This window comes from Mus caroli, unplaced genomic scaffold (assembly GCF_978045245.1).
Source record: "Mus caroli unplaced genomic scaffold, Mus_caroli_1 scaffold_18, whole genome shotgun sequence".
In the NCBI taxonomy this organism is placed as follows: Eukaryota; Metazoa; Chordata; class Mammalia; order Rodentia; family Muridae; genus Mus; species Mus caroli.
This window is the reverse complement of record NW_028227273.1, coordinates 69849340-70070093: the sequence shown is the minus strand read 5'-3', so window position 1 is coordinate 70070093 and position 220754 is coordinate 69849340. Positions and strand designations below refer to the sequence as shown.

Genomic DNA, 220754 nt, shown 5'->3' with positions numbered 1-220754 from the left:
CTAAAGTTTGAATGTAACCACTTTATTTAAAGGGTTTTTTTTTTCTTTAATTTAAATGATACTGAGTTAAAGTGAACATGATTTTGTTGACCATGTTCATGAATTATAGATGCAACATGCATTGGTAGGCTCACGTGATGGTCTGATGTGATACTTCATTTCATCCATTTACATAATCCTGGTCTGTACGCATTTGCATAAACAACAACAACAAACTCCTGTCTTGCTCTGATTGAAGGATTTCCAAGACTGCTGTCTGCTCCTGAACTTTGTTTTAAGTATGCGTATCCTTTGCTTGTATTTTGTATTAAGAAATAAGGAAAAGAACCCCTTATTGTTGAGCATGTTGGTATTATCCCCTTTATTTTTTTTTCTCTTGGGGACATTATGAAGCAAGTTATTCTTTTTCTGTATCTTTTTCTTTTCTTTTGTAAACCTTTTGGTTTGTTTTGTTTAAAAATGGCTTTATAAAAGGGCTTTTGTAAAAAAAAAGAAAAAAGAAAAGAAAAGGAGACTTAGTAACTAGGAGAGAAACTTGAGAAATTGTAGTGTCTGTGGTGGAAGAAGCAAGGGAGAAGGAAGGGGAGAGGTGTTGGTAACCAGTGGAGAAGCCCTGTGGCTACGTGTGTGTTTTAAAATCCTTATTCTGTGTATGGAGTGGAGGAAAGACTAGGAGACAGACAGACACCCTGGTAGACAGACAGAGAGAGGGGCCATGGATAGGCAATAAAGATTGTGAGCTTCAGGGTGGCCAGCTTCTCCGTCACCCTCCTAAGCTGAGACAAAGGCCTGGCAGCTTGAACAAAAGCCTTGTAGGCTTTTGGCTCTCACCAGCAAGCCCACTGCTGATGGACTGGCCGACCCTGTTCAAGGGCTAGGTCAGAACAAGCTTGCACACAGTTGTAAGTCAGCCTCCTGTCTTTCCTCAAACTGAACAAACTTAAATTAGGGGAAGGAGATGTTAAAACCCCAGGCCACGAGAAGAGCTGGATCTTTTTGACTTTTGAGTTCCCTGCTCTGCTTTTGCTGAGGGTCTTTTTCTCTGTGTGTGTCTGTGGCATGCCTGTGTTTTACGCCCAGAATCTTCAGTCACTGATTCTGTCTGCTCCTGTTTGCTATACCCAAGATTTCTCTGCGGATACCTGTTGTGCTTCAGATTTTGTGTGTGGTTGTATGTATGTCTTTTAATCCTTTGACTGAACCATTTCTTCACTGGGTACAAGAGGCTGAGGTACAGAGGCTGAGATACTGAGACTGAGGTACAAGAGACTGAGGTACAGAGGCTGAAGTACAGAGGCTGAGGTATAAGAGACTGAGGTACAAGAGACTGAGGTACAAGAGGCTGAGGTATAAGAGGCTGAGTTACAAGAGGATGAGGTACAGAGGCTGAGGTATAAGAGACTGAGGTACAAGAGGCTGAGGTATAAGAGGCTGAGGTACAAGAGGATGAGGTACAGAGGCTGAGGTACAGAGGCTGAGGTACAAGAGGCTGAGGTACAAGAGGCTGAGGTACAAGAGGCTGAGGTACAAGAGGCTGAGGTACAGAGGCTGAGGTACAAGAGGCTGAGGTACAGAGCCTGAAGTACAGAGGCTGAGGTACAAGAGACTGAGGTACAAGAGACTGAGGTACAAGAGGCTGAGGTACAGAGGCTGAGGTACAGAGGCTGAGGTACAAGAGGATGAGGTACAGAGGCTGAAGTACAGAGGCTGAGGTAAAGAGGCTGAGGTACAGAGCCTGAAGTACAGAGGCTGAGGTACAAGAGACTGAGGTACAAGAGGCTGAGGTACAAGAGGATGAGGTACAGAGGCTGAGGTACAGAGGCTGAGGTACAAGAGGATGAGGTACAGAGGCTGAGGTACTGAGGCATTCTGAGGTAAACCGTGGAGAATCATCCAGGATGTGTCTGCCTTCAACCCTGAAACCAAAATTTTGCACTAGGTTGGAGAAGAGGTTCCTTCAACCTGTCTGCCTCAATTCTGAGTGTGTTATGGCCATTCAGGGGAGGCAGAACACAGTCTGTGATAGGGGTCTCCAGGTGTTGTTCTCCAAGGAACCAGAATGGATAAATTCTGAGGATCTCTGGTCCTGTCAGAACAAAAGGTTCCCTGAGGCTCTGGTCTGGCCTGAACAGCCAGTGTCACAGCTCTCTGAAGGGAAGTCCATGCACAGCAGGTAGCCTAGATCTCTCCCTCTCCATAGCAGCACCAGTGCCAGCAGCAGCAGGGGTGGCTGGCTGCCATGAGAGTGCTTGAAAGAGAAAACTCTTCCCCAGAGTGCTACAGCTCAGCAAAACAGCCACTCTTAGATGATCCTGGGTGAAGTAACTCCTGCACTTTATTCCATGAGGACAGGGACTTTATAAACATTTTGTGAGTAGGGTGGGACCAGGGGTAGATGCTTCCTGTTGGCTTAGGCTGAGGTATTAGGGATGCTCTCTTTACATGGGGAATGACTTCAGGTGTTGTCTCTTCATGACTGACAGGGAGCTCGCTCCACATCTGCCATTCTCAATTCTGAGATTCCCTGGGGTGTGAGCCTAATTAACCTTAATAATATTTATAATAAATCCAGGTGTGGGGTTACTGCCCACATCAATGGTTTATGTTCCAGAATGAAAGCCACACACAGAGCCTTAGGTCTTAATCTGCCTCAAACAGCACAATAGCAAGCCTAACCTCCATGCTGCCGAAATCACCGCCCACCCAGAACTCCGAGTTACTACTTATTAGTTTCTGTGTCCATCTTGCCTGCTCTTGACCCAACTGAGCAGCCCTCTGGGCCACGTTCTCTTGGCCCGTTTACACAGAGGCCCTGCTTCTCCCTCCTGCACAGTCTTCTTCTTCCGTGGAGGCCTTCGTGTCTCCCTCCTTCTTCCTCCTCTTCCTCCTCCTCCTCTTCTTCCTCCTCCCAAGCCTGGGAACCCCACACTCTGCCTCTGTCCCTCCTCCCCAGTTATTGGCTGCTGGCATCTTTATTTACCAATCAGAATTAACTTGGGCTAGGTTCCCAGAGGCTAGCAGTGCAGCAGGCTCTCCCATGCAAACAGTTTTGGGGACCCTATTAGCATTAGAATGCAAGCAGCTAAGCTTCTTCTGTCTGGTGGCACAGTCCCACTTGCCCCACATTCAAGAGTTCAAAAGTCAAGGAAAGAGCCAGGTGCAAAGTGGGAGGGGAGCACCCAGACCTCAGGACCAAGGTCTTCATCCGCAGCCCTCAGCAAGTTTTATGTCCCCTTATCCAGAGCAGGACATGCCCAGACCACTCCCTTTTTAGGCCAGAGGCACACGTGTCCAGTGAGTCCTGGAGACATGATCTAACACTCTGAGCTGGGCAGGAACCACAGGAACTGGTGGACTGTGTAGGACCTGGGACTTGCTAGAGAGTCCCTATGTGGGGAGGGGTCAAGAAAATCCCAGTGCACCAACTCCCCTTTGTATGCCCTACGCTTCCCTGAGCCCTGGACTCGCAGGACCCCTTATGCCATCACCACCTTGGCCGAAGTGTCAATGCTCTGAAGAGAAAGTCGTTATCTTCCCTTTGACTATCAGACCACTGAGGCAATGGACCTCAAAGTGAGGATTTCCTGGGACTCAGGTTGGGAGAAGTAAAAGCCTCAAGCCTGGTGCCAGCCCAGAAGGGGCGTGTCTCCAGAAACAACAGTGCACAGTTCTGACAGTTGGTCATCTCTTGGGGTATCTTGCCTGAAAGCCTGGTGCTGAGCCAGTGATGGGCAGGACTGAAAGCTTAGGAATTCTGGGGTAGATGAGACGGGCGGGGAATCCTTCACTGGAGCCTAGGTAAGGCCTCTTGCCAGCCAGGATATAAAACCCAGAGTAAGTAAGAAGCAAGTCTGAGTCCTTTCTCACGTGCCAGTCGTAAACCTGCAATGTTCTAGGAGTTTCTTCAGAAACCCCATTCAGTGAAGGCCATGTCCTAAGCCCTTCCGGCTTGCTTTTCTTTATTAGATTACAGTTCCATTTGAGGCATTGCAGAGCCCCCTATAATCTCAGTTACCAAAAGAGATTTGCCATAGACAAATATCACCAGCCTATCAAGCTACCGGCTGGGGACTGCAGGTAGCTGTTGAAGGTACTTCCTTCAGTAAGGATGATATTGGAAGAAAGATGTGAGAGACAGACACACAGCAGTTGGGGGAGAGAGGAACAGGATGGAGAAGGACATGAAAATGTGAGAAGGACAGAAACAGGACAGAAAGGGGGAAACTAGAGGAGAAGGAGAAATATAGAGGCACATGGCAGGGGTGGGAGGTGGGGAGCCTGGAGAGACGGCTCTGTGGTTAAGAGCACTGGCTGTTCTTCTAGAGGACCTGGGTTCAATTCCCAGCACCCACATAGAGATGCACAACTGCCTGCAACTACAGTCCTAAGACAGCCTATGGCCTCTCATGGTCTCTTTAGGTACTAGCCATGCCCATGGTGTATACACATATATGCAGGCAAAATACCCACAATACTTTAAAATAAAATTAAAAATTAAAAAGAGGGCCAGAGCCAAGATAGGGCAAGGTAAGAGCCTGAGCTCAGAATGAGCAGGAACCAGCAGGAGATAGAGAGGGCCCTGGGGGAAGGAGAGGGGGCCAGCAAGGGACAGCTGGGAGATACCTCAAGGTGGGGAGACAAGGGACAATTGCAGACAGGGAACACTAGGTCACAAGCAGAGAGGCAGGTGCTGGGACCTGGGACAGTCTCCAAGCACTCCCAGGCTGTATCCCTTATAAGCAGGTGGCCAGTTTGAGCTGTTTGTTTTTAAACAACATCCATTGCTTTCTAACAACAAAATAAAAGAAATCAAAACAGCACAAGCAGGTGCGGCTCAGTGCCTCATGTGGAAAAGGCCCTGACTTCCTCCTCTAATGTGCGTGGGTTGGAACAGTGGGAACAAATGTTTCAGGATTGGACTCTCCTCAAAGCATGAAACACTCACAACCCTGGACAGTGTTCTCATTGTCACCTCTGTTATTCCTGGTGACATTGTTTCGTGAAGATTGTCTTAGTCAACTTTTGGAGCTGGCTGTTTTCTGGCCTTTGTTTTGGGTGAATCTCCCGGTATCAACCACTATAAAGTGCACATTCAACCAGTTTTAGTGGCTTAGCAACCCCACGGAGCAGATGGGGAAAGTCCACAGCCCCAGCCTGGGGAGGGGGCCTGGGATGCAGGGCTGAGGGCATTAGACTTTGGTCCCAGACATTCTGGAAGTCAGATACCCTCTCATAGCCTCGATCACTGTGCTCCAAGGGGGAGAGGAGAGGTGACTTAGGCCTGCCGCCTCAATGTTTTGCACCTCCTTGGTGGAGAGGAATTTATGGATTCAGCAACCGGCAAGGTGTAACCCCTCACCCTAACCGGGAGACAAGGTCTGGCAGAGGTTGGCCTGGACAATTTGCTTCAAGAGCAGCTTGCTTTGAGTCCTGCAGTGGGGGAGAGGTCCAGATCTGGCCTCAAGAGTAGCCAACACCCTACCCCCACCCCCACCCCGACCCCTGGTAGCCAGTCCTTCTTTGATGGGTATCCCAACCCTGCCCTCCTCAGTATAGCACAGCCATGTGCTCAGGCCAAAGTCTCCTGTCTCCTTCCTATTGCTGCCTCAGAAAAAAGGCTAGCAAAAGCAAGGGTGACCTGTCCAGGGGGCCGAGCAGGGGCTGTGCTCAGGCCCAGGTGCAGCCTCACACCAACATGATCCCAGCATTTGTGTTCCAACTGAGTTCTTCCCATACATGGGTGTAAAAAAGAAACAGGAACTAAGAATAAATAATTTATTGAAACTGGAATAAATATGTGGGCATGGTTACTTATAACTGTAAAAAAAAAATCATTGCTCTCTCGCGCGCGTGCGCGCGTATACACACGCACACAGAGGCACACACACACACACACACACACACACACACACAGAGTCCTCGATTGAGGGGTGGGTCCTCTATGTGGGCGGTTCCAGAACTTCCTTGTTCTCTCGCGCAGGCCGCGGGCGCCCCCCGGAGGTAGAAGACATATTTACAGCAGAGAGAATTGCAGGAGGCTGCTCATCTTCAGATCCCAGATTAGGAGCTTCCTGTGTCCCCACTGTCCGCCAAGTGCCCGCGCAGCTGCACCCCTTGAACGATCCTTTGCACCCAGGAGCGGTGAGCTAGGAGGCTGGTGTACACACCGGGCCGGTTGCGCTCCGCGCAGCCCTCTCCCCAGCTGATTATGCCAGTCAGTAGCCAGTGGTCATCCACCTGGCACATCAGGGGACCCCCAGAATCGCCCTGCAGAGAAGAAGGGAAGTCAGGAAAGCCACACCTACAGGCAATGCGTCCTTGGATGCGGCAGTACTGAGACAACCATTCTGTGAGGCCCTAGAAGGACAGGCTTTCCAAACAGAACCACTTCTGGTGGCGAGCCCTCCCCACAACCACTAGGAGCAGGAGATGACACTGCTTCTGTTTTGCAGGTTTAGAAAGTCCATTGGCAACATGGGCCCTACAGCCAGGCGGTATGCTGGCCACCTCAGGGCTAACTGCTCCACCATCCTACCATCTTCATTCAGTCATGGGACTGGCCCTGGAGGTCAGGGTTCTGAATCACTGGGCCCTCCTCAGAATAACAGCTGTCAACCTGCGTTTTACTGCTGAAATGCTCTGTACGCAGCCCATGTATAAACAAGAACCCCATGTATAAACAAGAAAAAGCCCAGACAGGCTAAAGGGGACCCAGCCAGAGGTGAGAGAGGATGTCCCCGGGGAGACTCTTAGAGAGACGACTCTTAGATAGAGATGGTGGCTTCCCAGATGGGGCAGACAAAGGACGGGCACTCACCAGACAAGCATCCCGCTCCCCTTCCAGGTAACCAGCACACAGCATGCCCTCGGTGATGGCTTCCTGACCAGCTCCCCGCCAGTACAAACTTTTGCAGAGTTCAGAGTCGATGATGGGCACCTTCAGCTTCTGAAGGGTTTGAGGGTGGGGCAGGGGCACTGGGAACAAAGGAGAGAGTCAGGCACGGTGTGAGCATCTAGTCCCCTCTATTTGCTCAGCAGCATTTCTCAAAGGTGGGTGGATCTGCTTTAAGAAACTCTAATCCCAGGCTCTCCACCTCTTGAATTCAAACATGAATGCATAGCTCGAGATTCTGTCTTCAGTCAGCTCCCTGATGCCCACGGAGGGCTACACAACACGGTGGTGTTTCTGTACTTCCTGCAAGGGCAGTGTGTTGGTACCCCCTAGGTTCTGAATTGATCTGCCCCACACCCTCCCTGGGGTTACTCTGAGGACCCAAGGAAAGGCAGCAACTGAAGAATTCCAGCGCCTGCCCATGCCTGAGCAATTCTTCTCGACCCAGGTCCAGGCTCTGTTCCTTCCCTGTTGTCAGTGCTCAGCTTCTCCTGCAAACCCTGTCTTCTAGGTCTCGGCTTTGTTGTCTTCCACAGATGACTAATGTTTGTCTGGGCTTATCCCAAGCTCTGTCTGTCTATCCTAGGCTCTGCCTGTCTATCTCAGGCTCTGTCTATCCCAGGCTTTGTCTGTCTGTCCCAGGCTCTGTCTACTCCAGTCTCTGTCTATCCCAGTCTCTGTCTGTCTATCCCTGGCTCTGTCTGTCTGTCTATCCCAGGCTCTGTCTGTCCCAGTTTCTGTCTGTCCCAGGCTCTGCCTGTCTATCTAGCTACCACCTACCTTCTTCTTGCTTCTCTTCTAACTCTGCATTTCATCTGGTTTGATTGTAGATGACATTTTCCAAACCTCCAGACTTGGTTTGAAATAGACTGCCTTTCCTCCTGGGAATTTTGCTTGCTATTCAAGATGCTGCCAGCAGGGGTGACTATTCTCACATGTGCTGGCTACATTTCCATCTTGCCAGTCCACCATCACTTCTCATTCTTGTCTCAATAGCTTTGCAAATACTTCTCTGTCTGTCCCTCTGTCTCTGTCTGAGTGTCTCTCTGCCTCTCTCTGTGTCTCTGTCTCTCCTCTGTCTATCTGTCTCTGTCTCTGTCTCTGTCTCTGTCTCTGTCTCTCTCTCTCTCTCTGTAGGCCAGGCTAGCCTTTAACTCACAGAGTTCTGCCTGCCTCTGCCCCCTGAATGCTGAGACTAAAGATGTATGCCACCATGCCCAGCTTTTCCTCCCTCCCTCTTTCCCTTCCTCCCTCCCTCCTCCCCTCCTCCTGCTTCTTATCCTCTTCCTTACCACAAGCCTCTATTGTTGCTTTAAAATACTGTCAAAGACTCAACTAGACATGACCTAAAAATTGGCAGTTGGCTTCTCATGAGTTCACTTATTCCAGTCCCCAAATCATCTTTTCTTGCCTCTATAGTGTACACATGGTCTCCACCTTCTCCTATCCCTGGAATCCGTATCTGAGTGGCATCCACCCTCTGTCCCTAGCTATCCTGGACCTCTCTGGAGTTAGAGGGGAACTGCACCTCCATCCTGGATGCTTCCCCAGCCAGCAATCCAGCAGTCGGTCTTGGGAGGGAGACGGACAGAGGAGTCAGGTAGGCAGATGGGCAGGATCCGCTCAGAGAACTGGATGGAGTGTTCCAGGCGCACCAGGGCAATGTCTGCATGGGTTCTCTCCTTCTGAGAATACCTGGGGTGAGGCAGCACCCAAGCAATGCCTACTTTCTGGGACCTTGGGCCTGGGCTCCCCAGCTTCCAGGCCCCCAACAATACTGAGAACAGAGATGGTTTGTCCATATTGCTGGAAGGAGAGAGAACAAGATGTCAGAGATGGAGAGTGTCTAGTACAATGGTGTCCAGATCCCTGAATAGAGGCCTGGACAGCCCAGAGGCTGAGGCAGAAAGCCTGGGTCTGGGACAGTCAAAAGCAAGCCTGAGTCCACATACCTCTTAAAGCAGTGTGCGGCTGTGACCACCCAGCGGTTGGTGAGCAGGGAGCCTGCGCAGTGGTGGGAGCCATTCTTGAGGATGCTAACAATCCAGGGCCACTGGGCATCCGTGCTGTCCTCACCTCCCACAATCCGGTTCAGCTGCTGAGGCTTCCCACAGTCTGGGGACACTGGCACAAGGGATGGCATCTTCTGTCATCTCAGTAGATACAATTGTCTTCTGACTTGCCTGTCAACCCCCCTGCAAGGCCTCAAACCTGTGCCTAGAACAGCATGTGCCCAGCACAGTCTGCTGCTGTAGGGAGAGTGCCTGCCTGCCCTGTCCCTGTCCCTGTCCCCTTTAGTTATCAGGGACTGGCCCTTGCCTTCTTCTCTCCTTTATCTGGCCTTCCCTCACACCCCCCTTAACCTTTATTTTTTTGGTTCTGTTGGTCCCTCACCCTTCTGTCCTCCCTTCTCTAGATTCATCACCTTCCTAAGCCCCACCCACCCACACAGCTCTTCTTGCCTGTATCCATCCCTTCCTCTTCAATCTCATGCTCCCCTGTGATTGGGGTCCCCACACTGACCTACCCTATAGAGTCAGATACAAAGACTGTCCACACCACAGCCCCACCCCCACCCAGCCAGGCAACCTGCTCACACTCACCTCGGATGGTGGCAGCACTGATGGGAGCTGAGAGCAAGAGAATAAAGAAGGTGGTGAGGAGCCCTGTGCCCCATGCCTGGGGACTCCCCCACCTTCCCAAACAGACTCAGCCTGGGTCCTCCAGCACTGTTCGCTGCCCCACCACCTGTCACACACACACACACATACCACAGGCCACGGGTACCTCCACACCCTGTTTGGGACAAACATATTCAGACCCCTGCCTCCCAGCCCACCAGTTTTCATCCCTTCATCCTATGAGTAAGAAGAGTGCTTGGGACACACACACACACACTGGCACCCAGGTTTTCTCTCCCAGCTCCCATGAAAACTCGGACAGCTGCCTTCCTATTCCATAACAGAAGGAGACCCAAGATGGAAATAGAGGAGGAAGAGGAAACAGGAGATGGAGGACACAGGGAAGCGGTGAGAGGCGCTCCTGAGCAGGCACTGAGACCAGAGCACTCACATGCATTCAATCCTCATAGCTGCTAGGGAAACTGAGGCAGACCACACGCCAGAGGAAGGAGAACGGAGACAGAGGCATGGGAGCGGATGATGAAAGGCAACAGAAGAAAGAAGAGAGAAGGCACTCAAGGGAAGGAGCTGAGCTGAACTGGCGGAGAGGAGGTGACTGTGGGAAGGAGGAGGAGGGAAGAGAGGATGTGGGGAGGAGCAGCAGCAGGCCCTTGGGGCTCACCTGTGGAAGTCAGCAGCACCAGAAGGATTAAGATCCTAAGCTGGTCCCCACCCAGTGCTGGGGGAGGTCTGGAAATCACCATTGCTGGTATGGGTGGAGACCCAGCAAGGCTGCTGGCCAGCTCAAAGGACCTAAGGGCTGTGTTGCTTGAGACTGGCAGGACAGGTGGCTGTAGTGTGTAGGGTTCCCTACAGGTCGCCCCAGGTTTTATCCTGTGAGGAAGAATGCTGTTGGACCAGTCCCCCAGGTGGCTGAGGCTGGGCCACCCAGACTGTGGGTCAAGGAGGAGGTGGGGCTGCCAGAAGGAAGCAACCAGTTACTGGGCTCTAGGGATGCTACCAGGAGACTGGATGGGGGTCTCCAGATCAGTTGTGTGCCCAGGGTACACCCTGTGGGGGGGGTGAGGGGGGCAAGTAGAGACTTGCTGACTGCCTAGGGCATGGTTTTAACACTGACTCCCAGGTAAACAGAGAAAGAGCCCTGTAGTTTGCAGAGTGTTTGGGGTAGGAAGTGACTCAGTCTGGAATATCTAGGGTTGCCAGAGGGACCTTGTTCCTTAACGGCCCATGTCCAGGGCCCTGGTTGCTTCCATGACTCAAGACAGACACTTGGGGCCCTGGAATCCCGTTAGCCCACTTCCCCGAAAGCTGTGACTCAGGCCCCAAAGGGACGGGCATAATGGCCTCTTGGCCATTTGGCCAAGCTGTCCCTGGCACTTCCTCTCAGTTGTCACTGTAGGTGACCCTCCGGTGACTCATTTCTCACCTGAACTCCAGGGAGCAGGCCAACCCCAAAGCAGGAGCCACAGCCTATGCGCCCCACACACACTTGGGAAGAACTAACCCTGTGGTCACGTTCACACCATGGGACCTACACACACACACACACACACAAAGGACCAGGGAGCTGGGCTTTGGGAAGCTTGGGTGCTGTAGGCTGGTGTGGATTGTCCTGACTAAGTGTCCTATACTCATGACACCCTCACCTCAAGCAGGAACCAGCGACATCATCCCAAACAAATGTATCCCTCTCCCCAGGGTTAGATCCTGGGTTCAGACTTGGCTGTGGAGGAAATGGGGTTCAGTGAAAATAGTACTGCAGTCTAAGGCTCTGCACCCCACTTTGTGCCGTCCCCAAGCTCCCTCATCACCCAAGAAACCTGGGCTGGTTCGGGGAGGTCGTAGAATGGCTGCTCACTGGGTTGACGTGGGAACTTAGTGGCCCCCCAGCAGGATCGGAGGTGCCTGACCCTCCTTGGGACAGCCCACAAAGCTTACTCTGAAGAAAAGACCATGAATAAGTGTGGGAACAGCTACAGTAACACTGAACCCAGGGAAAGAAAGAGAGGTTGATCTCTTCCCACCTCTGGGCCAGCCGCAGCTCTCTTGGGAGTTCCCTGACCTGGGTCTCCAAGTTGCCCAGAGCTGGCCCTGCAGGTCCCTGTGTTGCCCACCCCAACTGTTTGAGATTAAGGTGGTATTAGGCCCAGTTAGCACATGTATCCCTCTCTCTGGCAAGGTGACACCCCCATAACCTCGCCTGGGCACTGTGAACTGCAAATAGACTATGGTGTGTTCTATGGGCCACTGTGTGGGGAAGGAGGCAGGCAGGCCAGGGTTAACCTGCAGGCAAGATGAGACAGAGAACCCCTGCCCCACCCCACCCCAAACATGCAAAATGTGTGGCCTCAGGAACCCCAGTGGTGCATTCTTCCCCTCCTATGATTGTGGGTGTCACTACAGGAGCAGCCAAGATGAGGACAGCTTCCCTAGACACCCCGGAGGTTATAGAGCAAATGTGGGGGGAGCACTCACTCATCTAATCACATGCCCCTCAGGGCCACTTCTGCACCCTCAGCTGCTCCCACACCATTTTAACCTACTCCCTGTGACACGGAGGGCCTTGGTCACCCCAACTCATTCCACAAACATTTCTTGGGCCCCTGCTATTTGGCAAGCCCTGAGCTAGGGTCACCCAGTGAGGAATGAGGCTCGGGTCCTTCACACCACATAGGAAGCTCACGTCTCCCAGGGGTGGCAGCTGAGTGATAACATTGACATACTTCAGAGGTTGGCAGAAGCATGGGCCTACAAGTGTGCTGTGACTGCTGGAGGGGAAGGGCATCTCCCCAGCCACCCTCAGATCCAAGCTTGTTGCCCACTGCATACTGGATGCAACAATTTCAGTTGATGTTTGTCGAATGAATACACGATTGTGGAAGATACGAGGTTGGAGACCAGGAGCTGCAGCATCTTGTCTCTACATTTCCTCTGCCCTTCCCGGTTTCCTGACTCATTGTCCTGGGGACCTAAGAGGCAGGCACATCCCCAGTATGTTGCCTTCTTTGAGATGGGTGACCAAGAAGAAGCCCCCAGCAGAAGGGCTCTGTGGGAGTCAGAGGACGCCCCAAAAGCTAGATGGAGATTTCCTGGTACAAGCTCTGGGAGAAATATTCCCCTCCCCGGGACCACAGGATACTGCCCAGTTGCTAGCATGTGAAGAGTCCGGTCTCAAAGTCATGATTCAACATTCAGCAAAATATTTACTGAGTGCCTACCATGTGCCAGACTCACACCCAGCATCCCAGCTGGGCATCTTCATGCTATGCAAGAGATAGATGAGGTGCCCAGCCCTGCCACCCACACCATGGGTCCCTGCCAGCCTGCTCAGGGAGACCAGCCAATTCACACTGAGGTGTTGATGGCTGATAGGGCTGCGGCAACATCAGCATGCTAGGGGCAGCTGGAGCCAGCAATGCTGAAGCCAAAAAAATTCTGTGACTCACCCTCGGTGGCGGTTCAGATGTGGGCTCAGGGAGTCAGGGGACATACGTTGAACAAGGTTATCCATTCTTATCCACCCAAAGGCTAGAGGGCACCGCCTACTCCTCTGGACCTTGTACAAAGTCCTGGAGTCACACACGAAGAAATAAGACACAACCAGTTAGGTCAGTCATCAGGCATTGGTGTGCAGGAGTGGGGCCAGAGGGGGGGATCAGGAGTGGGGCCAGAGGGGGGGATCAGGAGTGGGGCCAGAGGGGGGGATCAGGAGGGGGTGTTAGGAGGGAGAGGGTGGGGGGGTCAGGAGGGGGAGGGTCAGGAGAGTTGCGGGAATGGGAGGGGTCTGGGAGGTTGGGGAGTTTGAGGAAAGGGCACAAACCAAACCAATACCTTCTCTGGTGGCTGAAATGGAACTGGAAGATAAATGAATTGGCCAAGGTGGTGCCTTGTGTCTGCAATCCCAGCACCCAGGAGGCTAAAGCCAGAGCATCTCTGCAAATTTGAGTCCAGCCTAAGCTACATAGTGACTTCTAGACAAGCTTGAGCTACAACATGAGCAACTGTCCCCCAAAGGGGGGGGGTTGGTGGAGATGTAGTTCAATTAGTAGAATGCTTAGACTGCACAAAGCCCTGTTCAGTTCCCTAGCACCACATAAAACTGGGCATGAAGTCACAGGCCTGTAATTCCAGCACTTGGGAGGGGAAGGAAGGAGGATCAGAGATCAGATTAATCCTTGGCTACGTGGTGAATTCAAGGTCCATCCTGGGCTACATGTGACCCTGATTAAAAACAAAAACAAAACAAAAAAACAAGAACACACAACAAAGCAAAGTCACTCCTTTAGTGGATGTCGGGTACCCCTCAGTTGATTTAAGGTTCAGTTGATTTAAGGGTCTCAGTGAAAAGAGACGGGGACCTATGAAAAGAACCAGTCAGCAGCCTCATGGCCTCACAAGAAAAGACTGTAGGGCTAGAAAGGGCTGCTGGCCTTAGTCTTCATTGGCTGAACTTGGAGTCACCCAGGAGACACACCTCTGGGTAAGTCTGTGAGATGTTTCCAGAAAGTTTCACTGAGGGAAGAATCATCCTAAATGTGGATGGTGCCATCCCATGGGCTGGGGTCCTAGACTCCCCTGTTACATCTTCATGGACATGATAAAATCACTTTGACATGAGCAAACTTGAAGGAGAAAGGATTATTTTCCTTCAGAATTCAAGGTATAACCCATCCAGACAACAGGAGTGGAAGGAGGTCACGTGACACCCATAGTCTGGAAACTCGGGGATGGGATGCATACTGGTGTTCATCTTGCTCTCTCCACTGTGTACAGCCCAGGGTCACCTGACCAATGAATGACCCTGCTCATGACCAAGATGGATCTTCCCACATCAATTAGTACAACTGAGGTAATTCCCCCAAAAGCTTGCTCAGAGGCCCATCTCCCAAGTGACTGTATCCTGTCAGACTGACAGCACAGGATTTAAAGAGGGAAAGGAAAAGGCCGGCTGAGCAACAGTAGTCATCTCTTCCTGCTTCCTGAGGCATCATACCCAGCTGCCTCAGGCTCCCTGCCATACCTTCCTGGTCATACGGACTGATTTCCCTCACACGGTGGGCCAGGATCAACCTCTTCCCTATGTCCATCTGTTGGGTTGTTGCAAGAACTCCCTTCTGGAGAATTAAACAATTGTCTATCCCCTCCTTACAGGGTTCCAATGACAAACCAAAGAAAGCTACAGTCCAGCTAACCTTCCCAGCCGGTGTACTCTAGCACCAAAGGCCACATGCAATTAGAGCAGAATTACATACAAATGACCAGGCAGTGCAGGAGGGAGCAGCTTGACTCTGAGGAGAGGGTCTAGTGACCCTGTCCCACTCCTCCTTCTATACTGGAATGTCAACAGCCATCAAGGCTGATCTTAGGGTTTCCTGCAAATAGTCATAGCCATGCTGATAAAGATGGCACTGTCATACCTGGAAGCACAGCTATTTTGCCAAGGAATGAGAAAAGTAACTAAAATAGAAAATTGCTACCAATTAGAGGGTTGTCACTGTGAAGAATGTGACCATGGGGTCTGCAGGCCTTCACACTGGTGTGTGAGAAGAATGGAGAAGACTTTGGTAAGCCTTAGAGTTCTGTGATCAGTTTGATGAGCCACTCTGATGAGAGACAGGAAGACCAGACTGCTGAGAAAAGTGTCTGTAGCAAAGCCCGGTCTCGTGAGATTTCAGAACGGGACTCTTGGCCATTTGTACTATCGTCTGGCTGAGAGTGGCTGCCATTCTGCCCATGGCTTGAGCTAAAAGCAACGGACCAAGATGTTTAGTAGAATGTCAAGACAGGGCACTCAAGCTGCAGGGTGACTGCTCACTGCTTTTAATCAGTTCTGCCATGAGAGAGTTCTAGAGATGAGGAAAATGAGCAGAGTGATAAGGAAAAAGGTATGAGTTTAAAGATATAGAGAAGAGAGATGCCGGAAGCAGCTGAAAATGTGAAGAGATTAGCGCCGTTATAAAGAAACCCTGAACTCTGCCCTGAGACAATAAAACACGGAGCCTCTTTGAAGACAAGGCTGCCAAGCATAAAGGTGAAAATTCCCAACACAGACTCAAGCCTGGATGGAGAACACCACTGAGGGGCTCCCTGCTGGACAACTGGATAGGCAAGTTCAGCTGATATGGCTCACAGAGACCAGACTACTTCTCAATGCATCCATTCAATGTCCAGATCATGGAAGCTTGCACCAAGGTTCCAGAAATACCACTGAGGCCAAGTAATGTGTGGCAAGGTTGGTTTCCCTGTATGGAGTCTAGTGTGCAAAGCTTTGAAAGTGAACCCTAAATTGTACTGGAGCCCCTAGGATACTGGTCCTCAATCTGTGGGTTGTGACCCACTCAGGGGTCCCACAATTCTTTCACAGGGGTCACATACCAGACATCTTGCATAGCATAGATTTGTGTTACAATTCATAACAGTGGCAAAACTACAGTTATGAATTAGCAACAAGAAAAAGTTTATGGTTGGGGGTCACCACAGAATGAGGAACTGTATTAAAGGGTCTCAGCATTAGGAATGTTGAGAACCGTGCTGGAGAGATGGCTCAGTGGGTAAGAGCACCAACTGCTCTTCTGAAGGTCCTGAGTTCAAATCCCAGCAACCACATGGTGGCTCACAACCACCTGTAATGAGGTCTGATGCCCTCTTCTGGTGCATCTGAAGACAGCTACAGTGTACTTATTTATAATAATAAATAATAATAAATCTTTTTTTAAAAAGGAAGGTTGAGAACCATTGCTCTAACTTGTTGACTATGCCAGGGCTCCACCAAGGAGAACTACAGGCACAGAACTGAGCTGACCTGAGAAAGGCTACATGGACTGCATGCTGCAGAACTCCAGGAGTGGACTACCCAAGCCTATTGGAACCCAGACACTGCTGCCACAAGCTCCGGACCCCAGACAAGGACCTGGAGGATTTTCCCTCAAAAGTCTTCACATTACTTTGGTCCAACCTTTTCCCTGCTACCTCCATGTTCTTCCCTTACAGAACGGGGCTGTTTGCTCTGCGCCATTCACTTTTGCAGATCTACGTGAGCACAGATAGAACATGCACGTGCGCCTATCTGTCCGTTGTCGTCACCGTGCGGCCTGGCGTTGGCGTCAGTGACTCTGATGGCCAGCCATACTGCCCTTTCCACGATGGCTTCAAGGTTCTTGGAGGAAAGCTTGAGAATGACTCAGCTCAGTAAGATATCCGTGGCACATCGGGAGCACTTCCAACTGCTGCTGAGAACCAGAGACTTCCTGAAGCCGATGATAGGCAGCGTGAGTTTGGTCATCTTGTTCCCATATCCAGTTCTGAGCATCAGAACCTTGCCCTTGAGTCCTCCCCACACCCAGGTGCTGATACTTCTGGGTTCCTGCCAGGCAGGCTTCATTCTGACACATCCATTTGACCGGTGCCAGGTGCATTTCTTGGACCTCTTTCTGGTGATCTTGGGCTTCACCAGAGGTTGGAGGGCAGCCATGATGCTGCACAGGAGGTGGCAGCCACCTGGCAGGCTGCACCGAGGGAGAAAGTAGTCTATGCCATTTCATATTGGAAATACATATCTTGTATATATCTTTATTTTACAGGGGCTCAAAGAGATAACTATGAGTCTCAGATGAAATCCCAGATTTTCAGCAATATCAGAACTATTAAGATTTTGGGGACTCAGCCAGGCTTGATGGCACACGCCTTTAATCCCAGCACTCAGGAGGTAGAGGCAGATGGATCTCTGAGTTCAAGGGCAGCCTGGTCTACAGAGAGAGTTCCAGTATACCAGGGCTACAAAGAAACCCTGTCTCAAACAAACAAACAAACAAACAACAACAATAACAAAAAATATTTTGGGTGGGGTGGGGGGATTCATACAATGAACAGATGTGAGCTTTTGAGGGAAAAGGCTGAAGTGTTACAGGTAAAAATAATTGGTTTGGCTATTGGATTGAGGAAGAATGGGGTTGTAGTTGTGAACTGATCTTCATTGTCAACTAGATCAGATTTGGAATTACCTAAGAGACATGCCTTTTTGCCTGCCAAGGGTATTTCCAGAGTGGTTTAACTGAAGGTGGAAGTCAGAGCCTGAACATGGGCAATACCATCCTATGACCTGGGGGCACAGACTGAATGACTGTCATTCTCTTCTCTCTGCCTCCTGACTGACAACTTGATCCAACCAGCCTCCTCACATAGCCATAGGTGTAAGCCACTCTGAGCTCTACACCTTCATGCTGTGAGGGACTGTGTTCCCTCCAACCGCAAGCCTTCCTTAAATCGCTCCTGTTGGATAGTTTGTTCCTGTGGTTAGACTATGCGTTCATGATCCACTGGGGCATGAATGGGCTTGAGAGGCCTGGTCTGGTGGGTCCTAAGGATAATGGTCTACCACTGAGGTGCTCTCATCATCCATGAGGAAGTCCTGTCACCCATTTGATCATGTTCCCAGATGGTCTGGTAACCTGTTTCCTTGAGAGCCTCCATGGCACTTGGGTTTCTCTACCTCTCTGAAACTTGGCTCCATCAGGACTCCGATGTGGCCCCCCTCAGAGCCCTCCAACATTCCCATGGCCCTGACCTCATGTTTTCTTTGCTTTCACTCAGGGTCCTCTAGACCCCCAAAGCTCTGCCCCTCCTCTCCTTCCACAAGAAGCCAACTGTATTAGCTACCTTTCTGCTGCTCTGGTAAGACAGCACAACCAAGACAACTCATAAAAGAGTTTGTTTAGGGCTTACAGTCCAAGAGGGTTAGAATCCATGATGGCAGAGCATAGGCAGCAAACAAAAGGTGGTGGGATCAGAACTCACACACACCTCCAGCCACAAACAGAAGAAGAGAGAGCTCACTTGAAACTGTAGGAGTCTTTTTGAAACCTCAAAGCCCACCCCCAGTAACCAGCAAGGGTGTACCTCCTGATCCTCTTCAAACAACTACTAACTGAGGACCAACCACTCAAATGCTGGAGACTTACAGGAGACATCTTTATTTAAACCACCGCACCAGGTTCCACGCTGTCCTACAGCTCTCCTGAAGGATGGGGGAATGCCAGGATGGGCTGAACAGTACATACCCATGGAATCCTTTCTTCCCTCTCCTACTTTCCAGTGTTGGGCTGTGTGGTCTGAAAACGTCCCACTCCTGACTTCTGAGAATAAAGCTTTCCTGTCTTATCACATGACCATCTCAACAACTCCTACAGGTGGAGATTAAGCATCTCTCTCCCTGCTCAACCTTCCTTTCTGTGCTCCCAGGGATCCCTCCTGGTGGGGGCCCTTAAACCCCATCATCCACCAGCCCACACCTTCTAGACACAGAGCTTTAGCTGACTCTGTGGATGCTGGGTTTCTAGAAGCTCCATGATAATCATGAGTCAGGCTGGCAATGTCTTTCTGGACTATATAGCACGGCTGGTTCTGGAGTGTATAGCATGGCTGGTTCTGGACTGTATAGCACGGCTGGTTCTGGAGTGTATAGCATGGCTGGTTCTGGACTGTATAGCATGGCTGGTTCTGGAGTGTATAGCATGGTTGGTTCTGGACTGTATAGCACGGCTGGATCTGGAGTGTATAGCATGGCTGGTTCTGGAGTGTATAGCATGGTTGGGTCTGGAGTGTATAGCATGGCTGGTTCTGGAGTGTATAGCATGGCTGGTTCTGGAGTGTATAGCATGGCTGGTTCTGGAGTGTATAGCATGGCTGGTTCTGGAGTGTATAGCATGGCTGGTTCTGGAGTGTATAGCATGGTTGGGTCTGGACTGTGTAGCATGGTTTGTTCTTGCATCTCACATTTGTTCACAGACGCACTCATCCCTGGGGCCCCTTTGAGTCCCTACTTTCTCCGTCTCTCATAAGCAGCTTCTCTGTGAGCTCTTGTCTTCCAGAAACTGCCACAAAGATGTGTTTCCAGCCTTTGTACTATGTATCTTGGAGCGTTAGGAGAGAAGCCAGAGAGAGAGAGAAAGAGAGAGAGAGAGAGAGAGAGAGAGAGAGAGAGAGAGAGAGAGAGAGAGACAAACGTTTGACATTAAAATAAAAGCTTTATAAAATAAAATAAAAGTAGCTGTTGGAATTCTGAGATATTAACCATCTTTTCTACATTGACTTGTGGTTCTCATGGACAATGTCCAACAGCCTGGAAGGGCTCTGGAGGAGAGAGTGACCAGCCTCCCACAAGAATATTATTGGGCTGTCCACTCTGGGCTCCAGAACCCTCACTCTCTCCCCCCAAACCCCAGCCTGCTTCTTCTGCTGGAGAGAGTAACTTCTTGCCACCACTTCTTTATGGGTAACTCATATGATCTCAGGGAAGCTTAGAGTTCCCCTTTCATTAAAATCACAGGCTAATTAAGGAACACACCCCCTGATGGCAGAGCTCAGTGGTAGATGACTTGCTGGCCATGAAAAGCCCCAGATCCCATACTCAGCACCATGACAAATTTAAAAATAGACAGACAAATGTGGGGGTAACCGCCGCATCCAGAAGACCATGGCAAGAGGATTGCAGCAGGTTTTAGGCACTCTGGGCTATAGAGAAAGAATCAGGCCAGTCAAGGCAGAATCCTGACTCAATAACATGGTGATGGGTCTACCTGTTGGCAGGGACTGACAGCTAAATTTCCAAATACTTTGCAAACTTCAAGTGGTTGGCATCACATTAGCATCTTGATAAGGCAGAACAGCAAATGCCACAAAACAGGACAACCCCTGAACAGAGCCAGAAGGTCCAGGCAGAGCCAGGCACAGAGTCCAAATGGGGAAATGGCCCAGAGAAAATGGGCTACAGATACACAGGGGTGCCCTTGGCCACGCTGAACTGTTCCTCACACTCCTGGTGACTCATCCTGACATATTGGGCAAGAGGTAGGGCCTCTGGGTTCTGAGACAGAGGTCATGGCTGAGGCTATCTCCTGGCTGGTGTGAGACTCACAGGACAGTATCTAACTTGGCCACATGGGGGTTTAGCCTAGCTTGAGGGAAGGTACAAAGCAACGGCCCTGCTTCTGTTCCCAGGTGAGCTGTAAATTTCAGGTCTCTGTCTTGTGGGGCAGGGGGACACCTCTAAGCCATGGCCTAGCTGTCCCCCACCCCAGGCATGACCTGGGCAGCCACGTCATGCCTGCCACAGAGGAAACATGGAGAAACCAGCTTGAGCCACCCCCACAGGGTGGGAGCCACTTCCCAGCCTGTTCCTCCTCCCCCTCTTCCCTCCAGGGTAATGAGTGATTCTGCTAATTGCTGCTAATGAGCAGCACATAGGGCCAGTCAGGGTGGCTGTTTCTGCGGCCAGGAGGCTGACAGGGTGGGGAGCTGCAGGTGTGTGAAAGAGCAGCAGCATCAGGGAGTGGCCACCGTGCTTGCTGGGTGGTCCCTGACCCCCGGCTCCTGCTTCTATACCTGTCTCTTCAAGCCACGACTTCGTTCTGGGGGACCTGAACTTTGAGCAGGTGTCTCAAAGAGAGTCCTTCTAATCAGATGCTCAGAAATTGGCACCATGATCCCCAGTTGCTCAAGACTTGGGTTGGGGAATCATCCTTGATTCATTCCTTCCTTCCCACCTACACCTGTCTTCCACATTGCATGAACACTGTGAAGGCCTGGAAGATCCCAGTGGATCCGAGGACTTTTCTCCATGGCCACAGACCCCACAGGTAAACCCAGACGCTGCAACAGCCTTAGTCCAGGCTGTTCTGATCATTAGAGAAGTTTCCCAAGACAGAGCATAGGCAGAGACCCACCCACATCCAAACAGTAGGTGGAACTCGGGGAACCCTGCAGAAGAGAGGGAGGAAGGATTGTAGGAGCCAGGGAAGTCGGGGATACCTGGAGAACAGAGCCCACAGAATCAACCAAGCAGGGCTCACAGGGACTGAAGCAGCAATCACAGAGCCTGCATGGGTCTGCTCTAGGTCCTCTGCATATGGTGTGGTTATTTAACTTGGGGTTTTTGTAGGACTCCTAACAGTGGGAATGGAGCTGTCTTTGACTCTTCTGCCTGCTCTTGGAACCCTTTTCCTCCTACTGGGTTATCTCTTCCAGCCTTGATATGAGGGTTTGTGCCTAGTCTTATTGCATCTTACTGTGTAATATTCGGGTGATGTCACTGGGGGCTGCTCTTTCCAACGGGAAAAGGAGCTCAGTGGATCTGGAGGAGAGAGGAGGTGGCAGCGACTTGGAGGAGTGGAGGAAACTGAGGCTTCCATCTGGATGCATTGTATGAGAGAAGAAGAAACGAAAAGAGATGCATTAGGGCCAGTGTGATGGTTCTTCAGGTCAAGAATGGCGCTTGCTACCAGGTCTGACAACCTGTGTTATACCAGAACTCACATGGTGGAAGGAGCGAACCAAATCCCTGTAACCTGTCCTCTGTCTTCTACATATATGTTGTAGTGTGCCCACACATGCATGAACACACATATAAATGAAATACTAGCAACATTTTAAGGTCATCCTCAGCTACGTGGCAAGACCCAGGCCATTGTAGCTACTGGAGGCGCTGCCTCAAATAAACAAACAAACTTAAACAAACCCACATTAGATCTAGTTTTCCAGTCAAAGCCTCCTCTGACCGCTGCTTTTGGAGGGAGTCTAAGCTTTTGGCTGGCTGACCACTCTGTCTCCTCTCCTTACTGCTCTGTGCTCTTTCCTGGGTAGCCACACTGGTCCGCTATTTCTGCTCTGCCCTTTCGGCACAGTGCCTTTGCGCACGCTGCACTGTACGCCTGAAAAGCCCCAGCCATGTCCAGAGTCGGCGTCTTCTCTTCAGGCTTAGAGCAAGTGCTATCCTCTCTATCACTCACCTCTGCTCAGAAACATAAGGGAGGCTTGAGGTGGAAGGTGAAAGCGCTGGGTGGGAGCTACCAAGGATGCGTTACAGCGTCTGCATTACCTCGCTCTGCTTACAAGTGTCTAACCGGAGGCAAAGGAGGGACAAAAGAAGAGTTACTTGGCACGCAGCTGCCACTCAAGTCCTGAGCACTGGGACACAGCAGGTGGCGCCAGCTACACAGGCTCATGTCTCTCCTTTGACTATAAGCATGGAGTGATTTGAGTCCTCTTTTGAGCATGTCATAAATATACCTTTAAAAAAAACCTTTAATTATTTCCATGTGTAGGACTATTTTGTGTACATAAATGCATGTGTGCCATGTGTGTGCCTGGGACAGTCAGGAGAGGGCTTGAGATTCCCTGGAACTAGAGTTACAGATAGCTGTGAGCCACCATCTGGGTACTGGAAGCCAAGCCTGGGTCCTCTGTAAGTGCTCTTAACTGATGAGCCCTCCCTCCCTCCACAGCAGGCTGCATGCGTAACAGGTCTTTTCACTGACTGTTAAGCAGCAACTCTGAGATAGTTTTAAAGAAGCCATCATTGTGCCTGTTGGGACCTTTTGCAAACCATTCATTTATCTCACTAAAGCTTTGTTTATTAGTTTATTTATGACAGGGTCTCACTACGTAGCCTTGGCTATTCTAGAACTCACTCTGTAGACCAGGCTGGCTTCCAACTCACAGAGATCCACCTGCTTCTGCCTCTTGAGCACAGAAATCAAAGGCGTGTACCACCACCGATCATTAAGGTATTCTTAAAAGTGTTTACTGTAGGTTTTTATTTGTTTTTGGAGACAAGATCTTACATTGTAGTAAAGGCTTGCCTATCTCCTACCATGTAGCCCAAGCTAGCCTTGAACTTGCCTCAGCCTCCTGAGTGCTGAAGCTACAGGTATAAATTAACAGGCCCACAGTAATATGCTCGTTGTTAACAAATTTGCTCTAATTATGATCTCAATGTCATGAGCACAAGAACTGACTTTGAAAGACTTTCAAACGGACACAGGAATTCGGTGTATCATCCAGCAGACCCTTTGCAGTAATTTGATCTGTAGGGTTGTGTGTGCCTTTGTCTTCTGCTCAGCTATCTGTCCCCTTCGTTTGACAATAAAAATTATTTCAGGGGGCAGCAAGATGGCTCAGCAGACACAGGTGTTTGACACACAAACCTTGCTAGCTGAGTTTGACCCCTAGGACACATAGAAAGAGACAACTCCTCTAAGTTGTCCTCTGACCTCATGTGTGCACTGTGGCATATACACATGCATTTTAAACATTATTTCAAATACCGTATTTGATCGCTCTGTAAGATAAAAACCACCTTTAAGATTTATTTTATTTTATTTATTTCTATTTATCTATTTACTTGCTTTTATTTTGAGACAGGGTTTCTCTGTGTAGCCTTGGCTGTCCTGGAACTTGCTCTGTAGACCAGGCTGGCCTTGAACTCAGAGAGAGCTACCTGCCTCTGTCTCCTGAGTGCTGGGGTTAAAGGAGTCGCTATACCCTGCTTATCTTTTTATTATTATTATTATTATTATTTATGTGTATGTGTGCACATATCCATTATGTGTGTGAGCACCTAAGGAGGTATAAAGAGTCCCTGGTGCTGGAGTTAAAGATGACTGCAAGTTTCCCATATGGATGCTGAGAACAGAACTTGAGTCCTCCAGAAGATCAGTAAACATCCTTAATCAAGCCCACCCCAGGCCCAGCCACCCCCCATCTTGTGGATCTGCTGTGTGCCCTCAGCTACTGCTCCAGCACCATGCCTGCCTGTCTGCTGCCATCCTCCCAACCATGATGGTCATAAACTTACCCTCTGACACTGTAAGCAAGATCGAAATTAATGCTTTCTGCTATAAGTTGCTTTGGTCATGTTGTCTTTCCACAGCAATAGAACAGTAACTAAGACAGACAAAGCACTCATGCACATAAAAAAAATCTTAAAAAAATTAAAAATCACCAATCAACTAATTAAAAGAAAGTCTCAAAATTTTTCCTCAGTTCAACAAGCTATAGACTATATATTTCTATTTTTTATTATTAGATGCATACTACTACACTGATTGGATTCAAATTGTAATATAGTCTGGCACCTTCCCATGCCACAAAGCCATTCATGACAAGGTTATTAATGCCTGTATAATATGCCATTATAAAATGCAACAGCATTTACTTAAGTATGTATCTTCACAGACTGGACACCCATTCCTTTGAACTGTTACACATAATGTCTCAATAAAACCTGCTCAAAAATCCTTGAAAGCATCTCTAATTACTTCCTCAAGTTGAGAAATAGCTAGACTAGCGGTAATAAATTTATTTGCAGCTGTCAATAATGTATTTTAGCAGACCAGGCCCAGAAAGTGATAGCAATTCCTCTCTCTCTCTCTCTCTCTCTCTCTCTCTCACACACACACACACACACACACACACACACACACACACACCACCATACACACACTTTTCCTTTTTTGACAAGATATCACTATGTGTCCTAGGCTGGCCCTGAGCTCAGAACCCTCCTGCCACCTCATAAGTTCTAGAATTACAGCTGTGTGTCATCCCACCTCTTCCTTATATTTATCACAAAAAAAGAAAGAAAGAAAAAGAGAAAGAAAGAAAAAGAGAAAGAAAGAAAGAAAGAAAGAAAGAAAGAAAGAAAGAAAGAAAGAAAGAAAGAAAGAAAGAAAGAAAGAAAGGAAGGAAGGAAGGAAGGAAGGAAGGAAGGAAGGAAGGAAGAAAGAAAGGAAGGAAGGAAGGGGAAGGGAAAGGAAGAAAGGAAAGGAAGGAAAGAAAGAAGAAAGAAAGAAAGAAAGAAAGAAAGAAAGAAAGAAAGAAAGAAAGAAAGAAAGAAAGAAAGAAAGAAAGAGAAAAAAGAAAAAGGAAAAAAAAGAAAACAAATATTTCCCTCATATCCTGGTGAGGTTTGAAAATTTTGTCTTTCTTGTCCTTGAGACCAGAAGTCATTTTTTTGGCGGCTAGTGATTTGGCCACGAGGCCTGTGGTGAGAAGGCAGAGTGAACAGAAAGTGCCTCGCTAGGAACAGAAGGGGCAGAATTTCCTCAACTCCAAAATGGAGGGTCTGACTCCCCAAAAGGGACCCAGGAATCAGTGACAGATCCCAGCCCTCGGGCACCAGGTCCTAGGGCTGATCTCCTCTGATCAGAGTCAGTCCCTCATTTCTGCTCTGCACAGGCTGCACCAACAACCTGAATTTGACCCACTCCTGCAGCCCCACATCTCCTAAGCACAGCCATGTTCAGCCATGTTCAGCCATTGTTCTGAAGGGACTAAACTGGATGCCAACTGTGAATTGCTCAGGAGCCACGTCCAGGGGCTGGCACAGGGGGCTCAGCACTTGTAGGCTGAGCCCTTGCTGCTTTTGCAGAAGACCCAGGTTCAGTGCCCAGCATCTACAGGGTGGTTCACAATCATCTGTCACTCCAGTTCCAAGGGATGCAATGCCTCCTTACGCATGTGGTTTGCATACACACATGCAGGCAAAATACTTGCACACAAAAAAATGAAATAAATAAATCTTAAAGACTTTTTTTTTAATGAGCCATTTTCCTAAGCCTCCCAGTGCCCTCTGTGCACAGGTTCTTTAGTTTCTGTTCTAGGCTTTGCTCAGATTTGCCACAAGAGTAACTGCGGCTGGGTGACGGTGGCACAGGCCTTAAACCCCAGCACTTGGGAGGCAGAAACAGCAGGTAGAGTTCTGTGAGTTCCATGCCAGTCAGGGTTTCAGAGTCAGACCCTGTCTCAAACTAACCAAGAAGTAAACAAACAAACAAACAAACAAACAAACAAACAATAGATGCCTGCTCAAACAGGGACTTCTAGCATCTCCTGCAAACCTGTTTCTGAGAGTTCCTGACCTGTAAAAAACTGCTCGCTAAACACTGCGTGGTGCAAGAAGTGACCCAAAGGAGCGGCAGACGTCCTGGCCTGGGATAATGGTTAGTTTTTTTAAATTTCTTCTGCTTCCTCTCAACCTGAACCCCAAGTCTTTCCGAAGTTGCCTCCTACGGACCTGTGATTTCTCACAAGGTTTGTGGTTCCAGATTCAGAGTTTGCAAGACTAGGGACACTAAGATCATCTGGAATTCTGTTCAAAACAACTGTGGCAGCTCTGCTGGACATGGTTCCCCAGCTCCGCCGCTTGACCACTCTGTCTAAGGTACCACCTTCCCTACTGTATACACAAGGACGTGAGCGCAGGAGAAGAGCTGGACCCAGATCACATGGCTTCTTTGTAGGAAGGCTGGGAATCGAATGTTACAGGGCCATTTTAAGATCTTGACAAGCTTGTGGAATTGCAGTTTGGAAATACCCTCCAGTAGCCTCCCACATATCCCTTACAAAAGAAAACAATGAGCTCCAGACTATATACCTTGTATTGCAGTCCACGAGTGAACACATTGTGTTCATTACTTTAACAGAGAAGCAAGTTTTCTAGTCTTAGACCTTTACACCAGCCCTTCTGTATATATATATATATATAACCAAAAAGATGGCTGAAACCTTAGCCCACTCTGTGTATACCCTTCCTCCTCCTCCCTGGCACCATGCCCTCACATTAAATGGGGTAACTGTAACAGGATGTCTCTGTTACAAGTAGCAACGTCCATATTACTCCTCATAATGGCAGCAGATACATAAAATAGCTAGTGTGAAGGCTCATGCCCCAGGGAGGTGAAGAAAAGAGAGCCAGTTAAAGGTTAACCTGGGGTTTCGTCACTTTTTTTATTGCTGTGATAAGATACCATGACCAAAGCAACTTTTAAAAGAAAGCATTTATTCAGGGCTTACAGTTTCAGACGGTTAGAGTCCGTGATCTCACGGCAGCAGGCAGGCAGACCTGCAGGAAGGGTGCTTTAGCATTGGCTGGGCTCTCACACCTTGAGAAGTAGTCACTGGGCTGAGAGACCTAACAGAGAATGGCATTGGCTTCTGAAACCTCCAACCAGCCCCAGTGACACACCTACTCCAGCAAGGTCACACCTCCTAATCCTTCCCCCAAAACAGTTCCACCAGCTGGAGACCAAGTGTTCAGATCTGTAAGTCTAGGGAACCCATTCTCAAACCACCACACTGGACTGCATAACTAGTCTGAGGCCAGCGTGGGCTCCATGAGACTGTTAAAAGAATAAAAATGAACCAAAGGATTCCAACTCACTAAGTGAAGCAATATATTACGGACACATCCGGGAAACACTTGTCCAGGAAGGCAAATTTTGTAAATGACCTTACTAATAAGTTCAGGGAAACCCTCAATCACAAGATGTTCCCAAGACTTGGAGGCCCTCTCACCATGAAGCAGTTTTAAACTACTTCAGTTGTTTAATCCTGTAGTAACATGATCCTAGCCAAGCCACACCTCCCCACCCCACCCCTGTCTTGCAGCAAAGGGCCCACCTTAAAGCAGACCCCAAAACCATGGTCCCTCATTTTTGTCCTCTCCATCTTCATTCTAGGCAGAGCTCCTTGCACCCAATGCACATCAAACTCTACTGTTGGACCAGCCGGTTGTCAGTAGTGTTTTCTAGAGGCTAGTTATATGATGGGATCTAGACATGGAAGCAGGCATGTCGGCAGATGAAACGTTGACATGTTAAATGCTCTGCCCAAGCATGCAATGGTGGGAGCTCCTGGAAAACCCGGCCTTCCTGCTCTACATCACCTGCCTCCGCTGAGCCTGCCCTGGGTTGCCCAGGTGCTGTCTGTTCGGGTGACTCAGGGGAAGTGCTCCTCCCAGGGCCTCCTTAGGAATCCTGCTGGGAAAAAATATAAACTAAGAGACCGGTGGTTAATTAACTCCAGCCAATTAGTGTCTGGACTTCTGCGGAAGCCCAGACAAGAGGAAGTATGGTCACTGAGGAGTCACTCGCTGGTGCCTGGAAGGTCGATAGGCTGACTTCACAGAGGCAGCTGGTGAGTGATAGTTACCGGGTGGCTGTTGGGGTTTCTCGAATGCCAGGGGTACCTAGCAAAATGGTCGTAGAGAGCCTGATGAGTAGACTGCGAATGTCCCCGGATCCCTACCACCCTGTGCGTGACCCAGAAAGGCATCACCATCGCTTTGGGGAGCAGAACAGGATTGGAAACAGCCAGCAACCAACTCAGGTTGCCACCTAGCGGCTGGGTGCAGAGTCTCAGGCCTCACTGCTCGGTCGGCTGAATCCATACGCATAACTGAACCTCTAGAGCTGATGGCTAAATTATCGTGAATTTTGCACAATGGAGAGTAAAAACATTTTGAGCGCATTAGCCTAGCAAGCTCAAAGCTCTGGGTTTAATCCCCAGCACATAACACACTCACACATTCGGGGAGCTCCAGGTAGAGCTCACAAGTATCCGTATCCGTCTTCACTACCGCAAATATAAGTGTGTGTGTGTGTGTGTGTGTGTGTGTGTGTGTGTGTGTGTGTTAAATATTGAATTAGGATGCTGGAGCAAAGACTCAGTGGTTAGGAGCACTGATTGCTCTCCCAGAGAACCTGGGTTTAATCCCCACAACCCACAGGGCAGCCCCGGGCTGTCTGTAAGCCCCAGGAGAGCTGATGCCCTTTTCTAGCCTTCTTGTGCACCCGGCACACAAGTGGTGCATAGCCATAGATACCGGGCAAAACACTTATACAAATAAATAAATACCTCAAAATTTACATTTAATTAGAAGCCAGGCATGGGGCTTCATGCCCCTGATCTCTTGGGAGGCTGAGACAGGCTGATTGCTGTGAGTTTAAGGCCAGTCAGTGTTCTAAGCCAACTATGCACTAGAGTAGGACCCTTCTCAAAAAAAAAATTAATAAATAAATAAAAGAGGAGCCAGGTGGTGTCACATGACTCTAATGTCAGCACTTGGAAGGCAGAGGCAGGTGGATCTCTGTAAATCTGAAGCATAAACAACAGAGCAAGACAAATTACCCTGGGTGGTGGTTTGAATATGCTTGCCCCATGGGAAGCGGCACTATTAAGAGGCGTGACTTTGTTGGAATAGGTGTGGCCTTGGTGGAGGACGTGTGTTACTGTAGTTACTGTACTGGCAGGCCTTGAGGTCTCCAAATGCTCCAACTCTGCCCAGTGCAGAAGCGTCTCCTCCTGGCTGCCTTTGGATCGTGATGTAGAACTCTTGGCTCCTTCTCCTGTACCATGTCTGCCTGCACACTGCCATGCTTCTCACCATGATGCTAATGGACTGAACCTCTGAAACTAAGCCAGTCCCAACTAAATGTTTGCCTTTATAAGAGTTGCCTTGGTCACGGTGTCTCTTCACAGCAGTAAAACCCTAACTCAGACACCCTGTCTCAAAAAAGCCAAACAACAACAGTAAAATATGTAGTGAGTTCGGGGGGAACACAACTGTTTTCTTCTTTCTTCTTTTATTAGCTATTTTCTTTATTTACATTTCAAATGCTATCTATCCCCTTTTCTAGTTTTCCCTCCGAAAATCCCCTATCCCCTTCCCCCTACTCCTGCTCCCCAACTCACCTACTCCCTCTTACTGGTCCTGGCATTCCCCTATACTGGGACATAGAACCTTCACAGGACCAAGGGCCTCTCCTCCCATTGATGACCGACTAGGTCATCCTCAACTACATATTCAGCTAGAGCCATGAGTCTCTCTGTGAGTTTTTTTTTTTTTTGATTGGTAATTTAGTCCTAGGGAGCTCTGGGGGTACTGGTTAGTTCATATTGTTGTTTCTCCTAGGGGGCTGCAAACCCCTTCAGCTCCTTGGGTACTTTCTCTAGCTCCTCCATTGGGGACCCTGTGCTCCGTCTAATGGATGACTGTGAGCATCCACTTCTGTATTTGCCAGGCACTGGCAGAGCCTCTCAGGAGACAGCTATATCAGACTCCTGTCAGCAAGCTCTTGTTGGCATTTTCAATAGTGTCTGGGTTTGGTGGTTGTTTATGGCATAGATCCCCAGGTGGGGCAGTTTCTGGATGGTCATGCCTTCAGTCTCTGCTCCAAACTTTGTCTCTGTAACTCCTTCCCTGGGTATTTTGTTCCCCCTTCTGAGAAGGACCAAAATATCCACACTTTGGTTTTCCTTCTTCTTGAGTTTCATGTGTTTTGTGAATTGTATCTTGGGTATTCCGAGCTTGTGGGCTAATATCCACTTATCAGTGAGTGCATATCATGTGAGTTCTTTTGTGACTGGGTTACCTCACTTAGGATGATATCCTCCAGGTACATCCATTTGCCTAAGAATTTCATAAATTCATTGTTTTTAATAGCTGAGTAGTACTCCATTGTGTAAATGTACCACATTTTCTGTATCCATTCCTCTGTTGAGGGACATCTGGGTTCTTTCCAGCTTCTGGTTATTATAAATGAGGCTGCTATGAACATAGTAGAGCATGTGTCCTTATTACAAATTGGAGCATCTTCTGGGTATATGCCCAGGAGTGGTATTGCTGCATCTTCTGGTAGAACTATGTCCAATTTTCTGAGGAACCACCAAACTGATTTCCAGAGTGGTTGTACCAGCTTGCAGTCCCACCAGCAATGGAGGAGCGATCCTCTTTCTCCACATCCTTGCCAGCATCTGCTGTCACCTGAGTTTTTTGATCTTAGCCATTCTGACTGGTATGAGGTGGAATCTCAGGGTTGTTTTGATTTGCATTTCCCTGATGATTAAGGATGTTGAACATTTCTTTAGGTGCTTCTCAGCCATTTGGTGTTCCTCAGTTGAGAATTCTTTGTTTAGCTCTGTACCCCATTTTTTTTTTGAGACAGGGTTTCTCTGTATAGCCTTGGCTGTCCTGGAACTCACTTTGTAGACCAGGCTGGCCTCGAACTAAGAAATCCACCTGCCTCTGCCTCTCAAGTGCTGGGATTAAAGGCATGTGCCACCACTACCCGGCTGTACCCCATTTTTAATAGGATTATTTGGTTTTCTGGAGTCTAGCTTCTTGAGTTCTTTATATATATTGGATATTAGCCCCCTATCCGATTTAAGATTGCTAAAGATCTTTTCACAATCTGTTGGTTGCTGTTTTATCTTATTGACAGTGTCCTTTGCCTTACAGAAACTTTGTAATTTTATGAGGTCCTATTTGTCAATTCTTGATCTTACAGCACAAACCATTGGTGTTCTGTTTAAGAATTTTTCCCCTGTGCCCATATCTTCAGGGTTCTTCCCCACTTTCTCCTCTATAAGTTTCAGTGTCTCTGGTTTTATGTGGAGTTCCTTGATCCACTTAGACTTGAGCTATGTATAAGGAGATAAGAATGGATCAATTCTCATTCTTCTACATGCTAACTGCCAGTTGAGCCAGCACCATTTGTTGAAAATGCTGTCTTCTTTCTACTGGATGGTTTTAGTTCCTTTGTCAAAGATCAAGTGACCATAGGTGTGTGGGTTCATTTCTGGGTCTTCAATTCTATTCCATTGATGAACCTGTCTGTCACTGTACCTTTACCATGCAGTTTTTATCACAAATGCTCTGTAGTACAGCTTGAGGTCAGGCATGGTAATTCCACCAGAGGTTCTTTTATGTTGAGAAGAGATTTTGCTATCCTAGGTTTTTATTATTCCAGATGAATTTACAGATTGCCCTTTCTAACTCTGTGAAGAATTGAGTTGGAATTTTGATGGGGATTGCATTGAATCTGTAGATTGCTTTAGGCAAGATAGCCATTTTTATTAAATTAATCCTGCCAATCCATGAGCATGGGAGATATTTCCATCTTCTGAGATCTTCGATTTTTTCCTTCAGAAACTTGAAGTTCTTGTCATACAGATCTTTCACTTCCTTAGAGTCACACCAAAGTATTTTATATTATTAGTGACTATTTTGAAGGGTTTTGTTTCCCTAATTTTTTTCTCAGCCTGTTTATCCTTTGTGTAGAGAAATGCCACTGATTTGTTTGAGTCAATTCTGTATCCAGCTACTTCACTGAAATTGTTTATCAGGTTTAGTTCTCTGGTGGAATTTTTGGGGTCACTTTTATATACTATTATATCATCTGCAAATAGTGGTATTTTGACTTCTTCCTTTCCACTTTGTATCCCCTTGATCTTCTTTTGTTGTCTAAATGCTCTGGCTAGGATGTCAAGTATTACATTGAACAGGTAGGGAGAAAGTGGGCAGCCTTGTCTAGTCCCTAACTTTAGTGGGATTGCTTCAAGTTTCTCTCCATTTAGTTTGATGTTGGCTACTGGTTTTCTGTATATTGCTTTTATTATGTTTAGGTATGGGCCTTGAATTCCTGATCTTTCCAAGACTTTTATCATGTTGGGTGTTGGATTTTATCAAATGCTTTCTCAGCATCTAACGAGATGATCATGTGGTTTTTGTCTTTGAGTTTGTTTATATAGTGGATTACGTTGATGGATTTCTGTATATTGAACCATCCCTGCATCCCTGGAGTGAAGCCTACTTGATCATGATGGATGGTTGTTTTGATGTGTGCTTGGAAAGGGGGGGAACAATGTCTGGAAAAGTGGGAAGGGGAAGTCAAGGCAGGGGCTGTGCTTGAGGTACAAGGTGAGGGTGAGGAGATCAATCCCAGATCCAGATCTGTGACAAGCCATCTCTAGAGCAGAAGCCAGGGGTTGGTGTCAGGATCAGGCCCTCCTCACCGTGAGTTACAGGCTTTGGCTGCAGGCCTGCTCCTCCTCCTCTTACCTCAGAGAATCCAGGGACTTACAGTGAACCCACGATGGCCTTCTGTGAGCCATGAACACTGGGGCCTGCACCAGCTACCAGGTGCCAATTAATGATCAACATTCTGTGGCTGCACTGTCCGTCACGTGCAGACCAGGGGTTAGAGAGGAAGGACTAAGACCTGTGTATACCTCCTTCTGCCATTTCCTCTTTGGTTACCCCTTCTGCACATCTTTCCTATTCCTGTTTCCTGGCTTGTCTGTGAGTGTTTGGAAGCCACTTAAAGAGCTTTGGAGAGTCCACGTGCTGTACCCTGGGGTGGGGGTGGGGGAAATTGATGAGATGGAAAAAAAAGCAGAGCCTCAGCTCTCCCTGAGAACTGCAGGGAATGAGGCTTCTGCAGAAAGTTCACTATCCAAGTCAGGCTTTCCATCATGAGGGTAAGGATAGGCTTGCTGAGCTAGCAGATACAAACACAGAGAGCCTGGGTAAGCATGGGGTTCTACGTAAACAAGGAACTCATTAGGTATAAATACACCACAGGTGGACAGTGTCTCAGACACGTCATCTGCGACTCAAACTTGCCGGGGCATCTGGTTTTATTTTACTTTATTTTAAAACTCTGCTCATTTCAGAGCAGTGTATACAAAGAACTCCATTTGGCAAATGGACAAGCGCTGATTCAGATTCAAGTCCGACCAATGCTTCCCAAGGGCTGACGTGGGAAATGTTAGTGAAGGATTAAGTGCCTGGACATGCAGGCTCTGCCCTCGAGGCTCTCTGACCAACAACAGGGAAAGGTGGAAACACAGCGGCTGCATAAAGCATCTGTAAGCTATGGGAGACAGGCAAGGGTGAGTGAGCGCCCAGGGACCCCACAGGAAGACACCGCATCATCTTGCAAACGACAGAGGCTCTCTGGACAGAGAGATGCCGGCTAAGTCTAGAAGACAAGTATGAGTTAACCCTGAAAAGAAGGAGATCTGAGTTAGTGTTACTATTGCTGCAAGAAATCACCATGACCAAAGCAACTTGGGGGAAAGGGTTTTATTTTTACCTTAGAGTTCTACATCATAGTGTATCTTCAAAGAAAGCCAGGGCAGGAACCAATGCAGATGCTACCGTGTGCCCCACAGTATACCCTTTTGTCCACATTTCTTTGCTAGCAAATGTTCATTGCAATGAGTCATTGGTCTGGTTCCAGGCCTCTGGCTTCTGCTACATCATCAGTTCTGGAACCTCACTGGAACCCCTCTCAGATATCCTGTGCTGTCCTGTGTTATGGAAATCCTATAAATTTGGAACTGTTGGACTGACCCCTTCAAGAACTCCAGCAGTTCATCGATGGGTGGACCAATTCAAAGCCCAGGATCTGGGCCTGGGAGATATCTAAACTAGGCAGCCTGCCAACTCTCCCACACCCACACCACCAGAGTGAGCTCTCCTGCCCTGCTCCTGCTGACCCACCCAATGCTGCAGCCAGCAAGGGATAGAGCCAGAGCCTCTGCTCTCACACCCTCGGGGCTGACTCTATCATGCTGCCCAGGGGAAGTGCAGAGGCTGCTCTCCTGAGTGCTGCAGCTGGGGAAGGACCCTAGCAGGGCCAGCTCTCCCACCCACCAGATGGCAAGGGCAAAGGGAGGGGAGGGGATCTCTCTCTTGTCCATGCCACCGCACAGCTGACAAGAGGTAGGGTCAGATCTCCCATGTTTACACCCTCCAGGCCAGCTTGCCCCCACCAGGGTCAGCTCTATTGTGTTGCCCAGGTGAAAGGCAGAGCCAGTACTCCTGCTCTCATGACCCTAGGGCAGCTTTCCCAACTGCCACAGGTGAAGAGGGGAGGGGGGTGGGGGTATCTCTCCCTGATTCATGCTAGCGCATGGGAGACCAGCAACAGGACTGGCTCTCCCATACTTAGAACCTCTGGGCCAGCTCACCCACAACTCCTGCAACCAGGCCAACTCTATTGTACTTCGGGAGCCCACTCTCCAGACTACTGCAGCTGGCTAGGGGCAGGGGTAGCTCTCTTGCTCACACAACCCTAGGGTAGCTCTCTCATAATGCTGGGAGAAGAGGTGGGGGCCAGTTCTGCACAGCTCTCAGAAATCAGCATGTGCCCTGGCAGCCCAGACCAGGGGCGTTTGCCTGGCCTTTGGTGGTAACAGACCTCTGCTCGTGCAAGTTCGTGGCCACAGATGGCATTACTGGCTACTCACATCAGGTTGACCTTCACTACCCTTGCGTCTCCAGTTCTGCCTCTCTTCATTGTGCCCACCTCTGTTGCAGTAAATCTCTCCAAACCAATTATGCCCTGGCAATGAAAACACAACACAATTAATATGAATACATGAGGTGCACCTGGATTGGGCAGGTCTACCGCTACACTACCATCTTCCACATCTATGAGATCCCTTAGAACTTGTGGTTTCTCAGGCTATGTGCTGTTTTTCTTCTTCCTCCTCCTCTGCCTGCTCTCCCTCTTCTATTTTCTTCTTCTTCTCCCTCTCCCCTTCCGCTCCACCTTCCCTTTTATCTGCCCAATCAGCTCTCCTTTATTTTACAAATTAAGGAGGGAAGCAGGTTTACAGGAAATCACCTGAGTGCTGACTCATTCCTTGTTCACACTCACAGAACAGATTTAACATCAAATATAATTAGCCCTAGGGCTACCCACAACACACCTCCTCTGTTTCTCTTTCTTCCATTTCTCCGCCACTTACTTGCTCCTCATAGTGGCACCCAGGGTCTCTGGTGTCTGGGGTCATCTTGGGAGTGGTCTCAGGGGTGCTGTTATGGCACTGGGCAGGGTTCCTCTCAGGCATGGTTCACTCCCCGGGCCTGCTTATTTTCAGGGACTGTTAGGTTACAAATTGTTCAGATGTCCACAGGTCAGAACACTGAGCACAGACATAGCCAGTCTCCTCGGTCACCTACTGATGCACAGGTGACACAGCAGCCACACCTGCAATGCCTCTAGGGCAGAGCCTACTGGGAAATCGGATGGAAGCACTTTTTTACTCAGAGTCCTTCTTCTCAAATGGCTCTAGCTTGTGTCAAGTGGACATAAACCTAACCAGTACAATTGACCCCTTGTCATTTTGATACACTAGTACAACACTATTTAACAATAGCCTTCCCAGTCAGGCGTGGTGGCACATGCCTGTAATTCCAGCACTCGGGAGGCAGAGGCAGGCGGATTTCTGAGTTCAAGGCCAGCCTGGTCTACAAAGTGAGTTTCAGGACAGCCAGGGCTACACAGAAAAACCCTGTCTCAAAAAACCAAAAACCAAAAAACAAACAACAACAACAAAAAATAATAGCCTTCCCTTTGTCTCCAAGATCTCAGATTAATGTCACAATATAGTTCTGAGATCTCTCTCCTGCCTCTGCTGAAGTCTGGTTGCCCACATGTCCCGCTCTTGCCCATGCAATCATGGCCTCTAAGGCGCACATCAGAAAGCCAGCTCCTGACTTCACAGCTTTAAGTTTTGGACTACAGGGGGAAGTACGTGGTCCTCTTTTTCTACCCACTGGACATCACTTTTGTTTACCCCACATAGATTATCGCTTTTAGCAACCACGCTGAGGACTTCCGAAAGCTAGGCTGGGAGTGCCTGTGGACTCTCAGTTCACCCACCTGGTATGGCTCAATACCCCACGGAAGGAAGGAGGCTTGGGCCCCCTGAATATCTCTCTGCCTGCTGATGTGACTAAAAGCTTGTCCCAGAATTACGGCATGTTGAAAAATGATGAAGGCACTGCTTCTTTATCAGCGATGCAAGGGTGTCCTTCGCCAATCACAGTGAATGACCTACCTGTGGGACGCTCTGTAGATAAGGCTCTCTGCCTAGTCCAGGCCTTTCCATATACAGACAAGCACGGGGAAGTCTGTCCTGCTGGCTGGAAGCCTGGCAGTGACACCATCAAGCCCATTGTGGATGACAGCAAGGAATACTTCTCCAAACACAACTGAGACAGGTAAACATCGGTGAGCCTGAATCTTGGATCTCACCTGTGCCTCTACCTGGATGTCCCGTGCTGGCCCAGAAAACGCATGCTCTTCCTCCACACTCTGAAGGGGCTGGAGTCTAGGCTAAGGCTTTCTTTCTCATTACCCACCTGAAATATGGTGAACAGTGATCCTGCCCTGAGCACACCCAGCTGGGTCCAGGTCAATAGGAAACCAATAAAGTATTATGGACAGTATAAAAATAATAATAATATCACAATATAGACATAGTGCTTTAAAAGTTTCACAGTCTTTACATTTACAATACTTCAAAAATTGTCTCTTTAAAATATCCATTGTTTCTTTTAAAAATCCAAAGTCTTTGTTTGTTTGGTTTTTTTGTTTTTTCAAGACAGGGTTTCTCTGTTTAGCCCTGGCTGTCCTGGCACTCACGAGACCAGGCTGGCCTCGAACTCAGAAATCCGCCTGCCTCTGCCTCCCAAGTGCTGGGATTAAAGGTGTACGCCACCACGCCCGGCAAAATCCAAAGTCTTGAAGGGCATGGTGACACACACTTTTAATCCCAGCAGCATCTGGAAGGTAGAGGCAGGCGGATTTCTGTGTTTGAGCCTCGCCTGGTTCACATAGAATTTCAGAGCAGCTTAAGCTACATAGTGAATCTCTCTGTCTCAAAAAACGAAACTAAACTGAACCCAAAGTCTCTCTGAAAATTCAAAATTTCTTTAAAAGGTCACAGTTTCCTCAACTGTGGGCTCCTGTAAAAAAATTTTTTTTTGGGTTTTTGTTTTATTTTTTTTTGTTTTTGTTTGGTTTTTTTGTTTTTTTTTGTTTTTTGAGACAGGGTTTCTCTGTATAGTTCTGGCTGTCCTAGAACTCACTCTAGAGACCAGGCTGGCCTCGAACTCAGAAATCCACCTGCCTCTGCCTCCCAAATGCTGGGATTAAAGGCTTGCGCCACCAGTTTCTTAGTTCAAAAGGGAAGAACCAGGGCATTGTTACAATGAGAACAAGGCGAATTCAAAGTGCAACAGTGTAAATAACTCAGTACCCATTGTCTGGGATTTAGTCCTGATCTACTCTCCTCCAAAATGGCTTGGTCACGTCTCCAGCTCCAGCCTCTGCAGCACACACAGCTCATCTTTAGGCTCAGGTGAACTCAACTCCACAGCTACCGCTGTCCTTGGTGGCACTGGCTTCTCCAAAATGCTGGGATCTGCTTCAACAGGGCCCCAGACCTTTGTAAGCCCCCAGACCTTAGCACAACTGACTCCATGATGGAAGTATCATTCAGGCTGTAAAACTCAGCACAGAGACAGCAGCACCTGCCAAAAGTCAAACAAAGACCTAATCCATCAAAGCCCACAGTTCTGGGAGTCTCTAAATGAACTAACCTTGGTTTTTGTAGTTCTGCTTCTGGCTAACTGTTCTTGTTAAATGAAGTGTGTCAACCCAGAACATGGCTTTTGTGCTTATATAAGCTCATCCTGAGAAAGGCTCAGGGCTGCACTGGAGTCTGTGTTACCCAGTGTAATTCCTGGCCAGATAATAAAGACCTTCTTGGCTTAAACCTATCTCTCTGATGGATACCCCAAAACAGATGTTGGACCTTCATCAATGGCTCCTTCTGGCCTCTGTTCAGGGACTCCAGCACTGCCACACAGTGCCAAGCCTCAGCTGCTCTCCATGACCCCTGGAGTCCCTTCATGCCTTCAAAACCAGTAGCACATGGGATACACTCCCACCTCACCAAGTTCTGACTGCCAGTGTGAGATGCAGCCTTTGCTATCTTTAGACCACAGTTTCAATCATGTGTGTGCTAACCCCGAGGAAACACTTCCCAGACTTCACCTCAAGGATGCTTCTCTCTCTCTCTCTCTCTCTCTCTCTCTCTCTCTCTCTCTCTCTCTCTCTCTCTCCAACTTTTTATTGCTTCATCATGAGTTTCCCATCATGCACCTTAGGTTCACTCATCTCCCTCTCCCCTCATATCTGCTCTCTGCCCTTGCAACCTCCCCCACACACGGGCAAAAGAAAATAAAACAAACAAACAAGCAAACAAAAACCAAAGAATAAAAACCATCTCGTTGTGGAAGCTGCAGTGTGTCACAGTGCATCCCATAGTACATCCCTCTGTCCACACATCTCACATGCAAAAATTCATTGCAATGAGCCACTGGTCTGATTGGAGGCCTCTGGCTTCTGTGACACTGTCAATATTGGGTCCTCACTGGGACTCCTCCTGGTTACCCTGTTGTTGCCCTGTGTCATGGAGATCCTGCAGCTTTGGAACAGCAGGACTGGCCCTTTCATGTGCTCCAACCATTCACAGATGATGTAGGTTCTGAGGTGGGCCAACTTAAAGCCCTGGATCTGGACCTGGGTTGTAGTTGACCTGGATATCCCGCTGGCTCCCTGAATCAACACCACCAGGGTGAACTTTCCAACATTGCTCAGGCTAACCCATCCAATGTGGACAGCAGCAGGAGGCAGGGTCAGCCCCTCCTGTTCTCATGCCCTGGGGGCTGGCTCACCCACACCCATGCCTTCAGAGCCAGCTCCACTGTGCCACCCAGCTGAGTGGGATACAGATTATCATGTGCTACAGCCAGTGAGGAGCAGAGGCAGCTCTCCCACTCTCACGACCCCAATCCCGGAGCCAGCTCTCCTGACTCCTACAGGAGGAGAAGCCATCACCTTCCTGCCAGCCCCACCCCTCAGCTGAGGAGAGGTGGGGCCAGCACTCCTCTGCACAAGACCTTGGGCAGTTACCTATACCCTGGCCACCAGGGCCAGCTCTGCCAAGGTGCAGGACCAGCTTCCCCAAATGGTACAGCAGGTGAGAGGCAAGGCCAGCTCTCATGACCCCAGGGTTAGATGCATCTTAATCACATGTGAGTCTTCAGACTCAGCTGACTGACGTCTGTTGTCCTAGCAAAGCAAAGGTTTCACTTTAGTGGTTCTGGTCTCTTAGTAATTGTGGCTGATTTCTTCAGTCTAGCTAGCCAGAACCACAGATTCTTAATTTATAATATCAAATAGTTCCAGTAATTTTTAAGGAACTCTCAAATTTCTCTCTAAAACGTCAGAAGTCAGGCCTCCATCATCTGCATTTCTCTCAATGCTCTTGTCTTCCAAAGTTCCCACAAAATAGTCAGCTGAGCTCTTTTCAGAGCTCAAGCAGGGCAGGAACCTGGAGGCAGAAGCTGATGCAGAGGCCAAGGAGGGGTGCTGCCTCCTGGCTGACCCCATCCCTTGCTCGCTCAATCTGCTTTCTTACGGCGCCCAGGACCACCTGCCCAGGAATGGCATCACCCACAATGGGCTGGGACCTCCAGCATCCATTGGTAGTTAAGCGCATGCACTACAGACTTGCTTATAGAAGAATCTTATGAAGGCTTTTTTTTAAATTGAGAATTCCTGTTCTCAAGTGGCTCTCGCTTGTGACAAACCAACATAAAACCAAGCAGGATAGAGGCTGAGACTCTAACTGGCAGAGGATGCCTGACCAGAGAGGAACATGCTCAGAGCAAGTGTCACAGCAGGTGGACAGGGAGGCTGTGGGTGACAGACTAGGGAGACCAAGGGAGGGTAGGAAGGGGCTGCAGAGATGAGGGTGACCCATAGCTCAAGGCCCTGGAAGTGCTAACAGGAGATGGTAAACAATTACTATGCATTTGATAAGTTTATCAGTTAAAAAAGTGGAGGCCATCAAAAACACTAAGAATTATTATTTTTTAAAAAAATAAAGAAACCTCTGCGTATATAGTCATGTAGTTTGATCTTCTTGTGAGAGCAGGGGCTGTCTCTGACTCTTTTTATCTGCTTTTGGCACCCTTTCCTCATCCTGGGTTGCCTTGTTCAACCTTAACCACGAGGGGAGGTGCCTACTCTTACTACAACTTGATTTGCCATGTTTGGTTGCTATCCTGGAGGCCTGTCCTTTTCTGAAGAGAAAAGGAGGAGGAGTGGATGTAGAGGGGAGGCTGGGGAGGATTGGGATTGGAAGAGAGGAGGGAGGGGAGACAGCAGTGGGATGTAAAAGAAATAATTAATAAATAAACAAATAAGAGAAGGCCCAGGGTATAGATCTATCTCAGTGATAGAACACATAGCTACCGTGTTCAAGACTCTGGGTTCTATCCCCAGCATCACAGAAGAAAAGGAATAATGTAGAGGAGGAGAAGGAGGAGAAAGGAGCAGAGGGAGGAGGAGGAGCAGGAGAAGGAGAAAGAGGAAGAAGTGGGAGGAGCAGAGGGAGGAGGAGGAGCAGGAGAAGGAGAAAGAGGAAGAAGTGGGAGGAGCAGAGGGAGGAGGAGGAGCAGGAGAAGGAGAAAGAGGAAGAAGTGGGAGGAGCAGAGGGAGGAGGAGGAGGAAAGGATCAAGTAGGAAGAGGAGGCTGCAGCCTGCAGCTATAAAGGTGAAGACCTGGGTCTGTGGAACCCTGAATCGGAAACTCCCTGGGAAGCTGAAGGGAGGTTTCCCTGGAAAAGCCTGAGGTGAACAAGAATGACCAGCTGCAGGGCTGGTCCTTAGGGAAGCAGTGTGCTCCTTCAAGCTCCTAAACTCTGTTCTGTTCTTCCTGCCTTCCTGCTGTGTTCTGGCCAGAAAAACAGCCTGAGTCTCCAGGATGGCTGAAGGTGTCTGACCTACATTGACACACACAGTAAACAGACAGACAGACAGACAGATAGACACAAACTTTAACCAGGTATGGTGGCACACACCTACAATTCCAGCACTAGAGAGACTGGGGCAGGAGGAGCCAGTGTTTAAAGACAGTCTAGACTACAGAGGGAGAGTCTGTCACGATAGATAAGAAACCCTTCTCCAATTTAAAATTAGATCACCAGAAGACATGTCTGACATCTGTCAGGGTTTAAACAGGAAAGTAATCTGGAATAGGAGTTATGTGTAGGGATTTGTTGTGACATGACTTCGGGGAGAGGGGGGAGCTGCCACCCAGAGACTTCTGGCACCAATCATGGTAGCCAAGAGGATTGCCAAGGAAACATTTAGCACAATTCTGGGGTTGGGGAAGGGAACTGGAACCACATGTGATCTCTGCCTCCAGACATGGCATCGTGGGCGACCTGCAGGCAGCGTGCCCACCTTCACCTCTAGGCTGCATCCTTGCTGGGCTTAGACTCTGAGCAGTTCCTCGGGATGAGGCTACATGTAAAGTGCGGTGTATGTTTTTAACGGGACTGAGGAGACTGCTTACAGACATGATGTGAGGGTGTGAATTTAAATCCCTAGCACCAAGGTCTCATGTAAAACCTGGGTGCTACATGTGTAATTTTAGTGCTGGGATTGGGGTAGAGGCAGGGACCCCTAGAAGTCACTGACCACCCAACCCAGCCCAGTCAACCAGCTACAAGTCCAGTGAGAGACTCTATCCCCAAAAATAAGGCAAAGAGCCGAGGGTGGTGACACACATATTTAATCCCAGCACTCAGGAGGCAGAGGCAGGGGATCTCTGTGAGTTCTAGGCCAGCCTGGTCTCTAGAGAGAGTTCCAGACCACCTAGTGTAGGAGTCTAAGAGTGGCCCCACAAACGACACAAACATTGATCTCAGTCAGACAGGGAAGGCTTATTGAGCGAACACTCTTAAGACTGATCAATCAGGGGCTGTAGCTCAGCGTTCCCGGCTGAGGCTATGACCACCAACTTCTCACAATGAGTTCATGTGCAGTTCTGACTCAAGCTATTTTGACTAGATAGATAGAGCAGCTCTAATTGACCTTTATTCTGATTGGTCCTAAGTGGAGTTTATGGTTGTCAAATTTCTTAGGATTAACAAACCTCAGAACATACAGAACCTTACAGGGTATGTGGTTGGCATGACCTTGCTCTGAGTCAAGTTATTTTTCTATGTCAATGACTGGCAGGCAGATTACAGCAACAATATGAAATAGCTGGTGGGCATGAAACAAAATGGCTGGGGGGAGGGGAGAGGAGGCGGGGCAGGGCTCAACACATCGTGAGACGTTGTTTTCTGAGAAAGAGAGCAAGGAAGGAAAGGTACCAACCTCCTGGCCTCCACAGGCACATAAGCACCTGAACACACGTGCATGTGCACACACACACACACACACACACACACACACACACACACACACTCACACTTTTAGTAGAAGGAAGAATGGAAGCAAAGAGAAGGAAAAAATATTTTCCAGGCAGTACTCATCTGAAGCAAGCCTCTCCTAGCAGCACTTCTTGCAGCTCGGAGAACTCCATTGTCTTTTACGGACTTCCTCTTCGAGCTCCCCCACGGCTCTCTGGTTGCTGTTGTCTCCTCTGTCCCTGTTGGAATACCATTTCCTCTCCCCTTGGTTTGGATTTCTTTCCTTGAATCTCGGGACTTCCTCAGCTGAAGTCTTGTGCTGGAAGCGCATCCTTTAGTAGTCTCATCAGGTTAAAAAGTCAGCGCAGGGGCAGAGTGCACAGTGATGCCAGTCTTCACAGGCCGGGAACTCCTAAATCAGTGTCCCAACCAAGGCGGATTGAGACCATGGCAGAGTGCAGCCACGGAGGATCGCAGCCACGGAGGATTGCAGCCACAATGAATTGTATGTCCTGGAACATGCAGCCTGGAATTGCAGCCATGTGGATTGCAGCCACGGCGGATTGCAGCCACGGAGGATTGCAGCCACGGCAGATTGCAGCCATGGCAGGTTGCAGCCACAGCAGATTGCAGCCACGGCAGATTGCCCTCCAGCGCCTCACTCACCTTGCTCTTCAGAGGACTCCCTTTGTCGTCATGGCGAGAACCCTGCTGCTCCTGGTTTTGTTGTTGTTGTTGTTTGGTTTGGTTTGGGTTTTTTTTTTTTTTTTTTTTTTCCCCGAGACAGGGTTTCTCTGTATAGCCCTGGCTGTCCTGGAACTCACTCTGTAGACCAGGCTGGCCTCGAACTCAGAAATCCGCCTGCCTCTGCCTCCCGAGTGCTGGGATTAAAGGCGTGCTCCTGTTTTATAGCCTCCCTCTTTCGTTTCCTTGGTTCGTTCCTTCTGTCAGAGCCCACCTTTCCTCAATGGCTTCCAAGAATCATGTGTAGAAGTTGTGGGTTAAAGCTTTGGTGATTTCCATGTGTGAAGCAGTCTCACTCATGCCTGATGCACTGATGCCACTGCTTCTCAGTCCCCAGCACCCTCCTCTTCCATTAAAAACCCCTGCACTGTGGCTGTGTGGGCCAGTCACAATGCCGGAGTGAAGCAGAGCCGGGAATGTCCTGCCTTGGGCTTATCCACAATAGGTGGAAGAGCTTTGGTCCTCTGGGCTGGGATTCCCTGAGGACAGTCCAACCAGCAACAGGTACCGACCTCAGGGAGTCACCTCGAGTGCTGTGCTTGTGGGCACCCTAGAGATAAGCAGTGACCCTGGGGGAGGGGATAGGTGAGGCATACCCTGCCCCGACCCTGAACTCTCCAGCTCTCCTTCAGTTAGAGTATCACAGGAAGCCCCAGGAGGTCACATCATGACTTCCCACCATAAACCCCACATCTAGGTTGAATTCTTGTCATGTGCTCTTGAAAAGGAGTCACAAGAGAGTGAGTTCCAGGACAGCCAGGGCTACACAGAGAAACAACAAACAAACAAACAAAAAAGGAAAAACAAACAAACAAAAAGAATATACAACGTGACCCTGTCTCAAAAATTAATAAAGGGTCGCCGCAGCAACCACTCTCTGCCTGATGGTCATGCACAGCACAGTGAACCCAAGGAGTGGCCAGCAGAACAGTGGCTTCTTCAAACGGACCTACTGGTGACGGGTCACCTGCTGCCACCGAGGAACCCAGATAAGGAGGTCAGCCAGTTCCTCCTGCCTTCTGTTTTTCATAACCCACGCACACAACGCACGCTCCATCCACAGTGGGGAACAATCATGGAGGAAGAGACTTCCCTTTGAGAATAAAATGGGAGGCCAGAACCAAAGTCTTTTGGATAAAGCACCACAACGGACTACGCACTAGCACTAACCCGTTTGGCTGCCTTCCTTCCCAAGGCACAGATCTTTCCCAGCATGGGAAAGACCTCCCTCCCTCCCTCCCTCCCTCCCTCCCTCCCTCCCTCCCTCCCTCCCTCCCTCCCTCCCTCCTTCCCTCCCTCCTCCCTTCCTCCCTTCCTCCCTCCTTCCCTCCCTTTTGACCCATTTTCACTCTTCCACCATACACTCAATAAAATAAAATAAAATAAAATAAAATAAAATAAACGAAAAAAGAAAAAAGAGAAGGAGTCACATGACTTCAGAACCTCTAGGCACGGCCAGACACAGTAAGCCTTTCTTCTTGGGTGCTATTGCTGCAACTGTTCTGACACTAAAATTTTTTGGTCAGGTATGGTGATAAACAATTGCAATTCCAGTAGTCGGGAAGCTGAGGCAGGGAGTTGACACAAATTTGAGACCATTCTAGGATACATAATGAGTATCAAATTAGGACTACATGCTAAGCCATTGCTAGCCAAGCCATGGTGGCCCATGCCTACAGTCCTAGCACTCAGTAGGCAAGGCAGGCCAATCTCTATTAGTCTAGCCTGGTCTACAGAGTGAGTTCTTCAACATCCAGGGCTACACAGAAAAACCCTGTCTCAAGGGAAAAGGAGGAGGAAGAGGTGGGGGAGGAAAAGAAGGAGGGGGAGGATGAGGAAGTAGAAGACAGGGAGAGTGTTCAGTTTCAAACCCAGGACCATGCGCTGAGGTGCCTATTTAAGATATCAAGACAGACCTGGCCTCCAAGTTCTCTCAGCAAACCTGTTACAGCGTGTGGCTTCCTACCCTGAACTCTCTAGCCCAGGGGCTGGGATGCCCTTCCCATAGAGGTTCTTCCTTATCTAATCCAGACATTTTGGTTACCTGGCACCTGCTCCCCCACCCAACCCCCAACCTTGGCCCAGCTCAGCATGGTCAGGTCCACTCTGGATTCTCTCAGATGTCCATGTCCCTGCCCCTGCCTATGCTCTCTCACAGGTCTCTAATAAACTTTCTCCACCACACCTAGGAGCAGTCTCATCCTTTCCTTTTTATTATTATTTTTTCATCCATCAGGTGACAGGGAAGAAGAAAGGAAGTGGTTGTTGATCCCGCTGGTTGGGAATAAGATCACTAAGCAACTTAAAGCCACATTTGAAAGAAGTTTTAATAAATTACTGGCCAGGTCCAGACCCAGATTCCCAGGAAAATGGCCCTGGTGACATTTTGCAGGGGCTTAAAAAGCAAACTCCACAATTCCCCACATTTCACATCAGATCCACTCAGGGGCAAGCATACATTCTTCCATGTTTGCTGCCTACGGACCTCCCTGCCCACATGTGATCAAGCCCATCTGGAGTGGTTGGAAGTCAAACAAACTTGTTTAGGGACATGAAAACACACACACAGCTTGTCACCTCCCGCAAACAATAAACATTTCAGGAAGTATCTGACCTTGGGCAGGAGCTTACAGGTCACAGGCATTTTTGGTTCATGGATCTCTTAGGCAAAGTAATTAAGACTTAAAACATAACTTTGGCTCTCACAGAGGAAGGCAATTTAACACTTTTTTCTTTTCTTTTTTCTTTTTGTTTTCTGTGTTGTTACTGTTGTTGTTATGTATTTTGAGACAGGTTTTCTATGTGTAGCCGTGGATGTCCTGGACACTTTGTAGGCCAGGCTTCCTTCAAACTCAAAGCTCTGCCTTCCGAGTGCTGGGATTAAAGGACTGTGAAATTATTTTAAAAAATATGTGGGCAAGGGTCAGGGTGACAGGGGATGGGTGGCAAAATATACCCCTGAGAAATTATGCCACACAACAAATCAGGTGTAATGTTTATTTGGGGAGGAAGGAAGAGTGGAGACCTGGGGGATACAGACAGACAGACAGGAAGACAAAGAGAGGTGCCAGAGAGCAGAGAGCAGAGAGGCATGGAGGAAGGCAGAGAGAGAGAGAGAGAGAGAGAGAGAGAGAGAGAGAGAGAGAGAGAGAGAGAGAGAGAGAGAGAGAGAGAGAGATCTGGGATGGCTGGAACCCTCTTATCCAAAGCAGAAACCTGACACACCTGGCGGGAGACAGATGATGATCTAAGCAGCTGCCAGGTCCCTGAGAGCAGCCCAGTGTCATTGCCTGTGTATTAACAGCGGTGTGTGCCACCACTTGGCTAATTTAACACTATTTTGATAGGGGCTAGAGAAGTAGCTCTGCAGTTAAGAGTGCTTGTTGCTTTTTCAGAGGACCCAAGTTTGGGTCCAGTTAAGTCTGAAAGGGCCACACAGACACCACCAGCACATATGCAATTGGCAGGAGTGTTCGTATTTCCCAAAAGCAAGAAGACCTCACATAGGGGTTGGCCACTTACAAAAATGGCGACAACCCCAGGCAAAAGCACGTAGGCCTCTTTATAAGAACTAGGGGAATTTTAGCTAGGGCTAGGTAATCTAAAACGTCATTGGTGTGTGCTGGGGATGTTACGTGGGTCCATTTCTGACTGGCTTGTGTCCAGGTATCAATGGACTGCATTCCTGTGTCATGAACGTATAACCACAGGCTGAGATACTCAGACCATATAAGGCTGCCCAGCACAGATGGCCCATCCTGAGACATGATATTTCCCCATCCTTGTGGGTATCTCCGGGCTGTTTCTTGGATGGGGGTTTCATGCCCTTCTTCCTGGTGACTTATGGCCTAACTCCTGGGACTGATGAATTGGTGGTGGTGGTAGTGGGGCTATGGTCAGTTCCTAAAACAGATGACTTTTCTTTTTAAGTCAGGCCTAGCCCTAAAATGGAGTTTATGTCATCTTCTCAGGACCCAGGACCCACACCTTGAACTCACAGGGATCCACCTGCCTCTGCCTCTGCCTCTGCCTCTGCCTCCTCTGCCTCTGCCTCTGCCTCTGCCTCTGCCTCTGCCTCTGCCTCTGCCTCTGCCTCTGCCTCTGCCTCTGCCTCTGCCTCTGCCTCTGCCTCTGCCTCTGCCTCTGCCTCTGCCTCTACAACAAGTTTTTAAAAAAACAAATTTGTTTTGTTGCAGATGGGGAAGGTTTCACTATGTAGCTCAGGCTAACCTTGTTTGCTTCTTTTGTTTATTGTTTTGTCTTGTTTTTATTATTCTGTCCCAGCCTCCTGACTGCTAGAATTATAGAATTACAGGTAAGTTTAGTTGTACAGATTAACATCTTTAGTCAAATGTTTTTTTCATAGCTTGGGCTACATAGTGAGTTCAGGGCTAGCTTAGGGTACATGACCATTTCTGAAGATAAAAAAACAATTCCCAAAGGCCAGTTCCATGCTCACCCTCTGACCTACTTCTCTGCAGCCTTGCCTAAGAGCATTCCTCCAGACTTTGCTAACCTGTGAGTGGCAACTGAGCTCTCTCTGCTTTGATTTGCATTCATTTAATTACTGAGGTGAACATTTCCCAGCAGGTATGTTAGCCAAATTAGCTTCCTCTTTGTTGCTTGTCTCTGTTCTTCACCCACTTCACCTTTAGGATTCAGGAGGTTTTGTTGGGTTTTCTTTGTTGTGTTTTGTTTTGTTTTCTAATTTCTTTGAGCACCCTGAGTAACAATGGTGTTGCCATCCAGCCAGATTTCCTACACTGATTTTTCCCTATTGTTTACCTTTCTATTTGTAACCCGTGTTTGTGCTTTTAACTTGTGGCCATAGCTCTTTTCTTCTGTGAGAGCTAGTGTGACTTCCAACCTTGACAATGCTCTAGGAGACCAGCGAGACAGCTCAGCAGGAAAAGGAGCTCTCCACTAAGCTTGCCGACCTGAATTCCATCCCTGGAACCCACCTGGTGGGAGGAGGAAGTTGATTACTGAAAGTTGTCCCTCTGGCTAACCACCCTCCCCCTCACATGCACACACATCATCTCATGAATTAATGAACATAATAACATTAAAAAAAAAAAAAAGACAAAATGCTCCAGAAAGCTCCTGTCATCAGACTCCCTCAGCCCCTCTGTGTCCCTTCGTAGAAGCATCTACCCTGCTGTTGCTCACCTCACTGGCTGTGTACTCCGGGTTGGGGGGGGGGTGTAGGATTGGGGAGGGGTCCGGCTTACTGCTAGTGGGAGGGACCCACATGGTTTCTCAAGAGCCCAGCTTCCTCTGGACCCACATACCTCACTTCTGCTGCTCACCCAATGTCAAGGCAGAGCTGTATGCAAAGTACTTGCTGTTAGAAGAGGAGGAGGGAGAAGAAAAGATAGGAAGGGCTCCACGAGGAAGCCCTTAGCTTCTAAGGGTCACAAAGTGCCTCAAAGGTAGGGCAAATGGATCACTGGATGTCTGTCTGATGTGTGGCCATCCGATTGCTTTGAAACACTACAGTTATATAAAAAGAAGACCTTTTTCCTCAAATAGAAGGTCTCCCTGCCATGCCCACGCTGCAGGGGGAGCCCTTGCTTCTGTGTCTTCTGCAAAGCAGACAGGGACCACACAGGAGTGGCGACGGTCACCAGGGAGCTACACTCTGCACAGCCACCCGGGGAGACCAAGGTCCCTGCACTTCGTGTGACCCTGCGCTACCCTGTTGGGCAATTGACCTCCCCTGGCTCACATCAACAGAGGGAGACGCTGCACCCTCTGCTCCTGCGGGAAAACTGAGGCAGGGCCAGGCCCACTGTCCAGCGCTGTTCCCTGGCCTGGCAGGATCGGATGTGAGACGTTCAGGATATGGTCCTGCATCCTGACTCCTCAACTTGTAGGGAGTGGCCTTCAGAACTTCTGTCCAGCTCTGCCCCAAACAACTTCCTCCCAGGGACACTTCCGCCGTGGCCTCAAGTCTGGGAGCCTGACGGGCGGGCGCACCCAGGGCAGGAACCGGACCTTACCGATCACTACGCCGCCTTCCCAGAACAGCTCTTGCCGCGCCTAGAAGGTGCAGTTCCAGACTGGCAGGGGCGGGGCAAAGGTTCCTATTCCCTGAGCCAATCTGCAGGTGTGTGTGTGTGTGTGTGTGTGTGTGTGTGTGTATGTGTGTGTGTGTGTGTGTGTGGTCCAAGAGCATCAGCAGGGGCCGCAGGAGCCGGCCAAAGTCCCTCTTTCTTGGTTGCACAAGCACCTTGACCTTAGTTCTTCAAAGTCTACGCTCCCATCAGGGTATAAATCAACCTTGAATTGCAGGTGTCAGATAAAAAGTAGGTGCTCAACAAGTATTTGATGAATGACTGAATGAATGAATAAACGAATGAACGAACGAATGAACAAACGAATGAATGTATGTATGAATGAATGAATGAATGACATAGAAGGTCTCTTGGATGGAGTAGACTCTGCCAACTTATGTAGGACCTGTGGTCAATTGAGGAAGGTAGTGAGTCCTCTGTGGTCTGCTGAATCCTGAAGTTACAAAGGAAGGGGTCTGGCCCCTGGAGTTCAGGGCCGGGTCATAGAGTTGGTGTTCTGGGTACCTCCTTCCTGCCAAAGAGGAGCTGGGCAGGCAGGGTTGACAGGTTGGGTGGCATAGCCGAGCTGACACTCATCTCCAGCATAAAACCTCACTTCATGGAGCCTGAACCTCCGTAGTACTAAGGAGAGCTTCTGTCACCTCTGACCAGGACTCAAACGTCCACCAAGCCAGAGAACATGAGGCAGCCCCACATCGCTGCCCTACTGCTGCTGCTGCCGCTGCTGCTCAGATCTGGTGAGTTGCAGTGGGGGCGGGGGAGTCCTGCTGCCATCTCTCTCTGTAAGGGCCCCTCTGTTCTGCTCTGACTTCCACCGGAGCCCCCCAGTCCCTGGGCCTGCCTGAGTCTAAAAGGAATCTCTTCTCAGTGATGGGGTTCCCAGAGAATATACTCAGTGCCCAGATATTCCACCTCAGAGACCTGACTGGGGGAGGATGCTGTGGGAAGGTCTGGCAGAATATGTGGTCGAGGCCTTGAGAGGACCCCAAGTCAGGAGCTTGGCTAGAGCCACACCCCCATCAGGCTCTCACTGTGTGTCATGCTCTGAGCTAGAGGCCTTTCTTCCTATTCCACAGATGATAGAGCCTCAACACCTGTAAGATTAGAACCCAGGCCTGCAGACTTCCAAGTCCCTGGGCTTATGTGAATTGTGCTTGCTCTCTGAGCCTAAGAACTTTCAGAATCTGCCTGAGGCTCAACAGAGAGCTGGGGACAAGAGCTGCAGGCTGCAGAGGGTCCCAGCTCCTGCCTTCAGAGGGAGAAGCAGCCCCTGTCCATTTTGCACAGGGGTCAGCAAGTTCTAGCCAGGTGCTCTGCCTACCATGTTTCCTGTGGGATGGGCTCCTCACTACCAGGGAAACTCTCCCACATTCCTGGGCCAGATGAGCTAGCTCAGCAGCCAGCATGCTTCCGTGTCCTCACCTCACCTCCCTGGGCCAGGCCAAGTTTCCCCAGGCCGTGTCTCAGTCAGGGCTGGGGTTAGGAAGACATGAGTGGGTAACTCTGTGGGGATGCCCCCCACCTCCCCCAAAGTCAAGGAATGTTTTTGTCCATGACCTCTAGCAGCAAGAAAGCCCATTTCCTTTGGGTGTGACACTGCTGGCTCTTGTGGGTGGATCAATCGAGGTCACTGCCAAAGCAGAAATGGCAGTCTGCCCTTGGCTCACAAACTGCTGGAACCTGAGGCTGGACCCCCGGTGACATGCTCACTTCAGCCCAGGGTGACGAGCACCCCAGGAATCCTCTGGCTGGTCTCACCTTTTCTCAGACCTTAGCTATTCCCACCAGGGATCCAGGATGGACATAGACTGCCCTTAGGACATGGAGAGACTGAAGGACCAAGCTGCAGGAGAGACAATGAGTGACAGGAGACTGGAGGGAGGGAGAATGCACAGAAGGATCTTGCAAGTTCCAGGAGGGAGGAGGGGGAGGAGGGGGAAGGAGGAGGGGGAGGAAGAGGAGGAAGAGGAGGAGGCAGCTTGCAGTGGATCTGTGCCCTTGGCAATGTTGCAAGTTGGTTCTTGGGGCCTGGAGATCAGTTCCAATTGAGTTCTAACAAGATGGGGACTGTCTTTGGTCATATTTTCATTTTACTTTATATTATTTTGAGATTTTATTTTTATTTTATATTAAGATTTTATTTTTATTTAATGTATATCTCTGTCTCTGTATTTCTTTGTCTCTCTGTCTGTCTGTCTGTCTGTCTGTCTGTCTCTCTCGTGTGTGTGTGTGTGTGTGTGTGTGTGTGTGTGTCTGTGCCTAGACGCTTGTGTGTTTAAGTGAAGGTAGTTTACCTGTGAGACCAGAAGGGGTTGCTGGACCCCTGGGTGCTGGGAACTGAACTAGGAATCTCTCTTAACCAACAAGCCATCTCTCCCGCGCTTTATTTATTTATGTTTATTTTTTACTTATATGAATGCTTTATCTGCACGTATGCATGCATGCTATGTACATGCAGTGCCTATGGAGGCCATTAGAGGGCATCAGATCTGCTGGAACTGGAGTTACAGTTGACTGTGAGTCACAACATGGGTGCTAGGACCTGACCCCAGGTCCCCTGCCAGGGCTCTCAACCATTAAGCCACTTCATTTATCCTGAAACAGGGTCTTACAACATTGCTTCAACTGGCCAAGCACTCATTGGGTAGCTCAGTCTGGCCTTAAACTCTAGGCAATCCCCCTGCCTCTTGAGTGGAGAGCACTGGGTAACAGCTATGACCCACTATATACTATGCTTTGCATTGTAAAGGGCACCTTATGAACATGTGCTCACAAGCCACACAAGCCAGGAGTCCAGAGCACAATCCCTACTTCCCAAGACCATCACATGTGATCCTATCTGCTTGATAACCTGCTTTGAGAAACATCTGCTCCTGCCCTCAGCAGTAGCTACCTCTTGTTCCTCTATGTTCTGGTTTCCTTGGGTTTCTGGCACTGTGATAAAATATCATGACAAAAAAGTAACCTGGGGGATAAAGGGCTTTGTTTTAGCTCGCTATTCCAGGTGGCAATCCATCATTTCAGGGCAACAGGAACCCGAAACAGCTGGTCACATCCAGAGTCAAGAGGAAATGAATATATGTATATTCACTATTTATGTTTAGCTCCATTCAGAACCAACCTACCCCCTGTGACTAGGGAATGGTGCCATCCACAGTGGGTTGGGTCTTCCTACATCAATTTACTTAAGATAACCGTCCACCACTCCATAGGTGTACCCACAAGCTGACCCAATGTAGATGATCCTCTACTGAGACTGTTCCTAGGTGACTCTAGCTTACAGCATGGTGACCACCACAGCCTGTCCACAACTGAACTCTACCCCATCATTAAGCCCACAGTCTGGATTTTGGCTCCCTGTAGCATTGCACATGGCATGACTAGGAGCTAGCTCCACAGGAAGAGGAATCCTGTGACATCCTTAAGGGCTCTGGGCACCACAGGCCATGTATGGCTCAGCATGGCCATTTACTGTCCCTTTGACCCTCAGTATCCCAGAATGGTTTTCTCTTCATCCCTCCCTCTGGGCTCAAGTAGTGGGGCTTAGAGAAAATCTGGCCAAGCAGGAGAGACCTGACCATGCCGAAACCCGTTCAGTTCCCACAGACCTGCCCAAGGGATCAGTAACTAGGAGGGTGCAGCTAAAGGTCTGGGGGTGCCTGGGCTTGAATCTAAGTCTGGAATGGAGTTTATGGAGGTCAGGTGAAGAGTGATGAACCCCAGGAAATGGACCCCATTCCAGGTGCCCTTAGAGCTGCCCTATCCTCTTCTCTACGTGTGTCCTCACCTTGATGGTAGTCCAGCGGAGACAGTCAATGTAGTCACAGTTGGCAAGAGGGCTCAGTCCTCAGGAAGTACAGTCCTCTACAGTCCTGCGAGGTTGTTGAAGCCAACTCTACTCCCTTGAGAGCAGAGAGTGACCATGGGTGTCTGGACCTCAGTGGGACTTGGAGAGAAGTTGAAGAAGACTTGGTCATTCTAAAAGACCGAGAGGAGACAAATCCGAGAGGAGCCCTGATGGACAAGCTGTGGAAGCAGCCTCCGGGGTTTCCTCTGTCATTCAGAGCTGAGCCTTCAGAGAGTGAAGAAAGAGAGACAGACTCCACATCTCTAGAAGTTGAGGCCCATGCACTATCTACACTTTCATACTTCAAGGCAAAAACAGGGGTGCAAGGTGGAAGAAGAGATCCCTGTGTGGACAAAAAAAGTGTCAACCTGCTCCAAGCAGATCAAGCCACATAGCCATAGAACTAGCTTCCCTGGTTGCTCTTCCTTGTCATCAATGGACAGGGACCCTCTGATGAGGTAGGAGCAGGCAGTAACAGACCTTGGCTTGGTAAAGATGGCTGATGACCCCCTTTGCTTACTTGCAGGGACTGAAGGGGCCAGGACTCAGAGAGGTAAGTGGGATCAACTGAGGCACAGGAGTGGCTGGACACTTACACACACACACACACACACACACACACAGAGGGGGGGGGACAAAAACAGGAGAGATGCATGGGGTAGCAGGAAAGCCAGCCAGAGTGGCCAAGCAGAACTAGAATCCAGAAGGTAGTGGAACAAGGTCCAGGATAGGTGACACCTTCGGTGCTGTGCCATGACTATCCTTTGGCTCATCAACCCCATGGAAGACATGACATATAGCCATTCTTCAAGGACCTGTGTCAAGCTCTGGGTGTGAATTTTCCATGTCAGCTCAGTCTTCCTGATCCTGGGTTGAGTCTTGTCACCTTGTTATAAGTGAGAGGCCTGAGGTTCCTGGGAAGGCAGAACTAGAAAGAGTTAGCCTGTATCAAAAGCCTCTGATCTGCCAATATCCTGAGCGGCTCAGGGACCAGAAAGGGCAGAAAACTGACAGAAAGGGAGAGCTGGCAGGTGGAGTTTTGGGTGGAGCTGGAGCCGTAGAATCAGCCCCCTCCCTCAGAGAGTGATTCCATGTTCTTCCAGCCTGTGGGCATCCAAAGATGTTCAACCGGATGGTGGGCGGGGAGAACGCCTTAGAAGGTGAGTGGCCCTGGCAGGTCAGCATCCAGCGCAACGGAATCCACTTCTGTGGGGGCAGTCTCATCGCACCAACATGGGTCCTCACTGCTGCACACTGCTTCTCCAAGTAAGTGGCCCTGGCCCTTCCAGCTTCTCACCACGGCTTGGGACAAGACCGAGCCTGTGCACAACTGTTCAGCACCACGGACAGCACCATAGTCATTGCACACACCCCCACCCCCACCCCATGCCTTGTCCAGTAACACCCACTGTCTTCCAAAGTTTTCCTTTAGGGATCGGGACAGATAGCCCAGTGTACTGGCTGTTCTTGTAGAGGACCAATGTTCAACTCTCCATATCTACATGGTGGCTCACATCTTCCTATACCTCAAGTTCCAGGAGATCCACACCCTCTTCTGGCTTAAGCAGGCTCCAGGCATGCACACAATGCATAGACACATGTGCAGACAAAACATTCATACATATACATAAAATAATTAGAAATTTCCCTTTGGGTCCAACCCTATGCCTGGAAGCTGCAACTACTGCCTCAATTCCTGCCCCACCAGCTGCTCTGTCAGTGATACCTGGGGTCCTGTTCTAACAGGCCCCCCGACCCCCACCCCCCACATACACACACCAATCCAGAGCTCTCTCTCTCTGGTTTGGGGGTATCAGATAAGCCTAAGATTTGGAGCAGAATGTCCCTCTTCCTTACCCCATTTAAGATCATCTCAGAAGACAGTTTCCCATCCCACTCGTCCACGTGAGACACCTGGCCTCAGATTTTCAGGGTCTCCACACATACCTCTTTCCTCACGGATCTGCAATTCCTCTTTCCCCTTTGTTTTGTCCATTATTGTGTGTTTGGGGGGAGGGGCACGTGTCTGGTGTACTTGTGGAGGTCAGAAGACAACATTTCAGAGTTGTTTTCTCCTGTCATGTTTTGTCAGTGTGTGTGTGTGTGTGTGTGCGTGATAAAACTTGGGCATTTACGCTTGCACAGAAAGCACCTGTACCTGCTGAGCCATCTTGCCAGCCCTTGCAATTATTTAAAAAAGCTCAGAGGTGGTCTACCTGGGGCTCAGAGGCAGGCCTTGGGCTCATTGTACCTCATAGGTTTATGTGTGTTACAGCAGGCTTTTTCAGGTAGGACTTAAGTCTCCCCATCTTACAAATGAGGAAACTGAATCACAAGGAATTTGTTGGGTCACTTACCCATGGTCACCTGGTAGCCAGGGAAAGATGGGTGATTTTCAGTTTTTACAGCCTTTATCACGAGTGCAAAGAGATGTGTCAGATACTGCAGTGGACCAGAACCACCTACCCACTGTGGGTCCCTCTCCTCATGGAGGAGGGTACCCACACCAGTTCTGCTCTTCCCATTAGCACTTCGGACATATCCATATACCAGGTCCTGCTGGGGGCACTGAAGCTGCAGCAGCCAGGACCACACGCCTTGTATGTCCCCGTGAAGCAGGTGAAAAGCAATCCTCAGTACCAAGGCATGGCCTCCAGTGCCGACGTGGCTCTGGTGGAGCTGCAGGGGCCCGTGACCTTCACCAATTACATCCTTCCTGTGTGCCTTCCTGATCCCTCGGTCATCTTTGAGTCCGGCATGAACTGCTGGGTCACTGGCTGGGGCAGCCCCAGTGAACAAGGTGAGGGGGACTGAGCTAGAGGAGGAAGGGAGATATGGCTTAAGAAGGGCCAGGACAGCTTTCCTGTTGATACTGGTATACACCATCTCTATTCACATGGGTGGGGCAGGTAAGAATGGAGCAGGTGCTGTAGTCGGAACTGCTGTGCATATGGGAACCAGGAGGGGGAGACAAGCAGGCCTGGGACTAATGAGGGAAAACACAGTCCCATTAAGTTCTGAGGAAGCCCAGGGAGGGGCAGAGTGAGCTGTGGTTCTTGAGAACCCAGAGCCTCAGGATCCTGATTACAACTGTCCACTGAGCTGCAGGCTCTTTCCCTCCCCAGACCGACTACCCAACCCACGGGTCCTGCAGAAACTTGCTGTGCCCATCATTGACACGCCCAAGTGCAACCTGCTGTACAACAAAGATGTCGAGTCTGACTTCCAGCTCAAAACCATCAAGGATGACATGTTGTGCGCGGGCTTCGCAGAGGGCAAGAAGGACGCCTGTAAGGTAGGGGGTTATGGCAAAGGCTGCAGACCAGCTCTCAACCTGTGGTTCTTCACAACTTTGGAGGTCAAACAACTCGTTCACAGGAGTCAAATATGAGACACCTTACATATCAGATGTTTACAATTCATGAGTGGCAAAATTAGTAGTAGCAATGAAAATAATTTTATGGCTGGGGGGTCTCCACATCAGGAGGAACTGTACTATAGAAGGGTTGGGAACCATTGTTCTAGAGGGAGCTCAGTCCAGGTCGAGGGTAGACTGTGGTTCCATTAGCTGGCATGATAAGCAAGTCTTGGATCTGAAATGGGGGCCCAGAAGCCGCAGTTCCAACAAACCCCACACTGGGCGTATGCCACTGGCAGGCAAGCTGGGACAGCAGCAATGTGCAGGCTCATCCATGCACAGGGCCAGAGCAGCAATGGCCAGTGGGGAGGCTCCTTGGAAGGAGCTTTGTGGTGAGCAGAGCACCCCAGGGTCTTCGTGAGGCCAGGGTAGGTTCTGATGGCCCTCTGCTTCCCCACAGGGTGACTCTGGAGGCCCACTGGTCTGCCTTGTGGACCAGTCATGGGTGCAGGCTGGGGTGATCAGCTGGGGAGAGGGTTGTGCCCGTCGGAATCGCCCAGGTGTCTACATCCGTGTGACTTCTCATCACAAATGGATCCACCAAATCATCCCAGAACTGCAGTTTCAGGGGAGAGCCGGCAGCCAGCAGCAACAAAAAGACTCCCAAGGTCAGCAGCGCCTGGCAGGGAACTCCGCCCCCTGCCTGGCTGCCCATGCAATGGTGCTGGCCCTGGGAGCACTGCTGCTCAGGATCGTCTAGGGCTGCCCAGCCCCGCAGGTGGAGCCCCACCCACTGTACATTTGTAAATACTGTGTCCCCGTCTGCCATGCCAGCTGCTTTTATATATGTTCACCTCCAAAAAAAAAAAAAAAAAAAGAAAAAAGAAAAAAAAGAAAAGAAAAAAAGAATCGTGGACTGTGTGGGGATCTTGGCAGGGCTTTAAAGGCCACAAGCTATGTGCTGGAAGATTTAGAGGGCATGATTCCTAGTAAGATGGGACCCTTGCAGGCACACTCAAGCTAGAATGCTCCTGAGCCAGTTGCCCCGTTGTCAACCCACAGCTGTCTCACTGATGCGTGTCCCACTTCAGCACTGTGGACAGTGAGCGGGTCACAAGGGCTTCAGTAGGAACCACGTGGAAGATAGGCGGAGGCACATGCTGGGGCACAGACCCTAGTCCCACCCAACCTCTCTAACATCATCCCACAAAGGACCCGTGCATTCTTATAACACTTCAGGAGTCCCCTTCAGGGGCAACACACACTTGATGTTCTTTCCTTGATCTCTGAGGCTCCTTTTCTACTGGACCATTAACCTCAAACTTCTCACTTTCTAGTAACACAGTAGGGGAGTGGAAAGGACCCACACTCCTCTCACACCCAGCTGCATGTACATACTCATATGCACACTCACCCTGTTATTTACTGAATAGGTAACTGTCAGGTATGGTAGCCCACACCTTTAGTCTCAGCATCCAGGAAGCAGAGGCAGGCAGATCTCTATGAGCTTGAGGTCAGCCTAATTAATATCGTGTCAGATCAGCTTGTTCCAGGCTACAGAGTGAGACCATGTCTCAGGGAAACCAACCAACCAGAATGGACCACTTAGCCCTTACTGTACACCAAACATGCATGAGGAGCCTCCCAGAGCTCCTCTTCCCACTGGCTGCTCAGTGGCCTCCGAGGATAGGCTGTTGAGTGCCTTCTCTAGGCCAGATTGGTTGGCTAGCCTTCTACTCTATAGAGGTACACTGGAGTCCATACAAGGATGCAGGGCAGGTTGTAGGGACGTAAGCTCTAGGTCATCATGATCGCTAAGCATTAGTATGAGGCACAAAGGCTTTGAGACTGACCTCAGCATCAATTGTTGATTTTGCCCTAGGAAACATGGCTCTGTCCCAAGGTGCTGGGTGTTGCCTTTCCACATGGATTCGGAAAGCTGCATGTGGGCCCTGGTTCTTTGTTCCTTTGGGCCCATGGGTACCATTCAAGCAGAGGTGTGGTCCTGTCCACAAGAAGCACCTTGGTAGAAGCCCAGGCACAGGCTCTGCACAGAGTCCTGTAGGTTCGTACCTACTTGGGGATGCCGCATACACTGCCTCTCCTGTCCCCACTGCTGGCTTCCCAGAATCATCAGAACAGTCCGAGCTGTGCCTTGTCCCTCTCCAGACACCCTTGTGGCTGAGAGGCTGTCTGAGGGTGACAACAGACTGCTAGCCTTCTGCACAGACATGCCATATTCTGGGCCATGAGGCAGGTCAGCATTAGAGACCTCTCAGAGCGGGATCCAGACCCTTCACCCTACTTGTTCTCAGGCATTCACAGGGTACCTCACAGCCCAGATAACTGAGCACTGTACAGGAGCCCCACGCATATCTCAGCTTGGGCAACAGGACAGCCTTGTTAGTACCCTTAGGCCAGCAATCTGGCTGGGTTGACTGTACAACAGGACACAGGATATACAAGGGTCAGGGGCTGCACAGCAGAGACATCCCTGTTGACTGTGGGAAGCAAGTCCTCAGGGAACCTGGAAGAGGCTTTGCTCTAGAAGCAGAACTTCTGGTCTACCAGGACACACTTCCGGATTGACAACACTTCTCCACACACTTCAAGATATTCACAGTTGCTGAACACATTCATAAATACACAATTTTATTTACTATTTCCAGGGGAAACTTAGGCATTAAACTGTAAGCTGATAAAATATGGATACCTAAAAAAGTATAAAAGTATAAATATCCCCTTAGGATTTTAGTGAATTAAGTTTTAATATCATTAAATTAAAAAAAAAAAAACAGAAACAAAAAACCCCAGAAGCCTATCTATTGTCAAAGTCATAAATCAAACAATGCTAAGTGTCCAGCGACTCCCCAGAGCATTCCCCATGGCCAACAGCAGAGCTACTGCCCCAGAGTGTGCTGGGGAGGACAGGGCTGCTGAGGCTCAACCAACCCCATAGACAGGTTTTTATGAATCATTAAGCCACACATTAACAACATACAACAGACCTTAGGAAAGGAGGAGGTCGGTCCTAGATGCTGGAGAACTTGACTAATCAGTTACTGGCAGAGGAGAAGGAAGAGGGTCTAGGCAATAAGTTTCCGGAAGCATTTGAAACAAGCAGTGTCAGAGGCCCTGGCCTGCACATGGGCAGCCATAGTGGTCAGTTTGCACAGCTCCCTTGGGAAGGTCAAGAAGCACAGAGCTTGCTTGCTTGGGCCAAGTTTGTGGCCTGCTACAATCCCCTAACCAGCTGAGAAGGTCTGTTTCAAGCCAGCAGGCACAGCCTCTGCAGGAACCTTAGCAGCTCCAATGTCATATCAGATGAACAGAGCCCATGCAAATTGTGCAAAGTCCCAAACACTCCAGAAATACGAGAGAAGAACTGCATAGTTATACAAGGAAATGAGAGCCAGTGAGAAGGAGACATGTTTGCACTGTAAACATCCTGAATGCTTAACATGACCTGGAGTGTCAGTTCCAGAAGCCAGGTGGACAGGCCTCCCGCCCCAGCCTCCATCCCAGGCACAACAAAGGCACTGGTAGGCGCCAGCTCCCCCATGAGCCCACAGGCGAGACATATGAGGCAAAACCTCTATTTATGGGAGCATAAATGATTTAACAGATCAATCCAAAATGTAGCAACACTTTTAGGCATTTCTAAAGAGTATAAACACCGGGTGGTCTATCCACACTTTAAAAAAGGGATACAAAGTCCTCTTGCCTGGAAAATACAAATTAAGAAGCCTTGATGATCCTGGGCCAATCTGACAGGCCAGAACAAGAGCCTGGCTCTGAAGGAGTAATGTCCAGGGGTGGTGCCCAGAAGTAGTGATAACGTGGAGGCCACCTTTGTCAGGAGCCTCAGCCGAGGTCGAGAGAAATCAACCAATCATGCCTGGAGGCAGAGCAGCCTCCCTGACTCAAGGATGTGCGCCTGGTGCTCAGTCAGCGGTGAGAAGGCACCCACCCTCAAAGCCACAGTGCACTGGACAGGAGTTGCGGCGGCTGCCCCTCCCTCCTGGCAAGGTCCAGGCTGCTTGTTGCAGACTGTGTGTAGCACCAAGGACCCTGTCCTTCAAATCATCTTCAGGAATGCACGGGCTGGTTAGCAGCATCCTGCCTCAGTCCCACGTAGCACTCAGAAAGAATAGTGAGACCAGAGACTGCTGACCCAGCCCTAGCTGCTCCGGGTGGGGACGACTGGCCTGACAGCTGGGCTGTCTCTCGCCACCCACATCTGAGGCAAAAAAGGATCCACACCCAGATCTCTAGAGAAATGATCAAAAGCAGGTTTCTTCTCACAGCCATGCTTTTTGCACATGGCGGTTCACTTTATCTTGGGGAAAAGAAAATCATTTCTTCAGCTCTCCGCATTCCTCACATCCTTGAGCCCCGTTCTTGCAAAATCTGAAAAATATCAAATGTAGAGTGAGCATGTAGGCTTTGACCAAGTGCCCTGTTTAGAAAGCAGAGCCCAGCCGGGCATGGTGGTGCACACCTTTAATCCTAGCACTTGGGAGGCAGAGGCAGGCAGATTTCTGAGTTCAAGGCCAGCCTGGTCTACAAAGTGAGTTCCAGGACAGCCAGGGCTACACAGAGAAACCCTGTCTCGAAAAACCAAAAACAAAAAACCAAACAAACAAAAAAGGAAGCAGAGCCCAGACTTCTTGTCACAGAGTTCAAAGGGAGTCCTTAACTGTAGGCCAGGACCTCAGCAAGCTGACATGAGCCTTTAGGTCCCACCAGATCAACACCAACATCCCATCCGTTAATGAGAAGTAGGTCTGCACCCTTTCACTGGTCCCAGCCCTCTGCTGAGCTCAGAAAGCCTTCCCAAGCAACGCCATGCTGTGGATGCCTTCTGTATTCAGTCTGCTAACCTGTGGCACTGCTGCCTCCTCATCCTTCGCTCCCACTCTGGCTGGAAAATTGTCCTGGCCTCCTTAACTACTATACTGCAGTCAGCTGTAATCTACCCAGCTGGATGAAGTCCCTGGCGGCCTCTTTAAACCATGCTGGGGTTAGGGCTGGGGCTGGGCTATGCTACTAAGTCAAAACCTATAAAATGAGCATCGAGTAGCCTCTAAGGCTGGGATAGGATAGGACTCCAGGCAGGAAGCTTCAGAGCTGAGGGAACCCCACAGGTAGCCACTCCATAGCAGCTGTCAGAACTGTGGGCAACCTCACTCTTCTGGGCAGTAGGGAGATCTGGCTCTGGCAGGCTCTGTGCCAGGACTCAGGAGAAGAGCATGTTCTCTCAAGCTGCCCCTGCACACCCCCCAACACCCTAAAAACCATGTGTGCCCCCAGGACAGCTCCACTAAGAGCTGTGGGAGGGAGGTGGAAACCGCCACTCTAGCACCTCAAGGAACGTCTCAGGTCTGTGAAAGAGTGTTGTTCCCTAGTCAGAAAATGGCAAGCTCCACACGATGGGTAATTTCTCAATTCTCCAGGACACACGGAGGTAGTAACTCTAGGTGTTACCTTCTTGTCTGAGTAACCCTCTTACTGAACAGCCAAGACCTTGGCTACCACTAACCCTGAGCCAAGGAGAATAAACACAGGTGAGGGTGTACATTGGCAGAAGTGGTAACGGAAACAGAAGTATGAATCCTGCCTGTGACAGCAGACCACCGACCCACATGCTGGTGGTCTGCGGCACCGTCTGCCATGGACAGTGCAGGACTACCTCCTGCATGCTCCTGCCTTTCTGTCTCCACAGGGAGGCAGACAGCTTTATCCATGATCTCTGGACAGCTCCACTAAGAGCTGTGGGAGGGAGGCGGAAACCGCCACTCTAGCACCTCAAGGAACGTCTCAGGTCTGCCTCGTGGGTACCACCATTTCCTTCCCACAAGCCCAGAACTTCAGAGCTAGAGTGAGCAAAGCACATTCTGTGAAGACTCTTAGGAAGTCTGGGGCTCGAGAAGACGCCTGCCCTCTCTCCAGGGCACTCCGAACGCGTCTAAAGCATGGCACCTCCTGGTGACCATCTTCTCCAGCCAACCTGATGGCAGTTATGGCTCCCTTGAGCGTCTGTCAGTCCCACCATGCTTTAGGTTGGGTACCTGTCACAGCTCACACCCAAGGTGGGTCACAGTTGAGAGTCTCCTCCCCAGGTGGCTGCAGACCCCTCCAGAGGAATGTTAGAACTGAGGAGCTGACGCATAAACCACGCACCTGACTTCAGACACGGAAAAGTGAAGGGGACAGGAAATTTCTCTCAGTATGGCTTCTATTATATCCTGTCAGTTGGGTGTGATGAGACACACCTAGAGCCAGCTACTGAGGAGGCTGACACAGGAAGATTAGTGGCTTTAGGGGTTTGGGACCAACCAGCCCCGGCAATAAAGCCAGACCCTATCTCTTAAACTTCATGTCTCCTTCTACCTTTTAAATGTATTTATTTATAGACAAGGTCTCACTGTGAAGCCCTGGCTGGCCTGCAACTTACACAGATCTACTTGCCTCTGCCTCCAAGTACTAGGATTAAGTACTAGTATGTCTCATACCTTGCTCTCTTAACTATTATTATTATTGCTGTTGTTATTATTGCTATAATTATTAATGTAATCTATGTACACGTGTCACAGTGTGTGGAGCTCAGATAACAACCTTCAGGAACTGGTTCCACCCTTCCATGGGTTCTGGGAAGTCACAGTTGGGTCACCAGGCCTGCAAGACTACCCACTGAGCCATCCTCCTGGTCCTGTTTTGGTTTCTGTCTTTGGAAAAGGTTTCACTACGTAGCTTAGGCTGGTCTTGTACTCAGAGTCTTCTTGTCTTAGCCTTTTAGTACTGGGATTACAGGAATGCATCCCTGTGGCTGCTTCATGGTGAACTCTCTTAAAGGGCTAGATTTTAAATACGTTGAGTGTCAAGAGACAATGGCTGAAGCTGCTATATATAAACTTACACAATGACTTAAAAGTAGAACTCTAGAAGGCAGGTATGATGGCCCATGCCTTTTATTCCAGAACTTAGGAGGCAGAGGCAGGCAGATCTTGGTCAAGACCAGCCTTGTCTCCATAGCAAGTTCCAGGCCAGCTAGAGCTACACATAGTGAAACAATGTCTCAAATGAAAAAGACATACTTAGTCTCCATACTTAGTTCCTCCCTGGATACTCCTTGCTTCTAAGATGCCAGCCCAGAGTCTGGACGGCCAGGTGTCTCCCCACACTTCCTGTGTACTGAGATGCTGAGGGCAGCAGCAAGTGTTCCATTGTCAGGCAATGCTCATGTTCCTCAGGCTAGTCTTACTCCTACCAACCCAATGGCAAGGGTCCCTGCACAGGAACCAACAGGTGGGCCCTGTTGACATAACAAGCCACTCAAGTTCTAGCATAGATCTGGTCTTCAAGAAGTAGATTGGGTTTTTTTTTGTTGTTTTTTGGTTTTTTTGTTTTTGTTTTTGTTTTTTTGAGACAGGGTTTCTCTGTATAGTCCTGGCTGTCCTGGAACTCACTCTATAGACCAGGCCGGCCTCGAACTCAGAAATCCGACTGCCTCTGCCTCCCAAGTGCTGGGATTAAAGGCGTGCGCCACCACGACCGGCCTAAGAAGTAGATTGTAAGAACAGGCTGAGAGGACCTTTGTGGAGGAGGATGTGGGGTTGGGGTAGGGGAGGGGGTGAGGCCCTGTCTAATCCTAGTGGAGATGGGTGCAAACCTGAGTCCCTGAGATGAGAACAAAACCCCATGGGTTTTGATGTTTGTTGTGTGTGCCAGGGCTCAGCAAATTATGTGAGCCTATGATCTCGTGACTAACAAAAAGGCCACCCAGAGGCTGCAGGAAGAACTGAGTGATCACTCACTGCTCAGCCCCAGGACACTCCTGCGCCCACACCCTCAGCCTCACATGACCCAAAGCCGCCATCTTGCCCATGGCATCCATGGAGGGACACTATGAACCCAGCAGCACCAGCATTGAGCAACACTCTCCACCCTCGTCCCTCCCACGGGATCTATTGCAGATACACAGGTACAGCTAGCAGAGTTTCTGCCAACTACAGGACGTATAGGAACACAGAGGAGGGATGGAGGCAAAAGTCACCAGGGGTTATGGGAAGGAGACTATGGTGCTGGGCCTACTTAAAGGGCTGCGGAGCTCACCGTGACATTTATGCTTAATCTGAGTCACTGCCTTGGTGCCTCATCTCCTCTTGGTCACTCTGGTGTGAACGCAGGAAGTAAGGAAGAAGACAGCTGTCAGCCCAGCCTGAGCAGTGCAGGCAAGGTACTCACTTGCCTGGGCCCTGCCCCTCATACTCACAATCTTCTTGACTCCTCACACAAGCTACAGCCCCACAGCCCTAACAGCCCTTATTCCTACCATTCTCACTTGAAACAAAAGACTGTGGCAGTACATGCTCAGGGGACATCTATGGACTGGGTTCAGTATGAACATGGTAGCTGCTGACCATAGAGGACCTATGTCTCAAAGGAATCCAGTGTTCTCAGAAGGATGGCCCAGTGTGCGCGTGCTCCCGAGCTCCTCTCCTCTCCATCTGGCTCTAGGGGTCCCACAGCTTTTGGGCCCCAGAATCTACTGCTGTCAAGCACATTTGGAAACTCTATTATTGCTCTATTTCAGAGCCACATACTTTTGAAGTGAGAAATAGGGAAAGAGACTTGGGGCCATGCCCAAAGACTCCTCACAGTCCAGAGCTTGTCCTCTTGGCAGCTGTAAAGCCATGGGGGACGAGATCTGACAGAGAAAGGTGGGCTCTGCTGAGTTTCATTATGAAAGCTGTAAATTTAGGGAGAAAAAAGCTTTAAAAATAAATATATGAAAGAGTCCTGGCACTGTTCACAGACAGGAATGCCCTTCTATGATTAGTTCAGAGGCTCTAGAAAGTAGGCATGCCTGCTTGATCTAAGACACGGGAATTTTGTCCTAGGCCAGGTGCTGGGGCTCTGGCCCCCAAACCTGCTACTAAGCCTGAAACTTGCACATCTCATGACATGCTGTGCTGGGGCAGCAGTGGAGGAGCAGCTGTCCCTCTTCAACCCTTTTCACCGCTCATGGTCACACAGAGGCTAAGGACAGGAACTCAGGAGGTTCTAAAGGTGTACTGTATCAGCCAATGGCAAAGATACCTGTCACATTACAATGTGGGCTAATGTGGGAACACTGCTGAGATCCAACTAGTATGGTTTCCTGGAGATCCTCTGGGGAACTCTGCGCCCCCCACCCTGCACCCCCATTTCTTAAGTCCTCACCCTAACGCTCAGGAAAGGCTAAATGGAAAGCTCTAGAGAGACAGAAGCCATCTGTGGGGCCAAGTTGCCATCAAGTCTCTGGGTAAAGCTCACCATGTCTGGCCTATTCTTTCCCAAACTCACAAAGCCCCCCCTGGCAAGCCCCGGGCCTTACCATGGTCACTGCGACCTTAGATTCAGCCTACTCAAGGCCTTAGACCCCCAGGACCCCCTGAGCTGACTACAAGGCTCTACAAGCTGCCAGCAAATGACCCCAAGGCCCAGGAATCATCCAGTCCAGCCCAACAATATACACTGTGGGACACGTGCAGCTGTTGGGGGCCAAGCTAGAAGGCATTCAGGGGAAAGGTCACCAAAACTGGTTACTTGAGAGTAATCTAAAAGTAGATGAGGCAGGTTGCATCCTCACCCTTGGCTAATACTGCTCTCTTCAGGAGGGTGGGACTGAAGGACAATCCCTTTCACACATTAAAGCAAATGTGAAGGAGCACTGGTGTGCAGCTGAGGCAGCTGCTGTGCTCTGAGGAGCTGCCCTCAACTTTTGTCCCAAGACTTCCCTTGACATCTAAGGCTGTTTCCAGAGAAAGCAGCCACAGTGACAGACCTGATATGGATGCTCAGACACCTCCAGGAGTGATTCTGTCCTGTGGCTATGGAAACACATGCTAGAGAGGTGCCTCTGTCCTGACACAACAGGTGGCTTCGTGTGAAGATGTTTAGCCATGGAAAGACCTCACAACTAAGAGTTTAAAGGGAACAACAAAAATCAGTGAAGCAAAAAGAAGAGAAAAGCTAGCCCCAGTGCCTGCCCCAAGGACCAGGAGGCCCAGTCCTATGGCACTCACTCACCTTGGCTTTCTCACTTGGCTCACTGGTTGTGCCGTATGGAGTGTTGTGCAGCTCCTTGGAAACCACACAGAGGAACTCAGCCTGGTCTTCATTTCCATAGTTGTAAGAGGAGCCAATGCTGACCAGCTGGAAGGGAGATACAGCCTGTGACAATGTGCAGTGGCTCAGGTGTCCCTGGCTCTCAGGAGTAAGAACATGGCACAAATTGTGGAAGCTCAGGGAAATGAGAGCTAGCTTTAGCCAGAAGATTTTTCCATAGAACTAGCAGGAAGCAAACCCCCAGTGCACTGTACTGTAGGAGCCCACACCTGCACCCCAACGTAATTGCACAACATGCTGGGACAGGCTCTCTGCAGATACTGAGCATCTCTTGATGCTCCTGGCTGGGCCCTAGGGATGATGACAGATTACCCTGGGCGGGCAGGAGGGGAGCAGTACACAGGTTAAGGTAGGGGAGGGAGAGCTGAGGCCAGAGTTCATGTACAAACACCACTTGAGAACCTATTGCTGGCTGTCCCTGTATCTGATAGCAGCCAGCAGCCCTCCTTGGGTAAGCAGGACCTCTGCAGACTAAGTCTAGTGCCCACCTGGGCACTAGACCCCCAGGGCTGTGCTGGGAACACAGGCCAACAGCATTGAAAGCCTGGAGCACTGAGTGCCTGATCTTGCACTTCTATATGGCCGCGCATATTCTAACACGCCTCATAAGCCTCCAGGTCACCATGTATGCTACTTGGGCCAGGACCTTGTTCATTACTCCAGTCATGAGTCCAAGACAAAGCTCAACACAGACATCAAGCACTTTTGTTCTTTTAAACACAAAATAACTCAAGGGAAACCACCGAGGCCATAGCAAGGATACCAACAGCACAGTGAGGAAGCAGGAGTGGCTCAAAGGTCACTCAGCACTGCAGTCTCTGCTCATGTGTCATACATCAGAAACAGAGGACAGGAGAGAAATCTACCACATGGGTAAGCTACTAGCCCCAGGGCTGGGGCCAGCAATGGGGACAAAATGGTTGGAAGGGGTGGACCCCACCAGGTGAGGCCGACCTGGATCAGGTAGCTGTGTGAGGTCCCCCACAGACTCTGTATCCCCACCAGGCAGCTCTATTTTGACCTAATCACTGACCTCTAGGTGATCCATGGTTGGACTGGCCATCTCAGATGGACTGAGTTTCATCCTGGATCCCTGAAAGTTTGTCAACTCAGCGCTAGCCCCACGTGAGGAAGTAGAGTGTAGCTAGATTACTAGCAGCGTGACTCAGAAAGAACTGATAGCACAGAGGTCCAACCATGGTGACTGCACAAAGGTCAGAATCGAGGGGAAAGAGGAGTGCTTGTGCTCTGGGTCTAGGATCTTCTAGGACAGCTAAGGACAAAGTCTTGAAGTTGGTTATGGGAGGAGACTCTCTTCCAGCCAGAAGTCACAAGACAACAGAGCAAACGGTACTTGGCTCCAAATGAGGCGACCCAGTTCACAGATCTAGAAAGGGTGACAGCTGCTTTCCAGAGCCCAGCCTTTCTTGGACCACATGCCAGGGACATGATGGGTAGGCTCCTGCCCAAGTCTCTAATGTGATTCTGATAGGGTCTGGGCACAAGACACATGCATACTCAGCCCATAAGACCCGCCAGGCCCCCAGGAGGACAGACATCTGGCAGCACCTGATGTGTGTGTAGACTGGAAGCTCCATACACAGTGCTGGACATGACACACAGCATCCTCAGTGGAAGAGTTGGCATTAGAAAACCACCACAGAGTTGGAAAGGATAGGGACTAGGTAATGGTCCCTGGGACCTCAAGATTCCCATGAGCCCCCACTCATCACCTGCTCAAACTTCCAGCCGTCTGACATCGTGGATACCATCTGTGTGAGCTCCTCCTCCTGGCACTGCAGCACACGGTACACATGCTTCACTGGCATCTATAAGGACAAATGCACCATGAGATCAGGCTCCACCATGCCCCAAGCACTCTTAGCCTTATACCATCACAGGGCAGTGTTCAAGGCAACCTTACACATCCACACAGCCAACCTACAGCCTCAACAGCTGCTACTGTAGCTTTCTCGTTCCCCTTCAAAAATATTTCTACTTCTAAATTCCAAAATAAAATGAGTCATGTTCCTGAAATCCTCAGAGCGCCTGTGGCTAGATATGAATATACAGAAAACCTTTGTATGTTCCATGCAGGGCTACACAATCTCCCCTGCCCAACAGGGATTTCCTGGGCAGTTCCGGATAGACTTTGGTCTTGAATGTGGGATGAGAGTCAGCCAAGAGACAAGTCTGCTCTTCCAGGGCTACCAATATGTACAGCACAAGTAAGGGTCCCAGGAGCTGCTCCTCAGGTGGGGCTTCATGCTAGTGGCAAACACTGGCTTTGCTGTCACCCAAGTGCATCGAGTGACAATGGCTGTCACCTGTGAGGCCTGGCCCTGCCAGGAGGCTCTTTTCCCTCCACAATGTCGATAGAGACTGAAGTAGTCCAGATGGTTCTGAGTGGGACTGGGATAAAGGGGAAAGAAGAGGCCAGCTGAGGGGGATGGGGAATCTTAGAAGTTTTCTAAGGCCCTGATAATGAGGAGCCTCCTCATTATCTGGCTGCTACTAAGGCAAAGCTTGATCAGACGTGCATATGCTCCACTCCCAGCCATCAGTGAGCCAGAGAGACCCGGTCTAAAGGCATGCAGTAGGAAAGTGCCTGGGAGACAATGGGAGGGCTTTAAGTGGACCAAGCCCGGGTGTTGCCAGCATTCACTTTGTAAGCTGGGTGAGAGGGCATAACCTCTCTCAAGTGCAGAGCTAGCTTGATGATAAGACCAATGCTGAGACCTTCCTCAGAGGGGAGGCACTGCCTACCTCACACAGTACTCACAACACACACACATGCTGGGCAGCAGAGGTCCCGGGAAGCCCACCTCCTCCCAGTGACTGCACAGATGCCCAGTATCTGTGCCACCTACCTCCCAGCTCCTCGCTGCTCTCCTCTCTGCAGTGCTGGCCATGGGCCCTTGCACTGGCAGATCAGGTCTTGATATTCTCCCGTCAGAGCCTCCCTCTCTCCCCAGCAGGCCTGCCTCCCTCTCCTCTGTGCATTCATCACACAACTTCCACAGAACTGCCTATCTCCACTGACGGCCCTTCATGGCAGACATGGCAGATGAGGAAAGGAGCAAGGCCTGGGGCTCCAGGATGAGGATAGGACAGTTCTGGTCCAGGGTCACACACAGAGAAGCCACACCTGCTTATACAGCAAGCCCAGAAGCTACAGGCAGATTAGTCACCCATCTCACCTGGGATATTTTGCTGTCTCGTTCTCTAATTTTGTCCTTTACAAGTTTTATTAGTGAGGTGATATTGTAAAATTCTGCTTCTTCCAACACTCCTGAAATAGAGGTTAAAAAAAAAAGTGACTTTTCTAGATCAGACCAAAGCAGATAAGTCCCTCATCCCCACACCCTGTCCCTAACCCGAGGTTCTTGTGTCGGGCTTATCCTAACATCCTCACAGACCTTTCAGTTCTCTGCACTCAGCATAGGACTGAAAATGCCAGGCAGTTCACTAGACATACTTACGGACTGTCACTACAGGTGACACACGGAGGAAGGATACTGGGTCTCAGCCCACAGATACTGGGAGATAACTGACATTTTTTTCTGCAGCTTGGAAGGTGCCTGTTTGTGCTACTGGCTCTTCCTGTTGAGAACCTGAAGATGCCAACACAGTGTGGAAGCCATACACTCCGGCATGTGTCTCAGTCACAGACACTGCATCTCCCTGCCCAGAGTCACTCCTGGCTCCAGGGCTTCCCCACAACCTGCTATCTAATGTTCCACACGTAGGACCCAAACTTCCCAGAAAATTAAAAGTAGATTGCGAGAGCCCTGCTTTAGGGTCTCCTCATCTGTACAGCCGTCTGCATTTCTTTAGCTTTCCCACTCCTAAAGAGAAGCTGCCCTGGACCAGGTCAGCGCAGAGTAACCCATGGCAGGGTAACATGGGAGCGGTGGGGAGGGCAGAGTCAGGCAATGACGGATGAAAAGCTGCCAGGCAACAAGCATAGATCATACAACCCCAGAGCAGAGCAAGGTCTCCATGTAACAATCCACACAGTACCTAATGAGACCCTAAAGAACGAAGAGACATGGTAGGAGTTTCTTGGCTCCTTCGGCAATGCAGTCCCTCACTGAGGCACCTTTAAGTAACCAACCAGCACGTCTACGAGGTACCAGTGCAGAGCTCCTGTGCCTGTGGAAAATGGACAGCTTACCTTCCTCTGCGAGGTCTTTGTTAATAACCAGCTTTCCATGTCTCAAGTAGTTCAGTACAGGTCCAAAGTAGGTAGGATCTCTGTCGATTAAATAGGCACCCGTTTCATCCTGCAAAGAACAAAATGCTGTCAGTTCTTGTGTAGACGCTATGCTGTCTAGGCCAGGATGGCTTTTGGCACTGCCATGTAACCTAGGCTGGCTTCGGACTTGTGATCCTCCTGTTTCAGCCTCCTGGGTGCTAGGATTACAGGTGTGTACTACCACACCCTGCTCAACTTCTCAGACTCTGGAGACTCAGGTCTGGGCAACCTACTCTCCTTGTTCCAGAGCATCTTAGAGCGGAGATCTAAGAGTGGGAGTCCAGGGCTGGAGAGATGGCTCAGCGGTTAAGAGCACTGATTGCTCTTCCAGAGGTCCTGAGTTCAATTCTCAGCAACCACATGATGGCTCACAAGCATCTGCAACAGAATCTGATCCCTTCTCTTGGTGTCTGAAGACAGCTACAGTGTACTCACATACGCAAAATAAATCTTTTTTTTAAAAGATTTATTTATTTATTTATTTATTTATTTATTTATTATTTATTGTAAGTACACTGTAGCTGTCTTCAGACACTCCAGAAGAGGGCATCAGATCTCAGTACAGATGGTTGTGAGCCACCATGTGGATGCTGGGATTGGAACTCATGACCTTAGGAAGAGCAGTCAGTGCTCTTAACCGCTGAGCCATCTCTCCAGCCCAAATAAATAATTCTTTAAAAAAAAAAAAAAGAGAGAGAGTGGGAATCCATGCAGCAGTCCACTGGAGAAAGGACTTCTAATGCTGAGCCCCAAAGCCTCCTATAGCAACAAGTAAAGCCTGGGGCAGTGGCATGTGTAAGTGACCACACAGGCACCTTCATTTCTTGCTGAACCATGGTCTCCAGGCTTTCCCAAGTGAGTACAATCTCTAAAGAAATCCTTCCTCTGTGGTCAGCGGTCTGTGACTCTGAGCCATCTGTAGGACACCACATGCACCTGCCTGCTGACCCTGACAGAGCGGGAGCCCTGCTTGCGGACTACCATCCTCACTTGTTCACCACAGCTACCTCCATGGAGGACATCTCCTGCAGTACAGGGCACATCCAGCCTCAGGTCATCTTTCCTATCATGCAGACCTGTTGAAAACACATCCAGTATGAGAGCCACAGTCCTGGTTGGAGTCAGAGGAGGTGTAGCACTGGGGACTACCAAAGAGGGTGATGCACAGAAGCTACAAGGACACATCCACACCCAGGGTGTGGGCCAGTGAGTTTCTGTCACACCCTATTCCAGACCTGCCATAGAGTGGCTGTATTTATGTGGGGGCTGCTAGGTCCAACAGGGATGTAGTGCAGACCCCCACAAGCTGATAAAGGGTGAGGCTTCCACCACCAATGCAGCCTCATAGCTGCTTCTCAGATAGGCAGAGACAGGAGCCCAAAGGATGCAGTGGCTCCAAGGTCTCTAAGGCTCGGCCACCACCCACTTTCCCATCAGCAAGGCCATGCATGCCAAGTACCAGGAAAAGGAAAGGACTCCATAAATCAGTACAACACAGTGGCATCCCCGGCCAGAACACTGTCAGGGCTCCTGTAGATACAGACCACGGGAAAGAGCTGTACTCACTGCCCCGAGGGAGCAGCCAGCCAGTCTAGGCACATGTGTGGGGTTCCTGAACCCCTTGGATGTAGCTGCTCATGGGTAGCAGAGCTCACAGAGGTCTCAGCCACAAAGCAATAAGCCTTCAGAGGCTGTCTTTGCAGACATCTATTTCTATATTTGGGGGCAATAACAACTAGTGTTTTCAAGGGTTCTTCCCAACACCCACAGGCACAGAATGATAAAAACTTGGTTTTCTCAGATCAAAGGGAGAAACCTGAGCTGTGGCTGACATCAAATCACCGAGGACTGGGAGACAGGGATGATGAAAGCCAGTGGCTTATCCTAAGTTCTTTCCTCTTCCTGGTTCCCTGTTCCACCTAATGTGATTGTCCTTACTCCCTAGCCCTCCCAACTTTATACTCATCCCCTCATCTAAGGACAACAGGTCACACTGCCACAGGGCTCTCCATTCTGCCCCTGTCCTTTATTCTTACAGCCATGGGGTGAGGTGGGGGTAGGGTGCCTTCCAGCCTCTCAGTCTTCTGGACCGATCACCCAAGCAAAGCCAAATGGAGGAGGCCAGGATTCAGAAGGGTTGTAGCAGTTATTCCCACATTACAGGGAAAAGAATGAGCTCTCCATTCTGTTCATGTGGAAGTGCCCCCTGTAGTGTGACATTTCCACATCACCATGCTCAGGAATATTCATAGCACAATGCCCCCCTGGACAGACCACTGGTAGGTCAAAAAAACAAGGTCGTGGGGTAGGGCTCATCCTGAACAGGATATTCTTGGGGCCTCTCTTGTCATGCTGGCCATGGCTTCAGAGTCCAGTCTCCCCTGGCAACAAGAAGCCTTAAGTCTTCATGAATACTAAGGTAGTGAGGGGGGAAGGAAGGAGAGGGAGAAGCAGGAGAAAGCTGTCTATTAAGCAGCCTCGCTCAGCAGCCTCCTGGAGGCTTCCAGAGTAAGTGGCACAAGACTATATGAAAGTGACCCAGGCCTCCCCAGCCCTAAAGGATGAGGTATGGGCCATTAATCAGAGGAACCATTAGCATTGGATTTGCTGGCATTGGTACTCGGCCTAAAAACCATCAAGTGGTACTGAGTCTCAGTCCAGCCATGTTCACTTTCAGAGCCTGGCCAGCTCATGTGCTGGGTGTGGCTGGCTCTCACTGAACATGCCCTACAGGAGGCAGCCTTTTGACAAATGCTTTGAAAGATCTTCCCTCTAACCCAAAGCCCTTCTAGCCTAGAGAAGGACACATCTGACCAGGGGCCTCTTTTCAGGCAAATGATGAATTAGGATGACACTTCTCAGAGTACCCGACCTGAGATCCTGGCCACAGTGTGACTGTCTAACAGCAGAGTGCTGTACTCTGTCCAGTGTTTCTGTCTTAGAGCTGAGGGCTCACCGATATCCACTGAAGTCTTAACTACTAGTTCCAGAAGTGTCAACATGGGGACAGCAGCCCAAGGAAACTTCTTACAGCCTCAGACTCTTCTAGCCAGTATCCTGTGCTTGGAGCCCAGTGTGTTTGCCTTAAACCCAGCCACAAAAGAAGGGCAAGCCATGTACTTTATGGGAATCTCTATTTGCATCCAGTAAAAAAGCACTTTAGATGTGGAGACTTCCAGAAAAACAAGATCAAAGTAATTCAAAAGTTTTGCTGAGCCAGGCTGGTGGGCAAGAACAGGAACCTGAACATAGCCACAGTCCTGTGTGATTTGTGACAGCCCCAGCACCAAGCCTCCTGGTCACCCAGGCAAGCAAGCATGTGCTGAGAATGGCAGGAAATGGAAACAGGGAGGTGTCAGGCAGAGTCTTAGAGACAGCAACTGTCACCGGCTGGAAAGTAAGGCTGTGGCACAGATGAGGCAGTGTGGCCTACACTGTGCTATGTCCAGAGGTATTAATTTCCATAACCAAAAGCAACCCGAGGAGAAGGGGTTTACTTCAGCTCACAACCCCACACCACAGTTCATCACTGAAGTCAGTCAGAGAAGAGCCTCAAGCTGGACAGAAACCTGGAAGCAAGAGCTGATACAGAGATGGTAGAAGAGTGCTGCTTCACTGCTTGCTCTCCATAGCTTGCTCACCTCCTTTGATAGCACCATAAACCACCAGTCCCGGGGAGGTACAACCCCAGTGAACTGGGCTCTCCCACAACATTCATTGGTTAAGTGGGGAAACAAAAACAAAAAAACCCAACCACAGGCTGGCCCACAGGCCAATCTGGTAGGGGTATTTTTCTTAAGTGAGGTTCCCTCTTCCCAAATGACTTTAGATTGTTACAAGCTGATACAAAATTAACCAATGGGGCTGGAGAGATGGCTCAGAGGTTAAGCGCATTCACTGCTCTTGTGAAGGACCCATGTTTGTTTCCCAGCACACACAGTGGCTCACAACCACATGCAACTCCAGTCCCAAGGGATCTAATGCCCCCTCTGGCCTTTCTGGGCACCAAGCATACACACAGGGCATATACATAATGTAGACAAAAAATTAATAAAATAATAAAATACATAAGCCATTTTAGCCAGGCAGCGGTGACATATGCTGTTAATCGCAGCACTCAAGAGGCAGAGGCTGGCAGATCTCTGTGAATTCAAGGCCAGGCTAGTCTATTGCGTTCCAGGGACAGTCTGAGCTACGCAGAGAAACTGTGTACTGAAAAAACAAAGTTAAATCAAAAAATAAGATTAACCAATACAATTGATCAGCTGTCAACTTGACACACAAACGCATCACTGTTAAACCTTTCCTTTCTTATTGTCCCCAAGATGTCATTAATACCAAAATCACAATATAAGACATATTGCAAACTTTTAAAGACCTAGTCTTTAAATATTCAAACTTTAAAAGTCTTATCTCTTTAAAATATTCATAATATCTCTAAAACTCCAGTCTAGGCTCACACTTAGACACTCAGAGGGATCAAGGGAATTGGAGGACCATTTCCTCCACACCGAGGATCTCAGAGCTCTCTGTCTGGCCAGTTTCTTCTGGTGGCCACTTCCTTTAAGCAGGTCAGCTGCCTAGATAGCCACCGACCAACGGAGGCCAGAGTCTGAAGAGAGACAGAGGAGTATGAGCACCGCTCACACCAAAGTCCTTAGGAGCTGTCTGTGGGAGCTCTCAACTGCACAGTAAGGGCCGAAGTCCAAGGTCAAACCCCAGCTTTCCACCATGATACACACGGCATTGCAGGCTGTATTCATGTCTGCAAGGCTGTGTTGGGAGACTGACAAGTAAGTCTCCGGCACTGCGGCCCCAGCACTGCAGTCCCAGTGTTGGTAACATAGCTTAGGGCCTCCAGTCTCACACAGAAGACCAGGAAACGCAAATCCAAATACAAGGCTTCAGGAAGATGACTGACTGTGGATATTGTTATTATATTATTATTATTATTGTTTGAGGCGGTATCTTCCCATTATATAGCCTTAGCCGACCTTGTTCACTGAGATTCACCTGTCTCTGTCTCCTGAGTGCTAGAATTAAAAGTGTGCTCCTCCATATCAGGCCCCCGAGAAACTATCAAGATGATGACTACAGTAATTTGGGTCAAATGAGGCAGGGACCCCATCATCAGCTATGCTAAGAGCACACAAGACTTGGAAGGAAACCACTTCTGAAACCCAGCGGACTCAGAGTCACTAGGACACAGCCACGATATGTCACTGGATACGTCACTGGAGTCTGTTTCCCTTCTTCTCTTCAGTCCTAACATGATTTAGGGGAAAAGCCAGCCTGTATTAGTATGGTGGGAAGGTTTTGTTTTTCCACAAAAGTGCCAGAATTAAGGCTGCTTTCTCCACAATCATTTGCCTCTACCAACCCCTCCGGCACTTCTCAGTGGATCTGTGTCTGACCTACTTATGGCAGCACTGGCTAGAAATATGGCATAAAAAAGGGATCAAAGACTTAGCTTTGAACATTACATGAGAGCCGACTCTCCCACACATACCCACCAGTCCACATATGTGAGACAGGTTGCCGATGCCCAAGTCGACACCGAGTGGGCATAATGTGGAGGCTGAACCCCAAGCCTAAGCTACTGGCCGCTGAGCCAGGCAGGGCAGTTTTCAGGCCTCAGAGGTGGTCCCCCCACATCAAACATGCTCCCACATGTGGAGGACTAACGCCACAAATTAATTGCTAAAGGAGTTAGAGATAACCTCCAGAAACAAACCTGTCTCAAGTCTGTATCTCTGATGGGGAAAGGCCTAGTAAGAGGATGGTCATTATTCATCCAATCAGAACTCAGTCCCAGCTGTAGTCCTTTAGGGCATGATCCTAACGCAGCATCTTGATTCTGGAATAGCATGCAGACAAAGACTGAAGTCACTATGCCTCAGGCAAGCCTCTAAGTTGAAGATGCAGGTGGGGAGTGTCATGGAAGGTGTGCAGTAGTTCCCTGACTCATTCGCAAGACTCCAGTGCACCTGCACCCATCCCAATGGAAGGTTCAAGGTGCAGCCACTAGAGAAGAATTAAAATTAAGAGTAGAGTGTTGTGAACTAAATCTGGAGAAATACTCCATCAACTGTCCCACTAAGTCAAACGCATTGAATTTTGTATGTGCCAACACACATAATCAACCTACTGATGAATGCTTAGATTTTACTCTGAAATTACCCCTTTCCAGTGATATATGCACATATAAACCTTTATTTCTACTTTCTTGATTTGCTTTATATTTATTTATATTTGTCATACCATTGATCCAGAAGAGGTCTTAGACATCACCAATTGCAATGGGGAAACTGAGGCTCAGATTTGTAGTGAGGTGGGAAGTGCTGACTCCTGCTTCCAGGCTGCCTCCCACCCCCCAGCTTTTCCAAGTGCACTGAGGTAAGGAGGGCTGAGTTCTCATCTCACTCTCCTAGTGGAACCCATGCTGCCCTGAGTTCACCAGACCACCAAACCCACCCCAGAATGGGGGGCTGGGGGTGGGGATGGGGTGGTGGGGTACAGCACAGAAGGCAGACCTGAGTGAGATTGGGTAAGGGATGTATGTGTCAGGGCTACGGCTCACTGTGACTCTTACTGTGGCCTGGGAGATCACAGTAAGATTTCAAGAGTCATGACTTAAGGAATGTGTCCCTGCCCTGGATTGCACATTAATTACTCCTGTCCCTAGTTGGGAAACAGAATTGGGGACACTGGTAAAGCTTGCAAGATGTGAGATTTGTGAACTGGACCCCACAAATGAGGCTTTTGAAGCTTTTCATGGGACCAGAATGCTTAGAATTCACACAGGGCAGGCTCCTTGAGCTGACTCTGCTGTAATGTCCTAAGAATTTACTAGACAGGAGCCTTCACGGGGAGAGACTTCCCAACTGCACAAGAGCCCACCATCTGTGTAAATAAACTGCCATGAACATCTGCCTCGTCACGCAAGGGTCCTCTGCTTTCCGGGTTCCTTGGGTGGTCTCCTCCCTAAGTATGCCGGGTACAGAAGACACACACACACACATCTCCCCACACACTGCCTCCTTTCTGCCAGTGAGTGTGTATTTAACAGGTTACAGCTATCATCAGCCAGACAGTAGAGAAGAGAAACAGGAAATATGACCAGGATCTGGACCAGGTGTGCCCAAGGGAAAGCCTTTTGTGGCTCCAGTCTTCAAACCCTGAGCACTAGCCTCTCCATTCTGGCTAATTCTGGCCAGGACAGCCCAAGCAGGGGTTCACAGCTCACCTGTGAAGTCCCCTCGGCTATCTCCAAGGTTATGATCCCATCAACCTCAAGGTGACTTCTATCCTCCTCATACACAGCCATATGGGTAAAGTGAGCATTGAACGCTCTCTTATTCTCCTGCCTCTGCCTCCCAAGTGCTGGGATTAAAGGATCAAAGAGCAGGCCTCCAGTTTCTCCTTCTCTTCTTTCCCTTCCTTAAAGGCTGTCCAGCACCCGGGAGCACTTACCTTTCCTCATCTGCTTGAATAATCAACATCAGCCCACAGTGAGCAGCTGACCGTCTAGGACTCATTTGCAAAATTAGGCCAAAAAGTGTAAGGTCAGCTGCTAAGCAAGAACCCACCAGAACAAGGGCAGTGGTAATGCTGGGGGCACAGCCACTCTGAGATGTCTTGTGAGCTACCTCAAAGCCATCTCCGTGGGCACCAAGTGTTGCACCAAAGCTCCATAGCTGTATTTCCTAAGCCTCAAGACATCAAGCATCGTATAAGAAAACACAGTGCTCTGCTCCTTCTCATAGCAAGCTGCTCCTAAGCAAGGCCTAATGAGAGTCAGCTTGCGCCTAAACAGGGGCAGTCCACTAGATTTAGTCACACAGACTGTCCCATTGGCTAGTAGCCCAGGTATGCAGAGGAGAGAATCACCGAAAAAGCAAAGTGTAGACAGCTCTGCAAAGGAACCACTGAGGCTGCACTGAGGCCTGGGAAGAGTGCGTGCCGTCCTCTCCCAAGCCTCTGCCCCTAGGGCCAGGAGCAGACTCTGAGAAGGGCCTGGTTGGCAAATATCTTGGCCTTATTGTTTTCTTCAGTCCTGAATGTCCAGAGCCAAAGCATCCATCCCCCACCTGTAGGGGATGAATAGCTCCAGGCTCTACGAACACTTGATGTGGGAAAGCTGGCTGGTAGCCAGAGTTTCTGATCCCTGTGTCAAATCAAAGCTGGACACTGCCATGCTGGACAAGCACAACTGACCTACACTAGTAGTGGACAGAAAGAAAAATGGGTTGGCACCTGCCAGTCACCCCTGTCACCTCAGAGGATACCCTGAGATCCTCAAAAAGCTCCAACTCCTCATGAGGTGACAAGTCCCCTTGGCCTGCTCAGGACTTCTGAATGAGGAACAAACACTGACAGAGGCGACCAGACATAGTGAGAACAGGCACCAACTGCAAAGAGTGTGAGGGCACAATATCAGGATACACTATCAGGGCCAAGAATACTCACAGCCACATCCGTAGGCACCAAAGAAGCCCACGTGCGCCTTAGATGGCCACTCACAGGCTGTGGCCGATGCAATTCTGCCCAGTGCCCAGGCTGCTCACAGGGATGCTGCTGGCTAGTTTCTCTGATGGAGTTACAACAGCTGCCATTTATACTCTAAGTAATCCCCACTTCTCTTGCCAAGCCACTGATTCAAAGACAGTTTCCCCACCTACAGCCCATCCCTTAGTCTATAATATTCCTTTCATATGTTTCTAACCCTAAAACTCACCAGCACCAACTGCACCCAAAGTGGATACATAGAAGGGCTGTAGGGACCTGGCTATAGTAAAACACTTTCCAAAGACCCACCTGGTATAACTAGGTCTACAAGCTTAAAGCTGGGACGGTGGCCCTATTCCAAGGGCAGAAGTTCATATGCAGGTAGCATTTTCTCTAGACATCCCTTAGTCCGAGACAGAACTCTGTAGTTCAGGACAGCTTCCAACCACACAGTATTTGCTGTTTCCCTTCCCCCTGAAGCACTGTCACACTAAATCACAGGCCAGTTGAGCTACAGACAGCAACCCTGTTTTCAACACACCATGGGATGCTGAAATATAACCAAAATGGATCAAATACCAAGCCTTTGCAAAGCACTTCCCATGAACAGATTACAAGTGTCACACCTGGCCTGTCCCCAAGGATAACACTGGAGAGAAAATGACACAGAACGGCAGATGCTCAAATGCACAACACAGCCATAGTCCCGCTGGAGGGTGTCCCAAGAGGAAGTGAGAATTCACTCAGGCTGTCTAGAAAAAGAAAGGGTAGTGAGCTCAAAGCTAGCCCCTGAAATAAGGCAAAGGTCTAGGGATACAAGGCATGGTATGTGCAGTAAGTCCTCACTCTGGGCTATGAGGACACGGGCCACAGGTACAGCCCAGAGGACTGGATAGAAAGCTGAGAGGAGTCAATAGGCCCTGAATGCGTTTGCATTCTCTATGCCCTAGCAATCTGTCCACATCTTTGGAAAGTGTCTTCCAGACACTGGTTTCCCCACAGTAACTCTTGGCCTAACCCAGACAACAGTCTGCCTCTGGTGCTCTCCCATGGTCATGAAACCCACAAAGCTCCTTTGGGAACTTCTTCTCTTAAATCTCACCCATCTTGGCATCACATTCTACAAAGGTAAGCACTCAGTAAACATCAATCAAATGCCAGAAAGACTCTCCCACCAGGTCCCTGTTAAAGTTCAACTCTAAGGAGTGTTTGTCAGGTATCCTTTCCTTGACCTTAACTATGAGGTCAGAGCTTTGAGAGCTTTCCACGTGAATCAACATCCTGTTTATCTTCCATCATGTAATTAATGGCCCCTTCCCTGTTACCACCCCTTCCCTTCTAACCTCTTTAGGATTTAATTATCAAGGTGGAATCGCTTGGGACACTCTTTCATCAGAACCTGGTTGGGGGTGTGGGCACAATGCAAACACAGAACATTTATAGATGTTCACATTTGAACACTATAGTAACACAGCTAATATGAATTAGAGCGACTCTTTCTAACAACTTGCCACTAAAGCAAACACTATCAACCCTGGCACCAAGACTGTATTTACTGTATTTTTCTGGAGACATGTAGCCTAGACTAGCCTCAAACTCCCAATTCTTCTGCTTCTACCTCCCAAAATGCTGGGATTACAGGTGCTTGTCATTATGCCTGGGGATTATTTTATTTTTATGATCTGAATTGTGGCTTTATAACTCAGAAATCAAATGTTACTTAAATAAAATTTAGATTTATTTTACATTATGTGTATGAGTGTTTCGGATGCGCATGCCTGGTGAGGGGTCAAAGGAGAGTGTCAGACTCCCTAGAACTGGAGTTACAGATGGTTATAAGCCACTAAGAGAACGTCTGGGAATCCAATCCGGGTCCTCTGTAAGAACGTCAAGTGTTCTTAACCACTGGGCCAACTCTCTACTTCCTAAATAATAAACTTAAAAAAAAAAACAACTAAAATATATTCTGATAATCTTCCACTGCAATAAAGGAAACGCACACATACACACAGACAGACACACACACGCAAACACACACATTTATTTACATGTGTGGGCACACAAGTACCATAATAGTACTGAGAAGTCAGTGTACAACTTTCTCTTTATTTTTAATTTTTTGTTTGTTTTGTTTTTGAGACAGGGTTTCTCTGTGTGTGGGAACTCACTCTGTAGACCAGGCTGGCCTGGAACTCACAGAGATCCATCTGTCTTTGCCTCCTGAGTGCAAATTAAAGTGCTGGGATTAAAGACGGGCACCACCACACCAGGCTTTTTTGTATATGAAATTTTAATGACTCATTTTATGTGCATTAGTGTTTTGCTTGCATATGTCTATATGGATGCTAGATCTCTTGAAACTGGAGTTACAGAGAGCATGGTGAGCTGCTTCATGTGGGTGTTGAATACTGAACCCTGGGTCTCTCTCTGGAAGAGCAGCCGGTGCTTTCATCCACTGAGCTGCTCTCCAGATGTTTTGTTTTGTTTTGTTTGTTTGTTTGTTTTGAGTCAGTGTTTCTCTGTGTAAACCTGGCTGTCTTGAAACTTGCTCTGTAGACCAGGCTGGCCTCAAACTTATATATCTTCATGCCTCTGCCTCCCAAAGTGCTTGAATTAAAGGCGTGCACCATCACTGTACAGCTCAGAGTTTAACTTTTAACAGTCAGTTTTTTCCTTCCACCTTGTGGATCCTAGAGACTCAAGTTTTCAGGCTTGGTTGGCAGCAAGTGCCATCTCATCAGCACAATAAAGATAATTTATAAAGTAATCTTAAAAGATAGTAAAATGAAGAGATATATTTGACTTTAACTATGCTGAAGTCAAACAGCCCTAACTACATTGTTCCAGTGCTAAGTAAGCAAAAAGACACCAGAAGCCAAGGGCCAAGGCTGACTTAAAATCTGACTTAATACACCAGACAGGGATGCTTGGGTAGAAAAACAAGAATGACTATAAATGCCTACTGTTTGAAAAACCAATAGTAAAGTACACACCCTCACTATAAAAAGGAAACAGCACTGACAAAAGCCTATTTCTATCTGTCAGACTTCTGCCATTTTCTGGAAAGTCAATCCTCTAAGAGTGAAGAGATTTGGTCAACTCAGTAATGGTAACAGCTGGGAGGAAGAATATGAAGGACTACCATAGCAGTATCTCAAACTCTAACTTCTTGATTATTTTGCAGTAACTCAAGAGTTCATTTCCTGGTCATAATGCCAGGCCTCCCTCACTGAGAAGGTGCTCTGTCAGGCCGTTTAAAGTGCAATGGGCTCGATCTTTCTGGAAAACCTCCTGAGTAGCCACTTTCAGGCTGGCAAGGTACAAAATCAAGCACCATCATGTAGGCTGAACCAGAAAACTCAGTTAGTACAAGGCTAATAAACTGCCTGGGGGGGGGGGGGGGGGGGAAGGGGAGAGAACGATTTGTTCCTAAGTTTCAATCCTGCACAATACTGATTTATCAGGTATGCAGTACGACACACAACTTTTGTAATGATAATAATTGAAATACTTTCTATTACCACAGGTATTAACAGTATTAGCGTTTAATTAAAGATAGACAAACCACAAACTAAGCTGGAAATCCCTACCCTTTTCAAAGGCGGTGGGGAAATGAAGTCTGAAAAGGAGATGGAAAAGGATTCTCTACCTGGTCTCTTTCACAACCCTAAGATTTTTTTGACACCTGGCCCCGAACATGAACTCAATACAAATAATTCATTTATTAGAAGTAAACACCTTTGAACATTTCTACTCAGGTGGTACCTTCTAAGAGATGCCGTGCCTGTCCTTATGAATGAGAAGGATGAAGCACACTCTGCAAGTCACTGGAAAAAGGGTAGTCACTGTGTCAACCCCCATGGCCTACGTTAATTTAGACGTCTGGAATGTGAAAAGACCAGATGAATGCAAAGGGTTCTCAGGTTCCAAAGCCAGCAAATAGTTGGGCGGTGGTAGTCACACACCCTGGGCAAAAGAATCTGGGGAGAAGAAAGTAGGGCCACAGCAAAGCTTGGGTCCTTCTCGACCGAAGAGTATAAAAGGAGAGAGAGGCACTGTTAAACCAAAGGGCCGAGGCAGGTGGGTACCAGAGTGCCATCCTCCCTCCGGCCCGCTCCGCCGGGCGCCCTCATTGTGGAGAGGTGTGTGTCGCGAGTGGCGACTAGGGCGGCCAGACCCCTGCTGACCCGCGAGGCCCTCACCTTGTCCGAATCTAGGTCGGGGTCCGCCTGGCACAAGCGGTACAGGAAAGACTTCGGGTCCCTGCACAGCGTCTGCCGGGTGGTGAGGAAGTAGGTGCCGCCGACGTTGAGCCGGACCCACTTGGACACGCCACCAGGACGCTGAGCCAGGGCGCCCATCCCAGCGCTGCAGCGGCGGCACAGGCCGCCCCCCAGCCCCGCCCCGAGGCCGCTCGGAGCCGGCGGCAGCAGCTCGCAGTGATTCTCCGCCATGATCCTAACAAGCCCCGCCACAGCGGCCCTTCGCCGGAAACGTCCGTTCTTTAATACAGCCCCCCCGAGTTGTCCCGCCCATAGGTACGCCCCAATAAAGTGCCCGCCCAGGGCTCATGTGCAAGGCGGAAGTTCCGGCTCGAAAAGCAGGCCGGAGATTACCACTTCCGGCCGGAGCAAGCCTCGGGTTCTCACGAGCATCCTCGGCTCAAGCTCCGCCCCCATTCAAAGAGGCTCCAGGGCAGAACAAAGTGTACACTCTACATGCTTTTATTACAAGACTACCGAGCATACGAGGGAAATCCATCATCCGGTAATTACATCTAAAGCACAGATATTTGAAAAAAAAAAAAAAAAAAAGAAAGAAAAGTTGTTTCATTAAATTATATGATTAAACCATGACCAAATAGAAAATTTATATAATAAAGCCAGGAAAAAAGTTGTAAAATATAGTTTACAATAATTATTCACATTCAAGGCTGTACATCAATACATACAACAACGTGGCCCCAAACATGAATTCAATCCAAATAATTCATATATTAGAATTTAAATAACACAGACTGAACTAGAGGCCGACAATAGCCAGCAAATAACCTTATATAAGAATAAAAATACAAAAGTGTATATCCCAGTATCATTGCATTATCTGTTTTCATAAGTATTTTTAATTTTTCCTTTGCCTGTACATCACAGTTACAGCTACAGAACAGGTAGAGAATATTACACATGTTCTAACTGACTGCCACCAACCTGAATGACAGCAATTCATCCTACTGTACGTGGCTAATGGACCAGCCGCAGCAGCTCTAAATACTGTAACAGTTTTTAATTTGCACATGTCCAATCACACTATGGTCGTGGCTTTAACCTGCACAATGACCTACTTGTAGTCATTAACCCAGATGATTAAACTAGGGTGGACTACATGGGGAGGGAAAATTTTGCCATTTGTAAAAACTTTTGTTCAGTTTGGATTCTTCATATGGAAGAAATGAGTTACAGGGAATTTTCAGGTATTCATATTGGCTAATTCATTTGCTTACCGCTGCAAAAGTGCTTTTGACAGAAACAGCTTCCCTCGCATTGCAGGCCATTTTTCCACATTCTGACTTATAACCCTGAAGTGTTAGGCCAGAAGCCAGGTATCTTCAGAGGTTCTGAGAGTGGTTCCAGCCCTGTTCAATCTCTCAGGGCCCTTGTCTTATGTTCTACCCACAAGGTGCTACACCCATTGGCATCAGCACCAGTTTATGTTGGGTTTTGCATTAAAACAAATGGAAAAAGTGTTTAGGAGTATCTTCACCATATTCAGAGTTGCTGTGGCCTCCTAAGTCTCAGATGAACACCCCAGGTCTATGGAACAATGGGGAGAAGCCTTGAGGCAGAGGAGGGCAGGAAACTGATTTCTGCACATCTCCAGCCCCAAGCTCTGACAGTCAAGTAACACTGAGTATGGTGCCCAGAAAATCTCTGCTGCATGTTTCCAAATTGAACCAGCAGGCCCCACCCAACACAGATAAAGCTACTATCCGATTTGGGTGGGCACTACAGTTCCATGCAGCACTGCAGCGCACAAGGAGGTTTACATAAGCATCAGTGGGGATACCCATCCTTGGCAATGACAAAGCCTAGCCACTGTGCTGTCCTGAACCAAGACCTGAGGTGTGGAGCAAGAATACTCACAGCTGTACTTTTAGTAAAACTCAATCATCTGTGTGGTTTCTTTTCCAAGAAGAGCTTTGCTATTCTGCTTTGCTACTAATTCCCAAATGGCCCAAATGCATTTCTGAGTCTATAAACTTAATTATGAATTATCCATTAGGCATGTAGCAAGGTCAGTTCAACACTTTATCTCTGCTGACTGTGTAGAAGCAGATTCAGTACCATCGTGGACACAAAGTACAAGATTCTGAAAACATCACCAAGCACTTGAAAGCCTTAGAGCAAAGATGGAAAAGAAGTAACATGCAGGAGCAGATTCTTGCATTGCAAATGAAAAGACTGGCTTTTGGGGAAAAAAAAATCTGTCACAAAGGAATCTACAGTAATGACATTTTAGCATTAAAAACAAAAGCAGCCATAGTCAAACTTTCTTGAGAACACACAACTTAGCAAGAACTGATGTGTTCAAAATCCGTAGGACACAAGGAAGATAGATTTGTAACTGGAACTCAGAGGATCTAAACATCAGACCAAGGAGGAGGAATACCCAAAAATACCACTTCAGGTATGTGAGGAAGGGGCAAAATCAGAATAAAAATCAAAGACTTATAAGTATATTCACCACAGCATTATTTAAATAGCAACAAAAACACAAAAGAAACCAAAAACCATCTGAATGTTTTACAACAGGGAAACAACTGCATAACTTATAAATTTACAACCACTTGACTCCACAATTATCAAAAACATGCTTTTGAAGAACTACTCACGGCCACGGCATGGAGAAATGCTTAAGAGAAAACAAGTCAAGTGAAAAAGCTGGATGTAAAATGATGAATGTTGTATGTGTTCCCAGTTTGGTTTAGAAAGCAAACAAGGACTAAGGATGCACATCAGTGGTAGAGCACTCGCTTAGCAATCCTGAACCTCACTATTCAATTCCCAGCACTGGAACAAAAAAAGTTAGGGAGAACAGCATCTACATCCAAATGTTCACAGTGGTCTCTGGATGATGGGCCTTCCTTTATTCTTTTGCTTTTAGAAAACATACACTTCTTTAAAGAAAGCACACAATTACCTACAGGCCCCATTGCTGGTACTGGGAGTCTGTGCCACACAACTGTCGGCAAGGTTACTTCAAGCATGAATCACAAACACTAGGGTGGCCCAAAGAGAGTTGCAGCAGTTTCTATCAGTTTCAGCCTAACACAAGCTATCTCTCAAAGTGGTTTATACTGCATCTACTGGGTTTTAGCTCAAAATGACAGCTGAGCCATGATGCCACATGGGGCATCTCTACATGGGGAGCCCACTGCCCAGCTGGAGCACAGAAAAACAGGTGGAATTGACCCATTCAAGCTAAGTTTCATCTGTGATGACAAGAGAAGGCAGGGCTCAAGTGGGCTTTGAGGTACTACAGTCCGCTGTACCTAGGTAGGAGAAGCCAGAGAACAGTCTTCAACTTTCTTTCCATCCTTGCCATTCCTAGGACACATGATTTCTAGAGGTACTAACAGGGTATTTCTTTCTCTCCTTACATACATCCCGAATTTACTGTTTCACACACACACACACACACACACACACACACACACACACACACACACACACAGTTGTACAAACTGACATCCACATCCTGTCCTACAAAGTAAGGCACCTTCACACAGGGTGACGGCTCTAAGGACGACTGGAAAAATGAAGGTGATTTAAGCCAGGTTAAGAAAAGAATGTGCATGGTTCATTAAAGAAAACAAAAACCAAGGAAAAGGGGGCAGTAAGGACAAAGGTGACCTGGGAAGAGATCAGCTGTTGTAGCTTGGGCAGTCATGGTGACCACCCACTACTAATAGCTCAGCTGAACCCTGATTTTAGAGGTTAGGGTGGTGCTTGGTAAAGCCCAGGAGGTAGTGTTGCTCTCCAGGGAAGGAAGCAACAAAGGACTCTCCCATATACAGCCAGCTTTGTGGTCTAATTCAAGCCAAGCCTCAGTCCACTGCTCCCTGTAGTTAAATGCCCTCAAAGATGCTTTCCCTGTGTCTGCATGCACCTGAGAGAGAGGAAGCCACTCTTACATGTGCAAATGTAGGATACAGGGCACTCTGAGGGCAAAATAGCCTCAAGGCATAAGCAAGAACAGGACTCCAAGGAGGAAATAGCCAAGTGTACTTAACAGGCTCTTCAAAATCCAGGAGAAATGAGTGCCCACTTTCACTCTCAGGCTGACAGCATCCTAGGCCATACCTGTTCTGTGGGTTCTACTGGCAAGTGAGGTCCTGCTCCTTGGTCACCTCAAGCTCTTCTCACACAATCTAGCTGGGTCTAAATAAAATCCCTGTTCCCATCCAGCAACCCTGCCACAGAGTGGTGGTTGGCTTTTCATCCTCACTCTACCCCAGCTGAACAGAATCACTCTTGTTGTTAAAGATTTGAAATAGAATCTTTCCCCCCTCTCAGTTTAGATGGCCTGGCCCACAGGTGGTCACTGTAGTCAGAACAGGGTAACCTCGGTTGTGTGTGTTTGGGGGCGCCTATGTGAAAGTCAATAGAAATAGCAAAATTGTTGCTGCCATTGGGACATAGGAGTCTGAGGTGCTACTGTGAGCAGATGGGAGATGCCTACTTTTCTCCACTAGACACCAAGGGCCAACTTTCAGGGATATCCTAGTCAAAGAGAGGTACAGCCAAGTCCCTCAGAAGCACTCTGCAAGAAATGCCAAAAGAAGTGTCCCAGTACTGGCAAAGAATGCCAGCATGGGCAGGCTCAGATTAAGAGGGCTGTTCCTGTGAGCAGGACAGTGATAACATTCTTTCCAGGCAAGGCCCACACTTTATGGGAGTAGGTGACCTGGCAACATAAGAAGGCTTCTAGATTTTCAATAGAGTTGTAAAAATGGACTAGCTGAGAAGTGTTTACCCATAGCATCCCAGGTGAGGCTGGGAGGGATACTGAAACACACCCTAGGGTTTTCTCAGTGCTTGCCTCATAGGGCATGTGGTCTACTCACCTAAACCTGTGCAGAAACTCCAAGGAGGGCCTGCTGTCCCACTTCTCTACATGGAAGCAGTAGCCCAAGCTGGATTCTCTATAGTACCTCCAGCCTTGCCCAGGTTCAGGACAGGATTCTGTACCTGATAATAATCTAGTTGGTGTTACCTAGGTGCTGGTGCTACAGCAACCCTCCTGGACATGTGCTTGGCTTAGTGTCTAGTTCACTGTATAAACTTCTAGGAAGTGGAACACTAGAGCAGAGCCCAGTAAGAGCACCTGTAACTACAACAGCCTTCATTCTTCTCACCATACAACCTGCCTGCTGTAAGGCAGGAACCACAGAAATCATGTCGCCATAAACACACCTGACCAAAGTTCTAGGGCCATACAAGAGATTCAAGGAAGGGAGAACACATACAAGCTAAGAGCCCTGTACCCACAGTAAGCTGGTGACTACCCCAGCAGGAGTGAAGGGGCTCCTGGGGAAGGATTCTGCAACAACTGGGGTAGGCCAGATACACCCCGTCCCTCAGTCACAGCAGGAGCTGTGTGTATCAGGTGGGGAAGGGTAGAGGCAGGCATGCAGTTCCTGTGGATGCTAAGAGGGGCTGGTGATGCCAAATCTGGCCACTGGTCTGGGCAGAAGCTGGGCTACCGTGCAAGGAGCTGGGTCTCCATGGCCACAGCAGTGCATGGAAGCCACCACAGAGCACAGAGAGCAAGCAAAGCGACCCTGAATTCCTGTTTGTTGGCTATTTGTTTTGTTCTTTGTGTGGTTGGGTTCTTTTTTTTCTTTTCTTTTAAATAAAAAAGCTGCAAGGTTTCTGCCATCTATGTTCTCCACGAGATGGCTGGCAGGTGGTCTGGAAGCGTCCTGGGTGGCGGCCGAGCCGCGCTGAGGCAGGTGTCCTGGCAGCAATAGGCAGCCCGGCCGCAGGCCACGTCACTGCACAGCAGCATCTGGATTGCTCTGGTACTGCTGCCTCCAAACCTCCTGGATCTTTCTGCACCACTTGTGAGCATTCCCGCTTGGATCCATCAGGTAGTACGTCCTGTTAGGCTGCAAAACAGAGCATCTGATGTCCCTCAGGGAGTCCAGTCCCCACCCAGCCTATCTTGCTGTCAATAGTGCCAGCACCTTTTTGAAGCCTGTGGGCACAGTGGGCTTCTTCATTCTACAAGTGCAGAACTAAAATACGTGGGCAGGTGACCTACCAGAAACCAACATCAAGCAGAATCTATCTCCTGGCCCAATTCAGGCCTAAGTTATTCATATAGGTCTGTCTCTAAGATTCAGGAAGCTGACCTGATCCTAGATGCTTCCTTGGCCAAAGCAAGGGCCACTTACAACAGAGATATAGAAGCCTATGATGAGGCTACAGTCAGATGCCTTATAGGGATAGACTCACCGTGTGGACAAAGAAAGTTTTAAAATTCTTGGCTTCTGGTCGGAGTTCTTGTGACCATGGGATTTCACCTTTCAAGACCTTGTTGACAGGATCAACATAATATAAATGTGGCCCTTCTGTGAGTAATAACTGTCGTCGTCTTGCAAATAAACCCTGGTCCAAATAAAATAAACAAACTGTTTGATCAAGACACAGATGGGATTAACTGGTAAGTAGCTCAGGACATAGTGACTGACTGCTGCCTCTCCATTCATCCGAGACACTTTCTCCTCAACCTGGAACCTATATATTACATAATATTACATAAGCACGGGTCTCTGCTTGTTTAGCTCACAATATGCCTTTCAATAGCTGCTTGTGGTGCCCTGACCCCTCAGCTTTTCTAAGGCCAGGCCTCAGTCCACCTTCATGGAGATTCTCGCTTCCAGAGTGTACACAGCCAGGAAGTGTGTTCAGGAGGCTCCTGTTGGCAGAGTCTGATACATTCTGCACTACTTGTTGCCCAGAAAACGATAAACAACAACCCCTGTATTTTCAAATCTTCTAATGAAAGACTACTTGCTGGGCTCTGAGAAATGATCTGTTCTCCTCAATGTGACAGAAACCTTAGCACAGTGAGCTGGGCCTTACGTAACCATGCCCTGTGGCCAGCGCATGTGGCTGGTTTACCACAGACCTGACTGCTTCCCCGAGAGTCTGAGTGTTCCTGGCTTTATAAAATCTAGAGATGATCTCCAAAGATCATGCCAAGATGAAGAATGCCATATCCAACAATTCATGGCAAGACCCCAGGGTGAAGAACTGACGTGGGTTACAAACAGTAGGAAGTCATAGGATGAAGAGGGTCAGGGAACCAACTCACCTTTCGCTTATCCACTGGGCCCATTTTTAATATTAGATTATTTTCTACAAACTGGTGCCTAAAAAATAAAGAAAGAAGAATGACCCAGCAGTTCTCCAAACTCTACACTTTGGACATTCCCCACAGGGTTTCTGTAGACTTTATATCCATCAAATACTGTCCTCCACCCCACCCCAAAGACACAGCCTCTCTTCAGGTCCAGGAGATACCCCAGATGTAGTGATGCAATGGGTACAGATTTTTATCTATTCCTGAGGTCATCTTCTAGCTGGAGATATCTGCATAGTATAAGAAGGCTGGAAGATAGTGCCACAGAAGCAAGCTAACACACACCACCACCACCACCACCTCACCATCATATTATATCATGTCATATCATCACCATCACCATCACCATGTCAAAAAAGCTGCAGTAAGGCTGGGTGTGCTGACAATAACATTAATCCCACAACTTGGGACACAGAGGCAGGAAGATCAGGAGTTTAAGGTCATCCCACCTACATATCAAGTTCTGGGCCAGCCTGGAACACTGCCTCAGAAAACAAAAAGAGCCAAAACAAAACATGCTAGGTTAAAAAAAAACTTCAGAGGCCACCATAAATCAGTATTAGAATCTGAAAATTACTTTTCAAGCCAGGATACCTAAGAGTACCTAGAATCCAGAGTTATATAGAATCACAAATCCTTTAAAGATAGCTTCAATGTGCCTAGTCTAGCTGCAACTTGATATGCCAAGGCTTGATATGCAACTTTGAATACATACATAGCAATATGGCTCTCCTAAAATAGGCAAACTCTGTCATCAATGCCGAAGAGATGAAGACACAGAGGCTAAGGATTTCATGTTTCACCCATGGTCAACTACATAATGGTAATATAATGGAAAACTCCAAAGCCTGGTCCTCTCCTCTGATATCCATCCACACAGACCCCAAGAAGACTCTCTAAGGACTTTAGTGTAAGGCCCAAGCACAGCCTTAATGTTTCAATCTAGTATCCTGGAGAGTGCAGTGCAGCTGTAGTGTAGAATGAGAGTGGCCCCTGACATTCCAAATGTCTTTAATGAGTTGGCTGTACGTAGGTAAGGAGACTGTGATGCCGTACAGCAGGCATTAATCTGTTTTAAATATCAGCAATCTAGCCTTCAGGCCTCATCATGTTATTTTATTTTACTTTTTTTAGTTTTATTCTTTATTCTTTGCATGAGCATTTTGTCTGTATATATGTATGTATGCGATGTATGTGCCTGGTGCCAATGGAGGTCAGAGAGGCATCAGATTGCCTGGAATTAAGAGTTAATGGATGGCTGTGAGCCACTATTTGCTAGAAAATGAACCTGTGTCCTCTGCAAGAACAGCCAGTGCTCTTAGCCATTGAACCCTCTCTCCAGCACAGGCCTCATGAATTACACTCTCCTCTAACACTAAAGGGATGTTAGCATTATTATTAGCATTATTCTCTCTGGACTGTAACTACCAATACATGGTCCAGAAAACTTTAACACGCACTTTTAAGTACGTACTCACCTTTGTTTTATTGTTTGTCTTGCCTAGAACCTTCACAGACTCGGCTGGCCTCAATCCTCTTGCCTCTGCCTTATGTGCTGGGATTATAAGTATATATCACCATCCCAGCTTCAATTATTTAACTAAAAATAATAAACATGTCAGGCGGTGGTGGTGCACATCTTTAATAGTGCACTTTAATCCCAGCACTTGGGGAGGCAGAGACAGGCAGACTTCTGAGTTCAAGGCCAGCTTGGTCTACAAAGTGAGTTCTAAAACTGCCAGGGCTACACAGAGAAACCCTGTCTCAGGAAAAACAAGCAATCAAGCAAGCAAGCAAACAAACAACAAAAAACACAAAAGCAAAATGACTCAGTAGTTAATGGCCCTTGCCAATAAGCCTAACTTCCATACATGCTCTATGGTATACATACACACACACACACACACAATTTATTTATTAGCATGTACTCATATACATGCCTACAAATGATTTACTCTATACTGGGCCATATCTTAAGTGCATCCTTCTTGTTTTGTTTTTTTTTTTTTTAATTTTTTTCTTTAAAGATTTATTTATTCATTATATGTAAGTACACTGTAGCTGTCTTCAGACACTCCAGAAGAGGACGCCAGATCTTGTTACGGATGGTTGTAAGCCACCATGTGGTTGCTGGGATTTGAACTCTGGACCTTTGGAAGAGCAGTCGGGTGCTCTTACCCACTGAGCCATCTCACCAGCCCCCATCCTTCTTGTTTTTTAAACCAGTAATTTGCTGAAATAGCCATCTGCAACAGTGTCACTGGTCTTGTTCCTGGTGATGAAAGGCACGTCCTCAATGTTCTTGAAAGGAATGTGATGGCCAGTGCTTCATTTGTGGATCTTCCCCATCTCTTATATGCCTACTTTTCCCAGTGTACTTTCTTACAGTGATTTTCAGAAATGTTCTCTTCACTGTGAGATGCCTCCTTTGCATATCATAGAGAGCACGCTCTCTACGGTGATTCTATGCTGTGCTACAGCCTCCTTACCAATTTGTTCCTCTGTGAGGGTGGACAGTTTGAGCTCTGCAGTTCTTTTTTTTTTATTTATTATATGTAAGTACACTGTAGACACTCCAGAAGAGGGAGTCAGATCTTGTTACGGATGGTTGTGAGCCACCATGTGGTTGCTGGGATTTGAACTCCTGACCTTTGGAAGAGCAGTCGGGTGCTCTTACCCACTGAGCCATCTCACCAGCCCGAGCTCTGCAGTTCTTACAACCATGTTTTCTTCAGAAAACTCAAATCTGTGTGTGGCAGGTCAGAGTTCAATATTAGGTATCTCCCTCATTGGATCTCCTTTTTTTGTTTTTGTTTTTTTTGTTTGTTTGTTTGTTTTGTTTTATGTGTATCTTTACCTATGGTACTTTGAATGAGAATGGCCCCCAAAAGCTCAAATATTTGAATGCTTAGTCATCGGGAGTGGAACTATTTGAAAGAACAGAGGTGTGACCTTTTTGGAGGAAGTGTGTCATTAGAGGCAGACTTTGAGGTTTCAAAAGCCCACAGCTGGCCCAGTATCTCTCTCTGTGTCTGAAGATAAGGATGCAAAGCTCCCAGCTATTGCTCCAACTCCAACCTGCCCACATGGGGCCATGCTCCCAACCATGATAATGATACTTACTAGCCCTTAATTAATGCTCTCATAAAAGTTGTCTTGGTCATAGTAGCTCTTCAGAGCAGTAGAACAATGACTAGGATGCCACCTTATCTTTTTTTACATTTATTTATGTACATGAGCCTATATCGTGTATATGCCTGGTACCTGTGACAGTCAGGAAAGGAACTAGAGTTATTGATGGTTGCAAGCCATCATATGGGTACTGGGAATTGAATCTGAGTTCTCTGCAAGAGCAACAACTGTTCTTAGCCATTGAGCCATTTTTCCAAGCTCTCTCCACCAAACCTAGAGTTCACCAATTTGGCTAGATTGGCTGGAAGCCCCAGATAGCATACTCTCTCTGCCTCCCCCACACCTAATTCTTTATGTGGTTGTTAGAACTTGAACTCAGGTCCTCAGGGTTGTACAGCAAGACTTTTACTGACTGAGCCATCTCCATCGTCACTTACATCTTTTAAAGACTTAAATGGTGACTACTGAGAAAAAAAAAAATCTTTTAAGTTATTATCCATGCTCACATTTGTACTATAAATGTATCAAATGTTACTGGTTTAGATAAAACTTACAGATGTTTAATAATACTTTTAATATATTTTTTTGATATTATTGCAAAACAGAGCAACAAACTTTACTTGTATTTCTGTATAGGCACATGAATGGTCAGAATTTTAAAGTAATGACTTACTAGATGATTAGAATTACAAATTAACTATAGTAGGTATAACTGAAGATTGCTAGGTTAGAGTATAGTGAAACTGTTAGGATATAGTAATCTCAAAAATACACATCTTTAAGCCATAATTCTACTACAGAAAATTCAAAGAAAATAACATGTACATGCATTCAATGTACTGTCAAGATAATGTCCACCCAGTATGTGACCACTGAAAAACTCCACTGCATAATACTAGCAGCAAATAACAGTGAGAAAAAGATAAGTATTATTTTAGCATTAACATATTAATTTTGTCACAAGAAGGATAGGAAATCCCTGAAGCTCTGCAGAGGCATCACTTTCCACATAGAACTGAAATCGTTTTTTTTTTTTTTTTTTTTTTTTTTTTTTTTTTTAAAGACAGGGTTTCTCTACATAGCCCTGGCTGTCCTGGAACTCACTTTGTAGATCAGGTTAGCCCCAAACTCAAGAGATCAGCCTGCCCCTGCCTCCTGAATGCTGGGACTACCACCACTTGGCTTAAGACTGGAAAGGATAGAGAATCCCAAAACTAAAGACAGCAGCCAAGAGACCATAGGCTTCTTGTTCTGTCTAGCACTCACAGCCCTAGGCAGAGGCGAAAACCCCAGAAGAGCTGAAACACACACCCATTGAGACAGTGCTTCTGAGCAGCCTCTAAGAGGAAGGGTTCCTACATGAGGCTTTAGAAAGCAGGACAGCTGGGGATTCAGGATTCAGAAGCCCAGGATGCCCTGACTCAGCACTGTACCTAACAGCTAAAATTATTTTGATCAAAATCTCCCTTAGATTTCATAATGGGAGAAAATCTTTACTAGCCACACTTCACACAGGGGTTAATGTCTAGAATATGTAAAGCACTATAAAATTAAACACTTAGAAAATCCAAACTTCAGATCAATAAGTAAGTTAAGGAACTAGAGAGTTCTCAAAAGAAGAAAGATAAATGGCTAATACACATTTTTAAAAAGTATTCAACATCCACTAGGGAAATGTAAATTCAAACTATTTTGAGATCTTATCTCATCCCAGTCAGAACAGCTACCAAGAAAACAAAGGATGATGCTGGGTGGTGGTGACGACACCTCTAACACCAGCACTCTGGAGGCAGAGATGCTAGAGGTAGGTCTCCGAGCATGAGGACAGTCTGGTCTACATAGTGTGTTCCAGGACAGCCAGGGCTACACAGAGGAAAGAAGAACTCTTACTGTGCACAGAGTAGAAATTAGTATAGCGGTCTCTCAAACGAATAAAATTATAGGGGCTGAAGAGATGGCCAGTGATTAAAAGCATACTCTGTTCTTTCCAAAGGACAGAGAGCACTGTTCCCACAACCCCTATCATATGGCTCAAATCCACCTATAACTCCAGCTCCAGGAGACCTGGACACTCTCTTGAACACTTCAGGTATCCACAAACATGTGGCAGATACAAGCACATGAACAAAAAAAAAAATTAAAAACAAATCTTAAAGACAGAACTAAAACTTGAACTGCCATATATCCCTTCTGTCACTCCTAGGATATACTCAGGGTGTCCATCACAGAGACAGATGCACGTCCATGCTTACTATTCCATTATTCACATCAGCAAGAAAATGGAACAAGCCTCGTCTGCATCAAAGGATGAATGGATGTGAAAAAGTGGTCCTCGGTGACTCATACCTGTAACTATAACACTTACATGGCTAAAGTAGAAGTATTGTCACAAGTCTACGGTTACCTTGGGATAAACACTTCATTCTGCCACAGTGAGACTCTATCTCAAAAGACAAAAAGAAAAAAGTTGCAAGAAATCATGTTCTCTCACATGCAGATCCTAATTCTAATGTGTGTGTGTGTGTGTGTGTGTGTGTGTGTGTGTGTGTGTTTGCACGCGCGAGCACATGTATGGGGTGGGGACTTTTGAGGACAAGTGTAGGTTGTGAAACTAGAAAGAGAACCATAAGGGGTAAAGGAAAGTCTTAAGGGAGGCTAAGGAAGGGTAAGGTAAGTTTCAAAAGGGTTAGGGTTAGGGGTAATAGAATAAATATAATCTGAGCCAGGCAGTGGTAGCACACTCAACAACACACGGGAGGCAGAGACAGGAGTTCCAGGACAGCCTGGGTCAGACAGAGAAAGCCTGTCTCAACAAAACAAAACAAACAAAAAGAGAATACATGTCATCTGAAAGTGGAACGAACACTACTGGAGGTAGGAGGAGTACAAATCTGGGAGTGGCAAAGGAATGGGAGGGAGAATCAATAAAAACAAAACACATGTGGGAATACCATAATGAAACCACATTAATTAAAAGATGAACAAATAAGGAGCTGATACATGGCTCGGCCTTTAAGAGCATTTATAGCTCTCCTAAGGACCCAAGGTTCAATCCCAGCACCCACATCATGTGGCTCACAGCACCTGTTACTCCAGCCCCAGGTGACCCAGCACTTCTGGCCTCCTCACATACCTGCACTCATGTGAACACACACACACACACACACACACACACACAACTTCTTTAAAATTTTTTTTAAAGTGATAAATAAAAAGAGCAAAATCAAAAATCCTTTTCTCCTCTCCTTAATAGTACTAGCACCTTAGGAAAGAAGGAGTTACTAGACAAACTCCTTGGAATTGTAGATTATCTCTAGGAGCCAATATCTTCATTTAATTTTTCTAGAGAAAATACGTTTTGATGGTAAAACATTCTAGTCTTAGCCACCTGCATCCCTCAGGAAAAGCTACTAAGGGTTCTCTTCCTCATCACAAGTCTCCTGAGTCTTGCACATTCTTCCCTCCTGCCTTAACAAGCCCGCAGTTTTCCTCCTCCCCTTACACCCAAATACATATTCCTGAGAGAGCTCATTGACACAAAAAATGTTCAAGTGTAATGGGGATAGATATACTCAAAATATATTATATACATGTATAAAATTATCAAAGAATAAACTTAAAAATTTAAAGTTTAAATTAGCATTAGTTTAAATAGCATAAAAATACTAGAAGAAAAAAAGTCAGGCATCATGGCACACATCTTTAATCCTAGCATTTGGGAGGCAGAGGCAAGCAGATTTGTATCATTTTGAGGCCAGTGTGGTCTACATAGTGGCTTTGTCAAAAAAGCCTTTTGACTTTGTCCAAAAAAAAAAAAAAAAAAAAAAAAAAGAAGCGTGGTGGAGTGCCAGGTAAAAATACTGAAGCCCTTTCAGCAGACTTGGATTTAAAAGAGGAACCAGTTGGATGAACATTGTAAAGAAATTGTTGGCAGGATAGAGAATGGATTTCATATATATAATATATATATATATTCATATATAATATATATTATATAATATATATAATATATATTCATACATTCACATATATACATATGTGTATGTATGTGTATGTATGTATGTATGTGTGTGTGTGTGTATATATATATATATGTCTTACAATTTTAATTTTAATTTTTTTGGTTTTTTGAGACAGGGTTTCTCTGTGTAGCCCTGGCTGTCCTGGAACTCACTCTGTAGACCAGGCTGTTGAAAGGCTCAGAAATCTGCCTGCCTCTGCCTCCCATGCTCTGGGATTAAAGGCATGCACCACCACCGCCCAGCATTTTTTTTTTAATTTTTATTTTTTTAAAGATGTAAAAACATGTAAAAAAAAATTGTCAAAGAAGCAATGTAATTCAAGCCCCGTTCCTGAAGTCTCCTAAGAACCTGGGAACTTTGTTTCTTTGCAAAGCACTGGAGAGGTGAGTCAAGGACAACTAACCCAGCCCATGTCTGCTCCCGGGCATCCTGCATTCTAGACAGGGCTGCTGACGCCTATAGTTCTTACCAAGGGTTTCCACCGGCTTGCTTTTCCAATAACAACCTTTTTTCATCTTCTGAAAACTGTAAGTCTAGTTCAAAAGAGTTAGTGTCCAAATCATGGATGTACTGCTCTATGTTGCTGCCCGACCTCTGGGGCAGGCTGGCTTCCACCGTAGACAGGGAGTGGGAAGAGGAGGAGGATGACACCTGCATGAAGCCAAACTGGCTCAGGAGATTGTCGTACTGCAGGGAAGAAGGAGAAGAGAAAGCTACCTTAATTTGTCTTTAAGGCCAAAGACCCCTCCCACATTGCCTGGCCCCCACAGCCACTCATAACCTGGCAAGCTTAAAGACACGCCAAAGGCAGGTGGACTACTGATCCCTTTTGATGTATATAGACAGATTCTCTTCCAACAGCTATTGGACCACTGAACCAAGGCAAGGCTGGACCTTCTGCCACAGGTTCCTCTTCTGATAGAAACAGAGGTCAAAGAGGGGCTATACCAACCAAATCCTTCATCTCCAGGGAAAAGGAACCTGGGACCCTCACCAGCACAGCACTCCAAGCCATGCTCCTGGCAGGGAGCTCAGTAATCAAGTACACTTTCCTTTTAGTCCCGGAATCTTAGGTTTTAGAGCCACTGCATAGCTTGATTTAGCTTACATTTGTTTTTTAAAATACAAACCAGACATGTGTGGTGGCGCACGCCTTTAATCCCAGCGCTTGGGAGGCAGAGGCAGGTGGATTTCTGAGTTCGAGGCCAGCTTGGTCTACAGAGTGAGTTCCAGGACAGCCAGGACTACACAGAGAAACCCTGTCTTGAAAAAAAATGGAAAAAAAACAAACCAAGCCAATGTTGACACAGCAGAAAGCAGGACTATTCACAGCATGCCACGCAGGCCACAGCCTATCTAGCACTCTTCCAGGCGATGACAGGGCAAAGATTTTTGAACATGCTAACGTTAGGTATGGCCACCCCGGGCAGATAGCTATGCTAGGTACAGGCTTCACACTCTTGAGCCCTGCCTTCCAGATCTACAGAGTTTCCAGAAAGAGAGGCCTGACTACAGATCTACAGAGATCAGCCCCCTACCCTCTGCAGATTCTACAAGCCCCGTGTCCACCTCCTTGCTGTTGCCCAGTGGCCCTCAGTCCCACGGCAGTCACTGCTCCATCTGCTGACTTCATATTCACATGCTAGCACTGTCTCCACTTCCTTCATGAAGGTTCCCCAGTGAGAGGAATGATGTCTCTGCTTCAATTTACAGAAATGACTACCATACTTCTACTGGAGGGAGAGGTATCCCCACAAAATCTTTTAGAACCAGTATGTGGCTTCAATTTCTGACACAGAAATTGAAGCTCAGAGTCACTTTCCTCTAGCCAACACTGAATGTAAACCAGCACAAAGCTGCCTCTCCACGTCACTAAAGAGCACCTTCAGAGTAGACGCCGTCGTTCCAGCACTCCCCAGGACCAATTTCACTATCTAAAGGTGAACTCTGTACAGGAAACTATCTGCCTAGATGCTTACACAGTCCTTAAACCACACTGAAAGAGCCGAGCAGGCACCCAACAAAACCAAATTGCTGCCACTCAGAACCAGGTTATACAGGTAGAAGTCAAAGCTTTCAATAAAAAAAAGCCATGTCCTCAGCAGTGCAGAGCAGGCCTGTAGAGACATTCTGATGCATATACATGTACAAACACACATGAAGAAACCCTCCTGGCTGCTGAGATTGAAGATAATGGAGCTTATGCGTTCCTTAAAAAATAGCTGCCCTTGCAAGTGGAGGGAAGAAGGCACAGAGACCGTAAGCTGTAGGACTGCCTCCCATTCCTGGTTAACTTCCGAAAGGATGACAGTCCTAGTAGGGAGGATCCCACCAGCACTCCATGACATGACCCAAAAGGACACCACCACTCAGGAGCACTTAAGAGGCTTTGTAGGGGCAGGAACTCCTGGCTCAGGGCCTACGTTCTCTGCAGGTAGCGCACTACACAGAAACTAGCCATCAGTATAGATGCACTTGAGTTTCATTCCCTAAAAGTCTGGGCACAAAGAACATTTTAGGAAAAAAATGGAGATATGCCAAATAGCAATGGCTTTAATGTAGCTTTAGAAGACCTTTGGGTTTTCTGTTTGTTTTGTTCTGAGACAGTACCTACCTTTGTAGCCAGACTGACCATGAACTTTCAATCTTTGTATTTACTATTTTATGTATACAGGACTTTTGCTTGCACATTTGTCTGTCTGTCTGTCTGTCTGTCTGTCTGTCTGTCTGTCTGTCTGTCCTCTGTCTGTCCATCCATCCATCCATCTATCCAGAGATAGATCTAGGTAGACAGGCAGGTAGACAGACAGACAGATGCACCATGTGTGTGCCTAGTGCTCCCAAAAGGCAGAAAAGATGTTGGATCTTCTGGAACTAAAATTACAGACAGCTGTAGGCCAACTTGTGGTTGCTAGGAATCAAACTCACAGTGGCTGGAAGGAGAAAAAGTTCTCTTCACCACTGAGTCATCTCTCCAGCTCTAGCTTTCAATCTTCTTGCCTTAGCCTTCTGAATGCTGAGATCACACCCCCTTTCCCTCAACCCTGGCTGCTTTGGAAGGCTTTTAGATAAATGTTAGAATTGCTCAGTCAGTTGAACAGAATTCTATGCATGGCAACTGGTTAGAACAAGCCAAGAAAACAGAAATCAAATGAGGAAAACTGATTTGAATCAATAAACTATTAAAAAATTTAAAGGTCATAATGAAAGAAGAGTCTGGGTAAGTAAGACTGAAACCATGGAAGCACGCTGTGGTTTCTTTTATCTGTTTCTTTTGCTGGTATTTCCCAGTTATCAAGAGAGGAAGTTTTAAGAACAAAGTATATTTAAGATCTTGTGTCTGTTTTCAATTCTTTAGAGACAAGCTGCTTTGAAGCCAGTGACAGCAACTGCCCACAAACCCAGGTGGTCCCCCTGGGAACAGAGTAGGCACCTACTGCTAAGCATCAAGCTACAGGAATCTTCCCATAGCACATTCCTGGAAACTAAATCAATAGCTCTGGGATCTCTTGGTAAAATGAAAAAGCATTCCAGAGCATTTAAAAAAAATAATCAGGAAAGCTCTGAGCCACAAACTAGCAATGGTGAGCTTTCCAGAAGACCCAGTGTCAGGCAGTGAGGGTTATGGCAGGGCACTACTCTCTCATCTACAGGTCCAGACCACATCCTGCCTCCCATCTGTCCCCCAAACAGGTAAACGCTCATCAGCTGAGGAAATAAGAACAGGAATCAGCCTACACAAGGTGTGCTGGTCATTTACTTATTACAGCAAAGCAGTCAACCATCACCAGGTCCACAACAGTCACTCACACATTTTAACCAGTAATAACACAAATTAAGGTCCCAAGGAGTCATATTCACATAGCATGGCAAGCAGAATTTCTTTTTGCCTGGGCTACACCCCATGTGTGCCAGCTTACGTTGCCATAGCAGTCTTCATCATCCTCTGACATGGCTGGTAAGTAAGCTGTGAGCTTCGGAGGTGTCTGCTGGTGCAAATTCTCCCAAGTGATGGTCTCAAAGAATGGATGAGCTTTGAGAGGCCCGTACCCTTCCATCTCTTCACATCCTAAACGCTTTGTGGCATCTAAAACCTTAAATGATAGCCAAGACATGTCACGGCAAGGGTTGAAATGTAATTACTTGTTTGTTTATTTTGTGGAAGTGTTTTCAAGCCCTGAAACCTCCTGGAAAGACTTGGGACACTGTGGTCCATTCCCCAGGCCTGTTCATGCCATGGCAGAAAAAAGTCAAGATTAACTAGAACTCTTGCCTCAGACCAAGGCTCTGCCCCTTTCTTTCCACAGGTAAAAAGAAATCTCAACCTCAAAATACAGAGGACAACAAGTATCTTTTTAAAGCCTGCAGCTCAAAATGTTATAAAATGATGTGGCCCCTGGTAGGCTGCCTACACACAGAGCAGGCCCCACTCCTAAGACTAGCTGGGCAACCTAAGCTGGACTTGATGGGGGTAAAGGAGAGGAAGGAAGGAAGGAAGGAAGGAAGGAAGGAAGGAAGGAAGGAAGGAAGGAAGGAAAGAAGGAATTTCAAAACTGGGAAGGGATTGGGAGGGTAATAATAGAGGGAGTTGGGGAGTATATATGTTGAAAATATGTCTGAAATTCTTAAAGAATAAAAATATTATTTAAAAAAAGAGGGAAAGAGCCGGGGGCAGGCAGAGACAGGTGGATTTCTGAGTTCGAGGCCAGCCTGGTCTACAAAGTGAGTTCCAGGACAGCCAGGACTATACAGAGAAACCCTGTCTCAAAAAACAAATAAACAAAAAAAAAAAAAAAAAAAAAGAGGAAAAGAAACTGGAAACAAAACAAAAATGCTGCTGGGTGGGTGTGGTGAGGTAGAGGTAGACTGTGTCTTTGAGTTCAAGGCCAGCCTGATTTAAAAAGTAAGTTCCAAAAAACCCAGACATGGTAGTGTATAACTATAATCATAGCACTCGGGCAGAGGTGGGAGCACTGTCAAGCACTTAGGACAATTTTTGGCCTACACAGCAAGTCTCTTTCTTAAAACTTAAAATAAAGGTAAAAATTCTAACACAACGAAAAAAATTAACTGACTCTAAGATCAAAGAAAATGAACAATCAGGCTTTTACTGGGTGAAATATACCTCTCAAAGGCTGTGGCATAGTCACTCCTAAGCCTGCAAGGCTAATTTAAACCCATTCTCCACTGAGGGAAATGAAGGAAGAATTCAGAAGGATGGTTAAAAAGAAGCAGCCTGGGTCTACCCAGGAATAAAGGACTGGCCCTGACTCCTAAAGATTTAGGAAGGAAGCAAACAGGGCTGCGATCCACAGCTTCTGAACATAAAAATGGCACATCTTTCTAGAGTAAATCTGTTTCTGCCTTGTTACCTTGATCTTTAAAGTCTTCATGTAGCTTAAACTCTAAAGTTGGTATTGGCAGATGTCACTGAAGTAAGATTTACAGCCATCTGTCACTGGGATAAACCCACTCAGTGGCAATCACTTAAATTTCCTGTCTTACTAAAGTCAAGAATTAGGCACTGGAAAAGTGAAAGGGAATATAATGAGTTAAGGTTAAAATATTTGACTATATAACCACTGTAAACACATCTTTCAAAAGAATGCCCAGGAAAATTCAAAATACTTACCAAGAGTTTTTCCACAAGATCTCTTGCCTTAGGGAAGAATTTTTCTGGGAAATGATATTCCAGCTTAATGATCTTCTGAAATATAAGATATTCATTTCTGTGAATTAAAAAAAAAGAAAAGCTGTTATTTGCGCAAGGGTTTTCAAATCTCTAGTACTACTTGTACTTTTATAGAACAACCCAAAGTCACCCTCAATTCCCAGGCCAGATCTTACTAAAGGTCCCAAGCACCACTCATTCTTGAGCTGTGGTAGAAGTTCTGCCCCAACTGGGTACAACCAGTAGCTGTTGGCAGTGGTGTGTGGTGGTAAGCTCAGAACCCTGAAATGTACAGGACCCCTCTTACCCGGCTCTGAATGGTGGGAGTCCTGCCACGAGCTGATAGATTATACATCCAAGGGCCCAAAGGTCTGAACTTTAAGGTAGGGAAAACACAAAGAAAAATGGCATTGGTATAATTTAAATGACAAATTTTACAGTCTCTGTCTATACCACCCCAGCTCCAGCCTCCACTTTACTCCTATTTCTTAAGACCAGGGATGCTGAAGTTTGCGTTTGTTTCCTGGGCATCTAATCTCCCTGTGACCGGAGTCAGATGGTACTATACTCGACAGAAACAGGTACCATCTCCCCTGCAGATGTCACTTCTACTGCAGGGTAACAACTTTCCCATGTGTCCCTTTCTCATTCTTAAAGAGCATAATTCACTGCCAACATGCTGCCACGCCAGGCTGCTACAAATCAGGTAAGATGGGAGCTGAAGATGACTGCTAACCAGGGAGAAGCTCCCGTGACTAGGCAATGGGGCTGGAAGAGACAGCTTTGGGTGATATGCTATGATTACCTCACATGTTCTATGGACATGATTTGTGCTCACCTCAGAAGAGATGTGAGAGCTGGATGCATGTGAGGCTCAAAAGAACCTTCCCAGGATATATACAGCACGTGCTCTGCACCCTGTCCTTCCCTTTTTGGATTCTGTTAAACAAAGTCCTGCTCCTCTTCTAAAAACATCTAGACTAGTAGTAAGGCTAGATGGCGCACGCCTTTAATCCCAGCACTTGAGGCAGAGGCAGGTAGATCTCTGAGTTCAAGTCAAGGCTAGCCTTGCTTACAAACGGGAGTTCCAGAACAGCAGAGCTGTCTCAAAAAAACTAAAACAAAATAAAACTTAAAAATTTTAGACTGTCCATTTTATTTGTAATTATTCTTTTGTCTTTTGAGAGAGGGTTTTTCTATACTGCCCAAGCCGACCCCAAACTCACAAGAGTCTCAATCTATCCTCGTCTCAGTCTTACAAGTTTACCATTCTGAATATCTCTTAGTTTCCTCAATATAGATAGATGTCACAGATGCCCAGCTATCAGGAGCCCTGAGATTGGCCCCTCTCTTCTGTCAAAACACTCTCTTGAGTCACTGAGATGACATCATACACCTGATTTTGCCTTCCATTCTCAACTATCCCCAAGTACTAGGTGTATGCAGGTTTTGTGGGCTGCTAGTAGTAGTTTGGCATCATAGGACATGAACAACCAACGCCACTTAAGACAACAGCAGGCACAAAAATCAAATCTTGTAGCCAAGATCTATCCTTGCCCGATGTCACTAGCACTTAGGGCCAGGGCCAGGTAAGGCCCTGAAACAGAACACAATTCTAAAATTAAAAATCTGAGTTATACATTAACAGTGTGAAGGAATAAAAAATTATTTTACGCCGGGCGTGGTGGCGCACGCCTTTAATCCCAGCACTCGGGAGGCAGAGGCAGAGGCAGGCGGATTTCTGAGTTCGAGGCTAGCCTGGTCTACAGAGTGAGTTCCAGGACAGCCAGGGCTATACAGAGAAACCCTGTCTCGAAAAACCAAAAAAAAAAATTATTTTACATATAGCTGGTAACTACTGTAGTGAGGGGTATTTGTTTGCATTTACTTTTTGAGACAAAATCTTAGCCAGCGCAGTATGGCCTAGAACTACCGCTAGAGCTGAAGACTCATGCCTGATTTTGCTCCTACCTCAACTGCTAGAAGAAAAAAGTATGCACTACCATGCCCACCTCACTATTTGTGTGTGTGTGTGTTCTATTTTCTGTGTATATTTTGACTGTATGTATGTATCTGCACCACATGCATTGAATATGCCTTTGTGGGCCAGAAGAGGGTTTCAGGCCTTCTCTAACTAGAGTTAGAGATGTCTGTGGACCACCATGTGGGTGCTAAGACCCTAGAGTTGAACCTAGGCCTTCTGGAACAACAGCCGGTAGTGCTCTTAACCACTGAGCCATCTCTCCAGCCCTATTTTACTATTTTGTATGCCTGATTTTCTTTAGTCTTTGTCTAGGTGAAACAGGGAGTGAATCAAGAAAATCAAGTAGCAAAGTAGTGGCGGGGCGTGGTGGTGCATGTCTTTAATTCCAGCACTCAGTATTTGGGAGGCAGAGGCAGGCGGATTTCTGAGTTCGAGGCCAGCCTGGTCTACAAAGTGAGTTCCAGGATAGCCAGGGCTACATAGAGAAACCCTGTCTCAAAAAACAAACAAACAAAAACCAACCAAATAAAAGTAGCAAAGTAGCTACACCAAAGCAGAAACCACCCAGGGCCTTTCAATGTCCCCTCATCTGGGAACTTCAACAGTAAGGGTTTAGGGAGCATCTCCTCTGTGGAATAACCTTGAAGTAGGAACTCCAGAGCTCCAGCTCTGTTTCATCAGAGGGAAGAGAGGGTAACCCTGAGGCCAAGTGCCTGTGTCATCCCCAGGGTACATAGAGGCATATCACCACTATCCACAGGACAGCTCAATACATTATGATACTCCAATGCAACAGAAAAAATGCACAGCTGGAATAAAGATGTATACAGATACTCTTAATGAATCAGGTGATGCATCATCATGAAACCAAGAGAACTCATACTGGGTATACTATATGGACTGCATGTGTTTGAAAACTTAAAACATTCAAAAAATGCACAAAAAAAATGATAAGTACCAATTATCTGTGAACATACACACAGAGACTAATTTTCTATAGTTTATAGTAATTTATAGGCATTCCTATAAATTGTTAGAGAAAAAGACTCAATATTTTAGTGAGCTTCACAAGACTTAAAATTCAAAAGCTAGGGGCTGGCGAGATGGCTCAGTGGTTAAGAGCACCGACTGCTCTTCTAAAGGTCCCGAGTTCAAATCCCAGCAACCACATGGTGGCTCACGACCATCCATAACGAAATCTGATGCCCTCTTCTGGAGTATCTGAGGACAGCTACAGTGTACTTACATATAATTAAGTAAATCTTTAAAAATAATTTTTCAAAAAAAAATTCAAAAGCTAAAGACACAGTGATGGCTCTCTCAAAACACTGTTCCATCTGCACAATTTCCTCTATCCATGTTTTATATATCATAGAGAAGAACTCCATACAGCAAACATACATATACATCCTCCCTGCATACTGATGGCTCATGTGCCTGACTCCCTGGAGCCTGGAGCTGACACACTCACCATACTAGGAAGAAATGACAGGAAGGAAAGCTGTGCAAACTTCGAGGACAGGATCCTCACAAAAGGCCACACAGCTGGGGCTAAACCAGATACAAACCAGTTTAGCTCAATACAAGAAGCACCTAGCCATATCTTCAAGGAATAGACTCTGTCTCCTGGGCCTGCTCTTCAAGTCATGAATCTATACCCTAAGGTTGCTCTTTAGTCTCTTAAGACAGTGCTTTTGACTAGTATGACCTTAGGTCATTGTCTCCCTCTAGAACGTCCCTTCTTTACTCTCTAATCTCTGTTCTCTAAACAAACAAACAAACAAACAAATAAACAAGTGGATGGATGGGTGGGTGGATGGAATCCCTGTCTCTTGGAGACTGGAGAGATGACTCTGTGGTTAAGAGTGCTGACTGCTATTCCGTGGACCTAGGTTCCATTCCCAGAACTTACCTAGTGTTTTGCAACCATCCTAACTCCAGTTCCAACATATCTGACGTTATCTTGTAGTCTTCATGGGCCTCACACATGCACATGGTACACAGATATACTTGTAGGCAAAACACCCTCACAGAAAAAGCAAAACAAAAACAGGCACCTGTTCCAGTGCCGGTCTCTGCATCACTCTACACATTTAATGCTTCTCCTATTCATGAATGAGACCACCACCAAGGTCCAGCTGCATCTCTCAAAAAACCTCAATGCTATGACCACTGCCAAGCCTACTCCAGGACTATATGCTCTGGGCTAGAAATTTCTTCCTTTTGTCCCTCCAGGGCTTCTATCCATCTCTAAAGAACCCACGACACTACATGTCTACTATAATCCTGTGGCATGGCAGCCACATTTGTCCACTGGATGGCTTTCTACCCAAAAAGCAATAATCAGTAAGGAATTATAAATTTATAAAAGCAGAATCCATACATATCAAAGAAAAAGCAAAAAAAAAAAAAAGAAGACTGATGTCTTTGGGTCTCACTATATGTCTCTGGCTGGTCTGGAACTTGCTATATAGACTAAAATGGCTTTGAATTCAGAGATATACCTGCCTCTGACTCAAGAGTATTGGAATTAAAGGCATGCACCATTAAGCCCAACCATTTTTGTTTGTTCAGCCATAAGGTTTTTACCATGTATCCCAGTCTGGATTTGTACTCATGATCCTCCTTAACTCATCCTCTGAGATACGGGGAGTATAAGGGATTTATCACTGTACCAGGCTCATACTTCACTAGTTAAGACCTACTAAAGTCTCTCTTTCAAATAGTATTTCCTTATGACTAAACCTAGTAGATATCACAGAGAGAAGAGAAGGGCAGTTGTATTAAAACAAGTTACCTTTTACACGCCGACTTCTCTGTGAGCAGCTCTGGAGAAACATACTGTGCTGTTCCTACAAATGAGTTGGCCCTGGCTAGAAAGTGGGGAGGGAAGAAGAAATGTCACACTTGAAAATGCAATCCCTGGCCCCCCACCACACTGCCCTTCTTGTTTATTCTTCAAGGAATCCACATCTAACTATACAGATGGAAGCTGGTCATCAGTTTAACTGGTCACCTGGAATAGACTGAGCCATCAAAGGACCCTACCTAAAGATACCTACTGGATCCTATCCATGGGACACCTCCTACCTAACACCCAACTGCAGGAGGTATTCATCTATTCATCCATCACCTTGTCACTAAAGCAAAGCAACGTGAGGACAAGGGTCCTGTCCGTGGTACACTTCGTTGGACCTGTGGCACCTAAATATACATAGAACACACAAGAGGCAAAGCCAAACAGCTACAGATCAGAAACCATCCTCTTTTTAGTCACCACTAGTTTCGGTACTCAAGAGTAGTACGGCAATGAGACTTAGGTTTCTAGACCAGAGGAGCCTCTACATTCCACTGCCTATAATCTTGGCCAATGAGACAGCCATCTTCAAGCTAAGGATGAATACCATCTGCTCTGAACCCACCTCAGAGGTCCATGTCCCATTTACTCCAGGCTCCTGAGGAGCGTGAGAACTCAGCTTCCATGTGGCAGATAGAACAGGGCTACGTTTTTATATTGTTTAAAGTGATTAGTGTTATGCTGAATTATCAAATTCTGAAGAAAATCCACACAAAGAAAGAAATGCCCAAAGCACAGCTCATCTAAACAGTGCATTCAGGATCACAGATACATCCTAGTTCCAGGTTTCAGGCAGGAAAAGTCAGCATAGGCACGATGAGAAAACAGACAGACTCTCCCGACAAAGAAGAGTTAAGAAGATGGGGTGGCTATTTGGTTGAACTTTTTAATGGATAATGTTTAAGACTAATACAAGGTTATACCAAGCCTATAAAGTCAGCTTTGTTGGACAGACAGATGACTACTACTTACTAGGAATGAGTCAATCAGATACAGGTATCAGGGCATATCAGCAGTGAAAGAAGGTGCAGCAAGGGCGCAGTGCTGTACCTATGCAAGTCTCTTTCTTCAAAGACAAGGCCTGCTATCTCCAAAGGGTGGAATAAATATGTTACCAGTACAGGAGGAGTGTACAGAAGTAAAAAACATATACAGGGCTGGCGAGATGGCTCAGTGGGTAAGAGCACCCGACTGCTCTTCCAAAGGTCCAGAGTTCAAATCCCAGCAACCACATGGTGGCTCACAACCATCCGTATCGAGATCTGGCGCCCTCTTCTGGAGTGTCTGAAGACAGCTACAGTGTACTTACATATAATCAATAAATCTTTAAAAAAAAAAAAAACTAAAAAAAAAAACATATACAATTTGACCAAGAGCATGCATGGGAACAACAAAGTTCCATGAAGGGTAGCCAGCAGGCCCATCTCCTACAGCACCATGTTAACAAAACCTGTTTCATTACCTGGACTCTCTATTTTAGCCCCAGCTGCAATCATCTCTTGCTCCCACGTATTGGCTTGCTATTTGTGGAGTCAGGACAAAAGTCTACTGCACTATGCTCTTGTATGTTCTTTTCCAAAAAGTAGTCATAGCCATAAAAGCACATATGACGAAGTTCTTATCAACTCTTCCTTCCACTAACAACTGCTCCAAGCCTGTGGCTAACCATATCCCACAGGACCTTCCTTAATAGTCTTTCTCTCTTACATTGAGACCCCAACTATAGGCAAGAAGGTCAGGCAGCTCTGAAGAATCGCATGTATCTTAGAATCAAAGATCCTTTACAAGGTCATTATTAACTTTCCAGCTTTCTTCCCCCCCACCCCCCCCAAGCATCATCGGTGAGTCACTGTCTCTACTCAATGCTATGGCACAGTCCTCAGGTGTCTAATTGTTCTCTTTTCTATACCTCCAGATGGGCAGTTTTTCTATCTCCTGAGGATGTTAGTGAAAACCACCCTAATCTTCTGGACTAAAAAGATTCCCCTGATAGTAAAAGCATTAGAAAATGATCCAATGTTATATGCTAACTCTGAACAGGACTTGGAAAGTTGGTGATTATAAACAGGTAAAAATTTCCTAGAACCTTCCTTAGGCTGCTTGGGCCGTCACAGGCAGCTATGCACATCAGATGGGCAGACAGAAGGATAGGTGAGAGGAAGGCAATGGAATCCAGGATGTGCTCCACAAGACACCACCTGCAGTATATATAGCTGCCATCAACTCTACCCCTAAGTTCACAAGTGACCTGACACGAACGATGCTCTAAGGAGCAAGCAAGAACTAGCAGAGCTTTCTTTGGTCCTTTCCCTACTACTACAGTTCACAAACTGAACAAAAGGAGCCAAAAGGAACCTCTGTATTAGTGATAGTAACTATACGATGCAACATGTGGCTCAAAGCTGCCCTTAGCCTTACACTCAGAACAGGACTCTGTTAAAAATTAATAATAATAATCAAACAAACATACCTTGTTTGCTCTCTGGGGATAACACTTTTGCTGTTCCAAAATCTGTGATCTGGATGTGCATGTCTTCATTTAACAAAATGTTTTCTGGTTTAAGGTCTCTGTAAAAGAATTTTACCTTTGAGATGAAGTTGTTAAAAGCAGCAGCATTATCACATATGCAACATTTTGTTGGAAACAAAATAAAGTGGTGAATCTTTACCTTTACAAGACTAAAAACAAAGAACACAAGCCCAAAGTTCATATCAAACAAGTATCAACAGCACAGGATATAGGCACCTCAAAATCATTTTATAACTGTATCACTTTATCTTTATAAAGCAGGTGAATTATTACAAACTTAACAACTATGGCTTCCAATGGCCAATCTTGCTTACTTCATCTACCAATTTTAGTAACATACTATTGAACTTATTTTCTTAGTTCATAAAGCACAGTTCTAACTTGCCTTATATCAAAATGAATAAAAAATGTGACCAGAATTATTAAATAGGTGCAAAAGTTGCAACTGACAAAATAAAAAGCACCAAGCATCTGAGCTGCTAGTATCACAGGAAGACACCTCACCCAAGTTGAACTGATGACTTAGACATGAACTTTCAAAGTGCAAGGTCCTTTTACTTCCAGCCTGTTTACAGCTTTCTCAGTGAGCCACCATCTGAAAATACCTATATCAGGATTTGTATAAGGCCAGCCAATGCCAACCGCAGAGGACTGGGGTCAATTACTTGTACACATCAGAGCCACTGGCCCTAACCATCACAGGAACTGTGCTCTACACACCATCCGGGGCAGTGTCCATTACCTGTGAATGATGCCCTTGCCATGCAAGTACTCTAAAGCAGACACAATCTCAGCCGTGTAAAACCGGGTACAGGTCTCATCAAATGAGCCAATTTTGCGGATGTATTTAAGTAGCTCTCCATTTTTGGCATAACTAAGGCCAAAATCTGATTATTTTGTGGTTAAGGAAGAATGGAAAAATATATTTTTCTGAAAAATCAACCTTAAAAGTACTCACTTCTCTGGCAGCCTGGGTTACAAGGGCCCAAATGCTGACTAAACTAAGTAGCGATGATGAGGTCAAACTTGAAATTCATACAAGAAGCCAAGGTGGACTTCTTGCTCTTTTCTGGCTTTTATCCGCCAAGGCACTGCTATCAACAACCAAGGAAGAAGCCTGAAACTCTGGGTAAGGAAATAATCCAGAAGAGACAGGACTACGACCAAAGCTGGTAAAGATGCCCCTGGCAGGACCAATTCTGACAACCTATGCCTCTCAACTCAGACAAAAGCTGACAGAGACCTGAAACATGTACTATGGAGAATAGAATAGTACTATGTACTAAGACTATGGGTCTTAGTCCCAGCTGCGTCCTGTCTGATCCCTCAAAAGGGAGGCTGATGCCTTGTCCTGGCTCGTTTTATGTCAGCTTGACACAAGTCATCTGGGAAGAGAGACTCTCAATTGAAAAACTACCTTCCTAAGATTGGCCTGTAGGCAAGTCTCTAGTGCATTTTCTGAATCAGTGATTGGTGTAGGAAGGCCTAGCCCATTGTGGCTAGTACCATCCCTGGGTATACAGGCTGAGCAAGCCATGGGGAGCAAGATAGTAAGCAGCACTCCTCCATGGCTTCTGCAACAGCTCCTGTCTTGAGGTTTCTGCCCTGATTTATTGTCTTGGCATTCCTCAGTGAAGGACTGTGGTGTGGAACTCTAAAGCTGAAATAACCCTTTCCTTCCCAAGATGTTCATGGTCATGGTGGTTTATTACGGCAGCAGAAACACTAAGACGTGCCATGGAGCCACCAGTTCTGGCCTAACATAGGCTGACAGCAGAGCCTCACTAGTTAGGAGCCCAGGTATAATATATAAGGCCACACTTTTGGTCATGGGGTCAAGAGAACAGGGGGTAACCTCTCACTCTTTCCAGCTTCGCGGTTTTGCACTTTATCTGACCCTTCACTGGTTCCTGATTCCGATGAGAGGAACACCTATGGGTCTCAGCTCAGAAGAGAAGCAGAGGCAAGTTGTAGCTCTTAAATATAGTACGTGCCTAGGATTATTTATCAGGCTGATGGTTCTCTGTAGTTATAACCTTCCCCATTCCAGAATGTTCTGGTTGAGAGATTAAGCAATTGACTCAAGTTCACAAAGAAAACAATGGACAGTCTTCTGGTCAAAAGCAATGGTCCTGACTCCATGCAACAAATGAGGCATCACAAGGACAAGCAGGTGTAGACTGGTCTAGTGGGAACTCAAAGATAGTAGGGTGGGAAGCAGCTGGGAGTAAAAGAGAACGTTCCCCACTGTTTAGGCTCTGATCAAGCCAGGACTATGCCACGATAGAGAAACCTTGTGCTTGATCTAGCCTCTGGACTCACTTTCCCAGAGCCCCATAGTATATCTGATGAAGAAACCCTCAGTAGACCCTGTCTGATCCATCTGTCTGTTTTCAATCTATGGCTGAGGTGTCCACAGGCTCTGCCTCATCTCAACTTGTTCTGAATGGGTCTGGGTCAGAGTCTCTTGAAGGTAGTAAAAGAAGAATATACAAGGACTATTCCCTCTCCTCCACTTGAAATTATGACTAAATGAAAGGCAGTGTTATCTCATATCTATCATTTCTTCATGCAAAATGTTTCATTTTTCTTTTATAATACAATGTATAGTAAAGATTCTCAGTGAGGCAGAAGTCACTGGATCTCATTCTCATGGCAAGTAGGAGAGCCATTATGACCCTTTGGGTCTTAGACCAAGAACAGTATGTGCCATTAGACAAAGACCTAGAGTTCTTTCCACCTGAACTGACATGGGGAGTCTCATTTGGAATCACATAGCAAGAACACTCTGGTCTGGCTTCTGAGCTCTGATCCTACCACTGTGTCAGAAGATGAAGTCAAGCATTTGTGACTGACTCTGTCTTGGTTATCCAGTCTTGAGGAAATCTGGGTGTCTCAAGGATACGTAGGATGAGAAGACTTGGTTTCAGGGAGTAGAAGTGTGAAGTGGTAAGATCTTTGAAGAAGCGGGGTTTACTGACATGTCTGTGGATCACTGAGCTCCTAAGACTCACTGGTCATTGCAAAGTCCCCAAAGAAGATTGCCATGAAAGAAGCAAACCCAAGCACACTACTCAACTGTCCTTCCTGGCTTGAGATGTGATCCTTTTTTCACACACGGTCCACTACTCACTGTATACATGGCTACACCATGCACCATGCATCCTATCTGGACACTCAGCCTCCAAACTGTAAACTAAACAAATCTCTTCCTTTCAAAGAGCTAGATGCCGCAGGCATTGTGCAGCAATGACATAAAGCTGACTAGTAACAGAGCTTCAAGGTCGATAGAAACATTGTTCTCAACACTGGCAGAAAAACGTCGGCCTCTACACAGGAAAAATTCTGGGTCAAACATTTTGAAGCAAGGGAGGAGGAGGAATGGGGGTGAAGAACTCAAAGAGGGGGGACCAGAAAGGGAGCAACAAGCCAGGCATGGTGGTGCACACCTTTAATCCCAGCACTTGGTAGGCAGAGGCAGGTGGATTTCTGAGTTCGAGGCCAGCCTGGTCTACAAAGTGAATTCCAGGACAGCCAGGGCTACACAGAGAAACCCTGTCTCAGAAAAACAAAAAACAAAAAACAAAACAAAACAAAACAAAAAAAAAACCAGAAAGGGAGCAACATTTGGAATATAAATAAATAAAATAAAAAGGTTTAGGCCTGAGCCTAGACCTCCCATCTGGTAACTACAGATTTCATGGACTCAAAAGGGAGTACTTTCATGCACAGGAGACATAAAAGGGTAAGCAACACAGGTTCAGAGAGACATGTAATGAAATTAAAGAGACTACTGACAGCTGCTGTGTGATTGACAGCAGAAGTGGAGGACCAGGGATACTGGGATAATATAATAAGCCCTATTTGCTCTAAAGACCTGAATCATCATCAGCTCATCTGTTCTCCTGATGTTCCTGTTCTCCTATTGGATCTTGCACCAATGCTCTCTAAGCAGGCCCTCTGGAAAGAGCCCATTTGGTCTGTCTCTGCTGTCTTGCCTTTGTCATGAACTTTGTCCCCAAGAAACTGCCTGTCCAACTTTCAATAACTTGCTCATGGGCTAATCCTCTAACCAGGCGCAGGCCACATATTAGGCTGGCAACTGGGCAGGCCTTCATCAGAACCTATGTGATCTGTGGCCTCTGAATCTCCATGCTCCCAGAGGCTTCTTCTGGGTAGCTGGACAAGTGGTAACAACTCCTATCTGCATTTCACCTCCTCAGAATGGGTCCACTCAAACAAGAACCACATGCATCAGCCGGGCGTGGTGGCGCACACCTTTAATCCCAGCACTCGGGAGGCAGAGGCAGGCGGATTTCTGAGTTCGAGGCCAGCCTGGTCTACAAAGTGAGTGCCAGGACAGCCAGGGCTATACAGAGAAACCCTGTCTCGAAAAACCAAAAAAAAAAAAAAAAAAAAAAGAACCACATGCATCAAATGACAACCTACTAGCCACTGGCCAGTTTCTCTGGGCTCAATAACAGATGACAGTGTAGACCAGGCTCTGAAGGCAAACACCACCAGACACCTAACCTTGCTTTCCCCAAGTCTAGACCACATTGACCAGAGTCAGAGCAAACCCCATACTCCTCCATACTAGGAGAAAAACCACAACCGGTAGCAGAACTTCACAGCTCAGGGAGTTGGCTCACTGTGGGCCACACATACTTCTGCCCTCCAATATCTACGGGACTCAAGGACTCACACTCCAGACACTCACACCTGTCCTTCCAACTCATCCGGCCACCTGGACATTTGTGACATAGTTTTTAATAGTCTGTGCACAAGCTCTTCCAAAATATATTAATCCTACAAAGAAAAAAGAGCCTTCCCTTATCAGCATTTTGCTTATTCCCCTGTAAATGAAATGGGAGAATGAAGGGATTCTCCATTCACAAGCAGATACATCTAGCAGAAGCTGGAGTTGTCATTAAAAGTGAAAGCAGATGGTGGGAGTGTTGGTGCACGCCTTCAATCTCAGCACTTGGGGGTGAGAGGCCAATCTGGTCTACACAGTGAGTTCCAAAACAACCAGGGCTATGTACTGAAAACGGGGGTGGGGGTGGGGGAACGACAATAAATAAGTAAGTAAAAAGGAGGAGAAGAGGAATATGGACAAACAGCAATGAACATACACGCAAGGCGACTCTGCTGGAGAAGCAGGCTGAACAGCTCTGAGGACCTGGAGAGGCTGAGCAGGCCTAGCAGACATAAAGCTTCAGGAAGATAGCACTCTGGGCTCCTGTAAGTCACTCCTGAACTTCTTCAACAACCAGTCAAGTTGTCCTTCCAACACAACTCAGTAACTTGGGATATCAGAGGGTATAGAGAAGTTAATGCCAACTCCAAAAGCCTAAAGAGGCCCATGATCATTTTTTCCTCTCAGGCCCTCAACTTTTTAAAAGCAGAAGTCAATAATACCTAACAGATACTCCAGACAGAACATCTGCTAGAGGGATGAAGAAACATTTCTTCATCAATATCCAGCAAGCACAACTAAAACAACAACAGTCCATCAAGTACAACATTTATCAATAAACACCTTAACACTGTGGGCACGATGGTGAGCCTCAGCCATGTGCTGGTGCTGTCTATTGCCTCCAAGGAGATTAGTACACAGAGATCTGTGCTGTGCCCTTTCGTTTCAAGGAACAAACAATGGAGCCACTAATCTAAAACACAAGGTGGTTTTCAGACCATGGTTTGCATTGACCATGCAAAGGATACACAGCTTTTCGTCGTCCTGAAATGTAAAATAAAGTTTCACAAAGAAGGGGTGATCCAGGCGTGACATCACATCTCTCTCTCTAGTTACATACGGAACTTTGTTTTCTTTTATAATATGACGTTTCTCCAGAATTTTAACTTAAGGTAAGAGAGAAGTGAGTTTACTAACATTAGAAAATGTAAACAGACAAAGAACAACACAACCCAGTAACATTTTAAAGGTAACTGGTATAAACTGAAGTTGTCCCAAAACCACCCACCCAAGGTTAGAAGGTTTGGAGACTAACCTTGTCATAGATTCTAAAATCAGCACAGGCCCTGCAACTACCCAGGTTGCCTTATATATAAAAGTGGCACCACCCCTGAGTCCCAGACATACAGCTCACTGGAGTTAGTACTTACTAGCATATTCTCTGGAAGTGGCCAGTTCTCGGGCCAGAACCACCTAGTTTAGGGAGAAAAAAAAAAAAACAAACAAACCATAATGTAACAATGAGATCAGTCTGATAAGTCACTGTCTCCTTGCACAGGCTGCCCAGCCTGCACACACAATTTGAAATTACAAGTAAAGTGACACTGGATTCTGTACTAACACACATCAGGAAGCTACTGTTTGTGTTCGTATGTTCTAACAGTTAACAAGAGCATGATAGCAAACATGAAATGGTCAACAGTGATCATGCCATTGTTTTCAAAAGTTCATAATCAGCCAGCTATCAAAAGTTCTCATAGTACAAAGTATAAATTTAAGAACCAATAGGCATGGTATCTTTAACACTTGGAAGCCAGAGGCAACCCTGCATCACACAGTGAGACCCTGCTTCAACACCCTCTATCCCAAACAAACAAACAAACAAAAATTAGGTTGACTGACGTGTCCTAATACTACCACAAGTGGCTACTAGAAACTCCTTCGGAAAAACTTCAAGAATATGTGTTTTTAGCCAGGCAGTGGCAGTGCATGCCTTTACTCTCAGCACTCAGGAGGCAGAGACAAAAGGATCTCTGAGTGTGAGGACAGCCTGGTCTACAGAGTAAGTTCCAGAATAGCCAGGGCTACACAGAGAAACCTTTATTTAAAAAAAAAAAAACAAAAAAAAAAAAAAAAAGAAAGAAAAGAAAAAAGAAAAAGAATGTGTCTTTTTAATATAGATCCTAATAAAAAGGTGCCCTTGACTTAGGCTTCTCATACATTTGCTGTCATATATTTCATTTGATACATGAACATAGTTATGACTCTACTGTGCACCAAGAAGTAACACAGCACAGAACAAACCATCTTTCCAGAATGTTCTCCATACAGAGCACATCTCTGCCTGTGCTCAGACTCCACCCACTACAGGGACAGAGAACTAGCAAACCCTGGGCACACCTGAAGTACCAGACTAAAAAGAGCTGGTAGGCCCAAGATTTAACCAAAGCCTGCAAGTGGCAGCTTTGTCAAAAACAGTTTTTCTCCAACATGGTCAAAAAATATAAATGGATGTGTTTTTTTTTAAAAGACGCTTGCAATGATGGACTGATAACCAAAGTGCAAATGAAACATGCCCCTAAGGAATCACTGGACCTGGGGAAAAGGCGGCCTGCCTTCTGGTTGTAAGTCACATCCTGTGACAGGGCTCCCTAGAAACAATCCTGGAAAAGCACTCTGAGATGCCCATGCCACCAGGAACAAGGAAGGACTGAATGTATTTAAGTAGAAAGAACCCCAAAAACTTTCTGAAGAAACACACTGTATATACTGACTCCCAGCCAGGAGGGTGAAGGGAGCAGCCTGGAGTAGTTTATTCCCCCTTCAATGGAGATTATATATATATATATATATATATATATATATATTCACATTCCTTCATGGAGACGTATAGATGTTCTCCTATATATAAAAAGGAAAGGAACAGTCAGAAAGCACCATGGTTTACTGGGGGCGTGGGGGAGGTGAGGGGTGTTGTTTTTCGAGATGTAACCTTGGCTGGCCTGGGCTGGAGCTCTCACTTTGTAGACTAGACTGGCCTTGAACTCAGAGATCCACCTGTTTTAGCCTCCTAAGTGATAGGATTAAAGGCATGTGCCATCATGCCCAGCTTGTGATCAGATTTCTAAACTTAGTTTCTTAAGCAGGTTTCCTACAGAACAGAGGCTTCTAAAGACGTGCATGGGATGTGTTGTTCCGTGTCACCAGGGGTGATGTCATTACTATCTTGGATGTGACAGAGTACTTGGGAGCCTGTCTGCTCTCTAGCACTAGTTTCAGGCTCTGCCAAGTGAATATCCTGCTCAATCTGGTAACTCTATGTCCTTTACTCCTCCCCTGGAAATCCAATTTAAGTGTTCACTATTTCAAGAATAGAGAGATGAATCAGTCTGACACCTAATTTGAGATCCAGAGCTACAGATGGCACAGAGCCAGGAAGGAGCCTCCAGCTTGCAGTGCTTTCTTTCCCAGGTGCCTCACAGCATGAGTTCAAAATGGCACTGCATAAGGATGACTGTGCCACCAGGAAGAATGGTGCCTACAGCCCTGTGAAGGTAAATATAAAGAATAAACTGAGGAAAAGAAGAACTTCAGCAGACTATCATCTCTGAGTGAGTGCAACACCCACAGAGCTCAAGCGGTTCTCTTTCTGCAAGGTGTGTCGAGGACCAAAGACACAGGGAGTCATCTTCATGGTTGGAGGATTTTTTTCATAAGGCCACAATCCTTCTATGTTACTTCACCAGAGTTGCTAATTAAGACCTAATTCTTACAATGCAAAAGCCAACAAAGTCTATTTAGGATAAGCTGTTAGAAATGTAAGTAAGCTAGAGTTTATCTTTTTTTTTTTAGAATCTTTCACGAATATAAAAAAAAGAATAAGAAAAAATTTTCAGCCAGTCATGGTGATGCTCATCTTTAATGGGTGTACTGAAAAGGCAGAGGCAGGTAGATCTCTGTGAATCAAGGCCAGCTTAAGCTACATAAAAGCTTTGGGCTAGTGAGGGCTAGGTAGTGACACCTTTTTAAAAAAAAAAAAAAAAAAAAAAAAAAACAACAACTAAATAAATCTTTAAAAAAAAAAATCTAAAGGGCTAGAGAAATGACTCAGGGGTTAAGAGCACTGATTGCTCTCCCAGAGGTCCGGTCCTGACTTCAATTCCCAGCAACCTCATGGTGGCTCACAACCCTCTGTAATGGGATCTGATTCCCTCTTGTGGTGTGTCTGAAGACAGCAACAGTGTACTCATATACATAAAATAAATAAATCTTAAAATAAATAAAAAAGGCAAGAAGAGAACACAATTTTTCATATGGAATCTTCAAAAAGTCAGGTCTAAGGAAGACTGGTTGTTTAAGATGAGCCTCTGGAACTACCCTGGAATGCCTATTTCAGACTGGAGTTGGAACACAGAAATCTGTTTCATTGGAGAATGTTTTGAATTGTGAGTGACCCATACCTGGACCACTCTGCAGCAATACCTACTTAGCCTAGGAGTTAGAACAAAAAATCTGAAGGCCACTCTCCAACAAATACTTACCTTCATAGTTTTAGGCGCTAAAGCAAGCAAACAAGCAAACAAATCTAGGCAAGGGAGGAGGTGTCACTGAATGTTACAAAAGTCTCCAGAGAGATACTAACTCTGATACTAACTTTCAATCTAAGGAACTTTTAGCTTTCTATGGCCTGTCCATTAAGACAGGAAAACACAGAGCATAAATCAACAAATGCTTTTGTTTACTTATTTGTTTTTGAGACAGGCATTTAATATGTTGCCAAGTAGGCCTTGAAACATCCAGGTTCAAACTCCTCTCTGTCTCCGCCTCCTGAGTATAAGAAAAAAAGGTATGGGCCAAAACAGACAAAATCCAGTTTAACCACTGCTTTCTTCAGGTGGTGGCTAGGCTAAGTACACTCTCTCCAAGACTCTAGTGGCATGCACAGCAGCAGACAACCACAGGGGCACAGGGAAGCCAATGCCTAGTCAGGTGTTCTCAGTAGTCTGTGATCCCAAGAGAACCCCGTGCTCAACAAGCAACAGCAGCAGAGGCACATACTCACTGTTGAAAAAGAGCCCTCGCCAAGAATTTTCCCAAACTTGAAGTCTTCAGGGCGTTTCTTGCGAGGCTGTGGTGGCAGCTGGGCAGGGTGCTGCTGCAAGGGGTTGGTACTTGGTCGGGCTTCAGCTGTGGTGCCGTCCATGGTGGATCCCTGCCTGCTAACACCACTAGGAATGCCAGGGGACGAGCCGGGCTCAGTCTGGGACCTCACCATTGATGGGGATGGGCAGGAACATAGCACCACACTGGACTGAATGGGCACAGCGTCATACTGCAGACACAGAGGAAAGAGGTAAGAGTCAAATGGCTCCATTGTCCTGAGCAGATGAACCAAGTATAAGCACTTTATGATACTGCTGAAAGCAGGACAGTACATCTGATCTGGGTGTTCACTGGAGCCAAAGTCCCCCACCACCACCACCCCCATCCCCCGCTCATCTTCAGGTATATTCTCACATCTCTCTCAGCACTACTCCAACCACTCTGCAAGGCCAGGCTAAGGAAAGCAGACATAACATTGTATATACATTTGTAATTCTGGAGTATGTTTACTTTATACAGAGACACCCAATGCTGGCAAGACTTATGCTAAAGCAAGAATACTCGTACAATTATGGCTAGCACCCAAAATGTGTGTTGCTGTTAAAATGCTTTGGGAAAGCAATTTGGCAACTGTCAACAAAATGGTTATAGAACTGTCAATGAGACAGAAATATGAGAAATGAGAGGAAGCACACAGTTAAAGTTGAAAGCATAAGCCAAGTGTGGTAGTGCACACCTGAAACCCTAGCATCCAAAAAGTCATGGCCTCTGAGCCAGCCTAGGCTACATAGCAAGATCCTGCACCAAAAAAGGAGGTGGGAAAGAGTCACTGAGAAAGAAAATAAGTATTCAGAGCTAAACTGGCAGTATGTAAACATTGTACCCACATCTATGCCTTCTCTTCAGCTCTGCCTTTGGCATGTCCTCATAGTGGTGACACTATCCTAACTATAAGACTGAGGAGATATAGCTCAGTCAGTAAACTACTTGATTTATAAGTATGGAACCTAAATTCAATCTGTAGAATTAAGACAAAAACCTGTGGGCTGGGACTAAAGCTCAGTTAGTTGTAAAGCAGGTGCCTAGTATGTATGAGGCCCCGGGTTCAGTAAGTAGTACCTAACTCTCTCCCCAAATCAGTAAAAACAGTAAGAAAAATCCAAGCCTGGTAGTCCAAGCACTGGCAAAGTATAAGCAATTCCTAAGGTGCTAACTGGCCTACCAACTTAAGTCTAATTGTCAAAACTCAGGTCAGGAAGACCTTGTTATATGATTGATTGATTGATTGATTGATTGATTGAAAGATAGATAGATAGATAGATAGATAGATAGACAGGCAGTCAGACAAAAAGCTATATTTTTAAAAAAAAAGGGTAGAGTGCACTATTCAAACACATGTACCACACATCTACACACATACTATCATAAAATGAACTCAGGCTAGGAAGTAGTGGCCCATGCCTTTAATCCCAGCACTCAGGAGTAGAGGCAGGCAAATCTCTGAGTTTGAGGCCAGCCTGATCTACAGAGCAAGTTCCAGAACAGCTAGGGCTATACAGAGAAACCCTGTCTCAACAAAACAAAATAAATAAGTGAATTAATTAAAATCAAGTGAACTCAGCATACCCAAGTTACTTAGGTGCTAGTCTCTAACAGTCCTCCTCACTCAAGAACTCCAGAAAACTTCTATAGCTCAGTTCTAGAATGCTTGCCTAGATTACATGAGAACCCGGGTTCAATTCCCAGCATACCCAAAAGGAAATTTAGAAGCACACAACTTGATGGAGTTAGGTCCTGAAATCACAGTATCTCTTAAACCACTCACCTGTTCTGTAAAATAGTACATCAAGGTTGCCACTGACCAAAAGGTGACCCATTCAAAAACTACAGCAGACTGTTCAGAAAAAAATAAGCTAAATCTAAGAAAAGGCCATACGTCCACATGTTACAAAATAAGGTGGGTTGCTTCTTTTCTTCCTTCCTTCTTCCTTTCTTCCCTCCTCCTTTTCTTTAGCCTAACAATAAAACTCTATGGGCTAAGTAGACTGGTTAATTTATGTAAACATGGCAGTATGTTTGTGTATGATTTAACTAAGACAGACAAGGATGACTGCTTTCTTGATAAACAGAGACAGAAACACAGAACCATAAAGAAGCCGGGGCTCTAGAAACACAGTAGGACAGGTGTGCACACAGTAGCCAAGAGTGAGCAAAGGAAAGCTTAGCCACCAAGAAGAGCTAAAGGAGTTGCTCATCTCAAGATTGCAAAAGGCTTAACAAATCTAGACCGAACATCTTGTGACCTAAACATAATGAGTACGGAGGCAGTGGAGAAGGGAGAGCAGATGGTAACACTGGAGGGTGTTTTGCCTACCCCACAGTGCAGTACGTGAACCTGGGCTCTTGAGAGCAGACTCCCTGGAAGGCCGGAGTAGCAGCAGCATACTTCTAGCTAAGCAACCACTATCAGTAACTCTGTACCTGCTCTGTGGCAGAAGGAAAGGGCTTTTCTTTCAGGTGGCTTTGTTGGATCTATCATCATGCTAGGCAAAGCATAAAAACATGAAGGTGCTGCCGGGAATGGTGGTGCACACCTTTAATGCGAGGCATAGACAGGTGGATTTCTGAGTTTGAGGCCAGCCTGGTCTGCAGAGTGAGTTCCGGGACAGCCAGGGCTACACAGAGAAACCCTGTCTCGAAAAACCAAAAAAAAAAATTAAAAAATATGAAGGTGCTAACCAGACACATTACTAATGAAATATGACCGACCACCTGACTAGAATAAGGATCTAAGAATCTCAGCAGAAAATTAAGTTTTCACTTTCTTGTGTGCTGAACAGTGTTCAAAGTCTCAGTGAAATCTTCAGCAAATGTAGAATTTAATAAGTTGAATAAAAAGGAACACAACAATACTAGCCAAGTATTTTCCACACACACAAAACCTGTTAAACAAGGGACATGGCTTAATGGGTAAAAGCTTGTGCTGTACAAACCTGATTATCTGAGTTTACATTCTTAGAACTCAGGTAAAAACCAGATGTATACTACTGTGTCTGTAATCTCAGCATTTCTATGGAAAGATGGGACGTAGAGACAGAATTCTCCAGAATCCCTTAGAGCAGCTAGCCTTAAGTATGTAGCACAGTAACAGACACTTAAACTCTGCCTCTAATAAGGTAGGAAATGACTACTGACACTTGAGCTGTCCTTTTATCATCTTATATATACCACAGATGGCACAAACACACCCTCACACATGAACACTCACTCACACACACACACACACACACAAATAAAAATAAACTTTAAAAAATTGAACAAGATTACTTTCTGTCTTAGAAATTCAACCTAAGAAAATGAGTTAACAGCATTTTAAGTGTAGATTTAAAAGTATAACAAAAGAAAAATATAGGGGCCACGGGCATGGCTCTACAGGAAAGCACTCACCTAGAATGTACAAGGCCCTGGTTCCCATGCTCAGCACCACTAAGGAAAACAACGTAAAGTCTAATGTTGCTTTAGATATTACAGCAAAATCTAAGAACTGCTCAGATGCTCAAAAGAGAAGTGATAGGTAAATCAGGGTATGCAAACTTAGGGAACATGATGAAGCCCTTAGATATAAAGGTGTAGAAGCATGGTTACTCAACTGGAGGAGCTGGTGAAGGCTGTATTAGAACCACCTATGCCTTTCTAGAATTTTTAGAAGACAAATATGAAATAACTTCTAATTAAATGAAATAAAGGCCAGGAGAATAGTAGCTCAGTGGTAGAATGCTTGTCTAGCACATGGATCCCCAACATTGGTGTGTATTGGGGGGGGGGTGAAATATATGTATAAGGTTGAATAAAACTCGTAGACTCTGTAGAAGAAAGTGATGAGGGTGAGGGTGACAGAACTGGGCATTGGGATTACAGATATTGCTAACATCACACTTTAATAGAACAACAAAACCCAAATTAAATAAATTTGACTTAAGCCTAATGGTTTCAAGCTTTGTGCTGGTGAAAAAGGAAGCAAGTGATTTTCTGTGATGAAATCTTACATGCTCAAGAAGCTAGACTTAGCCAGGTATGGCGATGCACACCTTTAATCCCAGAAGCCAGAGAAACAGAGACAGGCTTCTGTGAGTCTGAGATCAGTCTAGTCTACATAGCAAATTCCAACCCAGCCAAGGCTACATAAGGTCAGTGTGTGCCAGGCAGTGGTGGCACCTGTCTTTAATCCCAGCACTTGGGAGGCAGAGGCAGGCAGGTCTCTGTGAGACCAGCCTAGTCCACAGAGTGAGTTCCAGGACAGCCAGAGTTTTTCTGTGTAGCCAAAGAGCCAAAAAGCAAAGTCAGTATGCTGTGGAAATTTTCAGATATAAACTTTTGGTGTTGTTTTGAGATAGGATTTTATGTAGGCCAGGATGGCCTTGAAATCCTGATCCCACTGTGGATTATAGATATGAACCACCACAAGACATAATTCTCTCTTCTCTGTCTTCCCTCCTTCCTTCCCCTCTTCCTTCTACTTCCCCCTCCCTCCCTCTTGGGGAAACAAAGTGTGTATAGCCCTAGCTGCCCTAGAACTCTCTATAGACTAAAGCTGGCCTCAAACTCAGAAATCAACCTGCCTCTGCTTCCTAAATGTTGAGATTAAAGCTGTGCACCATCACGCCTAACTCAAAAATATAAAAAAAAATTTGTTTTTCGAGACAGGGTTTCTCTGTGTAGCCCTGGCTGTCCTGGAACTCACTCTATAGACCAGGCTGGCCTTGAACTCAGAAAGCCGCCTGTCTCTGCCTCCCAAGTGCTGGGATTAAAGGCATGTGCCACCACCACCCGGCAAAAATATAAAACCTTAACTAGATTGTGGCAAGCTGACTTAGGCTCTGGAAGACCTAACTGTGCACCAACCTATTTCTTGAACCAACGAATCCAGGAAAGGAGCCAAGTGAGCTTCCTGAGACAAACCCAGGGCCTCCCACATGCCAGGCATGCACCCTACCACCAAGCGACACTGAAGTCCACATGCTCGGCATGCACCCTACCACCGAGCGACACTGAAGTCTACATGGAGCCCCAGTAGGGACAACATTGTTTCTTCATAGTAGTCAAGACCCATTCCCTGCAAGGTGCTGAGTGACATTCCAGAACAACTAAGTTCCCAAGAGCCTGCCACAATGGCTGCACAGACAGTATCACAAACTGCAGGCATTCTTCTGGAAAGAGGGCAAGAGGTCACAGAAGAAATGGGCCTGACAGTCCCCCATCAAACTGGTTGTTCTGGGACAGAAGATCTTGATATCAAACACCATTTGAGAGATACAAACAATAAATACTTACACTGCCTTCAGGGAAAGCCATCTTCAGCTCATGCTTCCTGACTGCTAATTTTACAGTTCTGGCCCTTGGAGAGTTCACTGGAAGGCAAACCACTAGAAGCTAACATGGGCCTGTGTTTTTTAAGCATGTGCCTCAAGAACCTTCCTTTCTTTATCATCTGAGTGGTTTCCATGGTTACAATAAAAGCCTCCAGAACAGAAGCTCAGAGAAGAGCACTAGGTCCTGAGATGAGTCGGTACCTGAATTGAGTTCTACTGACCGGTTGTCCAAGCACCTACCCAGAGCAGTGTGACCAATGGCTCTTGACCCCTATGGCAGCTTCTGGCCAGAGTGAGGCTCACTTTACAGAGCACAACCTACCCCAGCAGACTCCAAAAACACCAGGCAGAATGGACTCAGAAAAAGGCAGAGTATTACTGGGCACAAACCCTGCCAACTTCCTTTAGAACCCCATGTACACATGAAACAGCAAGTGCCACAGAAAATATCCAGTTTACCTAAGCAAGTAAATGAGAGAGGTTAGGCGGTGCATGAGAGCTGAGATCTGGAGAACAGGAAATTTGTATTTGTTACTACTGGTAGTGTTTATTTGGGGGAGTGCCAAGAGTGAAACTTAAAACAGATTGAGAAAGCCACATTTTCACTGCAGAATATAGCATCTGATATATCCTTGATTTGGACCAATGCAAAACACATCAAGCCTCACCCCCAAAACACATGGTCAGTTCAGATGTGCCACCAAAGCTACTTTCCCAAGAAAAGTGCCCATGTCCAGTCCACAAACAATTGGCTGGCCAGATTCTGTCCTCTGCAGTGAAAAATGACTGTTCTTTTTTTTTTTTTTTTTTTTTTTTTAAAGATTTATTTATTTATTATATGTAAGTACACTGTAGCTGTCTTCAGACACTCCAGAAGAGGGCGCCAGATCTCGTTGTGGGTGGTTGTGAGCCACCATGTGGTTGCTGGGATTTGAACTCTGGACCTTCGGAAGAGCAGTCGGGTGCTCTTACCCACTGAGCCATCTCACCAGCCCGAAAAATGACTGTTCTTAAAAGCCACACAGCTCCAGTCCAGCTTTGAACTTTTCAATGGAATTTTATTTTAGGTTGAGTGAAGTGAAGAAAAGGCATCAGTATTAGTGTCTTATCTTCACAGCTAGGAAACACTTGGGTTAAATTCTTCTTCTTTTTTTTTTTTTTTTTTTTTTTTCTTTTTTCTTTTAAAAAAGATCTCGGGGCTGGTGAGATGGCTCAGTGGGTAAGAGCATCCGACTGCTCTTCCGAAGGTCCGGAGTTCAAATCCCAGCAACCACATGGTGGCTCATAACCATCCGTAACGAGATCTGACTCCCTCTTCTGGTGTGTTTGAAGACAGCTACAGTGTACTTACATATAATAAATAAATAAATCTTTAAAAAAAAAAAAAAATCTCCAACCCCAGGTTAAATCCTTCTTGGGGGGCGGGGGTGGCTGGAGAGATGGCTCAGCAGTTAAGAGCACTGACTGCTCTTCCAGAGATCTTGAGTTCAAATCCCAGCAACCACATGGTGGCTCACAACCATCTGTAATGGGATCTGATGCCCTCTTCTGGGATATCTGAAGATAGCTACAGTGTACTTATACATATAATAAATAAATAGGCTGGAGCCTATTTGTGATAGGCTCTGGAAAGTATATGAACTATATATAAGTAGGCTCAGGCCGGGCAGTGGTGGCCTTTAATCCCAGCCTTTAATCCCAGCACTTGGGAGGCAGAGGCAGGTGGATTTCTGAGTTTGAGGCCAGCCTGGTCTACAGAGTGAGTTCCAGGACAGCCAGGGCTACACAGAGAAACCCTGTCTTGGAAAACCAAAACCAAAAACAAACAAACAAACAAAAAGAGTACAAATATAAGTAGGCTCAGGCAGACTCCTTTCCTTCAGGTTTCTGACTGGTCTCATTTGTATTCTGGAGTGGCTTGCTGTACTACAAAGAAACAGGGTGCTTTTAGTGGCAGCTAGATACAAATTCTTTTTTTTTTAAAGATTTATTTATTTTTATTATATATAAGTACACTGTAGCTGTCTTCAGACACTCCAGAAGAGGGAGTCAGATCTCATTATGGATGGTTGTGAGCCACCATGTGGTTGCTGGGATTTGAACTTTGGACCTTCGGAAGAGCAGTTGGGTGCTCTTACCCACTGAGCCATCTCACCAGCCCTAGATACAAATTCTTAGGTGTTTCTTTCTTTGCAGTTTTGTGCTAACAGTTCACTTCAGTAATGAATACAATCTTAAATTAGAGAAATACTAGACATAATCTCACAGAAAGTAAAATGCCTAAGACTGGCATTGTCAAGCAGAGTTCCAGCCAAATTTGTGCCAAGAGTCCAAGAGAAGCTGGACCAGAAAGTGAGGAATGGTACCTCGGTGGCACTTCCTCAGGCACAAGCCTGGGTACCTTGCTGAATTAATTGCTGGAGATTAACAGGTGAGAAGGAGATGGCAAGACAGCTGCTTGTCTGGTCCTGTCCAGACAATTGGGCTTCTGGCATCTTTGCCAAGTGGTACCACCTCAGCCTAAATTAGTGTACCCATGCTTTCCCTCTCTGCATCTGGCACCCCTAACCCTGAAACTTGTACCTTTTTCTGCTCTGAGGGGTGGCTATAGAGAGCCAAGCTCCGGAGGAGCCAGCCACAAGCCTCTGGAGACCTGGGTATCCTTGCCTCTGAGACCAAAGTAGGTTCTTAACAAGATCTGTTCACTTTGGGGCCTGATTTATCTGTGTTGTAAGGGTATCCTCTTCTTTCTAGGATGTTTAATGGGGTCACTGCCTCTGTTTGCTGATTGCCATTAATATTTTTTCCCCATGTGTGAGAATACCAAATCTAGTCCTTAACAGGTTTGACCTTAGTTGAGAGCCTCTGGGAAAGAATATTTGCCAGTTTCTCAGATGGAACTTGTGCTGTTAGTACCATGTGTTCCTCTTGAAGGATTGGCCTTTAGATGTGGTCCTACACCTGACAGCCTTATCCAGCAGACATCAGTTCAATCTGCAGTATCCACATGATAGTTTACAACAGTTTATGCCTTCAGTTCCAGGGGATCTGACACCCTCTTCTGGCAACTCCACATGGTATATAGACATATACAGGAAAAACATCCATATATATAACATGGTAAACTTTTAATTTAAAAACTTGTTTTTATGTGTATGGGTTGCTTGTATGTATGTCTGTGTACCACAAACATGCAGTGCCTGTGGAGATCAGAAAAGGGTGTCAGATGCCCTGGTACTGGAGTTACAAACTGCTGTTAGCAAAGTTGTGGGCTCTTGGAACCAAACCTAGGTCCTCTGGAAGAGCAGCCAAGGAGCATCTTAATCACTGAGTCATCTCTCCAGCTGCTGATTTTTAAAATGTTTTATTTTATTTATTTATATATTTAAGTTTAAAGCCATTTGGGAGAAAAGAGTCAGGGAGGGCATATTTCTGTCTGAGTTCAAGGCCAGCCTGGTCTACACAGCAATTTCTAAGCCAGTCAGCGATACATAGTAAAACATAAAATGATGTCTCAAAAATAAATTTAAAAATAAATAGACAGAATGGTCAAAAGTAAAAATAAACTTTTCTTTGAAGATACTTAGCACTTCAATATAAATCAACACAAAACTATATGTCTCTGCTGCTGACACATGTCTGAAGCCATCAGCATGTTGTGGGAAAGTAAAAAATGCTCTGAAGCCTGAGCTAAGCCAATCTGGCATCAGTTTTATAGGCAAGAAATAGGACTCTCCAGTAGTCAGAGGCAGGGTACATATTAATGAAATGCAGAAGTACAATGGGTGGCCCTAAAGAACAGGGGAATGGCACTCTACTTGGAAACACACCACAGAGCAGCACTTTTAGTAAATACCACCATCTACTTCCAACCAAAGAGCCCCAGGATTCTGCTTCCTTCACCCTTGGGTACACCTCTCTTAGCAGGCACTGCATTATTTACACAGCTCACAGTATGTCATCAACTCCACAGCCCCAGAAAACTCAAGAGTCAGGATCTTTAGCTGGGTAATGTTTATAAGGCCAATATGGTTGCACCTCCCTCAATGCTGTCCTAACATGCAACCATCACTATGGTTTAATGACTGACTTTACTTCTGTAGTAAAAGGTAATGATAGCTGTAATATCACATTTTAAAGCATTAGCTACGAAATGGAATGCCTGAAGAAAAAAGCCTTCAAGTGTAGAGTCTACATGCTTATCGTACTACAGCTGTTATTAGAAACAGCATATCTTGTATCATTTTTAGGTGGGTGATTAAGCATCATACATAGCTCTCTCAGACTGTTACCACAGTCTGTAAGACACGCACTGTCCAGAGGGCCACATGCCAAGGGGGCCCTGCTGTCTTCAGAAAACCTAGCTGATTTGGGTCAGGAGGTGAGTCACCTCCTTGAGGTATAGCCCGATCAACTTTGCTGCCAATATGATAACCCAAAATCATGGTAAGCTAATGTTTCTGGTTACTCAACAAATTCTGAAATTTAAAGCAACAAAAAGCCAGTCTACTATCCCTCATCTCTGTCAAAGCACCTCATTCACCACAGCTGGGTGTACTGACACACATGTGACCCTAGCACTTAACAGTATCACCAGCAGTTTGAGCAAATCAGTCTGGGTAAAACTACATTTCAAAGACAAACAATAATAAAAAATCTCTAATTTCAGCATTCCAGAGGCAGAGGCAGATGGACCAGGACCAGCCTGGTCTACATAGAGAGTTCCAGGACAGCCAAGGCTATATGGCAAGATCTCATCAAAAGCAAACAAAACAAGCAAAGCAAGCAAGTAAACAAACAAAAACACCTCAAGGCTGGAGAGATGACTCAGCAGTTAAGATCACTGGCTGCTTGCTCTTCCAGGGGAATCCAAGTTTGATTCCCTGCATCCATATTGTGGCTCACAAAGATCTCTGACCCCAGTTCTAGGAAATCCAACAGATGTACATATGGTGCACATATATGCACACAGGGAAAATATTTATACACATAAAAATAAATAAACCAGCCACTCTGGAGGCTGAGGCAGGCAGATTTCTGAGTTCGAGGCCAGCCTGGTCTACAGAGTGAGTTCCAGGACAGCCAGGGCTACACAGAGAAACCCTGTCTTGAAAAAAACCAATAAATAAATAAATAAATAAATAAACCTATGCCTGTCCTACAGACACCTTGTTGTTTCCAGAACCACATTCTCAACCAGGTGGTGGTTGTACACACCTTTAAGCCCAGCACTAAGGAGGCAGAGGCAAGTGAATTTCTGTGAGTTTGAGGTCAGCCAGGTCTAGAGAGTGGGTGCCAGGACAGTCAGAGCTACAGAGAAACCCTATCTCGGCAAAACAAAAGAAACAAAATAAAACAAACCACACCCTCTCCCCCAGTCACAGACTAAGCGCTAGCCTTTCTAACCCTAATTCCTAGTCACTCACTTTTGCAGTTAAGAATGGAAGCTTCAGCTAGACATGTTGGCACATGCCTTAATTCCCATAACTTGGGAAGCAGAGACAGGTAGATCTCTGAGGTCTAGGCCAGTCTGGTCTCAGAATGCATTCCAAGATAGTCAGGGCTACAGAGATAAACCCTACCACAACCACCACCAAAAGGAGGAGGAGAGGGAGGAAGAGGAGGAGCAGCAGCAGCAGCAGGTTCAGCCTGCCTCACTGGCAATTTCATACCAGATATGGACAATTCAGTGTGGCACTTCCCTTCCTAGAGTCTCCTACCTACTATGCCTTGGTATCCTGGTTCTAAGTGAACTGGTAAAATACACTTGACGTTCTCTGAAGACTTGCAACTGGTCAGACACCCCCCACCCCAAGTACTGAGTTCAACCATCTCACACTCAAGAAGCAGAAACTCTGAGTCAGTGAGATAGCTCAGTGGGTAAAGGTGCTTGCCATATCAAACCTGATGACCTTACTTTGATGTCCCCAGAACCCACATAGAAAAGAGAGAATCGACTCCGACAAGCTGTCCTCTGAGTTTTACCCACTGTCAGAGCACAATCCAAGAATTCTGAGTGCTTGTGAGAAAAGAAAACATGGCAAGAGTTTTCTGACTACAGTTTCTTCAATAGCCTGGAATTATTCTTGGAATGTGTTTGTCTCCTCCGGATACAAGTGAGTTGACTCCAGCTGTTGTTATTCATATGTCCATATAGAAAAACCTGGTTTTGCCATGTGCGGTTTTTGTACTTGTGATTGTACACTTTGCTCAGGTGGCTCCTCTTAACTCTGAATAAAGTTGGCTATGGCATGAGACCACTTCATTTTTAGGCTCTGCTCTCCCAGATTCATGCACCTGAGCAGAGCAGGAAACACACCATATGCTATGGCACATGTTTGTTCACATACATACACAAAAGTAGTAAAAAATTTTAAATAGAAATTCATGGAAAATTAATGAAATACTCTTTTTTGTTTCTTTGGTTTGGTTTTGGTTTGATTTGGTTTTTTGAAGCAGGGTTTTTCTCTTTGTAACCCTGGCTATCCTAGAACTCACTTTATAAACCTTGAACACACAAGAGATCTACCTGCCTCTGTCTCCCAAGTGCTAAGATTAAAGGCATGCACTACCATGCCTGGTGACATATTCATTCTTAGATAAAAATACAGAGGGTCATGGGAATGAAAAGATGGCTCACCACTTAGGAGAAGCGGATGCTTCTTTAGGATACAGGCTTGGTTCCCAGCACCCATATGCTGGCTCACAACCACCTAACTCCAGGTCTAGGAGATCTGTTGCCCTCTTCTGGCCTCTGAGGGTACCAAACATGCATGTAATACACAGACATACATGTTGGCAAACTACTCCCGTGTCCACCAAAACCAGACTCAATAGAAGAATGCAACACATTGCTCTGCTGAGTGGTTTTTTTGTTTTGTTTTGGGTTTTTGTTTGGTTGGTTGGTTTTTTGTTTTTTGTTTTTTGTTTTTGGCTTTTCGAGACAGGGTTTCTCTGTGTATCCCTGGCTGTCCTGGAACTCACTCTGTAGACCAGGCTGGCCTTGAACTCAGAAATCTGCCTGCCTCTGCCTCCCGAGTGCTGGGATTAAAGGCGTGCGCCACCACACCCGGCTCTGCTGAGTGTTTTAGGAAATCATCAATCTATTAAGCAGCTCAAAATTGCTAAATGTAACAAACATTTGATCAGCAAACACACTGATACAAACAAATATAAAGGCAAAAGAAAACAAATAATTGGTGGGTTTCTTCTCTGCCTTATCTCAAGTCACATGTCAGACATCTTAAGTCTTCTAGAGCTTCAGACAGTAGCTTCACTAACCCTCTGGTAGAGACTAATTTCTAGGTACATAAAGGCTTATTTTTGCTAACTGTAGAATCATACATTGGTAAAGCACCTCAGTCCCTAAATACCTGGTAGGTAGCAAGTTAACCTTGCGTGGGCAGTCTGGTCTGCCCAACAAGAGAGGCTTGGGTAGTGATGCTCCTGAACAAGATGGTTCTCAGGTATTTAAAAGAAAAAAAAAAAAAATCAGGTCAGTCATGATAGCCCACGCCTTTAATCCTATTGAAGGCTACTTCCCTAGCATAGCTATAGGGCGCCATTTTGTTCCATGCCTGTCAGCTATTTCATATTGTTACGGTAATATGCCTGCCAGTCACTGACACAGAACAGGGTCAGGTTGACCACACACATACCCTGTTATGTTCTGAGGCTTGTTAATCTTAAGAAATTTCACAACTGTTGGCTTCACATGGGACCCATCAAAGGTCAATCTTAACTGTTATTTCTTTTTTTAAAAAAAGATTTATTTTTTATTTATATGAGTACACTGCAGCTGTCTTCAGACACACAGTAGAAGAGTGCACCGGATCCCATTACAGATGGTTGTGAGCCACCATGTGGTTGCTGGAATTGAACTCAGGACCTCTGGTAGAGCAGCAGTGCTTTTAACCACTGAGCCATCTCTCCAGCCCCAACTGTTATTTCTAAAAGGCTTGAATCAGGGCTGACCACCAGGTAGCACTTCTAGCACCTGTGTATGAGCTCACTGTAGTTTTTGTGGTTTTGGCCTCTATAAGCTGGCCCTGAGATATATCCAGCTCAAAGTTTTTAGCTGTTGCCCTTGTTGACCAATCCTTAGTATATGTTCAATAAACCATCCCTGTCTGGCTGAGATTAGTGTTCACGTGGTTTGTGAGATAACTCCGGACCCCCAACAAATCCTAGAACTCAGGAGGCAGAGGCAGGTAGATCTCTGAGTTCAAGACCAGCCTGGTCTAAATACAGAGTTCCAGTCAAGCCAACAGTTTGTAGTAAGGTCCTTTTTCAAAAGAAGGAAGGAGGGTTCATCAATTATACAGCCACTCTTAAGGAGAATATTTTTTTTAATCTATGTGCAACTTTGGGGGAAAACAAGACAAAACAACATTCAGTACACAACAATCTACCAATCAGTTAACAGTGATGATTTCTGAGGAAAGGACAGACTAACTCTTAACCTGGACAACTTTTAACCTTAACTGCTACAAAGGATAAAGAATGCTCTGGAGCAACAGGAACCACCACCAGAACAGGCTCTAGAAAGGAGAAGATGTGGGCAGGTGGTCTTGGTGGGAACAGACATGAGTGTCTGAAGAACCTTATCAATGAGACAACATGAGGTCTCAAAAGCCTTTTGGACTTCCAGGCTCATTCATTCAGTCATTTGTTCATTAGTTTCTTTTGTAATGAGTGATTAAACACTAAGTGATATTTGCTAAAGAACAGATAAATGAACTAGTACTTTCAGAATGCAGATTTGTGTACAGAACAGGAAGAAATCAGTAACTATGAGAATTGTTTTAGAAATAGCATGATAATCCAACCTGTGGACTTAAAATTCCATTTCTAGGCCTGGAGAAATTAGTGAGTAAGAGCATTTGCTCTTACACAAAACCCACATTCAGTTCCTAACATGGACATGGTGCCTCATAATCATTTGTAACATCCGTTCTAGGGAATCCAAAACCCTCATCTGGCCTCTGTAGGCAACAGGCATACATGTGGTACACATACACACACGGGAACAGTCATACACATAAAATAAACTTTTACAAAAATTCCATTTCACCATCAAAATATCTTGGGTAAAATTTAGAACAAATATCTTATTTAGAAGCTTTACTAAGTGTAACCTATTCTTAACCAGAAAACAATAATAGCAACAGGTTCTTGATTTTCCTTTGCTAAAATTAATTAACTCACATTGAAGTTGACAACTAAGAATAATTGTGTTTCTAATCTGAAATCATATTATCCGCCACTTAAACATGAATCTTTCCTTGGGAATTAAATTCATTCAACAAATGTCTCTCACCACAATCTAATTGGAGAATCAGAATGCTGTTTCAGGGCCTGCAAGGCACAGAGTACTTCCCTTCCAGACAAGAGATCTGCCCCTGGCACTTTGTAATCAGCCTCCAGCTTTAGCCCTAGTTCCTTACAAGAACCTTGGCCTCCAGGACTCCAAGTCAAATGCTAAGATGAACTCTTACATATGAATATTTGTTATGCAGAAAGAACCTTCCTCCACAGCTTCAAAGTGTGTGTGTGTATGTCGGGTGTGTGTGTGAGAGAACACAAACACACACACACACACAGACACTCGCGCAAGCGCAGATTGTCTATGATCTGACAAGCTAAGGTCTCTCAGCTCCTCCAGCCATGTCACTGCTGCAGTTAGACTGCTTCTATCCACTCACATTGACTCACTATGCCCTCCCCTCCTACTGTTCTTCAATTCTATCCCAGAAGGTATGGCTTATCCATTACCATCAACAGCATCTCTCCAAGCAAGGTGCAAGATTCCTTGGGACCTAAACAAGGTCTATCAGAAAGTTCCAGAGCCCTGAAGACACTGTGTTTACCCAGCATTTCCCATGTATACATGTACAACCATACTAATATGACTATTACATTTGAAAGACCCTAAAAGGAAAATGCTGGATTGAGTCAAACTTTTGTTTTTACTTAGAAGCTATTCTGTGCTTAAAATAGGAGAATAACGGGGCTGGAGAGATGGCTCAGTGGTTAAGAGCACTGACTGTTCTTATGAAGGTCCTGAGTTCAAATCCCAGCAACCACATGGTGGCTTACAACCATCTATAATGACATCTGATGCCCTCTAATGGTGTGTCTTAAGACAGATACAGTGTACTTACATATAAATAATAAATAAATCTTTAAAAAAATAGGAGAATAACAAAACCAGTCCCCAAAATACTATTCAACCAAGTGGGTGAAGGCCATTGGACAGGAATCCCCTCCAGCAGAATCAATCAAGAGCTCAGTTTTTATCCCTAACCATCTTCCTGCTGGGCTCCACCTTCTGAATAAAGAGGTTCTCACTGAAATCAATAATAATCAAGCAAAACAGTGTCACTATGCATGGCTAAGTCCAGAGGAGAATTTCAAAACATTCTCAACATGCACAGAAATATCTGTAGATCTTTCTATACAAGTATGACACACACACACCTCTACCAATTTAGAATTGCTGCCACCAGAAACAGGAATAAAAGGACAGCTTGGGATTCCACATTCTTGCAGCTAATTCTAAGTACCTAACCACAGGTTTCAACAGACCAGAGGTCCTCTGACCCTCTGCCTATCAGCCACTGTTGGTGAAGACCCCAATTATCAGCATCCAGAAAATAATGTCACCCTTTCCTCAAAGTACCTCCCCATTATATGCAGTGCTGGTCTATCTTATCTTCTTATCCACCCTACCTTTATGTGTGTTGTGTGTAAATGTGGATGCAGTGGGGATACACGAAGTCAGAGGTTGTCATCCAGTGTCTTCCTCAATCACTTCTCAACAGCATTTTTTGAGACAGCTTTTCCACTAAACCTGGAGGTCAACAACTGAGTAGGCTGGCTGACAATGAGCTACAGGTATTGGCCTGTCTCCAGCTACCCAGCACTGGGGTCACAGATGCTTACCTGGCATTTACATGGATGCAGGGATCAGAACTCAAGTTCTTATGCTAAAGTGGCAGGGACTTTCCTGACTGAGCCATCATCCCAACCCTTCATTCCTACCTTCTACTATCTACTAATGCAGTGTGGAGGAGACTGTAGACCAACGGTTTTCAATCTGTGCATCATAAGCCTTTTGGGGGTCAAATGACCCTTTTACAGGGTTCACATATCAGATATCTTGCATATCAAATATTTACAGTACAACTCACAACAGTAGCAAAATTACAGTTATAAAGTAGCAATGAAAATAATTTTATGGTTGGGGTCACCACAACATGAGGAACAGACTAAAGAGTCACAGCATTAGGAAGGTTGAGAGCCACTGCTGTAGACTGAGACAAACAAGTCAAAGCCCTGACTTGTCTGATATATGCCTGTCTTCCAAGTTTTGTACCTGAAGAAATTCCAGTCTTGGTTCAATCTAAAAAAAAAACTACAAAAAGGCTGACATAGTGGCATGTGTTGTAATTGCAGCCACTGGAAAGCTGAGGCAGCACAATTGTGAGTTTAAGGAAAACATGGACAAAATAAAAAGATCAAGTCTGAATACAAACATTTAAGTTGGACACGGTGTCACATGAACTCACAAACTGAAGAAGGATCTTAAGCTCACCACCAGCTTAGACTACAATAGTGAGTCTAAGTTAACCTGCTCTACTTAGCAAAATTGTCTTTAGAAATACATATTTTTAATTAAAAGCCTCAAACAGCCCTCACATTTGTATGTGACTCAAGGCAAAGGTCATACAATAAATGGTACAGTAGTTTTACCTGAAAACAAATTTGAGGTTTCAAAGCTAACCACAAAGATCACAAAAACCAAGACAGACTCCCTGCTGAGAAAGCAGCAAGTGTTGCCTTGCCTGTGCAGAAGGATGATAGGAAGTGCCATCTCCAAAGGCAGTAGGAGAGAGACAAGGATCGAGCCCTGATTTAAACAAAAAAAGTCTCAGACTAGTAAGGTGGGTCAGCAGGTAAAGGCACTTTAACTTTTCCTTTCAATTGACTTCAGTTCCTGGGACACATCTGGTAGAAGGAAAGAAATGACTCCCGGAAGTTGTCCTCTGACCTTCACATGTACTGTGCACATGCCCACACCCACATAAGTAAAATAAATACATACAAGTAACTTAAACCTTAGTTTGTTATTGTTGTTGTTTGATTTTAAAAAAAAAAAAAACAAAACAAAAAACAAAACAAGACCTCTCTTCATAGCCCTGGCTGTCCTGGAACTCACTATGTAGACTAAGCTGGCCTCAAACTCAAGGCCTGCCTCTGCCTCCAGAGTGCTGGGGACTAAAAGTGTATGCTACCATGCCCAACTTTAAAAAAAAAATTTTTTTAAAGAGAAACAAGTCTCGTCAAGGAGTCCACTATTTGGATGGATCCTAGAGGTGTTTAAGCCTGTAAATAGTGACTGTCTGGAGAGTCTGTATTACAGGCCAGCTCCAACCTCTACCAGTCAGGAACTCTACAAATCCCCAGTGTCTTTCATCTACAAGGATTTGACTGGATAAGCAGGAAAGTCCCTTCCAAAATAAACAAACAAACAAACTACATTACATGACACACATTGAAAGCATCATGGACCACAGGCTTAATTTTAGTCAAGTACAATGAACTTCATCTAACATCATGAATGATGAGTCATGCAGGTATCATGAACTACAACAGGATGCAGGAGGCCATCTTGATTCCATAGAGTTTCTTATAACCATCACATTGAAAACATCAGTTGGGGGCTGGAGATGACTCAGAGGTTAAGAGCAGTGGCTGCTCTTCCAGAGGACCTGAGTTCAATTCCCAGCAAACACATAGTGGCTTACAACCATCTATAAATGTAATCAGATGCCCTCTTCTGGCATGCAGGTGGTGTACATGAAGATAGAACACTTATATACATTAAATAAATAAATCTTTTAAAAAAAGAAAAGGAGAGAAGAGAAGAGAAAAGAAAAGAGAAGTCATCAGACTGGACTGGAAAGCTGGCTCAGTGTTTATCAGCATTGGTTGTTCTGCTCTTCTGGAGTCCTGAGTTCAGTTCCAAGCAACCACATGGTGACTCATGGTTAATTATGACCATCTACAGTGGATTCTGATGCCCTCTTCTGACATCAGAAGATATATGTCTGCAGGCATACATGTAGACAAAACACTCATATAAACAAACAAATAAACCTTAAAAAAAAAAAAAAAAGAACATCAGACAAATCTAAATCATGGGACATTCTATAAAATATTTAACCAGTATTCTCTCTCACAAAAAATAAAAAATCATGAAAAATAAGAAAAGTCACAGGATCAGAGGGATGCAAGAGGCATCGACAGCTAAACGCAACACAGCATTCTAGGGAGAAGTACAGAAGTCCCAAATATGTCTAAAGTTCCTCCAGTAATGCTGTCCTATGCTAACAAGCTGGTTTTGAAAGGTATCCACACTAGGCAAGCTGAGTCAAGTGTTTATTGTAACTAAGTATTTCAAAATAAAGTTTATTCATTTAGTTTTTGAGACAGGGTCTCTCTGTAACCCTGGATGTCCTGGAAATAGGTATGTATAGATCAGCTGTCCTTGAACTTACAGAAATCTATCTACCTGTCTCCCTGCTGGGATTAAAGACATGAACACCAATGCTCAGCTCTACATATAATTTCTATTTATGTAGGATCAAAGGACAACTAGGTGGAATCTGTCCTCTCTTTCCACATTAACATGTTTGAGAAATCAAACACACATGTACAAAATAAATAAATGTAATTTAAAATTCAAATAATACTAATGATTTTTGTGAGGTAACTATCATGCTAGTTTTGCATAAACTTATAGAACTTGTAAACACTTTGGGTCAAATTCAATAAATAATTTGAATACAGGATTACTGAAAGAAAATAATCTGAAATAGAAAGAAAGGGTTTAGTGTAAGTTTGGTTTAGTTTTATTTGGTGGGAGGGTAGGGAATCTATGTAGCCCAGGCTAGACTCCAACTCATGATCCTCCTACCTCCAGAGTTGTGGGATTAAAGACTACTATAGCAGGCTTCGTATAAATTTTTTTTCTCACTTTATTTTTATGTTATTTATGTGTGTGTGTGTGTGTGTGTGCATGTGTGTGTGGCTTTGCCTATGCCAAAAAACTGAACTTGGGTCCTCCAGAAAAGTACTAAACTGCTAAACCATCTTTCCTGTTCCAGTATGAATTTCTTTTTTTCTTTTCTTTTGTGTTTTGGTTTTTGTTTGTTTGTTCATTCATTCATTTGACAGGGTTTCTCTGTGTAACAGTTCCTGTCCTAGAACTCACTTTGTAGACAGACCAGACTGGCCTTGAATTCACAAAATTTCTGCCTCTGCCTCCTGAGTACTGGAACTTAAAGGTGTGCGTGTACCACCATGCTTGGCATGAATTTCTTAACATTACCAACTTCTTGGGCTTGAATCTGCAAATAAACCAAGTCTCTATGCAAACAAGCTAAGTAACAAGTAAGGACCACCTGGCCTTCCTAGCCTTCCAATTAGAAACTTCCTACATTCTTGGCCATGTCCCTGCTTATACAAAGCAGATTGTTCTCCACTCTCCTCTTCCTTGAGCTGTCCCTGCCTACCCACTGAGGCGACCTTGAGGACTAGGTCTTTTCAGCAGACCCTCTAGAGTAGCTCCAAGAAGGCTGAGCTTCTGACTGAGCACCATTCTTGCCAGTCATAAAGCACCTGAAATGCCAGGCTGTTGACCTTTTCCTTCAGGCCATGAAGCAGTCAGTGGTTAGCTGGCCTCATGGGAAACAAACCATGCAAGCTGTCTCCTAAACAGAAATGTTTCTCACCCAAGAGTTTTTTCAGGCCAGGAGCATGGAGTCCATTTTGTTTATGATCACTTCTTTAAAACTATCCACCAGGCACCTCCCATACCCCTCTGATCCAGACATAGTACTCAGTGCCAATAGCAGCTGCACAGGATAGGCTATGCCTTCAAACAAAAAAAAAAAGCACCACTTAGATCATGAGGCAAGCAGGCTAGCTTTCTTTCTTTCTGAACTAAAAATAAAAGGAATCCATATAAATAAAATCTATAATTAGATACACATTTTAAAAATTGTGTATCTGATAATAATCAGCTATATACATATAATCAGTAAATACTGTAATATGGACCAATGAAAAACACATTAAAAAATGTCAGACTGTACCAAGAAAAAAATTAGTTGATAATAGAAAAAGCATGCAATAAATGCTGTGAATTTCTGCAACTGTGCACAGAAGAAGCAATAATTTTTTTCTATCTGGGTCCAAAATAAGTCACAGTCCATTTGGAGTGCCTAAGTGCTCACACTCCACTGTGGGAATCAGAAAACAGTAGTCAGGTCAGGTATGAACAGGTATCATGTTTCTAAGATCCCAACTTCCCTAGAATCTGTAGTGGTTCTGCAGAGCAAGCCTTCCTTAGAAAAGGCTGAACAGGCAATTCTCCCAAGGTGGTTCTACTCCCAACAGTATCCAAAAGAAAAGTCCATGTGATGGTACTGCACAACAACCAGTGTTGACATGCTAGCTCTGACATCTGACATAGCCTGTCTTCTGCCTAGGATGATGGGGGCTTTCAACATCAACTCACTGCATATCATGCATGGGCACACAGGATAGGCACTAACTAAAGTGGGATACTCTGAAATAAGTGCTAGGAACACAACCACCACTAGGACCAACAATAGAAGGACTGGGAATATAACTGTGGTTCTGTTAGTGACTGCCCCAATCCATAGAGCAAACTACTCCTCTTAGTACCAAAGAACTCATCCTGGAAATTATAGCCAAGCCAAGCCCAGTGAAGAGATTTTTTGAACCTTGCCCAGAGTAGCAGAGACCAGAGTAAGCCCTATGGTACTAAGGAAGGTAGTAGTATCTTCTTAAGCTTCAAGGGAGACACTGTAAGCCAATCCTAAGGATCTTAAGGGAAGTAGCCATTCTATGGGAGTACAGAGATTAGACTGGCATCTCTGAGGCTCTTCTACAGGAACTGGGGATGCAGATGTGTGAGGACAATGATTCCGCTACAGCTCAAGTACTAAGGCAACAGCTTCAGCTCACAATACTGGTGCTCAGCACTAAATTCAACTAACCTTTTATCTAATATTTGATGGTCAGAACTTAGGGAGAACTTTAGTGTACAAAGTAAAGAATAGGTTTGAAATTGTTTCAAGGCTTCGGTAGTTCCTGAGGCATGAAGGAAAACAAAGCCAAAAACAAACAAGCCACAACAATCAAGATGACACAAAGGTACTAAAACTATCATGTCATCTAGTGGCTCAGAATTTAGTTACCAGATCTAGCTCTCTTGGCTGTGGCTCTACAGATCCAGGCTTTGAGGAGGGAAACAACAGAGACTGGTGTGAGCATGCCCATCATTCAAGTTCTATGGTGACAAAGTTTGTTCTGACGTTTTAGGCAGAAAATACAGCCCTCTCAACCCAAGAGTTGGACTGTCAAGCACTATCCACCAAGGGCATGCACCCTAATATAACTTCAAAGTTCTGCTTGGATGCAGCTGACTTATTAGCACCAACCTCTTTACCTCCTCCCACAATTAAGAAGCCAAACCCAAACCCTCTGTGCAGACAAGTGCAATGCATCAATCACCTTGACATCAAGTTACTGTTAAATTTCAATACAACCAAAAGTTCTGTCAGTTATGCAAATACCTAGTCATCCCTCTTTTCAAAGGTAAAACTTGAAAAAAGAAAAAGGCTAAAAATACCATTCTTCATTTATCGAGGAGATGGCTTAATAGAAAAAAACTTGCCAACCAGAGTTTGGATCCCCAGCACCCACATAAAAAGCTAAGCAGGGGTGGTAGAAACATGTAATTTCAGCACTCAGGAGGCAGAAACAGGGCATCTCCAGGGCAAGCTGCCTAACCAAAGTAGCTGGAATTAAGCAAAGTCCAGGTTCAGCAAGAGGCCCTGTCTCAATACAACACTGAGGAAGACATCTAAAAATTTTGAGCCTCTGCACACAGGCACATGTATTCACACACATGCAAACACACACACACAGCCGAGCGTGGTGGCGCATGCCTTTAATCCCAGCACTTGGGAGGCAGAGGCAGGCGGATTTCTGAGTTCGAGGCCAGCCTGGTCTACAAAGTGAGTTCTAGGACAGCCAGGGCTACACAGAGAAACCCTGTCTCGAAAAAAACAACAACAACAAAAAATCACATACACACACACACACCATTCAAAGTACATAAAATTTTATTTATTTATTATTATACACTGTAGCTGTCTTTTGACACACCAGAAGAGGGCGTCATATCTCATTACGGGTGGTTGTGAGCTGCCACGTGGTTGCTGTGAATTGAGCTCAGGACCTTCAGAAGAGCAGTCGGTACCTTTACCCACTAAGCCATCTTGCCAGCCCATAAAAAATTTTTTAAGTGCCCTAAATCTATAAACAACCTATTCCAACACTACTTTGAAGTTGATTTTTGTTGCTGCTGTTGTTGTCTAACAGTCCTAGAAGACAAAACAGTTCTTTTACCTCAGCCTCCTGAATGCTGGGATTAGCAGCATATACTATCATATTCATAGCTTTGTGCTGAAATTAAGTTATGATTAGCAAACATTATCAGAGTATAAAAGTAACAATCCAAGAGAGTATAATACTATATTCACTAGCTCTGTGCTATACATAAGGTAAGGATAAAGACTGACTCTTAGCCAGATTGATCATGGTCAACATCTACAGCAATACATCACTTCATTTATTTTGCTTTTTTTTTTTTTTAAGGTTTATTTATTATTATATCTAAGTAGACTGTAGCTGTCTTCAGATGCACCAGAAGAGGGCGTCAGATTTCATTACGGGTGGTTGTGAACCACCATGTGGTTGCTGGGATTTGAACTCAGGACCTTCGGAAGAGCAGTCAGTGCTCTCTTAACCACTGAGCCATCTCTCCAGCCCCTTATTTTGCTTTTTGAAACAGGTTTTTCTGTGTATCCCTGGCTGTTCTGGAACTTGCTCTGTAGACGAGGCTGGCCTTGAACTCATTGAGATCCACCTGCCTCTGTCTCCTGAGTGCTGGGATTAAAGGTGCCACTATCTTTGGGCAGTAATACACTTTGATAGCATGCACCCTTGATGTAACATGATGAAAATGATACTGAACCCCCTCCCCATTATTCTTCTCCCCAAGACCCATAATTCCATTCTGACCATAAGGATATATATACCAATACTTGGCATCAGATAGTACCTGTCTGTCTTCAAAATTGCTACAGTGTGTCTGAAGACAGATAGGCAGACAAGCAGACAGGCAGGCAGGCAGGCAGGCAGGCAGACAGACAGACAGAAAGGGAGGAAAAGAAAAGAAAGGAATAACACAGAGGGGATGTGTTGAGCATATTGCCTAAATTGGTAAAGTACTGAGTTCAGATTCACAGAACCTATGTAAAATGTGAGGTGTGGCAGTATGTCAGCCAGTCTTGCTGAACTGGTTAGCTTCAGGTTCAGTGAAAAGACCCTGTCTCAAAAATTAGAGCTCCCTAGAGATAGCTCAGTGGATAGGATGCTGCTAACCAAGCATAAGGGCCTAAGTTCAGATACCTGGCAACCAAGTAAAAAGCCAGGCATTGCAGTGCATACCTATAATCTCAGCACTTGCCAGTCAGTCTAGCCAAAACAGTGAGCTCTAGGTTCACTGGGAGACCTGACCTCAAAAAACTGGGTGGAGAGCAATGGAGTAAGACATCCTAAATTGATCTCTGTCCTACACATACATATATCACACACACAAAATAAAGTAGAAGAAGATAATGTCAAACCTCCTGTTCACATATGTACAGGCACATATGCACATACAAATGTAAATACACACACAGACAAAGAGAGACAGAGATACAAAAAATGGAAGAGTGAGGGGAGGGGAAAAGAGAAGAAAAGGGAGGAGGATGGAAAGGAGAAAAGGAGACTGGCTGCATGGATGAATCAATCACTAAAGTGCTTGTCATGCAAAGGACCTAAATTCAATTCCCAGAATCCACATAAAAAGTTGGGTGTGGTGGTGAATCCCTAGTTATCTCGGCACTCAGGAAGTAGAGACAAGCAGATCCAGGGGCTAGCTGCCAGCCAGTCTAGCCTAATTGATGAGAGCCCCTTGTCCCTGTGAGTCTCAAAACACAAGGGTGGGTGACCCTAGAGAAAAAATACTAGGAGTTGAATTCTGGCACACAGACACCAACAGAGACAGAGACAGACAGTAAACAAGAGGTGGTGGTACATACCAGAATACAAGCACTGGGAAAGCTAAGGCAGGAGGATGAGGATCTAGGTTAGCCTAAGAGACATATCAAGATCCTGAAAGGGATGGGAAGCTGGGCAGCAGTGATACAGGTGTTTAGTCCCAGAACTCTGGAGGCAGAGCAGTCAGATCTCTGAGTTATGAGGCTAGCCTGGTCTACATTGCTAGTTCCAGGATAGCCAGGGCTACACAGAGAACCCTGCCTAAAAATAAATAAATACAAACAAACAAATAATAGATGGGGACTGAGGAGCAGAACTGTGTCTATCGATACCAAAGAACACCTGGCTAGGTATAAGAACCAAGAGGGCAGAGTGAGAAAAGAGTAACAGGGGTCACCTAGAGGCTGTTGGCTCTAAAAATCAAGGCTACAAGAGAGTTTTCCTTAAAGACACAGACATGGAACACAGAACAAATGGTGTAGAACCAAGGCCTGGGGAAAGGGCAGCCACCATGAAACATACTGACCAGACAAGGCTATACAGCCATGGGAAATGTGTGTGAGGGGCCTTCCACAGAGGAGAATTTCTTCAGGCAAAGAGAAAACATGGGAAAGACAAGAGGCCACTGAGAACCTGGTAGCCCCAAACATCTTGGACATTTGCCTGGACATAGGCGTGCATGCGTGCATCTGTGCATGCATCCGTCCGTCCGTCCGTCTGTCTGTCTGTCTGCCTGCCTGCCTGCCTGCCTGTCTGTCAGTGTCTGTGTTGGGAGAAACAAAGTAAAAAAACCAGGAGGGAAGAGGAGGGGGCACAAGCAGTGGTACTTGGAGATACAACCAGCAAGTCCTTGGAGTGAGGAAAGGGAGAAGCCAGAAGGAAAGGACAGAAAGAACACAAAGAAGGCAGCGAGTGGGCAGTCACATGTAATGGTAACAAGCAAAGAACAGCAACAACCAAGCCTGGCGTGGTGGCGCACACCTTTAATCCCAGCACTTGGGAGGCAGAGGCAAGCAGATTTCTGAGTTCGAGGCCAGCCTGGTCTACAGAGTGAGTTCCAGGACAGCCAAGGCTACACAGAGAAACCCTGTCTCAAAAAACCAAAAAAGAACAACAACAACCCTGATTTAAACAGTCTCCCTCCAGTACAGAGAAAAGTACACAAGTGCAATTCCTAGGACTAAAGCTCCACAGGTCCAGAGATAAATAGCCACTGTAGGACTGTCCCTCAAATCCAGTTTATGTCTCCCCAAAAACACTAAGGAAAAACTGAAAAATTAGCCCAAGCCCCTTCTCACATTTCTACCTCAGATCAAAGCTCTTGGTTAAGACTCTGAGGAAATTTTCTGAAAATCTTACCAGCCTTCTCTGATAGCATATACAGCCACTTAAACCTACAACTCAAGTTTTAAAAGAGGAAAAATAGCTAAAGAATGGGGCTTTAACCACAATCTCACTATAAAAAGCTATGTCTCTGGTGGAGGTCATTTCAACCAAAGTCTGATGAGACCATGAGGCCCCTGAGTGGGAAAACCAGCTGTGATTCCCCCAAGCATACACAAGACACACACCTCAAAAGGAACATCCTTAGCATCTAAATAGACCTTCCAACAAGGTCTGTACATACCACTCCCCTCAGGGTACGACAGACTAGTACAAAGGCAGGAAGACTGATCTGTCTGTGAAATTCGGGAACTCACCAGACCACCCAAGAACAATGTGCCTACCATCATCTGGCCCCCTGACAAACTGCAGGCAGAAATCATGCATTCATGTTCAGCAGTAAGCAGTGAACCTTTATTACTTGCTGTTCTAGTTTTTTTACTCTCTATATAATCCAGCCACCTAAAATCATAATCCTGAATCAGGCAATCAATAAGGACTGACAAGGATTGATAATCAATCCTTCCCAGTGGTATTGTACACCTTTAAATCTCAACACTCAGGAAGCAAAGACAGGCAGATTTCTGTGAGTTCTAGGCCAGCCTGATTTATACAGTGAGCTCCAGAACAACCAGGGTTACAGTGAGACCCTTTCTCAATATATAATCAATATTTTATAACCCAGTCCTTTATAATGAATTGTTCTTTTTTGTTTCTTAAAAGACAGGCTCTCTGATTATCTTGACCAGGCTTTCCTCAAATGTATGAGTTCAGTGATTCTCCTGCCTTAGCCTTCCAACCTGACTTAAATACTTTTCTTTTTCTTTCTTAAGATTAAAAAATGTTTTTATGTGTATGGGTGTTTTGCCAACATGTAAGTCTGTCTATGTACTTGGTGCCCAAGGAGGCCAAAACAGGGCTTTGGACCCCGAGGTGGTTGTAAGTTGCCATGTAGGTCCTGGAAATCTAACACAGGTCCTCTGAAGAGCAACCAGTGTATCAAAGCAGGACCCACCACCCATCACAATTCCAAACAGCACTTTCTCATCACAGAGAAAACACATCCCTACACTAATAAAAACATTCACTGCCTTTGATCTAACAGCTAGAGACTGACTGAACATACAACCTGCTCACAACATTCAAGTAACTCCAAAAAGGTCTGGCATCATACCAAACAAGTGAACAAGGTGATCCAGTCACAGAAGAATGCATGACTGAGAAAATCTGATCCATATATGGCCCAAACTTACAGTTTCCACACAACACTTCCTCCCCCATTGTATTGCCCTTTGAACCTGCCTTCAAAACAACTGCACTTCATACCCCATTGCCACCTGTCATCCCACAGACAGGCCTGCAGCACATTTGCACCTGCTGAGGGAGTCATTTCTGCACCACTGTGTTCCTCTGCAAAGACTTGCTCTCCTCAAAGAAATGAAAACCCACATGGGACTCCCTATGCACTCCACAGAAGACAGTACTTGGGAAGAGAAAAGTACACGCTGAGGGCCACTCTCCAAACATCACCTCAGAGAGCCTTATCTCCAGCTCCTACCAGCATCAATCAGTTGCCTGGGAGCACCTTAACTCCAGCTCAAGTGGCTCAGAAGATGAGGACAGGCTGAAAATGGAAACACATGTCCCCAGGAGCCACCTGTTCTTCTTCCCCAAATCTGTACTGAAAGCAGCCTAGAGGCTAAGACTAGCCTGCCTTCAGCCCTATATCGCTGCAGACAGCTGCTAGCTAAGACACTTTCCTTCTCATAAGATTCATATCAAAAATATTCTTTCAAGGGCTGGTGAGATGGCTCAGTGGGCAAGAGCACCCGACTGCTCTTCCGAAGGTCCGCAAATCCCAGCAACCACATGGTGGCTCACAACCATCCCTAAAAAGATCTGACTCCCTCTCCTGGAGTGTCTGAAGACAGCTACAGTGTACTTACATATAATAAATAAATAAATCTTTAAAAAAATATTCTTTCAAAAGTATTCAGACATTGGCTGGAAAGATGGCTCAGTGGTTAAGAGCAGTGGCTGCTCTTCCAGAGGACCCAGGTTCAATTCCCAGCACTCACACGGCAGCACACAACTATAATTCTAGATCCAGAGGTTCTGGTGCCCTCACACAGACATACATGCAGGCAAAACACCAATGAACATAAAAAGAAACAAATCTTTAAAAAAAAAATAAGAAGTACTCAGATATTAAGAGCACTTCCTGCTTTTGCTTGAAACCCAAATTTGGTTCCTGGAACCTATATATCAGGTGGCTTTATAACCACCTGTACCTCAAACTCCAAGGGATCAGAGACCCTCTCCTGGTCTTTGAGGTACCTATGCACACATGGGACTTACTCACAGATAAATATACACATACAAGAAAATATATTTTTTTTTTCAAAAAGAAGCATAAAACAATCCCTCACTTCCATCTCTTATGGGGTCCTCCCCTGCCTTACTGGAGATGGAAATACATACTATTCTATGACAGACATAAGAGCTTACTCAAGAAATGTAACATGGCAGGCTGAAGAGACAGCTCTGCAATTAAGAACACTTTTTACTCTTGCAGGGGACAGGTTCCCAGAACTCACAGAGTAGCTGCCATCTATAACTACAGTTCCAGAGGACCTAATGCCATCTTCTAGCCTCCAAAGACACTGCACACAAAAGATGCACATACACACACACACATAATTTTTTGTTTTTTTGAAACAGTTTCTCTGTGTATCTGTGTTGCCCTGGCTATTCTTGCACTCACTCTGTAGATCAGGCTAGCCTCGAACTCAGAGACCTGCCTACCTCTGCCTCTTGGCAGAGGGGATGATAAAAGGAATGTACCACCATGTCCCAGCTCAAAAGTAAATCTTACAAAGGGACTGTTGGGGGGGGGGGGGGGGAGGTGGAGAGATGGCTCAGTGGTTAGGAGCACTGACTGCTCTTCCAGAGGTCCTGAGTTCAATTCCCAGCAACCACAAGGTGGCTCACAACCATCTGAAATGGGATCTGATGCCCTCTTCTGGTGGGTCTGAAGACAGCAACAGTGTATTCATACATTAAATGAATAAATAAATCTTTAAAAGGGGATGGGGGGGCTAGAGAGATTGCTCAGTGGTTAAGAATACTTTCAGAGGAGCCAGGTTCAAATCCTAGCACAAACATGGTAGCTCACAACTGTCTGTAACTGTACAATTCCAGGGGATCTAACACATTCACACACGCAGACATGCATACAATACAGGCAAAATACCTATACATATGAAATAGAAATAATAATAATAATAATAATAATAATAATAAAGCTGAGAGATGGTAGTGGCAAGCCTTTAATCCCAGCACTTGGGAGGCAGAGGCAGGCAGATCTCTGTAGTTCCAGCCAGGGCAACATCACCTACATCATCATCATCACCACCACCACCCCTGGAAAAAAAAAAAAGAGAGAGAGAGATGCATCTTGGTCTAGTTGTGTCACACACCTTTAATCCTAGCACTAGGGAAAAAAGGCAGGTAGATCTCTGTGAGTTCAAGGCCAACTTGGTCCACAAAGCAAGTTTCAGGTTATTCAGAGGCTATATGAGATCCTTATCTTTAAAAAAAAAAATCTTGATAATTTGAATTTTTTTGCATGCTTTTTAACTTTCCCTGACAGAGGGAGGACCCTTGGAAAATCTAAAGCACCTTAAGTTTTCCTCAATTTCCCATTTGTCCCTCTGACCTAACCACATCTCTTTTCCAAAGGAGCAGGGGTCCAAGCCTCATCCTAGCAGAGCACCAGCCCTCAGTGAGGGAAAACTACACACAGCTTCTTCCAACAGGTGTTTTCTGAAAGGAGACACTGAAAATGGGCCCCGGGGTCAAAGAATGTGGTCATCTGCCCACAGAAATATACTGTCCCTCCTCCTCCAACAAGGCACAGTTAACATGCTTAGGAGGCTCAAACTCCAGAAGACATCCTGGGTAGTGGCACTGAGGACTTCCTCACACCAGGTGCTTGGCTAAGCTGCCCACAGATTTTCTCTTGGGAGATCCTCACGTAACAGAGTGACACTAGGTTCTCTGCCAAAACTCAGTCTGTTATTTATGAGTCATGTCCTTGACCTCTCTTACTTGAGTTTCCTCACCTGTTAAATGGGAACAATATCTACCTCACAACACAATACGATTGAAGTACACATCTAAATACCTGCCTTGAAGAGCTCAATAAATGGTACTTAAAAGCTCTGGCCCACCTTAACTGCAGACTGAGCTAGGCCTATTTCCACAGCCTCAGGCCATACTATTGGCATTACAAGGGAAAAGGGGAAAGGCTTTGAGGAAAATTAATTGAGACAGTGTCAGCAAGCCAGGTTAAAGTTCACATGCAAATACACTTTAACTATGCAAATCTCCCAGTTCTCAGACCAAAAAAAAAAAAAAAAAATCCATCAATGGAACCATGTCTGCCTTTCCTAACAGGAAGGAAGCCAAGCATATTCTCACACGTGCACAGATGACAAGATGCACGGCCTAGTGCTTCTCATTTTCTTACAGCGAAGTCTATTGTGTTTATTCTGTAATTTCTTCTGCTCACTAGGCTCCAGTGCTTTTAACACCGAAAAAGCTGTCTGATGAGAAGAAAATTGTAGATGTCAAATTGCCTACCATGGAAGTGTCAAGACAGAGTGAGAAAACACACCTTTCCTCTCCCCATAGACACCATCAAATACCTTATACATTGCAAAAGCATCATTGTGTCAAAGTTCACTTCATAAATATCCAAAGGATTGCCACTCTGACTTCCACGATTCATGTTTTTGCGTGCTAGCCCAAGCACCCCGGGGGTAAAGACACAAGTGTTGCAACACCCTTTTTGCCTTTCACCATTTTTCTCAGCTGGATAGGTCCTCCTGCTTTTCGAATGTGGATTAATTACCATCCATCTCACAGTAGAGGGTTTTAACTTCAAGTCCATGGATGAGATGCAGAAGGCTCTAGAGCCTCTAGTAGCAACAAAATTCGGTGCAACTGTGTATGCTTCTCAAAACGAGTCCATACTTTCAGATTCTTAAAGGGGCTCATGACCCTCCAAAAACATTCAAAACCACTACCACAGACCCATCCTAGACCACACTGAACCAAAGGAGTTTCTTCAGTCCCCTTGAATAAAGAGACCAACAACCCTTTCCCATCCCGCCCCACTCCCTGAAAGTTGGAGTGAGGATCGAACCCAAGAGCTCTGAACATGCGAAGCAAGCAGATTACCACTGAACCACAGCCCTAGCCCAAGGAGGTTTGCCTTTTGAACCAAATCTTGCTCCGCGTCTGGCTTCTTCTCATCAGCCACTTCATATCTCATACAAGGCAGACACGCTGATCTAAGAACTCTAAAACTTACCAGAAAATACAACTATGGATACTTTCAACAACACAGAGAAAACAAACATTTCACCCAACAAGTGGTTGGTTTTGTCGTCCTCGTCCTTCCGCCCGCCCCCCCCCCAAACCCCTCCTCCCTGTCAAACTTAGGCTGCCCTCCCTGGGGCCTCTAAGCCCGGCCTCCCAGGGCTTCCCACCTCACTGAGCGTAGAACTGCAGGCAAGAGGAGGACCGAAATGCCCCGCTGACCAAGAATCTGGAAAGGAGCCTCCAGCATCAGGTGTTACAAGCAGGAACTCACATCTCCTGCTTCCCAGGAACCTCCTCCAGGTAAAGGATGGAGAATGCTCCTCCAGGGGCAGGACCTCAAGGTAAGCCCAGAGGCTCGGCTCCAGGCTGCACAGAGCCGAAAACAAACTTTCCAGGCACTTCCACCCCGCCCGGCCGGGTGACACCTCCCGGCCTCCCCCGCCCTCCGTGCCCTGTCAGCGCCCCCGGCTGCCGCCGACAGCCCGAGCCGGGGCCCGCACTCCCTGCCGCAGCCGAGAGGAACCCTCGGCCGGTGCCAACAGTCCTGCCCGCCACCCAGCCGCAGGTGAGGCGCCGCCCGGCCCGCGACACCGGGCCGCCCCGCCTCGCCCAGCAGAACCCAGGCGACCGCCACGCTCCCGGGTAACGGACCGGTGCGCCCTACAGCAGCGGCGCGCTCACCAGCTGGCTGGTGGTCCTGGCCATGAGCCCCAAGTCGGCGCGGGCGCCTCCCCCGCAGCGTTGCGCTGCTCGGCGCCTCCTCAGCGTCCTCCTCCCCGCGGCGGAGCCCCAGCAATGGCCGCCCTCATCCTGCGCCCGCCCCGCCGCCTGCCGCCCCCAGCGCCACCCCGCCCCCGCGCGACGCTGAGCAGGACTTCCGCGACGTAGCCGCCGCTCCTCTCGCCCATTGGTCAGTATAGCTGTCATTCGCGGCGGGCCGTGAGGGCCCCGCCCCCGACCGAGAGCCGAATTTCCGGGTTGGGGCCCGGCGCGCTTGTAGAGGGAGGCTGAGCGAGCCAATCAGAGGTGACGGGGAGGGGCCGGGTCGGGAGCGCCGAGCTGTCATCCGCGTTCCCTGTCAGGTAAACTGAGGCTCGGTTGCCAGCGGGCCAAGGTCACGCCTGGGGCAGCAGCAGGGCTGAGCTCGAACCTACTGCCCGGACAACTTGAATCTGATTCACAGGTCACGAGTAATCTGGGAGAGAAATTGGGCTATGATTTGAAGCAGAAAACAAGCCGTCCTGTCACTCCTGATGAACCTGTTTTTGCCTATATTTTGATGGATGTCTTTTTTTCTTTTCTTTTTTTGGCTGTCTTTGTGAGCTTGCTTTTTTTTTTTTTTTTTTTTTTTCCTTTCCCAGAAGGATCTCACTATCGAGAACAGACTGGCCTCGTACTTGCGGCAATCCTGTCTCAGCCTCCCAGCTGCTGAAATGACAGGTATGCCACATCCTCCTTTAGTTGTCATCATGACAACCGCTGTAGATGTTTTTTAAATTATGGTGAAACGCATACAATTTTTGTAAACTTTTTGTGCTGTATGTACAGTGTATGTGTATGTCCACTTTGTGGGTTTGTCTGATATCTTCCTATACCAGTCGCTACCTGGAGCTTGCTGATCCTTCTTGGCTGGCTGGCCAGTGAGATGCAGTGGTCCCCCTGTCTCTGCTTTCCCAGGGGTGAAGGTACAGACACACCCCCACCATCTCCAGCTTTCTTTTACAGGAGTGCTGAGGACTTGTCTGCATAGCAGGCATCATACTGAGCCATCTCTACAGACCTTCCCCAATTTTTTTCTCAGTGTTGGGAATTAACTGAAGACCTCACCCATGCTAGATCATCTCAAAATTAAATGTTTCTAAATACACCCATAGCCCTTGCCACCTTTGTTTTTTGTGGTGTTTTTGAGACAGTGTCTCAGTATGTAACCCCGTCTCCTGGACATCACTATGTAGACCAGGCTTGTCTTGAATTCATGATCTTTCTGCCTTAGATTTCCTGCCTTAGTGCTTGGGTACAGGTATTCACCACCCATTTCCAGATATTTCTCATTTGTGTAAAGTAATTTAAAGTGCTGAAAATTACTGTGAGTATTCAGCCTTAAATGGGGCATCTAGAACCAGGTCAGAGTGGCATATTCCTTTGATCTCAGCACTCAGGAGGCAGAGGCAGGGCTACACAGAGAAACTCTGTCTTGCAAAACAAACAAACACAAAATAAAATGGAGCATCTCTATGATCCCCCTCCAAATAAGGCTTAGGGAACTTTGGGAATGTAAGAGGAGCAGTGCTGAGAAATGCTGACTCTGACCCTGATGTGGCCTGGCACCGAGGGTCTCGCCACTGCTGTGCTCACCTGCATAGGATCAAGCCAATCAAAGTTCCAGCACTGACAGGAGGGGGCCTCACCAGGCTCACACCTGTCTCCGTGGTTACTGGCAGCTGATGGCCATTAGGGAAAAGCCATTCTTCCTCGAGGTGTAGCCACTGGAAGGTTGACCATGCTCAAGAGGATAACGACACACACATGCACACAGACAGCACTAACCAGACTCAGGAGGTTGCTAAAAGATACTACCTGCCTCACTCCAAAGAGTTTAAATCCAGATGAAGTGGAGTGAACCTATGGAGCCATATAAAGTGGGAGGAGAATAACTTGAGTTCAAGGCCAACCTGTGCAATATAGCAAGATTTCTCAAAAGAAATGTAGATAAGAGCCGGGCGTGGTGGCACACGCCTTTAATCCCAGCACTCAGGAGGCAGAGGCAGGCGGATTTCTGAGTTCAAGGCCAGCCTGGTCTACAAAGTGAGTGCCAGGACAGCCAGGGCTATACAGAGAAACCCTGTCTCGAAAAAAACAAAAAAACAAAAAAACAAGAAATGTAGATAATATGGAGCAGCCAACACTCAGGGAGTAAATTCATAATCCCATGTAGGCAGAATGAACTGCTAAACCAGCAGTAACGGCCACTAACAGCTTCTTTTTTTTGTTTTTTTTTTTTTTTTGTTGTTTTTTGTTTTTGGTTTTTCGAGACAGGGTTTCTCTGTGTAGCCCTGGCTGTCCTGGCACTCACTTCGTAGACCAGACTGGCCTTGAACTCAGAAATCCGCCTGCCTCTGCCTCCCGAGTGCTGGGATTAAAGGCGTGCGCCACCACGCCCGGCTTACTAACAGCTTCATATTGACCTCATATTGTCGCAAAGTTAGGAATTCCATCCTACATTGCATTTGTTCTAAAGCACCTCTGACATTGTTACTTTCCCAGTTTTCAGATGAGGAAAGTAAGGCATAGCAATGGCAGTCCTAGAGTTTGTAGTGCTAGGACTGGGACCAGCCTTGGTCCACATTCTAGAACCTGTCTGTCAACCCCTAAGGATACAGCCCATAGCTATCCATTCTCCTAGTCCGCCATACATTTATAGACCTTAAAAACAGGGGCTGGAGGGATGGCTCAGCAGTTTAAGAGCACTGGATGCTCTTCCAGAGGTCCTGAGTTCAATTCCCAACAACCACATGGTGGCTCACAACCATCTGTAATGGGATCTGATGCCCTCTTCTGGTGGGTCTGAAGACAGTGAGAGTGTACTCACATACATAAAATAAATAAATCTTAAAAGAAAAAAAAAAAAATGCGGGCTGGTGAGATGGCTCAGTGGGTAAGAGCACCCAACTGCTCTTCCGAAGGTCCAGAGTTCAAATCCCAGCAACCACATGGTGGCTCACAACCATCCGCAGCGAGATCTGGCGCCCTCTTCTGGAATGTCTGAAGACAGCTACAGTGTACTTACATATAATAAATAAATAAATCTTTAAAAAAAAAAAATGCTGGGTGGTGGTGGTGCACGCCTTTAATCCCAGCACTTGGGAGGCAGACGCAGGCAGATTTCTGAGTTCGAGTCCAGCCTGGTCTACAGAGTGAGTTCCAGGACAGCCAGGACTATACAGAGAAACCCTGTCTCGGGAAAAAAAACAAATAAATCAACCAGCCAGGGAGATGGCTCAGTGCGTGAAGTGCTACAAAGGCATGAAACCCTGAGTCTGGATCCTCATAACCAGTGTAAAGCCAAACACAATTAAGCTCATCTGCAATCAGGATTCCTATGACAAGCCAGTTATCCCAGACAGATATGACAACAGATGTGACATGCATGGCTCAGCAAGCAAAATACTTGCTGTAAGCCTAAAACCCTGAGTTTCATCCAACCTCAGTAAACAGGAGTGGGAGCTAACTCCTGGAAGTTGTTTCACCGCCATACATGTGCCAAGGTACACACAATATAAGTTTCCTAATATCTTTATTAAATTTAGTTTTGTATGTATTTTTCTTGCATGTTTATCTGTGCACCACACGTGTACTTGGTGCCCACAGAGGCCAGAAGAGGGCATCAAACCCTCTGGAACTGGAGAAGGTGGTGAATCAACGTGTGGATGTCCTGCAAGAGCAACAAGTGCTCTTAACCTATGAGCCATTTCTTCAGGCTGATAAGTTTCTATGAGTTCAAGGCCAGCCAAGGTTATACAGTAAGACCCTATCTCAAAACTCGGAACAAGAGAGAGAGAGAGAGAGAGAGACAGAGAAGAAACCTGTGTCAAACAAGGTGGACGATAAGGACCAACATCAGAGAGGCTGCTCTTTGACCTGCATATCTGTGCCTTCACTCACACACACAAACATGCACACACTCCCATGGGAGAGGGGGTATTGATTTAAAACAACAGGGGACCATAACCCCTAATATCCAGAAGTCTCGTGCTACCCATGCTGGTTTGACCCATCCTTCCATTGCTCTGAACATGGTATCATTCTGTGCCCCACATGGCTCTCCTGATTACCCACCTGCCTCAGACTCTGTTGAAGAAACCTTCCATTCACAGGTGGGTTGTTTAGAGATCCACATAGTGACAGATCTCTAACATTGCAAAACATTAAAATGGTTCCTAGTTTAATTTTGTTGTTGTTCTTATGAACCAAGCCTACACCAAAATCCAGACACACCTAACTTGCTTTCTTGGATAAATTTGTAGCATATGAAATTAGTGGGTCAAAGTGCAGTTCATTGCTGCTAAATTGCCTGCCCTGTTCCACAAAGAGCATCCCATGTTATAGTCTCATCCTTAGAACACACAAGGACAAGCTGGATGTTGATGGCGCTCTTGCCAGCACACACCTTTGAAGACTGTGTCATCGTTATTCTGAATGGTTTACCTGCCAAGCAGTGAAAGCAGTATTAACTTTCACCACTTGGTGGCCCCAGGAGCAGGCCACCCCTGTAAGGAGACTAAGGCTGCAGTGAGCAATCACACTCTCCGAGTTAGTTAAGTCACAGAACATAAGTGCCCAACTAGTAGTCAACTCTGCTCAACCGCTTCCCAATCCTTTCCATTTTATTTGGGGCTTGCTTGTCTTGAGAAAACACTAACCGTTTGGTTTTTTGGGTTTTTTTTATTTGTTTTTTTGGTTTTTCAAGACAGGGTTTCTCTGTAGCCCTGGCTGTCCTGGAACTCACTTTGTAGACCAGGCTGGCCTCGAACTCAGAAATCCGCCTGCCTCTGCCTCCCAAGTGCTGGGATTAAAAGCATGTGCCACCACACCCGGCAACACTAACCATTTTATATGATTAATCTTCTTTAGTTCCCCATACAGCCTCCTGGGATGCATGGTTTATATTCATTATCATTTTTTTTTCCCTGAGACAGGGTTTATCTGTGTAGCCCTGGAAGTCCTGAAACTCCCTCTGTAGACTTCTATAGACCAGACTGGCCTTGAACTCAGAGATCTGCCTGCCTCTGCCTCCTGAGTGCTGAGATTTTCATTGCCATTTTACACATAAAATAATTTGCCAGAGTCAATGGTAACCACTGAGTAGTGATAGCTAAATACAGATACTCTGGTTGTGTGTGTGAGAGAGAGAGAGAGAGAGAGAGAGAGAGAGAGAGAGAGAGAGACTCCCTTTCTCAGAAAATTACTGAAGGACATGTTCCACCAAATATAAACAAATAAAGGGGCAAACCAAGAAAGAAGACATGAGAGCTAGAGGAAACAAAGAATGCACAGGAATGGAGTGTAGGGAGGTCCCAGGTCCCAGGTCTTGCGTGTCCATTCAGCAGTCACTGAGCCTCCCCTGTTGCAAGCACAAATAGCCTCCCCTGTTGCTTGGTAATTCACCAGTGAAAAAGCACAGAAAGCCCTTCTGTGGAATTGAGACTAATCAGGACTGGGGGAGAGAGCTAGCTGAATAAGCAATTATACAGCATATTAGAAGGTGGTAAGTCCTGTGAGGAAGAGGTTTAAAGGGACAAGTGCCAAGATCAGAGCTATAGGCAGGAAGCACCCAGACCCTAAGCAAGCAGGCTTCCAGAGTACTCCAGAAAAATCCTTAGATGATTCTCCTATTTCCTAGAGAGAGTTGAGCTGAGAAGCTGACATAAAGAAAACTCCAGTAAAATGAAACAAAGCAAACAAACAAACAAACAAAAAACTCTACTAGAAAGATTACACATCCATAGTTGGAGCCTCTTTTTCAGTGCCTCTCCTGCTGTGAGAGATATTTACAGACATGATCAGGTACTGACTCAGCCCTGAATCATCAGGTTCTCTGGACATGAGGCTGGAACTGTGGCAGGATACTCAGCAGAAAAGCAATATTTAACCACAAATGATGACTCTCGATATAAAGATACCACCTAGAAAGGTGGACATGAAAAGCAAGAAGACAGGGAGGGTACTGATTTTATTACAGTCTTTTCTTTTTTTTTTTTTTGGTTTTGGTTTTGGTTTTTCGAGACAGGGTTTCTCTGTATAGCCCTGGCTTTCCTGGAACTCACTTTGTAGACCAGGCTGGCCTCGAACTCAGAAATCCGCCTGCCTCTGCCTCCTGAGTGCTGGGATTAAAGGTGTGCGCCACCACACCCAGCCTATTACAATCTTTTTAGAACTATTTGTTTTTGTTTTGTTTCTTAACTTTGTGTCTAGGTGTTTTGCCTGAATGTATGTATGAGTGCTATATGTGTGCAGTGCCCAGGGAGGTTAATGATGGCTGTAAGCTGCCCTGTGGGTGCTGGGAATTGAACCTGGTCCTCGAGAAGAGCACAGTGCTCTTAATGCTGAGCCACCTCTCCAGGCCCACGATTTCCACTTCTAATTACTGATGCAAATCAAAATTGATAAAATGGAGCTGGGCATGGCGACTAACTTCTGAAATCCCGGTATTCAAGACACTGAGGCAGGAACTCATCGGCCACACTTCGGAACTCTCACTCATACATATAAAGCTGGGAAGAATATTTGTGACCCCATCGTTGTTTACTATTGGCTTGTGTTGCTAAGGATTATGCCCACATTCTCACCTCTTCCAGGTAAATGATCTATCACTGAGCAACACAATCCTTAGTCCTGGCAGCACAGAGGACAGAAAAAGACCATGAACTCAAAGAACAAGGGATAAGGTACATGGAGGGTCTAAGAGGGAAGAGGAAAATGATGTATCTATGTTCTATGTTAAGATCATATATATACATACATATATGTGTGTGTGTGTGTGTGTGTATACATACATACATATATACCACCTGGCGAGATATATCTCGCCAAGTGGTACACTCAGGAGTTAGAGGCAGGCAGATGCCTGAGTTCAAGGCCAGCCTAGTCTACAGCATGAGTTCTGGGACAGCCAGGGCTCCACAGAGAAATCCTGTCTTGGAAAAAGAAGAAGGAAGAAGGGGGAAGAGGAAGAGGAGGAAGAGGAGAAACAGCAACAACAACAAAAAAAAAGAATGAAGGATCAATGTCTTGATTGTAAAATAAATGAGGGCTGAGGATACAATTCAGCAGTAGAGCGCTTCTCTAGTAGGTATACTAGGGTTAATCCTTGGTACTGGGCTGGCAAGATGGCTCAGAAGCTAAGAGCACTGACTGCTCTTCCCAAGGTCCTGAGTTCAAATCCCAACAACCACATGGTGGCTCACAAACACCCATAATGAGATCTGACGCCCCCTTCTGGTGCATCTGAAGATAGCTACAGTGTACTTATGTAAAATAATAAATAAATCTTTGGGCCAGAGCGAGCAGGGACTGAGCGAGCAGGGCTGATTGGAGCAAGCAGAGGCCCTAAAAATTCAATTCCCAACAACCACATGAAGACTCACAACCATCTGTACAGCTACAGTGTACTCATATACATAAAATAAATAAATCTTTTAAAAAATCATTGTACTACTAAACTAAAAAGATAAAACAAGGAAGAGGAAATGACTCAGTGCATAGGAACATTACCTCATAGGCATGAACTCACTTAGAAGCTAGGCAGGTACTCAATCAACACTCAAGAGGTAAAGACAGAAGATTCTTGGAGCTAGCTAGCTAAACTAGCCTATTAGTAAGCTCTGAATTCATTTTAAAGAGCCTGCCTAAATAGAATCAGGAACTCAAAGAAGATACCCGGTGTCAACTTTAGGTCTCCACATGTATGCACATACACATGTAAATGCACACATACACACACACACACACATACAATCCCCTGTTGATCCTGGACATTTATATGCACTTACTACAAGAAACAGATCAAAGTTCTAACAGAGACAGAGTAAAGTCAAAGAAGCCAGCCATGCCAGGTGTGGAGGAGGCACACGCATTTAAACCATCACCCGGGAAGCAGAGGCAGGCACATCTGTCAAACTCAGGCCAGCCTGGTCTACAAAGTGAGTGACCAGTCAGGGTCACACAGTGAAGCCCTGTTTCAAAAAAGTCAAACCCAGGTGTTTTTTTTTTTCAAAATAATAAAAAAGAAGCAAGTTAATAAACAGATTTAAATCCAACAATAGCTAGCAAATGGCTCTGCAGGTAAAGGTACTTGCTGCCAAGCTTGGTGACCTGAGTTCAGTCCCTGGGACCTAATTGTCCTCTAACCACCACATACAGGCTGCGGCACACGTGCCACACATACATACATAAATACATGTAAAATACTTTTTTAATGATCCACAGAAAGTGAGGCGTGTTGCTGGGAAAAACTGCTCGGAGGCAGAGTGCTGGGCCGACCTGAATGAGACCCAAGGTTCATTCTCTAGCAGGGCAAAAGTGAGATTCGGTGGCACGCCTCTAGCTTTAGCACACTGACAGGTAAGGTAGGAGGATCTCAAGTTCAAGGCCAACCTTGGTCACAGAGTGAAACCCTGCCAAAGGGGAGAAAAAATACAGTGGAGATTTTTCCTCCAATACAGGCGTGAAGGACAGGCAAGATGGCTGAGGTAGTGTGAAGGCACCTGCTGATCATGATGACCTTGAGTTATGTCACCCAGACCCCTCACAAGGGAACCTACGGCTACTTCTCACACCAAGGCACTTCTCTTTTTAAGGTAGAAATTTAATATCCAGCCTTGAACAGCCTAGAACTCATTATGTATGGCAGGCTAGGCTTGAACTCATAGAGATCTTCCTGAATACTAGCATTAAAGGCCTGTGAGGCCTGGTATTTATTTATTTAAAGATTTTTTTTTAATGTTATGTGCGTACAGTGTCACTGTCTTCAGACACACCAGAAGAAGGCATCAGATCCCATTTCAGATGGTTGTGAGCCACCATGTGGTTGCTGGGAATTGAACTCAGGACCTCTGGAAGAGCAGTCAGTGCTCTTAACCGCTGAGCCATCCCTCCAGCCCAAAACCTGTTTTTCAAAAGTTGTGGGTTTTTTGGTTTTAGTTTATATAAAGTTTTTATGCACAGTGTGATGTTGGGAATCAAACTTAGCAACTTGAATGGAGTTAGGCCCTCGATCTACCTCTACAAGTTCAGTTTCCAGTAAATTGATGTAAAGTTAAAATCAAAATGAAAGCCTGAGGCATCAGGAAATGGTTTAGTTGGAAAAATACTTGCTTTGCAAACACGAGAACCTAAGTTAATTCCTGAGTCCATCTTGCGGAGCACCCAAGCTCAGTTCCCAGCACCCAATCAGACAGCTCACAACTGTCTGTAGCTCTACCTCTAGGGAGATCCAACATTTCTGGCCTCTGCCTGTACTCATGGGCACATACTCCACAAACACGTGTACTACCCCCCCCCAACACACACACACAGAGACATACCTCCCCTGCCACCCACACACTCAAATGTTTTAAAGGTAAGTGTGCAGGTGACTGGAGCAGAGGAAGGAAGCAGAAGGCTGGAGGGCAATTCTCAGTCTCCAGGATCTTCATGCAGGGAAGACCTAAGCTAGCCTTAACCAGGTATAACTCCTCTTATCTCTGTAAAGACAGAGCACCTGTGTGGGAAGTGTCTGGCTGCCCACCTTAGGACAATGAACAGGAGGGGAGACGGTCTTACCTGGCCTGGTTCAGCTCATTGGTACCCAAGTTGAGGGAGAGGGACTGTCTTTCCCTTCCCAGAATCTCTTGGGTCAGAGTATCTTGAAGCTAAGTATGCAGTGGCTTGAGGTGACATTGTGAGGTCATGGAAGGGCAAGAGGATGATGGGAACCATCTTAGAAGGGGCTGGAACATGTCTGGTGTGCACACAACACTGGCTACACATGGTTCACCCTGTTTCTCTGTCCTAACCGATCCTCATGTAGGAGTGAGGAAACTGGGGTTCTGAGATTAGAAACTTCCACCAATGTGGCACAACTGGACTATTAAATACTTTCTGCTATGTAACAAATTACCTCCAAAACATTACAAGATGTTTTGGAGTTAGGAGCACAAAAGTGGCCCAGACCTACAGTTAGGCTCAGGTTTCTGCCGGCTGTGTCAAGATGCAGCAACAAATGAGTGTAGTAGCCTGTGTCTTCAAATCCAGAGGCAGAAGAATCCCAGTTCAAGGATAGTCTCAGATACACAGCAAGCTTAAGTCTGTGCTGTGCTAAATAAGACTCTGTCCCCCAATCCAAAAAAAAAAAAAAAAAAAAAAAAAGCAAACATCCCAGTCATTGTTGCGAGGTCTAAATGTTTGTTGCTACAGAATGGGCTGTAGACCTCAGCTCCTCCCACGGAGATGTCTGCCTGCCAGGTCTGCTGCATCTCCCCAAACAAGGGGTCCCACCTGGAAAACTCTCCACTGAAAGTGTGTTCTTTTTGACAAAAACCATTAAAAGTAAGTTGCAATCTGGGTCATTAAAACAAGCACGACACCCTGGCTATTATCACGGGGAAAAGACAGGTCTCTCTGGAGCCCCTCACAGTACACTTTCCTTTTTTTTTTTTTTTTTTTTTTTTTGGTTTTTCCAGACAGGGTTTCTCTGTATAGCCCTGGCTGTCCTGGAACTCATGGTACTCTTTCCTTACAAATGCCACCCGGGCACTCCAGCTGGCCGGCCAAGGGACCCTGAAATGAAGGAAGGATTCAGGGGTACCACAGGTCCTGCTTGATGCTACAAGGCGTGCTGACTCCGCTTACAAATGGACTCTGCCTATGTCTGTTCCTTTAGCTAAGTCCAAGGGTTTCACCGGTCCCACAGCTCTGTGCCTTGGACCGCGGACGTTGTGATTGGACCTTGGAAGGGGGAGTGGGGGAGCCTCCGGCGGTGGGTGTGACCACCGTGGAACCCTGCTGCACCCACCCGCTGGGGTGAGCCACTCCTCCATCCTGCTGGAGCCTGCCTGGGTGGTTAATGTCGCTGGCCACACCCGACTCTAAACTAGGAGTAATTTCTGTCACGGATGACCTGGACCCCTCTTCAGGAATCATCAGCGGGTCTTAGGAACACCATGTTGCCATGACACTGGAGGTAAAAGGACACGGTTGGGTCATTTGGCGCGCGGGTCTCAAACCTGAGTTCAACTGAACCTCGCAGGCTGCTGCACAGCTCCCGCCGCCAGATGGCACCCATACTTTCTGCAGTACCCAAGCCTTTGCCTCCCGGACACACTGGGTATAACTGGCCGCCTCCACCAGGTGTCTCGGGAGCACTTGTTCTGCTCCCCAACTTGTTCTGCACACTACCACTAAGGTGACTCAGCTAACCTCAGGGAGTGGGCTGTCCCCCAATCCACACCCATACCACAGGCACGTCTGATGCCGTACCAAAATCACCTAAGGCTGGGGCAGCAACTGTGCCCCAGAAACCCCAGGCTGAAGTAATTGGCACAACTTTCTGTGAATAGCCCTCCAGCTCTGAGCCATCAACAAGGGCGAGCTTGTGATTGCAGTAGGGGACTAATGCCAGTGACAGAGTATGTTTGGAAAGTAAAAGTTCTGGAGATAATGGTGTGGTGAATGCGTATAGCTACAGAACTTTACAATTAAGAGTGGTTAAAGTGGGACTGGAGATGGCTCAGTGGCTAAGAGTGCTTGCTGACCTGGTTCAATTCCCAACACCCACATGGCAGCTAATAGCCATCTAACTTCAGTCCCCCAGAGGATCCAATGCCTCCCCAGGCACTGCAACAGTACCTATGTGGTGCTCAGACATGAGTGCAGGCTGAGTATCCACACTCAAAATAAAAAGAGAGTGGTAGCCGGGTGTGGTGGCGCATGTCTTTAATCCCAGCACTCGGGAGGCAGAGGCAGGCGGATTTCTGAGTTCAAGGCCAGCCTGGTCTACAAAGTGAGTTCCAGGACAGCCAGGGCTATACAGAGAAACCCTGTCTCGAAAAACCAAAAAAAAAAAAAAAAAGAGAGAGAGAGAGAGAGAGAGAGAGTGGTGGTGACAGGGGCTGAAGGACTGGTTCAGAGGTTAAAAGCACTGCTCTTAATAAAGGACCCGAATTCAGTCCTCACATCTATTATCAGCAGCTTCCAGGATAACCCATGCTTCCAGTCTCCTCCAGTGGCAGATGCCTATACACATATACATGTGTACATAGGTAAAGCTTTTAACTGGCTAAGAGACCTGATGAAATGGATAGTTCTGTGGTCAACAGGACCTGAATTCAGCTCCCAGCATCCATCCTCTGTAACACTCACTCCAGGAGACCTGACATTCTGTCCTGGCCTCCTTGGGCATCTGGAGACCTGACATTCTCTCCTGGCCTCCTTGGGCACCTGGAGACCTGACATTCTCTCCTGGCCTCCTTGGCACCCGGATGCACATAAATGAACATTTTATTTTTTTAATTTTAAAACTGTTTTTTTTTTTTTTTTTTGAGATAAGGTCTCTCTACATAGCCCTAAAACTCACTCTGTAGATCAGGCTCAAACACAGAGATTCTGTCTCTGCCTCCTGAGTGCTAGGATTAAAGGCATATTAAAAACATTTTTTTAAGTGGATGAAGTGGTAAATTTTGGGTGTGGGGATGTAGCTCAGTTGAGACTGCTTGCTTATCATGAGACATTGAACTCAACTTTCAGCACCAAATACAATGGCTGTGTGGTGCACACCTGAAGGTGGAGAAAGGGGAATCAGGCAAGCCGTGGCTACACAAGCCATCTCGGTTTGCTGAGACTGTGCTACCTAGGCTGACCTCCAACTGGATACACAGGTACGGTGAGCCTTGAACTCCTGGTCCTCCTGCCTCTGCCTTCCAAGGGAATTACCAGCATGTACAACTATGCTGAGCAACTTTATACTCTTTAAAGATTTGTTCTTATTATTTCTAATTCTACGTATGTGAGCATGTCTGTGTGTAGGGATGTACGGGTGCCCTCACGGGCCAGAAAAGTCAAAGCACAGGAACCCTGAGTCCTAAGCAAGCCACTGACATAGGTGCAGGGGCTTGAACACAGGTTCTCTGCACAAACAATAAGTGCTCTGAAACACTGAGCCATCTCTCCAGCCCCATCTTTTTGTTTGTTTGTTGTTTTTTGCTTTATTTTGAAACAAGGTTTCTTTGTGTAACCCTAGATGTCCTGGAATTTACTTGTAGACCAGGCTGGCCTCAAATTCAGAAATCTGCCTGCCTCTGCCTCTCAAGTGTTGGGATTAAATATATGTACCACCACTGCCCACTTAAAAAAAAAAAAGAAAAGAATAATTCAAATTCCTAATTGCAATTCCAGAACCACAGAGCCTTCTCCCAGCTGTTCTGCCAACAGGCAACCCTGCTTGACTCTGTCCTTTGCTGAGGCAGTCTCTCCAGCCTCCCAACCTTCCCAGTGCTAGCTCCATCATTTCTGGGCAACCCCACAACACACAGCTCACTCATCTGAGCCCCTCTTGACTGTCTATCCAGCGCAGCTTCATGAATCCACTGAAAGTGGACCTGGGCAGAGCAGGGCCAGCTTTGTACTAGAAATAGAACTCAGGACTACGTGCATGTCAGACAAGCTCTCCACTACAGAACTGCACCTTGACCCTTCAGGCTGAGTCCTGGTCAACATTCATGAAGAGTTTGAGAGTGAGACCTTCCACCAGTAGGAGGTTTCCACAGGCTGCTGAGTCCTGCTGGACTGGCCTCACGTGACACATGCTCCCCCTGTCCTTTGTGCTTGTCACACTCCAAGAGTTGGTCAGTCATGGAGGGGTGTGGCTATGGCACAGACCCAGGTTCTCTTACTTACCTCTCTCCTCATGGTGGTGGCTGGTCCTCATGTGCCCCTGCCTACCAAGTTACTCTCCCCAGACTGTTGCTCTCAGACAGTGGGAGGTCCAAGAGCATCTTATTTTGTCTGCATATTTTCATTTTCTTTCTTCCCTTTTTAAAATATTATTTCAAGCTCTGGCCTGAAATCAGTTCCTTCAATGGGACCTATATACAAGTGACCTAGGACATCTGTTTGCAACCTCCTATTCCAAGGTATAATGTACATGACAGGGGGAAAGACTCACCTACCTACCTCAGGACCCAAATGCAAAATTTCCCAGACCTGACCTCCAACCTCTGGCACATACTCACACATGGCAGCCATTCTTAGAGTCCAAAGAATCCCCAAAGCTTGTACAGTGACGTTTCCAGGAAGCCTGATAAACCACATTCCCCGAGCGGGAGGACGTCAGGCTAGGGTGCTCTTGCCCAGGTGGGCCTAACAGGACAAACAGAGCCACAAGGCCCAGAGCTGCCCACAAGCACTAGCTAGGGAATGCCAGAGCCAAACATGGTAATGAGGCAAGGCTTGTCAAAGCCATTTGGGGTCTTTGAAAAACACCGCCACAGGGAATGAAACTTTTGATTCTCTAAGATGGTGCCAGGCAGGTCTGGCAGGTCAGGGAGCAGTGGGTGGAGTCCTGGGCCCAAATTGGAGGCCCTTAGGGCACCCATTCCAGCATTCACTACTAAATTACCCCAGGCCCCAAGCCAGCATGGTTACATTTGAACTTTGCAGTGGAGAGCTTGGAGCTATGGTCTCCATCTGCCATCTAGCTCAGGGTCAGCCACCCATCACTGTCTCCAGCTTCATCCAGGGGCTTCCCCTCAAACTCCCCTAACCACTTCCAACCCTAACACCTTCCTGGAGGTCTACAGGCCTCTAGACAGATCTGACAGACAAGCTACAGATCTACAGAGAAGCTCCCGTACAGCATCCAACTCTTCCAGGTCCCAAGTTAAACCCCATCCCAGCTCTCAGGGCACCAGCGGAAACACCAGCAGCCCACTGAACACAAGCATAGCTCAAAGCATGACGCAGACAAGGCAAGTCCCACTGTCTGTATTTATCCAAGCCACTGCCTCCCCTCCAGGAGTGATGACTGAGGTTCTGTTTTAGACATAGGGCAGGGCTCTCAGCTTGCTCCCTGGAGACCAGCTCCGCGGACTGCCTGGCCTCTCCAAGTGTTCTTTCCAGCCAAGACCCTCAGTCACGGCCCAGCTTCCTCTGCCTGCCACACCAGTTCACCAGAGATGTAAGTGGCCTGGACATGGAGAGTGTCGTTGAGCACCACAAAGTCTACGGCAGAACCAGAGGATGAGAGGAGACAGTGGAGTGGCCCATACCCTACTGCGGGGTCATTCACAACTCAGCCCAGGGAGAAAACTGAGGCTGTCTAGGAATGTAATCTGGACTGGTGGGGGATCTGGAAGCAAGAGTATCAATTTGGCACAGTGGGGGTCCCTGTAACCCTCACATGGCCTGATGTTATATGCCAGAAAGCCAGGCCAAAAGCAAGTGTCGTAGCACATGTCATCCTATAAGGCAGGACTGCAAGTTTGTCAGGGCTATATAATCAGACCCCATCTCAAAAACAAAACAAACAAAAAAGTAAGGGCCAGTCAGCAGATGACTGAGTCCATAAAGGAGATGGGGAGGTGTGGTTTGCCTCCAAGCCTGACTTAGTTTGAACCCTGGGACTCACATGGTAGGACAGAACCAACTATAAGTTGTCTGTGCTGGGAGCAGCCCCAGACTCAACCCCTGTATGGGAACTCACCTGCATCAGCACCAAAGTCCAGGCTCCCCTTGGTCTTCTCCAGCCCCAGCATCTGGGCAGGGTGGAGGGAGGCAGCTTCCAGGGCCGACTCCACACTACAGCCTGCTCAGGAACACACCATGGTGAGCATCCACAACCCTTCCCACGAGCAAGTCCAAGTTTCAGCTTTTAGGGTAGGCTTGGGAATGGCCCAGGATTATGCAGCAGCTTAGGATGGTCCCTAACGCCCCTTAGCTGGAGGAGACATTGTTCATCTCTCCCTTCTCCAGCCCTGAAGGGAACCTATACTTTTTTTTTTTTTTTTTTTTTTGGTTTTTCGAGACAGGGTTTCTCTGTATAGCCCTGGCTGTCCTGGAACTCACTTTGTAGACCAGGCTGGCCTCGAACTCAGAAATCCGCCTGCCTCTGCCTCCCAAGTGCTGGGATTAAAGGCGTGCGCCACCACCGCCCGGCTCGAACCTATACTTTCAACAGACTAGACATGGGGCATCAGTTAGGGTGTATTCAGTGTTGTATGATCATAGACCCGCTTGCCTACTTCTAATAAAAAAGCCATACCTGGGCCAACCAAGGCCACCAATGCAGCTGCCAAATGGGACCCTGTATTCTTAGCAAGGCCTACCCTGAAGCCCAGTGATTCCCTTTCCTGTATCACTTCTTGCCAGGCCATCCCCAGCCTATTTTCTCTAAATGCGACCCTGACTTTGCCCACATTCAGAGTGACACTCAACCTTGAGATGCTGCCAAATATCTGGGAGGTCCCTGCAGAACCTGCTCAAAGTCCCAGGAAGCCAGTTTCACCCCACCCTGTTCATACTGCCCCTGCAGATTGCCATTATCCCACAGGTCTAGTCCTTGGCCTTTCCGTGAGCAATGTGATCCTGCTGCTGCACGAGGTCACAGCTTCACGCTGTTCACCACCCTGGCTCCAATGACTGGCTGCTCGCCATTCCTCCATAGCCTGAGCTCTACTTGGGAATGAGCACGGTCATTTCAATCTTTGAGAAGTCACACCTCCCCATCTCCCAGGTTCAAGGTAGATAGAGGACGTCAGCACAGGGCTCCAATTTCCCTGCCTCCTTTCTAGCTTCCTCCAGATACAGCCTCTTCCCTCAGACACCCAGGAACACCAGCCAACTGACCTGTAGCCTGCAGGAAATGCCGGACGCACACATCCATGGGGGCTATGCTGCCACCCAGTGTCTTGGTGCCTTGGAAGCAGAGAGCCAGAATTGGAAGAGGGAGTTGCTGTGGGACTGGCAGCCCAGTGGACAAACAGGGCATACCCAAGTCTGCTCCCACTCCAGGGAGGAGCCAAGGGACTATACATATGTGGATACAGGAGTCACTCACCTGCAATGTACGCTATTAGCCCATCTACCTCCACCTCCTGCTGTCCCAGTGTATGGCGGCCATTGCCCAAGCCCAGGGCAGGGACAGCATCAGTGACCAGCACCAGCCCTGGGGGTAGAAGATGGCTCAGGACCTGGCCAGCTGTTATCCTACCTTCCCTACCCTGCCCAGCTACTCACCCTGGGGATGGGCCCGGTGAGCAATGCGCAGAGCTGCGGGGTTGGTGTGTATGCCATCAGCAATCATCCCATAGAAGATGCAGTGGCCTGGGGGCAGCTGGTCACTGGTCAGAAGCCCTACTATGCCTGGGTCACGGTGGTGGAACTGAGCAGGGCAGAGGGAATGACTGAGTGACAACAGGGGCCACTGAATCCCCTTCCTCCCAGGAGTAGGTGTGACACTCACAGGCAACATGGCATTGAAGAGGTGAGTGATGAAGGTGGCTCCACTCTGCACTGCCACTTCTGCAGCCTGCAGGTCAGCCACTGAGTGCCCTGCGTGGGGACCGGAGATCAGTCTCTGCAGCAGCAGCAGAACACTATGAGCAGACACAACCCCGACGAGAGGCCTCTTACCTAGAGACACACGGATGCCTTGGGCTGTCAGTGCCTGAATCACTTCATGGCTCCGGGCTAGTTCAGGGGCAAGTGTCACAATGCAGACGTTGTCCAGGGGCCCATATGTGGCCAACACATCATGAAAAGCATTGGCTTCAAAGGAGCGGAGGTAGGCCTCGGGGTGTGCACCCCGCTTTTCCCGGCTGATGAATGGGCCCTCCAAGTGCACCCCTGAGGGAAGGGGACAGAGGTAGTTCTAGCAGGCACTCCCACCTAGCAGCCCCACCCCAGTCCCTCAAACCTGCCCTCCCTTCCCAACTGGGCATTTTGAAAGGAGTTAACCACTCACCGAGGACCCCTGCCCCATGGGGACCTCCATTCTTCACAGGGATCTGCGGAAGGACCTGGGGGGGACCAGCTGTTAAAGCCCTGTCCCCACAGCCCAGCACCCAGAGGCCACAGCCCAACAAGATCAGATCCTCATCTGACCCAGCCCAGCCCTACTGGCCTTCCCCACAGGAGCTGAAGATGAAGGCCCTCCTCCCCCAGGGCTCAGGTGCAGGAAGACATGACAACCGGGACTACTTGATGACCTACCACAAGGGCCGGAAGGTGCAAGCATTCCCAGGCCACAGAAGCGTAAGGACTGCTCTAAACTGTTCTAGCCTTCAAAGTGGCTTTGGCCAAACAGCTAGAATATAGATGCCAAACTCTTGGGGAAAAAAAAATTACTACAGCCTCCCTAAGCTGCAGAATAAGGAAGCCAGGATCGCGGGATGGGGGAGGGGCACGAGGAAGACAGGTTAGGATGGGGGGTTGGGGAGCAGGAGGAAGACAGGGCAGAAGCAGAGGGCTGGAAGGAACTCAGTGCAGATGGGATAGGGCTTAGCACCGCAGCCCAGCCCACTCTGATCAGGATGGCCACAGCCTTAGGAAAGAGTTAGCAGCACCTACTTGGCCCTTGGGGATGACCCAGTATAGCCATAACCCTCCTTTCAGACCCTCTAGCTACACAAGTCCTCAGGCAAAACAGCGACACCCTCTGTACTGGCTGGTTTTGTGTGTCAACTTGATACAAGATGGATTTATTACAGGGAAAGGAGCTTCAGTTGAGGAAATGCCTCCATGAGATCCAGCTGTAAGGCATTTTTCTCAATTAATGATCAAGGGGGAAGGGCCCCTTGTGTGTAGGACCATCTCTGGGCGGGTAGTCTTGGGTTCTATAAGAGAGCAGGCTGAGCCAGGCATGGTGGTGCACTCCTTTAATCCCAGCACTCGGGAGGCAGAGGCAGGTGGATTTCTGAGTTTGAGGCCAGCCTAGTCTACAGAGTGAGTTCCAGGACAGCCAGGGCTATACAGAGAAACCCTGTCTCGAAAGATAGGAGACACAGCACTGCTTTTAACTCTAGAGAAGCTGGGTGTAGTGGAGTGCATCTGTTGTCCCCATACAGGAGATCATCTGAGCCCAGGAGTTAGAGATCAGTCTACAGTAAAGTGAGACGCTCTCCCAAAATAAAAAGGGTAAAGTGCAGGTCGCTGGATCCGAGTAGTTTGGGGCTTGGAGACGTACTGCACCGGTAGAGCACCTATTTAGCATGTACAAGGCCCCGAGTGCAATCCCTCAGCACCATAGTTTAGGTTTTTTTGTTTTTTTTTTGGTTTTTTGAGACAGGGCTGGCCTCAAACTCAGAAATCCACCTGCCTCTGCCTCCCAAGTGCTGGATTAAAGGTGTGTGCCACCACACTCAGCGAAAGTTTAGTTTATGAGTGCTTGCATATATGTTTGTAAAGCCACGTGCTTGCCTGGTTTCTGTAGAGCCAGAGGGAGTGGCAAATTCCCTGAAACTGGAGTTACAGGCAGTTATGAGCCACATGATATGGGTGTTGGGAACCAAACCTGAGTCCTTTGCAAGAGCAAGTGTTCTTAGCTGTTTGCCAGCCCCAAACACACATTTTCTTACCTTCACCTCTAATCCAAACCGTGGATCAGGAAAACAAAGGTATAGCTAGGAGTGGTGGCACACGCCCTTAATCTCAGCACTCAGAAGGTAGAGACAAGCTGGCCTCTGTGGTTCTAGGGCAGCCTGGTCTGCACAGTGAGTTCCAGGATAGCCAGGGCTACCCAAAGAGACCCTATCTCAAAAACAAACAAACAAACAAACAAACAAACAAACAAACAAACAGAGAATAAAGACAAGGCTAAAAGGATGGCTGAGTGCTTACGAGCATCATGTACTACTCTGAGGCACAGGACTGGATTCAGTTCTCAGTACTCACATACTCACATACAAACCTACATAGAATTAAAAATGATTAATCTTGGGCTGGTGAGATGGCTCAGTGGGTAAGAGCACCCGACTGCTCTTCCGAAGGTCCGAAGTTCAAATCCCAGCAACCACATGGTGGCTCACAACCATCCGTAGTGAGATCTGACTCCCTCTTCTGGAGTGTCTGAAGACAGCTACAGTGTACTTATATATAATAAAAATAAATAGATCTTTAAAAAATGATTTCCACCTTTAAAAAAAATATGATTAATTTTCAAAGAAGCAGCAGCAGCTGCCACCACCAGATGACTTAGTATCTTAAAACCCAAGCAAAGAGCCACGCATGATGAGGCTGAGACAAAGGGCCAGCCTCAACTACAAAAACAATCTGGACTCTCTTGAGACCTTAACTCAAAGCAAATTAAAAAACAAACAAACAAACAAAGCAGGCAAAATGGCTGAGTGGGTAAAACACACTTGCCAACAAGCTATCTCATGACCTGAGTTTAATTCCCAGGATCCAAAAGATGGAAGGAGAGCTAGGATGCCCACAAATTGTCCTGACATCTGCTTGCATACCATGCACTACATGCATGCAGGCCCACATAGGCGCTCGTGCTCACACACACTCACTCATATACTCACACACTCACACTCACTCATACACTCACTCACACACACACACACACAATTTTCTAGAAGAGCACTTTGAAAGGCAAAGTGAGAGCATGCAGCAGAGACGAGGAGATAAACGAGGCTGGAGAGGAAGGGAATGATGAATCAGGGGTAGGCAGGGTGGCAGACATCCTGTCTGAGGTGCCTGACCTTCATCAGCTAACAGATCTGAAGCAGAAAACCATGTGAAGCCATCAGATCTGTCTTCTTGAAACATAGGCTAGAAGAGTAAACCTTAGAGAAAGAGCAGGTGGTTTCAATGAACGGGATCTTGATGAAGATACCCAAGTAGTAGCTGGGCAAGTGAGCAAGCCCCTCAGTGAGAAGGGCCCTGGAGGAATTAGGAGACATAGTAGGGAAGGTGTTTGAGGGTAGGTCTCCTGATGTCTAATGCAATGGGGTATTTCGTTTTTAAACTCAAAGCTGCCCAGTCTCAGCCATCACCTCCTACCTGCTTCCCAAGTGTTTTCTGAGAGTCTGTGAGGTAGCTGGACTACAGTGGGGCACCAGGGTGAAAAACCTTAGGACTATTCCTACTGGGAGAACCGCAGCCTTGCACCTTGCCAGTTGAGCCTGCTGCATGAAGAAAAAACAGCAGTGGAGAAGTAGCATGGGGGCAGGGCTCACAGGAGCAAGGTCTTCCGCCCGCCCGGGAGGACCTGGCACACCTGTAGCTGCTGGAATGTGCCTGGGGGGAAGAGAAGCAGCTTAGCTTAGCAAGGGAATGGTAGAAGGGGGCACATCCTGTCACCCGTCACCTTCATAGACGACTCTGGGTTTTGCCAGAGATCAGCTGGGAGAACCAAGTACCTTTCTGCAATAGGACCATAGGTTGCCCTTGTAACTGTGGAGCACTGTGGGAGAGTTCCAGAAAGACATCCCTTGTTGACATTCAAGGAATGCTTGACATTGTCAACCACCCACTGACTGTTCTCACTCTCCATTCAATGAAACAGACTCAGAAGTAAGGTTGCCTTGAGTCTTCCAAGGGTGGCAAGTCAAGGGGCCAGAGTGACGCCTATGCAGCCAGGGCACAGCCCACACTCAATACCCACAGCTCCCTCCTCTGCTTCTGTGTCTACACACCCAGAAAGGAAGCCACGGGCAACCACACACTCCCTGATCCTGTCCTGGAAGAAAAACTGGCTGCGGCGATTGACAACAGGAACAGAGAAAATCCATTCGAGTATGGATAACAGCATTCATTTACTAAATTCGTCAACTATGTTGTGTAAGAGAATACCACGTTTTTAAAGCAAGAGTTCAGGTCTAAGGAATAAACCCGCAGAGAACACACAAACTCTTCTTGAATGGTGTTGAAGACAGCAACATAAACAAGCTTCGTTAAAACTGGGAAAACTAGCCTGGCGTGGTGGCGCACGCCTTTAATCCCAGCACTCGAGAGGCAGAGGCAGGCGGATTTCTGAGTTCGAGGCCAGCCTGGTCTACAAAGTGAGTTCCAGGACAGCCAGGCCTACACAGAGAAACCCTGTCTCAGAAAAAAAAAGAAGAAAAAAAAAAAAAAAAAAGAAGAAAAAGAAAGAAAAAAACTGGGAAAACTGTGGGATAGCCTTACATGAAAATTGGAACAAAGACAACAGACCTCCTGCTAAGATAGAAGGTGGAAGGGTGAGGACAGAAGCCAGTACACAGCAACAGCAGCTCTTTCTGAAAGGCTTTTTCATGTGAGTCACACAGCATAAGCAGGTTAGGGAGGAAGAGCTAGACAAGAGACAATGGCTGTGGCAGAATTCCAGGCGACCTTAGTTCAGGAGACCCAGAGGCTGCCTACAGGGCGTTGGGAGGGCGTGGCAGATGAGATGGGGACCGGAAACATGAGGACAACCACACTGGCAGTTGCAGAGACCAGGCAGAACCCAACTGAAAGTGAGGCGGATCCCCCTCGGACCCAAGTCCAGGAAGCCCAGATTCGGGTGAAGGAAGTGGTCCTTCGCTCAGGGGTAGAACAGCCTCATCTCCTCACCTTGTGATAAACCTCTGGTGGGGAGGTGACCAGGGTGGGACAGAAGGAGGTGACACCGTGGGACAGGAGCCTCCGGGCCACTAGGGCGACCCCCGAACCCACGTCCTCCGTGGCCTTGGAGAAGTCAACACCAAATCCACCTGTGGCCACAGAAAACAAGGGGGGTAGCACAGTGCTCAGAGCTCCTGCCCTGGGTTCCCTGGCCCGAGCCAGGCCGCACCGTTGATCTGCACATCGATAAAGCCAGGCGCCAGGATGCGGCCTCCGCAGTCCCGCTGCTCATCAGCCATACGCCTCTCCTCAAAAAACAGCTTTTCTGGGTCCAGGATTCGGCCCCCGCGCACCCATAGATCCTCCCTGAGGGCAGAGTAGTAGGCACTTGGATCACCACCAGGCCCTGGAACCAAACCCTAGTTCTATCTCGCACCCAGCTTGTCCCTGCACCCACTATTCTTCTTGGTCCCGGCCACACACCCACGATAGTCCTGCCCTCCACATCCCTGCCCCTTTCAGAGCTTATGCCCTACACTATCCCCATCTCTGCACCCCGCACTGGCGTACCATCAGCTCTATACCCAGCCTAAGCCTGCACCATGCAGCCCAGACCTGAGGAGCGTGCCGCCACGCAGGATGCGGCAGTTGGTGAACTGGAGCACCGGGGCCCCCTCTGCGCACTGCCCGCTACGCATCGTGAGTCGCGCCGAACCCAGCTAGCTTTGGGCGCAAGCCGGCAGTGCCCGAAGCAGCGGTAATCGGAAGCTGGGCCAGATCGCATCACGTGACTCTCAGCTGAAGTGGCTGTCACGTGGCCGCGGTGCTCACGTGATAACGACCACATGATGACAAAGCCCTGCCAGGCCCGCCCACAGAAGCGCCAGAACACGAGCCAGTCACATCCGAGAACTTTTATTGGACACAGCTGGGAGCCAGCTCTGAGCAGTAGCACTCTATCCTCCACCCTGGCTGTTCAGGGCTGGGGGCAGGGTGGCTCCATCCAAGGAGTCTCAGCAACAGGAACCCCACAAGGCAACAGTCTACTAATGATTACTATATAGTTGGGAGACAAGAGCTGCTCCACAGACGCATGAATAGATCAAATCTTTTATAAATAAACATCCAGTGAAGAGAAAAATGACAACTCTAGTTCATTCTTATACACAAGGAGCACTCTAGGGCGATGGGTGGGGTAACCAGAGGCTGACTTTGTCACTGGTCAGGGGCCTGGGTGGGAGATGAGTGGGCCCATATGTCCACAGCACGGAGCAGTAGGGGCAAGGCGGGGGCGACAGACAATGGGCACTAGGACACTGCACATTTACAAGACCAACTACTGAGGGGCAGCTGCCCGTGCATGTGTCAGGCTGTTCGTTCTGGAATGAGGAGGGGTGATCTTTACATCCTATCCTGTGACTGATGGTGGAAAAGGACTACTTTGTGGAGAGGATTAGGGCCACGATGAGACCGTAGAGGCCAAGCACCTCCGCAAAGATGAGGATCAGGATCATGCCCACGAACAGTCGAGGCTGCTGGGCAGTGCCCCGAACGCCAGCATCTCCGACGATGCCAATGGCAAAGCCAGCAGCCAGGCCACTCAGCCCCACACTCAGGCCAGCACCCAGTTGAAGAAAACTCCTGGGGAGAGAAGAGACACAGGTTGTCAGCAATCTGCCTGTCCACAGGTCAATGAAGCACTTCACCTGGGAGGACAGGCCCCATGCTCACCTGTAGAGGGTGATGCCATCAGTCAGGGAGTTAGCGATAAGTACTGCCACCACCAGGCCGTAGATGGCGATGATCCCAGCCATAACCACTGGGATGATGGACTTCATGATCAGCTCTGGCCTCATGACCGACATGGCTGCGATGCCAGTGCCGCTCTTGGCTGTGCCATAGGCGGCTCCCATGGCTGTGGGAGGAGAGAGTAAGTGAGCCCAGAGCAGCTTTTTCCATTCTGCTCCCCAGGTTCCCACCCATTAGAAGAACCAAGGCAGGCAGCCAAGCAAGAGCAGCAGCCACTTCTCTTCCCACTAGCAGAGCCATACCTCCAACCTCCTGCTCTACTTCTGCCTGCAGTACTTCCTGTGGTCATGGGGGCTCTTGTTTGCTGTGAAACCAGACTTTGTTCCCTAGCACTCCCCTTCCCTAGCTTGTGATCTCTGGCAACATAGTCACATGGAAGAGGCGGCTGGGCCAAGGAGAGCCTTGCTCGAGACTCTGGCTATCCCAGTCCCACACCCTAAGCTCCAGGCACTTCCAGCATAAGAGCTACATCCCAGCTGCCCAGAGGCCACTCCAGTGTCAATCAGTCCCTGCCCACAGTGGGGCCTTCAAGCCTTCCCAAACAGGACAACAGAGTTATATCTGTTTCTTCTGGTACTGCTCCCCCACTTCAACCTCTCCAAGAGAGACTGCTACCCTCCCGGACTTTGTTTCCCTCTCCTATCTTCAGGTCTTGAACTCCAATTCTTCTCATTTCTGCCACTTGTCCTCAGACCCTTAAGAAATACTGAGCTACTAATATGGTTGACACTGGAACCTCCAAAATCTTTGCCCAGGGCACCATGGCCATTGTGGGGGAAGTTGTGTATAACCCAATACACAGAAAACAACATGGGCCAGAGGTAAGAGGGATATGAACAGCCCCAGCCCCTCCTCTATATGACTTATGGATCTCACGGAACCACAAGACAGTGACCCAACACAACAACACATTCAGCAAGGAAAGAGAAAAGACCTAGGGGAGCTACGGTGAGGGAGGAGGGTCTACAACAGAGCATAGAAACCATAGAAACTGACCAAGTATATGGGAAGGTGGTAAAGCGAGCAGCAGAGGAAAGCCAAGGGCAAGGTCCTGACAGCACATTTAGACACCATGCACGACAGGACTAGATGAGATCAACTGGAAGAAGCAGACAGACAGACAGCTTGTCTTTTCTACAGCATTCTTAGATGCCCAGACACTGTCCAACAAAGACTTGCATCTTCAATCCCTGAGTCCACTTCAAGAGATATTTCCTGGAACCGTTCTGGTCACAGTACATTTCTTGGGCCCTACTGGAAGCCAAGTCCATGCTGAGCTGTATCACTTAGTACAGAAGGTGTGAGTTCCAAGGGCTCACACTCCTGAGGCATGCTTGAAAACACCAAGAATACAGGTTGCCGTGCAGTACTGTAAAGGTGAGATCTCGACACAACTCTGTACCCCAAAAGGTGATACTCCAAGAAAGGTAAGTGAGTCAGGTCCTTCCCCAAAGTATAGATCATGGAGCTGAGGATGGGTGACAAGAAGATAGAGGATGGAAAACAGGGACACTGTCGGAGATCAGGGCAAAAGGAGGAAAAAAATTAGCCCAGGCCCAGACAGTAGCAGCTGCCCAGAAGAGCAAGCATGATAGGCTGCAGAAGGGAGACCTGCTGAGAATGCTAATGTAATGCAGCCGACGTATGGTCTGGAGGCACTTCCAGGAAATCAACAAATACAGGGAGGAAGTTACAGAAAATACAGAAAAGAAGTAACTGGCAGTTTCATGGAGAACATGATGAAGAAAGAACAGGATATTTGTCATAAGGAAAAAAAGGGAAGTTAGATTGTGAGCATGGAACGGAGGCCTCAAGGATTCGTTAAAGAACAATGGTCTGGAAACTTGGTTAGTTAAGTCCATGGGAGATCAAGGGTCAGTCACTGAGACGAAGCTTGGAATTCTCCCAGCAGCAACATCAGAGGCTAGAAGGATTTCTTTACGTAATGGGAGGACAAGACATTCTACAGAATAGCATGCCTAAAAGGAAAAAAATGAAGTCAGAAGGTAATTCAGCAGGACAAATAAGAGGCTATCCCCACAGGACTGTGAGACAGATGTTGGTGTGAAGGACCAGGCAAGGAAAGCCGAGGTCAGCATCAGTCAGCTTGCAATAGTGCAGACACACCTGTGGCCAGCTTTAGTACATGCAAGGTCTTCATACAAGAGATCCTAGAAGCTGGGTGCAGAAAAAGAACTGTGGAGAAATTTGGAGTTGCAGGAGCCATGGTGACAACCAGAGCATGACACCCACATGGTCAGGGATATTGCTGTGTTCCCTGAGACTCCTCCACTATCTGGGACACAGTCAGGACTCAAGAAAGATTTGCTGTATTAATTTATGAATGAGTGACAAAAATTAATCATAGGTGGCTAAAATAGGGGAACCTATGGACACATTACTAGGGGAGCAAAGAGCAGGAAAACATGCTGGCAGCTTTCTCTAAGGAGACCTCAAGTGTGGGGAGGAGAGTCCTGGTGGGAGAGGAGGGAAGGAGAAGTCCAGGCCACATCTCCCACCACAAATGATCACTTACTCTAATGCTGTGGGTACAGCAGGGCTCTCTCAACAGCACCTGACAGGCCCAGGCAGGGGAGGGAGGTCACCACTGACAGACAACCCTCTACCCCAATCTGCACCCTACAGGTGTTTACAGTCAACAGACACTGTTTGGAGTCCAAACTCACCAAGTACCTGCACAGAGAACCAGCCTCTCCATTTGCCAGGTAGGGTGGGGCAGGGTGAGGTCAGTTAAGCCAAAGACCAGACCTTCCAGGGGAGGCCCAGGCCAGACCAGTCCCCGGGGGCTGTGACTTACCTCCCTCAATCCCACATTCTTGGGTCTGGCCCAAAGCTTTTCTCCCAGGAAGGCCAATTTTCACTAAATTTGACACTGAAGAATTGCCAAGGCCCAACGTCAAAAGCAAGGCGCCATCAAGAACCTTGCTAGGCTTTTCCTTTTCTGGGCACAGAAGCGTCGCCCAGTTCCAGCCCCTCACCCCCCTAGAAGAGGAAGGTCATTCATTCACTCATCCATTCATTAAGTCCAGGGCTGAAGATCAAAGACGTAATCGTGTAAATGCTGGCACTCTAATGCCACCCTCCCACCCACCTCAAAGCCCAGATCCCCAGCAGCCATCCACTAAAGTGCTCCTACCTAGGCCAAACCCACTTCCATAGGCTCTAACCGGAGTCCTTGCAGGTTCCCAGGACCAACCCCTCAGTCCAGTTTTCCTAACCAACCCACACCGATGACTGAACTATTGGGAAACCGAGACAAGCCTCAACCGGAAACACCTGCCTCACCCAGGGTAGAGACCCACCTGACCCCGGGCAGCTGGGCCGCCATAAAAGAAGGGCTTGTGAACCTTAGCGGGGACCCAGGCTTCCTCCAGCCAAGAGGCCAGGGACTCCCGTCCTGGGCCTGCCCCCGCCTACGGACTGGCGCCTTTCAAGATGTGATGTCACACCTGCCTGCAGAATGCGAGAGGGCACAGCATCGCGCGCTGCCCCCCGCGCCCCCCACCCCACCCTCATTCCTCCTTCCCCGGACTAAGATGGCAGCCACACTGCCGCCCCACCCCCACAGAAGCGAGGCACCACAGGGGGCGGGCTGATAAGACCCGCAGCCGGATCAAGCCCCGTGCTCCACAAATTCATCAGTCCCCACCGCCCCCCTAAACCTGCGCCCGTAAGGCCCGACACCCACATAGCTGGGAATGACGTCAGAGTGACGTCACGCCCAACCCCCAGTGAGCAGCGGTCTAGAGTCCCGCATCGCTTCGGCATCCCCTGCTCCTCCTGCAGCGATGCTCACCGCTGAAGACCATGGCGGACGAGGCGCCCATGACACCGAAAAACGAAGAATATTCGGGGTTGTTCTTGATGTCAGCCATGTCTGCAAGCAGGGAAAGGACAAGCTCAGCGGGCGGCGGCGGGCTAGGACAACGGGACAGCGAGCGAGGAGGCAAGCGAAGATCGTCGAGGCAGCGGATGGGAAGGCGACCCCGCCAGTCAGGCGCTGCGCTCTAAATACCAGCACCGCAGAGCAAGATGGCGGCCGCGCTCGCGTCACATGATCTGGTCCCCGCCCCCACGGGCTGTACCACTTTGCGCCGGTGGGGGAGCGAGGCTCCAGGCTCGCCGGCAGCCCTTGGACAATTTATGGGCCCTGGCACCAGCCCTCGGGGCCCGGGGCCCAACGCTCAGCCTTGCCTGGGTCTTCGCTGGCCCGCGGCTCCACGCAGTCGTCTTCTCGAACCCTACGGGTTTTGGGATCATCGGTGCCCCGGGGCGGGGCCGTAGCGCTCATATTAGCATACAGGGTGGAGCGAACGCTAGCCCGCCTTCACTGCGGCTGCGCAGAGCTCACCGGTGTTCGAGTACCCGTGTTCGTTTTCCCTGTGTTCCCTGCTCACGGACCTCAGGCACTCCTGCTGCATAAAGACTCAGGTTAAAGTAGTGACATCTAGCAGCACTACAGAACCTATAACAGAAGAAATCCCTCGTGTTGGGCTTCGCTGTCTCCGTCAACCCCCAGGAATACCACGCCCCATCTCGCAGGGCTTTAAAGTGCAAAAACCCTAGGTGTTCTGTAGTCACCTTCTTCCATACCTAGGCTCCTGCAGATTCAGGGCCACCATATTCCCTTTAATTCCGGTGGTGGTTGTGGGTCCCTCACCTGACCCCCTCTTGTATAGATGTCTGCCCACAAAGACGTAGGCATGACTTTTTCTATTTATTTTTCTACTTTATTTTTGAAACGGGGTTTCATTGTGAAGTTCTGGTTACGCTGGAATTTGCCATGTAGACCAGTTCCGTCTTGTCTGCCTCTAGAGTGCTGGGGGTTAAAGGCACCCTGCTTGATGGCCTTTCAGCATTGACACCTGTGAAAGGTAACCCAGATTTCTGAAAGTCTCAGAAAGACCTGATTGTCCTTCTAGCACCCATGCAAAGCCTATCTGTGCAAGGCCTCCTTTCTAGACCACTGATGGAGGACTGGTTTCCCTAACAATGGAGTGGCTAAGGCTACCTCTGTCCTCCCGATACCCTTGTAGCAGCTTACTCACCCCAGCTGCCTGCCTTCCTTCTACCTATCAACTCAGGCTGCCTAGTTTCCTTTACCCTTCCCTCCTGAGCAGCCACAACCTAGCCCTAGACCTCCCTTGAAACTCAAGGTCATATTCTAAGACCAGTGGGTTCTCCAAGTGGTCTCAATGCTAATACCTCACCTTCTCCATGCAGGCAACAGAGACACCTTCCCATCCTGCTACATTCTCAGTCCCACATTTCACAGCAGAAAACTCCCTGTGTCCCCTTCCCACCTTGGCTGAACCCAGTCTAGCACACTTTAAACTGGCCGGTGGAAGAGCCTTTGTGTGCCTCGTGTCAGAGAGGACGTTACTGAGAGCAGCTTTAGCCCTTCCTCCACCCGTCTCTTGCTCCATTCTGACTTTTGAAAAGAGGAATCATCACTCTTGCCCCCACGCCTTCACCCTGTCTCTCTCCAGCTCCTTGCCCTTGCCAAGGTCACACTTCCCTTCTAAGCCAGCACACAGGGCCTCCCTCGGTACTGCTATCTCCCGTGCTTCCTCCCTCTCCGCCTCGCTTTCTCCTGGGTGCCTAGAGCCTGAAGAAGTCAGAAGAGCTCGTCAATTTCCCTAGAGCTAGAGTTAGTGATGGCTGTGAGATGCCAGGTAGGTGCTGGGAATTGGACAGAAGTCCTCTACAAGAGCTTTAGTCCCCATGGTTTTGTTTTTTGTTTGTTTGGTTGGTTTGGTTTGGTTTTTTTTAGTTTTTCGAGACAGGGTTTCTCCGTGTAGCCCTGGCTGTCCTGGAACTCACTTTGTAGATCAGGCTGGCCTCGAACTCAGAAATTCGCCTGCCTCTGCCTCCCAAGTGCTGGGATTACCACGCCCGGCTCTTGGTTTGTTTTCTATTCAGCACTTAATATCCCACAATTCTTTGCTGCTTAACCATGTGCTAGGTAGGTTCTTCTTGGTGCGCTTCCCTTTGCTGTCTGCTATCCTCCAGCACCAGTTCCCAGGTCTCCTTACTTATTACTCAGAACCCATTTTCCCACAGGAAGACCTCCTGACATCTCCCATGTTTCTCCTCTCCCTCCCCTAAGTGTTCCCCTCTGGCCCTTGCATCAAAGGTTATTTTGACTTCTTTTTCCCCAGACATCCAGTAGGGTGCCCAGATCTGGCCACCCTGGTAACAGAGCTAAGCACCTACCTATATGTCAGGGCCTATGCTGAGGCATTTGAGGTTATTGCCATGCCTTCTCTTAGTCACTGGTTAGTGAAACAAACCTAGGAAGACTAAGAGCCTTCCTCCAGTCACCAGATAACAAATGATGGAATTACAGTTCTGGTCTAGGGCCCGGGCTAGTGGCTGAACTACCAGGTGAGCCACCATCTCTCACTTTGTTCCATTTCAAACCTCCCACCCAGATCTTCCAGGCACTGTGCAGGGCCTCTACTCTGAGTGGACTCTAGGAAAGAAACCACAGGAGTGCATCCGTGCCTTCTCCTTCACTGTTACTTCCCCCTTGGCGTGAAATCATAGGTCATGAGTTCTGGCCTGTCACTGTCAGTGGGGATTTCCAGACACAGAGAGGGAGGGGATTTGGAAATGCACATCAGAGACCCATAAGGAAAGGGACAGAGATGGAAACTGGGCTCCTTAAACAGCCCATGGCACTTTCCAAAGGTCCTAGAGAGGAGGCAGAGAAGTTCAGACACTAAGAATAACATCCCAAACAGCAGTAAACTGGAAAGATGAACTTATCCCAGGGAAGCTATTCCCAAGAAGGAAAGACCAGGCTTGGGAGTACACAGCTGTCACCCCAGCACCATGGGCTCTGAGGCAGACTGTTAAGTTCGCGGCCAACCTGGGCTACATTGTACTGTCTCCAAACAAAAAAAAAAAGGGGGGGTGAGACAAAAGAAAAGAGAAAAAAATGGGAGGAACAAGAAGAGGGGGAAGGGAAAGGAGACGGGGAGGGAGAAGCAGTAGCCTTTACAGGCACATCAAGAACAACGGTGTGCCCCAGGAAAAGCCCTGCAGTTACAGGAGCATCAAGAACAACGGTGTGCCCCAGAAAAAGCCCTGCAGCAGCATCCTTCCAACCCACCACAAAGGCATGGGGGTAGAGAGAGGAACCTGGGTGAGACAGAACCACGCGTGGCCCAGACATGACTGGTGGAAACATTAAATAACATAGGTAACGGTACTATACTGGAAAATGGAACATGACCAAAGGCAGCTTGTTCTTTCTTTCTTTTTTTTTTTTTTAACTAAACTAAAAACTAGTTGAGCCATTTTTGGCAGTGGACATCTGTAATCCCAGTGTTTAAGAGGCTGAACAGGACGGGAAATCTTGAGGCTAGCCTGGGCTATACAGACATATCTTATCTAAAAACATTAAATAAGGGTGGCCACTGTAGAGTGTGTGTTTAGCGTGTATAGGGTCCTGGATTTAATTCTTAGCACCAGAAATAAATACCTATAGAATACGGATCAAAGAAATAACAACAGGGAGGGCTGGAGAGAAGGCTCAATGGTTAAGAGCACTTGCTGCCCTTGAAGAGGATGTGGGTTTTAGTCCCAGTATCCGTAAGACAGCTCATGGCTGTCTTGTAACTTGTTACAGGGAGTCTAACACCATCCTCTGGACCCATGGCGCACGTGCATATGTGCAGGTGATCACCCACAGAAATAAAAACCCCTGCTGCTCATGGTGGCACACTCTTTAGCCCTAGCACTCAGGACTCAGAAGTAAAAGGATCTCTAGGAGTTCAAGGTCAGCCTGGTCTACATTTCAAGTTCCAGGAGAGCCAAAGCTACATATGGAGACCTTGTCTAAAATAAAATAAAAACTAATAAAGTCCAATAAACACAGAATCTATCCTGCTCTGCTTGGGCTCCTCCATAAATTTGAATATCACATGGTTTGCAAATCTACACTGTTTCTACATATCAGACCACAAGAGAGACACTAGATACATATTTACAAGGCAATGGTTCTAGAGACAGAGAAACCCCTCCTTCTAGCAAAAATTCCAAACTTCAAGAGTGCAAGAGTGATTGGTTCTTAACTCTGAAGATAAACAGGCAGGCAGTGAGGCAGCTCTGCCACTAGGGGGCATAGGAGATTAGTTTACTGTAACCTTGGCTCTGGAAGCTGGTTGTCAGGTGTTGAATAAACCGCAATCTGCCTTTGACCCTATGTTTCTCCACTTGGTAGTGGGAGCACACTATCAGGAAAGCAATGCTGAGCTGGGAGCCTGTTGTGGGAGCACACACGACCCTGGACAAATCTCCCAAAGGAAGCCAGAAATGGGTTTGCTAGATAGAGGGATGTGTGCCAAGGAAGGAGGACCCAGAAAAAGCTGATCCCTAAATTAAGTCTTAAAAGATGAAAAGGTTGCCGGGTGTGGTGGCACATGCCTTTAATTCCATGCATGGTAGTAAAGACAGATGGATCCCTGAGTTCAAGGCCAGCCTGGTCAACAGAGTGAGTTTGGGCAGCCAGGACTATACAAAGAAACCCTGTCTTGAAAAACAAAAACAAAAAGATGAAAATGTTTAAAACAGGAAAAAGATACAACCCAGTTTTCTTCTTTGTGTACATGTGTGGGAGGCTTAATGTAGCCGAGGCTGGCCCTGAACCCCCGATCCTCTGGCCTCTTAACTCCCAAGTCCTGAGCTCACAGGTGTGTTCCTTGTGTTTGTCCATGTCTCGATGCCAGTCACAGGATGGTCCTGAGCACTGACAGTAAGAGGAAAGAGCAAGTTTAGGGAATGCTGGCAGTGCAGGACAAACCTTGGAGATACCCTGTACCATACCAGCAGCAGTGCAGCAGCTGTTTATTCTGCAATGTCCAGCACTCGTGCCCCGGAGGGTGGACAGCAGGAAAGCAGCAGTGTTTTAGGAGCTACACCAGAGCCCAGTCTTCCACCAGAAGGTGTTTGAGCAGTAGTAAACAGCCTACAAACAGTGGTTCTGTATTCCTGTGAAGAACCGCAGAAAACCAGTGCTCACTGGAGCAATGCTGGTGTAATCCTAGGGTCAAGTCTCTGCTGGCCTAGTAGACAAGCACTTCACAAACTGGGTTAGGCCTCCCAGCATCCTCTGAAGTAACCTGCAACACAGCAAAGCCCTTCTACTAAGAGACAGCAAAGGAGCAGACCACAGGCCATATTTATCCTTGTGGCCAATCTGGGGACGAGAACTAGAGGAGTTGGCTGCCGCAGTTTCATGGAGAAGCAAGTGGGGTCCCAGAGGAGCTGCAGGTACAGAGCCCACAAGTCTCACAGGGAGGAACCAGGCAGGGCAGTTGGCATTTGTGTAGAGTTCAAAGGAAAATGTTCTGCTAGGCCTGGTTGTATAGGCCTATAATCTCCCCTACTTGGACGGGCTATTGGTTCAAGGCCTGTCTGGGCTACAGAGTGAGTTGAAGGACAGCCTGGGTACTCTAGGACACTCTGTTTCAAGCAAGAAAGTAAAACAGTATTTAAAAAGGTATACAAGGAATTAGGAAAGATGTCACTATTAACTTATACAAATGTCCGAGTCAAACAGTCTCCTTTTGCATGAGAGGTGGGAGTTTGCCTTTTGATACTGAGTTTTGTTTCACAGGAACCAAGATGACTGGAGATGTCTGATGAGGATTCCTGACAGTGGTCCGTCTCCATTTACTCCACATGACAAGCCGTGGGGACCAAAAGGCAGAAAGCAAGGTCAGAAAGCAGGTTACTGTGGCTGGCAGTGCAAATCCAGCAGCGGATAGACTTGCCTCTGTGCAGTCTCGTCGCTTTAGCTCTACTTGATCCTTGGTCTATTCCTTCTCAAGAGGTAAACAGTATATCCTTCGAGAAAGGTGTGAGGAGCCTCCCACCCTGTACTCTCATGACTCAGATGTACAAAGATACCTCTTCAACAGATACTAACTTTATTTAGGAAACATACTAACACTAATCACATCACTTATTTTCACATCACAAAGTTGTATATTGCTGCAAGTCCACACGTTTGCTTTGTAAGCATGAGTATGTTGGCTACTCATCCAGACACCCCGATGGTCAGCTGGGGACCACATTGTTTTGTTTCTTTTTTTTCTTTTTCTTTTTTTTTTTTATTTATTTTTTTTTTTTTTTTGTTTTTCGAGACAGGGTTTCTCTGTATAGTCGTGGCTGTCCTGGAACTCACTCTGTAGCCCAGGCTGGCCTCGAACTCAGAAGTCCACCTGCCTCTGCCTCCCGAGTGCTGGGATTAAAGGCGTGCGCCACCACGCCCGGCTTGTTTCTTTTTTAAAAGATAAGGTCTTTATGTAAGCGAGGCCAGCCTGAAACTCCCTGTTAGGTCAGACCCAGCCCCAGAATCTTCCTGCCTCAGTCTCCTGAGCGCTGAGATGACAGTGTGCAGTGTGACTCCTCTAATTGGTGGGCATTTGCCAAAACCCATAACTACAAGGTTTAAAAGGCAAAATTATGCTTTGGAACTTCTCCTTCGGCTTTCAGCTTTTTAAAAAACCTTTATTTCTTTTTTGTTTTTGTTTTTTGTTGTTGTTGTTTTCTGTATAGCCCTGGCTGTCCTGGAACTCACTTTGTAGACCAGGCTGGCCTCGAACTCAGAAATCCATCTGCCTCTGCCTCCCGAATGCCGGGATTAAAGGCGTGTGCCACCACGCTCAGCTTAAACCTATATTTCAATTTTATGTTTATTGTGTTTTGCCTGCATGTACGTCTGTACACCACTTGCATGCAGTGTTCAAATAGTCCAGAACAGGGTGTCAGATCCCCTGGAACTGGAGTAACAGATGGTTGTGAACCACAATTCAGGTGTTGGAAATCAAACCTGGATTATCTAGACAAGCAGACACTGCTCTCCCACCCTACTGCCAGAGACAGGGTTTCTCTGTTTAGCCCTAGCTATCCTGGAACTAACTCTGTAGACTAGGCTGGCCTTGAACTCAGAGATCCACCAGCCTTTGGCTCTTGAGTACTGGAACTAAGGCACCACTCAGCCAGTTCTCTTATGAGCCACCTGTTTCAGCATATAAGCTCCTGAGTGCATCTCCAATGTTGTGGTATAATGCACAGCAGAGGTGCTCTGGTCTCTTCACATAGGAAAATAGGCCAGGCAGCAACTGCAGAACAGACAAGCGGCACACCAATGGATGCCTTTCTTTTGTTTTGGTTTGTTCCTGACATGTCACAGGTTAGCCTATCCATGTGTCCACTGGCTGCTTCCTTAGTCCTAGATACAGTATTCACAATTTCCATGCAGATCAATAAATGACCAAGCCTGCAAACAAGTCTGTAACAATGTAGCCATGAGACACTGCATCTAACACCTACAGCACAAAGATTGATGTAACAAGGGAAGTCATAAAAAACTCCATTTATTTGTCTGTTTGTTTGTTTGTTTATTGAGACAGGTCTCTTGTAGCCATAGCTAGCTTGAACTTGTTCTGTTGCTAAAGATGATTGGCCACATAGACCTGAAGAGAGCTATGGAGGAGCTAGCCCTCTCTGAGGTAGTTGCTACAGAACTTCAACCTCAATAGTGGCTTAAAAACAAAACAACTAGTACAATCTATAACTTTCTAGATTTAGTGAAGACATGAGAGAGCAGGTCTCTGTAAAACTGCATGTATTCCTGTCCAGTCAGGGGCACTGCACCACAATAATGTCTGTTTTATCTTTTCCTTCATTTTTATTTTATGTGTATGAGTGTTTTGACTGTGTCTGTGTTCTACATTGGCACAGTGCCTACAGAGGCCAAGAAAGGGCTTAGGTCCCTAGGAACCGAATTATAGATAGTTGTAAGCCATCATATAGATACTGAAAACTGAACTTGGGTCCCCTGGAAGGCCCAGTGCTCTAACTACTGAGCCTTCTCTTTACCCCCAGCCCATGTATGTATGTATGTGTATATACACATATACATATATTTTTTAAGACAAGGTCTTATTATGTAGCCCTGGCTGGTCTGGAACCTGTTACATAGAACAGGATGGCCTGAAACTCTCTGAGATCCCCCTACCTCTACCTTCTGAATAATGGGATTGAGAGTCTGTCACTAGGCCAATTGTTTTTTGATGTTAATAGTGGACAAGTGGATGAGAGTCTATAAATTCCATCTCAGTAATTCTGATGTAAACTGAAAATCAGTTCAATATGTAAATGCAGGGCTGAGGACATGGCTCAGTGGTAGGGAACTTGCCTAGCATGTATAAGGTCCTAGGTTCAATCTTCAGCATCTCAAAGTGTGTGTGGGGGGGGCACAAAACCTAAACTGTCAAATATAAAATATTTAAGGAGACCAGAAAACCTCTACGAACTCAGAAAATGGGTAAAGGACATTTAAAGATCTGAAATCCAGAATGCTCTAAAACAAACTGCTCTGAAAAACTGGAAAATTAAAGCAGACAGCTTATGAAGATAGGAAAAATTAAATAGTAATTTTAGTTTAATAATAGAGAAAGTAGGATGGATGGTGGTGGCACATACCTTTAATCCCAGCACTCAGGAGGCAGATGCATCTGTGAGTCAGAGGCCAGCCTAGTCTATAGATTCTGTTCCAGGACATTCAGAGCTACAAAGAGAAACCCTGTCTTGAAAACCAAAAACCAATATATATATCATATGCATACATGTATGCATACATACATATATATATTCTTAAAATGCCAACACCTAGTGTATCATAAATTACTTTAAAAATGAGCTGATTATCACCAGGCATGGTGGCACACACACACCTGTAATGCAAATACGTAGAGGATGGAAGCAGGAAGATGAATCCAAGGGCAGCTTCAGCTACACAGTTAGTTCAAGGCTAGCCTGAGCTGCATGAAACTGACTCTTGTACAAACTAAACCAAAGCAAAGCATAAACTGAGCTTCTGAGGCTCCAAGGGGATATGGTGTATATTAACAAACTTGGTTAGTTTAATGAGTGGGCTTAAATTAGATTAAGTATTTGTTTTAAAAACAAATGTTTGAATGCTGCTAAAATATAACTTCTTATACAATGTCATCACATTTTGGCTTGTTTTTTAACATCAAAAGCTAATAAATAATAAAAACATTAATAAAATAAATACTAAGTGAGAACACTTAGTATCAGATAAGAACAGTGATAAGAATAAAAAATATAAAGAAAACAATACACACCTTTTGGTAGACAAGTCAGAAAAAAAAAGGACATTAAATTTAAAGAACTGGGTATGTTGTAGGAGAAAAGCTAAGAACGTTGCTTGTGATGCAATCATGACTGAGCATCCATCAGTCTCCTTGGGCTACACCCCTGGGACTCCCAGTGGGGGCCACACAGAACACAAGGTCCACCACCAGTCTGGAACCCTGCAGAGCCCCGCACATACTCCCAATTAACGTCATTGCTTCTGAAGGCTTCTGAGTCTCAGTGGTAATGCATGGGTGAGCAGCAAGAGCTCAGCCTGGGAACGTCCTGGGGGCCTTTTGGCAGGAGCCCAACTCAGAACGGAGGCAGTCAAACTCAAAGTGCTCAGCTGGGCCTAACACCTAGAAGCCCAGCAATGAGAAGGCTGAGGGAGACCATGATTTTTGAGTCTAACCTAGGCTACATAGCAATTTCCAGGCTAGCCTGGGCTACATAGGGAGTTCCAAGCCAGTTAGGCTAACTAGTAAGATCTTGCCAGAAACAAAAATCAAGATGGTATTAAATGAACACCAGAGTTGGAGGTATAGGCCTCGGCAGTGGGCTCAGGGGAAGTGGGCGTTGAGGCTTACAACCTTCTGTAGAGGTGAGCAACAGTGGTTCCTCTTCCCTCTATAGAGTCACACGAACCCATCCTGGAAGCCAGCATGGTGGGGGAACTGGTCCACTGTGCAGAGTCCAAAGTTCTAAATGCATTTACCAGGTAGCCCAAGCTACATGAGGCTCCTTTCTGCCCTGCCTCTTCTGCCACTGTGGCCGTGCTGAGAGCTGATGTGGATTGGTGGAACAGGGAAGGATGAACCTTCCCCAGCAAAAGTGAATCTCAGCGTGGAGACAAGCACTGGCCTGACACATGCTGACTCTCAGGCACGCCAGACAGTCATGTGGGAACTAGGCGCCTGTCCGTATGATCCCGACTTCCATGGCCCCAGCACAGCCATTTGGGCCACTGCTTCTTCTTTCTTCCTCTGTGGTGCCTAGACCCTCAGGACCAGCTGAGGGAGGTTACAGGGTGTGAGGGAGGTCACGGGGAAGAGGAGCTTGCTATAGTCCTCAGAGGCAGCACCTCCCTTGGCATCCTATGTGTACAGGCTGGTACAGGGCTCAGGAAGCACAGACATCCAGAGACCTGAAGGCCATAATAGGGGCAGGGGTAGCACACAGAAGATACAGTACGTGGTCAGCCACAGTGTGAGCTGAGGGATCAGGTCACACAGGTGAATCAGATGCTGTGTGAACAGGTCCAGGGGAGCGCAGGGTCTGGGGAGAAGGCAAAAAGCTGGATGGGGACAAGCATGCCATGCTTGGTGGGCCTCAGTCACTGTGACAGAGGAACGAAGTACAAGAGTCACCAAGACTACAGAACTTCAAGGAGGCCACAGGGATGAGAGGCAAGGGCCTCACTGAGTCTAGTCAGCTTTGAGAAGAACTCTGGAAATGGAGCTGACTGGTCAAGTTGGTCAAAGAAAGTCTCTCCAGAGGCCACCTTCAGGTATGGACTCGCAGTGAGGCGCAGCAAGAGCTTCAGGCTCTGCAGAAACACAAAGACAAAAGACAGTTCTCCAGCCCCCATTCCATCTCTAGACTAGGGGGAGCGGTAGAACTCACAGACCCTGCCCTTCCCAATCCTATCCTACACTGCAGCAGCAAATGTACCCCAGGGGAACCTCAGAGGAGCTGCAGGGTCAAAGCACCAGCAGGGGGGCACCATGGGCCCACGTTTGGCAAGAAGATTCATTTGCCCTTTATAAGGGGCTGAGGCTCGGGGGCATGGAAATGTAGCCTTGGCAATTGTGGGTACAGGACAACTGGCAGAGCCAGGGCCCTGGGTGAGGGCAGAGGGTGTCTCTTACAGAGATGCTAGACAGGGCTGAGGGTTCAAGAGCTCAGAAGCAGGAGGGCTCAGGAATCCTAACCTAAATCCAAGCCAGGGCCAGGCCTGGCATGAGAGACTAACAGCCCCCCTGCACAGCAAACCTTTCCACTTTCTGGGGGTGACGTCTCACTCACTCCCTGCTCCCTGAAGAGGCAGCCGGGCCTCTGTCCCATCACCCCACAATGTGGCTGTCACCATCAGTGCGGGCCCGTCATTCGGTGTCAGGGTCTTGGAAGCCCCAAGCCTCCACAGCTGCGATGAGGAAGTTCTCAGAGCAGAGGGGCTGGTTGTTGAATGTGTCACAGTGTCCAGTGCGCCCTCGATTCAGGTCCCCATCAACGTAGAGTGCTTGACCACCTCCTCCCCCTGTGGGATGTGCAGGGGAACAGATGTCTTTCTGCTCCAACAACCACCCTTCCTTAGATACCCCATCATTTTTGTCCTTGAAGGGTCTGCTAAATAGCAATCTCAGGAGAGAGATCCCTCAAACTACAGAGGTTCCTCTAGAAGCACACGTTTACCTAGGTCTGGCTCCCTACCTAACGCTTGCTTGCTAGACCTTAGTTTCTATCTCTACCCCAAACAACCCAGGTCTTTTTCCTTTGCTTAACTGAGATGTCTACTACTGGTGGTCAACAAGAAACTGGGCACAGAGGCTTCAGCTACCCACAAGTCCCCTCCGAGTACAGGCAAGACCCAGTCTGGGGTGAAGGGGACAGGTGCCCACCAATGATGAGGCAGTCGTTGCCTCCAGCCATGAACATGGACTCAGTCTTAGAGGGCAGGTTGAAGTGCCGGGCGGCCAGGAAAGGGGAGAGCCGATCAGCAGGGTCTGAAGAGCAGTGGCTGATGAGGGAAGGGCTGGCTGCTGCCTCTGAAGACTTGAGGGATGTTGCCTTGGTCAGCTCTGGGTGTTTGATGACCACCCACTCGTAGCGCTGCACTTCCGGCTGCAGCTGGGGATGAGTGAGTGACAGTCACAGTTACTGCCATGTGACACCTCATTGGGCCACCTCACATACTCCAAAGCTACAGCCCACCTCCATCCCATGACTCTTGTGAATCCCTGAGTGGGGATTGTGGCAATGACATGCCACATTGCAGATGAGGCCCTGCTAGCTCTTGGGGTTCTCATAGTCTAGCCATCAAATCCAGAGCAAACAACAGAATGCTTTAGATCTTGGCCACAGTGAACAGTGGAAATAAAGCTGGGCTCCTGTGCAGGGCTGCCCAGGTCCATGGCCTGGTGACTTCTACCAGCCTCTGGGACAGCCTGGGGTCAGAGAAACCCTGGCCCACTGCAGACTGGGCCTGCATTCAGTTTTGGAGGGAAGGTTGAAGTGCTTAGAACATCTGAGAAAATAGGAACAGCTGGGGCAGGAGGGAGTGGCCAGAGGGACCCCACATTCAGTCCAACTCACCCTAAAAACAAAGCATTCTCCAGTCCCAAAGAAGCCCAGCTTGCCTCCGAATTTAGTCCTCTCGCTCCAGTCTGTTGACAGGTAAGCCCCACAGACCTGAGGAGGGAACTGGGTGAGACTGTGCCTTCTGCCCTCAGGAGCACCCTCCTGTTCCGGTGTGCTGAGTGACCAAGTCTCAGCTTAGGACTGGTGTAGCCTGCATTCTTCTACCACTGAAGGCAAAAAGCGGTATGGGAGAGGGCTGAGTTCGGGGAAGTGAGCCCTCTGGGTCACTTTTGTCGTCCCCTGCCTGTGGCACACTCAGGACTTGGTAGCAGCTTAGTGAGCCGGGCTTCTCACCTCCTTTTGAGTGGTCTTGATGAGCAGGAGGGTGGGCTCGTGTCCTTCACACTGGAAATAGAACCTGGGGGCAGAGAGCACATGTGCTACCTACCCTGCATCCCCTCCCTGGCCCTCCCAACTTCAGTCCCAAGGCCTAGGGACTATGTCCCTATCCAGCCACCTCTGTCCACAGTGGCCAGGAACTTTGCACCTAGTCCAGGCTGCCCTGGTGTGACAAAGGAGCGGATTCCCGGTGTAGTCCCCCTCGGGCAAAGCTGAGTGCTGGAAGCAGAAAGCAGAGACCCAGGGAAGCTGAGCCCTGGACCTGAAGAAGGTGAGGCTTGCCACTGTGGCACTCAGGCATTCCCAGGGGCTGGAAGAAGGAACTCAACCAAACCAGAATGCTTGTGTGGTTGGAGGCAGGGCCTTCAGGTTGGGGTAGGGTGGTCAAGAGTTTGTGAATTGTCATTTGAGACTTGAATACTACCTGTACCTGAGCAAGCTAGCTTGGAGGGTAGAGTGCCCCTGTTAGAATGCCAGAGGCTTACACAGTCAGAGCCCCACAAAGGGGAGGGGCACCTGGTTCAGGCCTGTGATGGACGTAGTGGTGAGGATAGCAGGGAGGTCAGGGCGAACTCTCTGAGTAACTTCCCCTAACAAGTCTGAGCTCTTGAGACGGGAACATTGACATTTGTTTCGTCATGGTGCCTACATAGGGCCCTCAGCTGTGGTACACACAGCAAGGACCTCCATGTCTACCTGTCCTGGAAATGACAGAAAGCCAGGACGAGAGGCTCCTGATTCTCAAGCCTTGGAGGACGAGGCATGACCTCCGAGGGTCCCAGGTTCAAAGGCTTATCTCCAGCTCCTCTATGACTTCCTGGAAGTGGAGTGCAGGATGTGACTCTCAGGTGTTGGGGGCCCCTCACCTGCTTAAGCTGTACCCATGCTGCAGTGATGAGAAGAGCAGGAGGGGTTGGCAGAGGGCAAAGCGCTCAGGGATCCAGGACCAAATGTCTCTCATCTCCTTCACGCTGACAATCTCTGAGTGGAAGTTCTCTGCATGGACAGCTAAGTGCACAAACTGCCTGGGAAAAGCGAGGAGGGATCAGAGCCCACAGTGAGCATAGTCCTGACTCTACCCCTACTCTGTGGCCCCACCGCTTCATTTTGGAACACAGCCTAGAAAGGGTGTCTCACCTACCCAGCCAGGTTGGCAGCCTGGTTCTGGGTGCCAGTTGGAAATGGGGTGAAATTATTCCTAGAAGTCCCCCCTCCCTCCTGATACATGGGAGAGTGCCCATCCTGGAGGCACAGAGGACAAAAGCCATTTTCTTTAAGAAACTAGGACAAATGAAGTAAGCCTCCAGCAAGACAAGACTGCAGAGCCAGCCAAGTACCAGCAGATCACATAACTGAGGCAGAAAGATTGGCAAACAGACAGACAGACAGACAGACAGTGCCTGCATCAACAAGCTAAAGCAGCAAGCAGAAGCCAGCCCATGAGAGCCACGCAGGCCTTGGGAGACACCAAGCAGTAGAGGCAGAGGTGGCTGGAAGAAAGGCAGGGCAGAGAAGGCAAGCATCAGGGTGCAGGTTCAGACCTACCTTTTAGAAAGTGAGACACTGAGAAACAGGAGGAAGCAACGGACACGGAGAGGAAGAAAAATAAAACAGACAAGGTGAGGTTAGTGGTGGGTACCGGTCCCCAGATATGCCTTCCTTCGGGTCCAGGAGAAAGTGACCTCCATACCAGCAGCCAGCCATGTGTCAGTAACCTACAGAGTCGTGTCAAATACCATGACTCTTCCCAAGCCTGCTTCCAGGGATGGGAGGCCACAGTCAGCATTCAGAAGAATGCCAGCCATGAAGCTTGGAGCTAGAAGGGCAGAGCAGGGGCAGTTCTGATGTGACCTCTAGGAGGGCAGCCTAGCAACTGCTGGACCTTCTGACCCCCTGGTAATACCCAGCTTCCTTGTCTTGTTAAGGCCATAACTGCAAAGCCCTTCCTGCTTTCTAGTGTCTCTGTATCCACATGTGAACAGGTGGACAGACAGAAGGCTAGAAGCAGACTCATGCTCAGACTTCAAGGATGCGTACCACTAAAGCTTCCCACTCCATAGATGCAATATGCTCACAGTACAGGTACGCACACAGTACAGTACAGGTGCACACACAGGAGCACACACACATGCATACACACACACACACAGAGTACAGGTGCACACACAAGAGCACACACGCATGCATGAATACAAGCACACACACACACACAGTACAGGTGCGCACACACAGGAGCACACGCATGCATGCACGCATACACATACACACATACACACACACGCACGCATGCATGCAAGCATACACACACACATACACACAGTACAGGTGCACACACAGGAGCATACCACATGCATGCATACAAGCATACACACACACACACACACACACAGAAGCATGGGCACACATAGGAGCACACACACATGCATGCATACAAGCATACTCACACACACACACACACACATACACACAGAAGCACGGGCACACATGCACATGACCCTGGGAACCACCTACCTCTTCTGTTTGACAGTTATACCCTTCTGCCTCAGTGCTTTCTCATTGGCCATTTGCAAGAGCTGGATCTCCTTTCGGGAAAATAGGCGGATGGCAAAGGCCTTCTCTAGTAGTTTCTCAGGGGACACTGTCTTGGCAATGTCCTTGACAAACATTCGGATGTCTTGCTTTACATTGTCTGACTCAAGGGGCTGTCCTGCTCTCACCTTGTGGAAGAACTTGAGGATGGCCAGAGCAACTCGGTACAATACTTTGTAGCCTTCTACAAGGAAGACATCAAAAACACGGGCAAAGTAATTGAGGGGCAGCTCCCCAAAGAGCCATCGCTGCCAGTCAGAGTAGACCTGCAGGACGTCCTCTGACACGGCCACCATCAGTTTGTGGGCTGCCTGGCAGTACTTGTTCACCAGGTCCCCAAATGTCATACAGGAAGACTCAAAGGCCAGGAAGCTCTGGTCAATGAGCTTCTTGGTGGGGTCATTGCAGGATAAGATGCGGCAGGCTTTTTCGAAACACTCAGCTTCATCGATGCTGTAGTGCAGTAGCAAGGCCACCACAGCAGGCAGGGCAGGGCAGAAGGAGATGTCAGGGAACTGGTTGGCAATACACAGGAGGATCTTGCGCACAGCCCCTTCACCCCGTGTGTTCAGGCAGTAGGTGGGCACCTGGGTGTTGTCTACAAACTCAGGCAAGGGCAGACCTCTGCTGCTGTGCTTGCCCACAATCTTCCCCACAATGTCACTGTACACGCTGGCATCGGGTGTCACTGTGCGGCAGGGGATGTCCCGGATCAGGCGCTGGTACACTCTCCCGCGCAGGGTGTGGCTCTGAGCCCAGTAACCCTGCCGTGCCAGCTGCTTCAGCTCCTGTAGCTCCGTGCAGTTCAGCTCCTTTGGCCCCAGGTCCTGGATGGATGCATCCATCTTGTCCTTATCCACAAAGCAATTGTACCCTGGGGGGTCCATGGTGCCCAGTGTGCCCACAAGGCAGGTCCTAGGCTGCCAGGAAGGGAACAAAAAGCAGCTAAATCCTGCAGCCCCGGCTTCGGGGGTTTTCTGTTAACCAGTCTGTCATCCCACACACCCTGTAGGATTGAAAACCATTTTAGTGAATGCATTGAAAGTACACATTTCAAAGGACTTGGGTTTTTTGTTTTTTTTTTCATTTTTTCCAAAAAGGCCTAGAAAGATAAACAATGGCTCTGAGAAGTCATCACTGACTTTGGAGAACAACTTCTCTTCACAGAGCTCATCTGCTCTCAGATAGGTCATATGCTCCAAGCAATGAGAAGCTGAGGACAGGCTCCCAGCAATGCTCGGAAAGCCTGACTCCAACGTGGGCCAGAGAGATGGCTGGATGGTTAAGAGTGCTCACTGCTCTTCCAGAGGACCTGAGTCCAATTCCCAGCAACCTGCTCAGGAAGTTTAAAACTGTAACTCCAGTTCCAAGGGATCCAATATCCTTTATGTGCACTGCACATAAGCAATGCAGACAAATACTCATACAGAAAATAACAAGATACATAAAATCATGAGATTAGTCTTTTCTTTTCTTTTCTTTTTCTTTTTTAATTTTTCAAGACAGGATCTCTTTGTGTAGCATGGGCTGTCCTGGAACTCTTTTTGTAAACGAGGCTGGCCCAGAACTTAGACATCTGCCTGCCTCTGCCTCCTGAGTGCTGGGATCAAAGTCATGTACCACCATGCCCGGTGATAAATCTTTAAAAAAAACATTTAAAATTAGTTTTATTTACCTGTATGGGTGTTTTGCCTACAGATGTCTGTACACCTTTGCATGCCTGGTACCCAAAGAAGCCAAAGGAGGGTGTCAAATCTACTGGGACTGGAGTTACAGACAGTTGTGAACCACCATATGGTTCTGAGAATCGAACCCAAGTCCTCTGGAAAAGCAGCCAGTGCTCTTAAGCACTGAGCCCTTTCCAGTCCCAACCTCCATCTTTAAAAAATATAAATACAATTATCTTTAAAAATACTTAAAAGAGCCAGGAGGTGGTTGCGCACACCTTTAATCCCAGCACTTGGGAGGCAGAGGCAGGTGGATTTCTGAGTTCAAGGCCAGCCTGGTCTACAGAGTGAGTTCCAGGACAGCCAGGGCTACACAGGAAAACCCTGTCTTGAAAAACCAAAAAAAAAAAAAAAAAAAAAAAAGCCCAATTTTGCTACAAACAGCTTTCTACTTGGGAAGATCCACTTAGGCCACCGTATCCTAGGGGCTATCTAAAAAGGGACAAAGGACAAGAGGAGCCTGCTAGACAGTGCTTGCTCTCAGCCTTGAGTGTCAGGCAGGGGCTTGCTGGACAGTGCTCTCAGCTTGTCAGGCAAGCTGCAGTCGGGTGGGCTGAGGACACACCTGTGTTTTGCTCGCTATGCTGGATGGAACACTGTACCACCGGGCCACACCCCAGTCCCAAGGAAGAAGTTCTAACACAGCTTCATCTTCATCTGACCGCCAGCCTAAAGGCTAAGCTCCCGACAGGTCATTCCAGCGGAAGCCACTGGTAGAGTAAGACAGAGCCTGGGGTGGAATTCTGTAGTAACCGTGTTGAGGGACAAGTGGAAGGTGCTGAAATTTCAAAACCAGACACTTAGTTCCAATTAAACTTCAGCTAGGAGTCTTAGGGGAGATGATAGCATCTCACTACCTGGCAGCCACTGTGATCCAGACACACATATGGTGTGGGTGAGCAGGGTATAGTGCACCATGCTTGAAACACCAGAACTCTGGAGAAGGGGAATCACAAAGATCATGAGTTCAACCCCTGACTAGGCTACACAGGAAATCCAAGACTGAGTTACATAGTGAGACCCTACCTCAATGACAGATAAATAGGCTTTGGAGAAAAGGCCCAGCAGTTAAGAGCATGGGGTGTTTTTATGGAGGATCTGAGTTCAGTTCCAAGCCCACATGTCAGGAGACTCACAACAGCCTGTAGTCTCAGATGCAGGGGATCTGATGTCCTCTTCTGACCTCTGTGGGCACCAGGCAAACACATGGTACACATATGTACATGCAGGCCAAATACCCTTACATATAAAATAAAATACATTAAAAAAAACAAAACAAAACAAAAACAGCCAGGCATAGTGGTACACACCTTTAATCCCAGCACTTGGGAGGCAGAGACAGGCAGATTTCTGAGTTTGAGGCCAGCCTGGTCTACAGAGTGAGTTTCAGGACAGACAGTTCTGTTATACAAAGGAACCCTGTCTCAAAAATCAAATTAGACAGACAGACAGACAGAGGGGGTGATGAAAACCTTGCAGGGCATGGTGTTGCATGCCTTTGTGAGTTTAAGGCCTATCCTGGCTTACTACAGTGAGTTCTTAGCCAGATGGGGCTCTATAGTTAGACCCTGTCTAAACAAAAATCAAGCTTAGTCTTAGACAGAGAAGCACAGGCAACCAAGGACGACTGGCTGAGAGGTGGAGAAATAGCTGTCCCCAGGGAAGAGCCCTCCAGTTGGTTATCCAATACCAAGTAGTCAGTCCTGAAATCATGTACATACAAGTGACACCATATGGACAGAGAGGTCATATCTACATATTTGTGTGTGTGTGTGTGTGTGTGTTGACAACAATTAAAGAAAATGAGATCATGAAGTTGAGAGAGAAAGTGGGGAAGGCTTGAAGGAAGGAAATGATGAAACTACATTATAATTTCAAAAAATAAGAAAATTATTATAAAAATAAATCTTAAAAAAGGTATGCAGGGTCAGGCGGTGGTGGCACACGCCTTTAATCCCAGCACTTGGGAGGCAGAGGCAGGTGGATTTCTGAGTTCGAGGCCAGCCTGGTTTACAAAATGAGTTCCAGGACAGCCAGGGCTACACAGAGAAACCCTGTCTCGAAAAACAAAACAAAACAAAACAAAACAAAACAAAACAAAACAAAACAAACAAACAAAAAAGGTATGCAGGTAAAACACTCATATACATAAGATTAAAAAAAAAAAAAAGCAAGTGGAGGAGAGGAGCTCAGCTGGAGAGCGCCGGTCTAGTATGCATAAGTGCTGGTCTAGTATGCATAAGGCCTTATGCTTGGCTTTCGGCACGAAGACAAAAAGAGAGAGGGGAGAAAAGAAGAGGAAAGGGCAGTGGATGAGAAAGGCAGGGGTGAGAAGGACTAAGAGGTCATGTACATCAGCTATAACAGCCTATTGATCTGGGTTCTGAAGCTTACACAAAGGCTGCTGTCCTGGGCACACAAGCCCAATATTCACCCACATACACTGAGCTGACCTTTCTGATCTGGATGGTAGAACTGTCCAACAATGTCACAGGGGTCCACTTCAGTGACTTGCGGTAAATATTCACACCACTCTGATTTCTCTTGCATCTAGAAAATCCAACTAGAAAATAAATAGAAAAAGTGAATGCTACTGAGTTAAAATAATTTTATTTATTGTTTATTAAGACAGGGCTTCTCTGTGTAGCCCTGGCTGTCCTCAAGCTCTGCCTCCAGAGTGCTGGGACTACAGGCGTGTAACACCACACCCAACTGAATTATAATGAAAATCCTATTGTGTAGGACTATCTAAGAAAACCTCTTGATTTTATGCTTCTTCTCTGTTTGGTAAAATATATGCTAAACACCATTTTAAAGAGTCTTTGTGTGAGGGTGTATGTCCAAAAGCATACTTGTTGGAGATCAGAAGACAAATTTGAGTGTTGGTCCCTGCCTTCCACCTCCGCTGCGACTGGGTCTCTTATTCACTCTTGCACACACCAGGCTAGTTATCTGTGGGCTTAAGGGATTCTCCTGTCTCTGGCCAACTCACCTACCGCTGCCTTGAGGCTGACATTACATAGGCACGCTCCTGAGTCCAGCTTGATATGGGTTCTGATCTGACCTCAGTCCTCAGGCTGCACAGGAAGCACAGTATCCAATGAACCTCCTTCCCAACCTCATTCTAACCACACTTGAGGCGCCTCAGGGCTGCAGTGATAGCTCAGTAGTTAAGAGCCAATGCTGCTCTTCTAGGGCTCCTGGGTTCAAAGCCCAGCACCCACATGGTGGTTCAAAACCATCTGTAACTCCAGTCTCAGGGGCTCTAATCCCTACTTCTGGCCTCCATCAGCATCAGGCACATATATGGTGCATAGACATATATGCAGGCAAAAGATGCACATAGAATACAAACAAACAAACAAACAAACAGATGCTTCAGTGGTGTCAGGTGCCTTCATATTGCTGTACCATTGCCAGTGCCTCCAGAACTGCTCCATCTCCCACCCTGGAACACGCCCCTCATCTTCCCCTAGCCCTATTGTGACCTCTCTGCCTTCCTTTTTTAATTACCTGGTTCCTCTCCAGAAGCAGTCAATGCCCTAAACACTGACCCATCTCTCCTGCCCCTGCCTTTTTGTTGTGTTGTTGTTAAATGACAGTCTTACTTTGCAGCACATTCTGGCTTTAAGGCTGTGATCATCTTGCCACAGCCTCCAGAGTTGTGAAATACCACCATACTCTGGTACAGAATTTCCTTCCATTTAAAAAAGGCCAAGTGTAGTGGTTCATGCCTTTAATCCCAGCATTTGCGAGGCAAAGGCAGGTGAATTTCTGTGAGTTCAAGGCCAGCCTGGTCTACATAGGGAGTTCCAGGACAGTCAGAGTTAGAGACACACTGTCTCCAAAAAAAAAAAAAAAAAAAAAGACTTAATTATTTTTATTTTATGTGTGTGAGTATTCGCCTGCATGTTTTTGTTGTTGTTGTTTGTTTGTTTTGTTTGTTTTTGTTTTCCAAGACAGGGCTTCTCTGTGTAGCTCTGGCTGTCCTGGAACTCACTCTGTAGACCGGGCTGGCCTCAAACTCAGAAATCCGCCTGCCTCTGCCTCCCGAGTGCTGGGATTAAAGGCGTGCAGCACCACTGCCCAGCTTTGCCTGCATGTTTGAAAGAGGATCACAATTGTGTAGTGCCATCGGAGGCCAGAAAAAGACATTGGATCCCCTGCAACTAGAATTACAGCCAGCCTTGAGCAATCATGTGGGGTACTGGGAAAGAAGCCATACCCTCTGAAAGAGCAACAAGTGCTCGTAATTGCTAAGCCATCTCTTCAGCCCCCATTGATAAGTCTTTACAGGGGCTTTTTCATATTAAGCCTTAATTAAGACAAGGTTTTCTGGGGCTGAGGGTGTAGCTAAGTGTTACAGTACTTAGCCATGACTAAAGCCCTGAGTTTAATATCTGGCACTACAAACAATCCCAAAATTGATGCAAGCATTATAATCCTATTAAGTTGATTTTCATTGTGTGTCCCAGTGGGAAAGTCTTTTGGATAGCAGGAACAGTCCTATTGCCTGGTCAGCACCTCCTTCTGGGGCAGGTGTGGGGGTCCCTCTTGCAGTGCTCTGAAGTCAGCAGGCCCACCTGCCTGTCTTCCCTCAGCCATGCCCACACAACACGATTTCCTACATCTGAGTCATTGTTAGAGTTTGGTTCTGGGGCTAAAAACCTACAGAGCCACCACAGGCCCACTCTGTCTAGGTGACAAAGACCTGCTCCCTCTGAGCAGAATAAAAACATTTATAAATAGAACAGGAGTTCAGCAGACCAGGCCAGCCTGCTCCAGTTGAACACTAAACTGAGACCTGCACAAGTCCTGGAGGTACTGAGGGTACCGCTCAGAGAGCTACTTCAGGAGGAAACAGACACAGTGCTGTGTGCTGCAGCAAGAGGTCCAGGAGTGTGCTGGAACCAGAGGGAGCCGGAGGCAGTGAGACCATAGCCCTCATATGCCCCTCAAAGGGACCAGGATGCTACTAGGCACATGAGGCTTTCTCCAGACATCTATAATATGGGCTCAGCTGCCTTGTAATTCCAGAGGATCTGACACCCTCTTCTGACCCCACAGGGCAAGAGGCATATGTATGGGGCATGCATATAGATGCAAGAAAAACACTCATACACACCACATAAAATAAAATTTGAAAATCTTTAAAGATGGGCTCAGGGTGCTTTTGTCATGTGATAAAAGAATGCATAAACAGTCTGGATGGATGGCTCAGAGGTTGGAAACACTGGCTGCCCTTCTAGAGGACTGCAGGTGTGATTCCCACATTAGATTCTAGATACAGGGGAGATGAAGCCATGAGCACACAGGTAGTGCACAGGACTCAACGGGGTGCCAGTACAGCCGCGGGTCTCTGAGTTCCAGGCCAGCCTGGTCTACAGAGTCAGTACTAGGACAGCCAGGGCTACACAGAGAAACCCTGTCTCTGAAAAAAATACAAAAAGGATGCATAAACACCAAAGATCAGAGAAGAGCAGATTGCAGAGCAAAACTTGAGAGGTCAATTCATTCATCAAGCTCAGGTCATTTCATTAGTCCCAGCTCTGTCAACTGAGACTGCAACTACTGCTGCGGTAAATGGCCTTCAAAACCTTCTCTTACATTTACACACATGAAAACTAAGTCACATTTTAAATTATGTTACTCATTAAAATGGGGAAGTGAGGAAAGCAGGAAATTCATCAAAACCATAAAATAAACCGGGCTTTTATACCCACACTTTGGAGAATTAAGTTTTGGGTTTTTTTTCTTTTCTTTTCTTCTTTTCTTTTCTTTTTCTTTCATTTTTTTTGTTTTGTTTTGGTTTTTTGGTGCTTTGAGACAGGGCCTCTATATGTAACCCTGGTGGGCCTAAACTCACTGTGAGCTAAACTGGCTTCCCACTCTGAGATCTGCCTGCTCTGCCTCCAGAGGACTGAGCTTAAAGTGAGCACCACCGCAGCCGGCTTCGCCCCTTTGTTTTGAAGATAGGTTCTCAAGTGCGCTAAACTGGCCTGGAACTGGCTACTTGGCTGATGGTGACCTTGAACTTCAGCTTCCCGACTGGAGGGCTGGGATTACAGAAACATTACCACAGCAGGCTCTTTTTCACTTTTTTTTTTAATGCTAAAATCCAACCTAGGCTCTTTTATATGCTAAGTACATATTGTCCTCACTGAAGGAGCTCGCCCAGGCCCAAGGAGCTGAGGCTCTCTAGCTGACCTGACTCTCTGGCTGGCTATGTCACACAGACTTACAAACCACACTTCTCAGACATTGTGTGGTGTGGTCAAGGAGAGAGGGGAGAGGTAGGTGCACATGAGGCTAGCAAGCCAACTAAGAAGTCAGGCAGGCTTGTCTTCGAGGTCCAGACTTAGCTTCTTGGGCCAAGCCTCCCATCTCCACAAGGCAGTGGCTTTGTGGGAAACTGCAATAATAACTAACACCCACCCTTAGAGACACTGGCTCTCAGTAACACCTTTGAGTTGAGTACTGCCTCTGGGCTTGCTGGGTGGGGTGACGTTAACCCTGCGCACAGACGCTGCCACTTTGAAAGGTGCTCTTGAGAAGTCACCTTCCCTCAGCCTGGGGGCTGTGATCTGTCATCATAGACACTGTGCTGCATTGTCTCAAAGTCCCTCTGTATACCCTCAACTTCTCACCCGAGAAGAGCTGGTTCTCCAGTAGCACCTTCGGCTTGCTCCCTCTCCTACGTGCACGTGTTTAGTTTGGGAGGCACTCTGTGTCTTGGGCACTCAGCTCTGGGTCTCAGCAATAATTCCCAGAGAGCAGGAAAAATGTTACTTGACACCTGTCAGATATTTAGAGTGACAGCTGGTGATAGTTTCAGATGGTAGGGTTTCCGTATTGTGAGTGGGTCCATGGTGCAAGCATCTCCCAAGAGGTGACATGTGAGCTGGAGGGAGGAAACTGATGCAGCTGGGAGAAGTGTGAGGAGGGCAAGCTCCAAGGAGAAAATGTGTGGCGAATGTACAGTCAACACCAGGAGCAGTGTGGCCAGCATGAGGCAGAACATGCACACACAGAGGTGGCTGGGTTTTAGGCTAAGAAGGGGGATGGGGTGCGGAAGGGCATGGTCTAATAGAGGTTTCTTCTGTGACAAGTGAACTGAAACTGTTGAAAGACAGCACTTCCTCAGGAGACAGGCCAGGATGGCTCAGATGTCACCTACATGTCTCTTTTGAGGCTGCACTCAAGAGTCTTAGGTCTGGCACTCGATCCCAATGGTTATTCCTGAAGAGGCAATGAGGCCAGAGCTTGAGTTCTGCTGGTAATCCCCCCCTCAACAACTGCCTCTTTACAACACACACACACCCCTGCCTCTTTACAACACACACACACACACAACTGCCTCTTTACAACACACACACAATTGTCTCTTTACAACACACACAACTGCCTCTGTACAACACACACACACACACACACACACAACTGCCTCTTTAAACAGCCTTCCTTCCCCTGCCTGCCCAGACCCGCCTCTTTCCCCACTTCACAGCCTCTCCTAAAGTTTAAAGAAAACGAAGATGGGAAGTGTGTATTTTAAAGAAAACAAAAAACATGTAGAAAGAAATGCTCTTTAGTTCCCCAAAATGTTATGTTGCTGATCGGATGACATTTCCCAGGAAATGCCTGCACATCGTGTCACAGGACATGTCCTCTGCCCGCAGTGCACTGCCCTGGGTTTGCCAAGGGTAAGACCAAAGATCGGGGAAGCCGTAGATGTTGCTGGAAAACTCAAAACTCAACATCTTTCATCTATAGTAAAGTCTTTGTTCTACCCTTTGCCCACAGAAGAGGGAGGTGGCCAGGAGGAGGCTGAAAGGGAACCATGCTCATCAGAGCTGGCTTCTCTGTTACATCCTGAGCAGCATCCCAGGTCTCTGGCCAAGAGGTGGAGCTGAGTGGGAGACTGAATAAGACTGGGTCCTCAGTTGATAGATCTGTTTGGAAGGGATCAGGAGGTGTGGCCTTGTTGGAGAAAGTGTGTCACTAGGAACAGGTCCTCACCAATCCCAGTTGGCTAGCTCTCTTGCTAGTGTTCTCTCTCTGTTTGTCTCTCTCGCCTTTATGTTTGTGGATCACATGTAAGCTCTCAGCTACTGCTGCAGTGCCATGCCTGCCTGCTGCTGCCATGCTCCCTGCCATGATGGTCATGAATTCACCCAAAACCGTAAACCCCAATAGATTCTGTCTCCTATAAGTTTCCTTGGTCTTAGTGTCTATCACAACAGTAGAAAAGTCACAAAGGCAGGTGGAAAGGACACAAAGGGAGCACGGGGAAACTGAGCCCCATCCTGGATAGTGACCAAGTGGTTGTTGCCTTCATACTAGAGGCCTCACCTCACCCCTCCTTCAGCTACAGAGGCTGCCTCTGCTGCACAGTCCATCCTGTCCAGTGGAGAGGACAGCCTGATAGTGCCTCGAGGACCACATTGTAGCACATCTGCACCGGGCCTCCCTTCCTAGCTACGTGTGTCTGTCACAAGCAATGGAGGAGCCAACAACAGTACTATCTCCCTTTGCTCCAAACTTCTGTTCATTCCACAGACGTTTAGTTCAGAGCCCTGTCTGCCCCAGGGACCCACAACCACAGATACCTCAAGTCTATAAAGATGGGGTGCTGGATGGGGTAGGGTGGGTGAGGACAAAGTACTGAGGGATAGCATGGCGGGAAGAAAGGTGGGGAAGGCACCCCTAAGTTGGGGAGTCTCTGGTGAGTATGGAGGAACTGGTGTGAAATGAGAAGCAGGAGAGGTTAAACATGTGACACCCCAGACCTGCAGTTAGAAAGTCACCCTGATGTCTGGGTTGGAGGAATCAGGGAGGAAGGAGGGTCTAGTCTAGCCGAGAGGGTGGGGAGAAGGGCTAGTTAGTAGGCCATAGAGGTCCAGATGGCTGATCCCCAGAGACAGTTTCCGGCAGAGCCCAGCAGACTTGTCAGTTTCCTACAGTGTCAGTGATACAGGGAAGGCACCCACATCCACAAAGAACCACCAAAAACAAAGACAGACCGTCCTAAGGGAACTACACCCCTGCCCAGCCACAGGACCCTGGCTGACAGAACCTTAGTCACCATGTTGTATGCTTGGCAGGCTCAGCTTTTCCTCTGCGGTCTTAGCAATCCCCACATGCTTCTCTGGAGACCAGAGCATATGGAACATCAGACAGCAATAAAGAATGGAGACTTGAGACTGGGCCTCCAGCCTGAGCCTATGGGAAACCTTTAGCCCAGCAGGCACCGAAGATAACACTGGACCACAGAAGGAGGCAGTGAAGCACTGTGGGCGTTTCCATGTGATAGATAAGCACACATTCCTCTCATGCTGGTCACCCTGGCATAATTTAAAGCACGTCCATACTTGGACGAGGAAGGAAAAGAGCCCAACAGTTCTGGAGAGATGCACTATGCAGATCACTAAAGGACACAGTCAGACCTTGACATCTGCTTGACACTGACCACGCCTCCAGGGCCAGGGAGGCCATGTATGCTGTCGGGAGATGGGGAAGGCACAGCCATAGCCACTGTGGTAGTGATGGTTTGCTGTCTGGCGAGATGCTCAGAGTGCCGACAAGCTGAGCAGCTAGCCCAGTGCTGAATGGTGTGGGAGGATTTAGTGGCTGAGAATAGAGATGCCAGCAGGTAGGAAACCTGAAAGGGTATCTGGGGTGGCATGTGTGCAGGGGCAGGTGCTAGGAGAAGTGTGTGTGAGGTAATCCAAAGGTGTATTTCCGAGCTGGGGAGGAGGGGAGGTACACAAGAGGCAGCCGCAGGGGCCAGGGCGGGGTGCCGAGCCTGACAGCAGGCCTGGACCAGGAGGTGAATGGCAGAGACAAGAACAGAGGTAACAAGTATCAATCAAGAGCGAGTGACAGTCACACCTCTCTATACTTGCGCTTTCCTCATACCCACCAGAGACATTCAAGGATGTGCCCATCCTCTGAGAACCTGCTGGATACTCCACAGATACACACAACCTCAGGATGTTGTCAGGGATCCTGCTGGATACTCCACAAATACACACAACCTCAGGATGTTGTCAGGGATCCTGGGCACTGGAGATGCTCATCCTATCCTTAGACCTCAGCACTGGCGCAGGATGGCACAGAAGAAACAGAAAGAAGGGAGCCGCTAGCTAATCCATCCATCCTACATCCAGAACCTTCTCTCAAACGCCTCTCAGGTCTCTGGTACCTGGTTGAGTACTACAGATAGTACTGGCAGAAAGTGGATTGTAGACACATTGATAATCAGGACACACTTAGACATGGTGGCAGAACATTCTTGCAGGGGACTCCGGTTGGAGGGCAGATAAGGTAAGGAGGCATCCACAGACAGGGCAAGAACCCATGGCTATAGGAAAGGCTCGCTGTGTTCAGGAGAATGTAAAGTCTTAGCTTGCCATGGGAGTGGGAGGCACATCACACAGGGCCTTACCTATTGAGGATGAGGGTCTGTCCTCATCCTATAGGAACAGATGCCACCAGGGCACTGAGATGGTGAAGCCCGGGCTGTCATTCTTGAGAGATCTGTCTTTTGACAGGAAACCAGATACAGAAGCGGCAGCCATTAGAATCACCGTACACGTGTCAAACGGCAGCTTGACCACCTAGGTGGGTGTATTGCATTTGGGGTACAGGCCACCCTGGGCCTTCCCATGAGAGGTCCCACATGGACACTTCCAGATTATGCCCTTGGAGACCTAGCCTCCTCTGAGCCCCACAGACCAGAGACATCTTGGTCTTCTGGCTTTTCAACCCCACCGCTTTTTCTTACTCTCCTCCCCACAGGACCCTCTTTCGCTCTTTTTTTGTTCCTGCACTAGCCTATGGCACCCATTCATCACTGCACACCCATCTACTCTCTGTCAGCATCTCTCCCATCTCCCTTCACTAGGCTCTCTGGCCACCGCCTTGTTCTCTGTGCTGCTAACACTAGAAGGGTTGGGGGGAGCAGCTCAGGCTCCCTGATCCCTCCTCCCCCCAACTGCATTAAAAACTTTATATATATACATACCTAGGTCACCCGACTCTATTCTACTCAGAGGCCAAATATTCACAGTGTCTGTCTCTCTCCTCTCCTTACCCCCAGTTTCTCACTATGTAGGCCCACAACTCACATGTAGACCGGCGGCTAGCCTCAAGCTTACAGAGATCTGCCTGTCTCTGCCTCTCTAGTTCCGGGATTAAAGATGCCAGGCCTAGCAGTCTTTTTTTTTTTTGGTTTTTCGAGACAGGGTTTCTCTGTGTAGCCTTGGCTGTCCTGGAACTCACTCTGTAGACCAGGCTGGCCTCGAACTCAGAAATCCGCCTGCCTCTGCCTCCCGCGTACTGGGATTAAAGGCGTGCGCCACCACGCCCGGCTCCTAGCAGTCTTTCTTAAGGCCCTTGCCATACCAAGCACTGCTACCCAGGAGCACTGGTCCCCATTCCATTCACCAGCTCCTTCACTCCGCTGTTTGCAGCTAACTAGACCAGTCACACGGAAGCTCAGCTCCCACCTGTCTTGTCCTCCTGCCTCAGAGCAGAGCCAGGCAGGAGGAGGCCAAGCTGAAGCACGCTTTCTACACCCACACCAGAGCTGAAGAGGGGGAAAAAAATCAAACCATCTGCTCACGGGACTTGAGCATGCTGGGCTCTGGGTGCTGCCTGGCAGGCCTTCTCGGCTTGCCTCCAGCACCTCTCCTGTTCCCTGGTGTTGGCTCTAAGCTCTCCCCAATCCCCGCCACCTCTGAGAACGGCTGGCTATCAGGCAGGAACATCCTCTCCTCTCCAGCCCAACTCTTTATCTGTATCCCCATTTGGTGCCACACCCCCTCCAAGGTTCTGACCTCACTTCCTGAGATCTTGATTCCCTAGACCCTCACTGAGGCCCTACTCCAGCCCCACTTCTTTTAAATTCCTTCAGAGTCACATAGCTGCCCATAGTGGACAGCACTTGACTCGGTCCTTTAGAACATTGCTACCCAGACACTATACAATGACAGGTATCTCAGGCCCTTCTCTCTCTAAAATACTCATAGCAGATGTAGCTCCCTGCTCCGGCTCTGCCCTGCTCTGGTCCCTCAATGTCACTGCTGTAGATGTCATGTGAGCTCTAGTCCCTTACCTCCAGCTGCTTCCTAGGCGAACAGCGCATCTCATGACCTTCATGCTCCACAGCTCCACCACAACTCAGCTCAAATCCTCCCTCCCACTGTGCCAAGCCCAGGGCTTGTCCTGTCACCGCTTTCAGGAGAGCCTTCCTGTCCTCACCCTTCCTGCCCCTCCCACAGCAGCTTCAGGAGCACTGGCCACACCATGCAAGCTGAGGTCCCCAGGTATAATCAGAGGCGAGTCACTTCTAAAGGAACAGGAAGGAAGAGAGGCAGGACACTGTCGTCCCCTCTTTCTTTCTTAGCTCCTCCAGACCAGTGCCCCCGTATCCACATCTGTCTCCACGCCTCGGCACACTGAGGTATGGTCACCATCTGTTGTATGTCCCACTCTTCTTCTAGACTGTAACTTCCATACCCAAATGTCACGTTACACCCTGTGTGCCTGGCAAGGAAGAAACTAGAGAAGGAAATGGGTAGACTTGGGCCCAAGTTAAATTTGAAGGCGGAATAACAGTAGGAAGCCTTAATAAACCTGTCCTATGCAGTGACCCCAGAAAGCAGGGTGTTTGTCATCTCAGCTCTATAGCACAGCATAGGAATTTCTCAAGTGTTAATGGTGACTGGCACTCACAGTTGACTCCCTGAGAAGCTGGGTACAGGGAACTTGATAGTGGGTCTTTTGCAGGTGGCACACAATAATAGCAGGCACGTGCCAGGTACAAAAGAGATGTAACCAGTAACGAGGTGTGAGTCACAGCAGCACGGGCCAGCTGGACTGCTTGCTGGCTGCAAGTTCAGATACAGGTCTTCCTAAAGATGCCTAAGATCGCACGTGGGCTTCTGAGATCCAAGACTACCCGGCCATTCTAGACCCCCTCTTGTGCCCACAGACAGGGGTTAGAGCTGCATGCGGCGGTTTTCTTCCCACAGCAAGTGAAGAAAAGAGCCCCCCAGCACATACAGAATGAGAATCCAAGGGAACAAATTCAGCCAGGCTGTCAGCAGCACTTGACTTTCGACAGACCTTAAGTTCTAAGGTAGGTGTCTCAGGCAGGTGTACCTTACAAGGCTAGGTACACAGCAGGACCAAGAAAGACACCACCAGGGAGTCACAGAGGCTTAATCATTTTAATAGGCATTCAAGACATGCTTCCTGCATGCCAAGGTGCCAAGTGCTGGAGGACAAAGACGTGAGGCACTGCCTCAGCTCTTGGACAGGATACTCATCAAGCCATTCCAAGGTGCAGGCACTATGACTGGAAAGCAAGGGTGTAAGAGCCTCTGCCTGGAAGGAAACCCTGCTCAGAAAATGCTTCCTAGAGTCTGTGTCCACATTAGCCCCAGGCAGTGCCACAGAAGGCATGAGCCAAGGACAAAGCCACCAAGCACAGAGCTCCTTCTAAGTCTAGACACTGTGTACAATGAGGGCACAGACCAGCGAGTATCTTTATGGTTCAGATCAAAAGACAGTCTAAAGGTGGAGAGGTGACTCAGTTGGTAAAGGGCTCGTTAGAGAAGCATGAGGATGTACGTGTCCAATCCCCCAGAATCCACATAAAAGGCTAGATGGGGCAGGACATACCTATAATACCAACACCAGGGAAGGGACAGACAGGAGGATCAGTGGTGCTCACTGGCCAATCTAGCTGAATTGGCAAGACCCAGGTCCCCGTGAGAAAGACTGTCTCAAAAGATAAGGTAGAGAGCAATTGAGCAAGACAGCAAATGTCGACCTCTGGCCTCCACACACAGGAACTCACATACATGTGTATACATACACAGGTCCCTGGGGAAAACACAAACATTTATAGCTCAGCTCACAGGCTCCAAGAAGCCCAAAGCCCTGGGATTAACTGAGGTGCTAGGACAGTGTCCTTTGTGTGCTGTGCTGGGAGTAAGGCTGGAAGAGCCCAGGAAGAAAGAAGGTTCTAGGGTGGGAGTATGTCCCATAACCCATTCCTGCTCAAGGTCCACAAGCTTCCAAGGCAGGTGTGCTGGAAAGGGCCCTGCTGAGAAAGATGGTCAGAAACTGGCACAAAGGAACAAAGTGATTCAAGATGAGGCTGGTGGATTGAAGGGAAGGGCAGCCTTTGGTGAGACCCAGACAATGAGTGACACTTAGAACAGCAAACCAGTTTTTATTCATAATAGACTCACCTATCAGTCAACATCCAGAGTCTCTGAGAGTGTGTAGAACCCAATTAAAAAGCTGTGCAACAAGCTGGAAGAGCAGTCACAGTCCTGTACCCCCAGCACACAGGAGGCAGACTCAGAGAGAGGATTGTGTGTTTGAGGCCAGCTAGGCTGCATAGCGAGAGCCTGTTTCAAAAAACTCCAAACCTAGTCTAGAGATAGAGTTCACTGGTAGAATTCTTGCATAGCATTAAACGGAAGGCCTTGGGTCCAATCCCAGGGCTACAAAACAAACGAAGGACAAGCCAGGCACGACAGCCTTTTCAGAAACAGCTTACTGTGCCTCACTATGTACAGTCTGTCACCTGCAAAGGGAACATCCCAGGCTCAAACACTGCAGCCTATACAGTCCACAGACAAACGCTCGGGGGCTGCGGGCAGGCAGGGGCTCCTGTGACACTGCCCATTCTCCCTTGTCCTTGAGGCCCCCACAATGCAGAAGACTGTTGTGGATACCACATGCTTGGCCTCCCTTACTTCTTACCAGAGAGCTGCCTTTTGCTGAGGCCGACTCCACAGAAACTTGAGGCCTGGAAGGAAGAAAGGCGAGGCAAGTTCCGAGGTGGGTTTCCCCTAGAGTTCTGTGAGTATACACAGAGGTCTGACCCATGGGGTGGAGAAAAATGGGGTCTTTTGAGATAAGTAGAGACTCCCCAAAAAGCAGGCAGGAAAATCCCCTAGAAGGCAGTGGAACCAGGGACTGCTGTACCTTTGATGTGCAGAATCACCCCTTTTACTCAATAGGCAAGCTGGGTCTCTGTGATGGAAACAAAGCCCATCACCTTACTCCACAACACCTACAAAGCAACAGGCTACCAACCAGCCTTCTCCCTTCCTTAGAGTCTTCAGGACACAGTATTGAGAGTCTGTATGGAAGCCCAGCTTAAATGCCACACAGGAATGTTCCCCACTTTTGAGCCCCGTGTGTACTTGAGTCCCAGACCCGTAGATGCTTACCCAGTGTCTGAATGGCAGGCACCTCTCCAAACTCAAAGCCTTATTCCTCCCAAGCCTGTGTCTCTCTGCATTGTGTCCTGGGCTGCAGTCACCCCATATCCTCCTTCCGCTTTGGCTTTTACCCTCCTGGCAGCTGCTTATCTCATGCTTGCCCTTCTTAGGATTGTCTGACGGTACCTCCACTGGCCCCACCCTCAGCGCACGCAGGAACCTTTCTGGGTCTAGAAAACATATATCAGATCAAGTCACTCCCGGGCCACAATCTTCCAGGTCTCACTCAACACTGTGTCCATAGCACACACACCCAGCACCTCCTCATGCAAATTCACCTTTCCTTCTTCTCTTTTTCCCCTTTAGTACTGGGGTTGAGCCTAGGGTTGTGTGCACAACAGATAAGAATTTTATTATAGAACTCTGCTCACCAGCCCTTTCTGTCGTTTTTGAGGAGAGTCTTGCTCTGTACACCAGGGCGGCCTAACACTTGGTCCTTCTGCCTTAGCCTCTTTACAGAGATTATAATTGTGTGCCACCACCCCCAGCTCCCCTGGGTCCTGGGCACTGAACACAGAGCCTTGCATCTACAGGTAAGCACTGCTGCATTCTCAATGCAGTAAACACATATTAAAAGGATAGTGAAAATTCCCAGTAATGAATTCAAGCTTGTTCTCAGTAAAAGGCCTGAGGGCTTTAAAAAAAATTATCTCCATTTAGAAGGTGATGGCTACCACTGAAATGGCTGATTGTAAAGGGCTTCTTTCTTCCATTTAGAGTTGTCAAAACAGAAAAGGTGTGCTGAAACAGGTAGAATATTCAACAGGGCAAATCCTTTTTTTTTTTTATTACAACCCACCTCATTGCCTTGTGTACTTTAAATACTTTCCTATGTCTTCTGAGGTTGGCTCAGTGTCTAATAAGGATTAGGAGCAATGCTGTGTGCCCAAGGTCACTGAGACTTGCCAGACAGTCCTGGCAAGTGTGGTTACTCAGAGCTAGTAGGGAACACAGGCAGGTGAGTTTGCACTCCCAGGGAGGTAAATTTGATTGTTGTTATGAAAACCCTACCTAGATTACTAGAGTACTTCTGCAAACCCAAAAGGTCACCCTTAATCCAGCCGGAAGCCACTACATTGCTAGTTCACTAGTTGACATGTAGCATTCAAAAAGTGGCACCTTTATTCCCTCCAACAAGCATTTAAGAGAGTGCCTGGCTAACTGAATGCCAGACCATGGGGGAACAGGGACAACACGATGTGGCTCCAGGCCTATCCACACACAGACTAGATTCTAAATACAGCTGTCTCTACCCTAAGTCTTTATCCGAGTCCCGGGGAGATTAGGTGAGGATTAATCATCAAGGAAGCACACAGAGCCCTCATAGCACTCAATATGAATGGTCACTATCAAATATTTGAAATTTCTTAACCATTTGTCGTCTGGGTGGGTCTCGACACCAACCTAGGCTACACAGAACTGACATCAGATAGAGAGAGAACACGAATACAGTCATCTCCACAACAATTCAGTGAACAATGACAGGTGCCTATTGGGGACAGGGGTGTGAAAATGAGAATGGAGTCACTGCCCCCAAGTAGATGACATGGCAACGCATGCCATGGGACAGTTGTACCAACTGCCTGGGAGTCGCCTGTTGACCTTCCAGCAGAACATGGTGAGACAAGGAAAATCCTTTATTTACCTTGGAAAGACAGCAACACAACCGCCCAAATGGCCAACCTATGCTTGCATATGTCCGGGCTGGGCTAGACAATCTTTGGCCTTTAAAGTTAGCCCATTGAGTCCCCAACCAAGAAGGCCAGAGCACAACTATTTCTGAACTGAGTCAGGTCTGTCAAGGAAAATCTGTGGTCAGGCTGCCAGCACCCAGCAGACTGACTTCTGTCATGTGTAGCCCACCCCGTGTGGTGCCAGCTCTGCCCTCCAGCTGTTACTCAAAACTCCAGAAGCACAGGGTCAAGCTAAGGCACAGGTGACCAAGGCATGTCAGGACACTAGCTGGATAGGGCTCTCAGGCTGGGAAAGTCCCTAAGCTTCAGGTGGGCAGTTGTGTCATCTTTGGCAAGTGAAGGGCCTGGGTTGTTGCAGGTCTCCGAGGGCAAAGGTATATGAACACTGCTGCAATTTCCAACGAATACAGAAAGAGGATTTCCTATTCCGCAGGGACGGAAAGTGCCCCAAGGGAAGGTTGACACAGAGGCAGTTCTTGCCCACGACACAGAGCCCAGAGAAGGCAGCGATGATCGAGGAAAGCCGGGCCTGCCCAAAGGGTTCTGACTCCGGGGCCCACGTCACGCACGCAGCATTAGACTCTGGAGCCCCCTAACCCGCAGCGACCAAGACACGGAGCACAACCCGTGCCCCCCTCCCTCAGTACATCCGTGCCGCCGGTCAGCGCACCGTGGCAGTGACACCCCCACACCCCGCGTCCAGCCGCCACGCCCCCGCCGCGCACCCACCTCGGCGCGCCGCACCGCACCTCTCCCTTCGGCTCTCCGCTGGACCGCACTGGACTTTCTGCGCACGCGCGTAGGCGGCCCCGCCCCACAAGCACGCGCTTGCGGGCTGCCCACCCCGAGTGCCCCGCGTCTCGGCGCTGCCGGCTCTGAGCATGCGCATTTGCGCCCGGCGGCGGCCAAGTCGGGAGCATGCGCTAGCTAAACAGCGGTTCCCGCGCTAAGGGGCGTGGGCTCACCTAAAGAGGTGGGAACCCAAGCGCCTGGTGTAAAGCAAAGTCACGGACGATTAGAAGTCCCATGGCTGCCCGTGGAAGTCGCCTCTGGTCCGGTCACACGTGGACCTGATCTGCCCCTTCTCGACGTCCAGTCTTGAGCGGATAGAGTGTAGGGCTCCTAGCTAGGGGCAGGACCTGTGTCATGGAGCCAGGAGGCCAAGACTGGTAGGAGTCGTGGTAGAAAGCGACAGCTGGATGGACCTCAGAAAAGGGAACAACGGAACAAGAAAGATATGGGACACAGGCAGAGATGCAGCTGCGGATGGGGACACGGTCACGTGACCGGCAGAGGCAGGCCAGAATGGGTATGGGGACAAGATCCATGACACTGGACAGGGGAGCCTACAATACTCTGTACATTCCCGGCTGGAGGGCAGAGACGTCGCTGTCTTGGCTGTGCAATTGAGCCACAGCCCCTGCAGCGGTGTACCGGCAATTATGGTGGCAACAGTAGTTTTGGAGAGGTTGGAGAACTCTAGTGTACCACAGCATCCGAGAGTTGATGAATCACATTGGCCCGTGGGATGTGCTCAAACCCCAGAGGGATCATCCTAGCATCCCCTGGGAATAGGCGGGTTCACACCTTTAAGAGACGTCGGGTATCAGCCAAGGGAGATAAGATCAGGGCCCTCTGAGCTGCCCTAGGAGCCTCCAGATAGCACTTAGGGGCCATCATACTCCTCTGAGTTGGGGGTAGGGTATCGCCAAATAGGTTTCAAGCGGGGATGGGGGTAGGGGGAAATTAGATGGCGATGCACGTGACACTTCCAGCCCGCTAGTGCTCAGATGAACGCGCCGCGCCCAGTGATAAGAGAGCTGAACCCGCCCAGTCCACGCCCAGCTTGCAGATTCAGGCGGTCCCGCAGCGCCCCCGCCGCTCTCTCCTCTGCAGCCTCCGCAGGCGCCGGGTCCAGGCGTCTCTCCAAGGCAGCACGAGGCTTCCACGGGCAGCACTGAGCCCCTGTCCCCGGCCCGCTGTGCTCCCAGCTGCAGCCCCCGGCCCACCTCCCAGCAGCAAGTAACGCCGGCCGGGCAGGAGGCGTGGGCAACCGCAGGCCGCGTCTAGGGTTGGCACCCACAGCGCGCTGCTCCCGCGCCGAGCGCGTTCCTCGCCGCTGCGGAACACAGCAAGCACCGCTACCGGAAAGCGTGTCCACGAGCCGCGGGCCTCACCGCGCGCACCCACTGCCACCTGCACCGCTGCGGGGGGGGGGGGGCGTGGAAAAGCGATCTGGTTAAGTGGGGCAGGGCCGGAGGGGATTGTGTAGAGAATCATAGAGTGTCCAAATGGCTTAGGAGAGACATGAAGAGGTCACCCACTAGAGGGAGGTACACTTAAGACATAGCTGCCAAAGCCCGCATCAGTGGGAGACCCGAGGTAAGAAAGAGCCTTGAAGTACAGCCTGGGTCAAGGTATTCAAAGGAGCTGGGGGCGAGATGGAAGGGCTGGAGTGAGGCAGCCTACCATAGTCCTTCCGGCAGAACTTCTTCAGGCTGATTCGGTAAGTGCCACGCGCAGGTCTGCAATGTGACTCACAGTCTAGGGGGAAAGAGTGGAGACTAGCAGATTCCCATGCCTCTCCCCCACACGGGTCTACTTTAGCTAGGGCCCTCTTCCCTATGCCAGTCTGGGTTCTGGTGTCCACTCACCCTGTGGCTCCACAGGACTGCTTTCTTCGGTGGGTCCAGGGACAGGAGTCTCTAAGGAGTGTGGGAGAATAGTCTATAATGGGGTAACTGACGGATAGGCTAAGGGAACAGACAACAGTCAGTAGCTGATGCGACTTTGGCTGAGGTGACTGAGACAGGGCAGGGTCACTCACTAACGCAAGGTGCCACAGGAGAACGGCTCTGCTGGAAACCTGGGGCACAGCGGTTACAGGTGAGGCCAGTAACACCATCCTTACAGGGACACTGGCCTGTGGTCTGGTTACAGGTTTTGCCAGCAGCACCAACTGGATGGCAGTCACAAGCTGAGGACAGAAAAGGACAGAAATGAGGAGCTCAGAAGTGCAGCTGGGGTTCTGGGGAAGTAACTTACGAACGCATATAGGTGGCAGGCTCACCTCTGCAAGCACGACGGTCACTCAGGACACGGCCTGGATCACGATAGAAGCCCTCCCGGCAGTAGTGGCAATGACGACCAGCAGTATTGTGCCGGCAGTTGAGGCACACGCCCCCACTGCGGCGGCCGGACAGTCGGTAGAGCTCCATGTTGAAGCGGCATCTTCGCGCATGGCCGTTGCAGGAGCAAGCTGCAGGGAAGGGTCAGTCAGGGGCAGCCCTGCCTGGTCAGAAGTCCCCAGGCTACCCTCCAAGGCCTCACCAAGGCAAGCGTGGGCTTCCTGCCCTGTAGCCCGCTGCCATGGCCTGTCGCAGTAGAAGGGCTTGCAGCGGCTGCAATCAGGGCCCTCTGTACCATGCTGGCAGTCGCAGACCAGGTGGCCATGGGTGTCCAACAGACACCGTGAGGCATGCCCATTGCACTTGCATCGACCTCCCACCTGAAGCTCAGTGGCTGAGTAGGAGTAGGGGACTGTCACCCCACCGTCCCTGGCGTCTCCCTGAATGGCAGGCCTTGTGAGTACTATGCGAATATCTGTGGCAGTCACCCAGTCTTGGAGCACGGGGCTGTTGTCCAGATCCAGGCCCTGTGGGCTGCCATCCTGCACACTGAAGGCCAGAAGGCCTCCACCATCAGGCTGAGCCTGGGGGGCTGGGAAGCAGAGGGCTTCTGGCCCTGGACCAGAAGAGCCATCAGCAGGAGCAGGCGGACGGCCATAGTCCAGGCTACAGCTGGAAGAGAAGAAGCCCAAGGGGACCCAGCTGCGGCCATGGTCCTGCGACTTAAGCAGGGCCACGGAGGCTGGGGGAGCTGAGCAGAAGCGCAGGCTCACGAAGACCAGCTCAAAAGCCTTCCCCAGGGGCACTGTGAGGGTTACGTTGAAAGGTGCCCGTTGCAGCAAATCGGAGCGCCAACAGAGAGGACTTGCAGTGCCCGGAGCAGAGGTCAGGAGGTCTGCAGAGTGTGCCCGCTGCGGGTCCGAGGAATCGCAGACGCGATTGGCCGACCTCCCGCACGTGCTGGACGCCAGCACCTCTCGGCCCAGAGCAGCGTTCACTAGGCCAGGAATACAAGAGCGAGGCTCCCTCGCCTCATCATAGCAGGGGTCGGCGGAGGCCGGCAGCCCTGGGCTCAGTGCAGCAGAGAGCGTGCCCGCGGTCAGCAGCAGCCCCCAGGGCCAGGTGGGCATGGCCGTGGCCGCTGTGAGTCAACCAGCCAGCTTCCGCCCAACGAGTCTGCCCTCGAAGAGAGAGCCTAGTCCGCTACTCTGCGTGCTGGGTCTGCAGTGCCAAGATAGCAGAGCCCCAGGGCGGCCCCCAACACAGGCCCAGAAGTGGGAGCAGCCACCGGCACGCCCGGGGCCGAGCACAGGAGCAGGGATGTTGGCGAGTCCTCCTTCTAGGCCTGAAGCGTTGACAGGAGTCGCCCCCGCTCCCGGTGCCTCCGCCCGCGGAGGCCCCACCCGCCGCCGGCCGCCAGCACTCACCCACGGAGGGCCAGGAGGAGCAGGTCTCCCGGCCTCCCGGGAAGGGCCCTGGGCGGGCGGGGCCTGGGGCGCCCGGGCTGCCGGCTTCTCCTGGCTGCAGGGAGAGCAGAGGAGCTGTGCCAGAAGGGGGTGGGGGGCTCAGCAGGAGCAAGCCTGGTCCTAGCCAGGGGCGGAGCTGCTCGGGCCGGGAAGGAAGGAGGGGAGGGGGCCTTGTCCCGACAGCCAGAATCAGAAGCAGATTCAGACACTGGCTGGGCCAGCACGGGAGGGGGCTGGGAGGCCCGCGATCCGGGGGAGGGGCTGGAGAGCCAGGAATGCGCTGACGGGAGGGGGCAGCTCAGCCTTGCAGCCCGTGAGGGACCACCCAGCAGGGTCCTCG

General features: G+C 47.7%; 8 protein-coding genes, 1 long non-coding RNA gene, 1 other non-coding gene and 1 pseudogene across 20 annotated transcripts; 3 read left to right on the top strand and 8 right to left on the bottom strand.

Moving 5' to 3' along the window:
* Positions 1 to 5958: 5958 nt before the first annotated feature.
* Positions 5959 to 10378, bottom strand: LOC110284317 (brain-specific serine protease 4). Its single transcript, XM_021150035.2, has 6 exons — positions 10196 to 10378; positions 9496 to 9522; positions 8845 to 9016; positions 8421 to 8698; positions 6818 to 6975; positions 5959 to 6267 (listed from the first exon to the last, which is right to left on the bottom strand). Exons 1-6 carry the CDS (start codon positions 10275 to 10277, stop codon positions 6061 to 6063), a joined length of 924 nt encoding a protein of 307 aa, XP_021005694.1. The 5' UTR covers positions 10278 to 10378; the 3' UTR covers positions 5959 to 6060.
* A 25444-nt stretch (positions 10379 to 35822) lies between these two features.
* LOC115029785 (small nucleolar RNA SNORA17) lies at positions 35823 to 35949 on the bottom strand. The gene has a single exon (XR_003835351.1). It is a non-coding gene; the product is annotated as a small nucleolar RNA SNORA17 (small nucleolar RNA).
* A 452-nt stretch (positions 35950 to 36401) lies between these two features.
* LOC110284315 (peroxiredoxin-2 pseudogene) lies at positions 36402 to 37065 on the top strand (annotated as a pseudogene).
* Positions 37066 to 50503: 13438 nt separating this feature from the next.
* Prss27 (serine protease 27) lies at positions 50504 to 57789 on the top strand. The gene is made up of 6 exons (XM_021150015.2): positions 50504 to 50561; positions 54198 to 54224; positions 54775 to 54937; positions 56200 to 56471; positions 56797 to 56966; positions 57490 to 57789. The coding sequence occupies exons 1-6, from the start codon at positions 50504 to 50506 to the stop codon at positions 57787 to 57789; spliced, it is 990 nt and encodes a 329-aa protein (XP_021005674.1).
* Positions 57790 to 59664: 1875 nt separating this feature from the next.
* Positions 59665 to 84481, bottom strand: Kctd5 (potassium channel tetramerization domain containing 5). The gene is made up of 6 exons (XM_021149134.3): positions 84171 to 84481; positions 71380 to 71488; positions 70403 to 70494; positions 68936 to 69031; positions 67104 to 67229; positions 59665 to 61439 (listed from the first exon to the last, which is right to left on the bottom strand). The coding sequence occupies exons 1-6, from the start codon at positions 84420 to 84422 to the stop codon at positions 61410 to 61412; spliced, it is 705 nt and encodes a 234-aa protein (XP_021004793.1). The 5' UTR covers positions 84423 to 84481; the 3' UTR covers positions 59665 to 61409.
* Positions 84482 to 84674: 193 nt separating this feature from the next.
* Positions 84675 to 163140, bottom strand: Pdpk1 (3-phosphoinositide dependent protein kinase 1). 2 transcript variants are annotated; one of them, XM_021185957.2, is made up of 14 exons: positions 163063 to 163140; positions 121353 to 121622; positions 117721 to 117763; positions 117319 to 117456; positions 112334 to 112478; positions 111532 to 111629; positions 109002 to 109077; positions 104528 to 104596; positions 104182 to 104278; positions 102470 to 102643; positions 99019 to 99236; positions 91348 to 91405; positions 90486 to 90638; positions 84675 to 90136 (listed from the first exon to the last, which is right to left on the bottom strand). In XM_021185957.2, exons 2-14 carry the CDS (start codon positions 121563 to 121565, stop codon positions 90020 to 90022), a joined length of 1599 nt encoding a protein of 532 aa, XP_021041616.1. In that variant the 5' UTR covers positions 121566 to 121622; positions 163063 to 163140; the 3' UTR covers positions 84675 to 90019. The 2 variants fall into 2 exon arrangements, with proteins under 2 accessions (XP_021041616.1, XP_021041615.1); XM_021185956.2 differs by lacking the exon at positions 163063 to 163140 and adding an exon at positions 153424 to 153581.
* On the top strand, positions 153637 to 154694 carry LOC115029704 (uncharacterized). The gene is made up of 3 exons (XR_003835250.2): positions 153637 to 153824; positions 154104 to 154182; positions 154468 to 154694. It is a non-coding gene; the product is annotated as an uncharacterized LOC115029704 (long non-coding RNA).
* A 5091-nt stretch (positions 163141 to 168231) lies between the features above and the next one.
* On the bottom strand, positions 168232 to 176665 carry Amdhd2 (amidohydrolase domain containing 2). 3 transcript variants are annotated; one of them, XM_021186266.3, is made up of 11 exons: positions 176419 to 176597; positions 176033 to 176169; positions 175813 to 175952; positions 171236 to 171290; positions 170905 to 171117; positions 170735 to 170823; positions 170509 to 170653; positions 170330 to 170437; positions 170119 to 170187; positions 168977 to 169078; positions 168232 to 168495 (listed from the first exon to the last, which is right to left on the bottom strand). In XM_021186266.3, exons 1-11 carry the CDS (start codon positions 176499 to 176501, stop codon positions 168407 to 168409), a joined length of 1230 nt encoding a protein of 409 aa, XP_021041925.1. In that variant the 5' UTR covers positions 176502 to 176597; the 3' UTR covers positions 168232 to 168406. The 3 variants fall into 3 exon arrangements, with proteins under 3 accessions (XP_021041925.1, XP_021041926.1, XP_085689458.1); XM_021186267.3 differs by having other exon boundaries at positions 176374 to 176472; XM_085833332.1 differs by lacking the exon at positions 176033 to 176169 and having other exon boundaries at positions 176419 to 176665.
* Positions 176666 to 176702: 37 nt separating this feature from the next.
* Atp6v0c (ATPase H+ transporting V0 subunit c) lies at positions 176703 to 181693 on the bottom strand. The gene is made up of 3 exons (XM_021186288.3): positions 181430 to 181693; positions 177535 to 177718; positions 176703 to 177444 (listed from the first exon to the last, which is right to left on the bottom strand). The coding sequence occupies exons 1-3, from the start codon at positions 181506 to 181508 to the stop codon at positions 177240 to 177242; spliced, it is 468 nt and encodes a 155-aa protein (XP_021041947.3). The 5' UTR covers positions 181509 to 181693; the 3' UTR covers positions 176703 to 177239.
* A 5857-nt stretch (positions 181694 to 187550) lies between these two features.
* On the bottom strand, positions 187551 to 216773 carry Tbc1d24 (TBC1 domain family member 24). Of its 8 annotated transcripts, none has more exons than XR_015045990.1 (10): positions 216550 to 216773; positions 201275 to 201384; positions 197017 to 198014; positions 196051 to 196068; positions 195372 to 195530; positions 194461 to 194524; positions 194122 to 194217; positions 193428 to 193656; positions 192835 to 193066; positions 187551 to 192355 (listed from the first exon to the last, which is right to left on the bottom strand). XR_015045990.1 is itself a non-coding variant. In XM_085833279.1 (10 exons), the coding sequence occupies exons 1-9, from the start codon at positions 216707 to 216709 to the stop codon at positions 192912 to 192914; spliced, it is 1989 nt and encodes a 662-aa protein (XP_085689405.1). In that variant the 5' UTR covers positions 216710 to 216773; the 3' UTR covers positions 187551 to 192355; positions 192896 to 192911. The 8 variants fall into 8 exon arrangements, 7 of the variants coding, with proteins under 7 accessions (XP_085689405.1, XP_029327150.1, XP_085689408.1 ...); XM_085833279.1 differs by having other exon boundaries at positions 192896 to 193066; XM_029471290.2 differs by having other exon boundaries at positions 187551 to 193066.
* A 900-nt stretch (positions 216774 to 217673) lies between these two features.
* Positions 217674 to 220376, bottom strand: Ntn3 (netrin 3). The gene is made up of 6 exons (XM_085833283.1): positions 219151 to 220376; positions 218891 to 219079; positions 218648 to 218797; positions 218475 to 218525; positions 218290 to 218364; positions 217674 to 218024 (listed from the first exon to the last, which is right to left on the bottom strand). Exons 1-6 carry the CDS (start codon positions 220076 to 220078, stop codon positions 217675 to 217677), a joined length of 1743 nt encoding a protein of 580 aa, XP_085689409.1. The 5' UTR covers positions 220079 to 220376; the 3' UTR covers position 217674.
* Between the last annotated feature and the right edge of the window lie 378 nt (positions 220377 to 220754).

What these genes read in the sequence shown, in the direction of transcription:
- Prss27 (XM_021150015.2), top strand. Translation starts at nt 50,504, where the DNA reads ATGAGGCAGCCCCACATCGCTGCCCTACTGCTGCTGCTGCCGCTGCTG. An exon ending in GCCGCTGCTGCTCAGATCTG is followed by an intron (nt 50,562 to 54,197) that starts GTGAGTTGCAGT and finishes GCTTACTTGCAG; the next exon opens with GGACTGAAGGGGCCAGGACT. An exon ending in GCAAGAAGGACGCCTGTAAG is followed by an intron (nt 56,967 to 57,489) that starts GTAGGGGGTTAT and finishes GCTTCCCCACAG; the next exon opens with GGTGACTCTGGAGGCCCACT.
- Atp6v0c (XM_021186288.3), bottom strand. Translation starts at nt 181,508, where the DNA reads ATGGCTGACATCAAGAACAACCCCGAATATTCTTCGTTTTTCGGTGTC. An exon ending in GTCCGCCATGGTCTTCAGCG is followed by an intron (nt 177,719 to 181,429) that starts GTGAGCATCGCT and finishes CTCCTCCCACAG; the next exon opens with CCATGGGAGCCGCCTATGGC. An exon ending in GATGGCATCACCCTCTACAG is followed by an intron (nt 177,445 to 177,534) that starts GTGAGCATGGGG and finishes TTCTCTCCCCAG; the next exon opens with GAGTTTTCTTCAACTGGGTG.
- Tbc1d24 (XM_029471290.2), bottom strand. Translation starts at nt 216,709, where the DNA reads ATGCGCATGCTCAGAGCCGGCAGCGCCGAGACGCGGGGCACTCGGGGT. An exon ending in CATGGGTACAGCTTAAGCAG is followed by an intron (nt 194,525 to 195,371) that starts GTGAGGGGCCCC and finishes CTCTGCCCCCAG; the next exon opens with GTTCTATTTCCAGTGTGAAG. An exon ending in GAGAATGCTTTGTTTTTAGG is followed by an intron (nt 193,657 to 194,121) that starts GTGAGTTGGACT and finishes ACTCATCCCCAG; the next exon opens with CTGCAGCCGGAAGTGCAGCG.
- Amdhd2 (XM_085833332.1), bottom strand. Translation starts at nt 176,650, where the DNA reads ATGTGGTCGTTATCACGTGAGCACCGCGGCCACGTGACAGCCACTTCA. An exon ending in GCTAATAGCGTACATTGCAG is followed by an intron (nt 170,188 to 170,329) that starts GTGAGTGACTCC and finishes TCTGCTTCCAAG; the next exon opens with GCACCAAGACACTGGGTGGC. An exon ending in GCATTTCCTGCAGGCTACAG is followed by an intron (nt 169,079 to 170,118) that starts GTCAGTTGGCTG and finishes GTTCCTGAGCAG; the next exon opens with GCTGTAGTGTGGAGTCGGCC.
- Kctd5 (XM_021149134.3), bottom strand. Translation starts at nt 84,422, where the DNA reads ATGGCGGAGAATCACTGCGAGCTGCTGCCGCCGGCTCCGAGCGGCCTC. An exon ending in CAAAGACCTCGCAGAGGAAG is followed by an intron (nt 70,495 to 71,379) that starts GTAAGCTGTCCA and finishes CCTCTATTTCAG; the next exon opens with GAGTGTTGGAAGAAGCAGAA. An exon ending in ACGGCTGGAAGTTTGAGCAG is followed by an intron (nt 67,230 to 68,935) that starts GTGATGAGTGGG and finishes TCTCCCTTCCAG; the next exon opens with CTGGTCAGCATTGGCTCCTC.
- Pdpk1 (XM_021185956.2), bottom strand. Translation starts at nt 153,447, where the DNA reads ATGGCCAGGACCACCAGCCAGCTG. An exon ending in GGCAAGGGCATCATTCACAG is followed by an intron (nt 111,630 to 112,333) that starts GTAATGGACACT and finishes ATTCTTTTACAG; the next exon opens with AGACCTTAAACCAGAAAACA. An exon ending in GAGAAGTCGGCGTGTAAAAG is followed by an intron (nt 104,597 to 109,001) that starts GTAACTTGTTTT and finishes CCTACCTTAAAG; the next exon opens with TTCAGACCTTTGGGCCCTTG.
- LOC110284317 (XM_021150035.2), bottom strand. Translation starts at nt 10,277, where the DNA reads ATGGTGATTTCCAGACCTCCCCCAGCACTGGGTGGGGACCAGCTTAGG. An exon ending in CAGTGCTGCCACCATCCGAG is followed by an intron (nt 9,017 to 9,495) that starts GTGAGTGTGAGC and finishes CCCTTGTGCCAG; the next exon opens with TGTCCCCAGACTGTGGGAAG. An exon ending in GGGAGCGGGATGCTTGTCTG is followed by an intron (nt 6,268 to 6,817) that starts GTGAGTGCCCGT and finishes TCTTCTCTGCAG; the next exon opens with GGCGATTCTGGGGGTCCCCT.
- Ntn3 (XM_085833283.1), bottom strand. Translation starts at nt 220,078, where the DNA reads ATGCCCACCTGGCCCTGGGGGCTGCTGCTGACCGCGGGCACGCTCTCT. An exon ending in TCCTGTGGCACCTTGCGTTA is followed by an intron (nt 218,526 to 218,647) that starts GTGAGTGACCCT and finishes CACACTCCTTAG; the next exon opens with AGACTCCTGTCCCTGGACCC. An exon ending in GTTCTGCCGGAAGGACTATG is followed by an intron (nt 218,025 to 218,289) that starts GTAGGCTGCCTC and finishes CCCCCCCCGCAG; the next exon opens with CGGTGCAGGTGGCAGTGGGT.